General features: G+C 38.3%; 5 protein-coding genes and 1 non-coding gene across 6 annotated transcripts; 5 read left to right on the top strand and 1 right to left on the bottom strand.

Moving 5' to 3' along the window:
* The first annotated feature begins 3,068 nt into the window (after positions 1 to 3,068).
* LOC150079728 (uncharacterized) lies at positions 3,069 to 4,970 on the top strand. Its single transcript, XM_090383194.1, has one exon. It carries the CDS (start codon positions 3,069 to 3,071, stop codon positions 4,968 to 4,970), a length of 1,902 nt encoding a protein of 633 aa, XP_090239320.1.
* A 7,153-nt stretch (positions 4,971 to 12,123) lies between these two features.
* On the bottom strand, positions 12,124 to 12,197 carry TRNAT-AGU (transfer RNA threonine (anticodon AGU)). The gene has a single exon. It is a non-coding gene; the product is annotated as a tRNA-Thr (tRNA).
* Positions 12,198 to 28,363: 16,166 nt separating this feature from the next.
* On the top strand, positions 28,364 to 29,263 carry LOC150079726 (uncharacterized). Its single transcript, XM_090383193.1, has 2 exons — positions 28,364 to 28,730; positions 28,803 to 29,263. The coding sequence occupies exons 1-2, from the start codon at positions 28,364 to 28,366 to the stop codon at positions 29,261 to 29,263; spliced, it is 828 nt and encodes a 275-aa protein (XP_090239319.1).
* Positions 29,264 to 67,279: 38,016 nt separating this feature from the next.
* Positions 67,280 to 69,064, top strand: LOC150079725 (uncharacterized). Its single transcript, XM_090383192.1, has 3 exons — positions 67,280 to 67,860; positions 67,945 to 68,328; positions 68,659 to 69,064. The coding sequence occupies exons 1-3, from the start codon at positions 67,280 to 67,282 to the stop codon at positions 69,062 to 69,064; spliced, it is 1,371 nt and encodes a 456-aa protein (XP_090239318.1).
* Positions 69,065 to 96,306: 27,242 nt separating this feature from the next.
* LOC150079724 (uncharacterized) lies at positions 96,307 to 118,858 on the top strand. The gene is given in 4 exon segments (XM_090383191.1): positions 96,307 to 98,253; positions 116,841 to 118,011; positions 118,181 to 118,510; positions 118,647 to 118,858. Coding segments are annotated over 4 exon segments (3,660 nt in total).
* Positions 118,859 to 155,012: 36,154 nt separating this feature from the next.
* LOC150079723 (uncharacterized) lies at positions 155,013 to 213,959 on the top strand. The gene is made up of 6 exons (XM_090383190.1): positions 155,013 to 155,056; positions 165,238 to 166,505; positions 175,897 to 175,902; positions 195,672 to 195,960; positions 196,309 to 196,770; positions 213,770 to 213,959. Exons 1-6 carry the CDS (start codon positions 155,013 to 155,015, stop codon positions 213,957 to 213,959), a joined length of 2,259 nt encoding a protein of 752 aa, XP_090239316.1.
* Positions 213,960 to 288,358: the final 74,399 nt, after the last annotated feature.

Genomic DNA, 288,358 nt, shown 5'->3' with positions numbered 1-288,358 from the left:
CAATGATTACTAAGACAAGACTACCTCTCCAGATCTTGATCATCATCATCACATCTTCTTCTTCTACCACGATATTACTTAACCATAGAATATTGAAACCCGTCCTTATATATCCGCTATTTTTCCCGGCATACCCTGAAATTGACTGAGCTCCCCCTCTGTTAAGTTGAAATGTTCACCGTAATTTCGCGTATCATGGACTCGCCCGTGAATTTCCATAGTAACTTACAACTACTCTTACTGCGTGTATAAGCGTTCGTTCCCCGACTGTTTTTTTCAATTTTTTTTTTTTTTTGTTTTTTTAAAGTAAGCCCTAAGCTTACAATATGAATCCCATTGAACATTCCCGGGATTACGTTTATTGCCAAATTAAGAATTTCAATCCTCGGCCATCGATAATCCGTGATATAAATTGGGGAAGGGAACCCTCTTTCATCTTCCATAGAGAAAGAAATTTTCTGTTTAATATTTAATGTCTTGTCTGTTAGTGAATCCAAAATATCAAGAATTATTTTTTTTTTTCAGAGACTGCATAATTATGAGAGAATATCTTCGAATTTTTCGTATGAAATCGAAATCATGTTGTGTTTGCCTTTTTCTTTATATTTTAATTATTTCGTCCTTCTTCTGTGAACAGTAAGCCCTGACTCCTAAGCTGACAACAAAAAAAATATAGATTCTTTGTTTTTCCTTCTTATGCTTTCGTGATATCGAAACATAGCCCACACCAAATGCTCTGACAGGCCACAAAATACTTTGAGTTAATCAATTCATCTAAGAGATTTTAATGTAACTCTGCCTGAAGTCATTGGTAAGATCACATCTGTACATTAATAAGTGTTGACAGCACCATGAATCTACACAGCAGGTCTAGATTAAACTTTCTGGATAATGTAAGAGAGAACTGTGTATTTCTTGTTTATCAGTTTATTTATGTGGTTGCATGAGTACAGACCACGTTATGAGAACGCTGAAACAAATTTAACCGAAAATTATTTTAAATATACAAAAATAATGCACTGTGTTATCCTTTTTAAAAGTAACGCAAAGAATTTTCACTCAGTGGCCAAAATATTAGAAACCTTTTTGCATTTGCCCTCAGTAGATGTCGAACTTAAGTTAGGAGATTATAAATTTCCACATGATATGATGAAAAGTTCCTTATTATCTGGTAAATACTATTTCCTGGAGTTTCTTACTCAATCCAATCATGAGCAAGACAGGTTCTTTCAATTTTCAGAAAGTTGTTCTTGAAGCTCGATTAGCAGGAGTGGAATTTGCGAAAAAGTAAATCATTAGCCTGTTCGAAAAAGTTATGTCAAAAGAGTGCAAAGATTGGAAGCAAAAAGGAAAATGCAGCTCTAAATTGAACGAATACAGCGGAACAACGATACTTTAAGGATACAGCCACAGAAGTTTAATTCCAATTGTGCTTCACAATAGAGTCCAGTTGGTTACGAATTACTGAAAAATTCAATTTGGGCAAAGAAATGTCGATTTCCAATGAACTATGCACAGGAATTTGAGAAATGTGGAATTTTTCAGTTTTGTGTTCACAGAAAAGCCCACGCTATATTTAAAAATTGAAACAAATATTTTAATTGAGCAGTGCCACCAATGACAAGACTGAACTGTCCAATAGACAAAAAAAAAAAAAAAAAAAAAAAGATTGGATGGTATAACAAGGAAAAATTAAATTTTTTTTGAAACAGTGTTAGTGTGAAACGATAGCGTGAGCCTCGTATATCCGAGCATCCAGACTTAATTGTCCACCACTCAAAGAATAGAGACAGACTATAATATTCCTTATATTCTGTTGCTTCGAACTGTCACAAGCCATACCTTTAGAAATTTAGGTGGTCAGGTTGCCTGCAATAAATCTTTTCTTTTTTTTTCTTTTCTTTTTTTGTCGTATATGACTAATTTCATCCTCTATTGCTTCACTTGTAACATTATTGCAATGAATTGTTTTAGTGCAATTGCACAGCTATGCACAGTGCAAATATTATAACTGAATAGTCAGAGGGACATTACCGGAATTTTAAACATCTACTCTGGCTGCTTAATTTTTCAGATCTGAATCCATTTGAGGATGTCTAGAATTGTTCGAATAGGCATGTCAACTTCGCAGTATTATGTCAACCACAAAACAGCAGCTGACAAATATCCTAATGGAAGAATGGGCAAATTTGCTGCTAGACGTTCACAAATATTTAGTGCAATATTTGGCACGAGGTATTCAGAGAGCATTTCGAGAAAAAGGTGACTCTACCTAGGTATTGTATAAAGGTTTCAAAATTTTTGGACACTGAGTATATATTTCATTACTGATCATGGTATTTATGACTTTTTACCGTTTATTTTAGGGAACATGTGACATATGAATAGGAAACAGAGTAAAGATGAGCACTCTTAATGGAAAGAACTAAATATCAAAAGAATTTGAATCAGTACTGAAGGATTCAGTTGGAAAAAATTTAAAACAGATTGAAAATTTCTGATAATCGAAATACTCGATATAAGTTGAAATGGCAAACCGGAAACTATATGCCTAGAATCTGCTTCGTTAATTCTAACAAGGTTTGTATGAAGATTTTTTCTGCACATTGGCACAACTGTAGAACTTAACAGGAAAAATAAATGAAATATTGTCCGTTGTATCAAACAGGAATATTGAAAAATCAAATAAAAAACTTTAAAAGTAATACTACCATCAGATTATAATTAAGTTACTTCATAATGATTATGATCGGAAAAAAAGGTATTAACACATCATATATATACAGAAAGTAAGGAAAGATGTTTCATTTGTGAGCTTATGTGGAGGAAATTCTCATAGTTCAGATAATACATTCATGAAATTTTTACTGTCCAACCAGTGCTTAGTAATTCTCAGTGAGAAGAAGCCTTAAAAGTTATCTCAAAGGTCACTTTGCAGAAAAACACTTCAGGTGTCGAAATCCAGTTAAATATTACTCACGTGGAAACAAGATACCATAGCATATCTCAGAGTTCATAGTGGGAAAAAACGGTTTGGCTCTTCAACCGAAACGTTTTCACAAAGAAAAATGCCGAAAAAATCAACTAAGAATGAATTTAAGGAGAAACCGTTCATTTGCCCAACTAGGAAGAGAAGTTTTCAAAAGATAGGAAAACTCAGAAAACATTTAAGTATTCATAATGGAGAAAAAACTTTCAGCTGTCCAAGCTGTCAGAAGAAATTCTCAAATGAAAACAGCCTCCAATATCATCTCAGAATTCATTCTGGAGAAAAATCTTTCAACTGTCCAAAATGTCATATGAGGTTCTCACAGTCAGCGTACCTCAGACGCCATGTCAGAATTCATACTGGAAAAAAGCCCTTCAGCTGTACAAACTGTGACAAAAAGTTCTCATGTAAAACCGGCTTACAATGTCATCTGAGAATTCATACCGGAGAAAAACCTTTCACGTGTCCAACATGTCAGAAGAAGTTCTCCCAGGCTGCGAGCCTCAGAGGCCATGTTAGAATTCATACTGGGGAAAAGCCTTTCAGTTGTCCAAACTGTGAGAAAAAGTTCTCATGTAAAACGATCTTGCTATGTCACCTAAGAATTCACACCGGCGAAAAACCTTTCACGTGTCCAACATGTCAGAAGAAGTTCTCCCAGTCAGCAGGCCTCAGAGCCCATGTCAGAATTCATACTGGAGAAAAGCTTTACGGCTGTCCAAACTGTGACAAGAAGTTCTCAAGTAAACCCGCCATGCAATATCATCTGAGAAACCATACTGGAGAAAAACCTTTCATCTGTCCAACATGTCAGAAGAAGTTTTCAGATAAAAGCAGCCTGAACGGTCATCTCACAATTCATAGTGGAGAAAAACCTTTCAACTGTCCAACCTGTGAGAAGAAGTTCTCAAGGAGTGGATACCTCCAAAACCATCTCAAAATTCATACTGGAGAAAAGCGTTTCTGCTGTCCAACCTGTGAGAAAAAGTTCTCAAGGAGAGAACACCTCAAACTACATATCAGAATTCATACAGGAGAAAAGCCTTTCAGCTGTCCAACATGTGAGAAGAAATTCTCACAGAAAGCAAATCTCACAAAACACCTCAGAATACATACTGGAGAAAAAGCGTTCAGCTGTCCGACCTGTGAGAAGAAGTTCACAGATAGCGGAGACCTCACAAAACACCGCAGACTTCATACTGGAGAAAAACCTTTTAGCTGTCCAATCTGTGAGAAGAAGTTTTCAAAGAAACACAACCTCACAGTACACCTCGTTATTCATAGTGGAGAAAAGGCTTTCAGCTGTCCAAACTGTGAGAAGAAGTTCGCAAGGAGAGACGAACTGAAAACCCATTGCAGAGTTCATACTGGAGAAAAACCTTTCAACTGTCCAACTTGTGGGATGAGGTTCTCAAACAGATCAACCCTAGAAACGCACCTCAGAGTTCATGTCACAGAAAAAGCTTTCAGCTGTAATGTCTGTGAAAAAAAGTTCTATACGAGAGGAGTCCTCCGGTCCCATCTGAGAATTCATACTGAAGAAAAACCTTTTTGTTGCCCAATCTGTGAGAAGAAGTTCTTAAAGAGAGATCGCTTCCAAACCCATTTGGCAATTCATACTGGAGAAAAACCTTTTTGTTGCCCAACCTGTGAGAAGAAGTTCTCTAGGAGAGAACACCTCCGAGACCATCTCACAGTTCATACTGGAGACAAACCTTTCAGCTGCCCAACCTGTCGGAAGAAGTTCTCACTGAAAAGACGCCTCCAATACCACCTTAAAATTCATACAGGAGAAAAACCTTTCAGCTGTCCAACCTGTGAGAAAAAGTTCTCAGTGAGGGTACACCTCCAAACTCATCTCAGAGTTCACACTGGAGAAAAACCGTTTTGTTGCCCAACCTGTAAGAAGAAGTTCTCACAGAGTGGAAACCTTGGAACTCATCTCAAAATTCATAGTGAAAAAGAACGTTCCAACCAGTGATAAGAAATTCTCTCAGAGAGGAGACTTGCAGCACACCTCAATATTCATAGTAGACAAAATCTTTCAGCTCCCCGCCCTGTAAGCATTTGGGTGGACAGCAGAACTAGAAAACCATCTCAGAATTCATGCTGGAGGAAATGCTTTCAGTTTTCCAAGAATTTCTGAAAGAGAGGAATCCTCACAACACCTCAGATTTCATAGTGGAGTTAAGCCTTTCTCCTATGAGCAGAAATTCTGAGAGAGAGAGAGAGAGAGAGAGAGAGAGAGAGAGAGAGAGAGAGAGAGAGAGAGAGAAAGAGAGAGAGAGAGAGAGAGAACGCCTCGGAACCCATTTCAGAGTTAACCATTCTGCTCTCCTATCTGTGAGAAGTTCACAAGGACAGGAACCCTGAAAAGACAATGATTCTTAATGAGTATACAAATTTCTGCTGTGCAACCTCTGAGAATTTCTCACAGACAGTAATGCAAAGACCAACTCAGATACTGGTTAACCACCTTTCAGCTGCATAAACGTTTGAGTTCTCACTGACATAATACCTTAAAATCCATCTCACAATTTATATTGTAAAATTCTTTCAGCTGTACAACCTGTGGGAAAACGTTTTTCCAGAATATGTCTACTCCAAAACCATTTCATGATTTATACAGCAAAAAAATCCGTTTAGTGGAGAAACCTGTAATACGTCCTCATGGACACAAACCCTCAAAGACTACTCCGAATTCCTATTGAAGAAAAATGTTTCCCCTGTCTAACAATTGAGAACTATTCATCGATTAAAATCCTCAAATACATTTTGAGGGGTCATAATGGAAAAAAAAAAAGCCTTTCATTTGTCTATTTTGAGAATACTTAATTATGAGAAATATCTTAGATATTTCACCTGACCTGGCACGTTTCCTCAAAAGGAAAGTTTGATAAGACATTTCCAAGTTCATTCTGAGCAAACCTTTTCAGCTATACAATCTACGAGAAGATGATTTCAGATTGAGGAAAACTCAAAATCCATCAGTGTTTGGGGAAGCTTAAAACCAAGAGCCTTGTATCTATTGGTTTTCGAGTCACACGTCTTAGCACGTTTGAAAAAAGAAATGAAGGTCACGTCATTGTACATATCGATAATAAAATTTCAAATGTGAAGCGTTCATTAAAAGAACCAATTTCTGTAGCAATTCTTAATTATCAGATCCTACAAGTTCTGGACCTTGTGAAGAAATTGCGTGATAAATAGAACTACGTGATAAATAGAACGTATTAAATAGAACACAACAATCCATGTGTGGATTATAATGAGAAAATTCCTTTCACCTGTCCAATTTTCATAAAATGGTTTTCAAGAAATGGACCTCTCATAAGAGATCTTTCCGTTTATACTGGAGAATACCATTCATCGTGACGTCCAGTGGAGACTGCTGAGAAATATATCTCAAACGATCACAGTGTGCATACAAGAGAGAAATCTTTCACTTCGTATTCATTGCTAAGAAGAACAGAAAGACTCTCCCATGCTTCCCAACCCTGTTCTGCAATTTTCATTCCTGTGAGCACTAAATGTTTGAAAAGCCTTGTCAACTTCAGGAAGGAATAACGTTTAGCAATTTTTTCGTTAAATTCATTTTCCCCTTAATTTTTAATTGTGTTTATTTGATTTTTAATTATTTCTTATGGTAATGTAAGATTTTAGATTTTTTAACTCTTTTCGTTTAAATTCCTGGAGAGTATCACATGAAAGTGTTCTATGTATTATTTTGAGGTTCAGTTACTGTTTTCTAATAATATATAGTGGCGGACAATAAAAAAAAATTATATCACTTGTAAATTTTGCAAATAATGTGTTCTGTCCTGCATTGTGGATTGCAAAATGTTTGAAATGCATTTGTCAGATGGGATATACACTGAATGATCACTGAATTATGACCAACTACTTAATACTTCGTTGGTCATCCTTTTATTCTCAGTACAGCTGCTATCAGGGGTGGCACAGATTCAACAAGATGTCGGAAGCGTTGGTGAGGTACGGCCAACCAAGCTGTGGGTAATGCGATCAGTAATGCACGTATGGAGGTGACTGGTGCATCCAGACGTCTGATATGCCTATCCCTAGTGTTCCACAAGTGCTCTATGGTATTCATATCTGTGGAATTCGGTGGCCAATAGATATGTGAACATGTGGACATGTGTTTTTGTAAAGGGCGGCTCCTAGAACGTGAGTTCATCTCCGCCTCGTATCTCTGTGAAGACAGTATCACTACAAACGGGCCAGATGTGTGTGACGTAGGTTTATGTGTATAATGTGTGTGTTCTGTTGTTCTATTCTAGCCTCTTGGCTACCCAGAAGCATCAGCCACCTGGACAGATGATTCTGAGTACTCGTCCACACCAGATAGATAGATAGATTTTTTTTTTATTTTTTATTATTATTTTACGGTTTCCCGTAATTAAATACATTAACCCGTATTTGTGTCTGTAAATTGCGTATGTTCTCTGGTCGATTTGCCTGTTTTGCTTGACGAAAAAAACCCAGTTACTGTGGAGAAAAACTTTGTTATCTACATCTGAGACCGACTAACTAAAACATTAACTGGTGGGGTATTCGAGGGCCGCCGTAGTTAAAGTGTACCAGAAGTGGCGTCAAAATGGTCAAACAAGGACCCGACGGAAAATCTGAAACTAAAGGTTGATGTTAGAGTTGAGCGCCGGTTCCGACGACTCGTACAGGCGAGCAAGTGCAGCACTGTTCAAAAGTTGACTATCCAATAGGACACGGGCCAAATCAAAACAAAATCTGACATGACTATGCACTGCACGCTCGCACGTATGGGCTATACCAGCAGACGGTCCCCCTACCGAATCCTCTTCTAACCAAAGTTCATCGGCGTAAAAGACTCGCCTGGCGCAAAGAATATGCAAGTTGGACGTCAGAAGACTGAAGAAGGTGTGCTGCTAAGGTGAGTCACGTTATTTACTCCACAGCATTGATGGTCATATACGGATTTTACGTCAATAAAATGAGGCTCTTCATTCATTATCTATGGTATCAAAAGTGCAAGCCGGTGGAGGCGTTTGTATGTTTCACTGGAAGAAACTTGTACCCCTGGTGCATGTGGAACAACCAGGTACACCCAGCTATGTTTCTTTTTCTCGAATGGCAATGGTGTCTTTCAGGATGACAGTGCGCCAAGCCATCGGGCACTTGTGCAGGAATGGTTTGAGAGACAGAGTTCTGACTTCCAGCACATCTATCTATCTGGTTTGCGCGTGTAGCACAGTGGTATCGTCACCGTCCTCCCCCACACCGGGTGGAAAAGGCCTGGGTTCGAATCCCGTCGATAACGAGAGGAATTTTAATGGGCTTTTTTCACTCCGTGGCTGGTGGGGTATTCGAGAGCCGTGTTTTTGGGAAATCGAGGCACCAGCTCGTCAGGAACCCACAATCTGTCCTTTAACATAGGCCGATAAATCTTTCCTTTTACCCTCGGAATTTTACTACCTACGGAACCACTGGCACCTTACGTATGCTACGTAGGGGGATTAACTCTGTACTCTCGTATCTGACGTGGTCAAAGGGTAATATTCAGTTTTTATAGGAGTGGTAATAATTCAGTGATCACTCGGTGTATATCTCTGTGAACAAAATCCAATAAAAAGACTCCATCTGATATAACTAATTGCAATAAATATCTTCCCAAAGGGTAAAACGCGCAATTAATGGAAATAAGAGAAATCATGCAAATGGCAATCATGACAACCAAACATACATTTTATTGCATTTACGTGTACAAACTGAAATGACAAGTTAGTGTAATAGTACTTTGTACTGTAAATTAGCAAAATAAGACATCATTATTCTGTTATTTTTCCTCCTAGAGCTGCAATTACAGCCTTGCAACGATCTGGTTTAGGGTTAATGAATTTGTGGATATACGGTTACCAAATTTCGTGGTACCACGCCTTTACAATGCTCTCCTGAAGCTGAATCTTACTTGTTGGCTTCTTCTGAGCAATTTTATTGGACAATAAGTACCAGTAATTTTCAATAGAGTTTAAATCTAGACTGGTGCCGCTCCAGTTCAACACTGTAATGCCAGCATTTCTCAGGTATGACTGCACCTTAAGGGAAAAAACGAGGGAAAACATTGGTGTAAGTATGTTTTTAGCCTTGTGAGAGAAGAAAACAAATTCGTCATTAAATCTAATTTGCTTAAAACTTGCTAATTTTGCTGTGTGGCAAGATGATGGATCACGTTGAAAAATGCAGTTTTGGACGTTTGTGGTGATCCCTAACAAAGGGTTTCAGGCACTCCTCCAAGGTAGCAGTGTAGGTTTCTAGTCACCGTTCCGTTAATAAACTTAATTCGCCACACCCCTTTGCTTGTTATGCATCCCCAGACCATCTGACCGAGAGGGAACTTTACAGTCGGTGTTATGCAGTCAAGATGGTGAGCCTCCGATTTTCGTCTTCTGATATATCGTTTTCCATCCAAGCCATGCAGGTTGAATTTCGATTCGTCAGTAAATAAATAAATAAATTTTCTGTTTATACTCCGGGAAGACCAAACGGTCAGAGGAGTTCACAAGATGACAGAATACAAGAAACAACACCGTATTCAGCAGTTACGGACTTGAACCCCGGTCACTCAAGGCACGTACTTATGTACCCGCGCGCCTGACCACTAGGCTACGGCAGCCTAAGATGGTGTCCCATTGCTTTTTGTCCATGAAATATGCGTTTTAGCCAAAGCAAGTCGCTTCTTCTTCATTTGTTTGGTCAACTTCTTCTTAGGCCGATTGACATACACATCACATTCTGAAAGCTGTGTTTGGATAGTTTGTGCACTTGTTTCAAAACCAGAACCATCTCAAATTCCAGTTTTAGATCAGGAGATCTAGCATGGCGATCACCAAGATTCTAATATCGATATTGGGAAGGCATATTCACACTCTTACGGCTTGATCCACGTCGTCTCTTCACATCATCGGTTTCATTCTTTAATTTTAGCACCCGGAATACTGTTGACTGGTGTCAACGTTATCAGCGATAGCACGCATAGAAACCCCTTCCTGGGACCGAGTGACAGGTACACTTTTTTTCTTGGAGTCAACTGAAGATATGGAGCCATGTTTACACCTTCACAAAACATGATACTAATCAGCGTGTGTAGCCTTCAAACGCCGTATATATAGAAACGACTGATGCAATAGAAAGTTATCTGACGCAATACCTTTGCGACAAACAAAATGGCTAATCAAACAATATCTTATACGTTTCTCTACAAATGTTACTTTTTTAAGTTGATGCAATGTTTGCTGTCCGCCACTATAAACTGCAATGAACTAAAATCTCACCATATTTGTGGTGAATTTCGCTTTAAAAATGCTGTTCCTTTACACATAAATTTTAATAATTTCTTCATTTGGATAATTTACTTCATTTTTTTTTTTTTTTTCAATCAAATAGACTTCTTCGGAAAGGGAATCAAACTGTTCTCTTTCAAAAAAACAGAAATTCTGTTGTTCGCAATCATATATTTGAATTATAATTCTCCTGTAACAAATTGTTCAATAAATTATCGACAGAATCCTTTCTATTAACACCTAGAAAAATTAACTGTTTGCTTGTTTCAAAACAACTTTCTTCCACTTCCATTTTTAATTCATCAGTGTTCTATCTTGTCTACTCTACTCTAAATGTATAGGGTATTTTATTATTATTATTATTATTAGCCATATGTTGCAAGGAAGCCTGAGGCTTTTGCTGCACCAGCCAAAAAAATAATTAGCATTAGCATTATTGTTTTGGTAATTAGCATTAGCGAAAACACAATCCCTTTTCACTCCTCCGTTCGTTTCAAGAACCTGTCCAGCTCAGCCTTAAATTTATTTAGGCTATCAACTTCAACAACAAAGTAGTAGTAGTAGTAGTGGCATGTGATGCAAGAAAGCAAGTGTATGAGCTTATGCAGCATCATCCAAAAAAAATAAAAAATGACACCATTCCCTCCAAATGCCTGTCCAGTTCCTCCTTAAATTTATTTAACCTATCAACTTCCACAACGACAGATGGAAGTTTGTTCCAGCAATTAACCACCCGCTGGCTAAAGGCAAATTTCCGCACATCTATTCTACATCTGTCTTTTTTTAATTTGAATTTATGCCCCCTTAGGTTCGTAATCTGAAAAAGTGGAAGGATCCCATCAGAATTCAGTGTGCTCAACCCATTCAAAGCCTTATACACCTCAATCAGGTGACACCGCAGGTGCCTAGTCTCCAGCCACTGCAATTTGCCGAATTTAAGCCTCTCTTGGTAAGAGGATCCCTTCACCAATCTTGTTGCCCTTCTCTGTACACGCTCAAGCAAATCTACATCCTTCCTAAAATGAGGCCTCCTCACTTGTATGCAGTACTGAAGGCGTGGCCTAACCATTGCCTTATACAGAGGGACAATCCCCTCCTTTTCCCTGCTAGCAAAATTCCTATATACCATTAACAAAACCCATGACCTGCCCTGGCAGCCTGTTTGCATTGCTCAGAAAATTTCATATCTGACTGCACAATTACTCCCAGGTCTTTTTCATTTTCTACCACCTTAAGTGTAGTACCACACGGTTGGTACGTTTCTCTGGGGTTACTTCTACCCATATGCAGTAATTTGCATTTGTCAAGGTTGAACTTCAGTTGCCACTTCTTAGCCCATCTGTCCAAATTATCCAGATCCTGTTGCAGTAGCACACTGCCATTACTGTCATTAACAACCCTGCCAACCTTTGTATCATCTGCAAACTTCGACACTAAGCCTGATATACCTTCATCAATATTATTGATAAATATAAAAAACAGGACCCAACACCGAACCCTGCGAGACTCCACTAATAATATTAGTCCACGAATACCCATTGATCGCCACCTTCTGTTTTCTCCCACTCAACCATCCTTTTATCCATTGTAGCAACTTAAAATAAAAAAAATAAATAAATTTTCTGTTTATACTCCGGGACGACCAAACGGTCAGAGGAGTTCACAAGATAGATAGAATGCAGGAAGCAGCACCGTATTCAGTGGTCACGGGCTTGAACCCCGGTCACTCACGGGACGTGTGCTTATGCACCCGCGTGCCTGACCACTGGGCTACGGCGGCCTAAAAAAAATCTCCCCCACAGGCACCGGTGGGATTCGAACCCACGATCTCCTGTTTACTAGACAGGCGCTTTAACCAACTAAGCCACGGCGCCATTTCTTTTGGCGTAGGGGTGATGTGAAAAAATTACAGTAAGGGCGCCATGAACCCAGAAAGGTTGGGAACCTCTGCTGTCGGTCATTGGGTTTTGTCAATGACATACAGGAATTTTGCTAGTAGGGAAAAGGAGGTGGTTATCCCTTTGTATAAGGTCACTTCTTGAGTACTGCGTACAGGTCTGGAGATCTCATTTTAAGAAGGATGTAGAGTTGCTTGAGCGAGTATAGAGAAGGGTAACGAGGTTGGTGAGGTGAACGAAGGGGTTCTCTTACCATAAAAGGCTTAAGTTCTGCTAACCCCAGGGGCTCACATCTGGTGAGTATGGGCTTGGCACATCCAGGGTCATGAGCTGGATATCATCATTCTTCTCTTCCTTGGTGATTCCTTTCTACTTCTGACTCTCTCTGTCTCTCTCAGGGTAACTCGGGATTTTTTTTTTTTTTTTGGCTGGTGCAGCATAAGCCTTAGGCTTCCTTGCACCACACAGCTAATAATAATAATAACAACAACAACACTTAATACCATTCTGCTCCCTTTTGTACAATAGTCTTCCATGCGCAAGTGTCAAAAGCTTACCTGGAATCCAAATATATGATATCAAAATTATTTTTTGCATCCAGTTCCTTTGTAACCACATCATAATATCCTATCAAATTTGTCATACAAGACTTTCCCTTAACAAACCCATGCTGTGTCTGAATTATTGCTGCAGTCTTGTCTAGATGATCCTGCAATGCAACTTTAACCAGTGACTCCATTATTTTACCTGGAACAGAAGTTAAACTAACTCGTCTGTAATTACTCGTGTCAACCTTCGATCCTCCTTTGTGAATTGGGGATACTGCACATCTCCAGTCCGTGGGAACCTCCCCTGAGTCCAAGGATGCTCTCATAATTATGGATAAGGGTTTACTTAGTTGCTTTGCTGCCTCCTTTAATATAACTGGATAGATCCCATCCACCCCAGGTGCCTTTCTTGTGTTTATCTTCAACAATTTCTCCTCCACTTTGCTCTCAGTTATTACAAAATCATTAAGCACCCTGCTACAATTTGATAACCTTCTGCCATTTTTCAACCTTAATAATTCTCACGTGTGAATGTAGATGCAAAATACTCATTGAGTTTGTTTGCTATCTGAGCAGCATCATCAACAGTCGAACCATCGATGTCAAGTGGACCAATCAGATTCATCCCCTTCCTTTTAGAGTTTATATAAGTAAAGAAATCCTTGTGTTTTTCTTAGCATCTTTTGTCAAAGATTTCTCGTAATCCGTCTTCGCCTGCCGAATCTCCTTTGTGACCTGATTACAGACTAGCTTATATCTGCCATGGGCTTCTGAGTCGATTGATAATTTATATGCATCCCATGTGTTTTTCTTCTCTGTAACGAGTCTCATTAGTTCATTTGATAACCATTTAGGCCTAAACCTTGAACAATATTTCTTAATAGGTATGAAACTTTTAGTAGCATCCACGATTAATCCTTGAATGCTTCCCACTTGGAATTTACTGTTGGTGACATCGACAGTTTATCCCACTGTAGAGAATTTAAAAACTGTTTGAGACTACTGTACTCACATTTACGGAAGCAAAAACCCTTTCCTTTACCCCTGATGGTAATTAAATCTTTAAGTACATCCCACATCAGTACACTGTCATCACTGCCACCTAGTGGTTCCTTTATCTGCAAATTCTTAATACACGAATGATCACTGCTGGTAACCAGATCAAGAGTACTGCATTTCTACTTTTCTGGTCATCCCAAAAGGCTATCCAAAATCTTTCTGAATGTGTTCTAGTTGTCGAATGTCATAAGTGCTATTTGTATATGATTTGGTTGTCGCTGGCCATAAGTGCTCTTTGCATATGATTTCGTGTGGTGTAGGTAAAAACAATTCTTTGAGGCTTTTTGTATCCTGAACAAAGTAGTGTTTCAAAGAGTCTCCAAAACATTTTCTGTAACTCTTATTAAAAAAAAAAAAAAAAAAAACATGCTTTAATTATTTTCGCAATATTACAGTGACACCTGAGTTTTGTAGGTGTTGTTTTGGGCTGTGTATAATTTTCGACGAATTCATTTCCTGCGCAGTTTTTTTCATCCTAACTGTTTGTTATATTTACTGGTAAAAAAATTAGAAAAAAATTTCAAATGTCATTAACTGGTAGTCAAAAGTACGGTATAGTGCACATAGCGTACATCTTTTCATATTTCCCTATATTAATATCTTAAAGTTCTGCACCTTGTATGGCAGTGGTTCCCAGGCCAATCAATACGAACAATGTCCTCACTTTCCAAAAGCATATCAACAGCTGTAGTGCGATGCGGTGTGGCGTTATCATCCATAAACACGAAGTCGGGGCCAATGCACTCCGGAACAGAGGCACATCGGAAGGATTAAGTCAGTGCAGCAGCGTACACCGGTTAGAATATCGCCGTCCAGTATCTGGAATCGTGTACGTCCATCAAGGATAACGTCACCCCAAACGAGAACACCTCGACCGCCATATCGATCCCTTTCAGTGATGTTCGGGGGGGGGGGTAATATCGTGTGTCAACCTCTCGCCAGATTAACTGACGGAATCCTTGAGGTCCTTTAGAAAACCTTTGGTCCTTCAGGTTGTCACAGACATTCTCTCAGATATGTCAGACAAGCTGTACTTGCTACCTTGGAGTCTAAAACGCTGATGGACCTGATATTCAGGTGACACTCAAGTCAAGTGGACCCAATTTCGGCGAAGTCCGGACGGTCTGTGACAGCCAAATCCTCTGGTTGCACCTTCACAATGGTGGGACTGTTAGTAATCCTGGGTATAACCTCCATACACAAGTACATGGTGGGTGACCACCCATGTGTGAACCAACATAAGCAGGGGTCGAGGTGTGGCGCCCACACAACATGTAGAAATGTCCTCCTCTGTGTTACCAGGCAGTACTAGGTGGTAGATGACTCTCATCAACCGGTGTAATACCACCATTTTGACTATTGGAGGCTTGAAGTGGTGGAAACCATGTTTTGTCTCTAGAGCTAAGTTCCGGTCAACCCTTCCCTATCTCTTCCATCATGCAGTATGATTGATGACTTTTGAGGTTATGACAAACATCATGGTGAGATCCAATATTCCTTACATTTCGAGGGTACCGCTCTAAAACGGTGTTCGTAGGCCGGCCGCTAGTTAGTACACCGGACCGAACCTTTTGGTAACTCTCTAGGAGGCTTCCGGAACAGCTAGTGTATAATCTTCCTACCTCTTCTCTTCCAGATAGTGACTCAAGGGAGTCCGAGTAGTGTGTATGCGGGGAGCATTGCCGAGGCCACGTTATGTCAAGGATCTGGGTATATTCTTACCACGTGTATGCCGTATCCAAAAATTTCATTACTTCATACAGCATGTCCCATCCACTTTTTCTTACTATTGAATACACCATAAATTTTCAAACTAATAGAGCAAGCTTATCTGCGAAAAGATCTAAACGTCCCAAGCATTTCCTAATTCATTTCACAAATATACGTGATCTCAGTTCTAATATCAACGATGTCCATTCCCATTTGCAGTCTGCCAAACCCCATGTACTTTTTCTAACAGAATCTCAGTTATCGGTTGATTCAATTACTGCTCATCTCAGATGCCCAAATTATTCGCTGTATGATTCCTTTCGGCTCAAAGGTGGTACCTGTGCATATGTCCGCTCTGATATTCCCTGTCAGTCTTGGCAATTCGGAATCTCCTCTCTTTAAAATTCTCTGGCTTAAAATGTCTCTACCCCATTGTGTCAAATTCATCTGTTGCTTCTACCGATCTCCCAACTCCACTAATTACTTGGAGCTCCTTGACTTCCTCTCTTTGCAACTTGACGTTCTCCAGTCCAACTTTTCTGGCAGCGAGGTAATTTTCCTTGGTGATTTTAATGTTCACAACTCCAGCTGGCTTCTGTTTTCTAGTCACACCGACCCAGCTAGTCGAGATGCTGAGGCTTTTGCAGTTACTAATGACCTTGCACAGATTGTTCTTTTACCTAAAAGAATACCGGACAATTCTAATCATACAGCCAATACGCTTGTTATTTTTTTCTCACAAACAACCATTCTAAGTACACGGTTGAAGTGAGAGGTCCTTTAGGCACCTCAGATCACAACTTGGTGATTGTCATTTCTCCAATGGAACCTTTATCTCATTCCTATTCCCAACCTCGTGTTGTTTGGCATTACAAAAATGAAAATGTGATTACCTGCGAGACTTCTTTTCTTCTTTTCCTTGGTCGGATTACTGTTTTAAAACTTCTGATGTCAACGTTTGCTCAGATCGTGTCAATGAAATTATTCTTGCAGGAATGGAATCCTTTTTCCCACACTCCACTTTAAAATGTCGTCCTTTATCTAAACCTTGGTTTTCCAATAAATATGCTAAGGCTGTTCAAGAGAAGAATGTTGCGTATCGTAATTGGCTTGTTTCTAATTCTTCAGTTTCATTTTCTGCCAACACCAAAGCTCGCAACAATTGTAAAGCAGTCATTAATCAGTCCAAACTAGAGTTTGAACAGGCTAAGAGTAGAAGACTAGCTTCTTGCCCTAATGGTAGCCGAGCATTCTGGTCTCTTGCTAAAGCTATTGGCTGCAACTTTTGCCCATCTCTGCTTCCACCTCTGTCCAAACCAGATTGTTCTGTTGTCACTTCAGCCAAGGATAAAGCTGACCTGCTAACATCCCATTTTTCTTCCAGCTCATGTATTAATGATCTTGTTAATACACCTCCCACCATTCCCAACACGCTCCATTCGATGCCTCCTGTGGCCTTCTGTCAAAAGGATGTCATAAGGATTTTGAAGAATCTTGATGCTAAGAAAGCTCCAGGTCCCGATGGTACTTCTCCACTTGTTCTCAAAACCTGTGCTCCTGAACTTACTCCTATTCTTTGCCGCCTTATTTCACTTTCTTATTCCAAAGGTGTTTTTCCTTCTGCTTGGAAATTTGCTCATATCCACCCAGTTCCTAAAAAGGGTGACAAATCCCTCCCATCCAATTATCGTCCCATTGCAATTACTTTTACTCTTTCTAAAGTAATGGAGAAATCAATTAACCGCGAACTCTTAAACTACCTAGAAACCTTCCATCTGATCATCGATCGCCAGTATGGATTCCGCCAGTGTCGATCCACTGGTGAAATTCTGGCTTATGTTACCCATTTACGGACTAGTTCAATGGAAAGTTTCGGTGAAACACAAGTAGTTGCTCTTGACACCTCAAAGTCTTGCGATCGTGTTTGGCATAAAGGTCTTCTAAACAAGCTTCCATCTTATGGTTTGCCAACTGTTTTTAGTAATTGGTTATCCAGTTTTCTCTCTGATCGCTCACTGAGGGTGATGGTAGATGGCTCTCTGTCTTCTAACTTCTCCACTAATGTCGGTGTCCCCCAAGGTTCAGTTCTTTTCTCCACTCTTTTCTTGTTTTATATTAATGACCTTCTTCCATTGACTGGAAATTCTATCCATAGTTTTGTCGATGATAGCACATTGCATTCTACTTTCTATTTTGAGAAACCTTGTCCTGTTCAATCAGCTACGATTTCTCGAAAATCTGCTACCAATTCCTCAAATGCCGATCTTCAGGTAATCTCCAGTGGGGCAAAGATAACTTAGTTGATTTCAACCCTTGTAAAACTCAGTCTTATCTTATATCTCGGAAAAAGGATCTTCTATTCCTATGCTTATCTTTGGTGACACTCCGATTTCTAGGCAAAATGATATATCTCTTTTGGGGATTACCCTGACTTCTAATCTCTCTTGGCACAAGCACATTACTAATATTGCTTCCTCTGCATCTAAAAAAACTTGGTTTTCTCTTTCGCTCTTGGCGTTACTTTTCTTCCAAACAGCTGCTCACTCTGTATAAATCTCAAAGCCGCCCTGCCATGGAATATTGTTCCCACATCTGGGGTGGTGCCCCCAAAACCTCAGGCTTCTTGATTCCATTCAGAAGAGGCTCACAAGTACGATATAATTACAGCCACCTGAACCCAGTAAAAACTGCAACCATTACCAACCCAATGCAGGATGGAAGCCTCCTCAACAAATCATGCGAAAACAAAATGGACCATAATCTGCCACGCTGGTCCACTACGGGTTGGCAGATGGACCTTATTTAGGAGTCAGGGGCTTGAATCCCAGTCTACCCAAAGAGTGTGTGCTACTGCACTCTCTCTCCTGACCACTCGGCTACGGAGGTCTTTTGTTTTTTCTTTTTTTTTATTTTAATCAACGGGTGAAGTTTTGGGCTCTTGCCCTCTGGTGGGGGGGGGGAACGCAAAATAACTGTATAGTGCCTTCAGATGGAAAATAGTGAAATGTCAAGGTCACAGTTGAAGGGGTAGCTGTCAACTCACTAATCCCTACGCCGTAGGGGAATTCAACACTTTCCGTTGTCACACAAGTCTCCCAAGTCAAGTGCAGGGTATTTGCGTGGCAACCACAGTATAATTGCCACTCTACAGCCTTGCTGTCAGCCGCATAGTGACCAGTACTGTCTGGCAACAGAGGATATAGATAAAAAACATAAATAATCTCCAAAGTTCTCAGCAAATAAACAAAAGTTTCTAACCCTGAGATCCACTGTAGTAGTTCTACTAAAACAGTACACTTTTCAAAAACCAGTAGGCACTGTAAACACAAATTCATGAACAAAATTCATGAGAACGGAAAACGTGCGTCCACACGGCGGCTATACTGGCGATCTGCCTCTCCCGAGCTAGATCGGTTTTTAGATAGAGCGATTAAACTTCACCTAGAACCTGCCATAAATAAGGGGAAGCCCTTCCATAGAAGCCAATCAGAGGACGCCATTGAATCGCTCAGTCCATTGGTTCGCTTCTCTACCAGACTCCAGTACACCAATGGAATCTCACCCTGAGATCCACTGATATTCAAAAAGGCTACACACCATCACCACCCGACACAGCAGCCTTTGCATCTATTCCCATTTATTTGGAGGTTTTTCTGTCTATAATTGTTTTTCTCTCCTTATAGAAAGGTTCGTATTTGTTGAGTATATAACGTGCTGATCTACCGCTTGACCAGGACAAAACTGTATACGAAATCTATGCCAGTCACATAATCCTATGAACCTACAAGTTTCCTTGGAGCACTCTGTGAAATGACTGCCCAATCCTAATTACCCTCACGGCACCAACCGTTCAGTAAGCAGATTGCCCTCAGGGCATAAAAAGTCACATGACATCCGTCCACGGTTAGTTAGTGGGTAAAGAGCACAGTGGGGGGGAGACGGATATCGTAGACAAAGCAGTCTAGTTTTCAAAGAAAGAACAAAAGCAGTTCACAACTGATGTTTTCACTTTTGCTGCCTTTATGATAGCGTCTATTGAGAGTACTGAGTGAATTTTTGTGGAACAAATTCGCGATTTGCCTATGATAGTGATGTCATTGCTATTAATCGATATAAAAGGTAAGAAATTTATAATTGAATGACAAATTAGTAAACTGCAATGGGTTGTTCACGTCAAATGTTATGACGAGGTCGAACGAGTTAATTATACTTTTTCATTTGATAGATTGAAGTTTATAATTTCATATTGTTTGATATGATTAGATTGTAAATTGTCTATTTGGAAATTTTTAAACCTTTGATGAACTGACAATCCATGCCATCATGGATTATGTGGCTTCAATGTGATTTTCATTAACGAATGATTATTCGAAATATATTAAAAATAAAATCGACATAAATACGTATATCTAGTAAATATTTTAATAAATATTTAATTACAAATGGTTTGCAGCTTTCGAACCTCAACGGGCTACTTTGTCAGCAAATTCTAACAGAATGGTGACGTTAGAGACTAAATGTTAAGGGGATAGGGTTGTGAGCCAAATGAGGCGTGTCTGGGGAAGAGTTTGACCATTCAACCCTTAGATGATGCCTCCAGTTGCTTCCAAGATAGAGTTTTACCAGGACATCCAAAAATGGAAGGTACCGACCACTTCTAACTTTAAAGTGAACTGGATGAACACTGACGAGTTCACTTTAGAGTTAGAAGTGGTTGGATCCCTTACATTCTTGGATGTCCTGGTAAAACGCGTGGGCCCACACCTGGAAACCTCAGTATACCCCAATCCAATGTGGTGCGGTCAGTTCACCAACTACAGATCTGCCCAAGTTCGAAGCCATCTCTTCAGCACCGCCCGCACTCTGTACTCCTGGGCTTGTAGCCACTCCAGCACAGATAAATCTAGGCGCAACGAGATTTCCAGAGTGAGGACAGACTTGGTCATTTGTGGCTATCCAACCCACATGTTGGACAAGTGCTTATTGCAAGCGCAGGAGCTCACGATCCGCCCGAGACCGCAATCAACTTATGAAAATGTACCTATCGCCTATATTGCCTACTATCAGGGCAAGTTGGGCCAGATTTCAAAAATCCTTTGAGAATACCACATAAAATAATGTGTGCAACTACCTGGTACAAACTTGCGTTTTCTGGTTTTCTTCCACTGTGGACTGCAATAGCCCCTCTCTTGCGCAGCGGTGTAGTATATCGCATAACCTGCAAAGATTGTACAGCTGCTATATACGGTAGACCTCGAGACGCCTTCAAGACCACCTTGCAGGGTACGACCGATCGTCTGCGTGTGTAACACAATGGGTATCGTCACCGTCGTCCCGACACCTGGTGGGAAAGGCCCGGGTTCGAATCCCGTCAATGACGCGAGGAACTTTAGTGGGCTTTTTTCACTCCGTGGCTGAGTTAGTCAGTCTCAGGCGTAGATAGCAAGGTTTTTTCCCTCAGAAACTGGGGTTTTTCGTCCAGCAAAACAGCCAAATCGACCAGAGAACACACGCAATTTACTGACACGAATACGGGTTAATGCAATCATTTACGGATAACCCTAATATAATAATAATAATAATGATAATAATAATAATATTAGGACAGATCGATATGCCTTGATGAGACTGACCAGTCCGAACACTTATGGTCGACCCAACAAGACCTTAATCCCAAGCGCGACTACGAAGTAATTGACCAATGCAAACACTTTCGCCACCGCCTCAGGCTAGAATCGCGTAATATATCCAGTAATTCAAGAACTAAGAACCACTGCAAGGGACGAGATTACACAATATCTTTGAGGCTACTGTTTTGAGAGTAGATAAGCACTGGAAGATAGCCACTCACGTCCATTTAGCAACAAGGAACACCATTCTAGTGGTTGAATGGTCAATCTCGTGCACACACACGCCTCATTGCGCCAAAACTGTATCCTTTAAAATGTTGTCTCTAACGTCCTATTCTGTTAGTATTTGCTGACGAAGATGCCTGCTTAGACTCAAAAACAACAAACCATTTCTAATTAAATGTTTATTAAAATTTTTTCTGGATATACGTATTTATATTTATCTTTCACCAATGGATTTTAGTACAACAGGACCATTTACTCTCATAAAATCGATAGTTACGGAAATGGTTGTGTTCATTTTCCAATTCTTTCTTTGGGTGGTTATTACAGCAGAGTAGTTAATTTTCTATACACTGCACTGTAGGATACAGATGATTTAAAGGCTTGATGTATTGAAATGAACAGTTAAAGTTTTTCAAAATATCGAAACCTTTTCGATAGTATCAGTTTGCCATCTTACATCAAAATTACACCCTCCTATTGAATGAAGCAAACCAAATTATTTAGAGTTTATGTTCAGTTAATAAAGCAAATAGTTTGTAAAGCTGCCACATTCTAGATACAGTGAGAGTAAGATTTAAGTACTCTGATTCGAAGAATTATTAGAAAAATGGAGAAACAACGAAAAGGTTATAGCAAATTTAAAAATCTGAATGCTACAGATATCACAGATGATAAATGTTTTTGTACCAACAGTGCCCACCATTCTTTTATTAGTATTATTTTATTTCTCTGTTGAGGAGACACCTCTGGAACAGCCATTGGCTAGAAGGGTGAGAGTTACATTGTAAGGTGTGAAGCGGACCCATCAGAAAAAGGTTACAAAATCCATGGGAAGTTCACCCTGAAATGTTGAATACAAAATTTTTGAATACTTGAGTAATTATGATTTTATACGAGAATATATTAAAATTTTGACATCTTAGGTTGACATCTAGAATACTGAGAATATATAGTTAAAAGGGAACAAAATTAAATTCTGTTTTTAATTCGATTTACTGTGCACTGCAGTTGGACAAGACGATAGGAGTCGGCAAGGACTCTCAATCTGTAGTCTTTTTCGTTCAGGGCTTTTCAGGTTCAATTCTTATTTCACTGAAGAGTTCTATAGTATTTGCAGAAAAAAGCGACTTCGGCTGGCCAGATTGTTTAAGTTGATTTGAAGAGGATGTCTTGTTTCAACAAACCTGGTGGCTTCTCGACGAGAGTGAAACAAGCCGTCAATACTGGGAGCATCCAAGCTTCCTATTAGCAGTTGGATTAATGTGACAATGTTTCTTGTGTTAATTGTCTCTTTCCAGGGAGGAATACTGAAATTGGCAAGTAGGATGGCTCTAGAGATAGTAGATGTGTGATTCGAGATTCTGTTAAGCGGTCTCAAGAGCCAGTATTCAATACTCAGAAAAGCTTTCAGGTTGCTCGGTGGTGCACAAGACAAAATCTGTCAAGCATGCAATAGGATGGGAAGTATGCATTTCAAGATATATATTTTAACAAGATCTGGGTTTCTAATGCCAATTAAATCCTGTTTGGCAGTCCTGAATGCTGCATATCTTTTTGCTTTGATGTAATCAAAGTGCTCGAAGAATGTTAGTCCCTCATCCCAATTTAGGCCACGGTCTACATGCGATTTAACTTCTTACTAGCATAAAGATATTATTCCTGATCTTTTAATTTGTAATTGTCATCTGTAATTGTTTAAACACAAGCAGATTTGCTTGTGTTTAAACGTAGTCCAATATAGTCGAGGTAATACTCCAGTTCTTTTATTGTGTTATTGTTTAGTTGATTTGTTTGCTTAACTTGATGTAGATCTTTAGATTTGACGAAGAATTTCGGGGCATCATCATATGCTTTAAAGTTGTCTTTATGGGATGCAAAAAATGGTTACAGAACTACAGCAAATAACAGAGGAGAGAACGCTTCCCTCCGACACACCATGCGAAAAGGAGTAATGGGCCATAAAATCGTCAATGCAGATGATGAGGCGTCTTTCCTTCAGAATCTTACAAAAATCTGCAGGAGATCGGCTTGATTTTCAATTTAAAAGTAAACCATAAAATTTGTTTCAGAACAGTTATCGAGATATTGTCAAAAGCTGCTGTTATGTCTAGAAAGATAATATCGAGCTATTCCTTACTGTTGAGAGCTTTCTGCATCCGGAGAAGGGTCTCAAGGAGATTTCTGACAGTTGATCATTCAGACAAGATGGAGTGTGTGTGCAGAGGATGATGCCGGAAGCATTGTCAGGTGAGAGCTGAGAGAAGGATCTTATCAAAAATTCGCGAGACAGACATCGACGGCCAAGTTAATCCACCCACACCTTTCTCCGTCCACAGCGCTGTCCACAATGACGTGTTATTCCGGAAATGGCGTATTTCCGAAACACTCTTGATACATTTTCGGGGATAGTGAAATTTCTGTACCACCACTGCGATAGAGTGAACCATGCTCCAGTCATCCTCTAACGTCCCTCTTTCGAAGTCGGTTAACTCACTACGATTATCCATAATGACAACGAATTTCCGTTTTCATGAATGAAGTGAACCGATACACCTGTATACACTACAGGTATATCGATGTGTATTCAAAGTTCCATCCCTTTGAATACACATACCGTTAGACTTCACTTTTAATGCTAAAATCTAACGTATAGTCAGTGCGTTCGTATAGTAGTGAGAGGGTCGCCAGCGGCGTGGTGATCAGGAACCAGGAATTCATCCCATGCATTTTGTCCTTTCATTGTATTTTCTGGTGAAACAGACAGAAACAAGTAACTAGCTGTAATATTTTGCAAAATATTAAGGGAATCTTTTTCACGAAATCCCTTTGAATACACATACCGTTAGACTTCACTTTAAATGCTAAAATCTAACATCTGTTGTGAGTTATCTGGTACACCGCTTATTTGGGTTATCTCTCTGCTCACATGGACCAGATACATTCCACCAACAAAATTATGATATTACGGTCCACTGTAAATGATTACGTCTGCTCATACTTTTTTGTCTGTAACATGCGTGTGTTCTCTTGTCGATTTTCTGAACGGAAAAAACCCTTTTTCTTGGGGGGGGGGGTTGCTCTCTGCGCCTGAGACTGACTAACTCAGCCAAGGAGTGAAATAAGCCCACTAAATTTCCCCTGCTCATCGACGGGATTCGTACCGAGGCCTTTTCCACCTGGTGACGATAACACTGTGCTACCGCGCAGACAGATGCCTTCCACGAGAATCATACGCCGTGCCACGTTGCCGATATTGTTCGAGTGTTGTTCTCGAGCACGAAAGCGACTTCCAGGATCTATGGTCGCCGCAGGGTATGAATCCCACTGAATATCCCCAGGATTACGTTTAGTGGCAGATTCAGAATTTTAATCCTCCATGAACTGTTGCAGACCTGCAGGACCCAATTCTGGAGACGTGATGCAGCGTACCTTGTGGAACTTTCAGCGGTCTTAGTTCGTGTGGTGGTTACCGGTGGCAAGAGGAAGATATTACTATTATTATGGAGGCAGTTATGATGTTTTCAATGCACATTTTATAAAACTAGCTATGTTAATCTATTGGCTATTTGTATTTACATGAAGGTGAAGATTTGTATAATAATCATTAAATCTTTATACCATCGTGAGTCCAGCAAGTACTAGATTTGTTTACTGCAATAAGTGTAAGTGGTATTTTATTTTCCAAAAAAAAAAAATCATTGGTTTTTGTTACTTATCTGATGTGTGATTATTTATCCTTGCAAAACTTATTTCTGTTCGCACCATTGCTTGACTGCTTCCATCTCACCATTGTCTAAGATGAATCCTGCCAAATCCTTTTTTGGGTTTCCAAAAATATGAATATCGCAGAAAGAGTCAACAGATGTTTTCTTCTGCCAGTGGTCTTTATCTCGCTTAAATGCAATTTCTTAATTTATACGTTAAATTTTCCAATTAGCAGCTCCGTATGTCCTCAATAATTCGTGATATCAATCCGAGGAGGAGCCCTCTTCCATCTTGCATAGAGAAAATTTCAGTTTAATATTTAATGTTTTCAATAAATATTAAATCCAGATTTAATTAAATAGTGAATCCAGAACATCAAGAATTATTATTTTTTATTTTTATTTTTTCAGAGACTGCATTATACGACATGACATCGTGGAATTTATCTTATCAAATCGAAATCTTTTTGTGTTTGCCTTTTTCTTTGTATTTTAATTATTTCGTTCTTCTTCTGTGAACAGAAAGCCCTGACTCCTAAATTGACAACAAAAAAATTGGTTCTTCGTTTTTCCGTCAGATACTATCGTGATACCAAAACATGGCCCACGCCAATAATTCCCTGAGAGGCCACAAAATACTACAAGTTAATCGATTCATTTAAGAGATATTCATGTAACTCTGTCTGAAGTCATTGGTAAGATCACTTCTGTGCATTAATAAGTGTTGACAGCACTATGAATCCACACAACAGGTCTGGATATACTTTTCTCGATGACTTAAGAGACAATTGTGTATTTCTTGTTTATCAGTTTATTTTTGAGGTTGCATGAATACAGACCACATTATGAGAAGGTTGAAACAAAAGTTAATCAAAAATTCTTTTTAATTTACAAAAATTGATGTATTGTGTTAACCATGTTAAAAGTAATGCAGAAAATTTTCACTCACTGACCAAAATATTAGAAATCTTTTGCATTTGCTCTGAATACATAACTTACTTAAGTTAGGAGAATATAAATTTGTACATGGTATGACCAAAAGTTCCTTATTATCTGGTAAGTACTGTAAGCTTTTTCCTCGTGCTTCTTACTCGATCAAATCATGAATAAAACAGGGGATTTCAATTTTCGTAAAGTTGTTGGTCTTGGATTAAATTCGCTGGAGTTGAATTTGAGAAAAAGAAAGTCACTCGAGTGTTTTAAAGAGTTATGTAAAAAGCGTGGAAGTAACAAAAAAGGAAAGTGCAGCTGTAAAATGAAGGAACACAGCTGAAAGTCGATACTATAAGGATGTGGCCATAGAAATTTAATATAATTGTAAATAGAATTGTGAATCAGAATAGAGGTAAGAGTGTAGAATGAATTACTGAAAAATTCAATTAAGGCAAAGAAATGCAGATTTCTGATGAACTGTACGGCGGAATTTGAGCAATGTGGCAATTTTCAGTCATGTGCTCACACAAAAGCCCGTACTCTATTTAAAATTTCGAATTTAAAATTTCGAATGATTTTAATGGAGCGGTGCCGCCAACTGTGGAATAATAAAAAAAAAAAGGTCATGTGGTATAACCAGTGAAAATTTACAATTTTTTTTTTGCACCAGGGGTGCTGTGAAACGATGGCGTGAGCCTTGTGAATCAATGAATCCAGATTAATTGTCCACCACGCATGGAATGGAGATAAAGTATAATATTGGTTGTATCCACTTGCTACGAACTAGGATCTGTGATGCCTTTTAGAAGTTTAGATGGTCAGGTTACCTGCAAACCATCATTTTTTTCCCCCTCTCTTCTTTTGTCGTATCTGACCAACTTCATTCTGCAGTGCTTCATTTTACCGCTACTGCGATGAATTATTTTAGTGCAATAGCACAGCCATCGACAGTGCTAATATTATAACTGAATAGTTCGACAGACATTACCAGTATTTTAAAAATCTATACTAGCTGCTTAATTTTTCAGATCTCGGTCTAATTGAGGATGTCTGGAATATGTTGCAAAGGTCATGTCAGGTATTTAGTGGTATAATGTCAACCACAGAACAGCAGCTGACAAATATCCAAACGGAAGAAATCGCAAATCTGTGGCTACACGTCCACAAACATTTAGTGCAATATATGGCAAAAGGTTTACGGGCATTATTTCGAGAAGAGGCTGAGTCTACCTAGGTGTTGAATGAAGGTTTCAAAATTTTTTGACATTGAGTGTATATTTTATTACTGAACATGGTATTTATATGAAATTTTACCGTTTATATTTGATTACTTAACATGGTATTTATATGAATTTTTACCGTTTATTTTAGGTTACATGTAGCATATAAATAGAAAACAGGAGTAAGGTAAAAACTGGTAATGCAAAGAACAAAATATCATAAGAACTTGAATCACTACTGAATTATCAATTTTAAAGGATTCAGTTGGAAAATATTTTAAAAGGAGTGAGTTCCTGATAATCGAAAAACTCCATATAAATTGAAATGAGAGACCCGAAATTATACGTTTAACACTTGCTTCGCCTATTCTAACAAGGATTCTGTGCAGCTTTTTGTGCACAGTGGAACAACTGCAGAACTTAACAGAATTAATAAATGAAATATTGCGCGTAGTATCAAACGGGAACATTGCAAAAAAGAAACAAATTTTTGTCATATTGCCATCAGATTATAATTAAATCACTTCATAATGATTGTGGACGAAAAAATTAATTTACACATCAAATACAGACCGAAAGGAGAGACATTCCTTTTGTGAGGTTATGTGGAAGAAGTTCTGAGTTCAGATAACATTTCATGAGATTTTCACCTGACCAAACAGTGCTTAGTAATTGTCAGTAAAACGAAGACGTAAAAGTTATCGCAAAGTTTACTTGCTGAAAAACGCTTCATGTGTCTAAATTGTGTTAAACATTACTCGCGTGCAAACAGTTTACCATACAATATCTCAGAGCTCCTAGGGGAGAAAAACCGTTTGGCTGTTAAAGCAATGAGAAGTTTTCACAAAACAAATCCCAAAAATTGACCTGAGGATGAAATTAAGGAGAAACCATTCATCTGCTCACCCTGTGAAAAGAAGGTCTCAAAAGACAGAACAACTCAGAAAACATCTCAAATTTCATAATCGAGAAAAAACCTTTCAGGAGTCGTAGCTGTGAGAAGTTTTCACATGGAAACGGCTTCCATAATTATTTCAGAATTCATACTGGAGAAAAACCTTTCAGCTGTCCAACATGTCATAAGAAGTTCTGTTTCAGCGAACCGCAGACGCCATGTCAGAATTGATACTGGAGAAAAACCCTCGCAGTTTTCCAAGTTGTGAGAAGTTCTCAAGGAAAACCGGCCTGAAATATGATCTCAGAATTCATACTGGAGAAAAACATTTCAGTTGTCCAAGCTGTGAGAAGAAGTTCTCAAATAAAACCGGCCTGCGATATCATCTCAGAATTCATAGTGGAGAAAAACCTTTCAGCTGTCCAATCTGTGAGAACAAGTTCTCAAGTAAACACAGCCTGAATTATCATCTCAGAATTCATACTGGAGAAAAACCTTTTAGCTGTCCAACATGTCAGAAGAAGTTCCGAAATAATAGCAGCCTGCAATATCATCTCAGAAATCACAGTGGAGAAAAACCTTTCAGCTGCTCAAGCTGTGAGAAGAAGTTCTCACGTAAAACCAGTCTGCAATATCATCTCAGAATTCATACTGGAGAAAAACCTCTCACTTGCCCAATCTGTGAGAAGAAGTTCGCTCGGGAATCAGGCCTGCAATCTCATCTCAGAATTCATACTGGAGAAAAACCTTTTACCTGCCCAACATGTGAGAAGCAGTTCTCATCGTTAGCGAAGCTCACACGCCATATCAGAATTCATACGGGAGAAAAACCTTTCAGTTGCTCAATGTGTGAGAAGAAGTTCTCTCAGAAATCAGGCCTGCAATCTCATCTCAGTATTCACACTGGAGAAAAACCTTTTAGTTGTATAACATGTCAGAAGGAGTTCCGAAATAAAAGCAGCCTTCAATATCATCTCAGAATTCATAGTGCAGAAAAACCTTTCAGTTGTCCAAGCTGTGAGAAGAAGTTCCGAAATAAAAGCAACCTTCAATCTCATCTCAGAATTCATAGTGGAAAAAACTTTTCTGTTGTCCAAGCTGCGAGAAGAAGTTCTTAGGTAAAAACATGCTGCAAAACCATCTGAGAATTTATACTGGAGAAAAACCTTTCAGCTGTCCAACATGTCAGAAGAAGTTCTCACAGTCAGCGAGTCTCAGAAGCCATGTCAGAATTCACAGTGGGGGAAAACCGTTTAGTTGTCCAATGTGTGAGAAGAAGTTCTCATATAAACAAAGCCTGCAATGTCATCTCAGAGTACATACTGGAGAAAAGCCTTTCAGCTGTCCATCATGTCAGAAGAAGTTCTCACACTCAGCGAGTCTCAGACGTCATGTCAGAATTAATGCTGGAGAAAAATCTTTCAACTGGGAAACTTGTGGGGAGAATTCCTCAGAGAGTGGAAACTTTAGAAACCATCTCAATCTGGAGAAAAACCACTCACCTCTTCAAACTGTGAGAAGACGTCCACAGAGAATTGCTAAGATGATCTCAAAAAGAGAAGATTCTCATAGAACATAGTACGATTCGATCCTAGAATAAAGGAATACTAATTTTTTCAAGCACTTCATAATGTACGGTCAAAATTGGTGCACAGGTAACAGCGGCACCATAGTGAATTCATTTCGAAAAATGAAACGCATTGAATAAAATCAGAAATATGCTTTATCTTATCTGTATGCATGAATTTTTTTTTTTTTTTGATACTTTCAATAAATATAATCTGTAGAATGATAAAATTAAATCGCACTGTATTATTGTTGATTTTCTCTTTAAAACAACCTTCTGTTATATTTTTGTTTTAATACTTTATTGATTTGGATAACTAATTAAATTAAAATTGTTTCTTTTAATCAAATTTAAAAGAAAATCATGGTGGCCTTTGAATTTCCGTAACCTCACTGTGGCTCGGTCCCAACGAACAATATATACTCCTATACAATCGAATAGTTGAATTATAACCCTCACTATCTCTGCTACAAAATGTTTCATATATTGTGGACAGAATACCACCGGTCCTAGTTGCTACCTACCACATTGACAACCACATTGTCTGCTTGAATCATAATCTAAAATCGCCTCCTTCCTCTGCCGCTTTTCATTCATCAGTATTCTAATTTATCTACTCCAGCTCCATATTTACATACTCTCTCTGAATTACGAAAAGCTTGCATTTTGCAAGATGTGTTGTTTCTACCTCTCTGATCATCCGAAAGATGCTCACAATTAGAAAGATGTGGGTAAAGAAACTAGAACAGCACACGCGTTTGAATCTACCATGCGGCAAACACCTGTAACAGCTACAAACCATGGTATTGTTTGTAAAATTGACAAAATGATTAGTTGTACAATTTTCTGGATTAGGTGATGGTAGAGGAATATAAAGAGAACGTTTATTATTTAGGCTCGTTTAGTTTTCTTTTTTTTTTTTTTAATTTAAAATTGACATTATTTTAAGATTCTTCTTTTGGGCTGTGTGTCATCTTCGATCACTTCCTTGTCTGTCAAGTCTTTTTCCATGGTGACTTTCTTGTACACTCAGTGGCTAGAAATTTAAAAACCTTTTGTAATTGACGTATACAGATAATTAAATGCGAGGTATGTAAATATAAGGTGATACGTGGTAACATGAACTTTCTTGCTGTCAGGTACCTTCTACCCGCTTTCCTATGACTACTTAATCGATCCGGTCTTGGGAAACACAGTTCTTCTTTTCGATTTTCAGAAAGCTGTGATTATTGGAGTACGTTTTAGAAGTGCCACAATTGTGAAATCAAAGTAACTCACTGATGTTTCAAAGCCAACCATCTCAGTGGAATACAGATGAGTGGAAGGGAAAGTTGAATGCAGCTGTAGTAGGAATAAATGCGACAGAATACCTATACTCCAATAGTGACTTATACACTTCAAATAAAGGACACGTGAACTTTTTTTTTTCTTTTAGAAGGAACACTTAGGAACCATTCGAAGGTATTCAACTTGAATTATGATGAAATTTAAAAAAACGTCTAGAAAACATACACCTCGACAATGACTTCAAGAACTTTTTCGCGAGGTTTCCTGAACTGGACATTAATTTGAATTTATTCACACAGATTCAGGGTCCAAATGGTAAAAAAAGTAATACTATACGTATTTCCATATGTATTCATAACCCGAAATCTTCAATATGTGACAATTTATTTATATTTTCTGGTTGACCTCGTCTTGTACAAGGTATCCAAGTGAATTAACACTGCTGAAGGAGTTTTACCAAGTATCAGTAGTCAAAACAGACACCCAGTCTTTCTATATCGTAGCATTATACATCTGCGACTACGCACTGAAGATTTCCCCTCAGGATATTTAGGAATTCATAATAAGGACAAATCAGTTTGCTTTAAATTTGCGATAAAAAGTTTAAAGAATGAAAAACTTCAGAAATACCTGCAATTTCATAAAATATCTTGAAACACAACTCACAGAATACACTAAGGGGAACAAATCAGCTGTTCAACCGGTGCTCAGAAATTCTCAATGAATGGGAAGATTAAAATTCATCTCAAAGTCCATATTGGGTGAAATCCTTTGAGCTGCTTAACTTGTGGCTAGAGTTTCTTATTCAAAGTATATTTCGTAAAACATCTCAGAGTTCATACTACAAAAAAGTCTTTCAATCACCCAAAATTGTCACCAAGAGAAATTCTGAAATCATCTTCAAAATCAAATCATCAAAAAATAATTTATACACTTGGTGGAGTTGAACTAAAGTCAGTAATGGAGAAACGGGACTTGGGGGTTAGGGTTCAATGAGACATGAAGTTGACCGAGAATTGTGGACAAGTTTCAATGTTGCATGGTGTCCTAGCAATGATTTATCGAACATTTGCAAGTAGAGATAACGACGTCATAATCACATAAAGGTGTTTTTATAACCTTTATGTGATTAAATTAGAAACAATTATTAATTTCAAATTAGTACCGAAAAACCGGTATTTTTTGTATCAATACCGGAAAAAAATAACCGGTATCCAGGTATTGTAAGCCCTAGGTTTACACACCGCGACATGTGGCACTACCAAATCCACAGGGTAGCAGTTATGTGTCGTGTTACTGTAGATCCAGGAACTTTGACTATCCTACTGGTATCCAGAAAGTTGCAATCTTGAAGGATTGCAACTTTCTGGATTCAAGATGACAGTGCCATTTGCAATAAACATTAATAAATACATAATTTTATATAAACACACTACTGGATTTCGGTGTGGTGAAAATAAACGGTTTCAATTCAGTGAGACAGGTGCAATGGCTTCATTTTACTGAAACCTGCTATAATTAACCTCATGAATCCAATAGTGTAGATAACAAATCTGAATTTATAAATGTCTATTGCAAATGGCATCTTAACCTCCTAAGCTATTTTATGCATGATTGGCCATGACTTATAAAAATATTAAAATTTATTACTAATTAAATAATTTTATTTAGGTGAAAAGAAGTAAATTTCCATACTTTACCAGAGAAATGAATTGGAAGTATATGTGGGGAGGAAAAGGAGGGGAAAACAAAATAACAGGGTCTGAAAACATGGGATTTGAACCAGAGGAAAAGAAAAATAGCTGCATTTCAAGTTACCACACGACTACTGTAGCAATTTTTTAAAATTTGCCGAAACTTTTACTTAGGTTATGGTTTGCTATTCATCCATTGTTCTTCGTGTTCTTTTTCGTATTGGAATAACAATAAATTACGAAAATTATATACTAATAATCTGCGAATTCATATATTGTCCAATGCAAACACAAAACTTTAGAAAATGCTCCAGGACTTTTTTTTCTTCGCAATGTTTCGAACTGTTTCTATGCCCTGAAAGTGGGGCTTCCACTGTCTAAGCGTTTTAACATGTTGCCGGAATTTCCATTGTCTATGGGAGTATCCAATGCATTTTTTTATGCACTTCACAGAAATACAAAAAATCTAGAATGAATGAAAAATTTGGAAGACAATTCTCTGTGACTAAATTTTGACTGTTTTTTTGCTGGGTTAGTTATTTTCTTTAGCAAAACAAATTTAGCATTCTTTTATTTAGATCATTATTTGAGTTATCATTACATTTTTATTTATGAATTTTCTCATTTCATAAGAAAGATTTGAATTAAGAGTAGTCCAATTCAAATTGAATTAGTAATATCTTCACATGAAAGGTCCTGCAATATATATAAAAAGAGCACACTTAATTCATAAAATTAAAAGCAAGAATAAAGACATATGCCCAGTATAAGAAACAAAACTAATTTAATTAATAATGAAAATAATAACCCCACAGAGACCCAACAGAATCCAGACAGGCCTATCAGTTGTATCCCAATGGTATACAAGATTATGACAGCTGCATAACCAAGAAGATATCACACTACTTGGGGCGCCAGAACATAATAGCCAAACTTAGTGTATAATTAATTGTATGGGGCCAAAGATCCTAGCAGCATAGGTCTCCTAGAGAACACATACATACATACACCGAGTTGAATAAAAGGTTCAGGTTTCACTTGATTGTTAATGACCAAAGCAATGTTGATTTTGATATATGTAAGGCTTGAAAAAATTGAATTAGACTGTTTCCAAAATATGGTTGGAGAGTCAACTAGGTCTTTTGTATTGTCATTTTTCATATTCTTCAATGCTGAGTTTTGGTCATCCTCATTGCTCAGTAGATCTCAACCAGGAAATGAAACCAAAGGTTCCATATTAATAGTTTGAATACTTCACAAATGTTTGACAAATACTTCAGCTGTGTGGAATTCACCAGATAATAGAATTCAAACCGAATTATAGATCTATATATTATTTATCATTAATATTTAAATAATGTTAGAAACGGAATATTTCTTAATAAAATAAAAAGGAGGGTATAGCATACATCAGAGGCAGCAAAAAGCATATTCTTCTACATGATGCTTGAAATATAACCATATAAATTAGAATAAGGATCAAAATAAAAATAAAATAATGCCAGCAGTACGGCAAGACCTTTTCCGCTCTTGTCTTGCCATGCTGCTGGCATTATTTTATTTTTATTTTTTATTTTAATCCTTATTCTAATTTATATGGTTATTTATCATTAAGGTATACGTAGTTCAGAATGGTCAATGAATCCATTATTGATCAATTAATATTGCTTTGATACAAGTGATCTTTAAAAAGAGAAATCATGACAATTTTCCTCTCTATCTTTAACAACACAGGGCTTAACATTTCCCAGTGACACGTGTTTAACACCTTTCAATAGTTTTTGAAGCGAGTTTCATGCTTGACTGGATAGGTAAGCCAAATTCATATTTTTCACTCTTTGTTTTTCCATGATTTACAAGGTGCACTGAATAAGCACTTTTTGCACATTTGCTTTGTACTCCTTGTTCCCAAATCACTCTAAGTCAATGAAACTTCTTTTAGCATAAAACTTTTGTAGAACTTTTTCTTTATGAAATACCAAATTTATAATTGAATGACATAAATTAATAAACTGCAATGGGCTGTTCATGTAAAATGTTATGACGACATCCAACGAGTTAATTTTAATTATTTTATATGATAAAATTTAAGCTTATAATTTGATATTGTTGGAAATAATTAGATCGTAAATTGTCCATTTGGAAATTTTGGAACCTTTGATGAACTGACAATCCAGGCCATCACGGTTTATGTGGATTCAATGTGATTTTCATTAACGAGTGATTATTAAAAATAAAACCAATATAAATACGTATGTCCAGTAAAAATTTTAATACACGTTTAATTTCAAATGGTTTGTAGCTTTCAAGGCTAAACGGCCTCATCGTCAGCAAATGCTAACCGTTAGAGGCAAAATTTAAAAGGATATAGTTGTGCGCCCAATGATGCGCGCGTGAGCACGAGGTTGGCCATTTGACCAATAGATTGGTGTTCATTATTTAGTCTCAAAACAGTTGCATCTAAGAAAGCGTGTAGTTTCGTTTCTTTACAGCGGTTCTTAGTTCTTGAATTACATAGATTAAAAATATCTGCAGATCGTAGAGTCTCGAAGCTTTATTAGGCAGTTGGAATGACAACTTGAGTAGTCGAGACCAGTTAATATTAGCGGGTTTCGACTACTCGAGTTGTCTGTCCAACAGTTCTTGAGTTAAGTGATATATTAAACGACCCTAGCCCGAGGCAGTGGCGAAAGGGTCGGAGTGGTCAATCACTTCGAAATCGCACTTGGGATTAAGGTCATGGTAGGTCGACCTGCTGTGTTCCGCGATTCCGAAACACTTCTGGTCGACTTAGCAAGGCAGAACGATCTGTCGTATTCTGCACGGCTGACTTGATGGCTTCTTGAGGTCTCCCCTATGTAGCAGCTGTCTTAATCTTTGCAGATTATGCGGTATTGATTAAGAAGGAGCTGCGCAAGAGAGGGGGCGACTTGAGTTTTCACGTTGGAAACCAGCGAATGCAAGTTTCTACAGGTAGCTGCACGCATTTTATGTTGTATTCTCGAAGGATTTTTGAAATCTGGCCCGACATGCTCGGACAGTAGGGAATGTAGGCGGCAGGTACATTGTCATGAATTAATGGCGGTCTCGGGTGGATCGCTAGTTCCTGCGCTTGCAAAAAGCACTTTTGCAATATGTGGTATGGATAGTCACAATTGACCAAGTCTGTCCTCACTCTGGAAATCTCGTTGCGTCTAGCTTCATCTGTGCTGGAGTGGCTCCAAGCCGCAGAGAATACGGTGCGGGCAGAGTTGTTGAGATGGCTTGGGATGTGGCCAGAGCTGTAATTAGTGAACTGACCGCAGCACATTGGCTTGCAGTATACTCAGTTTTCCAGTGGTGGGCCGACGCGTTTTACCAGGACATCGAAGAATGTACGGTACAACTGTATCCGTTAAAATTTTGTCTCTAACGTATCCATTCTGTTAGAATTTGCTGACGAAAAGGTCCGTTTAGCCTCGAAATCACTAAACCATTTGTAATTAAAGGTTGATTAAAATTATTAATGGACATACGTGTTTATATTTCAGCAATGGATTCCAGTACAACAGGCCCCTTTACTGACATAAAACTAATAATTATGGAAATAGTCATGTGTTCGTTTCCTATTCATTTTTTGGGTAGTTATTACTACATAATTGTTATTTTTTCTGTACACTGCCCTGTAGAATACAGATTATTTAAAGGCTAAACGTATTTAAACCATTTCTGTGAATGAACACTTTTAAATTGTTTCTCAGATAAAATTTAAATAAACATTTATCAATTTTTACAAAAAAACGAAACCGTTTCGACAGGATCACTTTGCGAACTCGCAACAAAATTACGCGCTTTTTTGGAGCAAACCAAATTATTTAGAATTTTTTGTTGAGTTAATAGGGCCAAGAGTTTATAAATTTGCCACATCCTTGATAAGATTTAAGTATTCCGATTTTAAGAATTATTAGGAAAATGGAAAAACAAGGAAAAAGGTTATAGCAAGTTTATAAAACCCAATGCTACAGATATCACAGATGATAAGTGTTTTTCTGCCAACAGTGCCCACCATTATTATTATTATTATTATTATTATTATTAAAGTGGTGGAAATTGAAAGAAGGAGGTTTGAGGAAGGAGTTCAGGGAAAAGGTGCTAAAAGGAATAAAGTTACCGGAAGACGTGCAAGAGTGGTGGAAAACATAGTTGTTTCTTAAGGAAAGGTTGTGAAGAGTTGTTGGAGAAAACATCAGGAAAGGGGATGCCGGATGGCAAAGAAGCTTGGTGGTGGAATGAGGAAGTGCAATCGGTGATAAAACAAAAGAAGGAGCTGAAGAAAAGATGGGATGTAACAAGTAGCCAGGAAGATAAAGAAGCATATACAATAGCAAATCAGGTGGCAAACATAGCTGTGGCAATAGCAAAGGCGAGGGCAGTGGAAGAGGCCTATGGGGAACTGGAAAGGAAAGAGGGAGATAGGCAACTGATGAAAATAGCCAAAGCGAGAGATAAGTCATCGAAGGACTTCTCATGAAGAAAACAGATAAAAGATGAGACGGGAGTGGTTATACAGGACACGGAGAAGTTTAAAGAAAGGAAGAAAGACTATTTTAAGAAGCTATTAAATGAGGAAAACCCAAGACCCCTAAGCGATGATGGAGAGATGAATATGAGAGTAGTGGAAGGCATAAGCAGGAAAGAAGTGGAAAGCGCACTCAGAAAAATGAAGAGAAGGAAACCAGTAGGTGCTGATCAGATACCAGTAGAGGTATGAAGTAGTCTGGAAGAAGAAGAAAAAGGGATCGATATCCTATGGGACTTGATGGAAAAACTGGCAGCAGGAGAGGATACCAAATGAGTGGAGGGAAAGTATAATTGTGCCAATCTTTAAAGGAAAGAGTGATGTGCAGGAATGTGGGAAGTACAGGGAAATAAAGTTAATGTCTCATTCGATGACGATCTGGGAAAGAATTGTGGAAGGAAGGTTAAGGCAGGAGACGGAAATAGGAGAGAAACAGTTTGGTTTCATTCCGGGAAGAGGAGAAACAGATGCGGTTTTTGCTTTAAGGCAGGTGATGGAAAGATACAGGGAGAGACATGTAGATTTGCACATGGTGTTTATAGAGCTGGAAAAGAGCATATGATAGAATGCCCAGACAAGAGGTATGGAGATGTATGAGGGAGAATGGTTTGTGAAGGATATGTATGAGGGGGCGGTGACTCAGGTTAAGAGCAGTGTCGGTATGACTGAGGGGTTTTCTGTAGAAGTTGGACTGCACCAGGGATCAAAATTACTATATTAAGGTTACCCGTAAATGATTATATTAACTCGTATTCGTGTCTGTACATTGCGTGTGTTCTCTGGTCGATTTGCCTGTTTTGCTGGACGAAAAAACCCCAGTTTCTGAGGGAAAAAACCTTGCTATCTATGCCTGACACCGACTAACTCAGCCACGGAGTGAAGAAAGCCAACTAAAGTTCCTCGCGTCATCGACGGGATTCGAACCCGGGCCTTTTCCACTCGGTGTGGGGAGGACGGTGACGAAACCACTGTGCTACCTACGCAGAGTGCACCAGGGATCAGCTCTCAGCCCATATCTGTTTGATCTGGTAATGGATGTGATGGTGAGAGAAGTGAAGAGTAGAGCACCATGTAGGATGCTGTTCGCGGATGATATTGTACTGTGCGAATCATCCCAAGGAAAGGCAGAGAACAAATTGGAGGAATGGAAGAAAGCGTTGGAAGATAGAGGCATGAGGATAAGTAGAACAAAGATGGAATATATGGTATTGAATGAGGAAGTTGAGAATTCTATAAAACTGCAGGAGGAAAAGCTACCATCTGTTTTTTCGAAATTTAAGTATCTGGGATCGGACGTTGACAGGGATGGAGGATTGAGTGCAGAAATACAGCAAAGTGTGAAATGTGGATGGCTGAACTGGTGAAAGATGAGTGGGGTGCTGTGTGATAAGAAAGTTAATTGTAGAAAGAAGGGAAGAGTGTATAAAACTGGCTAGACCCGCATTGATGTAGGTGCTGAGACATGAGCGATTACAAGGGCCCAGGAGAAGAAGATGGAAGTGGCAGAGATGAGGATGCTAAGATGGATGTGTGGTGTGACGAGGAAAGACAGGTTAAGAAATGACTACATTTGAGGTACGGTTGAGGTGGGGCTTCTGAGTAAAAGAATACAGGAATCTAGGTTGAGGTGGCTTGGTTATGTGGATCGAAGAAGTGAGGAGTATATAGGAAAGAGGTGTGAAAAGCTGGAGGTGATAGGGAAGAGGAGGAGACCTAAGCTGAGATGGAAGGACAAGATGGCAGAGGATTTGAAAGAGAGAGAATGGAGGAGAGAGGAAGCCCTGGTTACAAAGGAATGGAGGCAGAGATTTGCGGAAGGGAATGCCGACCCCATATGATCGTGGGAAGAAGGCGAGGGCAAAGAAGAATTATTGTTATCAATTTATTTCTCTGTTGAAGGAGCAGCCATTGGCTATAACGGTGTGAGTTGTATTCTAAGGTGTGAAGTGGACCCATGAGCAAAATGTTATAAAGTCCGTGGGACTTTCACCCTGAAAGGTTGAATACAGAATTTTAGAATATATGAGTAATTATGATTTTATAAGAGAATATTTAAAAATTTGACATCTAGAACAGTGATAATATATAGTTAAAATGGATCAAAAATAAATGCGTTTTTTGAGCCGAGCGGGTGTGCACTGCAATTTCACAAGACTATAGGAATAGGCAAAGACTTGCAATCTGTAGGCTTTTTCGTTACAAAGCTTATCCGGTTCAATTCTTCGTTGACTGAAGAGTTCTTTTGTGTTTGCTGGAAAAAAAGCGATTTGGGTCGTCCAGGTTTTGTAAGTTCCTTTGAAGAGGATGTCTTGTCTCAACAGACCTGGTGGCTTCTGGACGAGAGTGAAACAAGCCATCAATACTGGGAGCGTCTAATCTTCCTGTTTGCAGTTGGACTGATGTGAAAATGTTTCTTGTGTTAATTGTCTGTTTCCAGGGATGAATGTTGAGATTGGAAAGTAGGATGGCTGTAGAAATAGTAAATGGATGATTCCACATCCTGTTCAGCCATCTCAAGAACCAGTATTCAATACTTAGGAAAGCTTTCATGTTGTTTGGTGGGGCAGAGGATCAAATCTGTGAAGCATACAGTGGGCATTTCATGATATACTTTTTAACAAAATCTGAGTTTCTAATGTGACAACAAATGTGGCGTAAGCAGAATGCCTCGTTTTTCATTATTTAACTTCCTTCTACTTTTAATCCAAACTCAGTTTTACACATGACTTTAATGTTACTAATCTGGATATAAAGATTTCTTGTATAGGAATGGCTGTAAAATATTTTGCTAACATATTCAAATCTCGGTTGGTACGAACATCAGTGCAAGGACCCTTGAGATTAGAAAAGCACGGTTCTGTACACTGCCAGACTACATCCTGTAGTGCTGTGCACTGCCAGACTATATCCTGTAGTGCAGTCAACTTTACCAACATAAAAAAAACGTGGGAAAAAATGTACCACTTAAAAAATACAGGTGTAAGAACCAGTTCTGAACTGAGCCTTCCGTCGTGAGGATTTATGCTGACTGTGGCTCGCCAATTGTGTGTGTGAGGGGTTATGATGTTGTTTATTTAAGTATTTATAAAACTTTTCTTCTTAAATTTATTTATTTCTCCAATTCTAAGTCTCTTACTCCATTAATCTTATTTAGTTAAATTTTCACTGAACTGTACTATGCCCCCCTTTTTGCCACCTCCCACTTTTGCACATGACGTGTTAATCTCCCAGAAGATTCTAGACACTAGAGGGTTTCGGTATTATATGTATTCCTCCTCTGAACTGTCTGATGTTCAAAATGGCTGACAAACACATGTCCTAAAAATAACAATATTTATTGACACTATTTACATGGTAACAAACAACAACAAATAATTGAGTATTTTATTCAGTGGGACCTTGTTAGACTGTTAGCAATTAACTGTGTACATATTTTGTAATCAAAACTACCAAATGTGATATACCATTATGTTTCTTCATGTACTTCAACACTGGTTCCAACAGGTCCAGGTATTTATTACATCTCATAATCCACAAATCCGTATTCATATTGCTTAACCGTCCAAGTAGGTCAACTAAGTAGGTCGACAGCAGAATTTACCTCCTCATCAGCTAGAAAGCGTTTCCCACGAAGGTAGGATTTCAAGAGAGGAAAGAGCACGAAATCCGATGATGCAAGGTCGGAGGAGTAAGAGGGATACGACAATATTTCAGTGTGTCCTAGCACAGCGACATTTCATATGTACATTGTGCCCTTAAATTCTTCTGGTAAGGAGTTAGGTCCAAGGAACCCATCTAGCAGACAATACTCATATACAACTGTTGATGGATGATTGTTCAGTACAGTCTTCAGTGTATTTGCGGGTTTCTTCAGCCAGTCTTCACCTACGGATCTGAAATCTGGGCATCGGCAGCGAGAACGACGGTAAAAACCATCTCATCAGATGAATACTGGCTCCTTCGGTGGGCTCTCTTCGAGCTCAAACTTCCACTCCTCACACATATTTCACGAAATTAGCTGGCAGGATTTGCCAGAGTACTATATAAAAATACCGGTGTACCTGACTTGCCTCCACGGGGCTTAGTGTGGAGAACGGTGGGTCCCATTAGAGGCTCAACGGCTAAAAGCTCAGAAGAACAACGGTACACGAAGCTACATTTTACAATATCCATAAACTTTTAAATCTCTGGACTTTACAGCGTATTGTAAAACACGACAATGCATACAACGTGGAGATGGTGGGGGGAACCGCTGGTGACGATAGACCCTTAACACACTTCAGAAATGACCAAACTTCTAAACTACAGAAAAGTCTCAGAACGAAACTTCACCCTTTGCATACTCGTCAACATTAAAATGATAAACCGGGTGGAATCAATACACCAACTTTTTGGCAGATGTGTAATTGGAGGATCTCACCGAACCCCAAAGGGCCCTCCCTTCTTTACAGTCCGTGGCGTGGAGCACAGAGAAGTAAGATACAGAGTGGACAATTTCTCAATTCCTTCTGCGGCCTCACTTTCAGCACATGAAACTAAGGTGACGATCTGTGGCCATCAAAATTCACTGAGAAATAACGCGCATGCTCAACGCTAATAAAGTAGCAACCACGTGACTGCTTCTGTGTCTCGTGGTCTAGTGTTCGTTGCAACTAGAAATTTTATTTTAGGTAGCATTTTTTTTACCATTTTTCTATTATTATAATTATCTGCTTTCATGCACAGAAATAAGTGTTTCGTGTGCAATAAATGTGGACTGCGATTGTACTATTTTTCGAATGAATATTTAAGATAATTTATCGGAATCCATATGAAATATAAAAAAAAAAAAAACTCAAAAAAAAACTCAAAAGAAAGTAGCAACGCGTCGTTGCTACTTTCTTTTGAGTTCTAGGGTTTGTTGAACGTAACAATTTTGTTTTAACTTTTATTATAATTCTTTGTGCTTGCTTTTTTTAACTATTATAATGAACTGCTGGTATCATGCACCGAAGTAAGTGTTTTCTGTGCGATAAATCTGGAGTTCGATTGAACCGTTTTCCAAAACAACATTAAGACAATTTATCAGAATTGATAGAACCTGGAAACGTTTAAAAAAAAATACTGAATGGTTAATTAATAACTAATTCATAACTCATTACATTAATTTATATGAATAATGTATTGATATTAATCGAATTAATAATTTAAGAAATAATTGAATTATTCCATAAAAAACTTCCTGAAATGTGTCATAACATCTTTACTGTTTCTGAAATCAAGTCAAATCAGCCAGAGTCTCACTGACAGAGCGAAAGAGATATGATCGCCCAGGTACAGTCAGGATACGGATATATATGATGAAAATATTTTGGCTCAGGTTACCTAGCTAGAAATATTTTAATTAAAGAGGAATAAGGGTGAACCTTGTAAAGATTAATTATTAGGCCCCAAAGATCCTGATATGGATAAATTGTTGTTCTATTAAAGATGTTAATGTGAGAGAGACTATGGATTAAAATGATCATCAAAGGAAATGTTGAATACAAGGAGAAGAGTGTCAAATATTTTGCTTTTCTGAAGTCTATTTGGTATTTCATAAGGAAAATGTTCTACAAAAAATTTTAGGCTAAAACAAGTTTTATTGACTTAGAGTGGTGTGGGAACCAGGAGAACCAAGCATTTTTGCAAAAAGTGCTTACTCAGTCTATCTTGTAATTTACGGAAAAACAATAGGTGAAAAATATGAATTTCCCTTACCTATCCAATGAAGAATGAATATCCCTTCAAAAACAATTGAAATATGTTAAACATATGTAACTGGGAAATGTTAAGCATGTGCTGTGAAAGATAGACAGAGGGGGAACATTGTCAGCATTTTTCTGTGGAAAACTGTCATGAATTCTCTTTTTTAGGGATCACTTCTATCAAAGGGGGATTTTAGTTTCCCTGATATTGACTGGAATTTGGGGGCTGGTCACTCACAGGTGGCAGTGATCACAGTGTTCTGAAGTGGAATTAACTCAAAGAGGTAGCTACCATTAGGGGTAAAGGGAAGGGGTATTGCTTTCACAAAGGCGACTAGGATGGACTGAGACAGTATTAAATTCTATATAGTGGGTCAACTGATGATGTTACCAACAGCAAATTCAAAATGGGAAGCATTCAAAGAACTTATCTTGGAAGCTACTAGGCTTTACATACCAACTAAGAAATATTGTTCAAGGTTTAGGCCAAAATGGATGTCAGATGAACTAATGAGGCATATGGCAGAGAAGAAAAATGCATGGGATACATACAAATTAACACATGACACAGAAGCCTATGATAAATACAAGTTGATCTGTAACCAAGTTTCTAAGGAGGTTAGGCAGGCGAAGGCAGATTAAGAGAAATCCTTGGCAAGGGATGCAAAGAAAAACAGCAAAGAGTTCTTTACTTATGTAAACTCTAGAAGGAAGGGGATGAATCAGATTGGTCCACTTGATATCAATGAGTCAACTGTTGATGATCCTGCTCAGGTAGCTAACAAACTAAATGAATATTTTGCATCGACATTCACACATGAGGAGTTATTCAGCCAGGGGAATGCCAGAGGTGTATTCAACTCTGGCAGTAAGCTAGAGAATCTTGTAATAACTGAGAGTAAAGTGGAGGAGAAATTGTTGAAGATAAACACAAGAAAGGCGCCTGGGGTGGATGGGATCTATCCAGTTATATTAAAGGAGGCAGCAAAGGAAGTAAGCAAATCCTTAGCCATAATTATGACAGCTTCCTTGGACTCGGGGGAGGTACCCATGGACTGGAGATGTGCAAATGTGACCCCAATTCACAAAGGAGGATCAAAGGCTGACATAAGTAATTATAGACCTGTGAGTTTAACTTCTATTCCCGGAAAATTAATGGAGGCACTGGTTAAAGAAGCGTTGCAGGATCATTTAGATGGACTTCAGTTATAGCTCAGACACAGCATGGTTTTGTTAAGGGGAAGTCTTGCCTGACCAATTTGATTGGATACTATGATGCAGTCACAAAAGAACTGGATGCAGGGAATAGCTTTGATATTAAATACTTGGATCTTAGAAAGGCTTTTGATACTGTTGCACATGGAAGACTGCTACACAAATTGGAGCAGTGTGACATTGGAGGCAAATTGCTGCATGGATAAAGGGGTGGTTGAGGGGGAGAAGACAGAGAGTGGTAATCAATGGACACTGCTCATCGTGGACTAATGTTATTAGTGGAGTTCCTCAGGGCTCAGTGTTGGGTTCATTATTGTTTTCTGTATTTATGAATGATATTGATGATGGTATATCAAGCTTAATGTCCAAGATTGCAGACAATACAAAGGTTGGCAGGGTTGTCAAGGACACTACTGACACTATGCTGCTGCAACAGGATCTGGAAAGGTTGAGCAGATGGGCTGAGAGGTGGCAAATGAAGTTTAACATTGACAGATGTAAAATATTATATATGGGAAACAGTAACTGCAGAGCAACGTATCAACTCTGTGGTACTACACTGACAATGGTAGAGAATGAAAGGGACTTGGGGGTGGTTGTGCAGGCAGATATGAAGTTCTCTGAACAGTGCAGATGGGCTGTAAGAGTAGCTCATGGTGTATTGTCAATGATATATAGGAATTTTTCTAGCAGGGATAAGGAGGTGATTATTCCCTTGTATAAGGCAATGGTCAGGCCACACCTAGAGTACTGTATACAGGCCTGGAGGCCTCATTTCAAGAAGGATGTAGAGCTGCTGGAACGAGTACAGAGAAAGGCAACAAAATTAGTGAATGGAACAAAGGGGTGCTCTTACAAAGAAAGGCTTAAGTTTTGCGAATTACAGTGTCTGGAGAGACTAGGCACTAGCGAGGTGATCTGATAGAGGTGTACAAAGCCTTGAATGGTTTGAGCATGCTCAATGCTGATGGGATTCTTCCTCTTGCTCAGAATAATCACCTGAGAGGGCATAAATTCAAATTGAGAAAGGACAGATGTAGGATAGATGTGCGGAAATTTGCCTTTAGCCAGCGGGTGGTTGGTAGGTGGAACAGACTTCCATCCCTTGTGGTGGAGATTGATAGTCTAAATAAGTTTAAGGCTGAGCTGGACGGGTATTTCGAATGAACAGAGGGGTGAAGTGGAAGTGATTATTTTTTATTTATTTATTTTACTTCATTTTTTTTTTTTTTTTTTTTTGGCTGATGCTGCATAAGCTTGCTTTCTTGCATCAAATGCCTCTACTAATGCTAATGCAACATTAGTTAATCAATACTGGATAAACTGACCATTCTGAACTACAAATTCCTTAATGCTAAATAACATATAGCTCCATAATTCGGTTTGAATTCTATTGTCTGATGAAGTCCACATCATTGAAGTATTTGCCAAAAATTTATCAAAGATTGGGACTATTGATATCGAGCCTTTGGTTTCATTTCCTGGTTGAAATCTGTTGAGCAATGAGGATGACCAAAACTCAGCATTGAAGAACATGAAAAATGACATTATAAAAGACCCAGTTGACTCACCAACCATATATTGGAAAAAGTCTGTCACTATTCTTAATCCTATCATGCTTCATATTTACAACTTATCTCTGTGACTGGGAGACTGGGCATTTACCCAAAGCATTTCAATAAGATTAAAATACTTCTGGTATTCAAAAATGGTGACAAATGGTCTGTATAAGATTTCAGACCACTCGCCAGCAGAAAAAAGCTTTTCTAAACTATTTGATATAGTAGTGAATAAATAACATTTCAATTTTTTCAAGCCTTACATATATTAAAATCACCATGGCTTTGTTCATTAACAATCAAATGAGTCCTGAACCTTTTATTCAACTCAGTGTATATGTAGGTATGTATGTGTTCTATTGGTGCCCTATCGCTGTCATGAAGGGTCACATTGCTCTTGAGGCTCAGGAGCCAATGTTTCATGCAATGTTTCCGTAATGTCATTGTCAATCAAGTGAAGTCTGGACCATTTATCTAACACAGTGTATTTGAATGTATCTGTTCTCTGTGTACTTATTGCTGCTAGGCAGTTATGTAGAGTCACATTGCTCTTGATGCTGAGGCTATGTAATGCAACGATCCCATAGCGTCATCATCTACCAAGTGATTTCTAAATCTTTTATCCCACGCAGTGCAATACTTCACAAAATATGTGATGTCATCTTTAGAGATTATGAAATCAATGATTGGATTATGGACTGGGACACGATGCTTTATTATTAGTAGTATTGTTACCACAATGTCATTATCTATCAAGGGAAGTCTTAACCATTTATCTAACTCAGTGTATTTGTATGTATTTTTTCTCTGTGTACTTATTGCTGCTAAGCTGTTTTGTAAAGTCGCATTGCTCTTGATGCTGAGGCTAATGTAATGGAATGTCCAATAGCGTCATCATCTACAAATGATTTCTAAGCCTTTTATCCCACTCAGTGTAATGCTTCATAAAATATGTGGTCATCTTTACAGATTATTAAATCAATGATTGGATTATGGACTGGGACTTAGTGTTTTATTTTTAGTAGTATTGTTGTTCTTACATTATTACTAATTGGGTGGATCCACCCCACAACGGGTGTTACTGTCAAGTACACAGGGTGGCTGTTATGTGTGGTGCTACTGTAGATCCAGGAACCCTGACTATCGTACAGGTTTTCGGGATTGCAAATTTCTGAAGTTCCTTGTATATGTTTTCTGGGAGACCTGGTGGTGCTAGCACCTTTGGCACCATACAATTAGCACTATACACTACGTTCGGCTATTATGTTCTGGTTCTTCAAGTGGCATGATATCTTCTTGGTTATGCAGCTTCTCATAATCTTGTATATCGTTGGGATACAACTGATAGGCCTGTCTGAATTCTGTTGGGTCTCTCTGGGGTTATTATTTATGTTATTCAGTTTTTAATCTTGCTTTTAATTTTATGAATTAAATCAGTATTCTCTTTTCATATATGTTACAGGACATTTCATATGAAGATACGTATTACTAATTCAATTTGCATTGGACTAATGTAATTCAAATATCTTTCATATGAAATGACAAAATTCACAAATAAAAAGAATTTCAATTATTTTTTTTTGTTTTTTTTTCGTTATTGTAATGCTAACTCAATTAATCATCTAAATGAAACAATGCTGAATTGCTTTTGTGAAAGAAAATAACTAACTCAGCAAAAAAAAAAAAAAAAAATATGCAGTGTTCATAGGATGTTTGACATAAAACAATCAATAAATAAACGGAAAGAATTGAATAAAAATTAGAACCAAAGTTAAAACAGTTAAATTTATTCATTACAAATATAAATCTAAAAAACAACAATTGAGATCAGTCAAAATGAGAGATGTAAATAATTAAACAATTTTATTTAGGTGAAAACAAGTAAATTCCCATATTTTACCAGAGAAATGAATTGAAAGTACAAGTGGGGAGGAAAAAGAAAATAGCGGATGGTAAAAACGTGGTTTGGACCACGGAAAGAGAAAATGGTGGCATTTCACGTTACCACACGGCTGCTTTAACTGGCTATGCAAGGTTTCCGAAACCTTTATTTATATTACGGTTTGCTATTCATCCGCCGTTCTTACCGTTGTATTTTTTTGATTGGAATAACAATAAATGATGAAAATTATATACTAATATTCTGCGAATTCGTATATTGTCCAACGCAATAACAAAACTTTAGAAAATGTTCCAGTCTGTTTCTATGCCCTGAAAGTGGGGCCTCCACTGTGTATGCATTTTAACCTGAGGTTGGAATTGCTATTGTAGTCTATGGCAGTGTCCACTCTGTATGTTGCTACTCTGTGCCTTCTGTAAATAGGGCAGATTGCCTCCAGCCTATCATCGGAAGCAATAACGAGTCACATGACATCCTCTGACCACCAGGGACCACCAATGCCGGAAAAGGACGCAGCGGGAGAGGGTGTTTGTTTACATGCAACATGCACAAAGTGGTTCAGTTTCTCAAGAAAGAGTGCAGTGCAGAAGTGATTTATTCACTTCGAAGCCCTTGCAATAGCAACTTTGATATTTTAAAATTAGTCGCTGAATGTTACGGTGAAACAGTTTTGTGATTTGTCAGTTATTGTGATGACACATTACAGTCAATGGATGTGAAAGGTAAGAAATTTAAATTAAATGGAATAAAACAGCGAGTTGCAGAGTTCAAGTAAAGTATAACGACGAAGTCGAACTTTATTCTTTATTATTTTCTGTAATAGATTTGGCAATTAACGTAAGTGTAATTTTGGAAATTTTTAAACCTCTGCACTAAAAATCGACATCCACACGACACGGGTTAAAGTTTACAGAAGGGTACGGACACCTACCTTGAATGTTCGGTGGGCGTGGTCTGCCTGACGCCGTGTTTGACAGGCGTTGCTTCTCCGAAGAGGTCACGTGATGTTTCTGACGTCACTTCCTACATGTGACTTATGACGTTTTTGGTCATGTGACATATGTGTGTGTGTGTGTGTGGAGGCTGCTGAGACTGCGCATTGCCGTAGTAAGCTGGTCACATGACATCAATGGCGTTAGCCCGCGCTTTTCTTTGAACTCAGCAACCGGCAGTCTCACAGAATGTACATCAATGGCGCTGTTCCCTGCTGCTTTCCTCGGATGTCGGCAACAGCAGTCTGAGAGAATGCGGGCATCCACTTGTACACATGCGAAGTAGCGCTAAAATGAATGCATTTTTAACACCGGCTGCGTGCTTGCCACACACACACATGACCACAGAACTGGCTAAACTTTCGAAAGCTAGTCACGTGTGTTACACGTCATACACTGGTCATGTGACATGCCGTTGCTTACTCCGATCTCGGCGACAATCAGGGAAAATATGTGTACCCACTTCTACACCTTCTACACGCAAGTGCTCTGCAGTGAACACCGTCTTTCCCCTTTCCAGCCAGCATGACACTCATTCTGCAGTGAACAGCGAGGAAAGGAAAACACGTCCTAAAAAGAGCAGTAAGAAGAAAATTTTAATTAAAATTTTAAAAATAATATGGCGAAAATTTCAACACCCGATATCGTGGAAAGGATATTAAAATAAAAATCCACAGGAGAGGTTACACTCTTGTGAAAATTATTTTCTTCATTTTTTTTCTTGCATGAAAAGCTATGCATAATCTCTGCAGCTTAAAAAACTTTATTGGCTGATATACACTTCAAGGAACGGTGAATATATCTCCTGTTCTAGAAATAATGATTCAAAAAGGAAGTTCAACGATTAATTTTTTTTTTTAAAGAGGAGTATTTCCATTTGTAATGGGAATACTCCTCAGCCTGCAAGTAATTTTTGGTGGTAATTGTTTACCGCCAGAAAGTGAGATTCAAGGTGATGTGATCAGTTAGACCTCCAGCTGTCATACAGTCCCATACTCAATTTATCCATTCCAGGATAGCCTTTGCATGTGTGGTTTCCTTTCTCCGTTTTACGTGTCGAACCAATTTAAACGCTTCTCTTCGATAGAGGCAATTATATCCTTTTTCGCTTCCATTTTCTCTCTTAAGTCTTCATTTCGTTTTCTGTCCCTCCTAGAAGTTCTTGCTGAGCGTCTCTAAAAATCCATTTCTGTTGAGAGCAATTTGTTTTATCGTTTCTATGTTTCATTATTTTTTAGAATCTTTTGTCCTCCATAAAACGCAATGTAACTTGACATTTTGCCATCAGCAATTCTCTTTTTGTCCTCTGCTTGGGATGATCCGTCGCTTTGTAAGATTGACCCAAGTATTTGAATTTATTCACTAACGAATTTAATTTGGAAACATTAATGTTTAGAATATGTCCTGATCCTGAAGACAACATTTCAGTCTTGCTGAAATCGATTTTTAGACCACGCCAGTTATATTCCTTGTAACAGTTTGCAACGTGTGTAGCCTGCATCTTCTGCATCTTGCACAATCACACCACCTTCGTAAATGAATTTTCTGCATAGATATTTAATTTCAACAAAAAACAATATATTTATTCAAACAAGAAAAAGAAATTCATCAATAATTGGTCCGCAGCTTTCCTCTTACAAGCGGGTATCCCTTCCATGGATTTCTGATGTGTTTTTATCGTAAGTATTTTCTTTGATGTGTCTTCCTTTCAGCGCCACCGAATGCGTGCCACGCCGGCTGGAAGTCAGGGGAAAGCCAGCGTTCACTGCAGGGCACTTGGGTGGCATTCTACGAAGGTGTAGAAGTGGGTACACATATTTTCCCTGCTTGTCGCCGAGATCGGAGTAAGCAACAGCATGTCACATGACCAGTGTATGACGTGTAACACACGTGACTAGCTTTCGAAAGTTTAGCCAGTTCTGTGGTCATGTGTGTGTGTGTGGCAAGCACGCAGGCAGCCGGTGTTAAAAATGCATTCATTTTAGCGCTACTTCGCATGTGTACAAGTGGATGCCCGCATTCTCTCAGACTGCTGTTGCCGACATCCGAGGAAAGCAGCAGGGAATGTGAGACTGCCGGTTGCTGAGTTCGAATAAAAGCGCGGGCATAACGCCATTGATATCATGTGACCAGATTACTACCGCAATCCGCAGTCTCGGAAGTTGCCTCCTCACGTATGTCACATGACCAAATACGTCATAAGTCACATGATCTGAAGTGACGTATTGACGTCATATATATCACGTGACCTGTTGGGAAAAACAAAGCCTGTCAAACACGGCGTCAGGCCAGGCCCTCGAAACAATCAATGTATACCCTCCCCTTTTGTAAACTTTAGCTAGAATTTGATTTTAAAAACGAAAGTACACAGCTATTTATCTATAAAGAAAATAAGTAATTATTGTTAATTTTTAATTATTATTTTCAGATAATATGTTAGAACATAATTGAGGCAGATAACTGAAAGATATGGGTAAATGGGTATACACCATGAATTGTGAAACTAATAGAGCAAGTTTATCTGCGAAAAGATCTAAACCTCTCAAACACTTCCTAATTTATTTCGCTAATATACGTGGTCTCAATTCTAATCTCAACGATGTCCATTTCCACTTGCAGTCTGCCAAACCCCATGTACTTTTTCTGACAGAATCTCAGTTATCGGTTGATTCAACTACTGCTCATCTCAGATGCCCAAATTATTCGCTGTATGATTCCTTTCGCCTCAAAGGTGGTATTTGTGCATATATCCGTTCTGATATTCCCTATTACAGACTTGGCAATTTGGAATCTCCTCTCTTTGATCTTCTTTGGCTTAAAATCTCTCTACTTCACTGTGTCAAATTCATCTGTTGTCTCTACTGTTCTCCCAACTCCACCAATCACTTGGAACGCTTTGACATCCTTTCTTTGCAACTTGACTTTCTCCAGTCCAACTTTCCTAACAGTGAAGTAATTTTTCTTGGCGATTTTAATGTTCACAACTCCAGCTGGCTTCCGTTTTCTGGTCACACCGACCCAACTGATCGAGATGCTGAGGCTTTTGCAATTACTAACGACCTTGCACAGATCGTTCATTTACCTACAAGAATACAGAACAAGCCTAAACATACAGTCAACACGCTTAATCTGTTTCTCACAAATAACCATTCTAAGTACACAGTCGAAGGGAGAGGTCCTGTAGGCACTTCAGATCACAACTTGGTGCACCAATATTTGTAAAACGACTCCAGCTCGGAGATTATTAACTGAAACCATGCAAGCAAGTCACTGTGGCCTATTATTTAAAATATCCTCCATAAATGGATTATCAACCAAAGTCACACAACACACACTGAACTATTCCAAACAAATGATATATTTTATTGTTAACAGGGACTTTGGCGATTTTGCCGCCGGAGACGATGTTTACAACGAAATTTCATGAAAAACATTTTGTTCTGTTAATTTTTCGTCGAGAATCGTTTGATTTAATTATCTGTTACACTATTTTCACTCGAACTGGATTATATGAAGTTCCCTTGGAATGTCTTATAAAAGCGAGATGTATGGATCCGAGTACAGAAAGTACAGTTTTAAATCCACACAATAGCGTTTACTTTCCAATTGAATGCAGAATCCAAACGCTAGAAACCTGGGGTCCTGATCATCGGGTAAAATTGAAATTACATAGAAAGCAGATTGCGAAAGAGTATTCAGCCTGCATTTCTTTTGATATGCATGTTGAATGCCTACTGATGATGATAGCAAAGACATTACGGAGCAAATACTTGCTGAAGTTCCAAAGCAGTACCTCAGCCCGTTTCATATAAACACAATAAACCTTTAAAATTGGTGTGAAGTATCTTGTACCAGTGCCGAAAACGAAAACAGTTTAGCTTGGAACCTGTACTCTAGGTTCCATCCATCAACAACCAATTCAATATAAAAGGCATAAGATAAAAGTTTGACAAATTAGGGGAACGGACAAAAAAATTCTCATGCATACCGTTGGCCCACTATCAAAAAGATACTAGCAATCGACGTATCTGGAAAAAGATTGGGTATATTTAACACTAAACGGTAAATATCTAACTCCTTTTGCTACAATTTTAACGTGGAATGGACAAGAAATATCTTCTCAAAAGGAATCGCTGACGCCCTTATATCGCTATAAGGATATGTCACTTTAGGATATGTCAACTCTTTTCACCAAATCAAAACTGCACCGCACAATATTTTTGCCTATAATGAACAAATTAATCTATTTTAACCCCAATCAGCATTAAATTCATGATGCTACAGTGCAATTGAACCCGGTGGAATCTATTCTGTAGAGCTAAAATATCTAAACAATACTGAATAGCCTTGAAATTAATATTAGTTTTCTATTAACGGATTTTTCTTGAAGGTATATATGCCTCTTCCTGGCATCACTCCATTATTTTAGCCCTTCACACAAAAAACGTTTAATGTACGCTAAACAGGAACTGAAAAACATCTAACAACCATTTCGTAAACATAAAGAAAAGTAAATTGACCAGATCTGCAAAACAAGAAAGTGGGACTTCCGTTGATCCTATTATAACGCGTCCGCGTTGCATGATTTCTATATAGAGAAAACGTCATGTAGATCTCTACTTATAACGCAGTTGTACTATATGCAGAGAGCTACATGGCCATTTATCACAGTGAATTTCAAAAATAAGATAATTTTTCTGTAGACTAGATTAGAATATGCTATTTATAACGAGTAGCGTAGTAAGACGTATCTTAATTTTTGAAAGTTTGTTTAGGCTTTTTGAATACGATAACCTATCCCCGGGAAAATTGCGAGGAGCGGTGATTGATAGTCCTTTTACCACTGCTACAAGTTACTTTCCTTGCAGTGATTGGAAGTTCCGACCTCTTCAGTATACGCTACTCGTTTCAGTTCGTTAGTGTGTTTATTCTCCATTTTCTGCAGATTTGGAATAACAGTTTATTTTCTTCTTCAAGAGGAGTGTTTCCATTTACAATGGGTTTCTTCAGCCTACAAGTTATTTTTCATAGGGATTTTTTTCCCTCCATAAAGTGCGATTCAATGTGTCTTGGTCGGTTGAACCTCGAATTATCATGCATTCCCGTACTCAATCCATCCATGCCCTCCTAGGCCTTCCTCTTCTTCTTCTTCTCTTCCAGGAGGTATCCATTCCAGGATAGCCTTTGGATATCTGGTTTCTTGCTTCCGTTTTACATGTCCATACCTTGTTAAACGCTTTTTATTGATACTATCAATAATATACTTTTTCACTTCCATTTTCTCTCTTGTCTTCATTCCGTTTTCTTTCTCTTGTAGATGTTCTTGCTGAGGGTCTCCAAAAATCCATTTCTGTGGAGGGCAAGTCGTTTTCCCCTCGCCTATTCAACGTCCAAGTTTCCGCTCCATACAATAGAAGACTTTGTACAATCGTTTGAAATATAAGTTTCTTTGTTTTATTTAGAATATTTCTGCTCCATAGAACACAATTTAACATGCTGATAGCGTTTCTTCCGTCTGAAATTCTCTTATTGATCTCTGCTTGGGCCGATTCAAAATTCTGTAAAGTTGATAACGAAATATTTGAATTTAAAACCTGCAATATTTAGAATGTGTCCTCATCCTGAAGATAGCATTTCAGTCTTGCTAAAATTAGTTTTTAAACCCCACCGTTATATTTCTCAAACAAATGACGACATTCATAGTGTGCACTTCTAACTCTTGTGTTTTAACCACCTGACCGGATACAAAAAACTGTGAATATAGGTGTTCTTATTAATCGGCATCCCATTTTATTGCATTTTTTTGACCAGGACCTTGAGGCAGATGTCGATATAAAGATAGAAAAGTGTTGGTGACATGCAACAACTTTGTAATAAGCCTTTTAAAGTGTGGAATTCAGGTGACAAAGTTGATCCCACTTTAATTCTGCTGTCTATTTTCCTGTAAATTTTCTTAATAATGTTAATGGTTGTCCATCAAGATCTGCCGCTTTCACTGCCTCCCATAATAGTTTTCTTGGAACACTGTCATATGCCTTTTCGAGGTCAATGAAAATCATAATCTTTTCCTTTCGATTGGCTTTTTCAAGGATCTCTCGTACTGATGAGATATGGTCTATACATGACTGCCCTAAAAGTTTACTTCCCGCTTTCAATTAGCAGGCTATCAAAGTAACGTTTGGGCGGAACTAAGCCCGTGCGTCCTGCATCATGCCATGCTTCTCCAACCATTGCCCAAAAGGTGTACAATATTATAAAGGTTAACTGACTGTTTTTGCTTTACATTTTTTTGTATCTGTGCAATGTTCTAAACGTAGTAATCATAAAGTAGGAAGATTTGAAAAATTAAGAGAAAATTAAATAGGGAAACAAAAAAAGGTAAAAAAAATTTCTGAAGCCCAATGCTATAGATGTAACACATTGAATTTTTTTTTTTTTTACCAATAGTTCAAAGTTCATTTCCCGTACTGCTCTCAATTGACCAACATAAAAAAATGATAACAATTGTACAACGTAAAAATGCAAACCTAAGAATATTTTGTGTAACTTTTGAAAAAAAAAAAAAAAAACAATATTTGGAGGAATATATATTTTTATTTATATTTTATAATTAAAAATATAATTAAAATATGCAGCATATACACGGTTGAACTTCACATCTTCAGTGGAATCTCTCAATCGGAAAAATTCCAGCAATTTGGACATCTTATCATGTCAAGATTATCCCAAAAGTCGAGAAACCTAAATGTTGTATATAAATTAACTATACTGTATATAGTATATAAGCAAAGTATATAACGTTAAAAAAGAAGGTCATGAGGCTGTCACAGACATTCTCTCAGATATGCCAGACAAGCTGTACTTGCTACCTGGGAGTTTAAAACGCTGAGAACTCATATTCGAGTGACACTCAAGTCAAGTGGACCCAATTTCGGCGAAGTTCGGGCGGTCTGTGACAGCGAAATCCTCTTCTTGCACCTTCACGATGGTGGGACTGTTAGTAATCCTGGGTATAACCTCCATGCACAATTACATGGTAGGTGAACACCCAGGTGTGAACCAACCTAAGCTGGGGTCGAGGTGTGGTGACCGCACCACATGGAGGAATGCCGCCCCTCTATGTTATAAGGCAGTACTAGGTGGTAGATGACTCTCATCAACTGGTGCAATACAGTCGGTCCTCGTATAATACGTGTTTGCATTACACGAATTCGATCATACACGATTTATAAATAGGGGAACGTTATCTTATATAACACGAACCGAATTCGCTTATACACGATTCGCCTTTGTGTTTACAAGAAATGGCAGTCGAATGCGGAATCACCCCAACTGAACGCAACACGATAGGAACGAAGAAGATTCTGAAAATGTATTTATGTGTTTTATATCAGTGAAGGGGAAACACATTTCACCATAATAACGTAAAAACCGACAATTCCAGCTATCGATATAATCGCAAATGCAATTAGATGGAGTTTACTACCAGTTTATAACAGATTCCACTAGCAGAAATGCAACTGGAAACTGTTTTTATTGTTTTATGGTAGTAACCCCTAGAAATGTGCTTTAGCAAAATGTGAGGTGTTAATAGCGTATCTCGGCCTTTACCGTGTTTATTCAGTTGCTACACGAGCGCAGCTTTGTTTCTGTGTATCAAGCGTGCCACCTCGTTTGTAATTGTGCTTTATTCCCTAAAAATTAGTAAAATACTTAAAAGGTGTGAAAAGGAAGCGTCCTGGCTAAGACACTGCAGATTCAGAGAAAAAAAAAAAGAAGCAATATCGATAAACAGAGCCGGACTGGGTCAAAAATTCTTACCCGGGAAAATTTGTAGTGGCCTCATACTATGGTTTATGGCCAAAATCACACCGGCCTCCGGCCCACCGTGGTTTCCCCCGTAAGGCTTATGGCCAGTCCGCTTCTGTCGATAGAGCAAAAATATGAAATTTTGAAACGCTTTGAGCGAAATGAAAGACCATGTGATATTGCACGTGCTACAGACATAAATGAGGCAACGCGGAGAATTACAAAGAATGCAGAGAAAATAAAAACAACTTTCATAGCAGGAACAACTCAAAGTGTAATCAAAATCCATTAGATTAAGACACAAAGAAATTGGAAGAGATGGAACGGCTATCATCTGTTTGGATTGAAAATCAAACAAAAAGCAAGTTTGCTTACGATAGAAGCAAAAGCATTAGCAATATTTTATTACGACTTACGTATTATAATTTATACTTACGTATTATAAAATACGTAAGTATTTTATTACGACTATTTTATTTAATATAATAATTTTTTTACGAATAAAATACATATTTTATCCGTAAAAATACTTTTTTAGTATTAAAAAATACTAAAAATAATTTATTATAATATAATATAATATAATATTTTTATTACGTATTTTAATCGTTATAAAATACGTAAGTATTTTATAACGATTAAAATTACCAGATTATTTATTGTGTTTGGTAATGTTTTGGTTCCAAATGTGTGTTCAATCTTGGGTGGTCGGCACCTAACCCTACTTTTCCCATAGGGCCTGTTGTTTATATTGCACGATTTTGCATTGCACGAGAGTTTCTAGGAACGCAACTATCGTGCTATACGAGGACAGACTGTACCACCATTTTGCTTATTGGCGGCTTGAAGTGGTGGAACCCATGTTTAGTCTCTAGAGCTAAGTTCCGGTCAACCCTTCCCTATCTCTTCCATCATGCAGTATGATTGATGACATTTGAGGTTATGATGAACATCAAGGCAAGATCCAATATTCCTTACATTTCGAGGGTACAGCTCTAAAACGGTGTTCGCAGGCCGGCCGCTAGTTAGTACACCGGACAGAAACTATTGGTAACACTTTAAAGTCTTCCGGATCAGCTAGTGTATAATCTTGTTACCTGTACTCTGCCAGATAGTGACTGGAGGGAGTCCGAGTAGTGTTTATGCGTGGAGCATTGTTGAGGCCACGTTATGTCAAGGATCTGGGTATATTCTTAACATGTGTACGCCATATCCAAAATTTTCACTTGTCACTTCATACAGCATGTCACACTCTCTTTTTTTTACTATTGAATACACCAAAAATTGTGAAACTAATAGAGCAAGCTTATCTGGGAAAAGATGTAAACCTCAAAAACACTTCCTAATTCATTTCACAAATATACGTTGTCTCAATTCTAATCTCAACAATGTCCATTTCCACTTGCAGTCTGCCAAACCCCATGTACTTTTTCTGACAGAATCTCAGTTATCGCTTGATTCAAGTACTACTCATCTCAGATGTCCAAATTGTTCGCTGTATGATTCCTTTCGCCTCAAAGGTGGTACTTGTACGTTCTGATATTCCCTGTCAGAGACTTGGAAATTTGGAATCTCCTCTCTTTGATCTTCTCTGGCTTAAAATCTCTTTACCACATTGTGTCAAATTCATCTGTTGTCTCTACCGTTCTCCCAACTCCACTAATCACTTGGAGCTCTTTGACTTCTTCTCTTTGCAACTTGACTTTCTCCAGTCCAACTTTCCTAACAGTGAGGTAATTTTTCTTGGTGGTTTTAATGTTAACAACTCCAAATGGCTTTCATTTTCTTGTCACACCGAACCAGGTGGTCGAGATGCTGAGGCTTTTGCAACTACTAATGACCTTGCACAGATTGTTCATTTACCTACAAGAATACCGGACAATCCTAACCATACAGCCAACACGCTTGATCTTTTTTCTCACAAACAACCCTTCTAACATTACGGTATGAGTGAGACGTCCTTTAGTCACTTCAGATCACAACTTGTGATTGTCTCTTCTCCAATGGTGCCATTATCTCATGGCTATTCCCAACTTCGTGTTGTTTGGCCTTACAAGAACGCAAAGTGGGATGACCTGCAAGATTTATTTTCTTCTTTTCCCTGGTCGGATTACTGTTACAAAACTTTTGATGTCAACGTCGGCTCAGATCGTGTCAGTGAAATTATTCTTCCAGGAATGGAATCCTTTATCCCACACTCCACTTTAAAATCTCGTCCTTTATCTAAATCTTGGTTTTCCAATAAATGTGGGCTTTATTTTCTTAATGTTTAAGACAAGAATGTTGCCTGTCATAATTGGCTTGTTTCTAATTCTTCAGTTTCATTTTCTGCATACACCAAAGCTCGCAACAATTGTACAGCAGTTATTAATCAGCCCAAACTAGAGTTCGAACAGTCTAGGAGTACAAAACTTGCCTCTTGCCCTAATGTTAGCCGAGCATTGTGGTCTCTTGCCAAAGCTATTGGCCGCAACTTTTGCCCATCTCTGCTCCCAACTCTTTCCAAACCAGATGGTTCTGTTGTCACTTCAGCCAAGGATAAAGCTGACCTGCTAGTATACCAATTTTCTTCCAACTCATGTATTAATGAGCTTGGTAAAACAGCTCCCACCATTCCCAAGACGCTATGGATATGATTTGCTCATATCCAGCCAGTTCCTAAAAAGAGTGACAAATCCCTCCCATCCAATTATCGTCCCATTGCAATTCCTTCTACTCTTTCTAAAGTGATGGAGAAATCAATTAACTTCCAACTTTTAAACTACCCAGAAACCTTCCGTCTGATCAACGACCGCCAGTATGGATTTCGTCAGTGTCGATCCCACTGGTGATATTCTGTCTATGTTACTCATTCATGGACTAATTCAATGGAAAGTTTCGGTGAAACACAAGTAGTTGCTGTTCACATCTCAAAGGCTTTTGCTCGTGTTTGGCATGAAGGACTTCTAAATAGGCTTCCATCTAATGGTTTGACACCTTTTTTTGTAATTGGTTATCCAGTTTTCTCTCTGATTGCTCACTGAGGGTGATCGTAGATGGTTCTCTGTCTTCTAACTTATTCACTATTTCCGGTGACCCTCAAAGTTCAGTTCTTTCCCCCACTCTTTCCTCTTGTATATTAATGACCTTCTTCCATTGACAGGAAATCCTATCCATTGTTTTGCCGATGATAGCACATTGTATTCTACTTTCCATTTTGAGAAACCTTGCCCAGCTCAATCAGAATAACTTCTCCAAAATCTGCTACCATTCCTTAAATGCCAATTTTCAGATAATTCTCCAGTTGGAAAAAGACAGCTTAGCTGATTTCAACCCTTCTAAAACTCAGTCTTGTCTTATATCTCGTAAAAAGGATTCTTCTGTTGCTATGCTTATCTTTGATGATATTGCGATTTCTACGCAAAATGATATATCTCTTTTGGCCATTACCCTGTCTTGTAATCTCTCTTGGCACAAGCACATTACAAATATTGTTTCTTCTGCATCTAAAAACTTGGTTTTCTCTTTCGTTCTCGGCGTTACTTTTCTTCGAACCTGCTGTTAACCCTGTACAAATCGCAAATCCGCCCTACCATGGAATATTGTTCTCACATCTGGGGTTGTGCTCCCAAAACCTCTCTCAGGCTTCTTGATTCCATACAGAAGACGGCAGTTGGGTTAATTAATGATTCATCTCTAAAACAGTATCTCCACTCGCTGTCTCATAGACGTACAGTTTCTAGTGCATACCTCTTGTACAGATACTTCCATGGGCACTGTTCTTCTGAATTGGCTTCTATAATTCCCGCCCGCTCTTTCAAAACAATCCGAACACGTGCAGCTACCAACCAACATCCATTCACTGTCAATCTTCAAACTCACAGAGCCAACTTTTCATCTTCCTCGTTTATTCATTCAACTGCCGTTTTCTGGAACAACCTTCCTTCATACGTATTTCCCGAAAATTACAGTCTTGACAGTGCTGACATTGGACTTGAACTTCTACAGAAGTTCAAGTCCAATGTCAGCAAATATCTTCTTTCTTCTTCTCAACCTCCAACCCAAGCACGGTACAAAGTACTATAGGTTCTAATACATCTCGGGTTTGGGGTTACCATAAAAAAAGAAAAAAGGAATCGGGAAAATTTTCACTAAGTGGCCAAAAAATCAGAAACCTTTTGCAATTGCTACCAAAATATAAATAACCCTAAGTTCTAAGAATGAAAGTTGCCGCATGGCATGAACAAAAGTATACATCTGATACATGCTATATTTTACGCTTTCCTGGATCCGCATCCTGGGACCCAAGCATCGGCAAATCAGGTGATCATTCCGATTTGCAGAAAGCTGTTTTCATGGATCTCCTTTAGCAGGAGTCACAATTCAGAAAACAAAAGAAGTCACTAATGCGTTGGAATCAGTCATCTCGAAAGTATACAGTGAGTGGAAGACAAAAGCAGAAAAGCAACTTTAATTGGAATACATGGGACAGAAATTCGGTAGTCTAAGAGAGAGAGAGAGAGAGAGAAAGAGACAGACCACAGAAATTTTAAGCGGAATGTGTGTCAGAATTTAAGGTTCAGTGCAGAAGATGTCTGAAAACTTAAAAATTAATCGAATAAAATGACCCATTTCCAATCGAAATTTGCGGCGGGAAATTAAGGATGCGAGATTTGTTTGGTATGCACATATATGAAAGCGACTTCTTTCTTGCAAACTTTGAGCGATTTAACTTGCTGCCATTGTTAACTCTGGAGTGATGTGGTGCAGAAAAACATGCCTGCTGATTGTCAATTTACACTTTTTGCTTTAGCCCCAATAGTAGTGTGAAGGCATAGCTCGAACTTCATGCAGCGAAGCTTCCAGTCGTTTCCGAGTTTACCTCACGCAGATCGAGGTGGCAGTATGATATTCTGATAGTTTCTCTTGATAAGAACTAGGACCAGTCATATTATTAGCGAGTGATATAACCTCAAATATATGTTGTTTTTTTGTTTTTTTTTCTCGTTTCGAACCAGCTTCGCGCTGCAGTCCCTCAGTGTTCTTAATGCTATAGTTTCTTTAAGATTTCTAATAATGGTAAAACCCTATATGGGAGATTCGAAATAATGGGAAAAAAATTTCTAATAATTGTAAAACCCTAAATGAGACATTCGAAACTTAGTTTGAGCTTCGCCTATTCTAATAAGATTTCTGTGAAGATTTTTTGTGGAGAGTCGTACAGCCAGCAGAACCTAATATAAATGACACGTAAATGGTGCAATACAAGTAGCACCGTTCAAGAATATATCACGCAAAAGTAACAAAGCTTTGAGAGTAAAACTTCCATCTGGTGATAATAAAATGACTTCTTAAAAGAATGTGGGCATTAAAATACCTTTATACATATTTTCTTAAACAGAAGATACTTTTATGAACTATACAGAAGGTATTCAACTAAAATATGAAATATTCTGAAGGAGCATGTGTACAACCCATATGTCTAGACAATAAAATCTAAAACTGATTTACGACGTTACCTGCTATGAGGATTAATTTGAATTTAATCTAAACAAGGCTTCGGCCAAAATCGTAAAAAATGAAATAGAATACATTTTTTGCAGAAGAAAAATTTCCTCAGAAATTTTCCTAAAAGAGTGAAAGCTTTAACAATGTAGTCAAGGGAATTTTCGTCGGCAAAGGAGTTGAAAAATTAGGTGATATTCATTGAATCTTGAACGTTTTTGTTTTCTTTTTGATAACTGGTTCTTCTAATTCATTTAACATGTTCGAGGCGAGATTCTTGATTTGAATAAAAACTATTAAAGAAACAAATATTGGACACCCAGTCAGTTAATTGCTACTTTCTTCGCTAACTAATATAAAGAGCCACCAGCTGTTTTTCGAATCCCTGAGTGTGTCTTCCTCCCTCTCTCGCAAACTGGTGTTTTAAATACGGGCCATCTGCATTTTTTCCTCAAGTAACATCCATTGCAGAGTTTGTTTTTTTGTCAGAAACAGCCTTAAAACACATCTGGTATATCGAATATGGTGTTCAAATTTACATAGATTTGAATTTCTAACTCCCAGAATATCAAGTGGTGGAGACGATTTTCTTGATTTTTATAAAAACAGTTAAACGAACGCACCTAATTTAAGGTACACTGCTGCTATTTATAGATATGCAACGATATTGCTGAGATAGTATTTTTCCTTTCACATTCATATTGATTTTTGTCCAGAAATGCGGGCAGGGAGGTCAGACTACCTGGTGGGGGAATTTATATGTATATATTTTTGAAAAGTAAGGCCACTTTGATGAGAATAGTATTTTTTTCTACACACCACGTTATTCAGTTCAACGAGACCTCTCAGTTACGTATCATTGTTCTCTTTGCACCCTTTTAAAAAGTTCAGAGTTTTGTAATAGACACGTTTATTGCTGTTTTTATAAAATTCAAGATTTAGTTAATGGTGAAGAGTCGCCGAAAATGGTACACTCTTTACTCTTATTGTAGGCCTATATACAATTTATAACAGTGAACATTGATGAAATACAAGAAGGATCATACAACAATGATAAAAAAAAACAAAAAAAACAGGAATTCCGGACCATTTAGAGATGCGTATAGACGTCTCAGATGTCCCAATATGTGGCAGTTGAACACATCACCCGTCATTACCGACCGTCTAACTGCTTTAACAGTTCATTGTTCACACGACGGGTGCAGAGCTTCGCGCGGTTTTCTCAGTTTCCTCCACATACGCATCCTCCTGTCCCCTCGAAATAACTGGGAACAGGACTCGTCGGACCAGGAGACCCGCTTCCAAGGTGCAGTGCCCTTTCAACCAGTTAAGATATAGCGTCCTTTGTGGTGGTTTTAGCAATTGGATGTCTTGGTGGAGACGTTTTGCCACCTCCGCGATAGAGCAATCGATACGTCAGTCAGCCGCTATCATCCCTCTTTCGAAGTTGGTTAATTTACTAGGATTATCCATAGTGACATCGAATTACCGTCTACGTGAGTGAAGTGTACCTATATACATGTACACATGAAGTGTACATGTATATAGGTACAAGCAGCGTGTTCGTCCACTAGTGAGAGGGGTGACAGCGTTGTGTTAGCCAGGAACCAGATATTCCTTAAATTCTCTCCTTTCAGGGTATTCTGGTGAAAGAGAGACAAGCAATTCAAAGAAGTAACTAGCGGCAATATTTGGCAAAATACTGCGGGAATGTTTTCCTAGTAATCCACTTGAATACTTATATCGTCACTTTGAATGCTAAAATCTAACGTCTGTTGTGACTTATCAGGTACACTTCTCTATCCAAATGGCACAGACGTGTTACAGCACAAATAATCCGCCGTGTCACGTTGCCAATACTGGTGGAGTTTTTTTTTTTTTTTTTTTTTCAAGCACGAAAGTGATTTCCAGGTGCTACAGTCGCTGTCAGATATGAATCCCATTGAACATTCCCAGGATTCGGTTTATCGGCAAATTCAGATATTTTAAATACAGTACTCTGCCATGAACTGTGGCAGACGTGCAGGACGCAGTTCTGGATATATGGTGCAATGTACCTCATGCAACTTTCAGCAGGCTTAGCGAGTTTGTGTGGTGGGTACCAGTGATAAGAGGTAGATATTACCACTATTATAAAGGCAATCATGATGTTTTCACTGCAGGATTAATAAATCTAGCTTTGTTAATCTATTGGCTATTTTTGTATATTTATGAACATGAACATTTGTATAATAATCATTAAGTCCTTTATACCATGTTAAGTCAAGAAAGAACTAGATTTGTTTAATTAAATAAGTGGTTTTTGTTATTCATCTGATCTGTGATTCTTGAAAAAATTATCTGATCGTTGCAAAACTTATTACTGTTAGCACTATTGCTTGACTCTTTCCCTCTCACCATTGCCTGACTCTTTCCCTCTCACCATTGAGATGAATCCTGCCAAATACTTTTTTAGTTTTCCCAAAATATGAGTATCGCAGAAAGAGTCAGGAGTTGTTTTCTTCTGCCAATGGTCTTTATCTCGTTTAAATGCAAGTTTTTATTTAAACTTTTAAGTTTTCCAATTACAATCTCAGGATGCCATCGATCATACGTGATATAAATTGCGGGATGGAACACTCTTTCATCTTCCATAGAGAAAATTTCAGTTTAATCTGTCTTGTCTCTTAGTGAATCCAAATTGTCAAGAATTGTTATTATTATATTTTTTCAGAGACTGTGTTATACGCAGAATATTTTCGAATTTATCTTATGAAATCGAAATGTTTTTGTGTTTCCCTTTTTCTTTATAATTTGAATTATTTTGTCCTTCTCTGAACAGTAAACCCTAACTCCTAAGTTGATATCCAAACGAAGCTCACACCAATAATGCCAGGAAAGTCCACAAAATAATTGAAATTAATCAAGTCATTTAAGAGATTTTAATGAAACCTGCCTGAAGTCATTGGTAAGATCACTTCTGTACATTAACAAGTGTTGACAGCACAATGAATCTAGACAGCAGGTAAAAGTCTGAATATACTTTTCTGGATAACGGAAGAGAGAACTGTGTAATTCCTTCATCAGTTTATTATTGTGGTTGCATGAATACAGAACAGATTATGAAAACGTTGAAACAAATTTGAACGAAATTCCTTTTAAATATATAAAAATAATGTAACTTTCTATCCATTTTAAAGTAATGCAAAGCATTTTCACTCAGTAGCCAAAATATTAGAAACCTTTTGCATTTGCTCTCATATGATCAAAAGTTCCTTAATATCTGGTCAATACTGTAAGCTTTCCTGGAGTTCCTTACTCAATCCAGTATTGAGCAAGGCAGGTTCTTTCAATTTGCAGAAAGTTGTTCTTGGAGCGCGAACAGCAGGAATGGAATTTGCGAAAAAGTAAATCACTAGCGTGTCAGAAGCAGTTATATCAAAAGCGTGCAAAGATTGGAAATAAAAAGGAAAATGCAGATATAAAATGAAGAAATAAAACCGAAAGTCGATACATTAAGGATGCAGCCACAGAAGTTTAATACCAATTGTGCTTCACAACAGAGTCCACTTGGTTACGAATTACTGAAAAATTCAATTTGAGCAAAGAAATGTCGATGTCCAATGAAATATGCACAGGAATTTGAGAAATGTGGGATTTTTGAGTTTTGTGCTCACACGAAAGCTCATGCTATATTTAAAAATTGAAAAAAAAAAATATTTTAATTGAGCAGTGCCACCAATGCCAAAACTTAACTGTCGAATAGCAAAAAAAAAAAAAAAAAAGATCGTGTGGTATAACGATCAAAAAAATTTTAACGAGTGTTAGTGTGAAACGACGTCGTGAGCCTCGGATATCCAGACTTAATTGTCCACCACTTAAAGAATGGAGATAGACTATAATATTCGTTATATTATTGGGCCAGTAAATCAGAGAGTCTTATAATGGGGGACTTTAATTTCCCAGATATTGACTGGAATTTGTGGGTTGGTCACTCACACACTTAGCAAGGCTTTTGTGAATTTATTGGATGATGGTTTTTTACATCAGCATGTTCGGGAGGCAACTAGAGGATAATCAAATTACTACTGATTTGATTATCAGTAGTGATTCTTCATATATTGCTTCGAACTGGAACATGTCATACCTTTAGAAGTTCATATGGTCAGGTTACCTGCAATAATTTTTTTTTTTTTTTTTTTTTTTTTTGTCATATCTGACAAACTTCATCCTGTATTGTTTCACTTTTAACATAATTGCAATGAATTTGTTTGGTGCAATAGCACAGATGTTCACACTGCACATATTATAACTGAATAGTCCAAGGAACATTGGCGTTATTTTAAACATCTATTCTGGCTGCTTAATTTTTCAGATCTGAATCCAATTGAGGATGTCTAGAATTGTTGGAATGGGCACGTCAACTTCGCAGTATTATGTCAACCACAGCGCAGCAGCTGACAAATATCCTAATGGAAGAATGGGCAAATCTGCTGCTAGACGTCCACAAACATTCAGTGCAATATTTGGCACGAGATTTACGGACAGTATTTCGAGAAAAAGATGTTAGGTATTGCAAAAAAGGTTTCAAAATTTTTGGACACTGAGTATATATTTGATTACTGAACATGGTATTTATGACTTTTTACCGTTTATTTTAGGGAACATGTGATAAATAAATAGAAAACAGAGTTAAGGTGAGCGTTCTTAATGGAAAGAACTAAATATCATAAGAACCTGAATCACTACTGAATTATGAGTTTTAATGGTTTCATTTGGAAAATATTTAAAGATTGAAAATTTCCAATAATCGAAAAACGATATAATTTGAAATGGCAAACCGGAAACTCCATGCTTGGAATCTGCTTAGCTGATTCTAACAAGGTTTGTTTGAAAATTTTTTCTGCACATTGGGACAACTGCAGAATTTAACAGGAAAAATAAATGAAATATTGTGGGCAGTATCAGACAGGAATATGGCACAAAAGAAATAAAAAACTATAAGTAATACTACCATCAGATTATAATTAAATTACTTCATAATAACTGTGATTGGAAAAAAGGCATTATCACATCAACTACAGACCATAAGGAAAGATATTTCATTTGTGAGTTTAAGTGGAAAAAATTCTCAGTTCATAAAACATTCATGAAATTTTCGCCTGACCAATCAGTGCTTAGTAATTCTCAATAAGAGTAAACCTTGAAAGTAATCTCAAAGTTAACTTTGCATAAAAATGCTTCAGGTATCCAAATCCTGTTAAGTATTACTCATGCGCAAACAAGACACCATAGCATATCTCAGAATTCATAGTAAGAAAAAAAGAATTTCGCTCTTCAACCAATAAGTTTTAACAAAGAAAAATGCCCAAAAAATCACCTGAGGATGAATTTAAGGCGGAACCATTCATCTGCCCAACCTGGAAGGGCAGTTTGCAAAAGACAGGTAAACTCAGAAAAAATTTCAGGATTCATAATGGAGAAAAACCTTTCAGCTGTCCAAGCTGTGAGAAGAAGTTCTCACATGAAAACAGCCTGCAATATCATCTCAGAATTCATCCTGGAGAAAAATCTTTCAGTTGTCCAAAATGTCAGATGAAGTTCTCACAGTCAGCGTACCTCAGACGCCATGTCAGAATTCATACTGGAAAAAAGCCTTTTAGATGTCCAACCTGTGAGAAAAAGTTCTCAAGTAAAAACGGCTTACAACTTCATCTCAGAATTCACACTGGAGAAAAACCTTTCACGTGTCCAACATGTCAGAAGAAGTTCTCCCAGTCATCGAGCCTCAGAGGCCATGTCAGAATTCATACTGGAGAAAAGCCTTTCAGTTGTCCAAACTGTGAGAAAAAGTTCTCATGTAAATGGATCTTGAAATGTCACCTCAGAATTCATACCGGAGAAAAACCTTTCACATGTCCAACATGTCAGAAGGAGTTCTCCCAGTCAGCGACCCTCAGAGGCCATATCAGAATTCATACTGGAGAAAAGCCTTTCAGCTGTGTAATCTGCGACAAGAAGTTCTCAAGTAAACCCGGTCTGCAATATCATCTCAGAAACCATACTGGAGAAAAACCTTTCAGCTGTCCAACATGTCAGAAGAAGTTCTCAGATAAAAGCAGCTTGCAACTTCATTTCACAATTCATAGTGGAGAAAAACCTTTCAACTGTCCAACCTGTGAAAAGCAGTTCTCAAGGAGTCGATACCTCCAAAACCATCTCAAAGTTCATTCAGGAGAAAAGCGTTTCCGCTGTCCAACCTGTGGGAAGAAGTTCTCAAGGAGAGAACACCTCAAAACCCATCTAAGAGTTCATACTGGAGATAAACCTTTCAGCTGTCCAACCTGTGAGAAGAAGTTCTCACAGAGAGGAAACCTCAAAACACACCTCAGAATTCATACTGGAGAAAAAGCGTTCAGCTGTCCGACCTGTGAGAAGAAATTTTCACGGAGAGAAAACCTCACGCGACACCTCATTATTCATAATGGAGAAAAGGATTTCAGCAGTCCAACCTGTCAGAAGAAGTTCTCAAGGAGAGAACTGAAAACCCATTGCAGAGTTCATACTGGAGAAAAACATTTCAACTGTCCAACTTGTGGGAAGAGGTTCCTATACAGATCAACCCTAAAAACGCACCTCAGATTTCATGGTACAGAAAAAGCTTTCATCTGTAATGTCTGTGAGAAAAAGTTGTCAACGAGAGTAGGCTTCGAAACCCATCTGAGAATTCATACTGGAGAAAGACCTTTTTGTTGCCCAACCTGTGAGAAGAAGTTCTCAAGGAGAGAACACCTCCAAGCCCATCTCAGAGTTCATACTGGAGAAAAGCCTTTCAGCTGTCCAACCTGTCGGCAGAAGTTCTCGCTGAAAATTGACCTCCAACGCCACCTTAGAATTCATACAGGAGAAAAACCTTTCAGCTGTCCAACCTGTGGGAAAAAGTTCTCAACGAGAGTACACCTCCAAATCCATCTGAGAGTTCATACTGGAGAAAAACCGTTTAGTTGCCCAACCTGTGAGAAGAAGTTCTCACAGAGTGGAAACCTTGCAAGGCATCTCAGAATTCACAGTGGAATAAAACCTTCCAACCAGTGCGATGAAATTCTCACAGAGAGGACCTCTTGCAGCACACCTCAGTATTCATTGTAGACAAAATGTTTCAGCTCCACAATCTGTAAGTATTTCTCAAAGAGAGGAATCCTCACAACACACCACGGAAGGCATAGTCGAGTTAAGCCTTTCTACTGTGAGAAGCAATTCTGACTGAGAGAGAGAGAGAGAGAGAGAGAGAGAGAGAGAGAGAGAGAGAGAGAGAGAGAGAGAGAGAGAGAGAGAGAGAGAGAGAGAGAGCGCCTCCGAACCCATTTCAGAGTTAAGGCTTCAGAAAACTCTTTCAGCTGTCCAGCATATGAAACACATTGAGGACACCTTATAACATAGCTTGTAAATCATAGTGGAGTAAATCTTTCTGTTCTCCTATCTGTGAGAAGTTCGCAAGGACAGAAACCCTGAAAAGACACCTAATGATTCTTAATGAATAAACACATTTCTGCTGTCCCTCCTGTGAGAATTTCTCACAGACAGTAATGCAAAGACCAACTCATATACTGGAGAACAGCCTTTCATCTGCATAAACTTTGAGTTCTCACAGACACGATACCTTAAAATCCATCTCCCAATTCATATTGAAAAATTATTTCAGCTGTACGACCTGTGGGAAAACCTTTTTTCTGAATAGGTCTACTCCAAAACCATCTCATAATTTATAGCGCAAAAAAACAAGTTCAGCTGACAAACCTGTAATACGTCCTCATGGACACAAAGCCTCAAAGCCTACTCAGAATTCCTATTGAAGAAAGTTGTTTCCGCTGTCTAACAAGTGAGAACTACTCATTGATTAAAATCCTCGAATACATTTTGAGGGGTTATAATGGGAAAAAAGAAAGTCTTTCATTTGTCTAATCTGCGTAAAAAATTCTCAAAGAAAGGCACTTCAAAAATAATCTGAGAATACTTAATTATGAGAAATATCTTAGATATTTAACTTGTCCTAGTATGTTTTCTCAAAAAAAAAAAAAAGTCTGATAAGTCATTTCCAAGTTCATTCTGAGCAAAAGTTTCCAATCCATGAGAAGATGATTTCAGATTGAGCAAAACTCAATTACCATCAGTGTTTGAGAAAACTCAAAAACCAGTAGCCTTTTAGCTATTGATTTTCGAGTCACACGCGTTAACACGATTAAACAAAGAAATGAAGGTGACGTCATTGTACATATCGATAATAAAATTTCAAACGTGAAGCGTTCATTAAAAGAACCAATTTCTGTAGCAATTCTTAATTATGGGATCCCGCATTTCTGAAACTTGTGAAAAAATTGCATGATAAATAAAACTAACAACCCATGTGTGGATTCATAATGAGAAAATCCCTTTTTATCTGTCCAATTTTTCTTAAAATGTTTTGAAGAAATGAACTTGTCGTAAGAGATCTTTGAGTTTATACTGGAGAATTCCATTCATCGTTATGTCCAGTGGAGAGTGCTGAGAAATATATCTCAAACGACAGCAGTGGGCTTACAAGAGAGAAATCGTTCACTTGGTATTAATTGCAAAGAAGAACAGAAAGGACACTCATAAAAACAGCACAATATGCGTTCAAAGGAGAAACATTTTAGCTGTTGGATCAGGTAAGAATTCCTTAGAAAAAAAGAACACTTTAGATTTTCTACCAGTCGAAATTGTATGATTAAAATTGTTATGCGGGTAACATCTGAATCTCAGTGCTTAGTAATTCAATGGCAATGAAATCCTGTGGGAAAATGAATGTATGAACCAGAGCTGTGATGCTCAATACCTTCTACGTTGATATCAATCTTGATAAAAGAAGTTTCCTCAATATGATATTCTCCAAAAATTAAAACGAAAACAATTAAAAATCGAAAATCTTACCTTACAGTAAGAAATCATTAAAAATTAAATGAACACAATTAAAAATCAATTTAACGCAATTAAGAATTAAGAAAAAAATTAATTTAAGGAGAAAATTGTAAAGCAATTTTCCTTCCTGAAGTTAACGTTTTTCGACCGTATGTTGCGATCACAGGACTGAAAAATTACCGAATAGCGGTGAGATGGAACTTAAATAGGATTGATTTGTCTTCGCGCATGCGCGTAAAAGACCACGAATCGAAGATGAGATTTGGTCGCCGAACATTAACAGAATTTTTGTGTAATTTAATTTCGACGCTTTCTGCAATTAATAGTCGCGTGTAGTTACGTTGAACACTACGTATTTTGGCCTCGTTAAAAGAAAAAGTTTTTTGTTAACGGCGTGAAAGGCTAATTCTGATAGTGCTGAACGAGAAATGAACACAGTGTTTGTACTACTCTAAAAGATCCACAAATAATCCCTATTTAAGTTCCATTCTCCCCACCCCTGTTCTGCAATTTCATCCCAGTGATCACTACACACGGTTGAAAAGCCTTGTCAGCTTCAAGCAGGAATATCGTTTTGCAATTTTTTCGTTAAATTAATTTTTTCCTTAATTTTTTTAATTGTGTTCATTTGATTTTTAATTATTTTTTATAGTAACGTAAGATTTTAGATTTGTTAACGCTTTTCGTTTAAATTCCTGGAGAGTAGAAAATGAAAGTGTTCTACCTATTATATTGAGGTTGAGTTACTGTTTTCTATAAATATGTAGTGGCGGCAAAAAAAAAAAAAAAAAAAAAATACATCACTGAGCGCGATATACATAATTCAGCGATCACTGAATTATGACCACCTACTTAGTACTTCGTAGGTCCTCCTTTTGCTCTCAGTACAGCAGCTATCAGACGTGGCACTGTTTCAACAAGATGTCGGAAGCGTTGGTGAGGTAGGGCCAACCAAGCTGTGTGTAATGCGGTCAGTAATGCACATATGGATGTGATTGGTGCATCCAGACGCCTGATATGCCTTTCCATAGTGTTTCACAAGTGCTCTATGGGATTGATATCGTTGGGATTCGGTGGCCAATAGATATGCTGGAAGTGACAACTGTGCTTATCAAACAATCCCTGCACAACAATGCCTGATGGCTTGGTGCACTGTCACCCTGGAACACACCATCGCCATTTGATAAAAAGTGACATAGCTGGGTGTACCTGGTTGTCCCACATGCAACAGGGGTCCGAGTTCTTGCCAGTGACACATACAGACGCCTCCATTGGTCGGCACTTTTGATACCATACATGATGGAAGAAGGCCTCATGTTGTTCACGTCAAATCCGTATACGACCATCCATGCTGTGGAGTAAATGACGTGACTCATGATGGAAGAAGGCCTCATGCTGTAGAGTAAATGACGTGACTCATGATGGAAGAAGGCCTCACCCGACCAGCACACCTTCTTCAGTCTTCTGACGTCTGACGTCCAACTTGCATGCTCTTTGCACAAGGAGAGTCTTTTCCGCCAATGAACTTTGGTGAGGAGAGGATTCCGTAGGGAGAGGGGTCGTCTGCTGCTATAGCCCATTCGCGCGAGCGTGTAGTGCATGGTCATTCCAGATATTGTTCTGATTTGGCCGTGTCCTATTGGATAGTCAACTTTTGAACAGTGCTGCATTTGTTCGCCTGTACGAGACGTAGGAACCGGCGCTCACCTCTAACATCAAACTTTAGCTGACTTTTTCAGATTTGCCGTCGGGTCGTTGTTTGACCATTTTGACACCATTTCTGGTACACTTTAACTACGGCGGCTCTCGAACACACCACCAGTTCAGATTTTTTGGAAATCGAGGCACCAGCTCCTCAAGCACCCACAATCTGTCCTTTAGCGGTAAAAGGAAAGACTTATCGGAAAGTCCGATAAGTCTTTCCTTTTACCCTCGGAATTTTACTGCCTCCGGAACCACTGGCACCTTACTTATGCTACGTAGAGGGACTAACTCTTTACTCTCGTATCTGACGTGGTCAAAGGGTCATATTCAGTTTTCATAGGAGTGGTAATAATTCAGTGATCACTCGGTGTATATCTCTGTGAACCAAATCCAATAAAAAGTCTCCAACTGATATACCTTTTGCCACAAATAACTTCCCAAAGGGTAAAACGCGCAATTAATGGAAATAAGAGAAATCATGCCAATGGCAATCATGACAACCAAATGTACATTTTATTGCGTTTGTTTGTTTGTTATTTGGTTTTTAGGAGCATCAGCAACTAAGGCCATATTGCTCCGGTCATTCCCTGACCTTTCCACATTTTGGTGGTGACGGGCTCGAACCCCGGTCTAATCAAGAAGCGTGTGCTACGCACTGCTGCTCCTTCCCACCTGGCTACGGAGGCGCACACATTTTATTGCATTTACGTGTACAAACTGAAATGACTAGTTAGTGTATAGTACTTTGTACTGTAAATTAGCAACATGAGTCCTCATTATTCTGTTGTTGTTGTTCTTCGAACTGCAATTAGAGCCTTGTAACGATCTGGGTTAGGGTTAATCAATTGGTGGATATACAGTTACTCAATTTCCTTGTACCACCCCCTTACAATGCCCTCCTGCGGCTGAATCTTACTTGGTGGCTTCTTCTGAGCAATTTTATTCGACAGTAAGTACAAGTAATTTTCAATAGGGTTCAAATCTAAACTGGTGCCGGTGCAGTCCAACACTGTAATGCCAGCATTTCTGAGGTATGACTGCACCTTAAGGGAGAAAAATTAGGGAAAACATTGGTATAGGTATGTTTTTAGCCTTGTGAGACAAGAAGACAAACTCGTCATTAAATCTAAATTGCTTAAAACTTGCTAATTTTCCTGTGTGGCAAGGTGCTGGGTCCTGTTTTGGACGTTTGTGGTGATACCTAACAACGGGTTTCAGGCAATCTTCTTAGGTTAGAGTGTAGGTTTCTGCAGTCACCGGTACGTTTATAAACTTAATTCTCCACTCCTCTTTGTTTGTTATGCAGCCCCGGACCATATGCCCGATAGATAACTTTACAGTTGTTGTTATGCATTCAAGATTGTGCGCCTGCGATTTTCGTCTTCTGATATATCGCTTTCCATCCCAGCCATGCATGTTGAATTTCGATTCGTAATAAAGATGGTGTCGCATTGCTTTTTTGTCCATGAAACATGCGTTTTAGCCAAAGCAAGTCGCTTCTTCCTTATTTGTTGGGTCAACTTCCTCTTGAGCCGATTGACATACAGACCACATTCCGAAAGCTGTGTTTGGATAGTTTGTGCACTTGTTTCAAAACCAGAGGCTATCTGAAATTAGAGTTTTAGATCAAGAGTACTAACATGGCGATTACGAAGTTTCATCGATCGTGGGAAAGCTATTCTCTCTCTCTCTTACGGCTTGATCCAAGTCTTCTCTTCACATCACCGGTTTTACTCGTTAATTTCAGCACACGGAATACTGTTGACTGGTGGCAGCCTTATCAGCGATAGCACGCATAGAAAACTCTTCCTGGGACAGAGTAACAGCTACACTTTTTTCCTTTGTGTCAACTGAACATATGGAGCAATGCTTACACCTCCACAAAACTTAATACTAATGAGCGTTTATGGCCTCACAACGTCGTAAACATAGAAACGACTTTGCAATTATTGTCTGATGCAATAGAAAGGTTCTCTGATGCAATACCTTTGCGACAAGCAAAATGACTAATCAAACAATACCTTATACGTTTCGGTATAACTGTTACTTTTTTTAAGATCATGCAATTTTTATTGTCCGCCACTTTAAACTGCAATGAACTAAAATCTCACCATATTTGTGGTAAATTTCTGTTTTAAAATAGCATTCCTTTACACATAAATTTTAGTAATTTCTTCCGTTGAATAAAATTGCTTATTTTTTTTTTTCTTGGAAATGGAATCAAATTGATTCTCTTTCAAAAAAAGCAGAATTTCTTGTTCGCAATCATTTATTTGAATTATAAGTCTCCCGTAACAAATCGTTCAATAAATTACCGACAGGATCCCATATGCCCGCGTTGTTACTCTTCTATAACACCTGAAAAAGTGGACTGTCTGCTTGTATCCTAATTTCAAAACGGCTTTCTTCCACTTCCATTTTTAATTCATCAGTATTCTGCCTTGTCTACTTTACTCCAAATGTATACGGTATTTTGCATTTCTACTGCTCTGATCATCTCAAAAGCCTATCCAAAATCATTCGTAATCTATTTGCATATGATTTCGTGTGGCGTAGGTAAAAAAAATCCGTTGAGGCTTTTTGTGTGAAGGCCCAAGTAGTGTTTTAATGAGTCACTAAAACGTTTTTTTGCCACTATTATTAGAATGTATTAATTATTTTCACAATACGACAGTGACAATTGAGTTTTGTAAGTGTCATTTTGGACTGTGCATGGTCTACCAATTCATTGCTGGAGCAGTTTTTTTTTCCATACTAAGTGTTTGTTATACCTACTGTTCAAAAAATTAGAAAAAAATTGCAAATATCGTTAACTGGTAGTTAAAAGTACGGTATAGTGGACATAGTGTGTATCTCTCAGCAGTATCAGTGGTACTCCACAACACCACGCAAAATTTTCAATGTGTAGTTGAAATATCTGCCAAGGCCAAATGAAACTGTGGGTATCGTGAATATACCGTAGTGTAATTATGTTCATGTGGCCACTTAGTTATTGGAAAGTCCCTTTTCCAGGAGGGAAAGTACAGTATGCAAATATTAGTGGTCACATGGTAAGATCATGAACTGATTGCTACCAGATATTATGTATGCTTTCCTATGATCTTTGCTCCTGCGCGGGTTTGAGTTTAGTTGTGGATTTTAATTGTCCACACATTTCAAAGTTTCTGTGTTATTTAGAGCAGTGCTTCTTAAACAATCTGTGGGAATGACCATTTTATTTTATTTCCAATCCGTTGCGGACCGGTACTTTTGTAAAATACAAAACTCCTGTGTCAGTAACAGACGAATATTCTGGGACCAGTGAGGTCCACGACCAATTTCCAATATGTCGCGGACCGGCAACAAACTGTTCACGGGCCACATCGGTCCGCGGACCACACTTTGAGTAGCAATGATATGGAATGCAATCCAGTGTTACCATCCCTATTATCGCAAGGCCTAATCGGTGTTATATCTCTAAATACTAACATCTTCCAGGTCTGCACCTTCTATGGCAGTGCTTCCCAAAGGGGGAGTTCACCAGGGGGATTATCTAGGGGTTTAAAGAAACATAGAAGGGAGAAGGGGAATTTGACACCTGACCTCGTGTGTGTTTATCGCTTATTTACACTGAGTGAACAGAAATCCTGGGATACCTAGTAATGGGTAGGTCCACGTTTCGCCGAGATAATTGCAGTTACGCAGCTAGGCATTCAATCCGCTAGTTCACAAAAGTGTTCCACAGGTATTTTCATCCTTGCTTGCTGCACTGCTGGCCATAATGCCGTCTAATTTCTGGATAAAGGATTCAATGCTTGAACGGACCTTTGTACAGCATCCCAAAGATCTAAAAGGATGGACATACAATCGGGACTGCTCGGAGATGCGTCTAGACCTACAAGAGGTCGCAACGTGTGCCAGTTGAACATGTCACAGACCATTACTGACTGTCCACCTGCCTGAACAGTTCCTTGTCTTGTTGATATGACTGGTGCAAATCTTCGTGCGGTTTTCTTCAGACACACACCTGCTGTCTGCTCGAAACTTGAAACGGAACTCATTGGACCAGGAGATCCGTCTCTAGTTATCCTAAGGTCCAGTGCCAATGTTCTTTTATCCAGTTGAGGCGTAGAGTCCTGTGTCATGGTGTTTGAAATGGGGCTCTGGTGAGTCGGTGACTCCCATAATCTGTTGTGGCTACTAATTCACTGATGGTCTTGGCGGAGACGTTTCTAGTACCTGCCTCGTTGAAGTTGGCGGTGATTTGTGCTATTGTGGCTCTTCGGTTGGCTGAAACAATGCAAGATACGTGGAAGGCCACATTCATCCCCTACCTTTCTGTGCCCTGTGCGATGTCCATGGTGAGATGTTATTCCAGAAAGGGTGTGTTCTTGACACACTCTTAATACTGTCGAATGGGGATAGTGCAATTTCTGTACCACATCTGCCATAAAGTTATGCATGCATCAGACACCTAGTATCATCTCTTTCAAAATCGGTTAACTCACGACGTTTATCCGTATTGCTATTGAATTATCGTCTGTGTGAATGCAGTGTATCTTATATACCTGCCAAGAGGTTTGTTCGTTCACTAGCGAGTGAGTTGAGAGAGTTGCTTTGTCTTCGAACCAAGTATCTCATGAATTCTGTCCTTTCGATGTAAGTCAATGATTGGAAACTGTCCAATCTGTGTGTACATCCCATTCAGAAAGTAGAGAAGAGATATTGCTAGTTCGTAAAATGACATCGATGTCACTTTTGTTTTTTTCAGTTGTGCCAACTGATGATGACCTTATCAACTACAAACTTCAAATCAGAATTCAGTAGCATAATTATTCAAGCTATTAAGCTATTTTCGCTAAACAAGAGATACAGCTCTAGGTTTAAACCTAAATGGATATCAGATAAACTGATGAGATTACTGTTAGAGATGGTAATGTTTAGGATGATTATTATTACGAAACATCAAACCTCTAAAAATAAATAATGATCTACTGCTACGGGGCTTCATCCCCTGCTCGTTTTTTCGCCAACCTCCGCACCAGCTTTTCTGCATAACACACACACCTGTCGTAATGCACTGATCGATATCTAATCAGGAAATGGCCCATATTTACCTGTGCATTAGTAGCGACACAATTACCCCGTCAACTTGTATCACGTTACTCGCATCCCTCTTCTCCCGGTGTCTACCACGCCACGCGACATTCTAAAGGTCGAATAAATATCACCAGGTAATTATTTAGGTGCCTTTACATAGGTCACACAGGAAAAGGCCCTTTACTTTGGATTCCATAGTGCACGAGGAATTTGTTGGATCCGAAAGAGCAGGGCTAAAGTATTTACAAATATACAAAATGTATCAGGAGGAAGGGTCCTTTCATCAGGTGACGTTAATATACAAAACGTTACAATGGAACATCAAATGTGCCCAGCACGCTAATGAATTATTCAGTGAATCAAGTGCATGCGGTTAATGTTAGAACGCACTGATCCAAATTTTTTATAGCGCCCATTAATAGGATTTAACCCAAATGAAAATTTAAAAAGTTGGCTGGTTAAGTGTTAAAAATAGATTATTTTGAGCATGCGGCTAGCGTGAAGCATTATTAAGAGTTGGCAACACTGGCTGGCAGTGCGTCCAGTTAGCCTGTTTGGCCTGTGCAACTATTCAGAGGAATAGAGAGGAGAAGAAAATCAGAATGTCTCATAATGGGGGAATTTAACTTTCCAGATATTGAAAGGAACTTGTGGAGTGGACACTGCACACTAACAAGACTTTTGTGGATTTACTGGCTGTCTGTTTTCTACAGCAGCATGGTAGAGGGGCAAAGAGAAAGTAACTCTATTGATCTGATTCTGAGTAGTGCTCTTTCATGCATTAAAAATCTTAGTTAAATGATCCACTAGGTGGCAGTGATAACATTGTGCTGATGTGGGATTCGCTTAAAAATATAACTGCAGTCAAGGATAAAGGGAAGAGCGTTTGCTTCCATAATTTACTAAAAAATATCTAAAAGAAACACGAACTATGTTTCTCATCAAGTCATCTACGTACTTTGCAGACGCGCTTTTTTTTTTATTCTTTTTTTTTACAACTAAAGAAATATAATGGATACATTTTTTTTCCTGATAAAATGTTAATATTGTGAATAAAAAATAAAATGATAATATTTCCCATATCACAAATAACGAATTATCACAAAACATTCTAGAATATAAAAACAAATATTACATAAAAAAAAAACAACTGTTCTAGAAAACGTACACAAATATTCAAGAAAAGTTTATTCTAAAAATTGCCGTATGCAATTTACTTCTTTATTAATATTTGTTTTTGATCTCCTTTGCTCAATAGCTGAGCTATTATTACGGAGGAATGATTTGACATAACGATCAGGATGAAATTGAATCAATGGTTTTCCATTAGATGTATGGTCATTATAATCTTCAACGTGTTTAATTGTGAACATTATTCATTCATTCATTTATTCGCACAATATTATTCGTTACGCTGAAAGCTCGCTGAGCTTCAGCACTGCTAATCGCAATGGTTTCAAAGATATTTCTGGCTTTCTTAATTGAAAAGGGAATTTCACTCGATTTTAAAACATAAATTGCCTTCGACAAAATCTCTAAAATCATTAATTTTTATTTCATATTTTATGAGAAAACTTAAAATTTCTTATTCGGTTTTCATCGTCTTACTACCGAGACGAAAGTTCTTTCACATTCCACGATTTCGGGTAGCATATGTTTAAAATTTCTTTAAATGTCATCATTAATTTCTTTATTTAATTTAAAATCACCTTGTTGCATAAACAATGCAATTAATAACTTATCACGAGGTAATTTTACTTTCGATTTTGATTCCTTCAAATTCTTTCCACTTCAACATGCTCTCAATTTTAGCTTCATAATTTCCATAAAAATATTTCGAATTAGCAAAAACATTGATCGTTTGAATAATTAATTTATCTGCTTTTACCATAGTGCATCTGTAAAGCTTCTGAAAGGTAAGGGAGCAGGATCTTGATCTTTAGTGCTAAATGGTTAAGAAATTCAAGATTTAAAAGTCGATTTAATAATCCGGAATATTTAACTTCTGATTCAAAATGGTGGCACAATGCAAGATAATTCCCTTAACTCGCAATTACCGTCAGCAATCTACAAACTGCTCAACGTAGCCCGAACACACAAGACCAATCTTTATAGTATAGTTTGCTCATCAAGTTCTTTAGCAATCATCTTTAATTCGCGGTGGTTTTTTGGAGATTGGTAATATCCCAGAGTACTCTGTGGGCGATATAATGCATACTGTTGTTTTTTTAAATTTCATCTTCTTAAAGTTGATATAATATCTTAGTTGCCTTTATACCCTGTGTTGCTACTATAACTAGTTCTTCGAATTGTGCAAAATGTCGGATATTCAGCTACTGTGACCATGTAAACATAGACAGGAGAAATTTACTGGAAGGCGTGGATCACTCACTTCTCTGAAAAACATACGCCCGTTTGTGGGAGTAAAGGGGACCACAACACAGCTTGACCATAGGCTATTATCCATGTTGGGAATCTTTTTAATCCTCGACTTCTCGGTATGGGACTGCATAGGTTTTACTGATACCACTAACATTGTGAAACGGTACCTTTCACCTTTAATTCGCGCTTTATAATTAACTAAATTGCCTAAAGGCCAGAGGGGAGAATAATGCTTACAAAGTTGTTTCTCCTAACCTTTCGTTACATGGAAATTTTCTTCTTTCAATGGAAGCTTCTGTATTTTAAATGTAATTACAAAGAGGAATTTTTAAAATTAAATCAAAAATGAAGCAATTTTAAAATACATATTTGATCGATTGCCCATTAAAATACTGGGAAGGGGGCACCCGCACTCCCCACCGTAGTTTCGGCACTGAATACTCAATAACTGCATCCAGGATTTCAATTGAAAATAGATGGTTGTCCCAACAATGGGCTCGCAAATTTTCAAGGAAAATAACAATGGGCTCTCGCGAGACCATGAGAGCCCACTGCAACTCACCACTGCAAGGTTCTCATACAGTTTTTAAATTCTATGCAGTGGGACCAATTGATGATGTTGTCTGCAGAAAATTCTAATCGGGAAGCATTCAGCGGAGTAATTGTTCAAGTTTCTGGGCTTTTCATACCAACTAAGAAATACTGTTCCAGGCTTGGTTCTTATTAAATTAAATTTTCTCTTTCTACTCCGGCACGACAACCAAATCAGTAGAGTTTGCTATAAATCCTCAATCCAAATGTTTATCGTATTTAGTAGTCATGGGCTTGAACCCAGGTCCACCCAAGGAATGCGTGCTATGCACATTCGGTCCTGACCACTTGGGCCACAGGACTATTAGACCTCAGGTGAACTCATTGCAGATGAATGCACATTACACCTTGAAGTTTCTATTGCTCTGTAGTAGGAAGAAATGCGAGAGAATATTGGTACTCCAAGAGCGACTTATACATAACGAATATAGGATATATGAACTTTAATTTTAGGAGAACTCTTACGGACCTTTAAGAAGTTAGTCAACTTGAATCATGAAGTAAATTTGAAGAAATATGTCTGGAAAAGACATCTCTACAATAATATCAAGGACTTTTTCAGTAGGGGTTAATTTGAATTTGTTATAAACACAGATTTTGGGTGGTCTAAATACTGAATAAAAATTAGAAAATATTATATATTATATAACACATGATGATGTTTTTTTACTTTAAAAAATTTCTTCTACTTATAAATTGAATTCTTTTCCATATCTGCATTACAGTGGCAGAAAGAAATCAAACAAGCATATAAACAGTACAAACTACTATAACTTTTAACTCCTATCAAAACTATTAATCGATAAGAGACAATAGGTAATATAAGAAGACATCATTATAATTCTAAATCCTCCTGAGAGAGGTAAATCATATCTATCGTGATCAAGCAAAATCCTCGGGCAGGATTCACCTTGAGCACCTTAGGTCCAGTCAGGTTTTCACCTGTAGCTTCTAATAGGAGTGGCCTGGATATAGGAAAATCATACTAAAGGAACCAAGTGAGGTACAGAAATGATGAAGGGAACAACACTGACACAACACACGAAACGAAATGGTGCAGAGGGACTTTATTCAAAAATAGAAACAGCACTGGCTGCCATGACACATACGCATCACTGCCAAAGATCGAACGAAGGGAAGATGTGTTCCTCAGTAGAGATATGGCCACCCCTAATGTCGATGCAGAGAAGAGGTATTCCTCAGCAGAGATATCACCACCCCTAATGTCGATGCAGGCTCTGCACCGTTTGTCCATACTTATAACAATGTTGTTGATAAATTCTTGGTGTAATCGTCCATTCCTCTGTTAGTGAAATCTTCAGCTTGTAAAAATTTTCTGTTGGGTGTGGCCGTGCCGCTAGGAATCTCCCCAGAGCGTCCCATATATGTTCGATGAGTTTTATGTAGCTGGAACGAACAATGTCCTCACTTTCCAAAAGCATATAAACAGCTGCAGTGCAATGTGGTGTGGCGTTATCATCTTATCATCCATAAATACGAACTCGGGCCAATACATCTTGGAACAGACATACGTGGAGAAGGATTATCTCAGCACAGTATCATGCACCGGTTACAGTATCGCCTTACACTTTCTGGCGTTGTGCAGGTCCATCAAAGATAACGTCTCCCCAGACGAGAGCACCTCGACCACCATATCAATCCCTTTCAGTGATGTTTGGGGGGGGGGGTGATAACGATTGTTTTGCTAATCAAAATCTTATAAGCAACATACCATCTGATCATAACCGTGTCATTCTCTCTGGGTGAATAGAAATGCCAATCATTTTTGATAGAAGAGAAGTCATAAATGAAACAATTACAGGGCCAAAAAGTGAAAAGTGCGTTTATGAGGCTCAAGCAACCTCATGGAATGTCCTTGAGGAAAGCGAGCCTGAACTCGGGATTGATCTGATGACACGGTAGAGACACTCTCTCTCTCTCTCTCTCTCTCTCTCTCTCTCTCTCTCTCTCTCTCTCTCTCTCTCTCTGTCCTGCAACGAAGAAACTAACCGTCACTGATCATTCATAGGCCTGGTGCAATCCAAAAGTCTCTGAAAGTTTCCACATCAAACAGAACATGCACAAGCGATGGAAAAACTCCGGCTCACCCGCCGACAGACCTGACTTCTCCCGAGCTAGAGCGGTTTTTAGATAGAGCGATTAAACTTCACCTAGAATCTTACATAAATTAGGGGTGACCCTTCCATAGAAGCCAATCAGAGAACGCCATTGATTCGCTCAGTCTGGTCAATTGACTAGCTTACAACTAGGTTCGCTGGTCAGCCACAAACCACTACACCAATGCAATTCCCAAACAATCCGATTTCAACAGACCCCTTAAATTCACTTCACCTCACCAAATAGTAGCTGATCGACGCAATGAACAAGTTAGCACCTACGGCTGTATATCAGAGACACCATCTGGTGTCTTTCATATTGCGGAATTATCTTCAGAACCGTGGTGGCATATTTGCATTACCAGGGTTGCTGCCAGCCCACTGATTAGTGAGGCAACAGGATCCGAAACTGTGCCGTCTGGGTGGTGGTGCCCACTGAGAAAAATTAATAATAATCTCCTCTATTACAGAAGTGTTGTTTATTCAAAGTAGCGCAATAACTGGTATCTCGTTGTGAAATAGCCACAATATGAGATAAAATCGAAAGATGGCTTTACACTACTTATGTAAAATTACAGGTAAACTATGGTGTGTTTACACCAATATTATATAGTCCTGATATTCAAAAAGGCTACACACCATCACCACCCGTCACAGTTTCCTTTGCATATATTTGCATTTATTCCCATTTATTTGGAGGTTTTTCTGTCCTTATAGAAAGGTTCGTATTTGTTCAGTATATAACGTTCTGATCTGCCGCTTGACCAGGACAACACTGTATGCGAAATCTATACCAGTCACTTAATCTTATGAACCTATAAGTTTCTTTGGAGCGCTCTATGAAATGATTGTCCAATCTTAATTACCATCACAGCACCAACCCTTCAGTATGCAGATTGCCTTCAGGCCATAAAAAGTCACATGACATCCATCAATGGTTAGTGGGTAAAGAGCACAGTGGAGGAGACAGGTATCGTAGACAAAGCAGTTTAGTTTTCAAAGAAAGAACGAAAGAAGTTCACGACTGATGTTTTCACTTTTGCTGCTTTTATGGTAACGTTTCTTGAGAGTACTCAATGAATTTTTGGGGAACAATTTCGCGATTTGCCTATGAGAGTGATGCCATTGCTATTAATCGATATAAAGGTAAGAAATTTATAATTGAATGACATAAATTACTAAACTGCAATGGGCTGTTTATGTAAAATGTTATGACGAGGTCGAACGAGTTAATTATACTTATTTCATTTGATAGATTTTAAGCTTGTAATTTGATATTGTTGGAAATGATTATATTAAATTGTCCATTTGGAAATTTTTAAAGTTTTGATGAACTGACAATCCATGCCATCATGGATTATGTGGCTTCAATGTGATTTTCATTAACGAATGATTATTAAAAATAAAATCGACATAAATACGTATATCTAATAAATATTTTAATAAACATTTAATTACCAATGGTTTGCAGCTTTCGAACCTCAACGGGCTTCTTCGTCAGCAAATTCTGTTAGAATTTGCTTCGTCAGCAAATGGTGACGTTAGAGTCTAAATTTTAATGGATACGGTTATGCGCCCAATGTGGGGTGCCTGGTGAAGAATTTGACCATTAAACCCCTAGATGTTGCCTCCAAGATTGGGTTTTACGAGGACATCCAAGAATGGAAGGTATTCGTCGAATTCTAACTCGAAAGTTAACTGGATGAACATTGACAAGTTCACTTTAGAGTTAGAAGTGGACGGATCCCTTCCATTCTTGGATGTCCTGGTAAAACGCGTGGGCCCACACCTGGAAACCTCAGTATATCCCAATCCAATGTGTTCCGCTCAGTTCACCAACTACAGGTCTGGCCACGCTCCAAGCCATCTCATCAGCAATGCGCGCACACTGTACTCCTGGGGATGGAGCCACTCCAGCACACATAAAGCTAGGCGCAATGTGATTTTCAGAGTGAGGACAGACTTCGTAAATTGTGGCTATCTAATCCACATGTTGCACAAGTGGTTATTGCAAGCGCAGGAGCTCCCGATACCGCAATCAACTCATGAAAATGTAGCTACCGCCTACATTGCCTACTATCAGGGTATGTTGGGCTAGATTTCAAAAATCCTTTGAGAATACCATATAAAATAATGCCTGAAATTACCTGGTACAAACTTTACTAATTTATGTCCCTGGTTCCCTGTGTGGACTCCAATCGCTCCTCTTTTGCGCAGTGGTGTAGTGTACAGCATAGCCAGCAAAGATTGTACAGCTGCTACATACAGGAGACCTCGAGACGTCTTCAAGACTACCTTCCAGGCAGAGTACGTCAGATCGATATGCCTTGCTGAGACTGACCGGTTCGAAATTGCGGAACACTTCCGGTCGACACACCAAGACCTTAATCCCAAGTGCGACTACGAAGTAATTAAGCAATCCCGACACTTTCGCCATCGCCTCAGATTAGAGTCGCTTAATATACCCAGTAATTCAAGAACTACTAACCGCTGCAAGGGATGAGGCTACACACTATCTTGGAGGCAATTGTTTTGAGACTAGAAAAGCACTGGAAGATAGCCACTCACGTCCATTTAGGAATAAGGAACACCAATCTAGTTGTTGAACGGTTAACCTAGTGCACACGCACGCCTCATTGCGCGCAAAACTATATCCTTTAAAATTTGTTTCTAACCTCCCATTCTGTTAGTATTTGCTGACGAAGAGGCCTGTTTACCCTCGAAAACTGCAAACTATTTGTAATTATTTTTTTATTAAAATATTTACTGGATATAATGATTTATACATCTATTTATATTTCAGCAATGGATTTCAGTATAGCAGGACCATTTACTCTTATAAAACCGATAGTTATGTAAATGGTCGTGTGTTCATTTTCCTATTCTTTTTTTTGGGTGGTTATTACAGCAGAGTAGTTAATTTTCCATACACTATACTGTAGGATACAGATTATTTAAAGGATTACATTTTTAAATGAGCAGTTATCAAATATTCCAAAAAACGAAAGCTTTTCGATAGTATCAGTTTGCCATCTCACAACAAAATTAGCGCTCAAAAATTATTTAGTGTTTTTGTTCAGTTAATAAAACGAATAGTTTGTAAACCTGCCACCTTCTAGATAGTGAGAGTAAGATTTAAGTACTGTTATTTGAAGAATTATTAGAAAAATGGAGAAACAAAGAAAAGGTTATAGCAAATTTATAAATCCGAATTCTACAAATATCACAGATGATAAATGGTTTTGTACCAACAGTGCCCACCATTATTTTATTATTATTTTTATCATTTTATCTCTCAGTTGAAGATATACCTCTGGGACAGCTATTGGCTAGAAGGGTGAGTTACATTCTCAGGTGTGAAGCGGACTTATGAGCAAAAGGTGACAAAGTCCATGGGAAGTTCACCCTGAAATGTTGAATACAGAATTTTTGAATGCATTAGTAATTATGATTTTATAAGAGAATATTTAAAATTTTGACATCTTAGGTTGACATCTAGAATACTGAGAATATATAGTCAAAAGGGAACAAAATTAAATGCTGTTTTTGATTCGAGTTACTGTGGAATGCAGTTGCACAAGATGATAGGAGTCGGCAAGGACTTTCAATCTGTAGTCTTTTTCGTTTAGAGCTTTTCCGGTTCAATTCTTAATTGATTGAAGAGTTCTATTATGTTTGCTGGAAAAAAGCAACTTAGGATGGCCAGGTTTTTTTCATTGATTTGAAGAAGTCTTGTTTCAACAAATCTTGTGGCTTCTCGACGAGAGTCAAACAAGCCGTCAATACTGGGAGCATCTAATCTTCCTGTTAGCAGTTGGGCTAATGTGACAATGTTTCTTCAGTTAATTGTCTCTTTCCAGAGAGGAATACTGAGATTGGCAAGTAGGATGGCTCTAGAGATATTAAATGTGTGATTCGAGATCCTGTTCAGCCATCTCAAGAGCCAGTATTCAATACTCAGGAAACCTTTCAGGTTGGTCGGTGGGGCAGAGGACGAAATCTGCGAAGCATGCAGTGGAATGGGAAGTATACATTTCAAGATATATATTTTAACAAGAGCTGGGTTTCTAATGCCAATTAAATCCTGTTTGGTAGGCCTGAACGCTGCATATGTTTTTGCTTTGCTATAATCAAAGTGCTCGAAGAATGTTAGTCCTTCATTCCATTTTAGGTCACGGTGTACGTGCGATTTAGCCTTCGGAACCTCGCAGGTTCCCAAGGTTAAATCGCATAATTTAACCGCTTACCAGCATAAAGATATGGTTCCTGCTCTTTTTCTTTGTAATTGTCATCTGGGCAGATTTGTTTGGGTTTAAATGTAGTCCAATACAGTCGAGGTAATACTCAAGTTCTTTTATTGTGTTATTGTCTTGTTGATTTGTTTGCTTAACTTGTTGTAGATCTTTACATTTTACGAAGAATTTCAGGTCATCGGCATATGCTTTAAAGTTGTCTTTATGGGAAGCAAAAAATGATTCCAGAGTTGCAGAAATAACAGTGAGGAGAGAACGCTTCCCTGTGGCACACCATGCGAAAAGGAGTAATGGGCCATAAAATCGTGAATGCAGATTATGAGGCGTCTTTCCTTTAGAATCTTACAAAAATCTGCAGGAGATTGCCTTGATTTTCTATTTTAAAGTAGAACGATTAAATTTGTTTCAGAGCAGTTATCGAGATATTGTCAAAACCTGCTGTTATGTCTTCAAAGATATTATCGAGCTGTTCCTTATTATTGAGAGCTTTCTGAATCCGGAGAAGGGTCTCAAGAAGATTTGTGACAGTTGATCTTCCAGACAAGACGGAGTGTGGATGCAGAGGATGATGCCCGAAGCAGTTTTGGGTGAGAGCTGAGAGAAGGATGTTATCAAAAATTTTCAAGGTGGTGCACCGTTGAAAATGGCTATGGATAGTCTTTGGCGATTTTGGTTTCTTTATTTTGGGAATGAGACTATTTAGCTGTTCCATATACAAGGAAGAGTAGCTTTTTGAATCATTTCATTGAAGGCGTGATGCAACACCTCAATAATTTAATGGCTGCTGATTTTTGCCATGAAAAAAGGGAAGTTATCAGGAGCAACATTTGCTTTATTAGGAAGTTCATTTATGGTTTTCGTGAAGTTTTCTTCAGTAATTGTGATCACTGTTAGAGGTCTCTTTCTTACTAAGTTGGAAATGGATTCTTCTATTCTGGTTTCGGTGAAAGAGGTCAGCTAATCTCTTTCTATCTTCTTCGGATGCTAATTGGTTCGCGGGACGTTGTCCAAATGTCTTCTGAACACTTCTGCAGTCATGAGACCCTTAGTCATTAGGATGTTGTCTTCAGCCCCTTTAAAGTCTTTGCTTTTTATGAAAGACATATTTTATCTGTGAATTAAACTACTTTTTGGATTTCCGTGTTATTCATTGGACCCTTGATGCTCAGTCATAGGCAATTTTTGTGAGTTTTATTTCCGGTAGCTGGAGAATTTCTTCTGCCGGATTCGTGTTTCTTTCTTGCCATTTGTCTTCTCGAAGTTTTTTGAGGATGTTGTTTGGCTTTACATATATTAAAGAAAAGTTCGTAGTTCTCCTGATTGGTTCCAGCAACATTGAATGTGGTCTCTGCAACTATGGGATTATGGTCTGACTTAAGCGAAACAAGCTGTCTGCTAAGTGTATTGTAACAGATAACATCTAACTGTTGATTCCCTCTAGTTTCTGGAGTAACCAGATGTTTCAGAATTTGTTGTGCAAGAATAGAATGAAGATTTTTTTGCGTCGGCATCTTTTGTAACTAGCATATTAATGTCTCCTAACAGGGCCGCATCTACAGCTGGATTGAGGTTAATGATAAGCCATTCAAAGAGTTCATTTCTTGAATCTCTGGTGTGCTCAGGAGGCATGTATATGAGACAGATATGTAATTTTGTTTTCTCATTGAAAATGTTAGCTCAGGTGGCTTCAAAATTATCTGATTTGGAGAGGTGTCCTTTGTAGACTGATATTCATCTTTATACAGGATCATGGTTACTTCACCCAGTTTTTCAGATGTTCCAGTGCCGACACATCTGTATCCAAGCGAATTAGTGAGAATGGTTAATTGTCTGTTATTGCCAAACCACGTTTCAACAAGGCAAATGTAGTGGAAGTCAGCCATCATCAAGCAGGTTTGTAGCGCGGGAAGCTTGTTTGGAAATGCTTCGAAAGTTCTGAAAAAACACCGCACGCTGCCAATCCCCTGTTTCGGAGAAGGGGGATGATTTCGTTGCTACTGTGACGTTTCAGAAGGGCTATTTGATCTTGATTTTATCATCGATCTGTCCCATTATGTTTGTCATATTCTATTTACCAAGGTTATTCAAATCTCGGTTGGCTATTCTACGAACATCAGTACAAAGAAACTTGCGATTATAAAAGCAATGTGCTTTTCTAATTAGAAAAGCACTGCCAGACTATATTTCCTGTAGCGCAATGAACTTATCCAACATTAAAAACATGGGGAAAATGTACCACTTACAAAATACAAGACTAAGAAAATATCACATAATTTCTTAAACAAATATAGTGTTGGGAAAAATGTGACTTCCTTTCCATGACAATTTACGAGGCCAATGTTGTTTTTTCACATATTTTTGCACCCAGCTTTAAATTCTGCAGGGAATACTGCAAAAAAGGACAATTGGAAGAGGATCAGGGAATGTCTGACTGGGACAATAGATGATCATATACTTTTAAGGTAAAAAAAGCGGATATTTTAATTAACGTTGATAATAATGATATTAAGTGTAAAAGATGACTGAATTTACTTAAAAAGTAGAGGGTAATGTTAAAAAAAATTAATTATCAACATAAAAGTGTGTGCAATTTTTTCCCTATTATCATTTCTGCACAGACGTGATAGGAGTACATGATAACAGCCTTTCAATCGATTCTGCAATGGAAATACTGGGCAACACTCTTTGATTAGATATTTCTAAAGGAAGAGGATACAATCCACTTAAATAGATGGAGTGCAAGAATATTTACTAATGCTATGAGACATTGTTAGCGAGTTTTCCTCACTCCATTTTTTTTTTTTTTTATAACAGCTAGATATAATTTATTTCCATCGGTAGATAGTTTTATTGCCTCTAATGGAAATTAACAACGATTTATTGGTTCCCGCCTGCCTTCTAGATGTATGATCTGGTGATAGTGTGTGCGGCTGAAGATTCTTCGTAATGCAATCCCAGGTGAACAAAGTAGCCTTATGAAACCAAAAACACAGTCCTTCGATTCACCAATGTAGACCCACACCAACACTACATCAGGTCAGAGAGTGACCTGAATTGAAACAGAAGGATTTTGCAGAGTTGAAATAATTTCAGGAGCCACTCTACCATGCAATGCCCTATGGGATTTATTGTGGAAGGTATCTAGTTAGCAAAAACAGACAGACCTCCTTGTTGCCTAGGAACGGTTCCAATGCAGAAACAAGCCATGAGAATGATGCTCTCTGGTAACAAACTGTCCTGAAACAGCTCACAAGCCCTATTAAGGGCCGTCATGTGCATTGGCATTGAGTCGACTAGTTTACGAAAGCATTCCACAGGTATTTCGCTCAATGTTTGCTGCACTGCTCTCCATAATTCCTTCACATTCCTGGGTAGAGGAACAAAAGCTCGAACGGATCATTCCATAGCGTCTCAAAGATGCTCCACAGAGTTCATATCAGGTGAATGGGGATGCCAATCGATGGCAGTGAAATCTGCCAAATGCTGTTCGATCCATGCCCTAGAAATCACGGCTCCATGGTGATGTGCATTGTCTTGCTGTTAAAGTACGTTGTCCTGTAGGTGTACGACGACCATGAAGGGATGCGGATGGTCTGCAGGAATGGACACATAACCTTTACGTATCATACGTCCGAACTTATTGCAGTTAAGGTGTAAGGTGTATTTAGTGTCAGACGGCACCAGGGGTTCCCCCATCTCCGCGTTGTTTTCATTGTGGGTGTACCAGTTCACTGGAAATGCCAGATTTAAAAGTGTATGGATATTGTATATGTGTAGTGCCGTGTACCGTTGTTCATCTGGTCGTTTAGCCGCTGGACCCCTGCTGGAGGCAGACCAGGAACCCAGTAGACTTAAGTTACTCTGGCAGGTCCTGCCACCTAATTTCTTGAGATTTCAGCTAGGACCTAAAAAAAAAAAAAAAAAAAAAGAAAGAAATAAAATAATAATAAAAAAGATAAATAAATAAAATAATAATAAGAAAGATAAAATAAAAAAAATAATAATAATAAAAAAGATAAATAAATAAAATAATAATAAGAAAGATAAAATAAATAATAAAAAAATAATAATAAGAAAGATAAAATAAAAAAATAATAATAATAAAAAAGATAAATAAATAAAATAATAATAAGAAAGATAAAATAAATAAATAAAAAAAATAATAATAAAAAATAAAAAATAAAATTTATATTGTATTTATATTGCATGCATATATGCGTGTATACATGCACATATGTACACACAACGTGCATACATGTGCCAACGTCAATCGTGGGGTTGACGTCATTTGAGTTGGGCCAGAACGTGGGTGAAGATATTTTGGATGTATTTAAATTTAGGTGTGTGGGGCTTCGTTAGCGTGAAGATAGAGAGGGAGGGAGGCTGAAGACTGGGGGGAGAAAGACAGAAGTATGGGGCCAATAAGGAAGACAGCCCCAAGTTTCAGTGTGGCATGCCCATGCCCATTCCCCACCAGAGTAGAAATGAGGGGTGCGACGAGAGAATCGTCTCCCCAGGGGAGTAGGGTTTAAAAGTGAAGGGGGCTAGGGTGCCCTCTTCAGGCTGTCGTGAGGCTTTGGGAGCTAGGCTGCAGTTTGTTGTTTCTATTCTTGTCCACTTGATTCAGATTGGGACACTCATGAGGCAATCCCTGTCCTTTTTTTTTTCCCGTTGATTCTCTTTTCTTCTTCTTTTTCCCTGCTTCTTTTCTTTATTCCTTTCTTTTCCATTCATTATCTTTTCTTCCACCGTTTTCTTTTCCAGGAGTTGTCTCTGTCTTATGCGATTTGTATGTTACTGTACTATCAGTTTCGATGTATGGCAATTAACATTCTTCTCCTTGTGAAGAGGTCCTGTGCATTCTGGGAGAGCGCGCAGTACTCCACTTCCGTGTCAATGAAGTGATGTTCAAGTCCTTTGGGGAGGTAATGGATTTTCGTGATGAGGGTGCATCTGAGGTCTTCGTATTGTGGGCAGTCGTAAAGCAGGTGGTCCCAGCTTTCGACCTCCCCGCACGTGCAATTTGGGTCATCGACGAGGCAGAAGCTGAACAGTTTCTGGTTGAAGGGTCCATGTCCTGTGAGTAACGAGGTCAGGTGCAAGCCTGGGAAGAACCAGCCCGGTTGCCTTGGGTATATTTTGTTCAGTTCTGGAAAGAATTTACGAGTGATCTCGCCCTTTGTCGTCTCTGTCCATCTTTGTTGCCACTCCTGAAGGAGGTAGGTCTGTAGTCGTGCTCTTTCCGTTTTTTGACTGCTTGCTGGGTTGATTGTGAAGTCCTGATGATTTGCTGCCACTCCCTTTGAGTGCAGGTAGAGCAGTCCTGCTTTCACAGCTTCTAAATCCAGGGGTAGCGCTCCAGCAAACACCTGCAGTGCAGGTGTGCTTACCGTGCGTCAAGCTCGTGTGGTTGTCAATAGGATGGTCCTATGTACTTATTGCTGTTGAACACACCCCAGATAATTACCGACCGCCCACTTGCCTGAACAGTTCATTGTTCACATGACGGGTTATAGCTTCGTTCGGTGTCCACCAGATACGCATCCTCCTGTCCACTTGTAATAAATTGAAAGAGAACCTGCCGTTCCAGGAGACCCATCTCCAATCATCTAAGCTCCAGTACCGATGTGCTTTCGATCAGTTGAAGCGTAGGGTCCTCCGTCGTGGTGTTAGCAATGGAATCCTGGTGGGTCAGCGGCTCCTGTAATCTATTGCCGCTAATGATTACCTGAATGTCTTGGTGGAGACGTTTCTGACAACTCCCTCATTGAAATCGGCGGTGATTTGTGCCACTGTGGCTGTTAAGTTGGCTGGAACAATGAGATACAGACGTCGACGGACATGTTCATTCGCCAACATCTTTCTCCGTCCACAGCGCTGTCTATAATGAGGTGTTATTCCGAAAATGGCGTATTTCCGAAACATTCTTGATACACTTTCGGGGATATCTCAATTACGGTACCACATCTGCGATAGAGTGACCATGCGCAAGTCACTCGCTAACATCCCTCTTTCGAAGTCGGTTAACTCACTACAATTAACCGAATGTCCGTTTTTGTGAATGAAGTGAACCGATATACCTGTACAAGCCGTGCGTTCGTATAGTAGTGAGAGGGTCGACAGCAGCCTGGTGATCAGAAACCAGGTATCCCATGAACTCTGTCCTTTCATTGTATTCTAGTGAAATAGACACAAACAAGTAACCAGCTGTAATATTTTGCAAAATATTAGGGGAATGTTTTCCTCGAAATCCCTTTGAATGCTCATACCCTTTGACTTCAATTTGAATGCTAAAATCTAACGTCTGTTGTGAGTTATCACGTACACCACTTATCTGGGCCATCTCTCTACTCACATGGCCTAGATGCCTTCCACCAACCAAATTATGATATTTCGGTCCACTGTAAATGATTATATCTACTCATACTTTTTTGTCCATAACTTGCTTGTAATTATACGCCGTGCCACTTTGCCTTTATTGTTTGAGTGTTGTTTTTCGAGTACGAAAGCGACTTCCAGGATCTACGGTCACCGCAGGGCATGAATCCCACTGAATATCCCCAGAATTACGTTTAGTGGCAGATTCAGAATTAGACCTCTGACATGAATTGTCGCAGACATGCAGGACACAATTTTGCAGGCGTGATGCAGCGTACCTTGTGGAACTTTCAGCGGTCTTAGTTCATGTGATGGGTTCCGGTGGCAAGAGAAAGATATTACTATTATTATGAAGGCGGTCATGTGTTTTCAATGCCCATTTTATAAAACTAGCTGTGTTAATCTATATGCTATTTGTATGTATATGAAGGTGAAGATTTGTATAATAATCATTAAATCTTGAGTCATGTGAGTCAAGCAAGAACTAGATTTGTTTACTTCAATAAATGGTATTTTATTTTCCAAAAAAAAAAAAAAATCATTAGTTTTTGTTAATTATCTGATCTGTGATTATTTATCTTTGCAAAACTTATTTCTCTTCGCACCATACCTTGACTGCTTCCATCTTACAATAGCCTAAGATGAATCCTGCCCAATCCTTTTTTTGGTTTTCCAAAAATATGAATATCACAGAAAGAGTCAGGAGATGTTTTCTTTTGCCAGTGGTCTTTATCTAGTTTAAATGCAAGTTCTTAATTTAAACGTTAACTTTTCCAATTAGCAGCTCAGTATGTCCTCAATAATCCGTGATATTAATCGGAGGAGGAACCCTCTTCCATCTTCCATAGAGAATATTTCAGTTTAATATTTAATGTCTTCGCTGTTAGTGAATCCAGAACATCAAGAATTATTTTATTTATTTATTATTTTTTTTTTTACGACAGGATATTGTGAATTTCTCTCATGAAATCTAAATCTTGTTGTGTTTACCTTTTTCATTATATTTTAGTTATTTCGTTCTTCTTCTGTGAACAGTAGTGTATGTAGATGTACACTACTGTTCACAGAAGAAGAACGAAATAATTAAAATGACTCCTAAAGTACTGACTCCTAAAACAATTTAGGAGTCAGTACTTACTTTTCACAGTAAGTCAGTACTTACTGTGAACAGTAAGTACTGACTCCTAAATTGACAACAAAAAAATAGGTTCTTCGTTTTTCCATTTTATACTATCTTGATACCAAAACGTAGCCCACGCCAATAATGCCTTGACAGGCCACAAATTACTACAAGTTAATCGATTCATTAACTCGAGGTCATGTGGTATAACCAGTGAAAATTTACAATTTTTTTTGCACAAGTTGTACTGTGCAACGATGGCGTGAGCCTCGTGAATCCAATGCATCCAGATTAATTGTCTACCACGCATGGAATAGAGATAGACTATAATATTCATTATATCCACTTGCTATGAACTAGGACCAGTGATACCTTTTAGAAGAGTAGATGGTCAGGTTACCTGCAAAAAATCTTTCTTTTTTTTCTCTTTTCTTTAGTCGTGTCTGACCAATTTCATTCTGCAGTGCTTGACTTTTACTCCTACTGCAATGAATTGTTTTAGTGCAATAGCACAGCCATCGACAGTGCTAATATTATAACTGAATAGTTGAACAGACATTACCAGTATTATAAAAATCTACACTGGCTGCTTAATTTTTCAGATCTGAGTCCATTTGAGGATGTCTGGAATATGTTGCAAAGGGCATGTCAGCCTTTTAATATTATGTCAACCACAATACAGCAGCTGTCAAATATCCAAATGAAAGGAAGGCAAAATCTGGGGCTACCCGTCCACAAACATTTAGTGCAATATATGGCAAAATATTTTCAGGAAGTATTTCGAGAAAAAGCTGACTCTATCTAGGTATTGAATAAAGGTTTCAAAATTTTTGAACATTGAGTGTATTTTTGATTATTGGACATGATATTTATATGAATTTTTCCCGTTTATTTTAGGTTACATGTAGCATATAAAATAGAAAACAGGAGTTAAGGTGAACGCTGGTAATGTAAAGACAAAATATCATAAGAATTTGAATCACTACTGAACTATCAATTTTAAAGGATTAAGTTAGAAAATATTTTAAAAACAGTGAATTTCTGAGAAACGAAAACCTCCATATAATTTGAAACGAGAGACCCGAAACTACATGCTTAACACCTGCTTCGCCTGTTCTAACAAGGATTCTGTGCAGATTTTTTGTAAATTTACAAATTGTGGAACAACTGCAGAACTGAACAGAACGAATTAAATATTGCGCGTAGTATCAAACGGGAACTTAGCAAAAACGAAACAAAAATTTATGTCATACTACCATCAGATTATAACTAAATCGTTTGATAATGATTATGGACGAAGAAAGGAATTTGCACATCAAATACAGACCGAAAGGAGAGACATTTCTTTTGTGAGGTTACGTGGAAGAAGTTCTGAGTTCACATAACATTTCATGAGATTTCCACCTGACCAAACAGTGTTGAGTAATTGTGAGTAAATGGAAGTATTAAAAGTTATCGCAAAGGATACTTTGCAGAAAAACACTTCATGTGTCTAAATTCTATTAAACAGAATTTATATTGGAGAAAAACCGTTTGGCTGTTAAAGCAATGAGAAGTTTTCACAAAAAAAATTCCAAAAATTCACCTAAGTATCAAATTAGGGAGAAACCATTCATCTGCCCAACCTTTGAAAAGAAGCTCTTAAAAGACGGGAAAACTCAGAAACCATCTCAAAATTCGTAATCGAGAAAAACCTTTCAGCAGTCGTAGCTGTGAGACGTTTTCACCTGAAAACGGCCTGCAATATTATCTCGGAATTAATACTGGAGAAAAACCTTTCAGCTGTCCAACGGTTTAAGAAGGTCTCAGTTTCAGTGCATCTCAGACGCCATGTCAGAATTAATACTGGAGAAAAACCCACTCAATTGTCCAATCTGTGAGAAGAAGTTCAAAAGGAAAACCGACCTGCAATATCATCTCAGAATTCATACTGGAGAAAAACCTGTCAGTTGTCAAAGCTGTGAGAAGAAGTTCTCAAAGAAATCCGGCCTGCAGTATCATCTCAGAATTCATACTGGAGAAAAACCTTTTAGCTGCGTAACATGTCAGAAGAAGTTTCGAAATAACAGCAACCTGCAATGTCATCTCAGAATTCATAGTGGAGAAAAACCTTTCAGTTGTCCATGCTGTGAGAAGAAGTTCTCACAGAAATCCGGTCTGCAGTATCATCTCAGATTTCATACTGGAGAAAAACCTTTTAGCTGTGTAACATGTCAGAAGAAGTTCCGACATGAAAGCTACCTACAATATCATCTCAGAATTCATAGGGGAGAAAAACCTTTCAGCTGTCCAATCTGTGAGAAGAAGTTCTCACGTAAAGACGGTCTGAAATATCATCTCAGAATTCATAGTGGAGAAAAACCTTTTAGCTGTCTAACATGTCAGAAGCAGTTCCGAGATAAAAGCAGTCTGCAATATCATCTCAGAATTCATAGTGGAGAAAAACCTTTTAGTTGTCCATTCTGTGAGAAGAAGTTCTCTCAGAATTCAGGCCTGCAATATCATCTCAAAATTCATACTGGAGAAAAACCTTTTAGCTGTCTAACATGTCAGAAGGAGTTCCGAGATAAAAGCAGCCTGCAATATCATCTCAGAAATCATACTGGAGAAAAACCTTTCAGCTGTCCAAGCTGTGAGAAGAAGTTTTCAAGAAAAAACGTCCTGCAATGTCATCTCAGAATTCATAGTGGAGAAAAACCTTTCAGTTGCCCAATCTGTGAGAAGAAATTCTTTCGGAAATCAGACCTGCAATATCATCTCAGAATTCATACTGGAGAAAAACCTTTCACCTGTCCAACATGTGAGAAGAAGTTCTCAGAGTCAACGAAGCTCAGAAGCCATGTTAGAATTCATACTGCAGAAAAACCTTTCAGCTGTCCAAGCTGTGAGAAGAACTTCTCTCAGAAATCAGGCCTGCAATATCATCTCAGAATTCATAGTGGAGAAAAACCTTTCAGTTGCCCAATCTGTGAGAAGAAGTTCTTTCAGAAATCAGGACTGCAATATCATCTCAGAATTCATAGTGGAGAAAAACCTTTCAGCTGTCCAACATGTGAGAAGAAGTTCTTAGATTCAGCCGGCCTCAAACGACATGTCAGAATTCATAGTGGAGAAAAACCTTTCAGTTGTCCAAGCTGTGAGAAGAAGTTCTTAAATAAACACGGCCTACAGTATCATCTCAGAATTCATACTGGAGAAAAACCTTTCAGTTGTCCAATCTGTGAGAAGAAGTACTCACGTAAATACGGCCTGGAATATCATCTCAGAATTCATAGTGGAGAAAAACCTTTTAGCTGTCTAACATGTCAGAAGCAGTTCCGAGATAAAAACAGTCTGCAATATCATCTCAGAATTCATAGTGGAGAAAAACCTTTCAGTTGTCCAATCTGTAAGAAGAAGTTCTCTCGGAAATCAGGCCTCCAATATCATCTCAGTATTCACACTGAAGAAAAACCTTTCAGCTGTCCAACATGTCAGAAGAAGTTCTCACAGTCAGCGAATCTTAGAAGCCATCTCAGAGTTCATACTGGAGAAAAACCTTTCAGCGGTCCATCATATTCAGCGAGCCTCAGACGGCATATCAGAATTAATGCTGGAGGAAAATCTTTCAACAGCGAAACTTGTGGGGATAAATCCTCAGAGAGTGGAAACATTAGAAACCATCTCAATCTGGAGAAAAACAGTTCAGCTCTTCAAACTCTGAGAAGACGTTCTAAGAGAATTGCTAAGATGATCCCAGAAAGAAAAGATTTTCATAGTTCACAGCAGGATTCGATCGTAGAATAAACGAATATAATTTTTCAAGCCCTTCAAAATCTACGGATACTTCATAAATTAACAGTGGCATGGTAATCAATTCATTTGGAAAAATGAAAAGCTTTGAATAACATCAGAAATATGCCTTATGTAATCTGTATGTTTGAATTTTTTTGTTAATACTTCCGATAAATATAAACTGTAGAATGATGAAATTAAATTGCACTGTATTTCTGTTGATTTTCTCTTTAAAACAACCTTCTCTTATATTTCTCTTTTAATACTTTATTCATTTGGATAACTAATTAAATTAAAATTGTTTCTTTTAATCAAATATAAAAGAAAATAATGGTTGCCTTTGAATTTCCATAACCTCGCTGTGGCTCTTTCTCAACGAACAATATATACTCTTGTACAATCGCACAGTGGAATTATAACCCTCACTATCTCTCCAACAAAATGTTCCATATATTGCGGTCAGAATACCACAGTTCTTCGTTGCCACCTACCGCATTGACAACCTCATTGTCTGCCTGAATCATAATCTAAAATCGCTTCCTTCCTCTGCCATTTTTCATTCTTCAATATTCTAATTTGTCTACTCCACCCCCATATTTATACGCTCTCTCTGAATTACCAAAAGCTTGAATTTTACAAGATGTGTTGTTTCTACCTCTCTGATCATCCGAAAGATGTTCACAATTAGAAGGAATTCTAATTTGCAAGATTATCAGCGCCCTTTGCTTATCGTATCATGCCTTTTAGCTTAATAATTCTGTTCGTGTTTGGTTATGAGGCCCAAAGTAGTGGTTTTATAAACTCTCAAAATATCCGGCCAGGAAGGACTATCATACTAAATTAAATAGATTTTTTGTATTAAAGTACAGCACTTTAAAAAAAAAAAAATATTCATTACCCAAGTGGTTGAAGAAACTACAACAGTACACGCATTTGAATCTGCCATGCGGCCAACACCTGTAACAGCTACAAAACACGGTGTTGTTTGTAAAATTGACAAAATGATTAGTTGTACAATTTTCTGGATTAGTTGATGGTAGAGGAATATAAAGAGAACGTTTATTATTTAGGCTCATATAGTTTTTTTTTTTTTTTTAATTTAAAAGTGACATTATTTTAAGCTTCTTCTTTGGGCTGTGTCATCTTCGATCGCTGACTTGTCTGTCAAGTCTTTTTCCATGAGGTCTATGCTGATTTTCTTATACAATCAGTGGCTAGAAATTTAAAAACCTTTTGTAATTGACCTAAACAGATAATAAAATGCGAGGAAGGCAGATATAAATTAGTACGCGGTAACATGAAGTTTCTTGCTGTCAGATTCCTGCTATCCGCTTTCCTATGACTTCTTAATCGATCCGGTCTTGGGAAACACATTTCAACTTTTCGATTTTCAGAAAGCTATGGTTATTGGAGTACATTTAACAAGAGCCACAATTGTGAAATCAAAGTAACTCATTGATGTTTCAAAGCCAACCATCTCAGAGGAATACAGATGAGTGGAAGGCGAAAGGTGAATGCAGCTGTAGTAGGAAGAAATGCGACAGAATACTTGGACTTCAAATAAAGGACACCTGAACTTTTTTCTTTTAGAAAGAACACTTATGAATCATTCAGAAGGTATGCAACTTGAATTATGATGAAATTTAAAAAAAATTGTCTAGAAAACATACACCTGGACAATGATATCAAGAACTTTTTCGCGATGTTTCCTGAACCGGACATTAATTTGAATTTATTCGCGCAGATTCAGGGTCCAAATGGTAAAAAAAGTAATACTATACATTTTTCCAAAGGTGAAATTTCCATATGTATTCATAAATCGCAATCTTCAATCTGTGGCAATTTATTTATTTATTTATTTTATTTTTTTTTGGCTGATTCACCTCGTCTCGTACAAGGTATTCAACCGAATTAACACTGCTGACTGAGTTTTATCAAATATCAGTAGACAAAACAGAGTACCCAGTCTTTTTAATAGTAGCATTATACATCTGTCACTACGCACTGAAGATTTCTCCTTAGGATATCGGGGTATTCATAATAAGGACAAATACATTTGCTGTAAAATTTGAGGTAAAAAGTTTAAAGAATGAAAAACTTCAGAAACACCTGCAACTTCATAAACTATCTTGAAACACAACTCATGGAACACATTAAGGGGAACCGATCAGCTGTTGAATCGGTGCTCAGAAATTCTCAATAAATTAAAATTTTTCAATGGCCTAAAATTCTTCTTAAAGTTCATTTTGGGTGAAAGCCTTTGAGCTGCTTAACTTGTGGCGAGAGATTCTGATGAAAAGGATATATCATAAAACATCTCAGAGTTCATACTACAAAAATGTCTTTGAACCACCCAAAATTGTCACTAGGAGAAATTCTCAAATCATCTTCAAAATAAAATAATCAAAAAATAATTTATACACTTGGTGGAGTTGAACTAAAGTCAATAGTGAAGAAACGGGACTTGGGAGTTACGATTTGGTGAGACATGAAGTTGACCGAGAGTTGTGGACAGGTCGCAATGTTCCATGGTATCCTATCGATGATTTATGGAACATTTGCAAGTAGAGATAACGACGTCATAATCACATAAAGGTGATTTTAAAACCTTCATGTCATTAAATTAGAAACAATTATTAATTTTAAATTAGTAGCGAAAAACCGATATTTTTTTTATCAATACCCGAAAAAAAAATAACAGGAATCCCGGTATTTTAAGATATAGGTGTATCCACACCGCGACAAGTATTACTACCAAGTGCACAGGGTGGCTGTTATGTGTCGTGTTACTGTAGATCCAGGAATTTTGACTATCCTACAGGTATTCAGGAAAGGAAAAGAATTAAATAAGAATTAGAACCGAAGTTAAAAGCAGTTCAAGTCATTCATTACATCAAAACCTAAAACAACAGTGGAGATTAGTCAAAATGACAGCTGTAAATTTATGGAGTTAAAGTAAAAAAGGTAACATTTAAATATATAATGGCCAGACATTGCCTAAAATCCAGCCTACAAGGATATCAAGATGCCAGTGATGTGCGACATAAACATTAATAAATACAGAATTTTATATAAACACTACTGGATTGAAGTGGGTGAAAATAAAAGGTTTCAATACAGTGTTTTTATATAAACAGATGCACTGGCCTCATTGTACTGAAACCTGCTATAATTAGCCACCTGAACCCAATAGTGTAGATAAATAATCTGTATTTATTAATGTCTATTGCAAATGGCATCTTCACCTCCTCCGAAGCTATATTATGGATGATTGGCCATGACTTGTAAAATATTAAAATTTATTACTAATTAAATAATTTTATTTAGCTGAAAACAAATACATTTACATATTTTTATCAGCGAAATGAATTGGAAGTATATGTGAGGATTGAAAGGAGGGTAAAACAAAATAACAGGGGGTTAAAACATGAGATGTGAACCACGAAAAGAGAAAATCTCTGCATTTCAAATTACCACACGCGTATCCGTAGCAAGGTGGGAAGAAGCAGTAGCCGTAGCACACGCTTCTTGATTAAACAGGGGTCAGGAAGTGACTGCTCCTAAAAACCAAACAATAACGAACCACACGACTACTGTATAAATTTGCCCGAACCTTTACTTATGTTATGGATTGCTATTCATTCACATTTCTTCATGTTCTTTTTTGCGTATTGGAATAACAATAAATTAAGAAAATTATACAATAATAATCTGCGAATTCATATATTGTCCAACGCAATCACAAAAATTCAGAAAATGCTCCAGGGTCCTTTTTTTTTTTCTTTGCAATGTTTCGGCCTGTTTTTATGCCCTGGAAGTGGAGCTTCCACTGTCTATGCGTTTTAACATGTAGCCGGAATTGCCATTGTCTATGGGAGTGTCCACTCCGTGGATCTATCAACCTTTAGGGCACCATCCCTTCAGTACGCAGATTGCCTTCAGGGTATAAAATGTCACATGACATCCCATAATGGTTAGTTAGTGGGTCAAGGCACAGTGGGGACAGGAATATTGTAGACAAAGCAGTTTAGTTTTCAAAGAATGAACGAAAGCAGTTCACGACTGATGATATTGACTTTGCTGTTTTTATGATGGCGTTTATTGAGAGTACTCAGTGAATTTTTGTGGAACAATTTCGCAATTTGCCTAATATAGCGATGCCATTGCTATTATTGGATATAAAAGGTAAGAAATTTAAAAGTTAACAAAAGTGTAGAGATACCTGGAATTTTCGGAGGGCGTGGTCTGAGGCCATGTTTGACAATCTTTGCTTCTCTGAAGAGGTAGCGTGATGTTTATGACATCACAACGGCACTTCCAATCATGTGACTTGTGGCGTAACTTAGTCATGTGACATACGTGTGGAGACAACGGCATTGCCCTAGTAAGCTGTCACATGGCATCAATGGCGTTTGCCAGCACTTTTCTTCGAAATCAGCAATGTAATATGCCGTTCTGCCAAATCAAAATTAAAATTGATATTTTTTGGCCTTCGCTGGGGGAATGAAATCCACCTAAGAAGAAACTCACTCATCCCCCCCTGTCACCCTCATAGATTTGATACTGCGTGAGAGCAACAGAAATTTTCCTTGAAAGTTTGTCAGATCAAGTGGCTATGTATAGTTTTAAGGGGAAAATAGGAAACCAGAGTATTCCGTTTCGTTCGGTTTCTTTTATTTTTATATACTTTGCAAGCCTTCGAACGTTGAATTTTCGTCATATGAATTTTTTTAAAATTTTCTTAATACTTCGTTTTTGTATAAATATCCGTTTACAAAAAAACGAATTCAACAATTTAAAGAAGAAAAAAAAACCGAACAAAGCACATCAACTAACAACATAAAATGCACTGTAAAAATTGAAAGTATTTTCACAAGAGTATACTCCTACCGCAGATTTTTGCTTTTTTTTTTTTTTTTTATCATCCAAGTATGTGTTTTCATCTAACGAATGTTAATTTTTAGAAGCGGGTATCCCTTCCGTGGATTTTTGATGTGCAGATTTAAAAAAGCAAAAATCCAAGGTAGGAATGCAAGCCCTTTAAACTTTGGTATTCGTAGCCTAGTGGTAAGGCGCGGGTGCATAAATACACCTGCCTTGAGTGACCGGGGTCAAGTCCGTGACTGCTGAATACGGTGCTGTTCTTTATTCTGGCTATCTCGTGAACTCCTCTGACCGTTTGGCATTCTACGAGGGTGTAGAAGTGGGCACACACATTCTCGCTGCTTTTCGCCCAGATCGGAGAAACCACAGAGTAGTAACATACAGAGGACACTCCCATAGACGAAAATGGCAATTCGGGTTACATATTAAAATGCATACACAGTGGAGGCCCCACTTTCAAGGTATACAAACAGCCGGAACAATGCGAATTTCTGCGCACTGTTTCTGGAGCATTTTCCAAAGTTTTGTAATTGCGTTGGATAATATAATAATAATTCGCGGATTATTCTATGAAATTTTCATAATTGTTATTCCAATTTAAAAAAAAAAAAACACTAAGAACGGCGGGAGAATAGCGAAATATAACATAATCAGAGGTTTCAGCAAACATGCATCAGACATTATAGTAGCTGTGTGGTACCATCAAGTATCGGTGTTTTCTCTAAAGTCATGGCTAAACATCCATAAGCTAGCTTAGGAGGAGGTTAAGATGCCCGTTGCGATTAACATTTATAAATACAGATCGTTATATAGAGACTACTGGGTTCAGGTTGCTAATTACAGCAGATTTAAGTATAAATCTGTTGATACACCTGTCTCGCTGTACTCAAACCTTTTATTTTCACTCACCCCAATCCAATAGTGTTTATATAAAATTCTGTATTGATTAATGTTTTTTTTTGTAAATGGCACACATCTCTGTCATCTTAATATCCTTGTAGGCTGCATTATATTTTTAAATATTACTTTTTTGACCTTAATTCCATAAATTTACATCTGTCATTTTGACTGATCTCAACTGTTGTTTCAGGTTTTGCTGTAATGAATGAATTGAACTGCTTTTAACTTCGGCTCTAATTATTATTTAATTCTTTTCCTTTATTCGTTTATTGTTTTATATCTGACATCCTATGAACACTGCATCGTTTACCTGCTAACCAGAGCCAATAATATATATATATATATATATATATATATATATATATTTTTTTTTTTTTTTTTTTATACACTTCACAGAAATACGAAGAATCTCGAATTGAATGAAAAATTTGGAAGACAATTCTCTGTGACTAAATTTTGATTGTTTTTTTGCTGGGTTAGTTATTTTCTTTAACAAAAAGAATTTAGCCTTCTTTCATTCAGATCATTATTTGAGTTAGCATAACAATAACAAAAAAAAAAAAACCCAAAAATACAGCACTATATAATTGAAATTCTTTTTATTTATGAATTTTCTCATTCCATATGAAAGATTTGAATTAAGTGTAGTCCAATTCAGATTCATTTAATAATATCTTCACATAAAATGTCTTGTAAAATATATAAAAAGAGCATAAAGACAATGCCAAGTACAAGAAAAAAAAAATAATAATAAAAATAATAACCCCACAGGGATCCAATAGAATCCAAACAGGCTTATCAGTTGTATCCCAACGATATACAAGATTATGACCAGCTGCATAACCAAGCAGATATCACACCACTTGGAGAGCCAGCACATAATAGCTAAATGTGGTGTATAACATCAATTGTGTGGTGCCAAAGACTCTAGCAGCACTAGGGACATATACAAGGAATTCCAGAAAGTTGCAATCCCAAATACCTGTCGAATAGACAGATCCGACAGGTTCTGATCTACAGTAACACAACACATAACAGCCACCCTGTGTACTTGACAGTAACACCCGTTGTGGGAGTGAATCCACCCAATCAGTAATGATGTAAGAATATCAATACTACTAATAATAAAGCACTTTGTCACAAACCATAATGCAATCATTAATTTCAAAATCTGTGGAGATGACATCACTTATTTTGTGAAGTATTGCACTGAGTGGGATAAAAGGTTTAGAAATTAATTGGTAGATGATGACACTATGGGAACATTGCATTACATAGCCTCAGCATCAGGAGCAATGTGGCCCTACATAACAGCCTAGCAGCAATAAGTACACAGAGAACAGATACATACAAATACAATGAGTTAGATAAATGGTTCAGACTTCATTTGATTAACAATGACATTGTGGAAACATTGCATTATATGACTCATGAGCCTCAAGAGCAATGTGACCTTTCATGACAGCGATAGGGCTCCCAGAGAACACATACATACATATACACTGAGTTGAAGAAAAAGTTCAGACTTCACTTGATTGTTAATGACCAAAGCCATGTTGATTTTGATATATGTAAGGCTTGAAAAAATTGAAACTTTGTTTATGCACTGCTGTGTAAAATAATTTACGCATGCTTTTTTCTGCTGGGGAGTGGTCTGAAATCTTATACAGACCACATGCCACCTTTTTTGAATACAAGAAGTATGTTAATCTGATTGAAACGCTTTGGGTATATACTTAGTCTCAGAGAATAGTTGCAAATATGAAGCATGATAGGGTTAAGAGAAGTGACAGACTTTTTCCAAAATTTGGTTGGTGAGTCAACTAGGTCTTTTGTATTGTCATTTTTCATATTCTTCAAAGCTGAGTTTTGTTCATCCTCATTGCTCAACAGATCTCAACAAGGAAATGAAACCAAAGGCTTCGTTTCAATAGTCTCAATCCTTCACAAATATTTGGGAAATAGTTCAACAGAATACAATACTACAATGGAATTCAAACCGAATTATTCAGCTATATGTTATTTATCATTAAGGTGTATTTAGTTCAGAATGGCCAGTTAAACCAATAGTGAACAATTAATATTTCTTTGATACAAGTGATCTCTAAAAAAGAGAAATGATGGCAATTTTCCCCTCTATCTTTTACAGCACATGGTTAATATTTCCCAGTTACATGTGTTTAATATGTTTCAATAGTTTTTGAAGGGAGTTTCATGCTTGACTGGAGATGTAACCCAAATTCATGTTTTTCACTCTTTGTTTTTCCATGATTTTCAAGATAAACTGAATAAGCACTTTTTGCACATGTGCTTGGAACTCCTGGTTCCCAAATCACTCTAAATCAATAAAACTTGTTTTAGCATAATTTTTGTAGAATTTTTCCTTAAGAAATACCAAATACACTTCATAAAAGCAAAGTATTTGATACACTTCTCATTGTATTCAACAATTCCTTTAATGGTCATATAAAACCATACTCTCTCTCTCTCTCTCTCTCTCTCTCTCTCTCTCTCTCTCTCTCTCTCTCTCTCTCTCTCTCTCTCTCTCATCAAATACAAGAATAATTTGTCCATATCAAGATCTTTTGGGCCCAATAAAGTCTTTACATGTTTTACAATTATTGCGCTTTAAAATATTTCTAGCTAGGTAACCTGAGACATATGCCATTGGATAACATTTAGATATTTATGATTTTCATTATAAATATCCATATCCTCACATTACCTTGGTGATTGTAACACTTTCACTTTGTCAGTGAGACTGGCTGACTTGACTTGATTTCAGAAACTGTAAAGATGTTATGACATATTTCACGAAGTTTTTTTATGAAATAATTTAATTATTTCATAAACTATTACTTTGATTGTAATTACTCAGTGAGTTTTGAAGTCCACAGATCGCCACGTTAGTTTCATATCCTGAAAGTGAGAGCGCTGGGAGGAATTGGGCAACTGTCCAATCTGTACTTTACTTCTCCGTGGGAGAAAGCAACTGCATATCATATGATCAGTTTATGAGTATGACACCACTTGACTAGCTTTGGAAACTTTAGTTAGTTCTGTGGACAGGTGTGTGGCAGACACGCAGCCGGTGGTAAAATGGATTCATTTTAACGATACATCGCATGTGTAGTTTACTAATTTATGCCATTCAATTATAAATTTCTTATAATTGAATGGCATAAATTAGTAAACTGCAATGGGCTGTTCATCTAAAATGTTTATGAAGACATCCGACGAGTTAATTATAATTATTTTATATGATATAATTTAAGCTTATAATTTGATATTGTTGGGAATAATTAGATCGTAAATTGCCTATTTGGAAATTTTGAAACCTTTGATGAACTGACAATCCAGGACATCACGGATTATGTGGGTTCAATGTGATTTTCATTAACGAATGATTATTAAAAATAAAACCAATATAAATTTTAATACACGTTTATTTACAAATGGTTTGTACCTTTCGAGGCTAAACGGCCTGTTCGTCAGCAAATACCAACAGAATGGGGCGTTAGAGGCAAAATATTAAAGGATATAGTTGTGCGCCCAATGATGCGTGCGTGAGCACGAGATTGGCCATTTAACCAATAGATTGGTGTTCATTAATTGGTCTCAAAACAGTTGCGTCTAACACAGCGTGTAGTTTCATTCCTTTGCAGCGGTTTTTAGTTCTTAAATTACATAAGTAAAAATATCTGCAGATCCTAGAGTCTCAAAACTTTATTAAACAGTTGGACAGACAACTTTAGTAGTTGAGACCAGTTAATTAGCGGGTTCCGACTACACGAGTTGTCTGTCCAACAGTACTTGAATTAAATTATACATTAAGCGAACCTAGCCTGAGCCATGGGCGAAAATGTCGAACTGGCCAATCACTTCGTAATCGCACTTGGGATTAAGGCCATGATGAGTCGACCAGAAGTGGTCCGCGATTCTGGAACACTTCTAGTCGACTTAGCAAGGCAAAACGATCTGTCGTATTCTGCACGTCTGGCTAGAAGGCGTCTCGAGGTCTCTCCTATGTAGCGGCTGTCACAATCTTTGCAGATTAAGCGGTATAATACACCGTTGCGCAAGAGAGGGGCGACCGGAGTTTTCACGTTGGAAACCAGCAAACACAAGTTTCTACAAGGTAGTTGTACGCATTTTATGTTGGATTCTCGAAGGATTTTTGAAATCTAGCCCGACATGCTCGGATAGTAGGGAATGTAGGAGGTAGATACATTGTCGTGAATTAATGGTCTCAAGTGGATCGCTAGATCGTGCGCTTACAAAAAGCACTTTTTCAATATGTGGGATGGATAGTCACAATTGACCAAGTCTGCCCTCACTCTGGAAATCTCGTTTAGCCTAGCTTCATCTCTGTTGGAAAGGCTCAAGGCCCCAGAGAACAGGGTGTGGGCAAAGTTGTTGAGATGGCTTGGGATGTGGCCAGAACTGTAATTGGTGAACTGACCGCAGCACATTGCTTTGCGGTATAATGAGGTTTCCAGGTGTGGGCCGACGCGTTTTACCAGGACATCGAAGAATGGAAGGTACAATTGTATCCGTTAAAATTTTCTCTCTTAACGTCTGCATTCTGTTAGAATTTGCTGACGAAGAGGTCCGTTTAGCCTCGAAAGATGAAGCCATTTGTAATTAAATGTTTATTAAAATTATTAGTGGACATACGTGTTTATATTTCAGCAATGGATTCCAGTACAACAGGCCCCTTTACTCACATAAAAACCAATAATTATGGAAATGGTCATGTGTTCCTTTTCCTATTCTTTCTTTGGGTAGTTATTACTACATAACTGTTATTTTTCTAAACATTGCCCTGTAGAATACAGATTATTTAAAGGCTAAATGTATTTAAACCATTTCTGTGATTGAACACTTTTAAATGGTTTCGCAGATAAAATTTAAATGAACAGTTATCAATTATTCCCAAAAAACGAAACCTTTTCAATAGTATCACTTTGCGATCTCACAACAAAATTACATGCTCTTTTTGGAGCAATCCAAATTATTTAGAATTTTTGTTCAGTTAATGAGGCCAAGAGTTTATAAATTTGCCACATCCTAGATAACATTTTAATTACTCTGATTTTAAGAATTATTAGAAAAATGGAGAAAAAGGAAAAGGTTATAGCAAATTTATAAACCCAATGCTACAGATATCACAGATGATAAGTGTTTTTCTACCAACAGTACCTACCATTATTTCATTAATATTATTATTATTAAAGTGGTGGAGATGGAAAGAGGAGGGTTTGAGGAAGGAGTTCAGGGAAACGGTGCTAAACGGAATAGAGTTACTGGAAGACGTGCATGAGTGGTGGAAAGCAAATAGGTAATTTGCTAGAGTGGATAAAGGGATGGTTGAGTGGGAGAAGACAGAGGGGAGTAATCAATGGGTGCAGCTCTTCGTGAACTCATGTTATTAGTAGAGTCCAACAGCTTTCGGTCAATTGTTGTTTTGTTTATATACCTGATAAGGTATATCAGGCTTATTGTTGAAGTTTACAGATGATACAAATATTGGCAGGGTTGCTAATGACAGTGATGGCAGTGTTCCGCTGCAATAGGATCTAGAAAATTTGTGCAGATTGGCTGAGAAGTGGCAACTGATGTTTAACCTTTGCAAAAGCAAAGTACTGCGAATGGGTAGAAGTAACAGAAGAGAATCGTACCAACTGTGTGGTACTACACTTAACGTAGAAAATGAAAAGCTCCTGGGAGTAATTGTGCAGTCAGATATGAAGTTTTCTGAACATTGCAGACGGACTGCAATGGCATATCATGGGGTTTTTTCAATGATATATAGGAATTTTGCTAGCAGGGAAAAGGAGGTGATTGTCCCTCTGTATAAGGCAATGGTCAGGCAGGCCACGCCTTGAGTACTGCGTACAAGTCTGGAGGCCTCATTTTAGGAATCATGTAATTTGCTTGAGTGTGTAGAGAAAAGGGCAACAAGATTGGTGAGGGGAATGAAGGGTCCTCTTGCCAAGAGAGGCTTAAATTCTGCAAATTGTAGCGGCTGGAGAGTAAACACCTATGAGGTGATCTGATTGAGGTGTATAAGGCTTTGAATGGGTGGAGCACGCTGAAATCTGGTGAGATTGTTCCGCTTTTTCAGATTACGTACCTAAGTGGGCATAAATTCAAATTGAGGAAAGACAAATGAAGAATAGATGTGAAGAAATTTGCCTTTAGCCAGCGGGTTGTTAATTGCTGGAAGAAACTTCCACCTGTCGTTTTGGAAGTTGATAGTTTAAATATGTGTAAGGAGGAACTGGACAAACATTCAGTGGGATTTCTTTTGTCATTTTTTTTTTTTTTTTTTTGGCTGATGCTGCATAAGCTCAATCGCTTGCATTCTTGCAACACATGCTTCTACCAATATACAGAAGGCTTTGGCGGAGTTGAATTAATTTCAGGAGTTGCTCTACCATAGAATACTATATGGGATTTATTGTGGAAGGTGTACAGTAAGCAAAAATAGACTCATCTCCTTCCTGGCTCTTAATGGGTGTCAGCAAGAAACAAGCCAGTTGAATGCTGCTTTCTAGTACAATGGTTCAACAATTGTTTATTAACGGCACCCCTAAGTAGTCTATTTATTTTGCTGCCCCCTTGCTCAATTTTCTAGATATATATAGAAAAAAAAAAAAATATATATATATATATACCTTGTGATTCACTACCAGTGCGACAAGCTTGCAGGAGGTGTAGGGCGCACAAAGACGAATCGGAATCACTTAGCATTGCAGGGTCCGAAATGCTTTCGTCTAGCGGTAGAGGACGTTGAACGGGAGGTCGCGTGAACTGGAAGTCTTCCAGCGATCCCGCTGGAAGTCAGCATTTGCGAACCGGTTCCCGAGGCAGTAGGATGGACGAGTATTCAAACGTTGAACTGGCCGACATACACCCCGCGTATGGAGTTGCGGACTATAACGGGAGCGTCGCTCTGCGCTTGTACCAGGAACGTTTCCCGCACAGGCGTGCTCCTCATCATACGATTTTCGCACGTGTGCAGAGAAGGTTACGTGAGACTGGTTGTTTCACGAGAGGTACAATGAATCGAGAGCGAACGACGAGGACGCCAGACAATGAGGAGAATGTCCTGCGTCTTGCAAAAGGCAATCCGAGTACTAGTACTCAAGCGATAGGCCAACGATTGGGTATTTCCCAATCCACTGGTTCAACAATTGTTGTATGGAGGATACTGTCAACAAACCAAATGAGTTCATACCATCTGCAACGCGTCCAATTATTGAAGCCTGCGGATTATCCACTGCGGAGGACTTTTGCTACTTGGTTTCTTCAAGAGAAACGGTTCGCAAATGCTGACTTCCAGCGGGATCGCTGTTCACGCGACCTTCGGTTCAACATCCTCTACCGCATGACGAATGCATTTCGGAAACTGCAAATTTCACCTGCAATGCTAAGTGATTCCGATTCGTCTTTGTGCCCCCTACACCGCCTGCAAGTTTGTCGCACTGGTAGTGAATCACCCTGTATATATATATATATATATATATATATATATACAGGGTGTTATATATATATATATATATATATATATATATATAACATTAAAAATATATGTTATATGATATTTAATACAATTATAAATATTGCATTTCACAATACAAATTATATATATACAGTGTGCAATTTTATTCTTTATGTAGAAGTACTAAACAAACATCAATTATAAATCACCACAAAATTAAAAAGATACTGTACACCTCTTTATAATGCAATAATCATATAAATTAAAATATAATAAGTTTAAGTAACTTAAGCCCAGATTACGTGGCACCCCTGGAATGTTGTTGTGGCGCCCTAAGGTGCTGCAGCACCCCGATTGAAAATTACTGATCTAGTATCAAACTGGCCTGAAACAGCTGACCAGCACATAATTATGAGAATGCACACTGAACTACATTCCTTTTATAGTAGGACTGTTTCAATAGAGGAAATGGAGGGCGAATTATATGTTTGGGATTTGCCACCCAAAAAACAAAAAACATATGCATACACACACATAGCGGTGTACTTTAACCAGAGCACAGCCAACGCTGTTAAATTCCACAATCCACGTATTACCCTTCTCCTCCATATGTTCCTCCTGTCAAGATACCTACGCTTATTACCACCTATTGCTAAACATTCTGAAAATCTATCTGAACGGCGTTATTATACAATAGAGAAATGGAAATAGTTGGTTTTTTCCAATGAATAACGTTTGAATTTGACACGAAGAACTGACATACACTAACTACACAGAAATAATGGGATACCTATTTAGTAACGGGCAGGCTCGACTTTTGCCCGGATAAGGGCGTGGCATTGAGTCCACTAGTTCACGATAGCATCCGCAGATATTTCCATCCATGTTTGCTGCACTGCTGTTAACAATTCCTTTATACAGTATTCGTGGGTGGAAGATCCAAAGCTCGAACGGACCATTCCACAGGGTCTCAAAGAGGGCACACACAGTTCAAGTCAGGTGAAAAGGGAGGCCATTCCATGGCTGTTAAATCTGCGAAATGCTGATCGAACCATTCGTTACGCATCGCGGCTGTGGGGATTTGCATTGTCTTGCTGGTAGAATCCATTGCCCTGTGGGTGCACGACGACCATGAAGGGATGCAGATGGTTGGCAAGGATGGACACATAGCCTTGACCGTTTAGAGATGAGTCTGGTTGCATCAGAAGTCCTAACGTGTTGCAGTTGAACCCGCCCCTCATCATTACCAACCGTCTACCTGCCTGAAAAGTTCATTGTTCACATGACAGGTGCATAGATTCGTGCGGTTTCCCCCAGATACGCATCCTTCTGTCCACTTGAAATAATCTCCAATCATCTAAGGACCAGGACCAGTGCCGATGTTCTTTCGGTCCGTTGAGTTGTAGGGTCCTGTGTCCTGGTGTTAGCAATGCGACTCTGGTGGATTAGTGGCTCCTATAACATATAGCAGCTAATGATCACCTGAATGTCATGGTGGAAACACTTCTGTCAAGTCCCTCATTGAAATCGGGTGATTTGATTTTTGCTATTGTGACTCTACGGCTGGCTGAAACGATGCGAGACCGATGTCGATGGCCACGTTCATCTACCACCACCACCTATCTCCGCCCACAGCCCTGTCCACAATGAGGTGTTATACTGGAAAGGGTATCCTTCCGATACACTTTTAATACTCTCGACGGAGATAGTCAATTTCAGTACCACCTCTGCGATAGAGTGAACCATGCGCCAATCATCCTCTATCATCCCTCTTTCGAAGTCGGTTAACTCACTATGTTTATCCATAATTACACCGAATTACCGTTTTCGTGAATGAAGTGCACCGATATACCTGGAAAGGTGGTGAGTTCGAATAGTAGTGAGATGGGCGACAGCGTCGTGGTGACCAGTAGTAGTAGTAGTTGTAGTGCTGGTGGCATTTGATGCAAGAAAGCAAGTGTATGAGCTTATGCAGCATCAGCCAAAAAAAAAAAAAAAAAAAAAAAATCACACCATTCCCTCCAAATGCCTGTCCAGTTCCTCCTTAAATTTATTCAACCTATCAACTTCCACAACGACAGATGGAAGTTTGTTCCAGCAATTAACCACCCGCTGGCTGAAGGCAAATTTCCGCACATCTATTCTACATCTGTCTTTTCTTAATTTGAATTTATGCCCCCTTAGGTTCGTAATCTGAACAAGTGGAAGGATCCCGTCAGAATTCAGCGTGCTCAATCCATTCAAGGCCTTACATACCTCAAAGCATTATTTTGCAATATATATAATGGAATGTTTTCTTCGAAATCACTTTGAATATCCATACCCTTAGACTTCACTTTGAATGCTGAAAACTAACGTCTGTTGTGAGTTATCAGGTACACCGCTTATCTGGGCCATTTCTGTACCCACATGGCACAGATGCGTTCCACCAACCAAATTATGATGTTAGGGTCCCATGTAAATGTTTGTCTCTACTCATATTTATTTTGTCCGTAAATTGCGTGAGTTCTCTGGTCGATTTTCCAGGTGAAAAAAAAGGAAAACATTTTCTGGGGGGGACGGAAATCTTGCTATCTATGCCTGAGACCGACTAACTCAGCCACGGAGTGAAAAAAGCCCACTAAAGGTCCTCGCGTCATCGATGGGATGCGAATCGAGGCCTTTTCCACCCGGTATATGGAGGATGGTGACGATACCACTGTGCTACACGCGCAGACAGATGCGTTCCAATAGAATCATGCGCCGTGCCACGTTGCCGCTATTGTTCAAGTGTTGTTTTTCGAGAAGGAAAGCGACTTCCAGGGTCTCTGTCGCCGCCGGAAAAAAGAATCCCAATAAACATCGCCAGGATAACGTTTAGTGGCAGATTTAGAATTTGAATCCTCCGCCATGAACTCTCTTAGACCTGCAGGACGCAATTCTGCAGACATGATACACGTACGTCGTGCAATATTCAGCGTCTTAGAGAATCCGTGTGGTGAGTACCGGTGGCAAGAGGAAGACTATTTTTATTATCAAGGCGGTCTGATGTTTTGAATGCAGATTTTATAAAATTAGCTATGCTAATCTATTGGTTGTTTGTATATATAAGAATAGATTTGTTTACTTCAATAAGTGGTATTTTATTTTCAAAAAAAAAAAAAAAACATTGGTTTTTGTTACTTAACTGATCTGTGATTATTTATTCTTGCAAAACTTATTTCTGTTCGCACCATTGGTTGACTGCTTCCATCTCACAATTGTCTATGATGAATCCTGCCAAATGCTTTTTTGTTTTTACAAAAATATGAATATCGCAGAAAGGATCGGGAGGTGTTTTCTTCTGCGAATGGTTTTATTTCGTTTAAATGCAAGTTTTAATTTAAAAGTTAACTTTTCCAATTATCAGCTCAGAATGTCATCGATAATCCGTGATATTAATGGGAGGACGAACCCTCTTCCATCTTCCATAGAGAAAATTTTAGTTTAATATTTAATGTCTTCTCTGTTATTGAATTCAGAATATCACGAATTATTTATTATTTTTTATTTATATGGGAGAATATCTTGGAATTTCTCTTATGAAATTGAAATCTTGTTTGCCTTTTTCTTTATATTTTGTAATTATTTTGTCCTCCTGGGAACAGTAAGCCCTGACTCCTAAGTTGAAAAAAAATATATATATATATATATAAAGTCCAAGTTATGAGAAATTTGAAACTAATTTAAACAAAAATTCTATTAAATTTACAAAATTTGATGTATTGTGTTATCCGGATTAAATTTTCACTCACTGACCAAAATATTAGAAACCATTTGAATTTGCCTTCAATAGACACCAAACTTAAGTTAAGAGAATATGAATTGCGACATGGTATGTCCAAAAGTTCCTTATTATCTGGTATATACTGTAGGCTTTTTTCTGGTGCTTCTTACTCGATCCATTCATGAAGAAGACTGATGATTTCAATTTTCAGAAAGTTGTTTGTCTTGGAGAACAATTAGCAGGAGTTTAATTTGAGAAACACGAAATCACTAGAGTGTTGGAAGAAGTTACGTCAAAGCGTACAAAGATTGGAAGAAAAAAAGGAAAATGCCCCTCTAAAATGAAGAAATACAGAGGAAAGTCGATACTTTTAAGGAAGTGGACACACAAATCTAATAGGAATTGTGAATCAGAAGAGAGGTTCCAGTGTGGAACGAATTACCGAAAAATTCAATTTAGGCAAAGAAATGCTGATTTCAATGAACTTTGCGGCTGAATTTGAGCATCGAAGGATCTTTCAGTCCTGTGCTCATACAAAAGCCCGTACTAAACTTAAAATTCGAATGATGTTAATGTAGCGGTGCCAACAACGCCAAGACAAATGTGGAATAATAAAAAAAAAAAGGTCATTTGGTATAATCAGTGAAAATGAACAATTTTTTTGCACCAGATGTACTGTGAAACGATGGCGTGAGCCTCGTGAATCCATGCATCCCGACTTAATTGTCGACCACGCATGGAATGGATATAGTCTATAATATTCGTTTTTCCACTTGCTACGGCACTAGGAACAGTGATACCTTTTAGAAGTTTAGATGGTCAGGTTACCTGCAAAAAATATCTTTTTTTTCTAGATATCTTTTGTCGTATCTCACCAACTTCATTCAGCAGTACTTCACTTTTACCCCTACTGCGATGGAATTGTTTTAATGCAGGAGCACAGCTATCGACAGTGCATATATTACAATTGCATAGTCCGAGTGACTACCAGTATTTTAAACAACTACTCTGGCTGCTTAATTTTTCAGATCTAAGTCCAATTGAGGATTTCTGGAATTTGTTAGAAAGGGTATGTTACCTTCGCAGTATTATGTTAACCACCGCACAGCACCTGAGAATATCCTAATGGAAGAATGTGCAATTCTGGGGCTACACGTCCACAAACATTTAGTGCAATATATGATAAAATGTTTACGGGCAGTATTTTGAGAAAAGGCTGACTCTACCTAGTTGTTGAATACAGGTTTCAAAATTTTTGGACATTGAGTGTATATTTGATTACTGGACATGGTATTTATATGAATTTTTACTATTTATTTTAGGTAGGAGGCAGCATATAAATAGAAAACAGGAGTTAAGGTGAACACTGGTAATGGAAAGGACTAAATATCATAAGAACTTGAATCACTACAGAATTTAAAACCTTTTAGTTTTATAACATATCAGAAGTTCTCACGGTCAGAGCCCCTCACACGCCATGACAAAATATGCCCTGACATAATGGAGAAAAATCTTTCAGTTGTCTAAGCTGTGACAAGTAGTTCTCACACTCAGCGAGTCTCTGACGCCATGTCACAATTCATAGTGGAGAAAAACCTTTTAGTTGTCCAATCTGTGAGAAGTTCCAACGTAAAACCGGCCTGCAATATCATCTCAGAATTCATTGGAGAAAAACCTTTCAGCTGTCCAAAATGTCAGAAGAAGTTCTCACAATCAGCACAACTCAGATGCCATCTCAGAATTCATACTGGAGAAAAACCTTTCAGTTGTCCATCATGTGAGAAGAAGTTCTCACAGTCAGCGCACCTTAAAAGACATGTCATAATTCATACTGGAGAAAAACCTATCAGTTGTCCAAGCTGTGAGAAGAAGTTCTCAGATAAACCAAGCCTGCAATCTCATCTCAGAATTCATACTGGAGAAAAACCTTTCAGCTGTCTAACATGTCAGAAAAAGTTCTCACACTCATCGACTCTCAGACGCCACGTCAGAATTCATACTGGAGAAAAACTTTTGAGTTGCCCATCATGTGAGAAAAAGTTCTCACAATTATCGCACCTCAGAAGCCATCTCAGAATTCATACTGAAGAAAAACCTTTCACCTGTCCATCATGTGAGAAGAAGTTCTCACAGTCAGCTCACCTTAAAAGACATGTCATAATTCATACTGGAGAAAAACCTATCAGTTGTCCAAGCTGTGAGAAGAAGTTCTCAGATAAACCAAGCCTTCAATCTCATCTCAGAATTCATACTGGAGAAAAACCTTTCAGCTGTCTAACATGTCAGAAAAAGTTCTCACACTCATCGACTCTCAGACACCATGTCAGAATTCATAGTGGAGAAAAACTTTTGAGTTGCCCATCATGTGAGAAGAAGTTCCCACAATTAGGGCACCTCAGATGCCATCTCAGAATTCATACTGAAGAGAAACCTTTCACCTGTCCATCATGTGAGAAGAAGTTCTCACAGTCAGCGCACCTCAAAAGCCATGTCAAAATTCATACTGGAGAAAAACCTTTCAGTTGTCCAAGCTGTGAGAAGAAGTTCTCAGATAAACCAGGCCTGCAATCTCATCTCAGAATTCATACTGGAGAAAAACCTTTCAGCTGTCTAACATGTCAGAAGAAGTTCTCACACTCATCGAGTCTCAGAGACCATGTCAGAATTCATAGTGGAGAAAAACCTTTCATTTGTCCAACATGTCAGGAGAAGTTCCGAAATAAAAGTAGGCTGAATTATCATCTCAGAATTCATACTGGAAAAAAAACCTTTGAGTTGTCCAACATGTCAGAAGAAGTTCTCACAATTATCGCACCTGAGATGCCATCCGAGAATTCATACTTAAGAAAAACCTTTCACCTGTCCAACTTGTGAGAACAAGTTCTCCCAGTCAGCGCACCTCAAAAGCCATGTCATAATTCATACTTGAGAAAAACCTTTCAGATGTCCAAGCTGTGAGAAGAAGTTCTCAGATAACCCAGGCCTGCAATCTCATCTCAGAATTTTTACTGGAGAAAAACCTTTCAGCTGTCTAACATGTCAGAAGAAGTTCTCACACTCATCGAGTCTCAGACGCCATGTCAGAATTCATAGCGGAGAAAATCCTTTCAGTTGTGCAATCTGTGAAAATAAGTTCTCACGTAAAGACGACTTGAAATATGATCTCAGAATTTCATATGTCCGATATGTCAGAAGAAGTTCCCACAATCAGGGGACCTCAGAGGGCATGTCAGAATTCATAATGGAGAAAAACCTTTCAGCTGTTCAACCTGTCAGGAGAAGTTTACACGCTCAGCGAGTCTCAGACGCCATGTCACAATTCATAATGGAGAAAAACCTTTTAATTGTCCAATCTATAAGAAAAAGTTCCAATGGAAAACCGCCCTGAAATATCACGTCAGAAGAAGTTCTCAAAATTATCGCACCTCAGCTGCCATCTCAGAATTCATACTGGAGAAAAACCTTTCAGTTGTCCAACATGGAAGAAGAAGTTCTCACAATCAGCGTACCTCACGTGCCATCTCAGAATTCATACTGAAGAAAAACCTTTCAGTTGTCCATCATGCGAATAGAAGTTCTCACAGTGAACAAACCTCAAAAGCCATGTCGTAATTCATGCTGGAGAAAAGTCTTTCAACTGCGAAACTTGTGGGAAGAATTCCTCAGAGTGTTGAAACTTTAGAAACCATCTTAAAGATGAATATGCAGAAAAACCGTTCAGCTGTCCAACCTCTGAGAAGTTCTCAGAAAATTGTTAAGGTGGTTCCAGAAAATAAAGATTCTCATAGAACACAGCAGGATTCGATCCTAGAAGAAAGGAATCCTAATTTTTCAAGCAGTTCATAGTGTGCGGTCAAAATTGGTGTACAGGTAACAGCGGCATGTTAAGGGATTCATTTGGGAAAAGGAAAAGCATTCAGTAAAATCAGAAATATGTTTTATCTTATCTGTATGTATGAATATTTTTTTACTACTTTATATAGATATAAACTGGAGAATGATGAAATTAAATCGCTCTGTATATCTGTTGATTTTCTATTTAAAACAACGTTTCTGTTGATTTTCTCTTTACAATAGCGTTCTATTACACTTTTAATATTTTACTCATTTAGATAATTAATTAAATTAAAATTGTTTCTTTTAATCAAATTTAAAAGAAAATAATGGTTGCCTTTTGAATTTCCATAACCTCACTATGGCTCTGTCCCAACGAACAATATATATACTCCTATACAATTGCATATTGGAATTATAACCCTCACTATTTCTGCAAAAAAATGTTCCATATATTGGGACAGAATACCACCGGCCTATTTGCCACCTACCGCATTGACAACCTCTTTGTCTGCCTGAATCATAACATAAAATCTCCTCCTTCCTCTGCCATTTTTCGTTCTTCAGTATACTAATTTATCTAACCCATCTCCAAATTTATACACGCTCTTTGAATTAAAATAAGTTTGCATTTTGGAAGATGTGATGTTTCACCCTCTCTGATCATCCGAAAGATGTTCATAATTAGAAGGAATTCTAATTTGCAAGGTTATCAGAGCCCTTTGCTTATCGTATCATGCCTTTTAGCTCAATAAATCTGTTCCTTTTGTTTTGAGGTCCAAAGTAGTGGTTTTTGCTCTGCTGGTCTCTCTGTTATAGTGCGCGCATGCTGGAACCTTCATCACTATCCATACGACTTTCAGGCATGCTCCAACACTAAAGTAATCGTCCAGAGTCCGGATTTATTATGATCATCTACTAGTTTTAATTAGGACATATAACTCACGTGTTCTTCAATTTTACTCATAGAATAAAACTGGCAACATTGGGAGGCGCGGTGTACTCCACTCCGACCCTCTATTTATATAAGGGAGCCTCGAAGTGGCCGCAATGAAAGTTCTTTATTAATTCTAGTTCGGTGATTCGTGTGTAGCCAAAGAATATCATGAGGCAAGATTAGCAAACAAACATGATTTATTACATACATTTTACCTATGAAAACATTACATATAAAAGTAAAATAAATCTCACATAGTGTAATCGAGACAATTGCTCAACTGTTATGAGATATTAAGGGGAATTTGTAGGTACATTAATCTGTGTGTCTTCGTGTAGTTCAGACAGACAGTGATTCTTTTCCTTTGGACAAGGGCATAGACATTCGTCTTTCTCAGCATTTAATAAGCAAAGCAACAGTAGTTATTGGGTCAAGTTATAATACACAACATGGTATTAATTTAAAGTTAAAACACATCAAATATACATTTTTTGACAGTTACTTCTATGAGAAGAAAGGTGGGTATATCATGAGTGATAATTAAAAAGGGAATATGAGTGTTTAGTGATTCATTTTATACAATTCTATTTGTTAAGAATGGATATACTTACCAAAGAGTTCCAAGGTACCTCTGGGCATAGATTCTGTCATCTTTGGGATCATCGAAAGATCAAAACTTCTTCTAATGCGTCACTTCAATACCCAAAAATCACGACTCCGATGGGGGGAAGTAAGTTGTTTTACTTATACAGACCGTGGAAAAAGGATTGGGCGTTTTGAAGCAAAGATTACTTATTAAAGATACATCTGATGGGTAAAAATGAAGATATTTCTACATTTTATAACTCTCTCAAAATATCCGGCCAGGAAGGACTATCATAGTAAATTAAATAGATTTTTTTTTTTTAAAATATAGCACTTTTAAAAAAAAAAAAAAAAGTCATTTCCAAGTGGTGAAGGAAACTACAACAGCGCAGCCGTTTGAATCTGCCATGCCTCAAAATACGGTATTGTTTGTAAAGTTGACAAAATGATTAGTTGAACAATTTTCTGGATTAGGTGATGGTAGAGGAATATAAAGAGAACGTTTATTATTTATGCTCGTTTAGTTTCTTTTTTTTTTTTTAATTTAAAAGTGACAATATTTTTAGGTTCTTCTTTTGGGCTGTGTGTCATCTTCGATCACTTCCTTGTCTGTCAATTCTTTTTTTTATGAGGTCAATTGTGATTTTCTTATACAATCAGTGCCTACAAATTTAAAAACCTTTTATAATTGACCTAAACAGATAATTAAATGCGAGGCATGCAGATATAAGTTAGTACCCGGTAACATGAAGTTTCTGCCGTCAGATACCTTCTGTCCGTTTTCCTATGGCTCCTTAATCGATCCGGTCTTGGGAAACGCAGTTCATCATTTCGATTCCCAGAAAGCTGTGATTATTGGAGTACGTTTAACAAGAGCCACAATTTTGAAATCATAGTAACTCATTGATGTTTCAAAGCCAACCATCTCAGAGGAATACAGATGACTGGAAGCCGAAAGGTGAATGCAGCTGTAGTAGTAAGAAATGCGACAGAATACCTGTACTCCAATAGTGCCTTATACACTTCAAATAAAGGACACGTGAACTTTTTTCTTTTAGAAAGAACACATATGAACCATTCAGAACTTGAATTATGATGAAATTTAAAAAAACATATCTAGAAAACATACACCTGGACAATGATATCAAGAACTTTTTCGCGATGTTTCCTTAACTGAGCATTAATTTGATTTTATGCGCAAAGATTCAGGGTCCAAATGGTAAAAAAGTAATACTATACGTTTTTCCAAAGGTAAAATTTCAATATGTATTCATAAAGCGAAATCTTCAATCTGTGGCAATTTATTTATTTTTTTTGTTCTTTCATCTCGTTTCGTACAAGGTATTCAAGCGAATTACCAATGTTGAAGGAGCTTTACCACATATCAGTAGTCAAAACATACACACTGTCTTTTTAAATAGAAGCATTATACGTCTGTCACTATGCACTGAAGCTTTCCACTCAGAATGTGTGGGAATTTATAATAAGGACAAATAAATGTGCGGTAAATAGTTTAAAGAATGAAAGATTCTTGAGAAACATCTGCAACTTCATAATAAGGAGAGGCATTTCAGTTAAAATTTTTGTAAGAACTGCGCACAGAGATGATACCGTAAAACACAACCCAGAGAACATATTAAGGGGAAACCAATCAGCTCTTCAACCCGTGCTCAGAAATTCTCAATGAATAGAAGTCTTAAAATTCATCTCAAAGTTCATTTTGGGTGAAAGCTTTTGAGTTGATTAACTTGTGGCAAGAGTTTCTTATACAAAGGATATTTCATAAAACATCTACGAGTTCATACTTCGAAAAAGTCTTTCAACCATCCAAATTTCTCTCCAGGAGAAATGCCCAAATCATCTCAGACAACGTACTTAAAACACCGTTCATTTGCGCAATCTGTGAGAATTTCTCCCAGAGACGAAACCTCAGGGCCCAAATCTTAGTAAGTACTGCAGAAAATCTCTCATGGGTCGTTGGACACTTGAGAGATTTTCTGTCTGAGAAGAATTTCTATCAAAGAAAAATACTCAAATGCCATTGCAATGTTCATTCTGTGAAGAACCACTCAGGTGTCAAATTTGTGAGAAGTTTTCATAGTGTGCAGAATTCAAAGGCCATCACTGGGAAAAATCCATTGAATTGGCTAACATGCAAGAAAGCAACCACTAATAAGGAGGAGGTCTTAGAAACCATCTCGGATTTCATACTGGAGAAAATCTTTCAGCTGTCCAACAAGTGGAAATTTCTCAAGGAGTGCAAAACTCACGATCCATAGTGTGAAAAAGCGTTACAAATGTAATTTGCAAGCAAAAGCTCAGGAAAGGAACCTCTGACAGTACATATTCCAGAGAAACCGTTCAGGTTTCTATAGACTAGTAAAAAGTTCTCCGAAAAGGTAGTGTAATACTGCGTCTCAGGTTTCATATTTGGATAAAAGTTTCAGGAATCGAATTTGCAATACTTCAAAATCACCTCAGAGATCACACTAAACAAAGGCTTTTCTGCTGTTTGAGCTGTGAGAAAACATTCTTTACTTGAACGTCTCAGAAACCATTTAAGAGTCACATTAGAAAAAAAAATTTCAGCTCTGCAATCTGAGAATGAGTTCTGTCATGAAGATCACATCTTAGAAAGGTACTGAAGAATAGCCGTGCACCTATTGGTGCGAGAAATTTTTCGTCACAGAAAGTCTCAAAATTCATCGCGTAGAGAAGAAACCTTTTAGGGTGAAAAGATCTCAATAAAAAATCTTCGAATTTCTAGGGCAGTTCTAGGAAGGAAATTCTTCAATTTTGAAATCTGGATAAAACAGAATTAAAAATCCATGTGTGAATTCATGGTAACGAAAATTCTTTCATCTCTTCAACTTGCCATGAAAAGTTTTCAACATTAAAATTACAATAATAAAAACATGCTTAATGACGTATGACCTATGGGGACAATTAGTGCCATTTCTTTGTTGAATTTCTCTTAGTTTTGGTTCTCTTAGGTATTGTTTTGGAAATAGCGAGCGTAGCCTGTGCGGACGTCGTTTATTGCCGCTCCTGGAACAGAGAAGTTTTTTCTGATTTATTTTCTGTTTTATTAGCTTAAATTGGCACATTAACTTATCTTCTAGAGTACCTTTATATTCCTAGTTACGATACTTAGTTTAAAGTAACTTAGAGAGAGATTTTGTAGGTATTACTTAGTATCGGTAAGGAGATCAAATCCATGTGTTACGAGTTGAAGCTACGTTGAACGAGAGGGTTTTTTTTTTAACCATATTTAGCCGATTTATTAACCAATCGTTATATCAAATTATTTTCTATAATTAGCTAGTCAGGATCCTTAGTTTATTCTGTATTGAGACAGCGAGATTTGGAAGTTAATCGATGCTTAAGTGTCTGTAGATTTACCGTTCATAAATTGCAGCCATTGTTACGCGATACAAAATATCTCGAACTAGATAGCATAAGCTTAGTATAGTATAGTACATAATATAATATTATCAATTAATCAGTATTCTATTAATCTTGTTAAACTTCATTGTCAATTAAATTGTACTTTTAAGTATATACATATAACGACTTAGATTACGTAACAAATAATTAGCAAAAATAAATAATTAATACTTAACTTGATACGGAAATTATATAAAGGGATTAGGAAGATAACACTCGATATTGAAACAAATATAGCGTTATAACTGAGTTGGGATACAAGTTTAGGGTTTTAATTTTTGTATTGAAATTGAAATTTTATTCAAATTAAATCGAAATCGTGACTCAGACCAGAGCAGCAAAGCAAAAAGCTCAAGATAATGGGAGTGCTGTGGCTCAGGGGAGAACTGAGTTGGGAAGATGCCCTATGAATCACAGCCTATTAAAATGCACTACTTGCTTGATGTTTGTGGAGCATTCGGGTGCGGGACATGATACTGCCATTGGAGATGTCTTTGTGTGTGGCGATGCAAGGAGTGTAAGGAAATCAGGCGACAACTCAGCGTTCTTATGGGCCTATATGAGAGCTTGAAGGACAGGGTGGATGCCCTCGAAGGATTAAAAGTGAGGGGCCCATCAAGTTCTCAGCTGCCCACACCAACGCCAGAGCTTGCACTTGGGCATCACGCAAAACAGCGGCAACCCCCAAGACAGAATGCGCTGCTCCCAAAGGAACTAGTAGTTGTTGGAGACTATTGTCAGGGAAACGGGAAACATGCATTGTAAAAAGGATAGGTGGAACAGGACCAGGGTATGTCTGTCAGGGGCAAAGGTTGATGACGTTGTAGAGCGGATATCATCTTTTAAGGGCACAAAAGGTGATATAGTTGAACACGTTGGCACTAATTATATTAAAAGTAGAAGACCGGCAAAATTACTTAACAAGTACAGGTCACTGTTGAAAAAAAGCCGTGAATTACGTTTGAATTTGAAAGTGTCTGTAATTCTGTCCAGACTTGATAGGAGGGAGTATATGATGAGAGCCCTGTCGATCAATTCGGCCCTGGAAAGATTGTGCAAAGCTCAAGGGGTAGAATTTTTTTCAATCTGGTCTGTACTTGTTAACAGGAGACACTGCTTCTACAGGGATGGGACACCCTTAAATAGAAAGGGTGCAAGAATGTTTGCTGATGTTATCGAGGCAGTGTTAAGTGGGTGGGAAAACTGCTAGATTGGGGGGATACAAGGACTAATAGATTAACAGTAGCCACTGGCAGAGATGAAAGTGATTCTTGCACTGCTTCTATTGGAATGAGCAGCAGCCTGGAAAATAAGATGCAGGATATTTCAGAGACTTCTGGGAATCATTGGGGTACAAGGTAAACACATGGGTTGTGTTAGGGTGGCTAAGAGGAAGAGCAGGTGCATGTATACTTGCGTGTACACCAATGCTAGGAGTTTGGTAAATAAATTTGATGAATTTGAGGTATTGCTCAAAACATCAAAGGCAGATACTGTTGGGATATCCGAGACGTGGTGTCACACAGATATAAGGAATGCAGAACTGGAATTTGGGGAGTACGACGTCCACAGAAAGGATAGACAGGATAGGAAGGGAGGAGGGGTTGTGTTTTTAGTTAAGTAGCACATAAAATCCAAGGAAGTGAAGCCGGCCGCTGTAGCCTAGTGGTCAGGCGCTCGGGTGCATAAGTACACGTGCCTTGAGTGACCGGGGTTCAAACCCGTGATTACTGAATACGGTGCTGTTTCTTGTACTCTATCTATTTTGTAAACTCCTCTGACCGTTTGGTCGTCCCGGAGTATAAACAGAAAATTTATTTATTTATTAAAATTTATTTATAAGCTTTGGGAGATCAAAATTGAGAGTAGGAGTGTGCTATAGGCCTAATGACTCTGATGAGTATAATAAGAAACTGTACAAGGAAATAGAGTGGGCCAGTAAATCAGAGAGTCTTATAATTGGGGATTTTAATTTCCCAGATATTGACTGGAATTTGTGGGTTGATCACTCGCACATTAGCAAGGCTTTTGTGGATTTATTGGATGATTGTTTTCTAAATCAGCATGTTCGGGAGGCAACTAGGGAGAGCAATACTCTTGATTTGATTATCAGCAGTGATCATTTGTGTATTAAGAATTTGCAGATAAAGGAAGAACCACTAGGTGGCAGTGATCATAGTGTGCTGAAGTGGGATTTACTCAAAGAGGTAACTACCATTAGGGGTAAAGGGAAGTGGTATTGCTTTCGTAAAGGCGACTACGATTGTCTGAGACAGTATTTAAATTCTATACAGTGGGACCAACTGATGATGTTACCAACAGCAAATTCAAAATGGGAAGCATTCAAAGAACTTATCTTGGAAGCTACTAGGCTTTACATACCAACTAAGAAATATTGTTCAAGGTTTAGGCCAAAATGGATGTCAGATGAACTAATGAGACATATGGTAGAGAAGAAAAATGCATGGGATACTTACAAATTAACACATGACACAGAAGCCTATGATAGATACAAGTTGATGTGTAACCAAATTACAAAGGAGGTTAGGCAGGCAAAGGCAGATTACGAGAAATCTTTGGCAAGGGATGCAAAGAAAAACAGCAAAGTGTTCTTTACTTATGTAAACTATAGAAGGAAGGGGATGAATTAGATTGTTCCACTTGATAAGGATGGTTCAACTGTTCATGATCCTGCTCAGGTAGCTAACAAACTCAATCAATATTTTGCATCTACATTCACACATGAGGAGTTATTCGGGAAGGGGAATAGCATAGATGAAGTAAACACTGGCAGTGAGCTAGATGATCTTGTAATAATTGAGAGTCAAGTGGAGGAGAAATTGTTGAATATAAATACAAGAAAGGCACCTGGGGTGGATGGGATCTGTCCAGTTATATTAAAGGAGATGGCAAAGGAATTAGGCAATCCGTTAGCCATAATCATGAGAGCTTCTTTATACTCAGCGGAGGTACCGACAGACTGGAGATTTGCAAATGTAACCCCAATTCAAAGGAGGAACAAAGGCTTACACAAGGAATTATAAACCTGAGAGTTTAACTTTTGTTCCAGGAAATTTAATGGAGGCAATGGTTAAAGAAGCACTGCAGGATCATCTTAACAAGAATTCAGTTATAGCTCAGTTCCAGCCTGGTTTTCTTAAGGGAAGGTCACTTCTGACCAATTTGAGCGGATACTATGATGTAGTCACAAAAGAATTGGATGCACGGAATAACTTTGATATTATATATTTGAATCTTAGAAAGGCTTTTGATACTGTTGCACATCGAAGACTGCTGCACAAATTGGAGCAGTGTGGCATTGTTGGCAAATGGTTTCTATGGATAAAGGGATGGTTGAGTGGCAGAAGACAGAGAGTGGTAATTAACACTTCACGACACTGCTCATCGTGGACTAATGCTATTAGTGGAATCCCCCAGGGTTCAGTGTTGGGTCCACTGATGTTTTCTCTATTTATAAATAATATTGATGATGTTATATCAATTTTAATGTCCAAGTTTGCAGACGATACAAAGGGCAAGGTTAAGAACACTAGTGACGCTATGTTGCTGCAACAGGATCTGGAAAGGTTGAGCAGATGGGCTGAGAGGTGGGAAATGAAGTTTAACATTGACAAATGTAAAGTATTACCTATGGGAAACAGCAACCCCAGAGCAAAGTATCAACTCGGTTGTACTGCACTGACAGTGGTAGTGAATGAAAAGGACCTAGGGGTAATTGTGCAGGCAGATATGAAATTCTTTGAGTAGTGCAGGCGGGCTGCAAGAGTAGCTCATGGTGTCTTATCAATGATATACAGTAATTTTTCTAGCAGGGATAGGGAGGTGATTATTCCCTTGTATAAGGCAATGGTCAGGCCACACCTTGAGTACTGTATACAGGTCTGGAGGCCTCATTTCAAGAAGGATGTAGAGCTGCTGGAACGAGTACAGAGAAGGGCAACAAGATTAGTGAATGGAACAAAGGGGTGCTCTTATGAAGAAAGGCTTAAGTTTTGCAAATTACAGAGTCTGGAGACTAGGCATCGGCGAGGTGATCTGATAGAGGTGTATAAAGCCTTGAATGGTTTGAGCATGCTCAATGCTGATGGGATTCTTCCTCTCGCTCAGAATAATCACCTGAGAGGGCATAAATTGAAATTGAGGAAAGACAGACGTAGGGTAGAAGTGCGGAAATTTGCCTTTAGCCAGCGGGTGGTTGGTTGGTGGAAGAGACCTCCATCCCTTGTCGTGGAGTTTGATAGCCTAAATAAGTTTAAGGCCCAGCTGGACAGATATTTTGAACGAACAGAGGGGTGAAGTGGAAGTGGTTTTTTTTTTGGCTGATTCTGCATAAGCTTGCTTTCTTGCATCAAATGCCTCTACTAATGCTAACATCGAAGAATGGAAGGTACAATTGTATCCGTTAAAATTTTCTCTCTTAACGTCTGCATTCTGTTAAAATTTGCTCATGAAGAGGTCCGTTTGGCCTCGAAAGCTGAAGCCATTTGTAATTAATTGTTTATTAAAATTATTAGTGGACATAAAACGTGTTTATATTTCAGCAATGGATTCCAGTACAACAGGCGCCTTTACTCACATAAAAACCAATAATTATGGAAATGGTCATGTGTTCCTTTTCCTATTCTTTCTTTTTTGGGTAGTTTTTACTACATAATAGTTATTTTTCTATACATTGCACTGTAGAATGCAGATTATTTAAAGGCTAAACGTATTTAAACCATTTCTGTGATTGAAAACTTTTAAATCGTTTCGCAGATAAAATTTAAATGAACAGTTATCAATTATTCCCAAAAAACGAAACCTTTTCAATAGTATCACTTCGCGATCTCACAACAAAATTACATGCTCTTTTTGGAGCAAACCAAATTATTTAGAATTTTTGTTCAGTTAATGAGGCCAAGAGTTTATAAATTTGCGACATCCTAGATAACATTTTAAGTACTCCGATTTTAAGAATTATTAGAAAAATAGAGAAAAAGGAAAAGGTTGTAGCAAATTTATAAACCCAATGCTACAGATATCACAGATTATAAGACTTTTTCTACCAACAGTGCCTACCATTATTTTATTAATATTATTATTATTAAAGTGGTGGAGATGGAAAGAGGAGGGTTTGAGGAAGGAGTTCAGGGAAACGGTGCTAAACGGAATAGAGTTACTGGAAGACGTGCATGAGTGGTGGAAAGCAAATAGGTAATTTGCTAGAGTGGATAAAGGGATGGTTGAGTGGGAGAAGACAGAGGGTGGAGATCAATGGGTGCTGCTCTTCGTGAACTCATGTTATTAGTAGAGTCCAACAGCTTTTCTGTCAATTGTTGTTTTGTTTATTTATCAATGATATTGATGAAGGTATATCAGGCTTATTCTCGAAGTTTGCAGATGATACAAAGGTTGGCAGGGTTGCTAATGACAGTGATGGCAGTGTTCCGCTGCAACAGGATCTAAAAAATTTGGGCAGATTGGCTGAGAAGTGGCAACTGATGCTTAACCTTTGCAAAACAAAGTACTGCGTATGGGTAGAAGTAACCGAAGAGAATCATACCAACTGTGTGGTACTACACTTAAGGTAGAAAATGAAAAGCACCTGGGAGTAATTGTGCAGTCAGATATGAAGTTTTCTGAGCAATGCAGACGGGCTGCAATGGCATGTCATGGGGTTTTGTCAATGATATATAGGAATTTTGCTAGCAGCGAAAAGGAGGTGATTGTCCCTCTGTATAATGCCATGCCTTGAGTACTGCGTACAAGTCAGGAGGCCTCATTTTAGGAATCATGTAGTTTGCTTGAGTGTTTACAGAGAAGGGCAACAAGATTGGTGAGGGGAATGAAGGGTCCTCTTGCCAAGAGAAAGAGAGAGGCTTGAATTCTGCAAATTTTAGCGGCTGGAGAGTAAGCACCTGTGAGGTGATCTGATTTAGGTGTATAAGGCCTTGAATGGGTGGAGCACGCTGAATTCTGGTGAGATTGTTCCGCTTTTTCCGATTAGGTACCTAAGTGAACATAAATTCAAATTGAGGAAAGACAGATGCAGAATAGATGTGCAGAAATTTTCCTTAAGCCAGCAGGTTGTTAATTGCTGGAAGAAACTTCCACCTGTCGATTTGGAAGTTGATAGTTTAAATATGTGTAAGGAGGAACTGGACAGACATTCAGTGGGATTTCTTTTGTCTTTTTTTTTTTTTTTTTTTTTTGGCTGATTCTACATAAGCTCAATCGCTTGCATTCTTGCAACACATGCTTCTACCAATATACAGAAGGATTTGGCGGAGTTGATTTAATTTCAGGAGCTCCTCTACCATAGAATACTCTATGGGATTTATTGTGGAAGGTGTACAGTTAGCAAAAATAGACTCATCTCCTTCCTGGCTATTAATGGGTGTCAGCCAAAAACAAGCCAGTTGAATGCTGCTTTCTAGTACAATGGTTCAACAATTGTTTATTAACGGCACCCCTAAGTAGTCTATTTATTTTGCTGCCCCCCTGCTCAATTTTCTATATATATATATATATATATATATATACAGTGTGATTCACTACCAGTGCGACAAATTTGCGAACCGGTTCCCGAGGCAGCAGGATGGACGAATATTCAAACGTTGAACTGGCCGACATGCACCTCGCGGATGGAGCTGCGGACTGTAACGGGCGTGCTGCTCTCCGCTTGTACCAGGAACGTTTCCCGCACAGGCGTGCTCATCATCATACGATTTTCGCATGTGTGCACAGAAGGTTACGTGAGACTGGTTGTTTCACGAGAGTTACCATGAATCCAGAGCGAACGACGAGGACGCCAGGCAATGAGGAGAATGTCCTACGTCTTGCAGAGGGCAATCCGAGTACGAGTACGCGAGCGATAGGCCAACGATTGAGTATTTCCCAATCCACTGTATGGAGGATACTGTCAACAAACCAAATGAGTTCATACCATCTGCAACGTGTCCAATCATTGGAGCCTGCGGATTATCCACTCCGGAGGACTTTTGCTACTTTGGTTCTTCAACAGAAACGGTTCGCAAATGCTGACTTCCAGCGGGATCGCTGTTCACGCGACCTCCCGTCCAACGTCCTCTACCGCAATGACGAATGCATTTCGGACCCTGCAATGCTTTGCGATTCCGATTCGTTTTTGTGCCCCCTACACCGCCTGCAGGTTTGTCGCACTGGTAGTGAATCACCCTGTATATATATATATATATATATATATATACAACATTAAAAAATATATGTTATATGATATTTAATACAATAATACAATTATAAATATTGCATTTCACAATACAAATTAAATATATATAAAGTGTGCAATTTTATTCTTTATGTAGAAGTACTAAACAAACATCAATTATAGATCACCACAAAATTAAAAAGATACTGTACACCTCTTTATAATGCAATAATCATATAAATTAAAATATAATAAATTTAAGTAACTTAAGCCCAGAATACGTGGCACCCCTGGAATGTTGTTGTGGCCCCCTAAGGTGCTGCAGCGCCCCGATTGAAAATTACTGATCTAGTATCAAACTGGCCTGAAACAGCTGACCAGCACATAATTATGAGAATGCACACTGAACTACATTCCTTTTATAGTAGGACTATTTCAATAGAGGAAATGGAGGGCGAATTATATGTTTGGGATGAAGCCACCCAAAAAACAAAAAAACATATGCATACACACACATGGCGGTGTACTTTAACCAGAGCACAGCCAACGCTGTTTCAAATTCCACAATCCACGTATTACCCTTCTCCTCCATATGTTCCTCCTGTCAAGATACCTACGCTTATTACCACCTATTGCTAAACATTCTGAAATTCTGTATCTGAACGGCGTTATTATAATAGAGAAATGGAAATAGTTGATTTTTTCGAATGAATAACGTTTGAATTTGACACGAAGAACTGATATACACTCACTACACAGAAATAATGGGATACCTACTTAGTAACAGACAGGCCCAACTTTTATCCTGATAAGGGCGTGGCATTGAGTCTACTAGTTCACGATAGCATTCCGCAGATATTTCCATCCATGTTTGCTGCACTGCTGTTAACAATTCCTTCGTATTCCTGAGTGGAGGATCCAAAGCTCGAACGGACCATTCCACAGCGTACCAAAGAGGCTGCACGCAGTTCAAGTGAGGTGAAAAGGAAGGCCATTCCATTGCGGTTAAATCTGTGAAATGCTGATCGAACCATGCCCTACGTATCGCGACTGTGGGGATTTGCATTGTCTTGCTGGTAGAATCCATTGCCCTGTTGGTGCACGACTACCATGAAGGGATGCAGATGGTCTGCAAGGATGGATAAATAGCCTGGGCAGTTTAGAGATGAGTGTGGAGGTATCAGGTCCTAACGTGTTGCAGTTGAACCCACCCCTCATTGTTACCAACCGTTCACCTGCCTGAAAAGTTCATTGTTCACGTGATGGGTGCATAGCTTCGTGCGGTTTCCCCCAGATACGCATCCTCATGTCCACTTGAAATAACTTGAAACAGGACTCGCCGTTCTAGGAGAACCATCTCCAATCATCTAAGGACCAGTGCCGATGTTCTTTCGCTCAGTTGAGGTGTAGGGTCCTCTGTCCTGGTGTTAGCAATGGGAGTCTGGTGGGTTAGTGGCTCCTATAACGTAGAGCGGCTAATGATCACCTGAATGTCATGGTGGAAACGCTTCTGGCACGTCCCTCATTGAAATCGCGGTGATTTGATTTTTGCTATTGTGATTCTTCGTAATTCTTCGGCCAATCCGAGACCGATGTCGATGGCCACGTTCATCCACCACCACTACCTATCTCCGCCAACAGCGCTGTCCACAATGAGGTGTTATTCTGGAAATGGCATCCTTCCGATAGACTTTTAATATTCTCGGAGGGAGATAGTCAATTTCTGTAGCACCTCTGCGATAGAGTGAACCATGCGTCAATCACCCTCTATCCTCCCTCTTTCGAAGTTGCTTAACTCACTATGTTTATCCATAATTACACCGAATTACCGTTTTCCTGAATGAAGTGCAATGATATTTCTGTAAAAGTGGTGCGTTTTTCTAGTAGTGAGATGGACGACAGCGTGGTGGTGACCAGTAACCAGGTATCCCATGAATTCTGTCCTTTCAGCGTAATCTGGTGAAACAGACACAAGCAATATTAAACAAGTGACTGACTGCATTATTTTGCAATATATATACGGGAATGTTTTCTTCGAAATCACGTTGAATATCCATACCCTTAGACTTCACTTTGAATGCTAAAATCTAACGTTCTGTTGTGAGTTAACAGGTACACCGCTTATCTGGGCCATTTCTGTACCCTCATGGCACAGATGCGTTCCACCAAACAAATTATGATGTTAGGATCCCATGTAAATGTTTGCCTCTACTCATATTTATTTTGACTGTAAATTGCGTGTTCTCTGGTCGATTTTCCAGACGAAAAAAAAAAAAAAAATTCTGGGGGGTTGGGAAACTTTGCTATCTACGCCTGAGAACGACTAACTCAGCCAAGGAGTGAAAAAGATTTTAATGCAGCTCTGCCTGAAGTCACTGGTGAGCACACTTCTGTACATTAATAAGTGTTGAGAGTACCATGAATCTACAGAGCAGGTAAAAGTCTGAATATACATTTCTGGATGACGTAAGAGAGAACTGTGTAATTCCTGTTTATCAGTTTTTTATTGTGGTTGCATGAATAAAGTCCAAGTTATGAGAAAGTTGAAACAAATGTAAACAAAAAATGCTTTTAAATTTACAAAATTTGATGTTTTGCGTTATCCCTATTAAATTTTCACTCACTGACCAAAATATTAGAAACCTTTTGCATTTGCCCTCAATAGACACCAAACGTAAGTTGGGAGAAAATAAATTGCGACATGGTATGCCCAAAAGTTCCTTATTATTTGGTAAATACTGCAAGCTTTTTCCTGGTGTTTCTTACTCGATCCATTCATGAAGAAGACTGATGATTTCAATTTTCAGAAAGTTGTTTGTTTTGGAGAACAATTAGCAGGAGTCTAATTCGAGAAACACGAAATCACTAGAGTGTTGTAGAAAGATTGGAAGAAAAAAAGGAAAATGCGCCTCTAAAAGGAAAAAAATACAGAAGAAAGTCGATACTTTTAAGGAAGTGGACACACAAATCGAATAAGAATTGTGACTCAGAAGAAGTTCCAGTGTGGAACGAATTACTGAAAAATTCAATTTAGGCAAAGAAATGCTGATTTCAATGAACTTTGCGGCGGAATTTGATCATTTGAAGGATCTTTCAGTCCTGTGCTCATAAAAAACCCGTACTATATTTAAAAATTCGAATGATTTTAATGGAGTGGTGCCGCCAACGCCAAGACAACTGTGGAATAATAATAAAAAAAAAAGGTCATTTGGTATAATCAGTGAAAATGAACAATTTTTTTGCACCAGATGTACTGTGAAACGATGGCGTGAGCCTCGTGAATCCAGGCATCCCGACTTAATTGCCGACAACGCAAGGAATGGACTATAATATTCGTTGTTTCCACTTGCTACGGCACTAGGAACAGTGATACCTTTTAGAAGTTTAGATGGTCACGTTACCTGCAAAAAATATCCTCTTTTTTTTCCAGATATCTTTTGTCGTATCTCACCAACTTCATTCAGTAGTGCTTCACTTTTACCCCTACTGCGATGGAATTGTTTTAATGCAGGAGCACAGCTATCGACAGTGCATATATTATAACTGCATAGTCCGAGTGACTACCAGTATTTTAAACATCTACTCTGGCTGCTTAATTTTTCAGATCTAAGTCCAATTGAGTATTTTTGGAATTTTTTGGAAAGGGTATGTTACGTTCGCAGTATTATGTCAACCACAGCACAGTACCTGAGAAATATCCTAATCGTCCACACGATTAGGATATTTCTCACGTCCACAAACATTTAGTGCAATATATGGTAAAAAGTTTACGGGCAGTATTTCGAGAAAAAGCTGACTCTACCTAGCTGTTGAATATAGGTTCCAAAATTTTTGGACATTCAGTTTATATTTGATTACTGAACATGGTATTTATATGAATTTTTACCGTTTATATTTGATTACTGAACATGGTATTTATATGAATTTTCACCGTTTATTTTAGGTAGGAGGCAGCATATAAATAGAAAACAGGAGTTAAAGTGAACACTGGTAATGGAACTTGAATCACTACGGAATTTTCAGTTTTAAAGGATTCAGTTGAAAAATATTTAAGAAAAGTGAATTTCTGAGAATCGAAAAACTCCATTTAATTTGAAATGAGAGACCCGAAACTTCATGTTTAGAAGCTGCTGCGACTATTCTAGAAAGGTTTCTCTGAAGATTTTTTGTGCACAGTGGCACAACTGCAGAATTTAACAGGAAGAATAAATGAAATATAGCACGTAGTATGAAACAGGAACATTGCAAAAATGAAATAAAAATTTACAAGTCATACTACCATCAGGTTATAATTAATTCACTTCATAATTATTGTGGTCCAAAAAGGCATTTACGCATCAAACACATACCGTACGAAATAATATTTCTTTGTGAAATTATGTGGAGGAAATTCTAAGAGTTCAGATGACATTTCATGAGATTTTCAGCTGACCAACCAGTGCTTAGTAATTGTCAGTAAAAGGAAGGCTTAAAAGTTATTGCAAACGCTTCATAGGTCCAAATTCTGTTACACATTAATCGCGAGAAAACAATATACCATAGGATATCTCAGAGTTCATAGTGAAGAATAACTGTTTGGCTGTTAAACAAATTTGAAGTTTTCACAAAAAAAAAAAAAAAAAAAAAAAACAAAAAATCAACTGAGGATTAAATTAAGGAGAAGCACTTCATCTGACCAACCTGTGAAAAGAAGTTTTCAAAAGAGAAGAAAACTCAGAATTCATAATCCAGAAAAACCTTTCAGCTGTCAAACATGTGAGAAGTTCTCTTATAAAACCGACCTGCAATATCATCTCAGAATTCATAGTGGAGAAAAACCTTTCAGTTGTCCAATCTGTGAAAATAAGTTCTCACATAAAGACGACCTGAAATATCATCTCAAAATTCATATTGGATAAAAACCTTTCAGCTGTCCGACATTGCAGAAGAAGTTCTCACACTCTGGGGACCTCAGACGCCATATCAGAATTCATACTGGAGGAAACCCTTTCAGTTTCCAAAGCTGTGAAAATAAGTTCTCTTATAAATCAGGCCTTCAATATCATCTCAGAATTCATACTGGAGAAAAACCTTTTAGTTGTATAACATGTCAGAAGAAGTTCTCATGGTCAGTTCACCTCAGACGCTATGAAAAAATGCATAGTGGAGAAAAATCTTTCAGTTGTCCAACCTGTGAGAAGAATTTCTCACAATCAGGGAATCTCAGACGCCATGTCGCAATTCATACTGGAGAAAAACCTTTTAGTTGTCCAATCTGTGAGAAGAAGTTCCAACAGAAAATCAGCCTGCAATATCATCTCGGAATTCATATTGAAGAAAAACCTTTCAGCTGTCCAACATGTCAGAAGACGTTCTCACAATCAATACAACTCAGATGCCATCTCAGAATTCATACTGGAGAAAAACCTTTCACCTGTCCATTATGTGAGAAGAAGTTCTCACAGTCAGCGCACCTCAAAACCCATGTCGTAATTCATACTGGAGAAAAACCTTTTAGTTGTCCAACCTGTGAGAAGAAGTTCCGACATAAAACCAGCCTGCAATATCATCTCGGAATTCATATTGAAGAAAAACCTTTCAGCTGTCCAAAATGTCAGAAGACGTTCTCACAATCAGCGCACCTCAGGTGCCATCTCAGAATTCATACTGGAGAGAAACCTTTCAGTTGTCCAAGCTGTGAGAAAAAGTTCTCAGATAAACCAGGCCTGCAATCTCATCTCAGAATTCATACTGGAGAAAAACCTTTCAGCTGTCTAACATGTCAGAAGAAGTTCTCACACTCATCGAGTCTCAGACGCCATGTCAAAATTCATAGCAGAGAAAAACTTTTCGGTTGTCCAATCTGTGAAAATAAGTTCTCACGTAAAGGCGACCTGAAATATCATCTTAGAATTCATACTGGAGAAAAACGTTTTAGCTGTCCAACATGTCAGAAGCAGTTTCGAAATAAAAACAGCCTGAATTATCATCTCAGAATTCATACTGGAGAAAAGCCTTTCAGTTGTCCAACATGTCAGAAGTTCTCACAATCAGCGCACCTCAGGTGCCATCTCAGAATTCATACTGAAGAAAAACCTTTCAGCTGTCTATCATGTGAGTAGAAGTTCTCACAGTGAGCGAATCTCAAAAGCCATGTCATAATTCATGTCGAAGAAAAGTCTTTCAACTGCGAAACTTGTGAGGGGAATTCCTCAGAGAGTTGAAACTTTAGAAACTATCTTAAAGTTGAATCTGCAGACAAACTGTTCAGCTGTCCAACGTCTGAGAAGTTCTCAGATAATTGATAAGGTGATTCCAGAAAAACAAAAAGATTCTCATAGAACACAGCAGGATTTGATCCTAGAATAAAGGAATCCTAATTTTTCAAGCACTTCATAGTGTGTGGTCAAAATTGGTGTACAAGTAACAGTGGCATTGTAATGAATACATTTGGGAGAAGGAAAAGAATTGAATAAAATCAGAAATATGCTTTATCTTATCTGTATGTATGAATATTTTTTTTTCTACTTTATATAAATAGAAACTGGAGAATGATGAAATTAAATCGCTCTGAATTTCTTTTGATTTTCTCTTTAAAACGACGTTCAATTACACTTTTTATTTTAATATTTTATTCATTTAGATGATTAATTAAATTCAAATTTAAAAGAAAATAATGGTTGCCTTTTGAATTTCCATAACCTCACTCTGGCTCTGTCCCAACGAACAATATATACTCCTATACATTTGCATATTGGAATTATAACCCTCACTATTTGTGCAAAAAAAATGTTGCCTATATTGTGGACAGAATACCAACGGTCCTATTTGCCAGCTACTGCACTGACATCCTCTTTGTCTGCCGGAATCATAATATAAAACCTCCTCTTTCCTCTGCCATTTTTCGTTTTTCAGTATTCTAATTTATCTACTCGATCTCCAAATTTATACGCTCTCTCTGAAATACGAAAAGCTTGCATTTTGCAAGCTGTGTTGTTTCTTCCTCTGTGATCATCCGAAAGATGTTCATAATTAGAAGGAATTCTAATTTGCAAGGTTATCAGCGCCTTTTGCTTATTGTATCATGCCCTTTTAGCTGAATAAATCTGTTCCTCTTTTGTTATGAGTTCCAAAGTAGTGCTTTTTGTTCTGTGGGTCTCTCTGTTATAGTGCGTGCATGCTTGGAAACTTTCACCATTATCCATACGACTTTCAGGCATGCTCCAACACTAAAATAATCGTCCAGAGAGTCCGGTTTATTATGATCATCTACTACTTTAAATTAGGGCATATAACTCACGTGTTCTTCAATTTTACTCAGAGACTGGCAACATCGGGAGGCGCTGTGTACTAAACTCTGACCCTCTATTTATATAACGGAGCTTCGAAGTGGCCGCAATGAAGGTTCTTTATTAATTCTAGTTCAGTGATTCGTGTGTAGCCAGAGAATGTCATGAGGCAAGATTAGCAAACAAACATGATTTATTACATACACTTTACGTATGAAAACATTACATATAAAAGTAAAATAGATCTTTGGGATCATCAAAAGACTAAAACTCCTTCTAAAACTTTAGTACCCAAAAATCACGACTCCAACAACGAAAAACTCCGACGAACAACTTGGACGATGACTTTGACGACAACCAACAACAATAACTTCGACGACAACAACGCCCTTCTTTGTTCTTCATCTCTATATACAGTATATATTTTTGTCCCCTTTCTGCTTTTCCCTCGCATATGCAGGTGTTTATTTTGTCGGATAGAAGAATGGTTTTTGCCTGACATTTTTAGGGCCTGACTCAACCAGAGACGATATTTATGAAGGGGTAAGGAGAGCTTTGCAATTTCGTGTAGGATTGCTTCGGGGGGGGGGGTTATATGACATAAACTTCGTCCCTTTTAGCTGGTAAGTCTCCACAATATCAAACATTCCGCAGAAACGTGATTCAGCCAGCAACAGAAGTATGATTCTTACAGGGTGACTTTTCTCTACAAAAGTGTCACATCGCAAATGACCACTCTCTGCTAGCCGGTGGTACCTGACGGGGGAGGTGCTGTTTCACGGGTGCGACGTCACCTGCGTGCCTAAGGAAGAGCGACGCGGTCCTCTCCGATGGGGGGGAGGAAGTCGTTTTAATAATAATAATAAGATTCTTTATTAACATAACAACATCGATGTCGATGTTGAGCGATTTGAGAGTGTCCAGAGTCACATTAGGTAAGTGTCTCTTGAAATTCTGTAACCGCTGGAGCCTTGAGCACAAGGAGGGGGTACTGTACTACGGAGAAGTCTGCATGGCAAACGCCAACCAACCGTGTTCCAGATGTTGATGTGATCCTGCTTAGCTGAGCACAGATGAAGGAACGATTTTATTTTTAGTACATGGGCGTATATTGCAGGTTGCAGCAGAGAGTAGATTTAGATGTTGTGTAGATCTGGTGCGACCACACTTTGGTCCATTTCAGAACCCAGAATTCAAGGTCCCATAGTTTCCTGAAGCTGATGGGTGGTGCCGCCGACCAAACTTCCACGGCATAGGAGAGTACACTACAGAAGTAAGTTGCAAATTTGATTATTTGCTTATTGTGCGTTTTGCACAGATCAATTTTCATTCCCTAGAATTCTGTCATGGCTTTGGAATACTGAGCTTGGATTTGTTTTTTATAGGAGAGGTTGGCATCAAGGATTGCTCCTTGGAATTTGACACTGTCTGTGTGACTCAGGACATTTCCTGCCAATTCTGGAAGTAGAGAAGATGCAGTATCAGTAGAAGTCATCCGACTTGGCATAAAGATGAGATAGTTTGATTCTCTGGATTGACTGACAGGCCAAAAAATTTAGCATACTTATAGAATGTATTTAGGTAGCTGTTTACAGATTCAGAGGCGATTTGTCTTTCTTGTGAATCACCAACATGTCGTTTGCATGGCAAATAGCAAACAATATCATCAGCATAAGACAGGAAAGCTGGAATTTGATTCATTAGTGGAACGAATATTGCTGCAAATAACAAGGCTGAGAGACAACCACCTTGTGGGATCCCTACTTCGAGGCTTTTAGTGATTGTAATGCCATCGCCTTTGAAGTGAAGGAATCTCCTAGATAGCAAATTATTGAGGATATTGAGCATATTTCCGGCTATCCCGTAGAATCTTTCAAGAAAGGCAAGAAGGGGTGTTATTTGGACTGAGTTGAAAGCAGATTTCATGTCCAGAATATTTGGTGTGAAGATCTTCGTTGTCATTCCAGGTGTGAAGTATTTTCTGTGATAATGACTGTAGGCAGGTTATGGTAGATCTATTAGGCATGGCATAATGGGTATGTTCTGGCCTATGCGCAAAGATTGCGAGTGCTACATCATTATAGATGCACTTCTCCAGGCGTTTCAGGAAGGGAGAGGCAATTGATATTGGCCTGAAGTTAGCCGGTCTTTTCGCATGAGGCTTTTTCGGAACTGCCACGACTCTGTATGATAACCAGCTTGAAGGCTGGTTATCATACAGAGTGCAAATTTGAGAACTTTGTTGTAGAGTTGAGTGAGCTCTTTGCTGATGAAATAAGAAGCAATTTTTAGACTAAAAAGAGGTATTGCGTCAATTCCTATGGTGGATTTGTCAGGTAGTGAATTTATTATTTTAATTTGTTGTTCTCCGGAAATTTCTGTATTACTAGTAGGTGAAGAAATGTTGAGCGCTTCGTCCCAAGAATATGTTTCGGACAAACGGTGATCTCGCTTAAAATGCAGCACATGCTCACACAATTCTTGGACATCTAAAGATAGAGGGGTGCAAGTATGGCTAGTGGACCACACGTTTTCCCCTGGATAGTGGGCCGTTCAGGAAATTGTCAATAGAAAATTGTTTCCTCTTCTGGAAATCCATCTTTGCTTTGGAAAATTTGGCGTATGACTCTTGTGATGGCGACTTCTTGTAAGAGGCATTGGCTGCCTGTTTTTTTCTAAAGGCCTTGGTCAGGAGGTCATTCTACCATGGCTTTGAGTGCTGACTAAGGATGCAAGTTTTGGACATTGCAGACCTTGCAATGAATTCCATCCATCTCGAAAGCCAGTAGGCAGCCTCATTAATGTTAAGCTCAGCCAGTATGTTCCATGGGTAAATTTGGAAAAGGGTAGTAACTTTACCAAATTTGATGTATTTTGGATTGTATACTCTCCTGACAGTGGTTGTAGTTTGTACTTGCTTACGTTCATCATTAGGTGCTTGCAGAGATATTATCGCAGCAATCGGAACATGATCGGCCGGGAGGAAGTTCTCAGTTATGGTCAGGGTTTCCTTTACTAAACAGTTTGAGAAGATGCGCTGCAGGGTGGCATCGCCGTGTGAGGGAGGAACATGAATAAGACCAGTGCCCATTTCCGACATGTTCAATGACAGAGTATCTAGGAGCTTCTTGGTGGCTGGCAGTGGAAGGTTAAAGTCTCCGAGGATGATGAGTTTTGCTGATGATTGATTGTGGATGACAGCCATGCTGTCAGATTAAGGACAGAATCCTCAGAAACTGGTGGAGGCAAATAAACGGTACACACGGAGATCGACAAATCAGCAATTCGGTAGATTCCAAGAATAGCTTCTATATCATCTCCTGGATTAGTGGATGCCTTAATCAGGGGTAGTGAACTCCTTTGACAGATTGCTACACTTCCACCTCGTCTCCCAATTCTATGAGCAGCCAGCGTGTGATAGCCAAGATTTGAGGTGAAGGCAGCAATTTCCATTTCATCTCTGAGCCAGGTTACAATCAGAATGACGAAGTCGTACTCTGAGCAGGAAAGCAAATCAAGTAGGCCATCTAGTTTGTTTTTGACACTCCTGATTTTTTTTGTAGGAAACATCGAATGTTTACTTCGACAGAAGGTTGTACTATGATGTGATTACTCTTGGAACATTATTTGCTTTTCACATAATGATCTGAAATCTCGTCCCGGGATCGATGTCGCGTTCGATGTGCTCTCTTACTGGATATTCTGACTGGAATGGGATCGGCCCAATGTTCGCTCGTCATCTCCACGTTAGACATCCATAAGTTGCACCTGCTCTCGGATATAATTTGGGAGACTCCGCTAGAGAGGATAGGTAACTATACTGGTGTAGTTATGCATTGTTGTGGAATGGGGTTCGGGCTTGATAAGTTCTTGGTCTTTGGTGTCCCATAGTATGCATTACCAACAGACCTCTGGGCCAGTATTCGGCATTGAGATTTTGTTGGTAATTAGGCCCATCAATCTGAATCCTAAAGGAAGCATAAGACGGATGCTTGGTATTGATTTTGAAAGGCTTACCGGGTATGCCTAGTTCCATCAACAGAGCCTGAATTTCTTCCACTTTTGCCAACGGATCCAGCCTGCTAATGAAGATATTTGCATGAGTATTGCTGGTGGCTTGGCGATCTCGTATTCTCAGGCTAGTGTTAACTATTCTAGTGCCAATCAAGGTTGTTTTTCTGTTTCTGGAATACCGTTGGCGTGGGGATGCTTGCTTCGGTTGAGGTCCAGGCATCTGGCATTGCTGTGCTCCATTCATGCCTGCAATGTCAGAGTTTCGTTGATTTTAGCATGGCGCCATAGACGCTGTCTTTAGAGAGTGTAACTATATCCGTTTCGGGTAGTAGCGATGACTCAGGTGTGGGAGATGGGCGTTCCAGTGGGCTAGGACAAGGGAGCCTTTTACTTATACAGACCGTGGAAAAAGTATTGGGCGTTTTGAAGCAAAGATTGCTTATTAAAGATATGTCTAAAGGGTAAAAATGAAGAAAATTAAATTAAAATAGTAAATTAAATAGATTTTTTGTATTGAAATATAGCACTTTTTTAAAAAAAAAAATATTCATTACCCAAGTGGTGAAGGAAATTACAACAGCACAGGAGTTTGAATCTACCATACCTCAAACCCCTGAAACAGCTACAAAATACGGTATTGTTTGTAAAATTGACAAAATGATTAGTTGTACAATTTTTTGGATTAGGTGATGGTAGAGGGATATAAAGAGAACGTTTATTTTTTATGCTCGTTTAGTTTTTTTTTTTTTTTTTTAATTTAAAAGTGACATTATTTTAAGATTCTTCTCTTGGGCTGTGTCATCTTCGATCACTTCCTTGTCTGTCAAGTCTTTTTTTATGAGGTCAATGGTGACTTTCTTATACATTCAGTGGCTAGGAATTTAAAAACCTTTTGTAATTGACCTACACAGATAATTAAATGCGAGGCATACAAATATAATTTGATACGTGTAACATGAAGTTTCTTGCCGTCAGACACCTGCTATCCGCTTTCCTATGGCTTCTTAATCGATCCGGTCTTGGGAAACGCAGTTCATCATTTCGATTCTCAGAAAGCTGTGATTATTGGAGTACGTTTAACAAGAGCCACAATTTTGAAATCATAGTAACTCATTGATGTTTCAAAGCCAACCATCTCAGAGGAATACAGATGACTGGAAGCCGAAAGGTGAATGCAGCTGTAGTAGTAAGAAATGCGACAGAATACCTGTACTCCAATAGTGCCTTATACACTTCAAATAAAGGACACGAACTTTTTTCTTTTAGAAAGAACACTTATGAACCATTCAGAATGTATTCAACTTGAATTATGATGAAATTTAAAAAAAACATGTCTAGAAAACATACACCTGGGCAATGATATCAAGAACATTTTCGCGATGTTTCCTGAACTGAGCATTAATTTGATTTTATTCGCAAAGATTCAGGGTCCAAATGGTAAAAAAGTAATACTATACGTTTTTCCAAAGGTAAAATTTCAATATGTATTGATAAAGCGAAATCTTCAATCTGTGACAATTTATTTATTTATTTATTTTTTTGTTGGTTCTTCTCGTCTCGTACAAGGTATTCAAGCGAATTAACAATGTTGAAGGAGTTTTACCAAATATCAGTAGTCAAAACATTTACCCAGTCTTTTTGAATAGAAGCATTATATGTCTGTCACTATGCACTGAAAATTTCCACTCAGGATATGTGAAAATTCATAATAAGTACAAATAAATGTGCTGTAAAATTTGCAGTAAATAGTTTAAAGAATGAATGATTCTTGAGAAACATCTGCAACTTCATAATAAGGAGAGTCATTTCAGTTAAAATTTTTATGAGAACTGCGCACAGAGATGATATCGTAAAACACAACTCAGAACATATTAAGGGGAAGCCAATCAGATGTTCAACCCATGCTCAGAAATACTCAATGAATGGAAGTCTTAAAATTCATCTCAAAGTTCATTTTGGGTGAAAGCCTTTTAGTTGCTTAACTTGTGGCAAGAGTTTCTTATGCAAAGGATATTTCATAAAACATCTACGAGTTCATAGTTCGAAAAAGTCTTTCACCCATTCAAATTTGTCACCAGGAGAAATGCCCAAATTATCTCAGACAACGTACTTAAAATACCGTTCATTTGCTCAATCTGTGAGAATTTCTCCCAGAGACGAAACCTCAGGGCCCAAATCTTAGTAAGTAGTGCAGAAAATCTCTCATGGGTCGTTGCACCCTTGTGAGATTTTCTGTCTGAGAAGAATTTCTATCAGAGAACAATGTTTATTCTGTGAAGAACCACTCAGGTGTCAAATTTGTGAGAAGTTTTCATATTGTACAGAATTCAAAGGCCATCACTGGGAAAAATCCATTGAATTGGCTAACCTGCAAGAAAACAACTACTAATAAGGAGGTCTTAGAAACCATATCAGATTTCATACTGGAGAAAATCTTTCAGCTGTCCAACAAGTGGAAATTTCTCAAGGAGTGCAAAACTCACATGCTGCCTCATGATCCATAGTGGGAAAAAACGTTACAAATGTAATTTGCAAGCAAAAGCTCCAGAGAAACCGTTCAGCTGTCTACAGAGTAGTAAAAAGTTCTCCGAAAAGGAAGTGTAATACTGCGTCTCAGGTTTCATATTTGGATAAAAGTTTCAGGAATCCAATTTGTGATACTTCAAATTCACCTCAGAGATCACACTAAACAAAGGCTTTTCTGCTGTTTGAGATGCGAGAAAACGTTCTCTCCTTAAACGTATCGGAAACCATTTAAGAGTCACATTAGAAAAAAAAAAAAAAAAAAATTCAGCTTTGCAATCTGGGAATGAGTTCTTTCAGGAAGATCACATCTTAGACGGTACTGAAGAATAGACTTGCACCTATTGGTGCAAGTCTATTCTTCAGAACCGCCAGAGGAAGTCTCAAAGTTCATCACGTAGAGAAGAAACCTTTTAGAGTGAAAAGATCTCAATAAAAAATCTCAGAATTTCTAGGGATGCTCTAGGAACCAAATTCTTCAGTTTTGAAATCTGGATTAAACAGAATTAAAAATCGATGTCTGGATTCATAGTAACCAGAACATTTTGAGCTCTCCAATTTGCCATGAAAAGTTTTCAACATTAAAATTACAATAACAAAAACATGCTTAAAGACGTATGACCTAAGGGGACAATTAGTGCCATTTCTTTGTTGCATTTCTCTTAGGTGTTGTTTTGGTAATAGCGAGGGTAGCCTCTGCGGACGTAGCTTATGGCCGCTCCTGGAACAGATAAGTTTTTTCTGATTTATTTTCTGTTTTATTAGCTAAAATTGGCATATTAACTTATTTTCTAGAGTAGCTTTATATTCCTAGTTACGATACTTAGTTTAAAGTGACTTAGATAGAGATTTTGTAGGTATTACTTACTATCGGTAAGGGTATCAAATCCACGTTTTACAAGTTGCAGCTCCGTTGAACGAGAGGTTTTTTTTTTAACCAAATTTAGCCGATTTATTAACCAATTGTTATATCAAATTGTTTTCTGTAAGTAGCTAGTCAGGATCCTTAGTTTATTCTGTATTGAGACAGCAAGATTTGGAAGTTAATCGATACTTAAGTGTCCGTAGATTTACCGTTCGTAACTTGCCGTCATTGTTACGCGATACAAAATATCTCGAACTAGATAGCATAAGCTTAGTATAGTGTTGTACGTAATATAATAATAATATAATATAATATAATATTGTCAATTAATCAGTAAATCTATTACTCTTGTTGAATTTCATTGTCAATTAAATTGTACTTTTAACTATATACATATAACGACTTAGATTAAGTAACAAATAATTAGCAATAATAATTAATTAATACTTAACTTGATACGGAAGTTATATAAAGAGATTTCGTAGATAACACTCGATACTGAAACATAAATATAGCTTTATAACTGTGTTAGGATACAAGTTTAGGGTTTTAATTTTGTACTGAAATTGAAATTTTATTCAAATTAAATCGAAATCGTGACTCAGACCAGAGCAGCAAAGCAAAAAGCTCAAGATAATGGGAGTGCTGTGGCTCAGAGGAGAACTGAGTTGGGAAGATGCCCTCTGAATCACAGCCTTCTAAAATGCATTGCTTGCTTGATGTCTCTGGAGCAGTCGGGTACGGGACATGATACTGCCATGGGGGATGTCTTTGTGTGTGGGCGATGCAAGGAGTGTAAGGAAATCAGGCGAAAACTCAGCATTGTTATGGGCCTATATGAGAGCTTGAAGGACAGGGTGGATGCCCTCGAAGGATTAAAAATGAGGGGCCCATCAAGCTCTCAGCTGATCACATCAACGCCGGAGCTTGCACTTGGGCCTCACACAACACAGCGGCAACCCCCAAGGCAGAATGCGCTGGTCCCAAAGGAACTAGTAGTTGTTGGTGATTCTATTGTCAGGGAAACAGGAAACATGCTTTGTAAAAAGGATAGGTGGAACAGGACCAGGGTATGTCTGCCAGGGGCAAAGGTTGATGACGTTGTAGAGCAGATATCATCTTTTAGGGGCACAAAAGGTGATATAGTTGTACACGTTGGCACTAATGATATTAAGAGTAGGAGACCGGCGGATTACTTAACTAGTACAGGTCACTGTTGAAAAAAAGCCGTGAATTAGGGTTGAATGTGAAAGTGTCTGCAATTCTGCCCAGACACGATAAGAAGGAGTATATGATGAGAGCCTTGGCGATCGATGCGGCACTGCAAAGATTGTGCGAGGCTCAAGGGGTAGAATTTTTTTCAATCTGTTCTGTACTTGTTAACATGAGAGACTGCTTCTACAGTGATGGGATACACTTAAATAGAAAGGGTGCAAGAATGTTTTCTGATGCTATCGAGGCAGTGTTGAGTGGGTCGGAAAACTGCTAGATTGAGGGGGATACAAGGACTAATAGATTAACAGTAGCCACTGGCAGAGGTGAAAGGCATCCTTGCATTGCTTCTGTTGGAATGAGCAGCAGCCTGCAAAATAAGATTCAGGATATTTCAGAGACTACTGGGAGTAATTGTGGTACAAGTAAACACATGGGTTGTGTTAGGGTAGCTAAGAAAAAGAACAGGTGTAAGTATACTTGCATGTACACCAATGCTAGGAGTTTGGTAAATAAATTTGATGAATTTGTGGTATTGCTCAAACATCAAAGGCAGATATTGTTGGGATATCAGAGACGTGAGATCAAACAGATATAAGGAATGCAGAAATGCAATTTGGGGAGTAAAACGTCCACAATAAGGATAGACAGGATAGGAAGTAAGGAGAGGTATAATGTGGGATTTTAATTTCCCTGATATTGACTGGAATTTGTGGGTTGGTCACTCACACACTAACAAGGCTTTTGTGGATTTATTGGATGATTGTTTTCTACATCAGCATGTTCGGGAGGCAACTAGAGGGAGGAATACTCTTGATTTGATTATCAGCAGTGATTCTTCATGCATTAAGAATCTGCAGATACAGGAACCACTAGATGGCAGTGATCACAGTGTGCTGAAGTGGGATTTACTCGAGGAGGTAACTACCATCAGGGGTAAAGGGAAGGGTTATTGCTTTCGTAAAGGCGACTACGATGGTCTGAGACAGTATTTAAATTCTATACAGTGGGACCAACTGATGATGTTACCAACAGCAAACTCAAAATGGGAAGCATTCAAAGAACTTATCTTGGAACCTACTAGGCTGAACATACCAACTAAGAAATATTGTTCAAGGTTTAGGCCTAAATGGATGTCAGATGAACTAATGAGGCAGATGGCAGAGAAGAAAAATGCAGGGGATACATACAAATTAACACATGACACAGAAGCCTACGATAGATACAAGTTGATATGCAACCAAGTTACAAAGGAGGTTAGGCAGGCGAAGGCAGATTATGAGAAATCCTTGGTAAGGAATGCAAAGTAAAACAGCAAAGAGTTCTTTACTTATGTAAACTATAGAAGGAAGGGGATCAATCAGATTGGTCCACTTGATATTGATGGGTCAACTGTTGATGATCCTGCTCAGGTAGCTAACAAATTAAATGAATATTTTGCATCGACATTCACACATGAGGAGTTATTCAGCGAGGGGAATGCCAGAGGTGTTCTAGCAGTAAGCTACAGAATCTTGAAATAACTGGGGGTAAAGTGGAGGAGAAACTGTTGAAGATAAACACAAGAAAGGCACCCGGGGTGGATGGGATCTATCCAGTTATATTAAAGGAGGCAGCAAAGGAAGTAAGCAAACCCTTAGCCATAATTATGAGAGCTTCCTTGGACTCAGGGGAGGTACCCATAGACTGATAATGTGCAAATATGACCCAATTCACAAAGGAGGATCAAAGGCTGACACAAGTAATTATAGACCTGTGAGTTTAACTTCTGTTGCAGGAAAATTACTGGAGGCACTGGTTAAAGAAGCACTGCAGGATCATCTTGACAAGGTTTTCGTTATAGCTCAGCCCAGTATGGTTTTGTTAAGGAAAGGTCTTGCCTGACCAATTTGATTGGATACTATGATGTAGTCACAAAAGAATTGGATGCAGGGAACAACTTTGATATTATATATTTGGATCTTAGAAAGGCTTTTGATACTTTTGCACATGGAAAGCTGCTGCACAAAATGGAGCAGTGTTGCATTGGTGGCAAATTGTTTCTATGGATAAAGGGGTGGTTGAGTGGCAGAAGACAGTGAGTGTTAATTAATGGACACTGCTCATTGTAGACTAATGTTATTGGTAGAGTCCCCTAGTGTTCAGTCTTGGGTCCATTGATGTTGTCTGTATTTATAAATAATATTGATAATGGTATATCAAATTTAATGTCCAAATTTGCAGACGATACAAAGTTGGCAGGGTTGCTAAGGACACTACTGACACTATGCTGCTGCAACAGGATCTGGGAAGGTTGAGCAGAAGGGCTGAGAGGTGGCAAATGAAGTTTAACCTTGAAAAACATAAAGTACTACATATGGGAAACAGCAACCCCAGATCAACGTATCTGCTCTGTGGTACTACACTGACAGTGGTAGAGAATGAAAAGGATCTGGGGGTAATTGTGCAGGCGGATATGAAATTCTCCGGACAGTGCAGACGGGCTGCAAATGTAGCTCATGGTGTCTTATCAATGATATACAGGAATTTTTCCAGCAGGGATAGGGAGGTGATTATTCCATTGTATAAGGCAATGGTCAGGCCGTACCTTGAGTACTGTGTATAGGTCTGGAGGCCTCATTTCAAGAAGGATGTAGGGCTACTGGAACGAGTACAGAGAAGGGCAACAAGGTTAGTGAAGGGAGCGAAGGGTTGCTCTTACGAAGAAAGGCTTAAAGTTTGCAAATTAGAGTGTCTGGAGACTAGGCACCGGCGAGGTGATCTGATAGAGGTGTACAAAGCCTTGAATGGTTTTAGTATGCTCAATGCTGATGGGATACTGACTGTTGCTCAGAATATTCAGCTGAGAGGGCATATATTCAAATTGAGGAAAGACAGATGTAGGATAAATGTGCGGAAATTTGCCTTTAGCCAGCAGGTATTTGTTTGGTGGAACAGAATTCCATCCCTTGTTGTGGAAGTTGATAGCCTAAATAAATATGAGTCTCAGCTGGACAAGTATTTCGTACGAACGGGGGGGGTGAAGTGGAAGGTTTTTTTTTTTTTTTTTGGCTGATGCTGCATAATCTTGCTTTCTTGCATCATATGCCTCTACTAATGCTAATGCTAAATGAACCCAGCGGTTTGGTCGGCGCTTAGGCGTGCGCCTTGTTCAGTTTTTTGGGATTATCAAGCAGTTCTTCAAAATATTATTTCGATAAAATATCCCAGGCGCTTTTAATGAGAATAACCCTAAGACAAAATTATTTTCGAGTGAGCTCCATCTTTGCAAAATGACAACACACCTCCTCACTAATATCAGGAAATACTATTTCAATACCGTTTCTATACAATAATGATTAATTTGGCATTACTGTACACGGGTACCATTAATATCCGAAAAGTCGTCCATCGATATTTGCTTAAGATCTGTTCAAATACCACGAGCGAGAAACGGAAGTACGGTCTTACAGTTTGGAAGAAACATAAATACTCTATTCACCCTCGTGAATACAAGACGCTGAAATCAATGGGGGTCACACATACCTGGTGGGGGGAATTTATATGTATATTTTTTTGAAAAGTAAGGCCACTTTGATGAGAATAGTATTTTCTTCTGCACACCACGTTATTTAGTTCAACGACACCTCTCAGTAACGTATCATTGTTCTCGTTGCATCATTTTAAAAATTTCGGAGTTTTATAAGAGATACTTTTATCGCTGTTTTTATTAAATTCAAGATTTAGTTAATAGTGAAGAGTCTCCGAAAATGGTACACTCTTTACTCTTATTGTAGGCCTATATACAATTTATAATAGGTTATAAAAAAACAAGAACGATCATACAAGAATGATAAAAAAAAACATCCAGAAATTCTGGACCATTTAGAGATGCGTCTAGATGTATCAGAGGTCCCAAGGTTTGGCAGTTGAATACATCCCACGTCATTACCGACCGTCCAAATGCCTAAACAGTTCATTGTTCATATGACGGGTGCAGAGCTTCGCGCAGTTTCCTCCACATACGCATCCTCCAGTTTCCTCGAAATAACTGGAACAGGACTCTTCTGACCAGGAGATCCGCTTCCAAGGTGCAGTGCCCTTTCAACCAGTTAAGATATAGCGTCCCTTGTGGTGGTTTTAGCAATTAGATTCTGGTGGTACAGCAGCTCCCATAACCTATTGCACCAAATGATCATTTGAATGTTTTGGTGGAGGCGTTTCTGGCACCTCCGCGATAGAGCGATCGATACGTCAGTCAGCCGCTATCATCCCTCTTTCGAAGTCGGTTAACTCACTAGGTTAATCCATAGTGACATCGAATTACCGTCCACTAGTGAGAGGGGTGACAGCGTTGTGTTAGCCAAGAACCAGATATTCCATAAATTCTCTCCTTTTAGAGTATTCTGGTGGAAGAGAGACAAGCAATATCAAACAAGTAACTAGCGGCAATATTTGGCAAAATATTATGGGAATGTTTTCCTAGTAATCCACTTGAATACTTATATCGTCACTTTGAATGCTAAAATCCAATGTCTGTTGTGACTTATCAGGTACACCTCTCTATCCAAATGGCACAGATGTGTTCCAGCACAATAATCCGCTGTGCCACGTTGTCAATACTGGTCGAGTTTTGTTTTTTTTTTTTTCCGAGCACGAAAGTGATTTCCAGGGGCTAAGGTCGCTGTCAGATATGAATTACATTGAACATTCCCAGGATTGGGTTTATCGGCAATTCAGAATTTGAATCCTGTGCCATGAACTGTGGCGGAGAGTAGGACGCAGTTCTACCAAGTAATTTCTAAGCCTTTTATCCCACTCAGTGTAATACTTCATAAAATATGTGAAGTCATCTTTACAGATTATTAAATCAATGATTGGATTATGGACTGGGACTTAGTGTTTTATTTTTAGTAGTATTGTTGTTCTTACATTATTACTAATTGGGTGGATCCACCCAGCGACGTGTATTACTACCACGTTCACAGGGTGGCTGTTATGTGTGGTGCTACTGTAGATCCAGGAACCCTGACTATCGTACAGGTTTTCGGGATTGCAAATTTCTGGAGTTCCTTGTATATGTTTTCTGGGAGACCTGGTGCTGCTAGGGTCTCTGGCACCATACAATTAGCACTATACAGTACGTTCGGCTGTTATGTTCCGGCTCTTCAAGTAGCATGATATCTTCTTGTTTATGCAACTTGTCATAATCTTGTATATCGTTGGGATACAACTGATAGGCCTGTCTGGATTTTGTTGGGTCTCTCTGGGGTTATATTTATAATATTAAGTTTTTAATCTTGCTTTTAATTTTAGAATTATATCAGTACTCTCTTTTTATGAATATATACATTTCAGGACATTTCAAGTGAAGACATAACCAATTCAATTTGCATTGGACTACGTGTAATTCAAAATCTTTCATATGAAATGAGAAAATTCCCAAATAAAAAGAATTTCAATTATATAGTGTTTTTTTTTTTTTTTGTTTTTGTTATTGTAATGCTAACTCAAATAATCATCTAAATGAAAGTATGCTAAATTCCTTTTGTTAAAGAAAAATAACTAACTCAGCAAAAAAAAAAAAAAAACAGTCAAAATTTAGTCTCAGAGAATTGTCTTCCAAATTTTTTTTATTCATTCCAGATTCTTTGTATTTCTGTGAAGTGTATAAAAAAAATTATTAGTGCCTCTGCTTCGCAAGGGAAATGATGTGATGCAGAGTTCATAGAATGCCAGACATAAACAGTAAATAAATAAAGGAAAAGAATTAAATTAAAATTAGAACAGAAGTTAAAAGCAGTTCAATTCATTCATTACATTGAAACCTAAAAAAAAAACAGTTGAGATCAGTCAAATTGAGAGATGTAATTTTATGGAGTCAAAAAAGTAACATTAAAAATATAATGGCCAGAAATTGCATAAAAATGCAGCCTTCAAGGATATTAAGATGGCAGTGATGTGTGCCATTTGCAATAAACATTAATAAATAAAGAATTTTATTAAAGAATCAGAGCTGCAGGGTTCAATAACTTCCACGATTTTAGTATATTAAAAACTAAGAGATTGCTTTTTAATATAATTATCCAACTGAACCCAGTAGAAACTGCAGCCATTATCAACCCACTGCAGGATGGAAGCCTCCTCAACAATTCTTGCTGAAGGAAAATGGACCATAATCTGTCACGCTTGTCCTGTCCGGGTTTGTAGATCGACCGTATTTAGTAGTCAGGGGCTTGAACCCTGGTCGACTCAAAGAGCGTGTTTTATTGCACTCCGCTCCTGACCACTCTGCTACGGAGGCCACCCTAAACCCACTAGTGTAAATAAAAAGTCTGCGCTTATTAATGTCTATTGCAAATGACATCTTAACCTCCTCCTAAGCTACATTATGGATGTTTGGCCATGAGTTATAAAAATATTAAAATTTTTTACTAACTAAATAATTTTATCTAGGTGAAAACAAGTAAATTTCCATATTTTACCAGAGAAATGAATAGAAAGTACAAGTGGGGAGGAAAAAGAAAATACCAGAGGTTGAAAACGTGGTATTTGAACCGCGGAAAGAGAAAATGGTGGTATTTCACGTTACAACACGGCTCCTTTGCATTTTTCCCGAAACCTTTACTTATGGTTTGCTATTCATCCGCCGTTATTATCGTTTTGTTTTTGGATTGGAATAACAATACATTATGAAAATTATATACTAATATTCTGCGAATTCATATATTGTCCAACGAAATAAAAAAAACTTTAGAAAATGTTCCAGCCTGTTTCTATGCCCTGAAAGTGGGGCCTCCACTTTGTATGCGTTTTAACCTGTGGTCGGAATTGCTATTGTCGTCTATGGCAGTGTCCACTTTGTATGTTACTACTCTGTGCCGTCTGTAAATAGGGCAGATTGCCTCCAGCCTATTGTCGGAAGCAATAACGAGTCACATTACATCCATTAACACCAAGAACCACCAATGAAGGAGAAGGACGCAATGGAAGAGGGAGTGTTTGTTTACATGTAATATAGACAAAGCGGTTCAGTTTCTGAAGAAAGAGAGCAGTGCAGAAGTGATTTTGAAGCCCTTGTAATGGCATCTACGATTTTTCTTAGAATTAGTCACTGAATGTTACGGTGAAAGAGTTTTGTGATTTGCCAGTTATTGAGATGACACATAACAGTCGATGGATGTGAAAGGTAAGAAATTGAAATTAAATGGAATAAAACAGCGAGTTGCATGGTTCAAGTAAAGTATAACGACGAAGTCGAACTTTATTCTTTATTATTTTCTGTAATAGATTTGGCACTTAACGTAAGTGTAATTTTGGAAAGTTTTAAAGCTTTGAACTAAAAATCGATATCAACGCGATAAATGTGTTGAAATCTCATCATTTATTATTATTCTTGATATTTTTAGATATTCAGCAGTGTAAGAAGTGCATAGTTGATGCTGAATATTTAGTTAAAAATTGAGATTTCATTAATTGTTTCTAGATCCCATTTTGTACGCATCATTTTCCTTTTTCTGTCTGTTTTCTTTCGCTTATATTATTTATGCTTTTGTCTTTTTCTTCTTTTCCATTTTTTTTTTTTTTTTTTTTAGGACGATTATTGCCCAAAGATTTTTCTTAATAATGAATGCAGGAGGAATTGTCACTGTTCTAAACAATTCCACTGGTAAAGGGGTTAAATTCAAACTGAAGGCATCAGGTTTAGATCAGTTTACTTTTAGCAAGCGAGTCTTTGATAACTGGAACAAGTTGCCCTCTCAGGTAGTTGAGGCTGAAAGTTGGAATAAATCCAAAGGTTAACTGAATACTTCCTGTGTGAGGAGGGATGCTTATAATTTCTGTTTTTTTTTTTTTTTTTTTTTTTAACTTGTGGATGCCCGCATTTTCTCAGACTACTGTTGCCGAAATCCGAGAAAGGTAAGAAACCATCTGCACCATCAGTACTCTTGTGATTAATACAGAACTTCTGTAAAAACCAGAAAAGTGTTGTATATGTAGTTTTGTGTCGGGTTCTGATCTGGCTTCTGGGCCGCAGAGTCCCAAGTGGAATTCCACGTTGTCCGCCACCACCGCTGGGAGGTGAGCCAGGCTGTCCACAGTTCTCTCTGTCAGGGATCGCTTGAGCTTACTGACAGAGAACAAAAAAAAAAAAAGAAAGAAAGAAAGAAAGAGCATTATTGAGGAAGTTAGCTGAAAGATATGGGTAAGATGGCGTCAACTGCGAACACTGTATTTTCTTCGCTTTAAACGTTGAATTAACGCAATGCTGTTTTTCCTTAGGCTAGCGGGGTAAAGAAAAGCAAAGAATAACGATACCTTCTTTGCCTTCGTCAATTTAGAAAAGGCTCTCCAAGAAAGGAATTATGTCAATCCCTTCAAAATATTTCAGTTGATCCAGAGCTTATGGAACTGATTAGGGCAACGTTTCCCAAACTTTTTTAGTCACCGAACACTTTATTCTCCCTTTTTTTTTTTCGTTTTCATCTCACTTTCATTTCTTTTACAAAACACATGACACAAGTTTAGTGGAAGCCAAAGAAGATCCCAGGGCTCACATCTTGTGAGTATGGGCTTGGTCCTCAGCTGGCATCATAATTCTTTTCTTTTTTTGGTTTATTTGTGATTTCCTTCTCTCTCTCAGTGTAATTCAGAAATGTTTCCTTTGGCTGGTACACCATAAGCATTGCGTTAATTCAGACCTTTAAAGCGAAGAGAAAAAACGCCTTTTATCTCTTCCTCCTCCTTGCTTTTTACTCCCATCTTTCAGCCAACTCCCTCACTAATGCTGTCTTTATTTATTTATTTGTCCTCCATCAGGAAGTTCGGGCAATCCCTGACAGAGAGCAACCAGAGTACCGTGGACAGTCTGGCTCATATCCCAGTGGGGGTGGCGGACAAGGTGGTGTTCCACTGGTGGGTCTGAAAATATAAATTAAAAATTAACAATAATTACTTATTTCCTTTATAGTTTAATTTTTAAAATGAAATTCTTTTATGTAGTCAGAAATTTTTTTTTTATTCTTTCTGAAAACGAAAAAAATAAAAATAAAATACTGCGCGCGCACGTTGTGCCTAGCCAGTGTATAGTGAATGGAGCGCATGCTCAGTGAAGTCGGAACTTCTCGGTCAGAATAAATGGACCGGCAGATACGGAGAGTGTCGCGCATGCTCGGTGTCAATTCCCAGCACGTAGACTGTGGCAGACACAGCAACAATCAGGAAGTGTTGCGCATGCTCAGTCAAGTCGGAACCGCTCGTCATAATACGATTCACGAAAGTTCCGATCTGCTGTGACTCACTACACAAACGTTCAGGATTACCTTTTTTTGTTTGTATAAGGTTTTAAATGGTGAGTGTACACAGCAAAAAGGGCAGGTGCAATAGAAGCACGGTATGACTTCCTGGGGCAAAGATATTGTAGAGCAGCGATCGTCTTTTAAGAAGAGAAATGGTGATTTCGTTCTACAGTTACAATGAATTGATCTTTCTTATTCACGCTCTTGTTTTTCTTAAATAAATAAATGAATTCTTTATTGCTAATAAGTACAGGACATGTACTAGGGACAATAATACTCAACACGGCGACATGGCCAGGAGTTTTACATTTTAAATGAAATTATAAATGAAATTAATTGGCAAAAAGGAAAAAAATACCGTTACATGGAAATTATGAGTTACAAACATGTAAATTATAATAATGAAAAATGAGGACTAAACGTCATATGGAGGAAATTATCCCAGGTCCACAGATGGAATCCACTCGAAGAGCATGTGATGGTATTTGTAGTCCGTAGCCAATTTCTGAAGGTCAACTCCAAGACGGGGGAATGCCTGGGCAGGTAGGAACCGACTACACAGTTTCAACCGGTTGTTTTTGAGGATTAGTGTGGGCTCTGACCTCAAGGATGGCAGAGGATTGTGCCACTGACAGAAATCCCAGATGTTTGGGGCGTTTATCACTCCTGTGTACATTTTTACTGAGGTCATTAAACGCCTGCTGTCAATTAACCTCCGGATCCTGGGTACATTTAGCTGCTCAGCCATGTCAGTTGTTCTCAATTGAGGGGGTCGGCGATGTTTATTTGTGGCCCATTTCAGGGTCCAGTATTCACACGAGAACACCGGTTTTTGAAGTGAAGGCGACGCAGATGCCCAAATTTCAGCAGCGTATAAAATAGCCGGATAAACAGTGGCTTGAAGATATCTGGTAGTGGTTGCGGCATCGTTGGAATGAAGTAAGTGTTGTTTCGCTTTCCAGCGTAGGGTGTTAAAACGCTTCCGGAGGTATTCTGTGTGATCATTAAATTTCAGCGTCGGATCAAAATAGACCCCGAGATCTTTATGGCGGGTAACCACTGGAATTAGAGTACCAAAAACTGAAGGTTGAATTATTGTTGGTTGCTGTTTCAATGAGTAAGTCATTATTGCAGATTTTGACGGGTTAAGGTTTGATCCAAACATCTTCAAATAAGTTGAAAAAGTGGTCAAGTTCTCTGTGATGGAAGACGTAATTTCCATTGGGTTTGCAGACGGTGGGATTAAGGTAAGAAACTTTATATCGTCGGCATATATTAGAGCATCATCACGATGACTCATGAAAGGAATCAGAATCGCTGAGAAGAGAAGGCCAGACAGGACACCACCTTGAGGGACTCCTGCATTAATTTTTCTTGTAAAGTGGGTTTTCTTCAAAGTGAGGTGGACACTTCTATTCTTCAATAAAGCGGTGAGGAAAGCTAGTAGGTCTCCATTAATCCTGAAGAAGAATTGCAGGAGTCTGAGAAGGGCTGTGACGTCTAGGCTGTCAAAAGCAGCTTCAATGTCAGCGTACACTATAGCTAATTCAGATTTAGTTTCGAAGGCTTGAAGAATTGATGTCTGTGCGGCCATGAGGTTTGTTATGGTGGATCTATTTTCGACTGCGAAATGGAACTGTTTCGGCTTCTGTGGCATCAGCTGTTGGTTTAATGCCGGAAGGAATACCTTTTCTAGAAGTTTGAGGAGGGTGGAAGAAGTTGAGATTGGTCTGAAATCTTTTAGGCTTGTTGGTTCAGTGGCCTCACAGAGTATTCATTCCACTGAGCAGGGAAAACTCGTGTGGAAAGAATAGAGTTGTAGATTGAGAGTAATGCATCTAGGATATAGGGGCTAAGGCATTTAATTATGAAATGAGGTATCTTATCACGGCCTGCGGTACTAGATGGTCGCAGGGAGTTAATAGCATATATCAGTTGCTGTCTTGTGATGGAAATTATGGAAAGGTCATCAGTAGGAGCAAACTGGGAGTTTGGAGAGGAATTTCAGCAGAGGCGGAATTGGTATTGAATCTTGAAATGTAGTCCATCAAATATTTCTACTGTAAGTTAGTCCGTACTTTGTTTAAGCACTCCCCTCCTTTTCTTCTTGTCTTAATATAAGCTTAACATTGATGTATAGAAGACCATATACACTTCTATTCTTCTAGTTTAATAAGAAAAAAACCAGATGTTTCAGACAATATAATTTCTATACTGATAAAAGGAGTGTACGTTTGGAAAAATTAATTCCATTTTTAACCCAACATTAAAACCCATAAGAAGCCTTGTTCGGAACTATTTCTTAAATTAATAACTCCAAGGGCAAAGAGGGGGGAGTGGAATTTAATCCGTCCAACGATGCCACGTGGGGAGGGGCGAATTCGATCTGCTCCTGCACTGAATTCTGTCCCACGCTGGGGGCGAACGTATAGAATGACTAAGAGATTATGTGACTACCCTTTACCTTCTGACCATTTCTTGTTATATAAATAATAGAGACCTCAGTCCCCTATACCGAGGGCCCAACAGAATGCCAAGGCTCTCTAAAATTTGAGAGTTAAGGAGTCATAAATAAAAGGCTGTCATATGCTGGAGGTAATGAACACTTATTTCAAGAAAAGGGTGAACAGAAAGTGGACATGGAAGAGTCCAAATGTATTAACAACTAACGAAATAGACTTCATCCTCACTAACAGAAGATATATTGTGAATGATGTTACCGTCCTGAATAAGGTAAATGTTGGAAGTGATCACAGAATGGGAAGATGTAAATAAATAAATAAATTTTCTGTTTATACTCCGGGACGACCAAACGGTCAGAGGAGTTTACAAGATAGATAGAATACAAGAAACAGCACCGTATTCAGTAGTCACGGGCTTGAACCCGGTCACTCAAGGCACGTGTACTTATGCACCCGCGCGCCTGACCACTAGGCTACGGCGGCCCTTTTAGAAGAATATTGAGGGAATGTTTTCCTGGTAATCCGCTTGAATACTTATATCCTAAGACGTAACTTTGAATGCTGAAATCTAACGTCTGTTGTGACTCATCAGGTACACCTCTCTATCCAAATGGCACAGATGCGTTCCAGCAGAATAATCTGCCGTGCCACGTTGCCAATACTGTCCGAGTTTTGTTTTTTTCCGACCACGAAAGTGACTTCCAGATGCTACGGTCGCTGTCAGATATGAATCCCATTGAACATTCACAGGACTGGGTTTATTGGCCAATTCGGAATTTGAATCCTCTGCCATAGACATGCAGGACGCAATTCTGGAGATATGGTGCAATGTACCTCGTGTAACTTTCAGCAGGCTTAGCGAGTTTGTGTGGTGGGTAACGGTGTACCTGCATTTATAATAGTGGTATAATATTACCACTATTATAAATGCAATATTACCACTATTATAATAGTGGTATAATATTACCACTATTATAAATGCAGTCATGGTGTTTTCAATGTAGATTTAATAAAACTAGCTTTGTTAATCTATTGGCTATTTGTGTTTATTTACGAACATGAATATTTGTATAATAATCATTAAATACTTTATACCATGGTGAGTCAACCAAAAACTAGGTTTGTTTACTTCAATAAGTGGTATTTTATTTAAAAAAAAAATCATTGGTTTTTGTTACTTATCTAATCTGTGATTCTTGCAAAATTCTTTGATCGTTGCAAAACTTATTACTGTTAGCACCATTGCTTGATTCTTTCCATCTCACCATCGTGATGAATCCTGCAAAATCCTTTTTTAGTTTTCCAAAAATATGAGTATCGCAGAAAGAGTCTGGATGTGGGGGATGGTAATAATGAATAATTATTTTCTAATTATTTAATGCATATGTCTTATTTAATTATTCCCTGTATTCTACTATGCCCCCCGTTTTGTCCCCTCCCACTTTACACCTGATTTGTTAGATTATAGGGGGTTCTCAATATTATAAGTATTCCTCCTCTGGACTGGCTGATGTTCAAAATGACTGACAAACTCATATGTGTTATATATAACAATATTTATTGACACTTTTTACATGGTAATCAAACAACAACAAATAACTGAGTATTTTTAATCAGTTGGACCTTGTTAGACTGCTACCAATTAACTGTGTGCATATTTTGTAATCAAAACTACCAATTCTAATATGCCATTGTGTTTCTTCATGTACCTCAACATTGGTTCCAACAGGTCCAGGTAATTATTACATCTCAAAATCCACAAATCAGTATCCCTACTGTTTAACTGTCCTAGTAGGTCAATAAGTAACAATCAGCATACGAATAGATAAATGTAAGCATTATGTGTCCCGTTTCCAAAATTATTATGTAATACAGATCAACCAGTCAAAAATAATCAACCAAAATTAATTAATAATCTTCCCGTTTAACTAATCCACAATTCATTAATTAATTCTTGACACTCAATTGTCTACCTGTTTAAACAATTACCATCACAATAAATTATACTCTGACTTCAATCACTAGTTACTAATTGCGACTTGTTAAACATTCTACCTTCTATCCTTTGTTACTTAATTAATCATTTCCCCCTAATCTACTATTATATCAAAACTCCCCTTCCAACCACAGATTAACTTGTACTTTAATGCACTACTCTTATTTCCTCTACTAATTTGAATAGCTATCTGTCTCTCTCTCTCTCTCTTTGTAGTCCAATTATACGTACATCTATATTTTTTCGTTTAGTATTCTTCCCTAAATTTATAACGTTCTTCTAGAGTCCTTTTCATTACTAAGCTAAGATTTTCTGTACTTAACTAGCACTTACTCAATTTGCTGAGCATTTCTCCCTGCTTGGTCCTCTCTCTCTCTGCTCTGAAGCACAGTCTGGAAGGCGAATGGTTGGTCATCCGTGGGACACACCAATCTACCGGAGGTTCGCTCTTCCGTGGGTACTACTCTGCTGAGTTAAAAAAAAAAAAAAAAGGATCCTTTCTTATGTCATTCTCTAGAATTCTCCTTGGGCGCTCTCCTTCCGTTCTCCATAAAATGCATCAGCTTCTCACTCTGTTGTTGTATTCATTTTGCTACTGCTGTATCTTCTTTCTTCCGCAGGGACACATTCCTTCCCCAACTTTAGACAAAAAAATTTCTCACAAGGAAAATTTCCTTCCCATTACTAAGCTATCACCCCAGAACTGTAGCCACAACCGCCATCCAAACTCGACCACGACTCTCCTCAGAATGCTCCAAAAAAAACTTCTCTCTCTGCTCTCTTCAAAATTCTCCCCTTTTCTCACTGACCAATCGCTGACCTTTTCATCCCTTCCCCTGTAATTCCCATTCGTCCCCTATACTCTTCCGTGGGCGTGCCTTCCATCCTTTATATGAGAAGGCTTCCAGTATCCAGCAATTTCTAGAACTTTCTAGAAAGGTAAACAGAACTTCCGGTCAGCCAAGAAGTTTCCACATCTTCTTTGTGACCTCACATCCACACCCATTTATTCGTCGCGCTTCACCTGCCATTAATTGCCCCATGAAATTTTTAAAAGCGCACTCCATTACTCAGTGCCTTCTCTATTGTGTACTGCCCCTTTCTCAAGTGGGATTTGTTTCGGTCTATTGTTCTAAGGCAGCACTCCATCCTCTTCCGGATGGAGTGCGGCTCCATCCGGAAGAGGATGGAGTGCTGCCTATGCTCAGTGTACATCAACTACGAACTGCTCCAGATTGGAGCTCCTATTGTTTCGCGTGTTCGAAACGCTTCCCCCCCTTTGCTACGTTAATCCTCCTCTTACTTAAAGTAATAGGCGAAATGAGCACAATCAAGCCTGGGACTTATCTGAATTATCCTATTCAAATCTACTACTATTAGTTTGGACCTGATATATTTTCAAATGGTTGTCTATTAAAATACTAATAATTTTTCAATATTAATAACCATTATTAAATAACAGTTGTAAGAACAGGTCCTTACAAGGAGTTCTTTTCTTCTGCCAATTGTCTTTTATCTCGTTTAAATGCAAGTTTTCATTTAAACGTTAACTTTTCCAATTGCAATCTCAGGATGTCGTCAATAACACGTGGTATAAATTGGGGAAAGGAACCCCCTTTCATCTTCCATAGAGAAAATTTCAGTTTGATATATCTTTTCTGATGGTGAATCCAGAATATCAAGAATTGTTATTACTATAGTTTTTCAGAGACTGCATTATACACAGAATATCATCGAATTTCTCTTATGAAATCGAAAACTAATTGTGTTTGCCTTTTTCTTTAAATTTTAGTTATTTTGTTCTGCTTCTCTGAACAGTAAAACGTGACTCCTAAGTTGATATCAAAACGTAGCTCAAACCAATAATGCCCTAACAGGCCACAAAATAATTTGTGTTAATCAAATCATTTAAAAGATTTTAATGTAACTCTGCCTGAAGTCATTGGTAAAATCACTTCTGTACATTAACAAATGTTGACAGCACCATGAATCTACACAGCAGGTCTAGATTAAAATTTGTGGATAACGTAAGAGACAACTGTGTATTTCTTGTTTATCAGTTTATTTTGAGGTTGCACGAATACCGACCACGTTATGAAAACGTTGAAACAAATGTGAACGAAATTTCTTTTAAATATATAAAAAATAATGTGTTGTGCTATCCATTTTAAAAGTAACGCAAAGAATTTTCACTCAGTAGCAAAAATATTAGAAACCTTTTGCATTTGCTCTCATATGACCAAAAGTTCCTCATTATCTGGTCAATACTGTAAGATTTCCTGGTGTTTCTGACTCAATCCAGTAATGAGCAAGACAGGTTCTTTAAATTTTCAGAAAGTTGTTCTTGTATCGCGATTAGCAGGAGTCGAAATTGCGAAAAAGTAAATCACTAGCATGTCAGAAGAAGTTATGTCAAAAGTGTGCAAAGATTGGAAGGAAAAAGGAAAATGCAGCTCTAAAATGAAGGTATACAGCGGAAAGTCGGTAATTTAAGGATGCGGCCACAGAAGTTTAATATCAATTGTGCTTCACAATAGAGTCCAATTTGTTACGAATTACTGGAAAATTCAATTTGGGCAAAGAAATGCCGATTTCCAATGAACTATGCACAGGAATTTGAGAAATGTGGGAGTTTTCAGTTTTGTGCTCAGATTTATTTAAATATTTAAAAAATATATTTTAATTGAGCAGTGCCACCAATGCCAAGACTGAACTGTTGTATTGTAAAAGAAAAGATCGTGTCGTATAACGATCGAAAATTTAAAATTTTTGTTTCAACGAGTGTGAAACGATGGCGTGAGCCTCGTATATCCGTGCATCCAGATTTAATTGTCCATAACTCAAAGAATGGAGATAGATTATAATAGTCGTTATATTGTGCTGCTTCTAGCTGGGACAAATCATACCATGGGTCAAGTTACTTGCAATAAATATCTTCTTTTTTTTTCTTTTTTTTTTTTGTCGTATCTGACGAATTTCATCTTGTATTTCTTCACTTTTAACAGTATTGCGATGAATTGTTTTAGTGCAAGAGCACAACTATGCACAGTGCAAATATTATAACTGAACAGTCCGAGGGACATTACCGGTATTTTAAACATCTACTCTGGCTGCTTAATTTTCCAGATCTGAATCCAATTGAGGATGCCTAGAATTGTTAGAATGGGCATGTCAACTTCGCAGTATTATGTCAACCACAGTACAGCAGATGCCAAATATCCTAATGGAAGTATGGGCAAGTCTACTGATAGATGTCCACAATCATTCAGTGCAATATTTAGCACAAGGTTTACGGACAGTATTTCGAGAAAAATGTGACTCTACCTAAGCATTGTATAAAGGTTTCAAAATTTTTGGAAACTGAGTATATATTTGATTATTGAACAGAGTATTTATGACTTTTTACCGTTTATTTATGCCTTTTTACCATTTATTTTTAGGGAACATGTGATATATAAATAGAAAACAGAGTTAAGGTGAGCTCTCTTAGTGGAAAGAACTAAATATCATAAGAATTTGAATCACCACTGAATTATCAGTTTTAAAGGATTCAGTTGGAAAATATTTAAAACAGATTGAAAATTTATGATAATCCAAAATCTCGATAAAATTTGAAATGGCAAACCGGACACTATATGCTTAGAATCTGCTTCCCTAATTCTAACAAGGTTTGTATGAAGATTTTTTCTGCACTTTGGCACAACTGCCGAACTTAACAGGAACAGGAAAAATAAATGAAATATTTTGCGTAGCATCAAACAGAAATATTGCGCAAAAGAAATAAAAAACTTTATAAGTCATACTACCATCAGATTATAATTTGATTACTTCATAATTATTGTGATCGGAAAAAAAGGCATTAACACATCAAATACAGACCGTAAGGGAAGATGTTTAATTTGTGAGCTTATGTGGAAGAAATTCCCATAATGCAGATAACACATTCATTAGATTTTCACCTGACCAACCAGTGCTTAGTAATTCTCAGTAAGAGGAAGCCTTAAAAGTTATTTCAAAGGTCACTTTCCAGAAAAACGCTTCACGTGTCCAAATCCTGTTAAACGTTACACACGTGCAAACAAGATACCATAGCATATCTCAGAGTTCATTGTGGGAAAAAAAACCACTTCAACCAATAAATCTTCACAAAGAAATAGGCCCAAAAAATCACCTGAGGATGAATTTAAGGAGAAACCGTTCATCTGCCCAACCTGGAAGAGAAGTTTGCAAAAGACAGGAAAACTCAGAAAACATTTCAGGATTCATAATGGAAAAAAAAACTTTCAGCTGTCCAAGCTGTGAGAAGAAGTTCTCACATGAAAACAGCCTGCAATATCATCTCAGAATTCATTCTGGCAAAAAATCTTTCACATGTCCAACATGTCAGAAGAAGTTCTCCCTGTCAGCGAACCTCAGACGCCATATCAGAATTCATACTGGAGAAAAGCCTTTCAGCTGTTTAATCTGTGACAAGAAATTCTCAAGTAAACCCAGCCTGCAATATCACCTCAGAATTCACACTGGAGAAAAACCTTTCAGCTGTTCAACATGTCGGAAGAAGTTCTCAGATAAAAGTAGCCTGCAAGGTCATCTCACAGTTCATAGTGGAGAAAAACCTTTCAACTGCCCCACCTGTGAGAAGCAGTTCTCCAGGAGTGGATACCTCCAAAACCATCTCAAAATTCATTCTGGAGAAAAGCGTTTCTGCTGTCCAACCTGTGAGAAGAAGTTCTCAAGGAGAGAATATCTCAAAACCCATCTAAGAGTTCATACTGGAGATAAACCTTTCAGCTGTGCAATCTGTGAGAAGAAGTTCTCGCAGAGAGGAAACCTCACAACACACGTCAGAATTCATACTGGAGAAAAAGCGTTCAGTTGCCCGACCTGTGAGAAGAAGTTCACAAATAGCGGAGACCTCGCAAAACACCGCAGACTTCATACTGGAGAAAAGCCTTTCAGCTGTCCAATCTGTGAGAAGAAGTTTTCACAGAAACAAAACCTCACAATACACCTCATTATTCATACTGGAGAAAAGGCTTTCAGTTGTCCAAACTGTGATCAGAAGTTCGCAAGGAAACAAGAACTCAAAACCCATTGCAGAGTTCATACTGGAGAAAAACCTTTCAACTGTCCAACTTGTGGAAAGACGTTCCCATACAAATCCACCTTAAAAAGTCACCTCAGATTTCATGGCACAGAAAAAGCTTTCATCTGTAATGTCTGTGAGAAAAAGTTCTCAACGAGAATAGGATTCGAAACCCATCTCAGAATTCATACTGGAGAAAAACCTTTTTGTTGCCCAACCTGTGAGAAGAAGTTCTCAAGAAAAAAACACCTCCAAGCCCATCTCAGAGTTCATACTGGAGAAAAGCCTTTCAACTGTCCAATCTGTCGGCAGAAGTTCTCGCTGAAAATTCACCTCCAATGCCACCTTAGAATTCATACAGGAGAAAAACCTTTCAGCTGTCCAACCTGTGAGAAAAAGTTCTCCGTGAGGGTACACCTCCAAACCCATCTCAGAGTTCATACTGGAGAAAAGCCGTTTAGTTGCCCAACCTGTGAGAAGAAGTTCTCACAGAGTTCCAACCTTGCAAGGCATCTCAGAATTCATAGTGGGGAAAAACCTCCCAACCAGTGAGAACAAATTCTCACAGAGAGGAGCTCTTGCAGCACACCACAGTATTCATAGTAGACAAAATCTTTCAGCTCCCCGACCTGTAAGAGTTCGTGTGGACAGCAGAACTACAAAACCATCTGAGAATTCATAGTGGAGAAAATGTTTTCAGCTCTCCAACATGTAAGAATTTCTCAAAGAGAGGATCCTAACAACACACCTCAGATTCATAGTCGAGTTAATTTTTTCTGCTGTGAGAAGAAATTATGAGAGAGAGAGAGAGAGAATGCCTCTGAACCCATTTCAGAGTGAAGACAGAACTCTTTTCGCTCTCCAGCATATGAAAATTTCTCACATTGAGGACACCTTACAACACAGTTCGCAAATCATAGTGGAGTAAACCTTTCTGCTCCCCTATCTGTGAGAATTTCGCAAGGACAGGAACCTCGAAAAGATTCCTAGTGATTCTTAATGAATAAACACATTTATGCTGTGCAACCTGTGAGAATTTCTCAAAGATAGTAATGCAAAGACCAACTCAGATGCTGGAGAACAGCCTTTCAGCTGCATAAACTTTGAGTTCTCTCCTACAGAATGCCTTAAAATCCATCTCAAAATTCATATTGTAAAATTCTTTCAGCTGTACAGCCTGTGGGAAAACGTTTTTTCAGAATAGGTCTACGCAAAAACCATCTCATAATTTATACTGCAAAATCTTACTCAGAATTCCTTTTGAAGAAAAATGTTTCCCAACCGTTTGAAAAAACTCAAAACCAATAAATAGCCTTATAGCTATTTGTTTTCGAGTCACACGTGTTAGCACGTTTGAACAAAGAAATGAAGGTCACGTCATTGTACATATCGATAATAAAATTTCAAATGTGAAGCGTTCATTAAAAGAACCAATTTCTGTAGCAATTCTTAATTATCGGATCCTGCAGTTCTGAAACTTGTGAAAAAAATTGCATGATAAATAAAACTAACCACCCATGTGTGGATTCATAATGAGAAAATCCCTTTCACCTGTCCAATTTTTCATAAAATGTTTTCAAGAAATGGACCTCTCCTAAGAGATCTTTCAGTTTATTTTGGAGAATACCATTCATCGTTACGTTCAGTGGAGACTGCTGAGAAATATATCTCAAACGATCGCAGTGTGCATACAAGAGAGAAATCGTTCACTTGGTATTCATTGCTAAGAAGAACAGAAAGGATACTCATAAAAAAAGCACATCATGCGTTCGAAGGAGAAACCTTTTAGCTGTTGGATCAGGTAAGAATTCCTTAGAAAAACGAACACTTTAGATTTCTACCATTTGAAATTGTATGATTAAAATCCTAATGCGGGTAACATCTGAATGACAATGAAATCCTGTGGAAAAATGAATGTATGAACCAGAGCTGTGATGCTCAATACGTTCTATGTTGATATCAATCTTTATAAAAGAATAAGAGAAGTTTGCCTCAATATGATACTCTCCAGAAATTAAAACGAAAACAGATAAAAAATAAAAAAATCTTACCTTACAGTAAGAAATCATTAAAAATCAAATTAACACAATTAAACATCAATTTCACGCAATTAAGAAATAAGAAAAAAATTAATTTAATTAGGAAATCGCAAAACGATTTTCCTTCCTGAAGCTGACAACGTTTTACGACCGTATGTTGCGATCACAGGATTGAAAATTAGCGAATAGCGGTGAGCATGGAACTTAAATAGGATTGATTTGTCTTCTCGCACGCGCTTTAAAGCCGATCTGGTTAGCCGGGTGGGCAAAGTGCTTGCCTGGCAACCCCTAGGTCGCGGGTTCGAATCCCGTCTCGGGTTTGGATCAAATTACTGCAAAAACTTGGGAGGTGCATTATGGCCAATGTGCCAACAACTACAAAAAAAAAAAAAAAAAAAAAAAACAATGCGCGTAAAAGACCACGAATCGGAGATGAGATATGGGTGGCGAATATTAGCAGAATTTTCGTGTAATTAAATTCTACGATTTCTGCAATTAATAGTTGCGTGTAATTACGTTGAACACTAAATATTTTGGCTTCGTTAAAAGAAAAAAATATATTTTTTTCGATAACGGCGTGAAAGGCTAATTCGGAACGAGAAGTACGAACTTAATGTTTGTACTACTCTAAAAGATTCAAAAATAATACCTATTTAAGTTCCATGATCCCCATCCCTGTTCTGCAATTTCATCCCTTTTATCACTACACACGGTTGAAAAGCCTTGTCAGCTTCAGGGAGGAATATTGTTTTGCAATTTTTTCGTTAAATTAATTTTTTCCTTAATTTTTAATTGTGTTTATTTGATTTTTAATTATTTCTTTCGGTAACGTAAGATTTTCGATAATTTAACTCTTTTCTTTTAAATTCCTGGAGAGTATCATATGGAAGTGTTCCACGTATTGTACTGAGGTTGAGTTACTGTTTTCTATAAATATATAGTGACAAAAGAAATAAATAGACAAAAAAAAAAATTACATCACTTGTGAATTTTGCAAACTAAGTGTTTTGCATTGCATTGTGGATTGCAAAATATTCGAAATGCATTTATCAGATGGGATATACACTGAGTGATCACTGAATTATCACCACCTACTTAATAGTTCATAGGTGAACTATTTTTGCTCTTACACTTTTTGCTCTCACACCTGGCACTGATTCAACAAGATGTCGGAAGCGTTGGTGAGGTCGGGCCAACCAAGTTAGGTGTAATAAAGTCAGTAATGCACGTATGGAGGTGATTGGTGTATCCAGACGTCCGATATGCCTGTCCATAGTGTTCCACAAGTGCTCTATGGGATTGATATCAGTGGAATTTGGAAGCCAATCGATATGCTGGAAGTTAGAAGTGTGTTTCTCAAACCATTCCTGCACAACAAGTGCCCGATGTCTTGGCGCACTGTCATCTTTAAAGACATCATTGCCATACAAGAAAAAGTAACATAGCTGGGTGTACCCGGTTGTTCCACATGCACCAGGGGTTCGAGTTCCTGCCAGTGAAACATACAAACGCCTCCATTGGCCTGCACTTTTGATACCATACATGGTGGATGAAGAACCTTATTTATTGACGTCAAATCCGTATACGACCATCCATGGTGTGGAGTAAATAACGTGACTCACCCGACTAGCACACCTTCTTCAGTCTTCTCACGTCCAACTTGCATGCTCTTTGCACCAGGCGAATCTTTTACGCCGGTTAGTAGAGGATTCCGTGTGGGGGGGGGTAGTCTGCTGATATAGCTCATACGAACGAGCGTGCGATGCATGGTCATGCCAGATATCGTTCTGATTTGGCCGTGTCCTATTGGACAGTCAACTTTTGAACAGTGTACCACTTGTTCGCCTATACGAGTCGCCGGACCCGGCGCTCACATCTAACATCAACCTTTCGCTGATCTTTTCAGATTTGCCGTCGGGTCATTGTTTGACCATTTTGACGCCAATCCTGGTACACTTTAACTAAGGCGGCTCTCGAACACCCCACCAGTTCAGCCTTTGGGAAATCGAGGCACCAGCTCGTGAAGCACCCACAACCTGTCCTTTAGCAAAGTCCGATAAGTTTTTTCTTGTGCTCTCGGAATTTTACTACCTACGGAACCACTGGCACTGGCACTATGCTGCGTAGGTCGACTAACTCTTCACTCTCGTATCTCACGTGGTCAAAGGGTCATATTCAGTTTTTATAGGAGTGGTAATAATTCAGTGATCACTCGGTGTATATCTCTGTGAACAAAATCCAATAAAAGGACTCCACCTGATATATCTAATTGCTATAAATATCTTCCCAAAGGATAAAACGTGCAATTATTGGAAATATGAGAAATCATGACAACCAGATATACATTTTATTGCATTTACGTGTACAAACTGATATGACAAGTTAACGTAATAGTATTATGTACTGTAAATCAGCAAAATAAGTTGTCATTATTCTGTTGTTGTTGTTCCTTCTCGAGCTGCAATTACAGCCTTGCAAAGATCTGGTTTAGATTTAATCAACTTATGGATATACGGTTACTCAATTTCGTGGTACCACACCCTTACATGCTCTCCTGCAGCTGAATCTTACTTGGCTTCTTCTGAGCAATTTTAGTGGACGTTATGTACCAGTAATTTTCAATATGGTTCAAATCTAAACTTTTGCCGAGCCAGTCTCAACACTGTAATGCCAGCATTTCTGAGGTATGACTGCACCTTAAGGGAGAAAAATGAGGGAAAACTTTGGTATAAGTATTTTTTTAACCTTGTGAGACAAGAAGACAAACTCATCATTAAATCTAAATAGCATAAAACTTCCTCATTTTGCTGTGTGGCAAGGTGCTGGGTCCTGTTGAATAATATAGATTTGGACGTTTGTGGTGATACCTAACAACGGGTTTCAGGCAATCTTCCTAGGTAACAGTGTAGGTTTCTGAAGTCACCGTTCCGTTAATAAACTTAATTCGCAACACTCCTTTGCTTGTTATGCAACCCTACACCATTTGACCGAAAGGGAACTTTACAGTCGGTGTTATGCAGTCAAGATGGTATGCCTGCGATTTTCGTCTTCTGATATATCGCTTTCCATCAGAACCATGCAGGTTGAATTTCGATTCGTCAGTAAAGATGGTGTCCCCTTGCTTCTTTGTCCCTGAAACATGCGTTTTAGCCAAAGCAAGTCGCTTCTTCCTCATTTGTTGGGTCAACTTCTTCTTGGGCCGATTGACGTACAGACGACATTCCGAAAGCTGTGTTTGGATAGTTTGTGCATTTGTTTTAAAACCAGAGGCCATCTCAAATTCCAGTTTTAGATCAAGAGTACTAGCATGGCGATTACGAAGTTTCATCGATCTTGGAAAGGCTATTCTCTCTCTTACGGCTTGATCCAGGTCTTCTCTTCACATCACCGGTTTCACTCTCTAATTTCAGCACTCGGAATACTGTTGACTGGTGGCAGCCTTATCAGCGATAGCATGCATAGAAAACTGTTCCTGGGACCGAGTAACAGCTACACTTTTTTCTTTGTTGTCAACTGAACATATGGAGCCATGTTTACACCACAAAACTTGATACTAATGAGCGTGTATAGCCTTCCAACGCCGTATACATAGAAACGACTGATGCAATACGTTGCAGTTATTGTCTGATGCAATACGTTGCAGTTATTGTCTGATGCAATACGTTGCAGTTATTGTCTGATGCAATAGAAAGGTTCTCTGACGCAATACCTTTGCGACAAACAAAATGACTAATCAAACAATATGTTATACGTTTCACTACAAATGTTACTTTTTTTAAGGTGATGCAATTTTTGTTGTCCGTCACTCTAAACTGCAATGAACTAAAATCTCATCATATTTGTGGTGAATTTCTCTTTTAAAATACCATTCCTTTACACATAAATTTTAGTAATTTCTTCATTTGAATAATTTACTTAATTTTCTTTTTTCAATGAAATAGACTTACTCGGAAAGGGAATTGAATCGATTCTCTTTCAAAGAAACAGAATTTCTTGTTCGCAATCATATATTTCAATTATGACTCTCCCGTAAAAAATTGTTAAATAAGTTACCGACAGGATCCCCTATGTCCGCATTGTTACTCTTCTACAACACCTAGAAAAGTGCACTGTCTGCTTTGTATTCTAATTTAAAAACGACTTTCTTCCACTTCCATTTTTAATTCATCAGTATTATACCTTGTCTACTCTACTCCAAATGTATACGGTATTTCGCATCTGTACTGCTCTGATCATCCCAAAATCCTATCCAAAGTCTCCCTAAATGTATTCTAGTTGTCGCTGGTCATAAGTGCTATTTGCGTATGATTTCGTGTGGTGTAGGTAAAAAAAATCCGTTGAGGCTTTTTTTTATGAAGATCAAAGTATTGTTTCAATGAGTCTTCAAAATATTTTCTGCCACTCCTATTAGCATTTTTTAATTATTTTCACATATGACAGTGACGCCTGAGTGTTCCAGGTGTTCTTTTGGCCTGTGTGTCATCCTCGACCAATTCATTGCTGGAGCAGTTTTTTTCCGTCTTAAGTGTTTGTTATACATACTTGTCAAAAAATTAGAAAAATTTGCAAATGTCGTTAACTGGTAGTTAAACGTACGGTATAGTGGACATAGTGTTATCTCTCAGCAGAATCAGTGGTACCCCACAACACCGCAAAATTTTCACTGTGTAGTTGAAATATCTGCCAAGGCAAATGAAACTGTGGGTACCATGAACAATCTGTGGGAAAGAACCAGTTTATTTTATTTCCAATCCGTTGCGGACCAATACTTTTGTAAAATACAAAACTCGTGGGCCAGTAACCGACGAATAGTCTGTGACCAGTAACGTCCACGACCAATTTCCAATATGTCGCGGACCGGTAACAAACTGTTCATGGGCCGCACCGGTCCGCGGACCACACTTTGAGTAGCAATGATATTGAATGCAATCCAGTGTTACCATCTCTGTTATCGCAAGGTCTGACCAGTTTTATATCTCTAAATACTAACATCTTCCAGTTCTGCACCTTCTATGGGAGTACTTCCGAAAGTGAGAGGTACAGTTCACCCGGGGGATTATCTAGGGGTTTAAAGAAACACGGAGGGGAGAAGGGAAATTTGACACCTGACCTCGTGCGTGTTCATGGCTTATTTACACTTAGTGAATAGAAATCATGGGATACCTACCTGGTAACGGGTAGACCCACGTTTCGCCGTGATAATTGCAATTACGCAGCTAGGCATTCAGTCCACTAGTTCACAAAAGCGTTCCACAGGTATTTTCATCCTTACTTGCTGCACTGCTGGCCATAATTCCATCTAATTCCTGGGTGAAGGATCCAATGCTTGAACGGACCTTTGTACAGCATCCCAAAGATCTGCAAGGATGGACCCGCAATCTGGACAGCTTAGAGATGTGTCTAGACGTACAAGAGGTCCCAGCATGCTAATGCATGTTAGGTGCCCCGACATTTAGATACGTTGCAGTAGGAAGTATACGTTTCTTACTTTAGTTATCATAAATCCATTGTATATTGTCTTCCAGAAATTATGGAACTTTGTGAATGATCAATAAAATATTTAAAATACAAAATCACCTTTATTTCGTAATCAATATATCTAAAAGAAACGCGAACCATGTTTTTCATCAAGTCATCTACGTATTCGGCAGACGCGCGACTTTTTTATTCTTTTTTTTTTACAACTAGAGAAATATAATGGATACATTTTTTTTCATGATAATATGTTAATATTGCGAATAAAAAATAAAATGATAATATTTCCCATATCACAAATAACGAATTATCACAAAACATTCTAGAATATAAAACAAATATTACATAAAAAAAAAAAACTGTTCTAGAAAAGGTACACAAAAATCACAGATTACGTGAAAAAAATTATTACACAAATATTCAAGAAAAGTTTATTCTATAAATTGCCATATGCAATTTACTTCTTTATTAATATTTGTTTTTGATCTTCTTTGCTCAATAGCTGAGCTATTATTATGGAGGGATGATTTGACATAACGATCAGGATCAAATTAAAGCAATGGTTTTCCAATTAGGTGTATGGTCATTATAATCTGCAATGAGTTTAATTGTCAACATTATTCATTCATTCACATTTTTTCGCACAATATTATTCATTACGCTGAAAGCTTGCTCAGCTTCAGCACTGCTAATGGCAATGGTTTCAAAGATATTTCTGGCTTTTTTAATTGAAAAGGGAATTTCACTCGATTTTAAAGATAAATTGTCTTCGACAAAATCTCTAAAATCATTAATTTTTATTTCATACTTTATGAAAAAACTTAAATTTCTTATTCGGTTTTCAATCTTGCCACCGAGATGAAAGTTCTTTTAAATTCCACGATTTCTGGTAGCTTATGTTTAAAATTTCTTTAAATGGTATAATTATTTTATTTAATTTAAAATCACCCTGTTGCATTAATAACTTATCCTTTAAGAATAAAAAAAAAACAATGTATTTAATAACTTGTCACGAGGTAATTTTACTGTTCTTACTTTCGATTTTGATTCCTTCAAATTCTTTCAACTTCAAGTTCTTCGAATATTGGGCAAAATGTCGGATGTTCAGCTACTGTGACCATGTAACCACAGACAAGAAAAATTCAGTGAAAGACATGGATCACTCACTTCTCCGAAAAACATACACCCGTTTGTGGGAGTAAAGGGAACCACAACGCAGCTTCCCCATAGGCTATTATCCATGTCGGGAATCTTCTTAATCCTCTGACTGGCTAAGGAAAGCATATTGGCTTGCGCGACTTCTAGGTATGGGACTGCATAGGTTTTACTGACACCACTAACATTGTGAAACGGGTACCTTTCATCCTTAATTCGCACTTTTAAATTACCTAAATTGCCTAAAGGCCAGAGGGGAGAACAATGCATACAAAGTTGTCTCTCCTAACCGTTCATTACATGGAAATTTTCTTCCTTCAATGGAAACTTCTGTATTTTAAATGTAACTACCAAGAGGAATTTAAAAAATTAAATCAAAAATGAAGCAATTTTAAAATAAAAAAGTAAAGTAAAGTGCATCCATTATCAACCCACTGCAGGATGGAAGCCTCCTCTACAATTCATGCTGGAGGAAATGGACCATAATCTGCCACGCTGGTCCAATGCGGGTTGGCAGATCGACCGTATTCAGCAGTCAGGGGCTTGAACCCCGGTCTACTCAAAAAGCGTGTGCTACTGCACTCCCGCTCCTGACCACTCGGCTAATGAAAATACATAACTTAAAATACTGGGAAGGGGGCCCCGCTCTCCCCACCGTAGTTTCGGCGCTGAATACTCAATAATTGCATCCAGGATTTCATTTCACAGGATTTCATAGGGCTGCCGTAGCCTAGTGGTTAGGCGCGCGGGTGCATAAGTACACGTGCCTTGAGTGACAGGGGTTCAAGCCCGTGACTGCTGAATACGGTACTGTTTCTTGTAATCTGTGTATCTTGTAAACTCCTCTGACTGTTTGGTCGTCCCGGAGTATAAACAGAGAATTTAATTTTAATTTAATTTGTAAAATAAATGGTAGTCCCAACAATGGGCTCTTGCGAGACCATGAGAGCCCACTATAGCTCACCACTGCAAGGTTCTCATAGAGTTTTTAAATTATATGCAGTGGGACCAATTGATGATGTTGCCAACAGAAAATTCTAATCGGGAAGCATTCAGGGAAGTAATTGTGCAAGCGACTAGGCTTTTCATACCAAATAAGAAATACTGTTCCAGGCTTGGTTCTTATTAAATTAAATTTTCTGTTTATACTCCAGCACGAGAACCAAGTCAGTAGAGTTTACGATAAATACTCAATACAAGTATTTATCGCATTTTGTAGTCAAGTGCTTGAACCCCGATCCACCCAAGGAACGCGTGTTACGCACTCTCGCTCCTGACCATTGGGCTACGTCAGGCCTATTAGACCTCAGGTGAACTCATTCAAGATGAATGCACATTACAACTTGAAGTTTCTATTGTTCTGTAGTAGGAAGAATTGCGAGAGAATATCGGTACTCCAAGAGCGACTTATACACATCGAATATAGGATATATGAACTCTAATTTTAGGAGGAACTCTTATCGACCTTTAAGAAGGTAGTCAACTTGAATCATGAAGTAAATTTCAAGAAATATGTCTGGAAAACATACATCTCTACAATAATATCAAGAACTTTTTCACTACGTTGCATGCACTGGGGGTTAATTTGAATTTGTTCTAAACACAGAGTCTGGGTGGTCCAAGTACTGAATAAAAATTAGAAAATATTATATAACATATGATGATGTTTTTTACTTTAAAAAATTTCTTCTACATATAAATTGAATTCTTTTCCAAATCTGCAGGACAGTGGCAGAAAGAAATTAAACAAGCATATAAACAGTACAAACTATTATTACTTTTAAGTTCTATCAAATCTATTAATCGATAAGAGACAATAGGTACTATAAGAAGTCATCATTATAATTAGACATCCCGCTGAGAGAGATAAATCTCTAACGTGAAGCTCCTCGAGCAGGATTTAGCCTGAGCATGTTAGGTCCAGTCAGGTTTTCACCTGTAGCTTCTCATAGGAGCGGCCTGGATATGGGAAAAGCATACCAAAGGAACCACGTGAGGTACAGGAATGATGAAGTACAGAAACATCACTGACACAACACAGGAGACGAAATGGTGCAGAGGGACTTTATTCAAAAATGTCATTCAATGTTCAGATGCATCACTGCCAAAGATGCATCACATCCCTAGTAGAGGTATCGCCAATGTCGATGCACGCTGTGCACCGTCTGTCCATTCTTATAACAACGTTGTTGATAAATTCTTGCTGTAATCGTCCATTACTCTGTTAGTGCAATCTTCAGCAGGTAAAAATTTTCTGTTGGATGTGGCCGTGCCGCTAGGAATCTCCCCAGAGCGTCCCATATATGTTCGATGAGATTTAGATAGCTGGAACAGGCAGGCCAATCCATACGAACAATGTCCTCACTTTCCAAAAGAATATAAACAGCTGCAGTGCAATGTGGTGTGGCGTTATCATCAATAAACACGAACTCGGGACCAATGCACCTCGGAACAGACACGGATGGGGAAGGATTACTTTAGCACAGTAGCGTGCACCGGTTACAGTTTCTGGCGTTGTGCACGTCCCTCAAAGATAACGTCTCCCCAGACGAGAACACCTCGACCGCCATATCGATCCCTTTCAGTGATGTTCCGGGGGTGATAACGATTGTACTGCTAATCAAAATCCTATAAGCAACATACATTCTCTCTGTGTGAATAGAAATGCCAATCATTTTTGATAGAAGAGGAGTCATAAATGAAACAATTACAGGGCCCAAAAACCTCAAAAGTGAAAAGTGCGTTTATCAGGATCAAGCATTCCCATGAAATGCCCGTGAGGAATGAGAGCCCGAACTCGGGATTGATCTGATGACAAGGTGAAGACACTGTCTCTCTCTCTTTCCTGCAACGAAGAAACAAGCCATCACAGATCATTCATAGGCCTGGTTCTTCCACATTAAACAGAACATGCACAAGAGGTGGAAAAACGCCGGCTCACCCTCGGACAGAACTGCCTTCTCCCGAGCTAGAGCGGTTTTTAGATAGAGTGATTAAACTTCACCTAGAATCTACCATAAATTTAAATAAGAGGAAGCCCTTCCATAGAAGCCAATCAGAGAACGCCATTGAATCGCTCACTCTGGGCAGTTGACTACCTTATAACTAGGTTCGCTGGTCAGCCACAAACCACTACACCAATGCAATTCACAAACAATCCGATTTCAACAAACCCCTTAAATTCAGTTCACCTCACCAAATATTAGCTGATAGGCGCAGTGAACGACTTAGCACCTACGGGTGCATATGAGAGACACCATCTGGCGTCTCTCATATTGTGGAATTATCATCAGAACCGTGAGGGCATATTTGCATTACCAGGGTAGCTGCTAGCCTACCGATGAGTGAGCTTGTCATGTTGTTTTGTTATTTGGTTTTTAGGAGCAATAGCAACTAAGGCCATATTGCTCCGGGCATATGCGGTGGTCATTTCCTGACCTTTCCACATCCTCCGTATTTGGTGGGCACGGGCTCGAACCCCGGTCTAATCAAGAAGCGTGTGCTACGCATTGCTGCTCCTGCCCACCGAGGAGTGAGCCAACAAGCTCCGAAACTTTGCCGTCTGGGTGGTGATACCCATTGAGAATAATTAACAGCAGTATCCTCTATTACAGATGCGTTGTTTATTCAAAATAGTGCAATAACTGGTATCTCGTTGTGGAGCTAGCCACAATAGGAGATAAAATCAAATGATGACTTTTCACTACTATGTAAAATTACAGATAAACTATGGTATATTTACAGCAATATTATATATTCCTTATATTCACACCATCACCACCCGTTACTGTTTCCTTTGCATCTATTTGCATTTACTCCCATTTATTTGGAGGTCATCATCATCTTCATCATCAGCCATTTTCAAACCACTGCAGGATGAAGGCTTCTCCAGCAACTTTCCAGTTCCTTCTGTTTTGAGCACTGGCCATCCATTTGCTACCCAAAAACTCATGAATTTCATCTATCCATCTCCGCCTTTGTTTTCCAGGTTTTCTTCTAGCTCCTCTTGGGTACCATTCTGTTATTTTCTTAGTCCATCTGTCATCATGTCTTCGAGCTATGTGTCCTACCCAAGACCATTTTAGTTCTTTAGTTTTGATTAGAATGTCCTTTACTTGAGTTTGCTGCCTAATCCATGTGTTTCTCTTCTTATCTAACAGTCTGATTCCCAATATAATTCGTTCCATTCTTCGCTGTGTAGTTCTCAACTTCTCTTCCATTCTTTTGGTGAGTGCCCAAGTTTCACTTCCATAAGTCATGGTGGGGAGTATACATTGGTTCATTATTTTACGTTTCGGAAAAACTGGGATATTGCTCTTCAGTATGTGACTATATTTACTGAATGCTATCCATCCAAAATGTATTCTTCTCTTGACTTCCAGCCATTTATCATTATTACAGCTAATAACTTGTCCCAGATAAGTATACGACTCCACCTTTTCAATTACTGCTCCTTCAATCATTATTTCCCTTTCTGTGGCATACTTGTTCATCATTACTTTTGTTTTAGCCATATTCATCTTTAGTCCAAAATCCTTACTAACTGTGCATAACTGATTAAGATTTTCCTCTAATTCTTTCGGATCGTGGCTTATGACCACAATGTCATCTGCAAATCGTAAATGGTTTAGGTACTCTCCGTTCACATTGACTCCTTTCTGCGACCAATCTAATCTTCTGAAAGCTTCCTCAAGGGCAGCAGTAAACAGCTTCGGAGATATTGTGTCTCCTTGTCGACCTCCTTTCTCGATTTTAAATTTCCTACTGTCTTTGTCTAGTCTAATAAAGGAGGTAGCACTCTCATATATTTCCTTCAAAATCATAATATATGGGGTATCTATGCCTTATCTTTCCAGTGCCCGAAACATTGTCTTATGCTGTATGGAGTCAAATGCCTTTTCATAATCCACAAATGCCAGGCATAATGGTGTTTTATATTCATTTGCTTTCTCCATTAGCTGTGATATTACGTGAAGGTGATCCATAGTTGAGAATCCCGTCCTAAAGCCAGCTTGCCCTTTCGGTTGATTCTCATCAAGTATTCTTTCTAATCTGTTAGTAGAAACACTTGTGAACAACTTGTAGATGTGGGATAAGAAGTTAATTGGTCTATAATTTCCAGTTTCTGATTTATCTCCTTTCTTATGCAGCAAAACTATGATTGCATTATTCCACTGCTTAGGCGTCACACCTTTTCTAATGCACTTTGTGAAGAGCCTTGCCAATTTTTGTGTTATGTCTCCTCCTCCCAATTTTAACAACTGTACAGTAACTTCATCTTCCCCCGGGGCTTTCCGATTCTTCATTTTCTTCAATGCATGTTCTACCTCATCAGGAAGAATATCGGGTATGTCGTATGTGTTGCTACTTTGCAATCCATCTTCCCCACTGCTGGCATCATTCCCTCGCTCCTTGTATAATTCTCTATAGTAGACTTCTGCTTTTTGAATTATGCTTTCTCTGCTGTTTATAAGTACACCCTCGCTATTCTTCTGTTTCAGTATCATTTGTCTTTCTGTATTACTGCTGATTTAAATGTTTTGTTTTCCCTTAATGCTTGTTCTCCTTTTCTTGTGTTAAATCTTCTTATGACCTCTCTGAGTCTCTTTCTAATGGCTTTGCATAACTCAGTATACTCAATTTTCTCCCTGTCAGTGTTTTTCTTGCCGTTCATTTGTCGTCTTCGGTTCATCATGACAAGTGTTTCTTGACTGTTTTTTCTTCTTTGGATTTCTGTTTCCCTATAGGTTTCTTGGGTTTTATCACTTTCAGAAAGTTGTAATATTCCTCGTCGATATCTTGGTCCTGAGCAGTCTGCAGAAGCTCAAACTTGTTCTTAAGTTCCAGTACATCCTGATTTTTCTCCTCCTCTGTTATTTCAAAGACCTTTGTATTATTTACTCGAGTCAGTTTTTTCCTTTCCTTTCCTACGTCTATATGAAGTGTACATCTTGCCATTCTGTGATCTCTTCCAACATTTACCTTATTTAGGATGGTAATATCATTTGGAGGTTTTTCTGTATAACTGTTTCTCTGTCTTTATAGAAAGTTTCGTATTTGTTGAATATATAAAGTTCTGATCTGTCGCTTGACCAGGGCAAAACTGTATGCGAAATCTATGCCAGTTTCCTTGGAGCACTCTGTGAAATGACTGCCCAACCTAATTACCCACACAGCATCACCCTTCAGTATGCAGATTGCCTTCAGGCCATAAAACGTCACATGACATCCATTGATGGTTAGTTACTGGGTGAAGAGCACAGTGGGGGAGACGGGTATCCTACACAAAGCAGTTTAGTTTTCAAAGAAAGAACGAAAGAAGTTCACAAATGATGTTTTCACTTTTGCTGCCTTTATGATGGCGTTTTTTTTTTGGAACAAATTCGCGATTTGCCTATGAGAGTGATGCCATTGCTATTAATCGATACAAAAGGTACGAATTTTATAATTGAATGACATAAATTAGTAAACTGCAATGGGTTGTTCATGTAAAATGTTATGACGAGGTCGAACGAGTTAATTATATTTTTTCATTTGATAGATTTTAAGCTTATAATTTGATATTGTTGGAAATGATTAGATTGTAAATTGTCTATTTGGAAATTTTTAGACCTTTGATGAACTGACAATCCATGCCATCATGGATTATGTGGCTTCAATGTGATTTTCATTAACGAATGATTATTCGAAATATATTAAAAATAAAATCGACGTAAATACATATATCTGGTAAATATTTTAATAAACATTTAATTACAAGTGGTTTGCAGATTTCGAACCTCAACGGGCTTCTTCGTCAGCAAATTCTAACAGAATGGTAACGTTAGAGACAAAATTTAAAGTACAGTATACGGTTGTGCCCGCAATGAGGCCGGGTGGGAAGACTTTGATAGGGTTTTACCAGGATATCCAAAAATGGAAGGTATCCGTCCACTTCTAACTCTAAAGTGAACTTGTCAGTGTTCATCCAGTTCACTTCAGAGTTAGAAGTGGACGGATCCCTTCCATTCTTGGAAGTCCTGGTAAAACGCGTGGGCCTACACCTGGAAACCTCAGTATACCCCAATCCAATGTGGTGCGATCAATTCACCGACTACAGATCTGGCCACACACCAAGCCATCTCATCAGCACCGCCCGCACTCTGTACTCGTGGGCTTGGAGCGGCTCCAGCACAGATGAAGGTAGGCGCAACGAGATTTCCACAGTGATGACAGACTTGGTCAGTTGTGGCTATCCAACCCACATGTTGGACAAGTGCTTATTGCAAGCGCAGGAGTTCGCGTTCACCCGAGACCGCAATCAACTCATGAAAATGTACCTACCGCCTACATTGCCTACTATCAGGGGCAGATTTCAAAAATCCTTCGAGAATACCATATAAAATGCGTGCAAACACGCATTTTATACCACGTATGCGTGCAAAGTTTGTACCACGTATGCGTGCAAACACGCATACGTGGTACAAACTTGCGTTCTCTGATTTTCAGCGTGAAAACTCAAGTAGCCCCTGTCTTGTGCAGCGGTGTAGTATACCGCATAACCTGCGAAGATTATAGAGCTGCTACATACTGGACACCTCGAGACGCCTTCAAGACCGCCTTGCAGAGTACTGTACTGCAGATCGATACGCCTTGCTGAGACTGAACAGTCCGCATTTACGGAACACCTCTGGTCGACCCACTATGACCTTAATCCCAAGCGCGATTACGAAGTAATTGACGAATCCCAACACTTTCTCCCTTGCCTCACGCTAGAGTCGCTTAATATATCCAGTAATTCAAGAACTGTGAACTGCTGCAAGGTAATCGGCACTATCTTCAAGTGCTTATCTAGTCTCAACTGTTTTGAGACTAGATAAGCACTTGAAGATAGCCACTCACGTGCATACAGCAACAATGAGAACCAACTAGTGACTAAATGGTCAACCTCGTGCACTCGCAAGCATCATTGCGCGCTCAAACGTATTCTTTAAAATTTTGTCTCTAAAGTCCCATTCTGTTAGTACTGTATTTGCTGACGAAGATGCCTGTTTAGCCTCGAAAACTGCAAACCATTTGTAATTAAACGTTAATTAAAATTTTTACTGGATATAATTATTTATATTTATATTTCAGCAATGGATTTCAATACAACAGGCCATTTTTGTTCATTTTCCTATTCTTTCTTTGGGTGGTTATTACAGCAGAGTAGTTAATTCACTGCAGGATACAGATCATTTAAAGGCTTAATCTATTTAAATGAACAGTTAAAGTTTTTCAAAATATCGAAACCTTTTCGATAGTATCAGTTTACCATCTCACATCAAAATTACACCCACCTGTTGAAGCAAACCAAATTATTTAGAGTTTATGTTCAGTTAATAAAGCAAATAGTTTGTAAAGCTGCCACATTCCAGACACAGTAAGAGTAAGGTTTAAGTACTCTGATTTGAAGAATTATTAGAAAAATGGAGAAAAAAAGAAAAGGTTATAGCAAATTTATAAATCCAAATGCTACAGATATCACTGATGATAAATGTTTTGTACAAACAGTGTCCACCATTATTTTATTATTATAATTTTATCTCTGTTGAAGAGACACCCCCAGGTCAGCCATTCGCTAGAAGGGTGAGAGTTACATTCTAAGGTGTGAAGCGGACCCATCAGAAAAAGGTTACAAAATCCATGGGACGTTCACCCTGAAATGTTGAATACAAAATTTTTGAATACTTGAGTAATTATGATTTTATAAGAGAATATTTAAAATTTTGACATCTTAGGCTGACCTCTAGAATACGGAGAATATATAGTTAAAAGGGAACAAAATTAAATGCCGTTTTTGATTCGAGTTACTGTGGACTGCAGTTGCACAAAACGATAGGAATGGGCAAGGACTTTCAATCTGTAGTCTGTTTCGTTCAGAACTTTTCCGGTTCAATTCTTAGTTGACTGAAGAGTTCTATTGTGTTTGCTGGAAAAAAGGGACTTAGGATGGCCAGGTTTTTTAAGTTTATTTGAAGGGGATGTCTTGTTTCAACAATCTGGTGGCTTCTCGACGAGAGTGAAAACAAGCGTTCAATACTGGGCGCATCCAAGCTTCCTGTTAGCAGTCGTGTTAATGTGAAAATGTTTCTTGTGTTAATTGCCTGTTTCCAGGTAGGAAAACTGAGATTGGCAAATAGGATGGCTCTAGATATAGTAAATGGGTGGTTTGAAACCCTGTTCAGCCATCTCAAGAGCCAGATTCAATACTTAAGAAAGCTTTCAGGTTGCTCGGTGGAGCAGAGGACCAGATCTGGGAAGCATTCAGTGCAATGGGAAGTATGCATTTCGAGTTAAATATTTTAACAAGATCTGGGTTTCTAATGCCAATTAAATCCTGTTTGGCAGTCCTGAACAATGCATATGGTTTTGCTTTTATGTAGTCAAAGTGCACGAAGAATGTTAGTCCCACATCCCGTTTTAGGCCGAGGTCTACGTGCGATTTAACCTTTGGAACTTCGCATCCCCTCATAAGCATAAAGATATTGTTCCTGCTCTTTTTTTCTTTGTAATTGTCATCTGGGCAGATTTGCTTGGGTTTAAACGTAGTCCAATACAGTCGAGATAATACTTCAGTTAATTTATTGTGTTATTGTCTTGTTGATTTCTTTGTTTAACTTGATGTAGATCTGATTTGACAAAGAAATTCGGGTCATCAGCATATGTATAAAAGTTCAAAATATGGTTCCAGAACTGTTGAAAATAACAGTGAGGAGAGAACGCTTCCCTGTGGCACACCATGCGAAAAGGAGTAATGGGCCATAAAATTGTCAATGCAGTTTATGAGGCGTCTTTTCTTCAGAATCTTACAAAAATCTGCAGGTTTTTAAATCGTATTTTAAAGTAGAAAGATAAAATTTTTTTCAGAGCAGTTATCGAGATATTGTCAAAAGCTGCGGACATGTCTAGAAAGATAATGTCGAGCTATTCATTATTGTTGAGAGCTTTCTGGATCCGGGTCTCAAAGAGATTTGTGACAGTTGATCTTGCAGACAAGATGGAGTGTGGGTGCAGATGATGATGCCCGAAGCAGTGTTGGGTGATAGGTGAGAGAAGGAACTTATCAAAAATTTCAAGGTGGTTCAATGTATGGCTATGTGTCCATAGTCTTTGGCCTTTATGGTTTCTTTATTTTGGGAATGCTACTTACTATGTAGCTGTTCCATATAAAAGGAAGAATAACTTTTGGAATGATTTCATTGAAGGTGTAATGCAATACGTCAATAATGTAATGGCTGCTGATTTTTTCTATGAAAAGAGGGAAGTTCATTTATGGCTTTCATGAGGTTTTCTTTAGTAATAGTGATGACTGTTAGTCGTCTCTTTGTTAGATAGTTTGAAATGGATTCTTCTTTTTCTGCGTTTCCGTGAAAGACGTCAGTTAATCTCTTCCTATTTCCTTCGGATACTAATTGGTTGTTCGCGGAAGGTTGTCGAAATATCTTCTGGACAGACGTCGGCAGTCATGAGACCTTTAGTCATTAGGATGTCCTGTCTTCAGCCACTTCCTTTGAACTCTTTCCTTTTTATGAAAGACATTTTATCTTTGGATTAAACCAGTTTTTGGATTTCCCTGTTTTCCTTCAGACCCTTGATGCTCAGTCATAGGCAATTTTTGTCAGTTTTATTGCCGGTATCTGGAGGATTTCTTCTGCCGGATTCGTGTTTCTTTCTTGCCATTTGTCTTCTCGAAGTTCTCTAAGGACGGTGTTTGGCTTTACATATTTTAAAGAAAAGTTCGTAGTTCTCCTGATTGGTTCCAGCAACATTGAGTGTGTTCTCTGCAACTATGGGATTATGGTCTGACTTAAGCGAAACAAGTTGTCTGCTAAGTATATTGTAATAGATAACATCTAACTGTTGATTCCCTACCGTTGCTAACCCTGCCGGCCAGTCCGAAAAACTAAATAGAAACGAGGACTGTCCCATTGGTCATGTGATAACAAATGAAGCTTAAGCAGGATGCCTCGTTTTTAATTGTTTAACTTTTACTGTTAATCCAAACTCAGGTTTTCACGTGTCTCTGATGTTACTGAGCTGCGTTTCAGGGCCTAATCTGGAGATGAAGATCTTCTCTTGTGTAGGAACGGCTGTCATATTCTATTAACAAGCTTATTCAAATCTCGGATGGATATTCTACGAACGTCAGTACAAGGAACCTTGCGATTAGAAAAGCAAGGTGCTATACGCTGCCAGACTATATTTCCTGTAGCGCAGTCAACTTTATCAACATAAAAAACATGTGAAAAAATGTACCACTTACAAAATACAAGACTAAGAAAATATCAAGTAATTTCCGAATCAAATATAATGTTTGGAAAAATGTGACTTCCTTTCTATGGCAATTTACGTGGCCAATGTTGTTTTTCATATATTTTTGCCTCCAGCTTTAAATTCTACAGGGAATACTGCAAAAAATGACGGGTGGGAGAGGATCAGGGAATGTCTGACTGGGACAATAGATAATATTGTTGTACAGCAGCTATCAACTTTTAAGGTAAAAAAAGCGGTTGTTTTAAATCACTGTGGTAATAATGATATTAAGAGTAAGAGATGACTGAATTTACTTATAAAAAAATTAATTAACAACTTAAAAATTGTGTGCAATTTTATCCCTATTATCATTTCTGCACAGACGTGATAGTAGGAGTAAATGATAAGAGCCTCAATCAATTCTGCAGTGGAAAGGCTGTGCAACGCTCTTTGGGTAGATATTTTTGCAGACTGGACTGTGCATGTTAACAGAGACTGATTTTACAGTAATGGGATACAATCCGATACACTTAAATAGATGGAGTGCAAGAATATCTACTAAAGCTATGAGACATTGTTAGCGGGTTTTCCTCACTCCATTTTTTTTTTATAACAGCTAGCGATAATTTATTTCCATCGGTGGATAGTTTAATTGCCTCTAAGGGAAATTAGCAACGATTTATTGGTTCCCGCCTGCCTCCGAGAGATGCATGATCTGGTGATAGTGTGTGCGGCTGAAGATTCTTCATAATGCAATCCCAGGTCAATAAAGTAGCCTTATGAAAACAAAAACACAGTCCTTCTATTCACAAATATAGCCCCACACCAACACTACATCGGGTCAGAGAGTGGCCTGAATTTAAACAGAAGGATTTGGCAGTGTCGAAATAATTTCCGGAGCCGCCCTACCATGCAATACCCTATGGGATTTATTGTGGAAAATATACGAACAACAAAAAAAAAAAAAACATACACACATGATTGTTTACTTTAACAGGACTTCCAGCGCTGTTTCCAAGTCCAGAAATCTATTTATAACGGGCAGGCTCACCTTTAGCACGGTTAAGGGACGACATGTGCATTGGCATTCAGTCCACTAGTTCACGAAAGCGTTCCACAGGTATTTCCATCCACATTTGCTGTACTGCTAACCATAATTCCTCCGCATTCCTGGGTAGAGGAACCGAAGCTCGAACGGACCATTCCATAGCTTCTCAAAGATGTTCCACAGACTTAATGTCAGGTGAACGGGGAGGCCAATCCATGGCGGTGAAATCTGCGAAATGCTGTTCGAACTATGGCCTAGAAATCACAGCTCTGTGGGGATGTGCAATGTGTTGCTGGTAAAGTACATCGTCCTGTTGGTGTACGACGACCATGAAGGGATGCGGATGGTCTACAAAGATGGAACTAACCTGGACCGTTTAGAGATGAGTCTGGATGTATCATAGGTCCCAACTTGTTTCAGTTGAACACACCCCACATCATTACCGACCGTCCATTTGCCTGAACAGGTCATTATTCACATGACGAGTGCATAGCTTCGTTCGGTTTCCGCCAGATACGCAACCTCCTGTCCACTTGAAATAAATTGAAACAGGACTTGCCGTTCCAGGAGACCCATCTCCAACCATCTAAGTTCCAGTGCCAATGTTCTTTCGATCAGTTGTGGCGTAAGGTCCTGCGTCGTGGTGTTAGCAATGGGACTCTGGCGGGTCAGACACAGGTCGACGGCCACATTGTCCACCAACACCTATCTCCGTCCATAGTGCTATCCACAATGATGTTCTATTCCGGAAACGGCGTATTTCCGAAACACTCTTGTTTCGATACACTTTCGGGGATAGGGCAATTTCTGTACCACCTCTGCGATAGAGTGACCCATGCTCCAGTCATCCTATACCGTCCCTCTTTTGAAGTCGGTTAACTCACTACGATTATCCATAATGACACCGAATTTCCGTTTTCGTGAATGAAGTGAACCGATATACCTGTACCAGGAATTCATCCCATGAATTTTGTCCTTTCATTGTATTTTCTGGTGAAACAGACAGAAACAAGTAACTAGCTGTAATATTATACAAAATATTAAGAGATTGTTTTCCTTGAAATCAGTTTGAATACACATACCGTTAGACTTCACTTTAAATGCTAAAATCTATCGTCAGTTGTGAGTTATCATGTACACCACTTATTTGGGTCATCTCTCTGCTCATACTTTTTTGTCTGTAACATACATATGTTCTCTGGTCGATTTTTCGGACGAAAAAAAACACTTTTTCTGGGGGGGGGTTGCTCTCTACGCCTGAGACCGACTAACTCAGCCACGGAGTTAAATAAGCCCACTAAATTTCCTCTCCTCATCGACGGGATTCGTACCGGGGCCTTTTCCACCTGGTGACGATACCACTGTGCTACCGAGCAGACAGATGCCTTCCACCAGAATAATACGCCGTGACACGTTGCCTATATTGTTCCAGTCTTGTTTTTCGAGCACGGAAGCGATTTCCAGGATCTACGGTCGCCGTGGGGTATGAATCCCACTGAATATCCCCAGGATTACGTTTAGTGGCAGATTCAGAATCCTCTGCCATGAACTGTTGCAGACCTGCAGGACCCAATTCTGGAGACGTGATGCAGCGTACCTTGTGGAACTTTCAGCTGTCTTAGTTCGTGTGGTGGGTACCGCTGGCAAGAGGAAGATATTACTATTATTATGAAGGCGGTCATAATGTTTTCAATGCAGATTTCATAAAACTAGCTATGTTAATCTATTGGCTATTTGTATTTATATGAAGGTGAAGATTTGTATAATAATCATTAAATCTTTATACCATCGTGAGTCCAGCAAGTACTAGATTTGTTTACTTAAATAAGTGTAAGTGGTATTTTATTTTCCAAAAAAAATCATTGATTTTTGTTACTTATCTGATCTGTGATTATTTATCCTTGCAAAACTTATTTCTGTTCCATTGCTTGACTGCTTCCATCTCACCATTGCCTAAGATGAATCCTGCCAAATCCTTTTTTGGTTTTCCAAAAATATAAATATCGCAAAAAGAGTCAGGAGACGTTTTCTTTTGCCTGTGGTCTTTATCTCATTTAAATGCAAGTTCTTAATTTAAACGTTAACTTTGCTGTCGGTCACATCATGGAGGGGTGAAATGGCAGTGGTGTTTTTTCTTTTTTTGGCTGATGCTGAATAACCTTGCTTTCTTGCATCATATGCCTCTACTAATGCTAATGCTAACGTTAACTTTTCCAATTAGCAGCTTGGTATGTCATCAATAATCCGTTATTTTAATCGGAGGAGGAAACCTCTTCCATCTTCCATAGAAAAAATGTGAGTTTAATATTTAATGTCTTCTCTGTTAGTGAAACTAGTACATCAAGAATTATGATTTATTATTATTTTTTTTTTTTCAGAGACTTCAGTTTACGGCAGAATATCGTGGAATTTGTCTTATGAAACAGAAACCTTGTTGTGTTTGCCTTTTTCTTTATATTTTAATTATTTTGTTCTTCTTCTGTGAAAAGTAAGCCCTGACAATTAAGTTGACTACAAAAAATTAGCCTCTTCGTTTTTCCATCTTATACTATCGTGATACCAAAACGTAGCCCACGCCAATACTGCCATGACAGGTCACAAAATACTATAAGTTAATCGATCCATTTAAGAGATTTTAAGGTAATTCTGTCTGAAGTCATTAGCAATATCACGTCTGTACATTAATAAGTGTTGACAGCACTATAAATCCTAACAGCAGGTATGGATAGACTTCAGCATTAGCATTAGTAGAGGCATATGATGCAAGAAAGCAAGATTATGCAGCATCAGCCAGAAAAAAAAAAAAAAAAAAAAAACCACTTACACTTCACCCCTCCGTTCGTTCGAAATACATGTCCAGGTGAGCCTTAAATTTATTTAGGCCATCAACTTCCACAACAAGGATGGAAGTCTGTTCCACCAACCAACTACCCGCTGGTTAAAGGCAAATTTCCACACATCTATCCTACATCTGTCTTTTCTCAATTTGAATTTATGCTCTCTCGGGTGTTTATTCTGAGCAAGAGAAAGAATCCATCATCAGCATTGAGCATGCTCAAACCATTCAAGGCTTTATGCACCTCTATCAGTTCACCTCGCCAGTGGCTAGATTCCAGACACTGTAATTTGCAAAACTTAAGCCTTTCTTCATAAGAGCAACCGTTTGTTCCATTCACTAATCTTGTTGCCCTTCTCTGTACTCATTCCAGCATATCTAGATCCTTCTTGAAATGAGGCCTCCAGACCTGTATACAGTACTCTAGGTGTGGCCTGACAATTGCCTTATACAAGGGAATAATCACCTCCTTATCCCTGCTGGAAAAATTCCTCTATATATCATTGATTAGACACCATGAGCTACCTTTTCAGCCCGTCTACACTGCTCAGAGAACTTCATATCTACCTGAACAATTACCCCCAGGTCCTTTTCTTTCTCTACCACTGTCAGTGTAGTACCACAGAGTTGATACGTTGCTCTGGGGTTACTGTTTCTCATATGTAGTACTTTATATTTGTCAAAGTTAAACTTCATTTGCCACGTCTCAACCCATCGGCTCAACCTTTCCAGATCATGTTGCAGCAGCATAGCGTCAGTAGTGTCCTTAACCCTGCCAACTTTTGTATCGTCTGCAAACTGAGACATTAAGCTTGATATACCATCATCAATATCATTTATAAATACAGAAAACAATAATGGACCCGACACTGAACCCTAAGGGACTCCATTGATAACATTAGCCAAAAATGAATGGGTCCATTGATTACCACTCTCTGTCTTCTTCCCGTCAACTACACCTTTATCCATAGCAGCAATTTGCCTTTAATGCCACACTGCTCCAATTTGTGCAGCAGTCTTCCATGTGCAACAGTAGCAAAAGCCTTTCTAAGATCCAAGTATATAATATCAAACTTATTCCCTGCATCCAGTTCTTTTGTGAATGCATCATAATATCCAATCAAATTAGTCACACAAAACTTTCCCTTAACAAAAGCGTGCTGTGTCCGAGCTATAACTGAAGTCTTGTCTAGATGATACTGCAGTGCTTCTTTAACCAGTGCCTCCAATAAGTTTCCTGGAACAAAAGTTAATCTCAGACGTCTATAATTACTAGTGTCAGCCTTTGATCCTCCTTTGTGAATTGGGGTCATTTTTGCACATCTCCCGTCCATGGGTACTTCCCTTGAGTTCAAGGAAGCTCTCTTAATTATGGCTAAGGGTTTGCTTATTTCCTTTGCTGCCTCATTTAATATAACTGGAGAGATCCCATCCACCCCAGGTGTCTTCCTTGTGTTTATCTTCAACAATTTCTCCTCCACTTTACTCTCAGTTATTACAAGATTATCTAGCTTACTGCCAGGGTTGAATACACCTCTGGCATTCCCCTCACTGAATAACTTATGTTAGCTACCTGAGCAGGATCATCAACAGTTGAACCATCGATATCAAGTGGACCAATCTGATCCATCCCCTTCCTTCTAGAGTTTACATAAATAAAGAACTCTTTGCTGTTTTTCTTTGCGTCCCTTGGCAAAGATTTCTCGTGATCTGTCATAGGCTTCTGTGTCACGTGTTAATTTTTATGTATCCCATGCATTTTTCCTCTCTGCCACATGTCTCATTAGTTCATCTGACATCCATTTAGGCCTAAACCTTGAACAATATTTCTTAGTTGGTATGTAAAACCTAGTAGATTCCAAGATAAGTTCTTTGAATGCTTCCCATTTTGAATTTGCTGTTGGTAACATCATCAGTTGGTCCCATTGTATAGAATTTACATACTGTCTCAGACCATCGTAGTCGCCTTTACGAAAGCAAAGCAATAACCCTTCCCTTTACCCCTGATGGTAATTACCTCTTTCAGTAAATCCCACTTGAGCACACAGTGATCACTGCCACCTAGTGGTTCCTTTATCTGCAAATTCTTGCTGCATGAAGAATCACTACTGATAATCAAATCAAGAGTATTACTAACTCTAGTTGCTTCTCGAACATGCTGATGGAGAAAACAATCATCCAATAAATCCACAAAAGCCTTGCTAATGCGTGAGTGACCAACCCACAAATTCCAGTCAATATCTGGGAAATTAAAATCCCCCATTATAAGACTCTCTGATTTACTGGCCCACTCTATTTCCCTGTATAGTTTCTTATTATAATCATCAGAGTCATTAGGCCTATAGCACACTCCTACTCTCAATTTTGATCTCACCCTGCTTATGTCACCCCAAACTGACTCCACACTTCACTGTCCAGCGATATTGACTGGCTTCAGTTCCTTGAATTTTATGTGTTTCGTCACTAATAGCATAACCCCTCTTCCCTTCCTATCCTGTCTATCCCAAATTCCAGTTCTTCATTTCGTATATCTCTGGGACACCACGTCTCGGATATCCCAACAATATCTGCCTTTGATGTTTTGAGCAATTAATCAAATTTATTTACCAAACCACTTGCATTGGTGTACACGAAAGTTTACATACACCTGTTCTTTTTCTTAGCGACCCTAACGCAACCCATGTGTTTACTTGTACCGCAATGACTCCCAGCAGTCTCTGAAGTATCCTGGATCTTGTTTTCCAGGCTTCTGCTCATTCCAATAGAAGCAGTGCAAGAATCACTTTCACCTCTGCCAGTGGCTACTATTAATCTATTAGTCCATGTGTCCACCCAAGCTAGCAGTTTTCCGACCCACTTAACACTGCCTCGATAGCATCAGCAAATATTCTTGCACCCTTTCTATTTAAGTGTATCCCATCCCTGAAGAAGCAGTCTATCCTGATAACAAGTATAGAACAGGCTGAAAAAAAATTCTACCACTTGAGCCTTGCACAAACTTTCCAGGGCCGAATTGATCGACAAGGCTCTCATCATATAGTCCCTCTTATCGTGTCTGGACAGAATTGCAGGCACTTTCAAATTCAACCCTAATTCACTGCTTTTTTTCAACAGTGACCTGTACTTGTTAAGTAATTCTGCCGGTCTCCTACTCTTATATCATTAGTGCCAACGTGTAAAACTATATCACCTTTTGTGCCCTTAAAAGATGATATCCGCTTTACATCGTCATCAACCTTTGCCCCTGGGAGTCATACCCTGGTCCTGTCCCAGCTATTCTTTTTACAAAGCATGTTTCCCGTTTCCCTGACAATAGAGTCATCAGGACTCTAGAACGTCTATGAATGACATTCTACACCGGCCTCCGTAGCCGAGTGGGCAGGAGCGGGAGTGAATAGCACACGCTCTTTGAGTAGACCGGGGTTCGAGCCCCTGACTGCTGAATACGGTCGATCTGCCAACCCGCACTGGACCAGCGTGGCAGATTATGGTCCATTTCCCTCAGCATGAATTGTTGAGGAGGCTTCCATCCTGCAGTGGGTTGATAATGGCTGCACTTTTTGCTAGTTCCTGTGGGCCATTGCATTCTGCCTTGGGGGTTGCCGCTGTGGCGCGTAATGACTAAGTGCAAGCTCTGGCGTTGATGTTGGCAGCTGAGAGCTTGATGGGCTGTCACTTTAAATCCTTCGAGGGCATCCACCCTGTCCTTTAAGCTCTCATATAGACCCATAACAACGCTGAGTTGTCGCCTGATTTCATTGCACTCCTTGCATTGCTCACACACAAAGACATCCCCCATGGCAATATCATGTTCCGTACCCGATTGCTCCACAAACATCATGCAAACAGTGAATTTTAAAAGGCTGTGGTTCAGAGGGCAACTTCCCCCTCAGTTCTCCTCTGAGCCAAAGCACTTCCATTAGTTTGAGCCTTTTGCTTTGCTACTCTGGTCTGAGTCACGATTCCGATTTAATTTCAATAAAATTTCAATTTCAGTACAAAATTATAGCCGTAAACTTGTATCCCTTCAGAGTTATAACACTATATATATTTTTCAATATCAAATATTATCTACGAGTTCTGTTTATATAAATTCCTTATCAAGTTATGTATTAATTAATTATGTTTCGTTTGTAATCTAAGTCGTTATATGTATTTAGTTAATAGTGCAATTTAATTGACAACGAAGTTTAATAAAATTAGTAGATTTTGTTGATTAATTGACAATATTATATTACTTACTATTCTATATATAGTATACTAACGTTATCTAGTTCGAGTCATAACGTCGTAGCAGTGGGTTTTCTTGATGACGTAAGAGACAACTGTGTATTTCTTGTTTATCAGTTTATTATTGAGGTTGCATGAATACAGACCACGTTATGACAATGTTGAAACAAAAGTTAAACGAAAATTCTTTTAAATTTACAAAAAGTGATGTATTGTGTTATCCGTATTAAAATTAATGCAGAAAATTTTCACTCACTGACCAAAATATTAGAAACCTTTTGCATTTGCTCTGAATAGATACCTAACTTAAGTTAGGGGAATATAAATTTCCACATGGTATGACCAAAAGTTCCTTATTATCTGATAAGTACAGTAAGCTTTTTCCTGGTGCTTCTTACTCGATCCAGTCATGAAGAAGACAAGTGATTTCAATTTCCATAAAGTTGTTGGTCTTTGATTAGATTAAAGTGCATAGTCCGAGTGACTGCCGGTATTTTAAACATCTACTCTGGCTGCTTCATTTTTCAGATCTGAGTCCAATTGAGGATGTCTGGAATATGTTGCAAAGGGCATGTCAGCTTCCAGTATTATGTCAACCACAGTACAGCAGCTGACAAATATCCTAATGGAAGAATGGGCCAATCTGGAGCTACACGTCCACAAATATTTAGTGCAATATTGGCACGAGGTTTACGGGCAGTTTTTCTAGAAAAAGCTGACTAGGGGTTGATTAAAGGTTTCAAAATTTTTGGACATTGAGTGTATATTTGATTACTGAATATAGTATTTATATGAATTTTTACTGTTCATTTTAGGGAGCAGGCAGCATATAAATAGAAAACAGGAGAGAAAAAAGACTGGTAAGGGAAAGAATTAAATATCATAAGAACTTGAATCACTACTGAATTATGAATTTTAAAGGTTTCAGTTGGAAAATATTTTAAAAAGGGTGAATTTCGTTTAATCGAAAAACTCCATACAATTTCAAATGAAAGACCTGAAACTACATGCTAAACAACTGCTTCGCCTATTCTAACAAGGATTCTGTTCAGATTTTATGTGCACAGTGGCACAAATGCAGAACTTTACAGAATGAATAAATGAAATATTGCGCGTAGTATCAAACGGGAACATTGCAAGAAAGAAACAAAAATTTATGTTATACTGCTATCAGATTATAATTGAATCACATCATAATGATTGTGGACGAAAAAAGGAATTCACACATCAAATACAGACCGAAAGGAGAGATATTTTTTTTATGAGATTATGTGGAAGAAAGTTCTGAGTTCAGATAATATTTCCAGAGATTTTCACCTGACCACCCACTGCTTAGTAATTTTCAGTAAAAGGAAGTATTAAAAGTTATCGCAAAAGTTACTTAGCAGAAAAACGCTTCATATGTTTAAATTCTGTTAAACATTGCTCCCTTGCAAACAATATACCATAGCATATCTCAGAGTTCGTTGTGGACAAAAATCGTTTGGCTGTAAAGCAATGAGAAGTTTCACAAAAAAATCCCAAAAATTCACCAGAGGATGAAATTAAGGAGAAACCATTCATCTGCCCAACCAGTGAAAAGAAATTCTCAAAAGACAGGAACACTCGGAAAACATCTCAAAATTCATAATCTAGAAAAACCTTTTAGCTGTCCAACATGTCAGAAGAAGTTCTCGGTTTCAGAGCAACTCAAACGCCATGTCAGAATTCATACTGGAGAAAAACCTTTCAGTTGTCCAAGTTGTGAGAAGAAGTTTTCAAGTAAAACCGGCCTGCAATATCATCTCAGAATTCAAACTGGAGAAAAACCTTTCAGCTGTCCGACATGTCAGAAGAATTTCACAGATAAAAGCAGCCTTAAATATCATATCAGAATTCATACCGGAGAAAAACCTTTCAGCTGTCCAACATGGTCAACAAAGAGGTCCTAGAACCTCCTTTAGTGAAAGCTAGACTCCCTGGGGCGCCTCCACGTGGCTAGGGACGGGAGTCAGGATGCAGGATATATGAGTTCCTGCCTCCTGGCTGCAAAGTCTCCAGGTGCCGGCATACACACACAACAAAACACACACTCAGACAAAAACCTCCCCATACACACACAGGCCGGCTTAAAAACTTACAGGAAAAATCGCGGCAATAGGGGAAACCCTGGAGGCTGCAGACTACAAAAAATACTTTGATTAGTACTTTGTCCAACATGTGAGAAGAAGTTCCGAAGTAAAACCGGCCTGCAATATCATCTCAGAATTCATACTGGAGAAAAACCTTTCAGCTGTCCAACATGTCAGAAGCAGTTCAAAGATAAAAGCAGCCTTAAATATCATATCACAATTCACACTGGAGAAAAGCCTTTCAGCTGTCCGACATGTCAGAAGACGTTCTCACACACGAGACACCTCAGACGCCATGTCAGAATTCATAACGGAGAAAAACCTTTTAGCTGTCCGACATGTCGGAAGAAGTTCTCAGCTAAAAGCAGCCTGCAATATCATCTCAGAATTCATAGTGGAGAAATACCTTTCAGTTGTCCAATTTATGAGAATAAGTTCTCACGTAAAGACGAACTGAAATTTAATCTCAGGATTCATACTGGAGAAAAACCTTTCAGTGGCCCAATCTGTGAGCAGAAGTTTTCTCAGAATTCAAGCCTGCAATATCATCTCAGAATTCATATTGGAGAAAAACCTTTTAGATGTCTAACATGTCAGAAGCAGTTCCGAAATAAAAGCAGCATGCAATATCATCTCAGAATTCATACTGGAGAAAAACCTTTCAGTTGTCCAAGCTGTGAGAAGAAGTTCTCAAATAAATCCGCTCTGCGATATCATCTCAGAATTCATACTGGAGAAAAACCTTTCAGCTGTCCAACATGTGAGAAGAAGTTCTCACATAAATCCGGCCTGCAGTATCATATCAAAGTTCATACTGAGAAAAGCATTTTAGATGTCTAACATGTCAGAAGCAGTTCCGAAATAAAAGCAGCCTGCAAGATCATCTCAGAATTCATAGTGGAGAAAAACCTTTTAGCTGTCCATCATGTCAGAAGAAGTTCTCAAACTCAGCGAGCCTCAGACGTCATATCAGAATTAATGCTGGAGGAAAATCTTTCAACTGCGAAACTTCTGGGGAGAATTCCTCAGAGAGTGGAAACTTTAGAAACCATCTCAATCTGGAGAAAAACCGTTCAGCTCTTCAAACTGTGAGAAGATGTTCTCGGAGAATTGCGAAGATGATCCCAGAAAGAAAATATTCTCATAGAACACAGCAGGGGTCGATCCTACAATAAAGGAATACTAATTTTCAAGCACTTCATAATCTACGTACAAAATTGGTGTACAGTAACAGACGCATGATAATGAATTCATTTGGAAAAACGAAAAGCATTAAATAAAATCAGAAATATGCCTTATGTAATCTGTTTGTATTAATTTTTTAAAACTTTCAATAAATATAAACTGTAGAATGATGAAATTAAATCGCACTGTATTTCTGTTGAATTTCTCTTTAAATCAAACCTTCTCTTACATTTTTGTTTTAATACTTTATTCATTTGGATAATTAATTAAATTAAAATTGTATCTTTTAAACAAATTTAAAAGAAAATCATGGTTGCCTTTGAATTTCCATAAACTTACTGTTGCTCTGTCCCAACGAACAATACATATTCCTATAAAATGGCATAGTGGAATTATAACCCTCACTATCTCTGCAACAAAATGTTCCGTATATTGTAGACAGAATACCACCGGTCCTAGTTGCCGCCTACCGCATTGAAGACCTCATTGACTGCCTGAATCATAATCTAAAATCCCTTCCTTGCTTCCTCTGCCATTTTTCATTCTTCAGTATTCTAATTTATCTACTCCAGCTCCATATTTCGTACTCTCTCTGAAATACGAATAGATTGCATTTTGTAAGATTTGTTGTTTCTACCTCTCTGATCATAGAAAGATGTTCACAATTAGCAGGAATTCTAATTTGGAAGGATATAAGTGCCCTTTGTTTATCGTATCATACCTTTTAGCTCAATAAATCTGTTCCTGTTTTGTTATCAGGTCCAAAATAGCGCTTTTATAATTCTCTCAAAATATCCGGCCAGCAATGACTATCATACTAAATTAAATAGGCTTTTTGTATTAAAATATAGCAATATTTAAAACAATATATTCATTACCCAAGTGGTTCAAGAAACTACAACAGCAACCACCTGTAACAGCTACAAAATACTGTATTCTTTGTAAAATTAACAAAATGATTAGTTGTACAATTTTCTGGATTAGCTGATGGTAAAGGAATATAAAGAGAACGTTTATTATTTATGCTCGTTAGTTTTTTTTTTTTTTTTTTTTTTTAATTTAAAACTGACATTACTTTACGGTTTTTCTTTTGGTCTGTGTGTCATCTTCAATCACTTCCTTTTCTGTTAAGTCTTTTCCATGAGGTCTATGGTGACTTTCTTATACACTTAGTGGCTAGAGATTTAAAAACCTTTTGTAATTGACGTAAACAGATAATTAAATGCGAGGTATGCAAATATAGGTTGATACGTGGTAACATGAAGTTTCTTGCTGTCAGGATACCTGCTATTGGCTTTCCTGTGGCTTCTTAATCGATCCGGCCTTGGGAAACACAGTTCATCTTTTCGATTTTCAGAAAGCTATGATTATTGGAGTACGTTTAACAAGAGCCACAGTTGTAAAATCAAACTAATTCATTGATATTTCAAAGCCAAATATCTCAGAGGAATAGAGATGACCTGCGAGACTTCTTCTCTTCTTTTCCCTGGTCGGATTACTGTTTCAAAATTTCTGATTTCAACGTTTGCTCAGATCGTGTCAGTGAAATTATTCTTGCAGGAATGGAATCCTTTATCCCACACTCCACTTTAAAATCTCGTCCTCTATCTAAACCTTGATTTTTCAATAAATGTGCTAAGGCTGTTCAAGGTAAGAATGTTGCATATCGTAATTGGCTCGTTTCTAATTCTTCAGTTTCATTTTCTGCGTACACCAAAGCTCGCAACAATTGTAAAGCAGTTATTAATCAGTCCAAACTACAGTTTGAACAAGCTAAGAGTAGAAAACTTGCTTCTTGCCCTAATGGTAGCCGAGCATTCTGGTCTCTTGCCAAAGCTATTGGCCGCAACTTTTGCCCATCTCCATCTCATTTGCCCACACTCCATTCAATGCCCCTTGTAGACTTCCGTCAAAGGGATGTCAGAAGGATTTTGAAGAATCTTGATGCTAAGAAAGCTCTAGGTCCCCATGGTATTTCTCCATTTGTTCTCAAAACCTGTGCTCCTGAACTTACTCCTATTCTTTGCCACCTTTTTTCACTTTCTTATTCCAAAGGTGTTTTTCCTTCTGCTTGGAAATTTGCTCATATCCAGCCAGTTCCCAAAAAGGGTGACAAATCCCTCCCATCCAATTATCGTCCCATTGCAATTACTTCTACTCTTTCTAAAGTAATGGAGATATCAATTAACTGCCAACTCTTAAACTATCTAGAAACCTTCCGTTTGATCAACGATCGCCAGTATGGATTCCGTCAGTGTCGATCTACTGGTGATATTCTGGCTTATGTTACCCATTTATGGACTAATTCAATGGAAAGGTTCGGTGAAACACAAGTAGTTGCTCTTCACATCTCAAAGGCTTTCGATCGTGTTTGGCATAAAGGTCTTCTAAACAAGCTTCCATCTTATTGTTTGCCAACTGTTTTTAGTAATTGGTTATCCAGTTTTCTCTCTGATCGTTCACTGAGGGTGATGGTAGATGGCTCTCTGTTTTCTAACTTCTCCACTAATGCCTGTGTCTCCCAAGGTACAGTTCTTTCCTCCACTCTTTTCCTCTTGTACATTAATGACCTTCTTCCATTGACTGGAAATCCTATCCATAGTTTTGCCGATGATAGCACATTGCATTCCACTTTCCATTTTGAGAAACCTTGTCCTGCTCAATCAGCTTCAACTTCTCGAAAATGTGCTACCAATTCCTTAAATGCCGATCTTCAGGTAATTCTCCAGTGGGGCAAAGACAACTTAGTTGATTTCAACCCTTCTAAAACTCAGTCTTGTCTTATATCTCGAAAAAAATGATTCTTCTTCTTCTATGTTTCTCTTTAGTGACACTACGATTTCTAGGCAAAATGATATATCTCTTTTGGGGATTACCCTGACTTCTAATCTCTCTTGGCACAGGCACATTACAAATATTGCTTCCTCTGCATCTAAAAAACTTGGTTTTCTCTTTCGCTTTCGGCTTTACTTTTCTTCCAAACAGCTGCTCACTCTGTGTACATCGCAAATCCGCCCTGCCATGGAATATTGTTCCCACATCTGGGGTGGTGCCCCCAAAACCTCCCTCAGGCTTCTTGATTCCATTCAGAAGAGGGCAGTTAGGTTAATTAATGATTCATTTCTAACAGAGTCTCTCCACTCGCTGGCTCATAGACGTACTGTTTCTGCTTCATGCCTCTTCTACAAATACTTCCATGGGCACTGTTCTTCTGAATTGGCTTCTATAATTCCTGCTCTCTCTTTAAAAACAGTCCGAATACGTGCCACCACCAGCCAACATCCATTTACTGTCCAACTTCAAACTGACAGAACCAACTTTTCATCTTCCTCGTTTATTCATTCAACTGCCGTTTTCTGGAACAAACTTCCTTCATACGTATTTCCTGAAAATTACAGTCTACAGGAGTTCAAGTCCAATGTCAACAAATATCTTCTTTCGTCTTCTCACCCTCCAACCCAAACACGGTAGTAAGTACTATAGGTTCTAATACCTCTCGTGTTTGTGGTTACATATAAAAAAAAAAAAAAAAAAAAATTTGATTGGAAGGCGAAAGCTGTAGTAGGAAGAAATGCAACACAATACCTGTACTCCAATAGTGACGTATACACTTCAAATAAAGGACACGTTAACTTTTTCTTCTTTTAGAAGGAACACTTACGTAACATTCAGAAGGTATTCAACTTGAATTATGATGAAATTTATAAAACATGTCTAGAAAACATACACCTCGACAATAATATCAAGAACTTTTTCGCGACGTTTCCTGAACTGGATTTTTTTTTTGTTGGTTCATCCCGTCTCGTACAATGTATTAAAGTGAATTAACTCTGCTGAAGGAGTTTTACCAAAATCAATAGTCAAAACAAAAATCCAGTCTTTCTAAATAATAGCATTATACCTCTGTCATTACGCAATGAATATTTCCCCTCACGATATCTGGGAATTCATAAGAAGGACAAATAGTTTGCTATAAAATTTGGGGTGAAAAGTATAAAGAATGAAAATCTTCAGAACCACCTGCAACTTCATAATAAGGAGAGATATTTCAGTTAAATTTGTTGGAAGAACTACGCACAGAGACGATATCTTGAAACACAACTCATAGAACACATTAAGGTGAAACCGATCAAGTGTTCAACTGGTGCTCAGAAATTCTCAATGAATGGGAGGCTTAAAATTCATCTCAAAGTTCATTTAGGGTGAATGCCTTTGAGCTGCTTAACTTGTGACAAGAATTGCTTATGCAAAGGATATTTCATAAAACATCTCAGAGTTCATAATACAAAAAAGTCTTTCAACCATCCAAAATTGTCTCCAGGAGAAATTTTCAAATCATTTACAAAATCAAATGATCAAAAAGTAATTGATACACCTGGTGGAGTTTAACTAAAGTCAGTAATGGAGAAACGGGACTTTGGAGTTTCGATTCGGTGAGGCATGAAGTTGACCGAGAATTGTGGACAGGTTGCAATGTTGCATGGTGTCCTATTGATGATTTATCGAACATTTGCAAGTAGAGATGACGACGTCATGATAACATACAGGTGATTTTATATCCTTTATGTGTATAAATTAGAAGCAATTATTAATTTTAAATTAGTACCGAAAAACCGGTTATATTTGTATCAATGCCGGAAAAAAATGACCGGTAACCCGGTATTGTAAGCCCTAGGTGTATCCACACCGTGACAGGTATTACTACCAGGATGGCACAGGGTGGCTGTTATGTGTCGTGTTTCTGTAGATCCAGGACCTTTGACTATCCTACAGGTATTCAGGATGGCAACTTTCTGGAGTTCCTTGTATATGTTCTCTGGGAGACCAGGTGCTTTAGGGTCTTTGGCACCATCTAATTAACACTAAACACTATGTTTGGCTATTATGTTCTGGCTCTCCAAGTGGTGTGATTTCTGCATGGTTATGCAGCTGGTCATTATCTTGTATATAGTTGGGATACAAATGATAGGCCTGTCTGGATTCTATTAGGCCTCTGTGTGCCTCTGGATTTATATATATAAAATGAGAAAATTCATAAATAAAACGAATTTCAATTCTATTTTTTTTTGTTATTGTAATGCTAACTAAAATAATGATCTAAATGAAAAGTGCGAAATTCCTAAACATTGCAAAAAAACAGTGAAAATTTTAGTCACAGAGAATTGTCTTCCAAATTTTTTATTCATTCCAGATTATTTTTATTTCATTGATGTGTATAAAAAAAAAATTATTAGTGACACTGGTTAGCAGGGAAATCATGCAGTGTTCATGATTACGTTTATGAACACGTATGAACCATTGAGAAGGTATTCAAATTGAATCATGATGTAAGTTGCAGAAATATGTCTAGAAAACATACATCTCGACAATAATATCAAGAACTTTTTCAAGATGTTTCCTGAACTGAGCATTAATTTAAATTTATTCGCACAGTTTCAGGGTCCAAATGGTAAAAAAGTAATAATATACGTTTTTCCAAAGGTAAAATTTCCATATGTATTCATAAAGCGAAATCATCAATCTGAAAATTTATTTTTCTGTTCTTCGTTCATCTTGTATCGTGCAAGGTATTCAAGCGAATTAACAATGCTGAAGGAATTTTACCAAAATACAGTAATCAAAACATATACCCGGTCTTTTTAAATAGAAGCATTATACGTCTGTCACTATGCACTGAAGATTTCCTCTGAGGATATGTGGGAATTCATAATAAGGACAAATAAGTGTGCTGTAAAACTTGCGGTAAAAAGTTTAAAGAATGAAAGAATCTTGAGAAACATCTGCAACTTCATAATAAGGAGAAATGTTTCAGTTAAAATTTTTGTAAGAACTGCGCACAGAGATGATATCTTAAAACACAACTCACAGAACATATTAAGGGGAAACCATTCAGCTGTTCAACCCGTGCTCAGAAATTCTCAATGAATGGAAGTCTTAAAATTCATCTGGAAGTTCATTTTAGGTGAAAGGCTTTGAGCTGCTTAACTTGTGGCAAGAGTTTCTCATGCAAAGGATATTTCATAAAACATCTCAGAGTTAATACTTCGAAAAAATCTTTCTACCATCCAAATTTGCACGAGGAAAAATGCTCAAATGATCTCAGAAAACGTACTAAAAACACGGTTCAGTTGCCCAATCTGTGAGAAGTTCACACAGAGACGAAACATCAGGGTCCAAATCTTAGTAAGAACGGCAGAAAATCTCTCATGGGTCGTTGGACCCTTGAGAGATTTCTCTCTGAGAAGAATTTCTATCAGAAAACAATGCTCAAAAGCCATCGCAACGTTCATTCTGTGAAGAACCACTCAGGTGTCAAATTTGTGAGAAGTTTTCATAGTGTGCAGAATTCAAAGGCCATCACTGGGAAAAATCCATTTAATTGGCTAACCTGCAAGAAAACAACCACTAATAAGGAGGTCTTAAAAACCATCTCAGATTTCATACTGGAGAAAATCTTTCAGCTGTCGAAAAGTGGAAATTTCTCAAGGAGTAGAAAACTCACATGCTGCCTCAGAATCCATAGTGGGAAAAAGCGTTGCAAATGTAATTTGCAAGCAAAAGCTCAGGAAAGAAACCTCTGAGAGTACATATTCAAGAGAAACGGTTCAGCTGTCTACAGAGTAGTAAGAAGTTCTCCGAAAAGGAAGTGTAATACTGCGTCTCAGGTTTCATATTTGGATAAAAGTTTCAGGAATCCAATCTGTGATACTTCAAAATCACCTCAGAGATCACACTATACAAAGGCTTTTCTGCTGTTTGAGTGTGAGGAAAAGTTCTCTACTTGAACGTCTCGGAAATCATTTAAGAGTCACATTAGAAAAAAAAAAAAATTCAGCTCTGCAATCTTAGAATGAATTCTGTCAGGAAGATCACACCTTAGACAGGTACTAAAGAATAGCCTTTCACCTACTGTTGCGAGAATTTTTCCGACAGGGAAAGTCTCAAAGTTCATCTCGTAGAGAAGAAACCTTTTAGGGTGAAAAGATCTCATTAAAAAATTTCAGAATTTCTAGGAAAATTCTAAGAAACAAATTCTTCAGTTTTGAAACCTGGATAAAATAGAATTAAACATCCATGTCTGGATTCATAGTAACGAAAACTCTTTCAGCTCCAATTTTTCATGAAAAGTTTTCAACAAATGGTCCCCTCGTAAGACATTTTTCAATTCATACTGGAGGAAACCATTCTTCCCTATACCTGTGGAGTGTGCTAAGATATCTGAAACCATCTTAGGTGCATACCAGCTGTAATTCTGAAAAAAACTTGGCTTTACAGTTATTGGATACAGGCTGCAATTTTCTGACAAGTGAATGTAAGTTATTATGAAAACATGACAAAAAACAGTTAAAACCAATTAAAAGCGTCTTATACTATACTTTGAACTGGAATGAAGCCTTTTAGCTCTCAAAGGTTTTCCAAGGCTCTCCAATTTTTTATTGGAACAAGCATGTGCTACCCAATGAATTTTCCGCATAGGAATTGTTCACATTTGGATCAATTAAAATTACAATAATAAAAACCAGCTTAAATACGTATGGCCTATGGGGAAAATTTGTGCAATTTGTTGTTGCATTTCTCTTAGGTTTTGGTTTAAATGAACCGAGCGGTCTGGTCGGGGCTGAGGCGAGCTCCTTGTTCAATTTTTTTGGGATTATCGAGCCCTTTTTCAAAATATTATTTCGATATTTTATTGAAATAATATTTGAAATAGGTGTTTTTTAACATATTTTTTTAAATATTTTTTAACAGTTGTTTTTAACGGACATAATTAGACAAAATTATTTTCGAGTGAGCTCCATCTGTCCAAACTCTCAACAAACCTCCTCACGAATATCTGTAAATACTATTTCAGTACACTTTCTACACAATAATGTTTAATGTGGCATTAATGGACACCCGTATCATTAATAACCGAAAAGTCGTCCATCGATATTTTGTTAATTCCTGTTCAAATACCACAGAAAGAAACAGAGGAACGGTCTTAGTATTTCGAAGAAACACAAATACTATATTCACCCTCGTGAATGCAAGAAGCCGAAATCAATAGAGTTAAATCTTCCAGCGGGGAATGACAATAAGGTGCGCCGTAAACAATCGGTCTGTACGTGACATTTTAGCAATACAGAAGATTTCTAAATGGGCGATTAATGGTGTGCTAAAGTAGAAATTCCAGCTTCATTAATTTTACTAACCGATCTCAGAGCTTTATAAACATCAATCATATTCCTTTCTAAGGTGACTGGTTTCGAAGCTCTGTAATTCACATAATCGAAGCCTTTTCTCGTACAGTTGCCATTTTCCGATCGCACCATGCTGGTGCCCTTTATTTGCACCAATTCAAGAAGCTCAATACAGTATTATTTTTCAGATAAGACCTCCACACTTTGGAACAGTATTCCTTGAACAGTATATCTCTTTATATCTCTACATGATATTTTTCGATAAACCAGCTATATAAAAACCACAGACTTTCCTGTATGCCTGTTTAACCTGCTCAGAAAATTTCATATCTTCCAGTATCGTAACTTCTAAATCGTACTGTTTTTAATTCGAACTCACACCAAGTGTATAATTTATTTTTCGGTTGAATTTCCCTAGATAAACCTTGCATTTTAATGCATTAAAACATAATTGCCACTTTTCTGATCATTGCTAAAGCCTGCATAAGTCAACCTGAAAGAGAATTTTTGGCACTGATTATTAACGATCTACAGTCTTTATTTTTGCCTGCACATTTTCACGTCACGCATTTTATCCTTTTTTGTCGATGTCGTTTATTAAAATCAGAAACAGCTATGGTTCAAAATCCGATCCTTGAGGGACTCCACTTCGACATTACACCATTTTGAAAAATATCCACTGAACACAACCCTGCGCCCTTCATCCATCTAGAAATTCAGGTGAGAATCGCTCCAGTAGGGCATCAGATGCTCTACTGGGGCGTCAGATGCTCTGCAGAAATCCAAATAAACTATGTCGCGATTATTCCATACATGAAACCTTTGAGTAAATGTGTCAAAATAGTTTACTAGCTTAGTTAAAAATGATTTTTTCTTAAAAAAATGATCTGTGTTTTCCAGAATGTCAATTCTTTCTAAATGTGTATGGATTGATGTCACTTCTTTCTAAATGTGTATGGATTGATGTCAGTTCTTTCTAAATATCTATGGATTGCGCTCTTAATCATTTCCTCCCAGATTTTCCCTAACCCGAAAGGCAGACTAACTAGTCTGTATTAAATCACTTCACTCCTGGAATCGACTTTATTTATTAACAATACGTTGGTACTTCTCCAATGTAAAGGAATCTTTCCGGAGTCGAATGACTCCGGAAAGTCTCTTGATTTAACCTCACTGGTTCAATACACTCTGGCCGATTTTCCAAATACTGGGTATACAGGGAGGCTAATTTTCCTTAATGGTCGAAAAATTTTCTAATAGCCAGTCATTTCTAATTTCGAAATCTCAGCTTCAGTCGCATAGTCTGTCCTCAGCACATATTGTCTTTCTTTAGTAAAATCGATGCAACGCAACTATTCACTTCATCGTTTAGGTCATCTCAGACTGTAAGGAAGAGAGCATCACCTAGACCATCGAGGGCATCCTTCTAGCACAGGGAGTCAAAAGCACCCTCGAAGTCTATAAAATGGGCAATTAATATTTACAGGTTAAATTATTAATATCGCAAAGAAAATCTGCAATGGCCTCTTAGAAGGATTGCCCCACACAAATCCCATCTTTAGGTGAAAGAAGACTTGAAAAGTTGGAGATCTTGGGTTTACAAAGCCATGAAGCCCTCGGTGAGGTTTTCAAATTTGGCTTAAACGACTATAGTTCGAAAACCCATCTGATCACCAGGAGTTTTTTAATCAGTTTAACCAAAACAGATTTCCAAGGAGCTGGAAATACGTTGTCTTGCAAATATTTGTTAAATAGAAATAACACAAACTGTAGCAGCAATCTTAAAAATATAAGAGTACAGATATTTCAATGGTATCCATATCAAAACATGGGACCATGGATAGTTCATAACAATGAATAGTGAAAATTGGTGGCTGGAATTCTACATTGCATTGTCCTGTTAGATGAATGTGTGAGCAGGACAGTGAACTTGAATATTTTCGGAAGAAACAGTTTATTATAAGGTCGGAGGAATATGAGGGATACGACAATATTTCAGTGTTTCCTAGCACATCGACATTTCATATGTACATTGTGCCCTTTCATTCTTCTAGTACGGAGTTATATTTCTAGTAACCAATCTAGCAGACAATAGTCATATGCAACTGTTGATGGATGATGGTTCAGTACACTCTTCAGTAGATCTGAGGGTTTCTTCAGCCAGTCTTCACCTAAGGATCTGAAATCCGGGCATCGGCAGCGAAAACGACGCTAAAAACCATCTCATCTGATGAGTACTGGCTCCATCGGTAGGTGCTCTTCAAGCACAAACTTCCACTCCTCACACACATTTCACGAAATTATGTGGCAGGATCTGCCAGAGTACTATATAAAAATACCAGTGTACCTGACTTGTCTCCACGGGACTTCCTGTGGACAACGGTGGGTCCCATTGACGGCTCAACGGCTAAAAGGTAAGAAGAACAACGGTACACGACGCTACACTTTACAATATCCATACACTTTTAAATCTCTGGCCTTCACAGCGTACTGTAAAACACGACAATGGATACTACGTGGAGATGCTGGGGGAACTAATGATGCCGTTAGACCTTAAACACACTTCAGAAATGACCAAACTTCTAAACTACAGAAAAGTCTCAGAAGGAACTTCACCCTCCGCTTACTCGTCAACATTAAAATGATAGCGGGTGAAATGAATACGCCGACATTTTGTCAGATGTGTAATTGGAGGATCCCACCGAAACGCCTAAGGACCCTCCCTTCTTTACAGTCCGTGGCGTGGACAAAGAGAAGTAAGATACAGAGTGGACAATTTCTCAATTCCTCCAGCGCCCTCACTTTCAGCACACGAAACTAACGCGGTGATCTGTGACCATCAAAATTCACTGAGTAATAACGCGCATGCTCAACGCTAATAAAGTTGCAACCACGTGATTGCTTCTGTGTCTCGAGTTCTACTGTTCACGTAAACTAGAAATTTTATTTTAAGTAGTCTTTTTTTACTATTTTTCTATTATTATTGTTTGCTGTCATGCACAGAAATAAATAAGTGTTTCGTGTGCAATAAATGTGGACTGCGATTGTTCTAATTTTCGAAAGAACATTTAAGATAATTTATCGGAATCCATATGAAATGTAAAAAAAAAAAAAGAATGAATAGCTAATTAATAATGCGTCGTTACTACTTTCTTTTGAGTTCTAGTGATCGTTGAACGTAACAATTTTGTTTTAACTTTTATTATAATTCTTTGTGCTTGCTTTTTTTTAACTATTATAATGATCTGCTGGTATAATGCACAGAAGTGTTTTCTGTGTGATAAAACTGGAGTTCGATTGCATCGTTTTCCGAAAGGACATTTAAGACAATTTGTAAGAATTGATAGAACCTGGAAATGTTTTTAAAAAAAATACTGAATAGTTAATTAACAACTAATTCATAACTCATTACATTAATTTATATGAATAGTGTTGATATTAATCGAACTAATAATTTAGGAAATAATTAAATTATTCCATAAAAAAACTTCATGAAATATGTCATAACATCTTTACTGTTTCTGAAATGAAGTCAAATCAGCAAGAGTCTCACTGACAGAGTGAAAGAGTTATAATCGCCCAGGTACTGTGAGGATATGGATATTTATGATGAAAATATTTTGGCTCAGGTTACCTAGCTAGAAATATTTTAATTAAAGAGCAATAATGGTGAACCCTGTAAAGATTTATTTTTAGGTCAAAAATATCATGATAGGACAAATTGTTGTTCTATTAAAGATGTTAATGTGAGAGAGACTATGGATTAAAATGGTCATCAAAGGAATTGTTGAATACAATGAGAAGAATGTCAAATGTTTTGCTTTTCTGAAGTCTATTTTATATTTCATAAGGAAAACGTTCAACAAAAACTTTAGGCTAAAACAAGTTTTATTGACTTAGAGTGGTGTGGGAACCAGGAGAACCAAGCAATTGTGCAAATAGTGCTTATTCAGTGTATCTTGTAAATTACGGAAAAACAAAAGGTGAAAAATATGAATTTGGCTTAAATATCCAATGAAACATGAATCTCTCTTCAAAAACAAATGAAACATGTTAAACACATGTAACTGGGAAATGTTACGCATCCACTGTGAAAGATAGATAGAGGGAAAAATTGTCAGCATTTTCTGTGGAAAACTGTCATGAATTCTCTTTTTTAGGGATCACTTCTATCAAAGCAATATTAGTTAATCAATATTGGATTAACTGACCATGCTGAACTACATATACCTTAATGTTAAATAACATATAGCTCCATAATTCGATTTGATTTCTATTGTCTGATGAAGTCCGCATCACTGAAGTATTTGCGAAAAATTTGTCAAGGATTGAAACTATTGGTATGGAGCCTTTGGTTTCAATTCCTGGTTGAGATCTGTTGAGCAATGAGGATGACCAAAACTCAGCATTGAAGAATATGAAAAATAACAATACAAAAGACCCAGATGATTCACCGTATTTTGGAAAAAGTCTGTCGCTACTCTTAATTCTATCATACTTCATATTTGAAACTTATATCTGAGACTGGGCATTTACTCAAAGCATTTCAATCAGATTAACATACTTCTGGTATTCAAAAAAGGCGACAAGTGGTCTGTATAATTTTTCAGACCACTCCCCAGCAAAAAAAAACTTTCTAAACTATTTGACACAGTAGTGCCTAAACAACTTTTCAATTTTTTCAAGCATTACATATATCAAAATCAACATGGCTTTGGTTGTGGAAAGTCAGCATGTGTATGACAGTTTTCTCTGGGAGTCCTATTGCTGTTATCTAGGGTCACATTGCTGTTGTGGCTAAGGAGCTGCATAATACAATGTTCCAACAGTGTCTTCATCCACCAGGTGAAGCCTGAACCATTTATCCAACTCTGTGTATATGTAGTTATCGGTTCTCTGTGAACATATTGCTGCTAGTCTGTTATCTAGGGTCACATTGCTCTTGTGTCTGAGAAGCTATATAATGCAATGTTCCCAGTGTCATTAACAATCAAGTGAAGTCAACTTTTCATTCAACTCTGTGTATACGTTTGTGTGTTTTCTTTAGTAGCCCTATTGCTGTTAGTTTGGTTCACATTACTCTCTGGAGTCTGAGGAACTATATAATGCAATGTTACCACAAAGTCATTATCAATCAAGTGAAGTCTGAACCATTTATCTAATTCAGTGTATTTGTAAGTATTTTTTCCCTGTGTACTTATTGCTGCTAGGCTGTTTATGTAGGGTCACATTGCTCTTGAAGCTGAGGCTATGTAATGCAACGTTCCCATAGTGTCATCATCTACCAAGTAATTTCTAAACCTTTTACCCACTCAGTGCAATTCTTCACAAAATATGTGATGTCATCTTTACAGATTATGAAATCAATAATTTGATTATGGACTGGGACACGATTCTTTATTAGTAGTAGTATCGTTGTTCTTACATTATTACTGATTGGGTGGATCCACCCCGCGACGTGTATTACTACGCAGTTCACAGGGTGGATGATATGTGTCATGTTACTGTAGATCTAGAACTCTGACTATCGTACAGGTATTCAGGATTGCAAATTTCTGGAGTTCCTTGTACATGTTTTCTGCGAGACCTGGGGCTGGTAGGGTCTTTGGCACCATACAATTTGCACTATACACTACGTTCGGCTGTTATGTTCTGGCTCTTCAAGTGGCATGATATCTTCTTGTTTATGCAACTTGTCATAACCTTGTATATCGTTGGGTACAACTGATAGGCCTCTCTGGATTCTGTTGGGTCTCTCTGCGGTTATTATTCATATTATTAAGTTTTTAGTTTGTTATTAAGTTTTTAAGTATTGGTTTGCTATTCATCCACCGTTCTCACCGTTCTTTTTTTGGATTGGAATAACAATAAATTATGAAAATTATATACTAATATTGTGCGAATTCATATATTGTCCAACGCAATAACAAAACTTTAGAAAATGTTCCGGCCTGTTTCTATGCCCTGAAAGTGGGGCCTCCACTGTGTATGCGTTTTGACATGTGGCCGGAATTGCTATTGTCGTCTATGGCAGTGTCCACTCTGTATGTTACTACTCTGTGCCGTCTGTAAATAGGGCAGAATGCCTCCAGCCTGTCATGGGAAACAATAATTAGTCACATGACATCCACTAAAGCCAAGAACCACCAATGAAGGAGAAGGACGCAGTGGGAGAGGGAGCGTTTGTGTACAGGCAATGTACACAAAGTGTTTCAGTTTCTCAAGAAAGGGTGCAGTGCGGAAGTGATTTTATTCACTTCTGAAGCCCTTGTAATGGCATCTGTGATATTTCTTAAGATTAGTCACTAAATGTTACGGTGAAACAATTTTGTGATTTGCCAGTTATAGTGATGACTCATTACAGTCGATGGATGTGAAAGGTAAGAAATTTAAATTAAATGGAATAAAACAGCGAGTTGCAGGGTTGAAGTGAAGTATAACGACGAAGTCGAACTTTATTCTTTATTATTTTCTGTAATATATTTGGCACTTAATGTAAGTGTAATTTTGGAAATTTTTAAACCTTTGAACTAAAAATCTATATCACCGCGACATTCGTGTTGAAATGTCATCATTTATTATTATTATTCTTATTATTATTGATATCTTTAGATATTCAGCAGTGTAAGAAGTGCATAGTTGATGCTGAACATTTAGTTAAAATTTGTCATTTCACGAATTGTTTCTAGATCCCATTTTGCACTCATCATTTTCCTTTTTCTGTCTGTTTTCTTTCGCTTATGTTATTCATGCTTTTGTCTTTTTCTTCTTTTCCATTTTTTTTTTTTTAGGATGATTATTGGCCAAAGATTTTTATTAATAATGAATGCAGGAAGAATTGTCACTGTTCTAAACAATTCCACCGCTAAAGGGGGTTAAACTAAATTGAAAGCTGCAGGTTTAGATTAGATAGCAGGAAGTTTAACTGTAAAATGAAAAATAAAAATAATGAAATGTAAGCCAATAGATTGGCAGACCAGTGAAGAGAAAAAGATTTTGACAAATGAAACAGCAATAAATACAAGAATAATGAGGATTAGAGTACTGTTGGGGAAACAATTCTAATAAATTTAGAAAAAAGTTCCAATTCAAAGAAATTTAGTGGTGTCCACTCAGCAAGGCACCAGTTTCCGAATTACTTGAAATACCACTCTATACAATCGTAAACTGCCAACAATACAAACAGAGAAGTAGAAAAAACAGAAAATTATATCGAATTGGAGAGAAAAGACTGACTATTATGCCCCACAATTATTTTACCCCAATATTATGACTATTATTTAACATTCGAAATGCAGTGTTTCCCTGACGATTATGGCCTCGTGGTCCTCTGAGGAGATGGGGCACAATAGCCAGTCTTTTCTGTCAAATTCGATATTATTTTCTGTTTTTTCGACTTATCTGTTTGTTCTGTTGACAGTTTACGATTGCATAGAGTGGTATTTGACGTAACAGAAACAATTTCATTGGCAATCCTAAAGTTTAGGATCTTGCAGTTTTGAAACTTGCGAAAAATAGAACTAAAACCCATGGCTGGATTCTTTCAGAGAAAAATTCTTTCATCGTCCTATTCTTTAAGCAAAGTTTTCAAGAAATGGGCCTGTCATAAGACATCTTTGAGTTCATAATGAAGAAAAGGCATTGATCGCTACATCCAGTGGAGGATGCTGCGAAATATATCTGAAATCATCTAAGTGTACGTAAAAGACTACAGTATGGAACAGAAAAGGAAAAAAATTGTCTGAAAGTCAATATAAAAATAAACCCTTAAAGAAAGAAGAACAAGGAAGAAAGCTAAGCTATGTTATGAAGGAATTCTTAGTACAAAAGTCCTGTTTAGATGAGCCGTCCACATCCACATCAACAGCGACTGCTTTGGATTTGGCCAATAAAACTCAGTGCCACCCCAATCACTTCCAGAAGAAGTTGTTGAAGAGAGCCAAAAAATAACACCATCAGAAGTTCATCAAGAGCTGGGTAGCAGTAGCAGTGGCAGCCAGCAGATATTAAACGAAATTCCTTCTAATCCTGCATTATGGAATGCTTTCTGCATGTCATCTGAGACTCGTCAAATACTGGTTGAGAGGGTTCCACATCAAATTAAAGAATTCGAGTTTTCTATTAATTAAAGGAAGGCGTAGATTTTCGCATTATTTCAAAGTGTTGAGCAATGCTGAGTTGGTTGATTTACTCTGTTACAAATTATGCCGCTTTTTTGCTTTTGTTGTGTGTTATTTAATAATTCGTCTGCTATTAGTGACTGGCCCAAAAAAGGCTATTCTGACTGGGGAAATCTTAAAAGAGCCCTCACAATGCACGAAAAGTCTGTAAATCACAGAAATGCTTTTAGAGCATGGAAAGAATTGGACATTCGATTAAAGCAGAAAAAATCTATTGACGCTGAATATCAACGAATTATGGATATGAAAATTGGAGAGGAGTTCTAAAAAGAATTATGACAATAATTATACTACTGGCCTCACAATGCTTAGCTTTTCGTGGAACAACTGAAGATTTGTTTCAGCCTAATAACGGAAACTTCCTAAAGTTGGTAGAATTGCTTTCTGAGTTTGATCCAGTTATGGAAGAACATATCAGGAAAGTTCAACGCGAGTCTGATAATTGGTCTGTCACTTATCTAAGCAATAATATACAAGATGAATTGATAAATTTGACGGAAATGTAATTTTAAGCAAAATTGTCGAAATAACAAAAATCGCTAAATATTTTTCGACGATCGCCGATTGTACCCCAGTCGTAAGTCATATTGAACAGCTCTCGTTAACAATAAGAGTTGTCGCTTTTAACTCCATTCAAAATAAATATGAAATTGAAGGATTCTTTATTGTTTTTTTTTTTAATATAGTTATTCAACCGGAGAGGGTTTGACAGAACTTATTCTGACAGATTTGTAAAAGTTAGCTTTTGAGTTAAAGTGGCTTAGAGGACAAGGCTATGACAACGGAGCTAATATGAAAGGAGTAAGAAAGGGTGTACAAAACTGAATACTTGAAAAATATCCAAGGGCGTTTTATGTGCCCTGCTCATGTCATTCTTTAAACGTAGTTGTGAATGTTGCAGCGTCTTCTTCTACAGAAACAACAACAACTTTTTTTTTCTATTGTACAAGAACTTTACACCTTTTTTTCTGGTTCTGCAAAGCGTTGGGAAGTGCTAAAAAATATGTTTCACAATTAACTCTAAAACCATTGAGTGGTACTAGGTGGTCAAGCAGAGTAGATGCGTTAAAACCTTTACGATTTCAGCTTTGCAAAATCTATGATGCATTATTCCAAATAATAGAAGACGTCAACAGAGATGCAGAAACTAAAGTTAAAGCAAGAGGGTTAGCAAAAAATATTAAAAATTACAAGTTTATATGCGGTGTAATTCTTTGGCACGATATTTTATTCGAAATAAATTCAGTCTCGAAGCTATTGCAATCTGTAACTATAAATTTGTCAGATTGGGTAAGGATGTTATCAGAAACCATACAAAAAGTGAAAAGTTATAGACAATCTGGATATGTTCAGATGAAAATTGCTGCTAATGAGATTGCAGAGAATCTTGAATGCAGTACAGAATTTCCTGCCGAAACTGAAGTAAGAGCCAGAAGGAAAAACGTCAATTTGACTATGAAGAAGCTGTCGATGAACCTTAACAGAGGAGAACACATTTAAAATAAACTTTTTCAATTATATTCTGGTTTTTTTTTTTTTTTGATTTGGTAGTTGTTGGCGCATCGGCCTCTGTGGCCATATTGCACCTCCCAAGGTTTTTGCAGTACTTTGATCCAAGCCCGAGGCGGGAATCGAACCCGCGACCTTTGGGTTGCCGGGCAGGTACTTTACCCGGTCGGCTTATATTCTGGACATTACCCTTAATTCTCTGAATGAACGATTCACGCTTCTGGAAACCCATAGCAAAAATTTTCAGTTTTTATATGACATTTTAGATATAGATGACAAAACGCTAGAAAATTATTGTACCAGTCTCCAGTCAATACTTTCGGTCGAAAATGAATCAGATATAAATGCAAATGATCTTCAAGAAGAATTACGTGATGTATCCCGAATGCTACCATATTCTATGAAACCTTTGGATGTTTTAAATTATTTGTGCCAAAATAACTTAATTACTTTGTATCCGAATACTGTTGTAGCTCTGAGGATTTTATTAACATTCCCTGTCTCTGTAGCTAATGGGGAAAGAAGTTTTTCCAAATTAAAATTAATAAAACACCACTTAAGAAGTTCTATAAACCAAACAAAACTTAGAAATCTGTCATTAATTTCTATTGAATCTACATTGGCTGCCACTCTAGACTACACATCTCTAATTAACGAATTTGCTAAACTTAAAGTTAGAAGGGTAAAACTGTAGTAGATTGTTGTAGTTGATAGTTGATATCATTATTTTAAAGTAGTTCATATTTTCAAAATAAAAATAGTATTCGTACATTTTGTGTTTTTTTTTTTTTTTTTTTTTTTAAAGCACAATCGAAGGTTATTTTAAAGGAAAAACATTTAAGGGGCGGCAATTCGAAGACTTGCATCATACTGAGAAAATCTACCGCACGGCTCTGACCTCAACAACACATGTATATTGATTTACAATCATATAGTGGAAAAGTAAACTGCAGCCATTATCAACTCACTGCAGGATGGAAGCCTCCTCAACAACTCATGCTGAGAGAAATGGACCGTGATCTGCCACTATGATCCAGTACCGGTTGGCAGATCGACTGTATTTAGCAGTCAGGGGCTTGAACCCCGGTCTAGATCAAGGGGCGTGTGCTACGCACTACTGCCATTGCTCATCTGGCTACGGCAGAATAGCATGTTAAATTCCGTTTTATGGAGCACAAAATATTCTAAATAATGAAACAGAAACTTTAATTTCAAACGATAGTAAAAAAATAAAAGTAAAGTGCAGCCATTATCAACCCACTGCAAGATGGAAGCCTCCTCAACAATTCATGCTGAGGGAAATGGACCATAATCTGCCACGCTGGTCCAGTGCGGGTTGGCAGATCGACCGTATTCAGCGGTCAGGGGCTTGAACCCCGGTCTACTCAAAGAACGTGTGCTACTGCACTCCCGCTCCTGGCCACATGGCTACGAAAGTGTTTTATTATATGCAGCTGAGATCTCGACTTTTAACTGGTGACGAGAAAAGGAATTGCTCACAACAGAAATGGATTTTTAGAGACGCTCAGCAAGAACTTCTAGGAAGGACAGAAAACGAAATGAAGACATAAAAGAGAAAATGGAAGCGAAAAAGGGTATAATCGCCTCAATCGAAAAGAAGCGTTTAAATTGATTCGACACGTAAAAGGGAGAAAGGAAACCACAATGCAAAGGCAATCCTGGAATGGACACCTCCAGTGCACCGCCCTTCTTTAGCATTTTATGAATGTATGGAAAGCGGTACGCCGACATGCAATAGGAGGAAAGATGGCTTTCACTGTAGCGCCACTTCCCTAGAATTGTACGAAGGTATAGAAAATGGCCTCCGTAGCCGAGTTGTCAAAGCAAGCGTGCAGTAGCACACGCTCTTTCAGTAGACCGGTGTTCAAACCCCTGACTACTAAATACGGTCATGGATTTGAACACTGGTCTACTGAATTCAATTCAACCCATAAGGAATCCGTTCACTTGAGGCAATTGAAACTGCTAAAGTTAGCAAAATTCTTAATGCAACTGCTACATTTGGAAAAGTATCTGTACAGTCGTTTTTAAACTTCAAATGGAACAATATTGTCTTTAATATAAATTTAAAGTAGTACTCTGAGTTCTTCAGGTAATTCTAAACCATCAATATCGGACTCATCACGATCGAATAATATTTTAATTATAATTCAAAATATTTCTCCATGTTCTTTCATTTTTGTAAACCTTTCAGTTAACGAAAAAATTGCTGTGTAATTTGAAAGAAAAAATTAACGTTCAAATATTGTTGCTGATCTTGAATACCTTCAACTCTACTTTCATAATCGGAATGACGTTTTTCAATCTTTTCCTTACACTGCTTACTTCTGGAAACGAAGCTTCAATGCCAATGATATAAACATATCATTAGCCGAACCGAGAATTTTTTGGACTGCATCCTCTATTCTATTTTCTTTAAAATATTCCGTCATATTTTGTAGACATTCAAGAGCTTCGTATACACTGAATGATCACTGCATTATGACCACCCCTATGAAAATTGAATGTGACCCTTTGACCACGTGGGGTACGAGAGTGCGAAGTTAGTTGACTCACGTAGCATAGATAATGTGACAGTGGTTCAGTATATAGTAAAAGGGAGGATTTATCGGACTTTGATAAAGTACAGTTTGTGGGTGCTCGACGAGCTGGTGCCTCGATTTCCCAAACGGCTGAACTGGTGGGGTGTTCGAGAGCCACCGTAGCTAAAGTCTACCAGGACTTGCGTCAAAATGGTTAAACAACGGCCCGACGGCAAAACTGCAAAGGTCAGCGAAAGGTTGATGTTAGAGGTGGGGGCCGGGTCCAACGACTCGTACAGGCGCAGTACTGTGGAAGAGGACTTGACTACCCAATGCAACATGGGCCAACCCGGAACAACATCTGGCATGACCATGCGTCGCACGCTTGCACGTAATCCTCGCCTAACAAAGTTTCATTGGCGTAAAAGACTCGACTGGTGCAAAGAGCATGCAAGTTGGACGTTAGAAGACTGGAAGAAGTGTGCTGGTCAATTGAGTCACGTTATTTACTCCACACCAGGGATAGACGTGTGCAGATTTGGCTTCAACAACATGAGGCTCGTGTACGGATTAGGCGTCAACAACGTGAAAGGTGAAATGGCTGATTTGTGGGGATCAAAAGCAAGTAAACTTCTTTATCCAACAGAGTGTTGTGAAATGGCCAAACTACTAATTTATTTTCCAACGTCTTGTATGATTGAAAGTGTTTTAATTCAGTAAATAAAATATTAACAAAGGAAAGAAACAGAATTCATATGTGTTCAAGACGAGACATTAGAATTATTAGTGTACACTTGCAGGGTTCGGTGTTGGGCACCTTGTTGTTTCCTATATTTATCAATGATACTGATAAGGATATAAGGCTTAATTTCAAAGTGTGCAGATGATACAAAGTTGACGGGGTGTTAATGAGAGTACGCTACGGGACAGGATGTTTCATTCTCCACCAGCCCTAATGGATAATGAAAAAGAATTGGGGTTAACTGTTCAGTCAGATACGAAGTTTTCTGAGCAGTGCAGATCGGCTGCGAGAGCAGATCATGGGGCCTTCTCAATGATATACAGGAGCTTTTCTAGCAGAGATAAGTAGGAGATCCCTTTGTATAAGACAATAGTCAGGCCACACCTTGAGTATTGGTCTGGAGGCCTCATTTTAGGTAGTATGTAAAGCTGCTGGAACGAGTACAAAGGAGGGCAAGGAGATTGGTGAGAAGAACAAAGCGATGCTCATAGTAAGAAAGGCTTCAGTTCTGCACACTGCAGCATCAGAAGAATAGGCACCTGCCAGGTGATCTTATGTGAGGTATATGAGGCTTTGAATAGTTTCAGAAAGCACAGGGCTGTTCTGATTATTCCTCATGCTCAGATTACGCAATTGAGAGGGCATAAATTGAGGAAAGACAGTTGTAGAATAGATGTCCGGAAAATTTCTTTTAGCGGGCCAGTGGTTGGATGCTGAAACAAACTTCGTTCTGTCGTTTTTAAATTTGACAGCTGAAAGAAATTCATGGAAGAACTGGACAAATTTTTATTTTGAATGGGAAGTCTTATTTATTTATTATTATTTTTTTGGCCGATGCTGTATAAGTTTGCTTTTTTGCAGCATTTTTCATACTAATGCTAATTTCTGGTTTGCGTTTCCTTTGGTTTCAAAATTAACAATTTTTCAATTCATTGGAATCATTTTAATTAAAGTTTATTTTTGTGTCCTGTATTTCAAAAGATACATTAATTTCATTACCCTCTCTTCTGCAATTGTTTCTCTCTTGATCAATGCCACGCAAAAGTAACTGGGGGCGCAAGTCAAAGCGCCATTCTGTGCGCCAACCGATAATTCTGATTATTTATTTTTATTCGTAATCCTAACTCTCGAAAATCCCCTATTCTGAAATTTTAACCTTCAGGTTTTGGGGATTCCCCCTTTGTACTTCCGTGCTCTTGATAATCTTTTACCTGAAAATCACAAAATGCCTGCTGAATTTCAAGAACGGTAGGTCCGAAAATTCGTGGTCAATTTTGGAGCGATTGGAAGTTGCTTTTCCCCTTTCCTTTCGAGCTATTCACCTTAAGGGGATTAATATCTCCTTTCTTCACAAAGGCGACAAAGGCCGACCGAAATTATATGTTCTAATGTCTCCTGCCGATTGACCAACACAACATATATCCCCTAATTTATAGAAACCCCTTGTCTCCTGGCCCCAAAGAACATCTGTTCTTCAGCTCACCGGGCTCCCTTGCCTGGTGCCTTTCCACCCCCTCCCCTGCGCCGGTGGTGGGACGGTCCCCCCGGCGCCCCCTACTTTCTCCTGGTGAGGCATGGGCATGCCTCACTGACTTCTGGGGTTGCCTACTCTATCAACCCCATATTTCTGCCTTAACCCCCCCAGCCTTCAGTCTCCCACCCACTCTATCTTTATGCTAGTGAATGTCCCACACACAAAAACGTAATTATGTCAAAATTCCCGTTCGCCCATTCTTTCGGCCTTTATTATGCAAGCATTATCCCCCTCACCTAACGATCATCAAACCGACGATGATGGATATATGTCTCTGTCTGTACATACGTGCATATAAAAGAGCGCGCGCGTTTTTTTTTTTTTTTTTTTTTTTAGGTCCTAGCCTCTGAAATCTCAGGAAATTAGGTGGCAGGACCTGCCAGAGTGAAACTAAAACTACTGGGTTCCTGGTCTGCCTCCACGGGGCGAAGGTGGGGCAACGTTGGGCCTCAGCAGGGGTCCAGCGGCTAAACGACCAGATGAACAACGGTACACGACATCACACAGATACAAAGCCCACACACTTTTAAATCTCTGGCATTTCCCAGTGAACTGGTACACCCACAATGAAAGCAACACGGAGATGGGGGAAACCCCTGATGCCGTCTGACACTAAATACACCTTACACCTTACACCTTGTCTCCTGGCCATTGAGAAACACAAAAAATATATTCTCTAATTTATAGAAATCCCTTAATTGGACGAACTTCAAATTTCCCCTTTCCCACTTTCTGATATGAGTGCTGGGCCTTACCACTCCGTCTGTAAAGTAGGGCAGATTGCCTTCAGGCTGTCTTCAATATACAAAGTCACGTGACATCCACCAACGCCAAGATCCACCAATACCAGTAAAGGACAACGTGGGAGGAAGAGAACCACCTTAGACAAAGCGGTTCAGTTTCTCCAGTGGTGTTCACAAGTGATGTTCTCCACTTCTGCTGCCTTAGTAATGGCGTTTAATCTGTGAATTTTTTCTGTAACCGTTGTGCGATTTGACAGTTAAAACGATTCACATTGCCGTCGGTCGATATAAACGGTAAGAAATTTATAATTTAATAGAATAAAATAGCGAAATGCAGAAGTGTTCGTGTGAAGTGTTACGATGAAGTCGAACATTATTTTTTATAATTATTTTCTCTGACAGATGTGTCATTTTGGAAGTTTTATACCTTCCAGAAACTGAAAATCCATTTCTTCACGTCTATGTGTTCAAATTCATTATTCTATGCAGATTATTTATTTAGATCTTCAATGGGACGGCCTCCTTACCCGAATGGTCAAGGTAGGCAGTGCAGTAACACAGGCTCTTTGAGGAGACCGGGAGTCAAATCCCTGATTGCTAATTATGGCCAATCCTGCCAACCGGCACTGGACCAGCGTGACAGATTATAGGTTTCCCTCAACATGAATCAATTGAGGAGATTTCCATCATACAGTGGATTGATAATGGCTGCAATTTACCTTTACGTTGCTGTCCATCCTTCATTGCTCACCTACACCAACATATAAAAATGAATAAAAAGTACACTCAAAAATTAATATATGTATAACAAATTTCCGAACAATTTCTAAATAAAACAGAATCTATTGAAAACACCGGACTTCGCTCTAATTTAAGAAGCCACGCTTGTTCTTTTATATATTTGTTTTTGTGAGATTTTAAATTTTAGAGTGTATACTGCAAAAAAGGACAGATGGAAGAGGCTCTGGATACGTTCGCCAGGCGCAAAAGATGAAGACATTTTAGAGCAGTCATCACCTTTACAACAGAAATGGCGATTTCGTTGAATATGTTGATACCGTAGTCTATTTGGCACCGGAAGATTCTAGAGTTCGTGGCTAAGTAAGCGCTTCTATTCTCTGAAATAGGGGTCAGGAAGTGAAGAGAGCATGCAGCTAGCCAAAGGAATAACATGTTTTAGTGGTTATAGATATTTCTTTTTATAAGTATATTTAATGTTGATTACTGAAATATAATCATAATGTTCAGAAATAATTAATATTTCATAAATATTAATAATTAGAACTCTACATTAATCATTCTTGATCTGTTTCTGTTTCAATTTCTCTATATCACATTCATCTGCACTAAACATTAAAGACTCAGTAAATTCTTCAATAATGCAATCAGTGCACAAGTACTTCTGCTCAGTCTTGAAAACATGGTCACAGCAACTTTTCCATCTTTCTTGAGTTTCGCGAGCTATTCCTTGTTTCGTGTATCCCGTGAGTTTCGCGAGCTATTCCTTGTTTCGTGTATCCCGTGAGATGTGTCATGTTCAGAGCTTGAATATTTTTATTTTTCGAATAGAATTTTTCAGTTGAGACAATCCTAATTCAATAGGATTTAAACTGAAGTGGTATGCGGTAAATAATAAGTGTTCATGAGTATTCTATCGACTATGTTTTTGGAATGTTTAAATGTCTAATAACTGACTTTTAAGCATACCAGACTGAAATGATACCCCACACCGGGTGGAAAAGGCCCGGTTTCTAATCCCGTCGATGATGCGAAGAACTTTAATGGGCTTTATCCACTAAGTGGCTGAGTTAGTGGGTCTCAGATAGCAAGGTTTTTTTCCCTCCAGGAACTGTGGTTTTTCGTCCATCAAAACAAACAAATCGACCTGAGAACACACGCAATTAACAGACATAGGACACACAGCACGGCAAATGAATTTAATTATTTGGGTGGCCTAAAAATAATAGTTTGGTTTTCTTTTGGCTGAAATGATACATTGTGGTTCACCAACCATTCTATAATATCGCGCATCTGCGACGACGTGTTCGGAGAAGTCTCTTGTTGAACGCTATGAAACTGTGCATTATCGAAAACTATAACAGAATCTGCCTGAATCTTTGGCAAGAATTGCTGATTTAGCCAAGTTTCAAAATTATGTTGATTCGTTCGGATATGGTAGTCCCCACTTGTGCTTTCAGCTTTGTGTAAAAGGGTAGAGTTAGGCTTAATCAAAGCCGTTTATAATAATTTATTTGGTAGCGTGACTAGAGTCCATGACTCCAGATCATCCATCGCTCCTACAATTCCGAAAAGTTAAATGACTTTCCACTCAGGTTTCATCTTAAAAACATCTAGGCTCTTTCCAGAACTTCGGTAATGCAGGAATTATTAGACAGTGGTCTGCCGAACATGAAGGTGATCTCCAAATGCTACCGTCTGATACATAACGCATAGGATATCGTTGGATTACGTATAGTTACAGATCCCGGGTGTGGATCCTCCATGATGGCAGGGGCATATTCAGGTGTTGGCAGAAAGGGTATATGTCCCCTTAACCAAAAATCAAATCAAAAAAATTCAAATCGTGATACAAATACAACACATATATTATTTGTGAATGCTGTTGGGTTATAAGTACTATCTGTAGTCAGGGGCGTTTTTAGGGTATGTGGCCTTCCGAAATGAAACTTATTATTTCGGAAGGACACATTTTTTACAAAAAAATTGTTTATTTTTATGTAGCTCAGCCTGAAAATTCATTGGTAACGGGTCTTCTGTATATTAAAAATGTTGTCCTTTGTGTGGGGATAAAAATAGTAAGAAAATGTCGGGATAAACTTTTCTGGTAATGTAAGAGATAACTGCGTTTTCTTTTTATCTGTTTATAGCTAAAATTAGTTTATATTTATGGTTGCATGATAAAGACATTGTTTTCAAGAAGTTTGTTACAAATATAAATTAAAATAATTCTGAATATACAAAACCTTAAATTTTGTATTGCGTACATTAAAAAAGGAATTTAGAGAATTTTCGCTCACTGGACAAAAAATCAGAAACCTTTTGAAATTGGCAATAATAATAGATATTTTAAGGTAGCTTATGGGAATGAATGTTGCCACATGGTATGATCACAGCTACTGCGTTATCAGGTGAATACCGAATGCTTTCCTGCAGCGTCTTAGTCGAACCGTGCATGGAGAACTCACCAGGTGGAAAAGACTTGAGTTCAAGTCTCGTTGATGACGTGAGGAATTTTTATGGGCATTTTTGTCAAAGTTCCTGAGTTAGTCCGTCTCCGGCAAGGGTAGCATGTTCTTTCACAAAAAAATTCAAATTATTATATTAGGGTCACCCGTAATTTATTACATGTACCCGTTTATATATTATGTCTGTAAATTGAGTGTGTTCTCTGGTCGATTTGCCTGTTTTTCTGAACGAAAAAAACTCAGTTTCGGGGAAAAATATTGCTATCTTCGCCTGCGACCGACTATCTCAGATACGGAATGAAAAAAAGCCCCTTGAAGTTCCTCGCATCCTAGATGGAATTGGAATCCAGGACTTTTCCATCCGGTGTGGGGAGGATGGTGACGCTATCTGTGCTACTGCGCAAGCAGATATGATCTTTTTTCAACGATACTCAGGTTTTCGCCAAGGGAAACAGAAAATCGACCACAGAAAGCACGCAGAATTACAAAGGGAACAATATGGTAGTAGTCCCTGATTCTCCGAAAACTTACTACAACAACAAACATGGGGAAAACAGGTGAAATTTCCGAATTTCAAAAATCTGTTGTGCTTAGAGCACGTGTCACTGACAGTCACAATTGAGAAACCCAGGAAATAACAGGAGAGTTTGTAGCAATCATCTCAAAATTATACAGGGAATGAAAGACAAATTTTAAATGCAACTGCAGAAGGAAGACTTGTGTCAGAAATTTGATACTATTAGGAGGAGTCAGCGGAGATTGAAAGCGAATTGTGAGTCAGATTTGAAGGTCCAGTTTAGGGTCGGTGTGGATTACCGAGTGATAGTCTCCAACGGATTTCTAGTGCGATTTTCTAGTGTTTTACTAGGGGAATTATTTGCTTTTCAAAACTCATGCGCGCACATTCTGTTTAGTAGTTATCATGGGGACAGAACAGTGATCAATGTCTGTACAATATTAACTGTATGGTGTCTGGTATTATTTTGATGGGGAAATCAATCAAACCAGAAATTTCAGTCACACCGGAATGTGGGGTCCTACCAAGACACTCATTACCATACGCTTCATTCATTCATCTCTTAACTGTTTCGGATGCATTTAAGCCCTGTCTGACCCGATATGGAGTCACATGTCCTTTGAAGCAAGTATCATGTCCGACATGATACTTGCTTCAAAACAATCGTCAGTGTCACACAGCTAAAATAACTCTTCACACAACACTAGCTCTAAAAGTATTGGCATGCGCACACAGTCTGTTTAGTAGTTATCATGGGGAGCGTCTCTAGTGGCAGTTATGGAAAGTTGGCACGAAAAACATAAAATCTTGCAACAGTCCGCGAATTAAATGATCACCCCTCGTACAATCTAACGCTGTGCCCTGAAAACTGCTCAAGGTGCATTTAGAAAATCCTCTGTCCAGAGTCTCTTATGTAGAGGTATTCAATAAAAAAAAAAAAGTCTCATTTCACATAGCAGTATGGGCAAGGTGTTTAAGAATCTGTAATTTGACGGCTTGTTCTTTCGCTAAATCCAATGCTTTCCTTAGAAAACTGGAAAGATTCGGCAGGTGTCTTGCGCCAATGCCATCATTGAATTATAGAACACAAACAAAAGAACATGTGGTATGAAAGGTTAAATGTACCTGTCTTTGCACATGCAATAGGGTCAAAGCCTGAGTCTCATAAAGCCATGCTTCCAGACTCTCTTTTAGACAACTCAAGCCTATGGAAGTGGCATTATGTTATGGGGTAGTTTCTGTAATTACAAAGTAGGTTCGATTATACTGTTAGAAGATCACGGTGCCGGGAAAAAATTACTCGGTTTTTTTTTTTTTTTTTGTTGTTTTTGTATCGGACCAACTTCACTATGCATTTGTTTTTATTTGTTCATTTTAACCAACTTTTATTCCGATGGATTCTTTCAACAGAGCAGCACATCTGTCCTTGCAAAAATAGTTACTGACTCATCAGAGGGACATTCACAATATTTTCAGCCTCTACTCTGGCTGATTCGATCTTTTTATCTGAATCCAATTGGGAATGTCCAGGATATGCTGAAAAGAGCACTTCAGATTTGTACTTCTGTGCCTACCACAAGAGAGCAGCTGAGAAACATCCTAATGGATGAATCATAAAATCACGAGCAATACTCCCTCAAACACCTACTGAAATCCGTTCCATCACGTTTAACGTGCTGTGGTTAAAGAGATGGATTAATTTAGATGTTGAATAGGTGTTTCAAATTTTTTGTCCAGTGACTATATATGTGTTCAATGAACATGCCACTTATACAATTTTTTCCGTTCTTTTGTAGGGAGCATATAACTTATTAAAGGAGACACCTCATAGCTAAAATTAAGGCTGTTAAGGAACAGAAATATACATTCCAAGAACTTCAGTCACTACAGAAGAAACAATTTTAAAGAATTCAATATGAAAATATTTAAAATGAGTGAACATTTCTGATAAACAAAAAAGCTCCAATTACTATGAAATGAGGAACTCGCAAATATACGCTTAAACAATGTGTGCTTCGACAATTCGAAAGAGGCTTTGTGAAAATTTTTGTGCACACAGTGAGTAGAACATAACATGGAAAATAAATGAAACAATACAAGTTCAACCAATCAGGAATACTGAAAAACAGCAACGAAGTTTTATGTGTAAAAACTGTCAACTGATTGTAATTATATCGATTTCGTTCATAATGATTTCGTTCGAACAAAGATTTCTATCCCGTATATATATAGGATATATACAGAACACAGATGGTTGAAAGGATATTTCAGTTGTGGGAGACGATAACACAGCAGAAAAGTTAATACCTCATACAATATATTCAGAGAAATATATGAAATCTCCAACCTGTGCTTAGAAAATGTCAATAAACAGAAGTGTTGAAAGCCATCTTAAAGTTCAATTTGCGAAAAAGCTTTCACCTGTTAAACCTGTAACGGTTTCTGGCACAATGACATTTCAGAACTTTAATTCTCGGCAAAAATCCTTTCACCATCCAACCTGTGAGAAGTTTTAACTGACAATAATATTCAGAAGTATCCTCAGAAATGATTTTAAGGAAAACACATTCAGCTACACAATTTCTGAGAAGTACACATAGAGTAGCATCCTCCAACACCATCTCAGAAATCACAATGGAAAAAAAACCTTTCAGCTGTCCAACCTGTGAGAAGAAGTTTTCACACAGAGGAAACCTAACAACACATCTCAGAATTCATAGTGGAGCAAAACCTTTCAGCTGTCCAACCTGTGAGAAGAAGTTCACACGGAAAGGAACTCTAATAGAACACCTCATAACTCATAGTGGAGAAAAACCTTTCAGCTGTCCAACCTGTGAGAAGAAGTTTTCATACAGAGGAAACTTAATAACACATCTCAGAATTCATAGTGCAGCAAAACCTTTCAGCTGTCCAACCTGTGAGAAGAAGTTTTCATACAGAGGAAACCTAAAAACACACCTCAGAACTCACAGTGGAGAAAAACCTTTCAGCTGTCCAACCTGGGAGAAGACGTTTTCACACAGAAGAAACCTAATAACACACCTCAGAATTCATAGTGGAGCAAAACCTTTCAGCTGTCCAACCTGTGAGAAGAAGTTCTCACAGAGAGGAACCCTAATAGAACACCTCACAACTCATAATGGAGAAAAATCTTTCAGCTGTCCAACCTGTGAGAAGAAGTTCTCACACAGTTAAAAACCTTAAAGATCCATCTTAGAATACATACTGGTGAAAAATGTTTCAGCTGTCCAACCTGTGAGAAGAAGTTTTCATACAGAGGAAACCTAATAACACACCTCCGAATTCATAGTGGTGCAAAACCTTTCAGCTGTCCAACCTGTGAGAAGAAGTTCACACAGAAAGGAACCCTAATAGAACACCTCACAACTCATAGTGGAGAAAAACCTTTCAGCTGTCCAACCTGTGAGAAGAAGTTTTCACACAGAGGAAACCTCATAACACACATCCGAATACATAGTGGCGCAAAAGCTTTCAGCTGTCCAACCTGTGAGAAGAAGTTCGCACAGGAAGGAATCCTCAGAAACCATCTCAGAATTCATACTGGAGAAAAACCTTTCATCTGTCCAACCTGTGAGAAAAAGTTCTCACATAAACACTCCCTGAAATATCATCTCACAATTCATAGCGGAGAAAACCTATCAGCTGTCCAACCTGAGAGATGTTATCACGAGAAGGAATGCTCAGAGACCATCTCAGAATTCACATCGGAGAAAAACCTTTCATCTGTCCAACCTGTGAGAAGTTCTCAAACACTATAAACCTCAAAATACCTCTTAGAATTCATGTGTAAGAAGTTCGCGCAGAAAAGCGTCCTCGATTATCATTTCAGAGAACATACTATGAAGTAATCGTTCAGCTGTCCGATATGTCAGAAGTTTTCAGAAAGGGGATCCTTCAAAAATCATTTCCAAAACATCACTTCAGAGATTACAACGGAGAAAAACTTTACAGATGTTTAAACTGTGAGAATCAGTTCTCACAGAGAGATCAACAGTCGCATCTAATTACACTCATTGACGAATATCCTTACAACTCTCAAACCTGTTGAGAGAGGATTGATACAGGAAGACTCAGATGATGACATAGGAGGTCTCTATTGTTCATCTCGTAGTATATATCGAAAAGAAACATTTCAAGTGTGAGAGCTGTCATAAAAGGAACTCTCAGCATTTCTATGGAAATTAATAGGAATGAAAATCCTTCAGTTCTGTACCTGTGGAAACAAGTGCATCATAAAGCAGAACTAACATCCCACGTCTGGATTCATAATGATGAAAACTCAGCTCTACAATTTTCATGAAATATTTTCTAGAAATGGACCTCTCATAAGAGTTCTTTTATCTTAATGCTGGAGGAAACCACTGATCCTTGTAAACTATGAACTGTGCCCAGAAATATATCGCAACAATCTCAGCGTACATACAAGGGATAAATCGTTAACCGTTCTTCATTTCTAAGAAGCTCCCCGAAAGAATCGGTTCTTAGTAAATATGGCATGATTCGTTACAAGGAGAAAAGAGCACTAGATTTTCCATTACATCATGTAGAGGTAACAAACTAGACAATCTGGAAGGCGCACTTGTAAATTTTTTGGATGGCAATGAATCTGGATCAACTGGATGGCAATGAATTCATTTGGAAATCAAAAAAAACATTCAATACAAACAAAAATATGCTTTATCTGTATATAAGGAGTTTTGGTTACTACTTTCAATAAATTCAAATTAGGACCTAAATTCTTGACGATTTTCTTCCTCTGACATTTTTATTTCAGTATTCTAATTTCTCTTTTCCATCTTCAAATGCATTCACTATTTTTAGATTAGCAAGATCTTGCATTTTCCAACATTAAAAGTTTCTAATCATATGTCCCCGGTGCCATCCATGGGGGCACTGCAGTTCCCTTTCAGAAAAAAAATATTTATTTTCCGTTTCAGTTTAAAGTGCCATCCATGGGGGCACTGCAGTTCCCTTTCAGAAAAAAAATATTTATTTTCCGTTTCAGTTTAAAATTAATTAAATTGCACTGTTTTGAAAATAAAATGTTTGAAATTCATGCAGATTCAACAATGAAATATTTCGTATTTAATAAATTTAGATATACGCAGAAGGGGGAACCTGTTTATAAATGGTGGGAAGCTTTGAGTGATTTATTGCACAAATATAAGGACAGATATCAGTGTCATATACATAACTTTTGAAAGATAAAATGTCAAAGTTTTTTTTTAAATGACTTCACAACGATTCAACGTGGATCCACGTGTGACACGGCAAATGTCCACATGGTAATCGAACTCTTGACGTACCCTGTTCAGCCTATCCTGTGCGGCCGTCGTAGTAGCTAAGAAATATGACCTTTACAGCAATGAAAAATACAGTAAATTCATAAATATAGTAAAAATATATATAGTTGAAAAGGAAGATAATGGCCGTCATTTAGCGCAGCCACGATTTCTCGAGCTCCTGAATTTCGAATTATTTAATGTGTTTAAAGTGATTTCTTCCACTGGAAAAGTGTGCCAGCTGAAAGAACTAAGCAAGCGGATTACGTCGGTGAGAAAATTCTGTTATTAGCAGAGTTATCTTGTAAGAACTCTCTCGTTATCTGCCTAATCTCATTAGGCTTAGCATTCTGCTGGCCGAGTTCTAATACGTTTTGCTGTAGTTACATGCGCATTGTCGATAATTAGGCTTAGCTGTTTCACTACTGTATTTCTCTTTGGAAATAAGAATCCGGGGTTTGAAGGATATTGGCTCGTTCCCACTGGGAGTTTGCTTCTTAGTTTGAACATTAAGTATGAACCGTTTTTAGTGTCTGCGGAGTTTTCACGACCCTGCTAAGAAAACAGGAAGTTGGACAGTTTTAGTGTGTTTAATTTAATTTGAATCGAAGCGGTGAATATGCCACCGTGGCCCCGTAACCACGCTGCTGTGTATTTTTAGTGCTCTATGTTTAATCAAAAATGTGTGTGTTAGTTGTCAAAGTATGATAAATTTTTGTACGGCAGTTCTCAGAATTTAATGAGCTCTTGGATGAACATATTGTTTCTGCAATGAAGTTAAAAGGTAACTTTTTAATTATATTTTATAATTTTAATGCTGGCTACATCAACTTTTAACGTACGTGATGTATTCTTATAAGCTTATAACAAAGCAATAACTAAGACCTTGATCGGAGTCGTTTGGTACCTACTCCAAGGTAGTTTTGGAAAAGTTGACTCCCACAGAGACTTGAACCATAATCATAATTGTAAGTAGACAATTGTTTCCCTGCCTCAACAAATTTGACTGCCACGTATAACAACGTTAAAGCTATAGAAACTCGGAGACCAGGCCTTTTGTGATTGTCACGCAGAAATCGGCTTAGAAGAGCAACGAAAACTGAACTCGGCGTGTTTTGAGTTTTCTCGGGGAAAAAGCAAGCTTTTTTCATAACCGAGGATGAGGAGAACAGAGACATGCCTGATTTGCAAGAATCAGGTAAAAAATACACTTTTCTGTATAAGCTGCAAAATGGAATATTGTCTCAAATGTGCCTCAGTGGCGCATAGGACATTTAAGAAAATGAAGCAAAAAAAAAATGAATGGATTTGTGCTGGCTGTACTGCAACAGAGATAAACCGAACCGGGAAAATATCTGATAAAAAACGAAAAGAAGCGCTCTCTAAGATTATTGATGAATTATCAGATGATGAAGTCTCTTTTGAGAATTCAGAGATAAAAACCCTTGGATCCAAATTCATTCTACAAGACACCAATTGTACAGACACTCTACAGTTAATTAATCAAATTTGTTCAGAGCAAAACTCGTCAATAAATCGAAGCAACACAAATCATCATGACTTGAAATCCCATATAGATGAGTTAAAAATCAGACTAGATACGGTCATTACCAACCAGGACCTTTTAAAACAGCAAATCTGCACGATATTAACAACTCAACAAGAACTCATAATGAGTTCTGAAAAAGAAGAACAACGGAACAAAAAACTCGGCGAACAAGTTACCACGATCTATAATATGATGCGCACGTCAAGGAACAACCATGCTTCATTTTGCAATATGCATGGAATGGAACTTAAATCAAAAGGGGTAGATGCAGTCAAGAGCAGACCATCTGAACATAACAACATGAATGATAATTCTGATATGAATAACATGGTCAGTATACAACTTTTGTCGCGAGATGTTCCATCTGATGTAATTTCAAAGAATCGTAATACCGATAAACCGATCCCCCCTGCGGATACCCTCAATAACTGTCATAACGAAGCACCCAAGTTAATCAGTTGCAAAACGCCGGGGTGTATCAGGGGTGAGATAAGTTTTTCGTCGCAATGCTTGTTGCAACCGTCGTGCACCAATGACAAATTAACTGTTTCTCAGGCCCGGAGCAATAATAATGCATTAATACAAACCGATATCTCTTTGCCAGGAACAGTGTCAACGGCCGCACTGTCCATAAAGGACAACCCAAGGCCAGAAATCCAAAACGAGTCAATAAGCAAGTCTGTAGCAGATGAGTTGCAAAGAAATTTCATACCTGTGCTAATAGATAAACTGATGTCTGCTCTTAATGATCTGTATACCAATATGCAAATCAAAACCGGATGTTTCAAAATTCATAAGTTTTCCAAACAAAATGAACCAGCTAACAGAACCAATACTCAAATCACCGCCCAATCCGCAGAGAAAGATATTTTGACCTCACACAATCCCGCCGAATTGGAATGTTGCCCAAATACTCAGGGAGACAATCACCTTTCAGAGGAACCTCAATTCCCTAATGTAGCAAGCAGCGAAGACCCTGTCATGAATTCGTGTCAAGCAGCTGAACAGAGGTGCGATCCACAAGTGGAAGCCCACCAAATTAGCATCCTACCTCCAAAATTGACCTCAGTTTCACCATCTGTGCTGCTGTCTGAAAGCAGCCATTGCTCACCTGTCATGAACAAACAATCTTGGGCAAAAATCGCTGCTACCCGTTCTATTTCATCTCAATTAACAGCTAATCAAAACCCTCATTTCCCCAGGACACCCTTTCAAATTAAGAGCCGCCCTGCCAATATCAAGGAAAAGTGTCAGGTTAGGATTGGTACCTCCACGTCCTCTATTCTGAAATCGATGAGCGTGCCTTCCACCTCCCAGCACAGAAGTCTTTTTATTTCCCGACTGGGGCCACTGACAACTGCTGAGGAAATTGAGGCTGCAATGAGTAAAGAACTGCATACCAAAGTATCTGCAAATTTACTCAAGAAAACGCAAAATTACTCGTCCTTTAGAGTAGTTTGCGAAAGTCGGGCGTTCAGATCTGTTGCATCCACATCTGTATGGCCAGTTGGCACTTTAATCAGACCTTTTTATGAACCGAAAGACCCAAAACCATCCATTTCCACTTCATCTTATGAGCAAAACCGAAAGACGACACAGCTCCCCCCTGCATGACTAACAAATTGTGAAACTACACTAGTGTCTCTCGACGGTCGAAAACCACTGCACAACATGTCCAGCTCCAATCACTTTCTTGCCCCAGCTACTGCTTATAAACATACCGATATGACACCACATAACCCTGCTTTTCAATCACTTTCAATTAACAGGATAATTTCCACAAAGCCTAATCTGTTGAGGTGTTCAAAACAATCTACAAATAGATCAGCACTTATAAAAATTCCCTTTCAACTCACCCTGAGAATTTTCTACCAAAATGTCCGGAGTCTCCGAAATAAGCTTGAAACCCTCAAACAACTCTTGTTGTCCAACAGCATGGATGTAATCTGTCTATCAGAAACATGGCTTCAACCTGACCAGGAGTCAATAGCCTTTGCTCCGGCCGCTGGATTTTCATCGTTCTTCACGTCAAGATCTCAATCTAGAGGTGGCGGTGTTGCCATCTTCGTCAAAGATTCCAACCTGAAATTTGTGCACGTCACATCTAGCAACTCCTTATTTTATGAAGCAATAATCGTGACTGTGAAGCTTAATGCCTGTTTAATCGATTTAACGGCAATCTACATACCCCCAGCTCCAGATACTGCAACAGTTGACGATGCTACCGGCTGGATAATGAGTAAGTTACACCCTTCAGCTACGCACATACTGTGCGGCGATTTTAATCTTCCACCCCACTTGAGCCCTCTCTTTCAACGACTAATGAACAATCTCTCTCCATTAAAGTTGACGATTATCAATGAGGAGCCAACGAGAGGCACCAATCGCCTTGACTTGATTCTATGTTCTGGAATTTGCAGAGTCGACATTCCACCAGAAACGTCCTTCAATTCAGATCACGACCCAATTGCATTACTTCTTGTTCTGCCTATGCCCAACTTTAATTGCCATAATACTGTTGAAAAGAAAATCATATTCTCTCCGAATTTTCTGGATTCAAAAAAGTGCCTCGAGGCAGCGCAGTCTATTCCATGGCATGTGCTTGATGGATGTGACCCAATCCTCGCAGTTGATCTAATCACTAGATGGATAAATACAGTCACCCTCTACGCGTCAGCTAAAACCGTACACATTTCTCCAAGAACTAGAGCTTGGTGGACCAAAGATCTAGCGTACAGTTTCCACAACAAACAGTATCTTCACAGGCAGTGGAAAATCTCTGGCACAACCCAAGATCGAATCCTATACTCCAGAGCAAGAGCTATGTTCAACAGACTCAAGGCATCAGCATTAAAGAGATACACTGATGCTACCTTGTCTAAAGGAAAAGCGCCATATTCATCAAGACACAGTCGCATTAATTCAAATCTTGATCTAGATAACTGGATGGACTACATTTCAAGATTCAATACCAATTCCGCCTCTGCTGAAATTCCTCTCCCAAACTTCCAATTTGCTCCTACTGATGACCTTTCCATAATTTCCATCACAAGACAGCAACTGATATATGCTATTAACTCCCTGCGACCATCTAGTACCGCAGGCCGTGATAAGATACCTCATTTCATAATTAAATGCCTTAGTCCCTATATTCTAGATGCATTACTCTCAATCTACAACTCTATTCTTTACACAAGAGTTTTCCCTGCTCAGTGGAATGAATACTCTGTGAGGCCACTGCCTAAGGTTAAAGCACCAACAAGCCTAAAAGATTTCAGACCAATCTCAACTTCTTCCACCCTCCTCAAACTTTTAGAAAAGGTACTCCTTCCGGCATTAAACAAACAGTTGATGCCACAGAAGCCGAAACAGTTCCATTTCGCAGTTGAAAATAGATCCACCATAACAAACCTCATGGCCGCACAGACATCAATTCTTCAAGCCTTCGAAACTAAATCTGAATTAGCTATAGTGTACGCTGACATTGAAGCTGCTTTTGACAGCCTAGACGTCACAGCCCTTCTCAGACTCCTGCAATTCTTCTTCAGGATTAATGGAGACCTACTAGCTTTCCTCACCGCCTTATTGAAAAATAGAAGTGTCCACCTCACTTTGAAGAAAACCCACTTTACAAGAAAAATTAATGCAGGAGTCCCTCAAGGTGGTGTCCTGTCTGGCCTTCTCTTCTCAGCGATTCTGATTCCTTTCATGAGTCATCGTGATGATGCTCTAATATATGCCGACGATATAAAGTTTCTTACCTTAATCCCACCGTCTGCAAACCCAATGGAAATTACGTCTTCCATCACAGAGAACTTGACCACTCTTTCAACTTACTTGAAGATGTTTGGATTAAACCTTAACCCGTCAAAATCTGCAATAATGACTTACTCATTGAAACAGCAACCAACAATAATTCAACCTTCAGTTTTAGGTACTCTAATTCCAGTGGTTACCTGCCATAAAGATCTCGGGGTATATTTTGATCCGAAGCTGAAATTTAATGATCACACAGAATACCTCCGGAAGCGTTTTAACACCCTACGCTGGAGCGCGAAACAACACTTACTTCATTCCAACGATGCCGCAACCACTACCAGATATCTTCAAACCACTGTTTATCCGGCTATTTTATATGCTGCTGAAATTTGGGCATCTGCGTCGCCTTCACTTCAAAAACCGGTGTTCTCGTGTGAATACTGGACCCTGAAATGGGCCACAAATAAGCATCGCCGACCCCCTCAATTGAGAACAACTGACATGGCTGAGCAGCTAAATGTACCCAGGATCCTGAGGTTAATTGACAGCAGGCGTTTAATGACTTCAGTAAAAATGTACACAGGAGTAATAAACGCCCCAAACATCTGGGATTTCTGTGAGTGGCACAATCCTACGCCATCCTTGAGGTCAGAGCCCACACTAATCCTCAAATACAACCGGTTGAAACTGTGTAGTCGGTTCCTACCTGCCCAGGCACTCCCCAAAATTCAGGCACTGCTCCGTCTTGGAGTCGACCTTCAGAAATTAGCTACCGACTACAAATACCGTCACATGCTCCTCGAGTGGATTCCATCTGTGGAACTGGGATAATTTCCCCCATATGACGTTTAGTCCTCATTTTTCATTATTACAATTTACATGTTTGTAACTCATAATTTACATGTTTGTAACTCTTAATTTCCATGTAACGGTAATATTTTTCCTTTTTGCCAATTAATTTCATTTATAATTTCATTTATAATGTAAAACTCCTGGCCATGTCGCCGTGTTGAGTATTATTGTCTCTAGTACATGTCCTGTACTTATTAGCAATAAAGAATTTATTTATTTATTTAAAATATGGGAAAGAAGTGGCAATGAATAAATTTTCTAACATTTTAAAACAATTTATTAATACATACTTATTATAAGAAATGACTGCTTACAATATGCCCACAATTTATTAGTTCACTTTTAAGAATTATATCATAAAATATTTGGTTATCTTTTTGTTTTACTATGTTCATAAAAAGGCACGAATTTGTTTAAACTTTAACCACTTAGATATATATATAATCAGTTCCTTATTATACTCATCAGAGTCATTAGGCCTATAGTCATTAGGCCTATAGTATAATAAGGAACTGTACAGGGAAATAGAGTGGGCCAGTAAATCAGAGAGTCTTATAATGGGAGATTTTAATTTCCCAGATATTGACTGGAATTTGGGGGCTGGTTACTCACACACTAGCAGGGCTTTTGTGGATTTATTGGATGATTGTTTTCTACATCAGCATGTTCGGGAGGCAACTAGAGGGAGTAATACTCTTGATTTGATTATCAGCAGTGATTCTTCATGCATTAAGAATCTCCAGATAAATGAACCACTAGGTGGCAGTGATCACAGTGTGCTGAAGTGGGATTTACTGAAAGAGGTAACTACCATTAGGGGTAAAGGGAAGGGTTATTGCTTCCGTAAAGGCAACTACGATGGACTGAGACAGTATTTAAATTCTATACAGTGGGACCAACTGATGATGTTACCAACAGCAAATTCAAAATGGGAAGCATTCAAAGAACTTATCTTGGAAGCTACTAGGCTTTACATACCAACTAAGAAATATTGTTCAAGGTTTAGGCCAAAATGGATGTCAGATGAACTAATGAGGCATATGGCAGAGAAGAAAAATGCATGGGATACTTACAAATTAACACATGACACAGAAGCCTATGATAGATACAAGTTGATATGCAACCAAGTTACAAAGGAGGTTAGGCAGGCGAAGGCAGATTACGAGAAATCCTTGGCAAAGGATGCAAAGAAAAACAGCAAAGAGTTCTTTACTTATGTAAACTCTAGAAGGAAGGGGATGAATCAGATTGGTCCACTTGATATTGATGGGTCAACTGTTGATGATCCTGCTCAGGTAGCTAACAAACTAAATGAATATTTTGCATCGACATTCACACATGAGGAGTTATTCAGCAAGGGGAATGCCAGAGGTGTATTCAACTCTAGCAGTAAGCTACAGAATCTTGAAATAACTGGGAGTAAAGTGGAGGAGAAACTGTTGAAGATAAACACAAGAAAGGCACCCGGGGTGGATGGGATCTATCCAGTTATATTAAAGGAGGCAGCAAAGGAAGTAAGCAAACCCTTAGCCATAATTCTGAGAGCTTCCTTGGACTCAGGGGAGGTACCCATAGACTGGAAATGTGCAAATGTGACCCCAATTCACAAAGGAGGATCAAAGGCTGACACAAGTAATTATAGACCTGTGAGCTTAACTTCTGTTCCAGGAAAATTAATGGAGGCACTGGTTAAAGAAGCACTGCAGGATCATTTAGACAAGACTTCAGTTATAGCTCAGACACAGCATGGTTTTGTTAAGGGGAAGTCTTGCCTGACCAACTTGATTGGATACTATGATGCAGTCACAAAAGAACTGGATGCAGGGAATAACTTTGATATTATATACTTGGATCTTAGAAAGGCTTTTGATGCTGTTGCACATGGAAGACTGCTACACAAATTGGAGCAGTGTGACATTGGAGGCAAATTGCTGCTATGGATAAAGGGGTGGTTGAGGGGGAGAAGACAGAGAGTGGTAATCAATGGACACTGCTCATCGTGGACTAATGTTATTAGTGGAGTCCCTCAGGGCTCAGTGTTGGGTCCATTATTGTTTTCTGTATTTATAAATGATATTGATGATGGTATATCAAGCTTAATGTCCAAGTTTGCAGATGATACAAAGGTTGGCAGGGTTGTCAAGGACACTACTGACACTATGCTGCTGCAACAGGATCTGGAAAGGTTGAGCAGATGGGCTGAGAGGTGGCAAATGAAGTTTAACATTGACAAATGTAAAGTACTACACATGGGAAACAGCAACCCCAGAGCAACGTATCAACTCTGTGGTACTACACTGACAGTGGTAGAGAATGAAAGGGACTTGGGGGTGATTGTGCAGGCAGATATGAAGTTCTCTGAGCAGTGCAGACGGGCTGCAAGAGTAGCTCATGGAGTATTGTCAATGATATACAGGAATTTTTCCAGCAGGGATAAGGAGGTGATTATTCCCTTGTATAAGGTAATGGTCAGGCCACACCTAGAGTACTGTATACAGGTATGGAGGCCTCATTTCAAGAAGGACGTAGAGCTGCTGGAACGAGTACAGAGAAGGGCAACGAGATTAGTGAATGCAACAAAGGGGTGCTCTTACGAAGAAAGGCTTAAGTTTTGCAAATTACAGTGTCTGGAGACTAGGCACCAGCGAGGTGATCTGATAGAGGTGTATAAAGCCTTGAATGGTTTAAGCATGCTCAATGCTGATGGGATTCTTCCTCTAGCTCAGAAAAATCACCTGAGAGGGCATAAATTCAAATTGAGGAAAGACAGATGTAGGATAGACGTGCGGAAATTTGCCTTTAGCCAGCGGGTGGTTGGTTGGTGGAACAGATTGCCATCCCTTGTGGTGGAGGTTGATAGCCTAAATAAGTTTAAGGCTCAGCTGGACAGGTATTTTGAACGAACAGAGGGGTGAAGTGGAAGTGGGTTTTTTTTTTTTTTTTTCTTTTTTTTTTGGCTGATGCTGCATAAGCTTGCTTTCTTGCATCAAATGCCTCTACTAATGCTAAATGCTAATGCTAATCTGTTACATTTTCTTCCCAATGAAGGCCTCGATGCAAAGTTTCAAATGGTGCCAACATTTGTTTGGAAGGTTTAATATTGCCCTAATTTTCATCCGACTCATCGTCGATATTGTCAGTAGTTCTTTCAATAGACCCCCAAAATGTTGGCGTCACTCGGATATTCAGCTGCTATGACATCATTATCAACGCCTAAAAATTCGTCAAGAATAATTTCTCCACTGATCAAACCTCGCTTGGAACTCTTCCTAAGATTGCTCAATATCTTCTTGTAGTCATCCCATTCATCTCTGTTAATTAAAATTTTAGCAAAATCTGCTTTTGCGAAACAATTCTTAATGGTTTCCGTCACACTATCGCCAACTCCGATATGCACATCCACAAATCTATAACAGAATCTAAAAGTTGGTTGGTTTATATTCTCGGTATAATGTTTTTCAGTATGCGCCATCGGTAGTGCATTTTCGAATTCTTGGTAATGCCTTAGTCCATTGGCTGCAGTTAAGACGAATTATTCAGAAGAAAGAAAACAAGCTTCACACTTGTAAGTTTCGAAATTACCGAGTGAAGGTGGGCAGGGCAGTTGTCGACAATCAACGCGATTTTTTGTTTTCATTCGTCATTTTTCTATCGAAATCCACTGATCAAAAATGTTGCTTGTCATTCAAGGTTTTTTGTTTTAGTTATAGTTCAACTCTAACAACATTACTCCTTTGAAACATCATGGTTATTTACAATTGGCTATTACCAAAAGCTTCAGTTTTTCATTACCAGCCATATTTGCAACCATCAGTGAAATCCTCTCCTTACTATTTTTACCACCTAAACATGTATCTCTTATTTATGCTCAGGCTAATAGCCTGTATATGCCTTCTGTTTGATCCCCATAGCGAGTATTCTAAACCGCCTGCTCAACAACATATACAGTAATACTTATTAAGGCTGCCGAGAATAGCTCATTTGCCACTAATGAAGAAGTTAGACAGGAAGTTAAAACTAAGCTTGCTGCTGATTTTAGAGATGTTATAATTCATTCTATGAGAAAGATTAAAGGTAATGGTGTTTTAATTGAAACATCTTCTTCTGCAGATCTTGATAAAATCAAACAATGTAAAGACATAGAATTTTGTTTAGAAGATCCAACGTTACAAGTCAATCATCCAAATTTTTCCCAAATATCTCACGTATCCAGTTATGCGCCAGGGATGTCCCAGTGGACAGCATGGTTCCACCAATTGATAGATGGGGGACTCATCTCCTGGATCAAAATACCTATTATTCTTCTCGCAGTGGCTTTGTTTGGAATATTTGTAGTTTCATCATGCGTGACCTGTTTTTCCATGAAAGTCAAGTAATGTATGTGTGTAAGGGGAGTGTGTGTGAGAACTGAGAGGGTAATATTTATAAGTGAGAAGTCAAAATGTATAGGGTGAAAGTGTAGTGCAAATGACACAAAACTTTACAGCTTTTTTGGATGGAACTTGGTGAAGAAGAAGAGGTGTGAAAGGACTAGCATACTGTTTGAAAGAGCAAAGTAAAAGGTGAACGTGTGTACAAACGATATTATCTTCCTCACATACATCCTATATTCTTTTTTCTCTCCTTGAATATAGTTACGTCACAGTTGCTCGGCAAAACCTCCTCGAAAATAGTGGAGAAGTTGGCGACTGTTCTTCTGATGGCAACGTTTTGGATCTGGAGAATCGTATCTGTCTTCTCTTCAAAAATCAGGAGAGCCCCGACACTGCCAACCCGCCAACTCACATCCAGAGCAACCCGGGGCGGAGTTGATTTTCTCACCTGTAAGGATTTCCGGACTCAAGGGAGAATGGGATGAAAGGAGACACAGTCTGCCCATAAATGGGTAACGGAATCGGGAAGCACTCATGGAAAAAGTCATCTCTACAACGCGACCGTTACCCATGTAGGAGACTCCCTTTTACAAAGAAAAATGGCACAAGCTTCTCCATGTCACAAAGAGTTAGAAGAATGCCCACTTTCCCCAACAATAATAAAGTTTTCCCCCACTATGGTCTCGTCAACCAGACACCCCTTCAGGACTTTCACTATTTCATTCGATACCTGGGCCTTCTTTGAGCTCCGTTTGGTAAGCAACCAGACAGAATCGTTCGCACCTGAAGAAATAGTGCTAATCACATGCGATAATCAGAATGTAGCCTGCATATGCAATCCAGGAACATTCACCTCGTTTCGCTTTGGTGCCTGGATGAACCCAATGTCGGCCCATACCAGATCATTTTTACAGTCAGAGGGGAGAAGACTTCAGGACATGCTTCCGTTTAATATGGTAATCGACGTTCAGGATTTCTCCTGTCCAGACCCAAAAATGCTCCCACAATCGTGTGACCACAGCTTTAGATGCCCCTGGGTCCATCCTCAAGAAGTGTGTGCCATCCATGCAGCCAGCATTCGCGCCTTTTGGCTCGAATGTGAAGGACTAGTGAAAGCACGGCACCTCACGAACCTGGATTAATGGTGGGAATGAACTCTGCCATCGTGATGGTGTTAAAGCTCAGTCATTCATTTATTATTTGCCGTATATATGTAGTCTTAGTAGTGTACTTCATATCATAAAGCTTACGCGATTTGTAATGGCGAGCAAGGACTCACTCTCTTACGATCGGATGGAAAGAAAAGATTTTTTTTTGTTCATTAAATATATATAACCCGATATCAACTTGTACCACTATATATTATAACGTTGTGACTGTCAGCTGTATGACAGAAATATAATATCTGTTGTAAGTAACTAAATGTTAACTTAGATTGTTTGTACTACCTGTCGATACTAAGTGTACACTGATTGTAATTATTTCACTTTTTGCTATGCATGCATGATTGTGTAACCAGTTGCAAACGTACACTATTCAGTGTGTTAAAATCTTTTTTTTTTTTTTTTTTCTGGTTTTCTTTTCTTGCAATAGTTGCCCACCTTAATTGTCTGTTGACTTATGTTTTCATTATAAAACCCTGGGCATTTATTTTAGGAATAGAGCTAACCAGTATAGGGTTACCACAATATACTGTTATACAATCTGTGAAAAGATGTATGTTTATTGCCTGATATTTTAAATATGTTAATCCCAGCCATAAAGAGTCGTGGATGTGATTTGGAATATGTAATATTTGTTTGTCACCCCTATAATCGATGATAGAATCAAGGACAGGTACTATTTTTTTTTTTTTGTTGTTGTTGTTTGTTTCATATGAAATACGACATTGAGTGGCCACGTGAAAGGAACATCATGAACCCGCAATGTTCAACGTGTCTTAGAGGAAACGAACTCCTAGTGGATCCTTGGACCAGTGAAACACCAGGCTTTCCTACACCAATCTACAGTTGAAAAGTGCAAGAGTGAAAAGTGTCTTAGAAAGTGTCTTAGAAAGAAAAGTGTCTTAGAGGAAACGAACTCCTAGTGGATCCTTGGACCAGTGAAACACCAGGCTTTCCTACACCAATCTACAGTTGAAAAGTGCAAGAGGAAATGAGGCTGGACTCCAGTTTCCAGTCTCGATGTCCCTAATGAAGAGAACATTCCTGCGACAACTACCAATAAGGTCATTTGTTAATTCACTAAATAAAATATTGCTACACTATGAACAATGGACACGTGATAAACAGGACATTACACCTCTTAACCTAGGCTAAAGTAGATGTCCGTTTTGTAACATGGTTGAAGGTCTGGGCGAGGCCTACTGGCTTAAACTAAGGTAAGGTTATTCACTGTAATCACCTGGGACATCATGCCCAGCAATTGTTAATTATCTTTGTAAAAACTCTTTTATACAACACATTTTGTCTAACTTCGATTTAGTTATATTTGTAACAGGAGAGGTGTATAACCTTTTTTTTTTTTTTTCCAAGGCATTAGATTTTGGGCACGTGAAATTTCTTCACTAGCGCAAAATCTGGTGGTGGCAGTAAGGTGTGTGAAAATCCAGCCATTTTCACTTATCATGAAATGTCATAGAGAGAACAAGTGCCCCATACTTTTATCACTATGCTGTACTTTTGGAGCAACATCCATTCGCGGGGAGATGGCGGAAATACTTCTGGTCCCTGCATGTGCAGTGGAAGCCACACCCGTGGAGCATCAGCCCTCCGCCGGGTGCCTGTTATCTTACAGCCAGAGGTCATTTGTCCAAGTGGAGTATACAGACATCCGAGCACATTGTTGATGAAACAGTAAAGGGACATGACTCTCGTGTGAGAATGTGAGGGTACATCATCTGAATGACACTTTTGGGATAAGCAGATTCGGACATACACTCGATGTTTGTTATTGTGTAAATTCTTTGAGTAAAGGTGGATGAGCTTCATGTCCATTTGGCCCCTGCCCGGCCCAAAGACACAATATCCAAATGAAGTTAGGACATCGCTACCTCCATAAATCAAACGTTTTATGCGAGCGGACCTGGGAGATTAACAGTCCCAAAGTTGTTCTCTCTAATAAAACTAACCAGAGTAGTACATAGGGATCAGCAAAAAGGAGGAGGCAGATAGATATAGGGAGTTAAGGGTGGGAATAGAGAGTCAGAGTCAGAGAGGGAGCAGTGAGATCGAAACCTTTTTTTGGAGTGTTAAAATTGTCTGGAGGAAGTTTTGAGGTTGTTCACGGAGAGTGGAAGAGAAAAGAAGGCAGAGGGTAAAGAAAGGAATTAGTGCATTTTCTTCCCTTGGTAAGGACAGAATTTCCTGATATGAAGAGGATGGAGAAATAGGAGTAAATCCAGAGCCAAAGACGCGGAAGTAGAAAATGATCGATCCAGATGGATGATCTCCCCCAGAGCTACAACTTCAGAAGTTATGTAGACTGAATTCGGTAAGTCAACCTTCAATGTCTAATTATAAAACCGAGCTAGACAGTTTAAAAGGCGAACCTATCCCATGCTTATTTTCTCTTACATAGACCTCTCCTCATAGTAACTTACGCTTGTTAAATATTAAGTGACATATTGAACTTAAGTGAAAACCCGTCCTAACGCTATAATTGCTCTGTTATAAATGTCATTATTAACTTATATGATCCACTACGGTGTTACAATCCCTATTTGATACACTTGGAGCTTACTACAGTGGACAGCATGAAGCTACATGAACACCACTATCATTATTGATCCGCTGATATAATGACATTAAGATGCTAATTATATATTAATGTAAAGATGAGAAAACAAAATGCTACTGAGGCATATTCCAAAACTATGTCTTTTCATTAAGTGTATGTGCAACTTGTCCAGTGCAATAAACCATGTTTTGTTTACTAATATTTGCTTCATGATCACTCTCTGATGATACATGATTCGTTGAACGGATTACTGATAACGAACCATAGTTAATGCGGTGCTTTGGAGCCCAATCATACAGAAAGGAGCCCAAGGTGAAAATCACAACGCGATCTTCGATGTTGCAGGCTTGCTCAATGTCCATATGGGTAAGTTTTCAGAACACAAGATCTTTGTCCTAATTTAAACTGCTAGACAATCATATGAAAGCAAGGTTTCTCTGGATGCAAATATTAGTGTTCATTCTTGCCAGAGACCTTTTGGTTCCCAGCTAATTTTGACCAACTAACATATTACATCATAACCGAGAAGCTTGGACATTGGCAAGCACATATTACAATAGAGAAAAAGTCTGCATAACAATTGTATTAGAACAATGAAATGCATTAAATAAATACAAAAATAAGCCATATCTATATATATGAAATGTTTTTGTCATTGCTTTCTTTAAATATGAACTGTAATGAACTAAAATCTCTATATTTCTGATGAATTTCTCTTAAAATGACATTTCATTACACATGTTTTAGTACTTTATTCATTTGAATAACTTACGTATTTAATTTTTATATTTTAATCAAATTAAAAAGCAGAATTTCGTGGTGGCCTCAGAATTTGTTCTAAGAAAATTCTCTCCGTCTGAATGACATGTACATTCAAATAAACTCATATAGTGGAATTACTCTATAACACTCCCTATCACTGAAACGAAATGTTCAATAACTTTTTGACAGGACACCATATCTTCTTGCTGCAACATCACTCCCTTTAATAAAAACATTCACTCTCTGCATCTATTCTAATTTCAAAACGGTTTTCTTCTGCCGTTTTTAAATCATTAATCTGCATTACTTGCTCCACCCCCAAATGCAGATGCCATTTTTTCGTGACGACAACTCTGCATTCGGGAACATTAAATGTTGTTACTGCCGTGATCTTCTCAGAAACCTAAGTTATTCTGAATGTGTTCTACTTGTGCCTGGTTATACTTGAGTGGAACAAAGACGTGCTGTTACCAAGAAAAGCTTAAGGTTTGCAAATTACAGCATCTGGATCCGTGGCACCTGCGAAGTGATCTGACTAATCTCGTCTTCAGTACTGCATACAGGTCTCGAGGCCTCATTTTAGGAACGATGTAGTGTTGCTAGAACGAGTACAGAGAAGGGCAAGATGACTGGTGAGGGGAACAAAGGGGTACTCTTATGCAGAAAGGCTTAAGTTCTGCAAATTGCAGCTCCGGCAATGTCCTGTACCTGTGAGGTGTTCTGACTGAGGTGTAAAAAGCCTTGAATAGTCTGAGGAAACTCAATGCTGATGGGATTCTTCCCTTTGCTCAGATTCCTCAGCTGAGGGGGCAAAAATTCAAATTGAGAAAAGAGAGTTGTAGAATAGATGTGCTGAATTTGCCTTTTTACCTTTTGTTTCAGCAAACTGATAGTTCCAATAAATTCAAAGAGGAAATGGACAAACGTTTATTAGGCAATGGATGTGTGACTTTTTTTTTTTTTTTTTGGCTGCGGCTGCATAAGTTTGCCTTCTTGCTTCACTTGCCTCTACTACTAATAATACTACAATAGTTTTCATTTCGTGTACTGATGCTCATTATTTATAAATTATTTGTTTTTAATAGTGTTTCTATACTAATGCGACGGCCCCTTGTAATATGTGTGGCACTAAGCTGCAGCTTGTCTAGCTAATGCGTAAATCCGGTCCTGTTAAGCTGCATTTACGAATAAGATAGACAAGTTCCCATGCTTGTTACAGCAAGGCCTAAGTGTTTATATATATATATATATATATATCGATAATAATATCTTCCACTTTTGCACCTTCAGTGGTATATAGAGTCACTCCCTGACTTACGTAAAGGTTGCGTTTCGCGGGGCCCTTCGTAAGTCGAATTTTTGTTAAGCTGGAATTTCCCTAAATGCCTATGCAGCACTCACAACTATGCAAGCTAAATTTGATTAAAGCAAAAAAGAAATGCGACGAACATGTAAAAAATTTATTCATTCAATTTTTTTGTCATGTGCAGGAAATATTACAAAAGTTTCAAAAATTACAAAAAAAGTGAAGACAGGCATAATATCATGTCATCAAGTTTTATCTTTCCAGCATCATTGCCAGAATTAACTCTCCAGAGGTAAGCACGCCGCTGCGGTAGTTGAGGGCAGACCCGCCCCAAGAGGGTAGGCATGGTTACAGGTGGCAGTTCAGGAGGGCGCCAAACGTTTTTGACACATACAAGTCGGACCTCTGGTTTAACGAACTTTTTTAATATATTAATTTCCTCTTAGTAATTATATTTAATAAATAGTGACCCAAATATCAAAATCATAAAAAGTGGTTAGAACTGGCACAGTCACTAAAGAAAAATATTACAATCGACGATAGAGAACAGCGATTATATTATATAGAAAAAAAGGTATTGGTATTCGGTAATTGAAAGAATAATACGTATGATACTATTTTTAGCAAGGCAATGTATAGCATTCGGGGGATCTTCAAAAAATTTATACGGAAATAACAATGTTAACTTATGGAAACAATTGCTAAATTTGATTGAGTTATGGTGAACACATTCACCATAACTCAATCAAACAACCAACGACAAAAATGTGACATCAATCAACGACAAAAATGTGACATCAAGTATGCATGCATTTTTTTAGTTATTTTTCTAACCCACGCCCTATCTAGCCTAGGGGTTATGAAACACGATACTCGATTCGATTGTTTGTTTAGAGAGATGGGGTCTCTGTTTACAGAGGGAAGTTGTTTATGAAGAGCAAAGCCTGAGATCCGTTCACTCTGTCATTGCACCAGTTTTCAGTACAGCTATATCGAGAAGGTAAATAAGGTACTGTTAGTTGACATAAGAAACAATAAAGTGAAACAACAACAACTGCTTCTGAAAGGCGAAAAGATCGTATTTCCTTTCTTCAATGTGTATTGCCTCTACTAACAGAAAATCAAGAAAATTCATCTATTGGAAGCCAAACTGCAAAAGGGAAAAACTGATAACACTGCAATGCGCATTCTTAAAAAAAAAAGTTTGCTCTATTGTAATTCATTTTAGGGAACAATATCGGAACAGCACATTCCTGGATGTATATTTGATCTTCTAACAAAATTTAAAGATCTTCGGAACCTGGTGCGCAAAAGAAGGAAAAAAATAATCCTTCATGAATATCGGATTGTTTCTTGAAATGTGTATTCTTCACAAAACTGCAATATTTTCGAACAATACAAAGCTAATGGATTGCGGCTTGCGGATTGCTCAAAAAGTATTAGAAAATATTTGCTTGGTATGCTTTGATGTTATCACAAAGGGGGAAATTATGATTTAGTACAGAAGTCGAATAAGTTCACCGTCCACAGTCGTATGCTGTTCTGAGCTGCAATAAAATGATAAATCCCACTGAAAAACAGATTTACTCCCATCACTTCTCTTGTTTTACTGTGGTTTTGGCCGATGTGCAATTTCACACAATCAAGTGGGTGACTGCTAAATGCCGTGCAGTTTCTTTTATTCTCTCTGTATCTTGGGATCTCCTCTGACCATGTTTTGGTCAGACTTTGTTTGATTGGGATGAACACAATCCTCATTATCATGATGGGTAAGGACATCAAGGATCCTATTAATAGTGGTGACCAAGACAAAGTATCCTGATCGTCTGTAGATCTGACCGAAGCAAATACCTCTCCAGGTGGAATCTTGTTGGTCAACAGCTTATAGATAAGTCCCGAGGGATCAGTACTCACAAAGTTTTCCCAAGAGGCTTTCTTAAGTTTAGAAATCTGATGATATTTTTTTCTTACCTGTTTATATCTATTCTGTAGCACAATTGTCACTAGGGTAGAACGAGATCTATCTCTTTTCGCTCTTGATACTCATGTTTTGTTTGCTTGGTGAACGATTTCAACTGAGATTCCAAAAGATGAATTTCCTTCCAATAGATGGAAGAATTGTCTTCCAATGGATGCATTGCCTTGATTTTTTTTGTTGTTATATACAATTCATAACGAACAATATAAATACGATATTTTTGTTTTTCAAAAACAGTTCCCTTCAATTGTTTCGTACAAAAATTACGATAAGCAAAATGTTGTCACAGAGTGATAATGCAAAATGTTGTTCGACAATTGTTTGTTTTACAAGAAAGTTGCTTACATTTTTTTAAAAATTTTCTCTACTAGAAAGGGGTTACAAAAATAATTAAAAATATTATTATATATTTATTATTCTAATCACAATACAACCAGTTAAAAGTATTGTCAAATATATCATAAAAATAGAAAAAATATAAATAGGTCACAAAATAAGAGATTGGGCATAAAAAACAGATTACATAATATTACGAAATTTAAGTATCTGGGATCGAACGTTGAGAGGGATGGAGGACTGAGTGCAAAAATACAGCACAGAGTGCAATGTGGATGGCTGAACTGGAGAAAGATGAGTGGGATGCTGTGTGATAAAAAAGTTAATTGTAGAATGAAGGAAAGAGTGTATAAAAAATATTTCTTAATAGGTATAAAACTGTAGTTAGACCTGCACTGATGTACGTTGCTGAAACTTGAGCGATTACAAGGACCCAGGAGAAGAAGATGGAAGTGGCGGAGATGAGGACGCTAAGATGGATGTGTGGTGTGACGAGGAAGGACAGGATAAGAAATGACTACATCAGAGGTACGGTTAAGGTGGGGCCTCTGAGTAAAAAAATACAGGAATCTAGGTTGAGGTGCTTGGTCATGTGGAACGAATAAGTGAGGAGTATGTAGGGAGCAGGTGTGAAATGCTGGAGGTGATAGGGAAGAGGAAGAGGGGGAGACCTAAGCTGAGATAGAAGGACAGGTGGCACAGGATTTGAAAGAGAGAGGATGGAGGAGAGAGGAAGCCCTGGTTAGAAGGGAATGGAGGAAGAGAATTAAGGAAGGGAATGCCGACCCCATATGAATGTGGGAAGAGGGCGAGGACAAAGAAGAAGAAGACATAATATGATAATAATCAATTCAACTTGTTAATAAGTATCACTAAAAAAGATTTAAAGATATATATATATGTATAGGTAACAGAAGACTACATATTACTTTAGTAATCAAAGTACAGGGTTGTTAACATTAAAGTATCCCTATGAAGAGGGCTCTGGAGCGAGTTCTATGGCTCGTACTGAAGAGACATTTGGACTACAGGTACAATGAAGAATGCGCTCGCCATTTATTGGTAAAAAAAATAGTTACAAAATTTGTCATTGTGTGGCGCGTAACGATCTTAGTCAGTATTATGCAAATAACGTAAGTTATTGCCACAGCGCCATACTCAGCTCTGCTGTACTGTATAAAAGCAAAGCAGTCTCTTCAAAATCATACAGTAGATGTTTGCCTGCACTACAGCAGCAATGCCAACAACGGAAAAGGCGCTAGTAGTGAAGCTGTACTATCAGAACAGCAAGAATCCAGCTGCGGCTATCAGAGAATTTAGGCGTCACAAGCGCATGAGGCCCACATGGCCTATGCCACAAAATGATTCCCAAATTTGAGGCGACAGGACATCTCGGGGTGGCCAAGATGTCATAGAACTCGCTCCAGAGCCCTCTACTTAGGGATACTTTAATTTTAACAACCCTGTACATTCAGCTCAACTTATTGTTCAATATATCAAAAAAATAATAATAAATAAAAAAAGATATATATATATATATAAGTAGGTAACAACAAATATTTTTTCGTCAGAACAAAACGATTACACATATAACTAACTATTAGTCTAATATTCTAATCATATATAATATGTAATAACTATAATCAAATAACAGTCTATTGCACTAATATTTAGTAGTAGGTAAATTTGCATTATATTTTTATATAATCTCGGAATTTTAATCGCACACATTTTAATTAAAATAACTACATAATTTGTACTTTTCGGGCTTTTGCTGGTACAAAATTAATGCACCAATGTCCAAATTATTCATAATATCATCTTCTGTAGATATTTTCGGTAAATGTGTTAAACATTCTTGTGCCATAGTTGATCGTAAATAATTTCTTATAATTTTAAGCTTCGAGAAGCTTCTTTCCCCTGAAGAACCTGACACTGGTAGTGCCAGAAAAATTCTTAGGACTACTGAAATATTCGGAAACGCATCCTGGAAATGGTTCTCGTTTAAAATTTAATAAATCGTGAGGAGGCTTTTTTTTTTCTTATAAAACAAGGATATATTTGAGCCTTTCTGTGAAAAAATAATGATAATATAGGCTATATATATAATTTTGTATTTTATTTTAATATTCAACTAATTTTAATATCCAACTAATCGAACCCAAATGCCGCCCCCTTGATTAGCCGCCCGTGTGCGTGGCATTTTATCTGTGTCGTGAGTTTCCTTATTATTTTATTATTATTATTATTGAGAGAAAAAAATTAGTTTTTAATTGTTAAACTATGAAGACAACTACTAAAGTGTTAGTACTTTTGGAGAAAACAGTCAACGCAAGAACACAATTGAAAAGTACCAAACAACTTGTATTTCACAGCCTTCAAGCAGTCGGAGCCAGTGATGAACTTCATAATTTTAATTTCAGCCATTAACAACAGAGAGGAACTTCAGAATATCCACATGCATATACACTCGTGTTTGATAAAATAAATAAATAAAAATAATAATAAAGGGACAAACAATTTTATTTCAGGCAGTTCCTACAGCAGAGAAGCACCTTTGAGATGTTTCAAACGATGGATCCTGTCGGGAATTTCGCTGTTTTTATTTTTTTAAGGTAGCACCGAGAACAGAGGAGACTCCATACCTTCAAATAAACATCAGAAAAAAATCTCCTTTTCATTATTTTTTAAACCGTCACTAAAAGCAGTGCTGGAATGGAAATGTAATTTAAAATTTTAAGCTTTCACAATTATTTACACATCAAGTATATTCAGAGGTTTCAGAAAACGCAATTCATTACAGGTACACTTAGTAAGCCTTCGAACAAATAGACACAATATTAAAATTCTAAGAATGTTCACTTGAATACATTCTCTTTTGAAAATAATAAAATAAAAAGGGACAAACACAATTTTCAGCTTTCAAGAGCAACTGTAACTTTGTCAAGAAAATTAAACTTTTTAGAATATTTAGGTGCAGACAATTTGAGCTGCTACATTGTACCAGTACACGTTACCGATCAAAAATCTGTTAAGGTGTCACGATTCACAGCCAAACTGTCATTTGGTTCAATTTTAGCTGCAGTATTTCATGGCAGAAAGATTCACTATAGTATCTAGTGCACAAATACTGATTTCGAAAGGTGAAAGTCTCCCACCTCAAAGCCGAACTGAAAATCAAACCGAGCCTGTATTTTTGTTTTTTTCAAATGTAAAAAATTTACCTAACATTCACTACCCAAATGCTGATTTGGAAGGATGAAAGTATGCTAAAAGCTAGCAACATGTTATTTTCCAAATTCCTGAAGGCACACATTTTGATTTTTCATTAGTAGTTAGTAGTGCTTGAGAAAGATCTCAGTGCAAAGAGGAAGCTACTCTTTGATTGCACAGTCACTCATTCATTTCCTTCTTTGAGGTTATATTCGTACTTTCTACTGTTGAGTATGGTGGATAGCTGGATAACTGGTAGACAGAACCACAATGGGCTATTATTTATTTATTATTATTATTATTATGGTCTTTGGTGGACATTTGCCCCTAGACATTTGTTCAAATCCACCTAATATCACAGACTTCATTATCCTTAAACAATCCTGGAAAAGAAAACAGTGTTAGGTTTGTGTAATTGTAAGAACCCATTCTTACAACTCCAAATAATAATATTTTTGTAACATTTTGGAAATTATTATATTTTAAACAGAAGGCATTAGGCAATTTGCTTGTCTTTTGTTGTTCGTTTTAGTTTTACTAGGAGCGGATTACTGTTAGCAACAGGGGGGGCCTATTCCAACTGAAACTGAACAATAGGACTGCTAGTTTGAAGCAGTTTTGTTTATGGTAAGTAGAGCAGGAGCGGCACTGCAGAAAAAAGGGACAAAGGAATGCCCACCCCCCACCCAAGAAAGGGTTAGGACTCCAAAGAGGAAAGACCAGAGATCATAGAGATTGGGTATCATAGCGCTGCATAAACAGACCGACACCGAAGTGCCCTCTTATAAATTTCAAGGTCGGTCACTTAAAAAGGAGCGTGACGAAAAGGGATAAGTGGGCAAAGATGGTCAGGAGAAAGTTCTAGAAATTTCTTAGCGTCCGGATGTTCCCGCTACGAAAAAGGGAACGCGACCTACCCGAACATGGGTCGAGACAACAGTAAAGGAAATGGGCGAATAAGAATATAGATGAAGAATGAGAAATAGAAGATGATTGGTCAAGAAAAGGGGAAGAGAGATGAACAAAAAGGTCATAGGGGAGTGAAAGAGAGGAGTCCGAGACAGAGAAGCGGGAGAAGAAGTCAGGGAGAATCGCTGGAGAGTGAGAGAGAAATTTTTTGGGAGTGAGAATGGTGTTGGAAGTGTGTGGGAATTGTTAAATGGTGAGTGTTAGAAATGGCACAGTTCAGCGGGTATTGATTATAGAAAAGGGGGAAACGATTGAGAATAAAATCGGATCGAGCTTCAAACACCCTGGAGAAAAGTCCTTGTGCGTCGAGAGAACCGACAGAGAGCAGTATAAAGATGTGCGCCTAGTGGATCAGTAAAAGCCAACCCCAGAGAGACGACCGCTGGAAAAGACCTGAAGCGGGAAACATCCATCCAGGTAGAGAGAGAAGAAAGTGCAAGTAAGTTTGGAAAATTTTGCTAACAAAAAAACCGTACTATAAAGAAAATATAAACGGGGGAGAAATGAATAGGACAGTTAGAGGAGATTTATGATGAACTGAATACTGTATTCTAAAAGATAGAAAAGGGGGAACAATAGTTATGGATAAAGACAGTGAGAGTTGAGTGTGTTGCCTATCTGTATGCGTAAAATAAAGGAATGTATTAGATGTGTTACTGTTGAAGTAGCCTGTACTCTGGAGAAATATCCTCTAGTTGTGTACAGCCCACCGAAGGCTCAGAAGGATATACCCAATTAGATGTTCATGTGCATAGAGGGAGAGAGGAAGAATAATGTGATTACCTATATATATATCCATATGTAATTGCATATGTTAGTGTTTAAAAGTTGTAGATGGTTATGAATCCATTGAAAGAAAGGACAGGTGAGAACATTATATTATGTATAGTAAAAACAGAGCTGTGAGAAATTTTGATATCTTGAATTATTTAGTGTGTGTATTTTGATTATGTACTAGAACGGTGAAATAAACCTTGTTATATTGGTAACATATGTCTTATCTTTGGGGAGAAACACCACAGCTCTATAGCAAGTATCCGGAATTATCCAGGCAGAGGAAATATATATTAAAAAAAATAAAATCCTTATTGCATGGAATCTTCTGACGTAAAAAAGGGCTAAATGGAATTAATTTATTGAGCAGCAGATAGCTTGTGGACCTTGGAAGGGAAGTGAGGACCCCTGTTCCAGAATTTAAATTTAAAGCAACAGCCTATTGAGGTTCCAAGGTAGATAGAAGTTAAAATTGTATACAAAGTTCCCACAATTGGCTTCAAGATCCCACATAATGTTTAAGTGTGAGTTTATGTTATATACAGGACACCAAGCCACCAGAGAGCAGTCATCACCTGGGATAACTGCTACCTGATGCCCGTCTTTATGAATATGGAGCTGGGCCTAGGTCTACTATACTGTCTGTGCTGACCGCACAAAATTCCCGCACCCTCTGGTAGAAATGTTAGACCAGAGGGTGCCAGAATCCCACTGCCAAGTTGCCCAAGCCAGCAAAAAATAATAAATTAAAATAAATAAATAAAATTAAAAAAATTATAATAAAAAATATATATGTACTGTATATCAAATAAATAATAAAAACAAAGAAACAAAAATAAATAATCACAATAATAATAAATACATATATATAATAAAAAACAAAAATAAATAATAGAAATAAATAAATAATAATAAAATATAAATAGTTAAATAAAATAATAAATCTCTCCTCGCCGCACAGGCATTCAGGAATCAAAGCTTCGTACTCCTGTGGGCAGTGGGAAAAATAATAAATAAAATAAAATAAATAAATAAATAACAAAAAAAAGAGATAGAGGAAAAAAGACAATGGGCTCAGGGCATCTACCTGTAAGATTCCTCTCCTGATGAGAATTGGAAGATGTTCAGCGCCTCTATTAGCCAGCCATGAGGCACGGAATCGAAGGCCTTGCGGTAATCCGTGTAGGCTGTGTACATGTTGCGGCGCTTCCTGTAGGCTTGCTCTATAACCGTGGCATTTATGGTTAATTGCTCCTTGCATCCTTTCTGCTGTTCGGCCATTAGATTCTGGCTCTCCAAGTGGTCTGATATCTTCCTGGTTATGCAGCTGGTCAGGATCGTGTACATTGTTGGGAGGCAGATGATTGGCCTATATTTCGCCGAGTTTCTTGTTTCTTTGTCTTTAGGCTTCAGATATGTGATTCCTTGAGTGAGAAACTTCGGGATTGTCTCTGGGGATGCCTTTTCAATCGGGTGAACTGCTCTGCCAGGTGCTTGTGTGTGGAAGTGAGCATCTTGTACCAGTAGTCGTGGACGTTAGCTATTCCTGGATTTTTACAGCTGTGAGAGTTCTTGATCATCTGTTTTACTTCCTGAATCTTCCACCCTCTCATTTCTTGTATGTCCTTGATTTTCTTGCGTTCTAGTTCTATCTAGGTGGCTCGGCTGTTATGTCTTACTTCCCTGCTCCATACGTTTCCCCAGAACTCCTCAATCTTCTTCTTCTCGGGTTGTCCGTTATTATTTCTCCCAGATTGTGGGTTCCACCTCGTGAAGGGTATTGCTGCCAAGTACACAGGATGGTTGTTGTTATGTCTGATTCTACTGTTGGTCGAGGAACTTTCTGACTATCCTACAAGTGTTCAGGATTGAAACTTTCTGAAGTTCCTTGTAGGTGTTCGCTGGGAGATTATTATTATTTTATTTATTTATTTATTTATTATTATTATTTTTTTATTGGAATTCCTTTTCCTTCAAAGTTAATATTACCTGTTATATGATATTTATTATAACATAAGTAGCCTATAATTTAATCCTTATATTTCTGGCGAAGTACTATCTCAGCCGCTTGTTAACCCCTGGCATGTTGCCGTGAAGGGTTCTGTAAAGTCATGGTACCTGCGTTTACCTGTAACCTTACAATAAAGATTACTGTATAGATATCACTGTTCTACCGCGCTGGCATTTTTTGCCGAGCGCTTTAACTTAAAGAGATTAATCTCCCTTTCCTTTGCAGGGGGCGACAAAGGCCGCACGAAAGTGCGTGGTAAAATGGCATCTTCCCCCTTGACCAGCGCAAAATATATATGCTGTAATTTACAGAAATCCCTTTATCGGAATTCTGTAATTGTCCTTCAAATTGCCCTTTCTTTCCTCTTGGATATCACATCTGGGCTCAACCATCCCGTCTGTGAAGTAGGGCAGATTGCCTCCAGTCTGTCATGGGAAGTAATAAAAAAAGTCACATGACATCCACCAACGCCAAGATCCACCAATGTCCGAAAAGGACGTAGTGGGAGAGGGTGTTTGTTTACAGGCACGTAGACAACGCAGTTGAGTTTCTCAAGAGAGAGAGTGTGCAGTTCAAAAGTGATCTTATTCACCTCCGCTGCTTTTCAGTGCTATTTCATGAGATTTGTCAGTGAATTTTTTTGTGGAACAGTTTTTTTCATTTTCCAATTATACTGATTTCATATTACTGTCGATGGATATGAAAGGTAAGAAATTTAGAATTTAATGGAATAAAATAATAAATTGCAGAGTGTAAGTAAAGTAATGAAGATGTATATCTTTTATTTTTATACTGTAATTATTTTCTCAGATAGATTTGGCACTCATTTTAAGTGTCATTTTGAAAAAAAATTAATCCTTTGAACTAAAAATCAGGTTTGGTACATGTTCAATCTCATTATTATCATTAGTAGTAGTATTATTATATATAGATAATATTTTTAGATCTTTAGCAGCTGTAGACAGTACAGTAGACAGTAAACATTTAGGGAAAAAAGTGGCATTTTATTAATTCTTTCTAGACTCCTTTTTCGCACACATCATTTTCTTTATACTGTCTGTTTTCTTCGTTTATGCCCTTTGTTTCTTTGCCATTTTGCTTCTTTTATAGAACGATTATTATCCCGAAGATTTTTAGTGATATTAAATGATCGCAAGAGGAATTCTCTTTGTTCTAAACAATTCCACAAATTGGGGTCATAAATTCAAATTGCAGGCTTGGGGTTTACAATAAATTGCAGAAAGTTTACTTTTAGCCTGCAAGTCGTTGATAACTGGAAGACGTCGCCCTCCCAGATAGCTGAGGCTGACAGTTTTAATAAATTCAAAGGTCAATTGGATACTTCCTGTGTGAAGTGGAAAACATATAAATTGTGTTTTTTATATACTTGGTTGCTTTTTTTGTTGTTGTTGCCAGTGCAGCAAAAGCCTATAAGCTTCGTTGCACTATATTGAATATATTTACTATAATTTTAGGTATTAATTGGGATATAAACCTTGAGTTTCTTGCGTAGAGTCCACTTGAATTGCAGTTTCTTCCACAATCTGGTTGGGAATATCTTCATCTGTCTCCACAGCATCTTCAATTGACATTTGATAACAGGACATAATACAGTTCCCAGCAGTGCCGGTTTAAGGCACGGGTTAACAGGGCCGTTGCCTGGGACGCCATTCTTTAAGGGGGAGGGGCCGTAAAAGGAGCGCCGAAAAATCTTTCTGCCCGGGCCGCGAAAATACCTTGGTCCGGCACTGGTTCCGTCTTGCTGTCAGAGCCAGATAGCAGTCTGTTCTGGTTGACGAAACCTTCAGGCAACCTTGCTGACTCCTGAAACTGCTTCGATAGTGCCGAGGCAACACTGAGTGGCATATTAAGCCAATGTGCCAATTACGCCTGCGATTGCCTGGAATCCAGTCGTCCAACGGCACGCCATCTCAAAGAATCTTCTGTTCTTGACGCCGATCACTAGCATCCTGAGTACTGGAGATGCGGCTGTTCCACTGAGCAAGCCAAAAAAATAGGAATGAGGTGATGTGGCCGCAGCCCGTGTTTCTATAGGCATGGATAATTTGCATAACTCTTGGCATAGTGCCCTGAAGGGTTCTTGAAAGTCACTGTTCACAATAAAATATTCACAAAAAAGCATTTTGTTCTGTTAATTTTGTCCAGCAATGCAGTTCATTTCACAGAAATAAACTTTCAGTTATTGGATTTTCTCCTAGTCTACAACAATAATTTTCGACATTCCTTTTAAACGAATTATACGAAAAACATTTTATATGTTGCTTCTCTTTTGTTAACTTGGTTTTGTTTCAGAGCACAATGAATAAAATATCAATTGTTTTTTCCTTATATATCCTAGTTGATTTTTATTTTGGCTTAAAAACTAAAATTTTGGCTATTTATATTATATTTTTTTTTTATTTTGGGGAAAATATTTTTCGTTTCCTTCTTGATATTACAATTGCCAAATTTGTGTTAAAATTGTGACTGCGCTTGGGCAACTCCAGAACTCATCTGCACCTTCGAATTTAAGTTTAAAACTATCCATCGACAATAAAGGTCTGTCTCTTTCACTTTTATCTATGTCACTACTCCTCTCGATGAAAGTTTCATCGTCCTTGCCTTTGACTGTCATATTTCAAAAGAGACATTAAACAGTGATTACATGATTGTCTCACCTTTTACAAATTAATATTTCTCTATTGATAATGTTTACTTGAAAATCACTGAACACCCATTGAAGTCCAGGAAGAGTAGGTGTGTATAATATTGATCAATTTTAGGAAAATTGCATTCACGTTTTGCCATGTGGTAAGTTCTCGCTGAAAAAGGACATACTCCCTAATAGGTCGTGATATTTTAACTGTACAGTGTACAAGGCTGATGTTGTTTATTTATTTGTTTGTAATCTGTATTACGCAATGTAGATCTTGTACTGTCCTTTTCTTTCATCTCTAGTATTTTTAATGATTATGCCGCTTCGTTTGTGAGTAGCAAGCGCTTAATTTTTATTTATGTAGATATCAAATGATTGTGAGAACTGGAGTTTTCTGTTTTATCTTTTATTTAAATATTTAACTAAGTAAATATATACCCGTGTATTTTAGACCCCAAATAGGTAGTTGTTTTATTTTTGAAAGGAGAACAACTGGTATCTCATTCCTCCAAAGCCCACAAGCTATCTGATTGCTCAACTATTTTACTTCTAACCTTTTCTCGTCTCAGAAGATTCCCAATTATGAGGTTTTCTTTTATTTTATCCAACCAGGATAATTTTCATTGTATGTTTCTTAGAGCTGTGTGGACTTCTCTCAAATAGAGAGGCATATTCAATATTGTAACAATAACTGAGGTTTATTTTCAATATTAAAATATACAAATACAATAACACCAATCTAAGTGAAGTACAATTATATTTACCACTTTCCTTCTCAGAACATGTACACATAACTCGCTATTCCAGATAATGAAAATATAGCTCCTGTACCAAATATCTGTCCAATTCTTTCTGTCTCGTTGGCTGTTATTTCCCTAGCCAAAAAACCAATTATACTCATCACTACATAATTTAATGAGAACTTCTGTAAATATTCCCTTTATACATGCCATTAGACCTGAGCATAGAATCCTCACATACTCTGACGTCTCTCCTCAAACCAAGAAACAATTCACTTGCACGATGTAAGAGCTAATAAACAGGTACATACGCACTTACATAAACTTAACCACATCAATAATAAACTAGAACATAAATCCTACACTTTACTTAAGATTCCTTTCTGTAAATGGAATTTCAAACCTTCATTCTTGTGCAATGCTTTGAATCATAACAGGATAACACATTCTCTCTTTCATCATTCTTTTCCTAAGAACTAACACACATTTTCTCCACTTTTATTTTAGTTAGTTATTTCTACAATGCTACCTAACACCCTGCAATCTCTATATGCAGTTAAGTCCATCAGTCCCATTCATACTTCAGTTTCTAAACAATCAATAATAGTGGAATTACTTTTCTCTGTCTTTCTCTTTCCTTCAGTTGATGATCGTTCACTTTTCGCCTTTCTCATGCTTCTACGAGGCTGCCTTCTTAGATCTTGCTTACTGGCCCGCTAAGCATACGTCTCTGGATTCGCTCTTGGATATTTCGTTTAGAAAAGTCGGGACTTACTTAAGGAACATTCCTCTGGCCATCCATTTAGACTTTCTTCTCACTTTTTGGCAACTAGCATCGCTTCTTCACATTTACCCCTAAGAACTCTTAACTTTTCCAATTTTTCCACTAAACTGATCCAAAGTCCTTTCTCACTCCCAAAATCTTCTTTGCATCATTCCTTCATACCACTTCTGTCCATCTGTCCACATTACTTCATCCGTTCTCTCTCTCTCTCTCTCTCTCTCTCTCTCTCTCTCTCTCTCTCTCTCTCTCTCCCCTTCTCCTTTCTTGACCAATCACCATCAATTTCTCTTCCTGCATTTTTATTCTTAATCACTCACGTCTTCTTCCTTTGTCTTTAACGAGTCCTATATGGACAGGCCATCCTTCCCCAGAAGTGCATGGTTGTTTTCAGAGCTGCCTACCTTAGCTACTTTCCTTAATGGCCACTCTCTTTTAATTCCTTAATCCTTTTTGCTACGTTTATCACCTGACTTCAGTTTTTGACTGCATAGCACAGTCGGTTGCTTTGTACTTACACAACGCTGAAGGTATCTGCCATTACCAGACTCACGGCTCATTTTCTCCTCTGAAGTACAGGAAAATTTTCGGCAAAGGTATCTTTGCTCGGAGGTCATTTCTTAACTCTTATTTTTCCTTCATCTTAACTGTACTTTTGGTTCATTCACGCACTTTCACGTTTAATTAAGAAACAATTCGGTACTGTGCCTTTATTTTCCTTTCCCAACTTTTACTACTGGCCATTCTCTGAGTGCGGAGCCACTAAAATTTTAAGTAAACAGAACAGTCTCCCAGTGTGACACATACTTCAATAAACAGATAGGTTCACTTAGATTGTTCAGTCGTTACTCTGCACAGGTCCCATTGACAGCGCTAATCAGCCCTCTACCTCAAAAGAACACCTGTGCAAACTAGATGCGGAAGCCATTAGCCTAACCCTATCTGTTTAAAATAATTAGTTCCAGATACAGAAATTTATTATTTTTCTAGGCTTCTAAAATAGGTATCGTGCAACTAGCTTCTTGATTTTTCTGTATTTTAATATCATGACAGAAACCATTTAAAAATGAAGAAATCACGACAGCCATAGACAGTGTTAAATCAGTCAAGGCGCCAGGATTTGATGGAATCCATCCTGAATTCCTGATAAATTGTGGCAAACATGCTAAGACGTGGCTTTTGAGGTTTTTCTCAGATATTCTTAGGACTGGTAAGCTGCCTTGATCCTTTAAGAAGACAAAAATCATTGCTATTTTAAAGTCGTGTAAATTGAGCGATAAACCAGAAAGCTATCGCCCAATTGCCTTTCTAAGCGTCTGCTATAAGCTTTTGGAACGACTATTAATGAATAGAATCGGTCAGAAAATTAAAGAACATGTCACTGTTGAGCAAGCAGGATTCATACCAGGGCGCAGCTGCACTGATCAGGTCCTCTCGCTCACCACCTACATAGAGGCTGGATATCAACGATGTTTAAAAACCTCTGCTGCCTTTACAGATTTAACATCTGCATATGATACAGCCTGGAGTGAGGGGTTGATTTATAAACTCCTTCAGGTGATACCATGTAGGGCTATAGAACGTGGAATTAATAATATGATGTGTGATAGATCATTTAAGGTTGTCAGGGGTAACACAGTTAGTGTACAGAAGAAGCTGAATAATGGCCTACCACAAGGCTCTGTTCTGGCCCCTCTTCTGTTCAGTTTGTATATAGCAGATATGCCTAAAACAAGATCAAGAAAATTTGGTTATGCTGATGACTGGGTTCTGGCTACAAGAAAGACTGAACAGACACAAGTGATCTTTCGATCTTAGCAGAATATTTCCGTATATGGAGACTTCAAATAAATAAAAATAAAACGGAATTAACTTGTTTCCACCTTAATAACAAAATGGCAAATCATGATATTGAAGTGTACTTTGATAGTGCTTTATTACATCATAATAGATGCCCAAAATATCTGGGTGTCACTCTTAATAGAACTTTGTGATATAAATACCACTTAACTAAGACTGTAGCAAAGTTAAAATCCCGGAACAATATTTTGCAGAAATTCTGTGGAACGATCTGAGGCTCTAAGGCAGAAACTCATCGATGCCCAACTATGGGTGTTGTTTATTCCGTGGCCGAGTAGTGTGCTCCTGTCTGGATTAATAGTCCTTATACCAAATTAATCGATACACACCCTTATAGTACTATGCATCTGATTTCAGGCACAATCAGATCAACTCCAACTCAATGGCTGCCAACCTTGAGCCATATCCCTCCACCACACCTTCGAAAGAGTAAAGCACTACTAAAGGAATGCCAGAAAATTATGACAAATCTGCATTTATCCATTCATAATGACCTACCAGTTATAGGTATAAATAGATTAAGATCTAGACATCCTCCTATCAGAACAGCGGAGAGATAGAAAATTATTAATTTTAATCTCTTAAAGGAATGGATACATGAATGAAGCCAACTTTCTCCTCCAGGACTTGAAAATACTAAATGGATTTCGAAAAGACCGGATGGTTTTAACCTACCTCAGAAGATCTGGGTAAGTGTTATACTTCACGATGTGACTATGGTACTGATAGACAGATTGTGCAACAATTGTAAATTGGATATACAATTGTAAATGAGTTTTTTTTTTAATGCTGTCTTTCTTTTTTTTGTTATATGTATTCATCTATGTGTATTTTTTCTTCCCATTCGATAAATATATAAATAATGACAGAAACACACCATGCCCCAGAACTGCCATGTCAGGCCACAAGATACTTGCTATTAATTAAATTATAGTGTATCCAGGTCAAAGAAGCTCTACCTGAATTCATTAGTAAGATCTCTTCTGTATGTTAATAAATTTTGAGAAATACGCAAAATTCATAGCAATGTATTTCCTGCCTCACATCCGACCCTGTCAAAAAGAACAGGACCGAGGGAGTTGCATATTAGCATTGCATGGTTCACCCGAAACCTGGAAACACCAACATGCACTCCCTTGCTAAGGAGGTCCGCAGCTCTTCCGCTACTACCTCCCATACTAGCCAGCCATGGGGGAAGCATACCCATTACAATAATTCTTCAAGCTGGGCAAAAGTCGCAGGTGGATCTCGAAACGCGCACAAAAAGACTCCTCCAGCTACCTGCTTGGAACCGATTCAACGAACCCCACCAGTACAAAAGCACCTAGTTGTCATTGCACCTCAGCTACATTAAGGCTCCATGCAATAGAACAGTCTACAAAAGCAAGAAAAAGTATCTTCATCTCAAAACTATAGATCCTCGTACGAGCCCCACCCTAATTGCAGCCACAGTTGAAGAAAAAATCCGAATACTGTACGTGTTTTTGTAAAGCAGCCGTCTGTCAGAAGCAATAACTATGCAGCTTTTAAACTGGAATGCAACCCAAGCGATTTCAATAAAATCTCCCACCCATCTATGTGGCCAATTGGAACAATAATCCGACCACTTTATATGACCTCTCACCGAGATAGACCCTCCTCGGCCATAGCAAAGAACCATTGGATGCCAATTATTGACTCCTACAGGACCCTGTTATTAAATTGCCAGACCAAGAATATGATCATAGTGTATTCGGTCGCACATATCCAGTACCCTCTAGTAAACACCAATCTTCTTCATCTCACGCATGCTACCTCCGAACCAAATGGACATGACTGTCCCAATCAGGATCACAAATCGCTCGTACCATAAGCCAATGAAAAATAAATATAGGCCAGCAACCTTGGTAAAAATTCCTATGACTGCTACGCATCAGCTCCTCTACCAAAACGTACGTAGCATCAAAAATGAAATCGACACCTTAGAGCAGTTACCCCTAGCTGCACACTTGGACCGACCTTCTCTGCATCACAGAAACGTGGCTAGAACCCCATCAGGAATGTATTGCAGTCACCGTTCCAGATGGATACGGGTCTGCCTTTATATCGGGAGGGGAGGGAGCACCGCCATCTTTTATAGACAAACCCTCTTCACACTGATCTTTACCATTTCAAGTGAATCACAAGATTTTGAAGCTACCTCTATCAAACTCAAATACCAATCTACCATACTTCAAGTGACTATAGTCTATGTGCCCCCATCACCATTTCAAGACCTTATCCTTGAAGTAGCAAACTGGATCTCGTACCAGCTGCAACCAGCCACTGTCAACATCATATGTGGTGACTTTAATCTACCCCTCAACTTAATAACCTAATGCAGCAGTTCCTCTCTCACTTTCATACCACAGTATTTTCTGCCTTGTCAGCGAACTCCCCACTCGTGAGCCTAACCAACTTGATCTAATACTAGCCTCCATACCATGCATCATCGATAAAACCCTGGAGATGATGCTCAACTCTGACCATGATGCATTTTTAATACTATTTTAACTACCAACTAATCGCCATCTTCCAAATTGACAGCACAAAACCGTCGCATGTCAGCTCTACATTCCTGGACATACCGAGATGCATCGAGGCGGCTTTGTTAATCCCTTGGTCGATCCTAGACTCATGTGATGTCCAGTTAGCTGTCACCCTCCTTACCAATTGGACTATATCTGTAACAAGCTATATAGCCACAAGAAAGAGCACAATCTGCATTTACTCTAAAGCATGGTGGTCCCACGATCTGAAGAAGCGATTCTACCTTGACCTTAAACAACATCTACATAAATTGTAGAAGCAGTTTCACAACGTTATGACACAGCATTGCCTCCTCCAGAGCTTGAGCTGAGTTTAACCGCCTAAAAACCATAGCGATTAAATCGTACCTGGAGAGGGTCATACACACAGGGAATCCATATAAGGATACACTTTCAGGTTTTCCACCTCAACTTGAACACCAAAGCTGGCTTGACTACATCACAAGGCTGACCACCACTGTCAACCCAGAAGACCAGCCCTTGCTACCACGATCTAACACCAGTTTTGACCCACTGACAACCATAATAATATCGAGACAAGAGTTAATTAATGCCATCAACTCACTGCCAGCAACTTCTACTAGTGGACCTGATACGGTTCCGCAATTTATGCTTAACAGCCTGAGTCCTTACATCCTGCAACCTCTGTTACATATCTTTAACTCAATGCTCTCAAAGCACTTTCCCACATTCATTTGAAGGAATACCTAGTCAAACCAATGCCAAAAATTCAAGCCCCATCACTTGTGAAACACTACAATCGATCTCAAACCTATCCTGCCTATTGAAACTACTAGAAAAAAATACTGTTTCCGATCCTCATTTAGCAAATCCTGCCAGACAATCCTCCACAAATCCACTATGCACTCCCACACAGATCAACTGTGACCAGCATTCTAGAAACAACCAAAGAATCCTCACAGACTTTGAGAACAGAGATGAGCTGACGGCCACCTATGTAAACATTGAATTTGCATTTGATGCCGTGCACATCATGTCTCTCTTAAAACTACTAGAAAAGCACTGTCAGATAGGATGTGACATCTTTGCTTTCTTCACATCTCTTCTGAATACCTGAATAGTCAAATTATCTATAGACAACTCACGATACTGCAAAGTAATCTCAGTTGGAGTCCTGCAAGGGGCAGTGCTATCTGACTACCTCTTCACCGCCCTTATTTCTCCACTGGTAATCCAAATCTGATTCCCAGGTTCCCCACCTGCGAATCAGATTCGACCCAAAGCTTCTTTTTGTTCAGCATGTAGATTGAGATGGATATGTAAGCAACATCTGCACCACGTAACAGACAAATGCACAATGGTGAGATACATTTCAACAATAGTGTATCTGCCACTTCTCTATGCTGCAGAGATTTGGGTATCTGCATCTCCCACTACCATCAAACTAGTTTTCTCATCGGAGTAATGGCTTCTCAAGTCGGCGTGCCACAAACTTAGCCTGTCTCCCCAGCTCGGGACCACCGATATGGCCAATGCACTTAACATTCCAAGGCTCATGTCGCTCATTAATGAAAGGAGGCTCGTCACAACAGTCAAACTCATGACCGGTCTCATCTCCTTCTGGGAAAAGTGTGCATGGAGGATTCCAGCGGCGTGTGTCTACGAGTAATATCCTCTGCAAAGACGCCTTCATCTGTCGGACCGGTTTCTTCTTCAGCAGATGCTATCTCGAGTCCAGGACTTAGATGTGGACTTCAACAAGTTCTGTCGAGATCGAAAATATAGGAAAGGAATACTCAGTGGGATGGCAAAGGTTACTACTTTTATAATTTGAGTCTTGAGCAATGTATATTCTTAACCCAACCAACTATGTATATCCTTATAGTATATATTTTGAAACAAATGGTTGTACACTCACTTAATGTTCTGTATATGTAGTATACTCAAGTAATTTCTCCAATTTCCTCTACTTTATTTCACTTATTTATCATTCTATTATTTATTTATGTATTTCGGCTTTTGAGGCAATAATGTCTCTGTACTTCAATGTTAACCCCTGGCCACTGTAGCGTCGCAATAAAAATTCCTCTTCTAAATACAAAAACAGGTAAATGACGGAATATACAATGCTGGATAACGTAACAATTTATGTGATGACGTAACGTAATTCCGATTTATGGAATCGGAGTGAAAAATAGTTTATTATTCAACATTCATGAATACAGACCTTGTTTTGAGAAGGGACAAACAAATTAAAACAAAAATTATTTTGAATATACAAAAATTAATATATTATATATTAATATATTATACTACTTTTTAAATTAATGTACTCTACTACTTTTTTAAATTAATATACCATACTACTTTGTTAATTAATATACTATAATACTTTTTAAGGTATATTAATATAATACACCTTAAAAAAAGGAATAGATAAAATTTTCAGCAACTGGCCAAAAAATTAGAAACCTTTTGCGATTGATATCAGTAGATAATTAAACGTAAGTTATTAGCATTAGCATTAGCATTAGCATTAGTAGAGGCATTTGATGCAAGAAAGCAAGCTTATGCAGCATCAGCCAAAAAAAAAAAAAAAGTAACATAAATAAATAAAAATAACCACTTCCACTTCACCCCTCTGTTCGTTCGAAATACCTGTCCAGCTGAGCCTTAAACTTATTTAGGCTATCAACTTCCACGACAAGGGATGGAAGTCTGTTCCACCCACCAACCACCCGCTGGCTAAAGGCAAATTTCCGCACATCTATCCTACATCTGTCTTTCCTCAATTTGAATTTATGCCCTCTCAGGTGATTTTTCTGAGCTAGAGGAAGAATCCCATCAGCATTGAGCATGCTCAAACCATTCAAGGCTTTGTACACCTCTATCAGATCACCCCGCTGGTGCCTAGTTTCCAGACACTGTAATTTGCAAAACTTAAGCCTTTCTTCGTAAGAGAACCCCTTTGTCCCATTCACCAATCTAGTTGCCCTTCTCTGTACTCGTTCCAGCAGCTCTACATCCTTCCTGAAATGAGGCCTCCAGGCCTGTATACAGTACTCTAGGTGTGGCCTGACCATTGCCTTATACAAGGGAATAATCACCTCCTTATCCCTGCTAGAAAAATTTCTATATATCATTGACAATACACCATGAGCTACTCTTGCAGCTCGTCTGCACTGCTCAGAGAACTTCATATCTGCCTGCACCACCACCCCCAGGTCCCTTTCATTCTCTACCACTGTCAGTGTAGTACCACAGAGTTGATACGTTGCTCTGGGGTTGCTGTTTCCCATATGTAGTACTTTACATTTGTCAATGTTAAACTTCATTTGCCACCTCGAAGCCCATCTGCTCAACCTTTCCAAATCCTGTTGCAGCAGCATAGTGTCAGTAGTGTCCTTGACAACCCTGCCAACCTTTGTATCGTCTGCAAACTTGGACATTAAGCCTGATATACCATCATCAATATCATTTATAAATACAGAAAACAATAAAGGCCCCAATACTGAACCCTGAGGGACTCCACTAATAACATTAGTCCACGATGAGCAGTGTCCATTGAATGAAATATAAGTTGCCACATGGCATGAACAAAAGTTCCTTGTTATCAGATAAAAATAAACGCTTCCATGGAGCGCAATGTCGATTTGAGTCTCGTGTCTGATGTTCGTTCCGATTTTCAGAAAGCTGTTGTTCTTCGAATACATTTACTAGGAATCACAATTCAGAAAACAAAAGATATTCCTGGTGTGTCAGAAGCAATCATCTCAGTAGAATAAAATGTGTTGAACACAAAACCAGAAAAGCAAATCTAAAACGAATATATGGGACCGCAATTCGATATTCTAAGAAGAAGACCTCAGGTATTACAAACGAATTGTGTGTCACAATAGAATATAGTGCAGAAAATGGAAGAAAAATGCAAATTAGTCAAATAAAATTGCCCATTTCCAATCGAGCTTGGTATAAATTCTTTCAACACAACAGTCAACTGTCCAACGTATAAAAAAATACAAATTAACTAAATGGTCTGAGAAACATTCCAAATATTTCCAAGATGTATTCTATCAGCTTCAAACTCCAGATGTGGTTTCAAAACAGAATTTCTGCGATTTGGTGTTTAGGGCATTTCGGCCTCGCAATTCTCTGCCATTCAGAATACAACAGCTGCAAAATATCGTGATGGAAGAGTGGTCAAAGTCAGAAATGTGAGACTCCTTGAAACACTTAGTGAAATCCATGCCATGAAGATTTTCATCATGCAATTCGGGAAAAAAATTTTCGGCTCTCCCGAGATACTGAATAAAAGTTACAAATTTTTTGGCCGAAGATTGTATATCACTTTATTAAACATGACATTCTTTTTTATTTTTTTTTTTCTTCTTTTTTGTAGGAAGACTATAGCACGTGAATAGCAACATCCAAAGCGAACACGGTTAATGGAAAGTACAACATCACAAAATATGCATCACTGGTGAAGAAAGAATTTTAAAGAATTCGGTAAGAAATTATTTAAAACAGAGTGACGATTTCTAATAATTGGAAAACTCCATGTAATTCTAAAGAAGTGATTCGAAACTTAGCATCAGCTTTGCCTATTTGTGTGAAGATTTTTCTGTGGACAGCCCTAGATCCAGCAGAACCTTAACATTCATGAAAAATAAATGGTACAATACAAGTGGCGTCAATCACGAATATTAAGCAAAACCAACAATATTATTTCTACAAAACATACATCTAGGAAATAATGTCAAAACTTATTCAAAGTCAAGACAGGTGATCAAAGTGTTTCTCTTAACTAGACTTTTACTTCTCTTATATTTGAACATTTCTCAATCAAGACATCTAGCTATTAGCAATATTCACAAACACACTTGCAATAAAACTTCTGGTAAGAAGTACAAAGGAAGAAATCTTGAAATTCATTTGTCGCTTCAAAATAGGGAGAGATATTGCAGTAAAGAACTTTGTAGGAAGGAGTTTTCACAGACAATAAATCTTAAAACACTCCTCAAAGAACATAACGAGAAGAACCATTTCAGCTATTCAATCTGTGCTCAAAATTTTCAGTATTCTGAAAACAAAAGTTATTTAAAAGTTCTTTGCTAAAAACCTTTCATGTGAATAACTTGTGGTATTAGTTTCTCAATAAAAGGTTATTTCATACAACCTGTCATAGTTCGTAATGGTTAAACGTTTCGTCGTCCAAACTGTTAGAAGTTCTCACAGAGAGAAAAGACCAAAAATCATCATCGATATCATAATAGATATCATATATCATATTAAGGAAAATCGTTTCAGCTGTCAAACCTCTAAAAAAGTGATCACGGAGAGAAGTCCTATGATTTCATTACAGCTTTCCAACTAGAGAAGAACCGTTCAGCTTTCAAACCTATAAAAAGGTGATCACGGAGAGACATCCTTTTACATCTTTCCAACTGGAAAAGAACCTTTAAGCTTTCGAACCTGTAGAAGATGTTTTCACGGAGAGGAACTCTCACAACGCATCCCAGAATTCGTAGTGGAGAAAAACCTTTCAACTGTCCATCCTGCGAAAAAACGTTTTCACGGAGAGGTCACTTCCAAAATCATCTCAGAGTTCACACTAGAGAAAAACCTTTCAGCTGTCCAACTTGTGAGAAGAAGTTCGTACACAGACTAGACCTCCAAAACCATCTCAGAGTTCACACTGGAGAAAAACCTTTCAGTTGTCCAACCTGTGAGATGAAGTTTTCACACAAACACAGTCTCCAAGACCATCTCAGAATTCACACGGGAGAAAAATCTTTCAGTTGTCCAACTTGTGAGAAGAAGTTCACACACAAACGAAACCTCCAAAGCCATCTCAGAACTCATACTGGAGAGAAACCTTTCAAGTGTCCAATATGTGAGATGAAGTTTCCAGAGAGAGCGAAACTCCGAAACCATCTCAGAGTTCATACTAAAGAAAACCCTTTCAGTTGTCCAACATGTGAAAAGAAGTTCACCTGGAAAGGAACACTTAAAACACACCTCAAAATTCATAGTGGAGAAAAACCTTTCAGCTGTCAAACCTGTGAGCAAACGTTCTCCACGAGACAAGATCTTCAAACCCATCTGAGAGTTCATACTAGAGTAAGATCTTTCAGTTGTCAAACTTGCGAAAAAAAGTTCTCAGCAAGAAGACACCTCCAAAGCCATCTTATAGTTCATACTGGAGAAAAACCTTTCAGCTGTCCAACCTGTGAGAAGAAGTTCTCAAATCGTGGAAACCTTACAGCACACCTCAGAATTCATAGTAAAGAAAAACCTTTCAGCTGTCCAGAGTGTGAGAGAAAGTTTACACAGAGTCAAAACCTTAAAAAACACCGCAGAATTCATACTGGAGAAAAACCTTTCAACTGTCCAACTTGTGAGAAGAAGTTCTCAGACAGTGGAACTCTCAAATTACACCTCAGATTTCATACTGGAGAAAAACCTTTCAACTGTCCAAACTGCGAGAAGAAGTTCTCACAGAGAAGAGACTTCAAAAGCCACCTCAAAATTCATAATTAAGAAAAACCATTTCTGATGTCCAAACTCTGAGAACTTCGCACAGACAACAAACCCTTTTAGCTGCCCAGCCTGTTAGGAGGTGTTTTTACAGATATAATATCTATAAAACCACCTCAGTATTTATACTGGTGAAAACCTTTCAACTCTCAAATCCATGAGAAGCATTTCTCACTAAGTGAAAACCACAAATAACATCTGAGGGGTCATAGTGGAGAAAAGACATGCACGTGTCTAATCTGCATGAAAAAGTTCTCAAAAAAAAGTTCACCTCAAAAATCTTCTCATAGTACATATTTAGATATTTAACCCTTAATGATACATTTTGTAAAAATAAAGTTTCATAATATATTTCAACGTTCACAATGGGGTAAAACATTTCAACCATCCAATCTGTGAAAAGTTTTCAGAAAGAAGAAAATAAAAAAAAAATTATCTGAGTTCACACGAGAGAAAAACTGTTCTTAACCTAACTGTGAGATGATGTTTTCGGCAAGAGGGTCATCAAATTTTTGTTTAAGGCTTCACAAGAGAAGAACACTTTTCAGCTCTATAACTGGTATATTCCGTTTACCGAGAAAGTTAGCATTAGCATTAGTAGAGGCATATAACGCAAGAAAGCAAGCTTATACCGCATCAGCCACAAAAAAAAAAAAAAAAAAAAAACCTTCCCATTTCACCTATCCTGTCACTCCAAATGATTCTCTACTTCAGCGTTAAATTTATTTAAGCTGTTAACTTCTACAACAACACATGGAAGTACGTTCCTGCAATCAAATACCCGCTGGCTAAAGGCAAACTTCCGCACATCTATTCTGCAATTATCTTTCCTAGATTTGAATTTATGCCCCCTCAGGTTCTTAAACTGAGCCAGCGAAAATATTTCATCAGAATTGAGCCTGTTCAAACCATTCAAGTCCTTATATATCTCGAACAAGATCACCTCCCAGGTGCCTAGTCTCCAGATGTTGCACTTGCATCATCTGGACTTAAGCGTTTCTTCGTAAGCATACTCCTTTGTTCCTCTCACCAATCTTGTTGCCCTTCTCTATACTGGTTCTAGCAACTCCACATCCTTCCTAAAATGAAACCTCCAGACTTGTATGCAGTACTCAAGGTGTGGCCTAATCATTGCATTATCACCACTTTGTCCCTTTGTCCTCTAGCAAAATTCCTATATATCATTGACAAAACCCCATGGCCTGCTCTGGCAGCCCAACTGCACTGCTCAGAGAACTTGATATCTGACTGCACAATTACCCACAGGTCTTTTTCCTTCTCCACCACCCTGAGTGTAGTACCATACATTTGGTATGTTTCTCTTGGGTTACTGTTACCCATATGCAGTACTTTGCATTTGTCAAGGTTAAACTTCTGTTGCCACTTCTCAGCCCATCTGCCTAACTTTTCTAGATCTCATTGTAGTAGTGTACTGTCTTTGCTGTCATTAGCAACCCTCGTGACCCTTGTATCATGTGCAAACTTGAATATTAAGCATTATGTACCTCCATCAATATCATTGATAAATATACAAAACAACAGTGGACCCAACACCGAACCCTGTGGGACTCCTCTAATAACATTAGTCCACATAGAGCAGTGTCCATTTAATACCACTCTCTGCCGTCTCCCACTCACCCATCCCTTTATCCATTGCAGTAAATTGCCTTTAATGCCATACCACTCCAATGTGTACAGCAGTCTTTCATGTGCAACAGTATCAAATGCTTTCCTGAAATCCAAATATAAGATATCAAAATTATTTTTTGCATCCAGTTCCTTTTTGACCACATCATAGTATCCAATTTGATTGGTCAGACAAGACTTCCTCTTCACAAACCTGTGCTCTGTCTGAACTATTGCTGCTCTTTTGTCCTGATGATCGTGTATCACCTCTTTAGCCAGTGACTCCATTATTTTCCCCAGAACAGAAGTTAAACTAACATGTCTATAATTATTTGTATCACCTTTGAACCCCTTTGAGAATTTGGGATAAATTTGCACATTCCAGTCCATGGAGACCTCCCCGGATGCTCTCATTATTATATCTAAGGGTTTGCTTACTTCCCTTGCTGCCAACTTTATATTCGAACTGCCCCAGGTGCATTTTCTATATTTAAATTCAACAATTTCAACTCCGCTTTGCTTCCAGTTATTAATAAAATCATTTAGCTATATGTTACAGGTTGATAAGCTTCTTGCATTCCCCTCCTTGAATAACTCCTCATGTGTGAATGTAGATGCAAAATACTCATTCAGTTTATCAGCTACTTGAACAAGGTAATTAATAGTTGAACCATCTAAGTTATGTGGACCAATCTGATTCATATATAAAGACCTCTTTGGTGTATTTTTTTGCGTCCTTTGCCAAAGATTTATCGTAATCTGCTTTCGACTGCCTAACTTCCTTTCTGACTTTATTACAGATTAGCTTATATCTGCCGTAGGCTTATGTGTCACCTGATAATTTATACGCATCCCATGCATTTTTCTTCTCTGCCACGAGCCCCTTTAAATCGTCTGACATCCATTTAGGCTTAACCCATGAACAATATTTCTTAGTTGGTATGAAAAGTTTAGTAACTTCCAAGATTAAGTCGCTGAAGGTTTCCCATTTAGAATTCACAATTGGTAACATCATCAGTTGATCCCATTGTATAGAATCTAAAAACTGTCTGACACCACTGCTGTCTCCTTTACGAAAGCAGAAACTCTTCCCTTTACCCCTGATGATATTTACCTCTTTGAGTAATTCCCACATCAGTACATTTCGATCACTGTCACCTAGTGGTTCCTTTATCTGCAAATTCTTAATGCATGAATAATTACTGTTGATAATCCAAGCAAGGGTATTACTCCCTCTTTTTGTCCATCGAGCATGTTGCTGCAAAAAACAATCTTCAAGTAAATCCGCAACAGTCTTGCTAGCACGAAAGTGACCAACCCATAAGTTCCAGTCAATACCTGGAAAGTTAAAATACTCCATTACATGACATTCTGATTTACTGGCCCATTCTATTTCTCTGCACACCTGTTCATTGTACTCATCAGAGTCAATAGGCCTATAGCACACTCCAACTCTCATTTTTCCCTTTCCCAGTGTTCATGTCACACAAAACAGACTCGGCATTGCACTGTCTACCCGTGTCAACAGGATGATCCTTAGATTTTATGTTTCTTAACTAACAGCATAACCCCTCCCCCTTCCTTCCCTATATGTCCTTCCTGTACACATTGTGCTCCCCAAATTCCAGTTCTACACTGCTTATATCTGTGTGACACCACGTCTTTGTTATCCCAAAAATATCTGCCTTTGATGTCTTGCGCCTCCATAGCCAGGCGGGAAGGAGCAGCAGTGCGTAACACACGCTTCTTGATTAGACCGGGGTTCGAGGCCATCACCGCCAAATACGGAGGATGAGGAAAGGTCAGGGAATGACCACCGCATATTCTCGGAGCAATGTGGCCTTAGTTGCTAATGCTCCTAAAAACCAAACAACAAACAAACCTTTGATGTCTTGATCAGCACTTCAAATTCATCAATTTTATTTACTTTACTTCTAGCATTGGTGTACATGCACTTGTTCTTACTCTTAGTTACCCTAACACAGCCCATGTATTTACTTGTTCCACTATGACTCCCAGCATTCCTGGAAATCTCCATTGCCTTGCATTCTAGGATGTTGCTCATTCTAATAAAAGCAATGCAAGAATCACTTTTGCCTATGCCTGAGGCCACTGTTAACTTTTCAGTTTGTGCATTCCCCCAAACTAGCAGTTTTCCAACCCACCTAACATTGCCTCGCTAGCATCAGCAAATATTCTTGCACCCTTTCCATTTAAGTGAACCCCATCCCTGTAGAACCACTCTGTCCTGTCAACAAGCATAGTTCAGGCTGAAAAAAAAAATTCTCCCTTGAGCCTTGCACAATCTCTCTTAGACCGAATTGATCCACAAGACTCTCATTATATACTCCATGCTATCGTATCGTGGGCAAGAATTGCAGACGCTTTTACATTCAACTCTAACTCGCAACTTTTTTTTTCAACATTGGCCTGTATTTGTTGAGTAAACCTGCAGATCTGTTCCTCTGAATGTCATTAGTTCCAATGTGTACAACAACATCACCTTTTGTGCCCTTAAAAGATGATATCTGCTCTACAATGTCATTAACTTCTGCTCCTGATAGACATACCTTTGCCCTGTTCCACCTACCCTTCTTGCCTGATATATTCCCTCTCTCCCTGACAATAGCGTCACCAACAATAACTGATCCCTTTGGGACCAACGCATTCTGCCTTGGTGATTGCCACCGTGTTGTCTGATGCACAGGAGTGAGCTCTCTCGTTGAGCTGAGCAGCTGAGAGCTTGACGAGCCCTCATATTAATTTCTTCGAAGGCATTTACACTACACCACAAGCTCTCATAGACGCCCATCAGAACGCTGCGTTGACGCCTAATTTCTTGACACTCTAGGCATCTAACACACACAAAAATATCCTTCTTGGCTATATCATGTCCTCTTTTAAAAAAGTAGACAAACATTTCACATTTCGCACATTTTTTGAGACGGTGATGTGTTGGAAAATCGCCCCCTTTTTATTATTATTATTATCTGTTTATTTCTCTTTCGAGACACCAATAGACAGCACGTGGCTGGAGGGTGTGGATACATTATACATGTATCAGTATTTACAAGCATATTTACATGATCTTATTTACAATATTTGGAGATGAAAAAACACAGAGTATGTGGTTAATGGATTAATTATTAAGTTGGTTTAATTAATTGCAAATGGTTGTTAAATGCTAAATATTATTATATAAACTATTAAATTAGTCTTCTTATTATATTTGTACCTGCCGGTACACAATACCAAAGATTTCTGTCCTATACATTTTGTCTGTACATATTTTCTCTGGATCTATATTTAAATTATTAAAATAATGCACAGTATTTGCTGGGAAAAATCTTCCCAGAGAGTCCAACTGAGTCAATTGGCACTTGAGACTTTGTTCTTCCCTGTTTATTCTCGGTCGTATCATCCGAGGGCGAGTGATCAGGTTTCCCACTTTCGGCGCATCTGTTCTCTCCGTTAGTAGCTTTGCCAGAGTTAGGATGTTTCTGGTTGTGATGATATACTTCCAGGGTGTGATGTCCAGATTGGCAGACAAGACCGCTCTTGAGATGGTAAACGGTTTCCCGGCGATCTTGTTTAGCCATCTCAGGAGCCAGTATTCTGCTCCTAGGAAGGCCTTGATGTTGTTCTCTGGGGCCGATGACCAGATAGTCGATGCGTACAACGGAATCGGTGTAACGCATTTAAGGATGTATTGGATCATAAAATGAGGGCTTCGGAGACTGGTGAGTTCTTGTCTTGTGCTCCAGAGTGCCGCGTATGTCTTTTTCCTAATGTGTTCGAAGTGAGGTCTGAAGTTTAAACCTTCATCCCACTTAAGGCCAAGGTCAACATGTGCGGGGGATTTTTGGACTCTGGTATTGTTCACGAAAATCGTAATTTCATTTTTCTTCTTTTTGTTGGTGAAGGTCATTTGGGCAGTTTTCTTTTCATTAAGTTTCAGGCCAATATAGTGCAGATATTCTTCTAGCTTCCTGATTGCCTTGTTTGCTTCCCCTGATAGATGGGATGCAGTTTCTTGTTCTTTAGAGGTTACAAAAAATTTCAAATCGTCAGCATATGTAATAAATTGTTCACAGTTTTGAGCTAAAAATGGGGCTAGTGCTATTGCGAAGAAGGTGGCAGACAATACGCCCCCTTGAGGTACTCCCCTGGAGATACAGTAAGTTGCTGTTTGCTTCCCATTTATTGCGATAATTTGTCTTTCTTGAAGTGTGTTTGTCAGAATGCTTAAAATGCTTCCTGAAATGAGGAAATACTCCGTGAGGATTACTGTTATAGCTGGGATTGAAACGTTGTCGAAGGCTGCTGCTACATCCAGGAAAACGATGTCCAACTGTTGTTTGTTATTTAAAGCTAGTTGTATTCGGAGTAGAATGTCCATTAAATTTGTAATAGTCGACCTTCGAGGAAGCTCGAATTGGTCCTTGAGGTTGTCACAGGCATTCTTTCAGATATGCCAGACAAGCTGTTCTTGCTACCTGGGAGTCTAAAACGCTGATGGAACTGATATTCGGGTGACACTCAAGTCAAAGTGGACCCAATTTCGGCGAAGTCCGGACGGTCTATGACAGCCAAATCCTCTGCTTGCACCTTCACGATGGTGGGACTGTTAGTAATCCTGGGTATAACCTTCATGCACAACTACATGGTGGGTGACCACCCAGGTGTGAACCAACGTAAGCAGGGGTCGAGGTGTGGCGCCCACACCACATGGAGGAACGCCGCCCCTCTATGTTACCAGGCAGTACTAGGTGGTAGATGACTCTCATCAACCGTTGAAATACCGCCACTTTGCTTATTGGAGGCTTGAAGTGGTGGATCCCATGTTTAGTCTCTAGAGCTAAGTTCCGGCCAACCCTTCCCTATCTCTTCCATCATGCAGTATGATTGATGATTTTTGAGGTTATGATGAATGTCGTGGCGAGATCCAATTTCCTTACATTTCGAGGGTACAGCTCTAAAACGGTGTTCGCAGGCCGGCCGCTAGTTAGTACACCGGACTGAACCTATTGGTAACTCTCTAGGAAGCTTCCGGATCAGCTAGTGTATAATCTTGCTACCTCTACTCTGCAGATAGTGACTGGAGGGAGTCCGAGTAGTGTGTATGCGGGGAGCATTGTCGAGGCCACGTTATGTCAAGGATCTGGGTATATTCTTACCACATGTACGCCATATCCAAAAATTTCATTACTTCATACAGCATGTCCCACCCACTTTTTCTTACTATTGAATACACCATGAATTGTCAAAATAATAGAGCAAGCTTAACTGCAAAAAGATCTAAACCTCCCAAGGACTTCCTAATTCATTTCACAAATACACGTGGTCTCAATTCTAATCTCAACGATGTCCATTTCCACTTGCAGTCTTCCAAACCCCATGTACTTTTTCTGACTGAATCTCAGTTATCAGTTGATTCAACTACTGCTCATCTCCGATGTCCAAATTATTTGCTGAATGATTCCTTTTGCCTCAAAGGTGGTACTTGTGCATATATCCGTTCTGATATTCCCTGTCAGGGACTTGGCAATTTGGAATCTCCTCTCTTTGATCTTCTCTGGCTTAAAATCTCTCTACCTCATTCTGTAAAATTCATCTGTTGTCTCTACCGTTCTCCCAACTCCACTAATCACTTGGAGCTCTTTGACTTCCTCTCTTTGCAACTTGACTTTCTCCAGTCCAACTTTCCTAACAGTGAGGTAATTTTCCTTGGTGATTTTAACGTTCACAACTCCAGCTGGCTTCAGTTTTCTAGTCACACCGACCCAGCAGGTCGAGATGCTGAGGCTTTTGCAATTACTAATGACCTAGCAGAGATTGTTCATTTACCTACAAGAATACCGGACAATCCTAATCATACAGCCAATACGCTTGATCTTTTTCTCACAAACAACCCTTCTAAGTACAAGGTTGAAGTCAGAGGTCCTTTAGGCACTTCAGATCACAACTTGGTGATTGCCTCTTCTCCAATGGAACCTTTATCTCATGGCTATTCCCAACCTCGTATTGTTTGGCATTACAAGAATGCAAAATGGGATGACCTGCGAGACTTCTTTTCTTCTTTTCCTTGGTCTGATTACTGTTTCAAAACTTCTGATGTCAACGTTCGCTCAGATCGTGTCAGTGAAATTATTCTTGCAGGAATGGAATCCTTTATCCCACACTCCACTTTAAAATCTCGTCCTTTATCTAAACCTTGGTTTTCCAATAAATCTGCTAAGGCTATCCAAGAGAAGAACGTTGCATATCGTAATTGGCTTGTTTCTAATTCTTCAGTTTCATTTTCTGCCTACACCAAAGCTCGCAACAATTGTAAAGCAGTTATTAATCAGTCCAAACTAGAGTTTGATGAGGCTCAGAGTAGAAAACTTGCTTCTTGCCCTAATGGTAGCCGAGCATTCTGGTCTCTTGCCAAAGCTATTGACCGCAACTTTTGCCCATCTCTGCTCCCACCTCTGTCCAAACCAGATGGTTCTGTTGTCACTTCAGCCAAGGATAAAGCTGACCTGCTAGCATCCCATTTTTCTTTGAGCTCATGTATTAATGATCTTGGTAAAACACCTCCCACCATTCCTAACACGCTCCATTCAATGCCTCCTGTGGTCTTCCGTCAAAAGGATATCAGAAGGATTTTGATGAATCTTGATGCTAAGAAAGCTCCAGGTCCTGATGGTATTTCTCCACTTGTTCTCAAAACCTGTGCTCCTGAACTTATTCCTATTCTTTGCCGCCTTTTTTCACTTTCTTATTCCAAAGGTGTTTTTCCTTCTGCTTGGAAATTTGCTCATATCCAGCCAGTTCCTAAAAAGGGTGACAAATCCCTCCCATCCAATTATCGTCCCATTGCAATTACTTCTACTCTTTCTAAAGTAATGGATAAATCAATTAACCGCCAACTCTTAAACTACCTAGAAACCTTCCGTCTGATCAACGATCGCCAGTATGGATTCCGTCAGTGTCGATCCACTGGTGATATTCTGGCTTATGTTACCCCATTTATGGACTAATTCAATGGAAAGGTTCGGTGAAACACAAGTAGTTGCTCTTGACATCTCAAAGGCTTTTGATCGTGTTTGGCATAAAGGTCTTCCTAACAAGCTTCCATCTTATGGTTTGCCAACTGTTTTTAGTAATTGGTTATCCAGTTTTCTCTCTGATCGCTCACTGAGGGTGATGGTAGATGGCTCTCTGTCTTCTAACTTCTCCACTAATGCCGGTGTCCCCCCAGGTTCAGTTCTTTCCCCCACTCTTTTCCTCTTGTATATCAATGACCTTCTTCCATTGACTGGAAATCCTATCCATAGTTTTGCCGATGATAGTACATTGCATTCAACTTTCCATTTAGAGAAACCTTGTCCAGCTCAATCAGCTTCAAGTTCTCGAAAATCTGCTGCCAATTCCTTAAATGCCGATCTTCAGGTAATTCTCCAGTGGGGCAAAGACAACTTAGTTGATTTCAACCCTTCTAAAACTCAATCTTGTCTTATATCTCGCAAAAAGGATTCTTCTGCTGCTATGCTTATCTTTAGTGACACTCCGATTTCTAGGCAAAATGATATATCTCTTTTGGGGATAACCCTGACTTCTATTCTCTCTTGGCATAAGTGCATTACAAATATTGCTTCCTCTGCATCTAAAAAACTTGGTTTTCTCTTTCGCTCTCGGCGTTACTTTTCTCCCAATCAGCTGCTCACTCTGTATAAATCGGAAATCCGCCCTGCCATGGAATATTGTTCCCACATCTGGGATGGTGCCTCCAAAACCTCTCTCAGGCTTCTTGATTCCATTCAGAAGAGGGCAGTTAGGTTAATTAATGATTCATCTCTAACAGAGTCTCTCCACTCGCTTTCTCATAGACGCACTGTTTCTGCTGCATGCCTCTTCTACAGATACTTCCATGGGCACTGTTCTTCTGAATTGGCTTCTATAATTCCCGCTCTCTCTTTCAAAACAGTCCGAACACGTGCCGCCACCAGCCAACATCCATTTACTGTCCAACTTCAAACCCACAGAACCAATTTTTCAACTTCCTCATTTATTCATTCAACTGCCGTTTTCTGGAACAACCTTCCTTCATACGTATTTCCTGAAAATTACAATCTACAGAAGTCCAAGTCCAATATCAACAAATATCTTCTTTCGTCTTCTCAACCTCCAACCCAAGCACGGTACTAAGTACTATAGGTTATAATACCTCTCGTGTTTGGGGTTCTCATAAAAAAAAAAAAAAAAAAAGCACAGAATGTAAGTATTCTGGCCTGTCCCCAAAGCAGTGCTGATTGACGGTGTTCAGGATTGCTTTCTCAAATATTTTTTGCAGAGACCATCCGATTGCGATGGGCCTGAAATCGTTACTGGTTTTAGGATTGTTTATTTTTGTAACTGGTTTTATGAAATATCTCTTCCATGTTTTCGGGATAACCCCCTCACTTAGTATTCGTTGGAAGAGGTGGTGGAGCGGGTTGATTATGTAAGCACTACATATTTTTATCATGAATATCGGGGACTGGTCCGACCCGATCGTTGCTTTACTGGGGAGCGAGTTAATAAATTCCTTTAAGTTTTCCCTGCTCATATTAATTTCACGTAATATGTTTCTAGCTCTATTTTGGTTAGTGCCAGTGGGATCCATCAGTTTTTCAATCATTTTCTGCATCTCGCGGATGTTTTCTTCACAATTTTTCTGCTTTTCATTCAACGGCTTTCCGAATGTGACTTCTGTCCACTCTCTAAACAGCTGGTCCGTCATTTCTTTTTTGTTGTTCTTCTTTCTAACTATTCTCTCTCCTTTTTTTAATTTTTCCTTCATAACCTCAACGTACGCTTATATTTTCAGTCGAATGAACTTTGCCCTTTCGAGTTTATACATAGTCCGATCAGTCGGGTGCCCAGTTCTTTTCCACTTTCGGTAGAGCTTTTGCTTCTTTTTAAACATAACTTTAACTTGTGGAGTTAACCAAGAGTTCGCTCTGTCGGAGATCTTTATGACTTTCGCTGCTCCTAGACGGGAAATGTGCAAGAGTAACCGCGACATCTCGTCTATGGCTTCTTCAGTGGACATCTCATGTAGACTTTGAAAGTTGTATTGCGCTAAGCATTGCAAGATGACGTCGCATTTTATATATTTTGTGGAAAAAATCAAATTCGATTCATTACCCTCATGTGTGCAGCAGTTCTGATCGGGAGGTGTGGAGTTTATTGGATATGCTGCGAACATTTTGTAGGAACAGGCAGACTTTTGTATCTCCTTTGAAGACTGGTGAGGTGTTCGTTAATTGCTATTGTTTTGCTAGGGTGTTCACTGAACTTGTAGTGGGCCTTGTCGATTGTTCTCTGTATCTTTTAACGAGGGTGCCACTGGGCCATATGTTTCTGTTCAGAAGTTGGGCTTCACAATTAATGGGGCAAGAGATAGTGAAGGAGGAGTAGGCAGGGTGTCTAGTTCCTACTTGACGTACCTCAACATCGATACCAATTCCTTCAACACACATTTCCCTGATGACATCAGCAGTAATATTGGGGTTGATTCGCGACACAAATATTTTCCCTCTCGTTTGAACCGAAGTGATGTTGTACTTTTCGGCAAGATAAGGACGATATCCTGTGGGTAACCTTGACGAGGAAACAGGGATTTTATGCATAGGATCGCCGTTTGGTCGCGTTGCATCATGTTGCTGATTGGTAGGTAGCGGGTGGCTTTCTCTTTTAGTAGAACTTTGGTCAGCCGATTTTGGTGGGAGGGTAACCATCTGTGCGTAGGTAGGTTGCTTCGGTGCATATGGCTCTAAGTTGGAGCAGTGATTCTTATCTATGCAGGGTTGGCTTGCGGGTAACGCAGTGCTAGCGACAGTTGTCTCTGCTCTGTTTTCTGTTCTGCAGTCTGTATTTCTTCTGTTCGGGAAGTAGTTTTTAGTACTTTCCGCAATTTCAGGGCGTATCTGTTCTCTGCGGGGATCAGCTTCGTGCAATGCTGTTTTTATTTCGCCTGGGAGGGTAGTCCTGAGACGAGTGTCATGCTCTTTCTTTGCTTGTTTAGGATAGGTAGCAGGGCCAGCTCGTAAGTGTTCAGCTGTCTGATTATGTCGTCTGTTAATATGTTGGACGGTGTCTAGTTTCTTATCGATTACTTTCTGACTGGCAATTGATTTCATGTTTTGTTCCCTTAGTTCGTGTTTTCCCTTTTGCATGTCCTGGAGAGTTTTGAAAATTGGGAGAAGGAGTTCTTCTAGTAAGTCTTCCTGCCTCCGTGTGTCGAGGGCTAATTGGTTGTGCTTCGCTTCGTTTTTATCTTCTGTCTGAAATGCAATACAGCTCGCTTCTATAGTGTGGTCTAAAATGTTACAAATATCCTGGGGGTTGTCACTTGTTTTCTTGTGTTTACATTCTTCTGAGCATGTGTCACAGCCTAAGATTTGAGCTACTGAGTAATTTAGTTTCCCGTTCCGCTCCGTTACCGTGTGGTTGCTAGCGGGTTGTGGGGAGGGGTCTTCATTTTCTGAGTCACTCGTATCTATGATACATTGTGGCGCTTCTGTTGTTTTATTCAGTTGTTCTGTTCTATCATTTTCATTTGTGGACCTACAACTTATGCAAAGAAACTTCTTGCGTCGTTTCTGATTTAAACGCACTATATCCACTTGAGAACAGCAGCTTCCGATTATGATGCTGCACCGTCAACATTTGATCATGTATTTACTTGCGGTCTTACAAACGCTGCACATCTGTTCAGTTGACTCTGAGGGTTGTTTTTCCATGCTGAAGGGTAAATTGTATGAGCTTATAATAGCCAACTGAATTCCTTAATCCTCCAGGGAAGGGTTGGCTGTTGTAGGAAAGCTCTTTCTGACTTTAGCTCTTGACTTTAGCCGTAGTGCCTAATTCTTTAGCGCAGCAGGGTTGTGTGACCTTGAGGGATACTTGCAGGGGAACGAAGATGAAATAGCAAGTGATAGACATGCAGAAAATCATTAATAAAACTTTACCCTTCATTTCTCCCCCGAATAACACACACTCTCGCTAGTCTGTGACCTTTGCTTCGCAGCTCTAATTGGATCACGATTCCGTTTAAGTATAATTTAATTAACAAAGAACTTTAATATGATTAATAAATTTTACTGATTAATTGATAATGCTATACTAAGCTAACAGATTTCTAATACACAGCTACTTATTTCATAAAAAGATTCCATTAAAAGATACTCATAATTTCTGTGGAAATTCCTAGGTATTAAATCTTGTAGTTCTCAAAATTGCAAAAAGAATTGCATGGTAAATTGAATCAAACACGCATGTCTCGATTCATAATTAGAAAATTCCTTTCAGCTGTCCAACTTTTTTATGAAACATTTTCGACAACTGAGCCTCTCACAAGAAATTTTAGAGTTCATACTGGAGAAAAGCATTCATCACTATAGCCAGTGGAGAATGCTTAGAAATATATATATATATATATATAAAATTAATCAGTGTGCATAAAAGAGAGAAATCCTTCAGCCGGTCTTCATTGATAAGATGCTCCAAGAAAGAAAAGTCATAAAAAGAGAACAGCAATTTTTCCAAGGAGAGATCTTTTAGCTGTACAAACTTGTAAGAAATGCTTAGAATAAGGAACACTTCTAGATTTTCTCCCAGTTCAAAATGTATGATCAAACCTCGTAAACAGGTAACAGTTGAGTGGCAATGAATTGTTTTGAAAAATGATTGGATTCAAACAAAAATAGCATTTCTATATACTCTACAAGAATTCTTTTAGCTGCTTTATATGAATAAAAACTCTACTGAATAAAATCTCTCCATATTTCTGTTTATTTTCTTTTTTTATAATAACACTCTGTTGCTCATATATTTCAGTACTTTATTCATTTGGGTAATTTACTTAAACTTTTTATAAAATTATTAAAACAGAGAATTTCATGTGAACTTTTTGTAAGCAAATTATGTCTGTCTCAACGACCTGTATATGTATTCATATCTAATCATATATTGGAATTTTAACATTCCCTATCGCTGAAACATCATTCAATTAGTATAATGGTAATCAAGCTATTGTGTGTGTGTTTGTGTTCTTGTATTGGAGTGGCTCCTGGGCTTTAGTCCTTTGTGCTCTGTTGTGGTGCAGAAACTCTGCATAAAGGGCCTGAAAAAGTGTAAGTGCACGTGTATAAATATCAATGTGTGTTGTATGGTTTTTTTTTTTTTCAGGCTACTTTGCCACCATGGTGCCGCCAACACATGGGCAGCTGTTGCCTGGTGCCCATATCAAGCACTGATTCTGGGTCAACTGTCATCCTGTACCGGTGTAATTACCACCGAAAATCTCGCACCCACCAGAGGTAGTGCAATACTGGCGGGTGCCTGCAATCCCGCTCCCAGGTTGCCCAATATTTATGGTCTGCGTTTCTAGACCAAACACTCCTGTTCTTAGCAGATATGTAATTTTGGTCCCAAGTCACACAAATTCCAGTATATTTTCTCATTTTCAAATGAAGCCACAAGGTAAACGTCCAGTTTTATTTCATTCGAGAAAGAAGTCGGTCCCAATAGTCTTCTCCGTTCTGTGCCAGCATAGGTCTTAAAAACTCTTCTTCCGGTGATTCTCTTCTAGTTGTTGAAGACTCCTAATTATTCTCTTTTACCGAGAATTCTAAACTAGATCTTGTGTATGATTTGCAATTCCAATGATAGTCCATGAGTAAGATGCCACTTAAGACCACACAAGATCACTAGGTATAACTGTATGAGTTTCAGAAGAAGTTATGCTTGTAAATTGTCTTCATCCAGTTCCCTAGTTTTTAATTTCAGGTATCACACCCCAGAACCAATCACATTCTTTAGAGGAGCCTATTAACACCTGAGGGTCCCTGTATATCCTTCCATTTGAGTTCTATCCAAGCTCAACCAGCTGAGAAACTAATCAAATATTTTTAGTATATGTTTCTTTAATAATTCAACTGTACATACTAGTTCTAATTTACTCGAGGATCAGGGGATCTTATTTCTAGTCTTCTTTTAAAAACAGTCCCTGAAAATGTCTGTAAAGCATTAGAATTCCTACTGCTTCGCCAAGGGACTTACGTTATTCTCTGTCAGATCCGGTACACTGCTAAACAAGTCAAAACGTGTCTGAATATATTGTGGGCAGTCGAATAAAACATGAGACCAAGTTTCCACATCCCCACAAGTGCAGTAAGGGTCTGACTCAAGTCCACGTTCATGTAACTTGGCTCTGAAGGAGCCATGTCCAGTTAATAAATACGTTGTTGTATTCATCGAAGGCGCAACCCAAGAATTTATTTTCTTAGCGGCAGTAAAGTCTACTTTGGTTATAAATTGCCTCGTAACTATTCCATGTTCGCTGGCATTCCACCAATCCTGCCACACAGATGTCAGCTGTTCCCACAATCTTTTCTTCTCTTGTTTGACCTCGTTCACTTGATCAGATGCTGTTCCCATTAGTTCCGAAGCCAAACCTTTCCTAAGCCGACCTGTCATCCCCTTGAGTACGATATACAGATCCAGGGGAATGGTTCCTGCTAAGACTTGTAGTGCGTTGTAATAAACAACATGTAGCCAACCTCCCCAATGAGATACTACGCGAAACTGTGTTTCGCGTAGTATCTCATTGGGGAGGTTGGCTACATGTTGTTTAATGCTTGCTTTCAAATTGCCAAGCGTCTGCATGCCACCACGGTAAACCCTGTCTTTCAGGTAACCCCATAGCCAGAAATCACAGGGATTGAGATCTGTGATCAGGCTGGCCAGAACTGCGGAAAGTGTTTAGAAATGATGCGATCACTTCCGAATGTTAAAAGAAGCAGTTCTTTCACTTGTCAACCAATGGGTGGAGGGGCACCGTCTTGCATGACCACTATGGTCTCCAAGAATTGTCTTTATTGGAGAGCGGGAATAATGTGATCTCTTTAAAGAGCGCAGTACCGTGCACTAGTTACCATACACGTTATGGGGGGAGGGGAGGGGCACGAGGTGTTGATTTCAAAGAAAATTTGTCCGATTATAAACTCTGCTGTGAGTCTATACCATATTGTAACGTACGGACTTTGTAGTGGTCTTTCATGCACAGCAGATGGAGAAATTCCCCATATTTGGCAGTTTTGTGCATTTACAGCCCCATGAGGAGTGAAATGTGCCTCATCAGACCATAAGCCAGCAGAACCTAACATACATGAAATATAAACGGTACAATACAAGTAGCACTAATCAAGAATATTATACAAAAGGAACAACATTTTGAGTCAAACTACCAATTGGCATTTATAATTAAATCACTTCATAAAGAAAGTGGGCAATTACAGATTTTTATACATTTTTTTTTCCATAAGAGAAACCGATATGAACCAGAAGATATTCTAATTGAATCGTGCAGTAAACTGAAGCAATGTTTATACAAAACATGCATCTAGGCAATAATGTTAAAAACTTATTCACTAGTCAAAACAGGCGCTCAAAGTATTTCTCGTAATCTGACAATTATCATTATTGATAAACACACTTGAAATAAAATTTTTGGCAAGAAGTACAAAGGAAAAAGAAAGAACTAGAAATGCATTTGTCGCTTCATAATGACAGATAATCCAGTTGCGAAATTTGTCGGAAGAAATTTTCACAGAGCATACGTCTAAAAACGCACCTCAGAGAACATAATGAGAAGAACGATTTCACCTGTTCAATCTGCGCTCAAAATTCTGAGTATTCTGAGGAATTAAAGTTTATTTCATAGTTGACTTTTCTGAAAATTTTTCAGCTGAAAAACTTTTGGCATCAAAAGGATATTTCAAAACACATGGCATAGGTCGTAATGGTTAAAACTTTTGGTCGCCAAAGCTGTGAGAAGTTCTCTCAGACAGAAAAGATCAAAAATCATCTCAGAAATGATATTAATGATAAATGTTCCAGCTGTCAAACTTCCTAGAAGTTATCACATAGAGAAGACCTACAATTCCATCTGAACATTCCAACTGGAGAAAAATCTTTCAGCTTTCCAACCTGTGAAAAGATGTTCTCTCAGCGAGGGACTCTCAAAACACACCTCAGAATTCACAACGGAGGAAACCCTTTCGTCTTTTCAACCTGTCACAAGAAGTTCTCGCAGAGAGAAGGACTCCAAAAACATCTAAGAGTTCATACCGGAGAAAAACCTTTCAGTTGTCCAATCTGTGAGAAGGAGTTTTTAATGAGTAGTGGCGTCAAAAACCATCTCAGAATTCATACTGGAGAAAAACCTTTCAGCTGTCCAACCTGTGAGAAGTTCTCAGACAGTGGAACTCTAAAACGCCACCGCCACATTCATAGTACAGAAAAACTTTTCAGTTTTGCAGCCTGTGAGAAGAAATTCTCATCGAGAGTTGACCTCGCAATGCACCTTAGACTTCGTAGAGGAGAAAAACCTTACATCTGTTCAACCTGTGAAAAGAAGTTTTCAGAGAGAGGAACTCTCAAAGCATACATCCAAATTCAGTGGAGAAAAACCTTTCAGCTATCCAACCAGTGAGTTCTCACAGAGCAGAGACCTTACAAAATACCTCAGATCGCCTCAAACCTTTTTTCTTTTGTTAACCTGTGGAAAATATTCATGATTTTCATGTATCATTTAATTTTGTTAATTGGTAAGGTAATGAAGTGGAAATCTGCGCTTTATGTATTTAATTTTATAGTCTATGAATAATATTCCTCCAATTTTTGCTTATTAAAATTGCCATTAATATAATTAAAATTCAATTCGTATATGTGTTCAAAATGACAGAGCCTTATTACATATCGTATAGCGAATGGTATTTTGTTATGGAGTGTCCATCGTCAAGTGATTTAATCGTATAGTGAACCAATCGTAAATCGGGGGTTTACTGTAGTGAATGTTGTACGGCACATCGAATGTGTACATGTGCAATGCGACCACTGAAACCACCTCCATTGAGAAAAAATCAGAGACCTAATATATTTCGACAGCGAAACAAATTATAGCATGTTATGGAGTTGAACAAACAAAGTGAAGAATATCCATACACATCTGCAGAGCTTTACATCTACCCAGAAAGAGAATTTGGAAGAAGTCATGGAAGCTGACGCTGTAAATGAAAACAATGAAGAGTCCTCGAAGCCCAATCATAAACGACAATGGGAAGCAGCCAAAATGGACTGCCTGAAGTACTCAATCAAATCATTCAACAATACACAGCCGGAGCAGCA

Source organism: Mastigoproctus giganteus, chromosome 10 (assembly GCF_048544385.1).
Source record: "Mastigoproctus giganteus isolate SK-2022 chromosome 10, ASM4854438v1, whole genome shotgun sequence".
Classification (NCBI taxonomy): Eukaryota; Metazoa; Arthropoda; class Arachnida; order Uropygi; family Thelyphonidae; genus Mastigoproctus; species Mastigoproctus giganteus.
This window is presented reverse-complemented; position numbering and strand designations above follow the sequence as displayed.

What these genes read in the sequence shown, in the direction of transcription:
- LOC150079725 (XM_090383192.1), top strand. Translation starts at nt 67,280, where the DNA reads ATGCCCAAAAAATCACCTGAGGATGAATTTAAGGCGGAACCATTCATC. An exon ending in TGTCAGAAGGAGTTCTCCCA is followed by an intron (nt 67,861 to 67,944) that starts GTCAGCGACCCT and finishes GAAGTTCTCAAG; the next exon opens with TAAACCCGGTCTGCAATATC. An exon ending in ATTCATACTGGAGAAAAAGC is followed by an intron (nt 68,329 to 68,658) that starts GTTCAGCTGTCC and finishes TACTGGAGAAAG; the next exon opens with ACCTTTTTGTTGCCCAACCT.
- LOC150079723 (XM_090383190.1), top strand. Translation starts at nt 155,013, where the DNA reads ATGCCCGCATTTTCTCAGACTACTGTTGCCGAAATCCGAGAAAG. An exon ending in CCAACATGGTCAACAAAGAG is followed by an intron (nt 195,961 to 196,308) that starts GTCCTAGAACCT and finishes AAAACCTTTCAG; the next exon opens with CTGTCCAACATGTCAGAAGC. An exon ending in TTCCGAAATAAAAGCAGCAT is followed by an intron (nt 196,771 to 213,769) that starts GCAATATCATCT and finishes GTCTGCTATTAG; the next exon opens with TGACTGGCCCAAAAAAGGCT.
- LOC150079726 (XM_090383193.1), top strand. Translation starts at nt 28,364, where the DNA reads ATGTCAGAATTGATACTGGAGAAAAACCCTCGCAGTTTTCCAAGTTGT. An exon ending in CAGTGGAGAAAAACCTTTCA is followed by an intron (nt 28,731 to 28,802) that starts GCTGCTCAAGCT and finishes TTCATACTGGAG; the next exon opens with AAAAACCTCTCACTTGCCCA.
- LOC150079728 (XM_090383194.1), top strand. Translation starts at nt 3,069, where the DNA reads ATGCCGAAAAAATCAACTAAGAATGAATTTAAGGAGAAACCGTTCATT.